At 46.5% G+C, this 288,358-nt stretch overlaps 6 protein-coding genes, 5 long non-coding RNA genes and 3 pseudogenes across 23 annotated transcripts in view; 9 read left to right on the forward strand and 5 right to left on the reverse strand.

Annotated features, from left to right (window-relative positions):
* The first annotated feature begins 3,146 nt into the window (after window positions 1-3,146).
* On the forward strand, window positions 3,147-5,681 carry LOC109783922 (uncharacterized). 2 transcript variants are annotated; one of them, XR_005760911.2, is made up of 5 exons: window positions 3,147-3,770; window positions 3,865-3,962; window positions 4,071-4,137; window positions 4,638-4,738; window positions 5,423-5,681. It is a non-coding gene; the product is annotated as an uncharacterized lncRNA (long non-coding RNA). The 2 variants fall into 2 exon arrangements; XR_002237771.4 differs by lacking the exon at window positions 3,865-3,962 and having other exon boundaries at window positions 3,157-3,770.
* A 706-nt stretch (window positions 5,682-6,387) lies between these two features.
* Window positions 6,388-9,815, reverse strand: LOC141026319 (uncharacterized). Its single transcript, XR_012188238.1, has 2 exons — window positions 9,368-9,815; window positions 6,388-6,689 (listed from the first exon to the last, which is right to left on the reverse strand). It is a non-coding gene; the product is annotated as an uncharacterized lncRNA (long non-coding RNA).
* A 10,827-nt stretch (window positions 9,816-20,642) lies between these two features.
* LOC141026233 (uncharacterized) lies at window positions 20,643-27,875 on the forward strand (annotated as a pseudogene).
* A 9,927-nt stretch (window positions 27,876-37,802) lies between these two features.
* On the forward strand, window positions 37,803-58,030 carry LOC120966679 (uncharacterized). Its single transcript, XM_073502231.1, has 10 exons — window positions 37,803-37,962; window positions 39,238-39,947; window positions 40,030-40,619; window positions 41,455-41,680; window positions 41,765-41,828; window positions 42,147-42,237; window positions 42,332-42,466; window positions 42,726-42,933; window positions 57,653-57,718; window positions 57,869-58,030. Exons 1-10 carry the CDS (start codon window positions 37,803-37,805, stop codon window positions 58,028-58,030), a joined length of 2,412 nt encoding a protein of 803 aa, XP_073358332.1.
* Window positions 58,031-66,202: 8,172 nt separating this feature from the next.
* LOC141026234 (uncharacterized) lies at window positions 66,203-86,435 on the forward strand. Its single transcript, XM_073502232.1, has 10 exons — window positions 66,203-66,362; window positions 67,638-68,347; window positions 68,430-69,019; window positions 69,855-70,080; window positions 70,165-70,228; window positions 70,547-70,637; window positions 70,732-70,866; window positions 71,126-71,333; window positions 86,058-86,123; window positions 86,274-86,435. Exons 1-10 carry the CDS (start codon window positions 66,203-66,205, stop codon window positions 86,433-86,435), a joined length of 2,412 nt encoding a protein of 803 aa, XP_073358333.1.
* Window positions 86,436-91,448: 5,013 nt separating this feature from the next.
* Window positions 91,449-117,018, forward strand: LOC141026318 (uncharacterized; annotated as a pseudogene).
* A 2,363-nt stretch (window positions 117,019-119,381) lies between these two features.
* LOC141026235 (uncharacterized) lies at window positions 119,382-119,786 on the forward strand. Its single transcript, XM_073502233.1, has one exon. The coding sequence runs from the start codon at window positions 119,382-119,384 to the stop codon at window positions 119,784-119,786; it is 405 nt and encodes a 134-aa protein (XP_073358334.1).
* Window positions 119,787-157,541: 37,755 nt separating this feature from the next.
* Window positions 157,542-162,977, forward strand: LOC109760752 (uncharacterized). Of its 4 annotated transcripts, none has more exons than XM_020319557.4 (6): window positions 157,542-158,049; window positions 159,448-159,601; window positions 159,717-159,796; window positions 159,884-161,638; window positions 161,798-161,957; window positions 162,037-162,977. In XM_020319557.4, the coding sequence occupies exons 2-6, from the start codon at window positions 159,448-159,450 to the stop codon at window positions 162,687-162,689; spliced, it is 2,802 nt and encodes a 933-aa protein (XP_020175146.1). In that variant the 5' UTR covers window positions 157,542-158,049; the 3' UTR covers window positions 162,690-162,977. The 4 variants fall into 4 exon arrangements, with proteins under 4 accessions (XP_020175146.1, XP_020175149.1, XP_020175148.1 ...); XM_020319560.4 differs by lacking the exon at window positions 157,542-158,049 and adding an exon at window positions 158,144-158,628; XM_020319559.4 differs by lacking the exon at window positions 157,542-158,049 and adding an exon at window positions 158,697-159,165.
* Window positions 162,978-168,233: 5,256 nt separating this feature from the next.
* On the forward strand, window positions 168,234-177,384 carry LOC109760755 (uncharacterized). Of its 8 annotated transcripts, XR_005760917.3 has the most exons (13): window positions 168,308-168,595; window positions 168,939-169,058; window positions 169,221-169,300; window positions 169,439-169,513; window positions 169,616-169,702; window positions 170,796-170,933; window positions 171,073-171,458; window positions 172,264-172,617; window positions 172,987-173,214; window positions 174,224-174,481; window positions 175,392-175,519; window positions 175,983-176,167; window positions 177,240-177,384. It is a non-coding gene; the product is annotated as an uncharacterized lncRNA (long non-coding RNA). The 8 variants fall into 8 exon arrangements; XR_012188242.1 differs by lacking the exon at window positions 177,240-177,384 and having other exon boundaries at window positions 168,234-168,595; window positions 168,939-169,034; window positions 172,987-173,200; window positions 175,983-176,369; XR_012188239.1 differs by lacking the exon at window positions 177,240-177,384 and having other exon boundaries at window positions 168,260-168,595; window positions 168,939-169,034; window positions 173,714-174,481; window positions 175,983-176,369.
* On the reverse strand, window positions 170,024-185,747 carry LOC141026320 (uncharacterized). 2 transcript variants are annotated; one of them, XR_012188245.1, is made up of 7 exons: window positions 185,629-185,747; window positions 184,079-184,326; window positions 178,513-179,437; window positions 178,276-178,419; window positions 177,796-178,172; window positions 170,221-170,302; window positions 170,024-170,145 (listed from the first exon to the last, which is right to left on the reverse strand). It is a non-coding gene; the product is annotated as an uncharacterized lncRNA (long non-coding RNA). The 2 variants fall into 2 exon arrangements; XR_012188244.1 differs by lacking the exons at window positions 170,024-170,145; window positions 170,221-170,302 and having other exon boundaries at window positions 177,688-178,172.
* Window positions 180,238-183,423, forward strand: LOC123494387 (uncharacterized; annotated as a pseudogene).
* A 74,016-nt stretch (window positions 185,748-259,763) lies between the features above and the next one.
* On the reverse strand, window positions 259,764-260,205 carry LOC109760753 (uncharacterized). Its single transcript, XR_012186908.1, has 2 exons — window positions 260,100-260,205; window positions 259,764-260,006 (listed from the first exon to the last, which is right to left on the reverse strand). It is a non-coding gene; the product is annotated as an uncharacterized lncRNA (long non-coding RNA).
* Window positions 260,206-273,498: 13,293 nt separating this feature from the next.
* Window positions 273,499-273,968, reverse strand: LOC109760750 (defensin J1-2-like). Its single transcript, XM_020319555.4, has 2 exons — window positions 273,836-273,968; window positions 273,499-273,745 (listed from the first exon to the last, which is right to left on the reverse strand). The coding sequence occupies exons 1-2, from the start codon at window positions 273,930-273,932 to the stop codon at window positions 273,570-273,572; spliced, it is 273 nt and encodes a 90-aa protein (XP_020175144.1). The 5' UTR covers window positions 273,933-273,968; the 3' UTR covers window positions 273,499-273,569.
* A 14,117-nt stretch (window positions 273,969-288,085) lies between these two features.
* LOC109760757 (flavonoid O-methyltransferase-like protein Os11g0303600) overlaps window positions 288,086-288,358 on the reverse strand; it is a 2,091-nt gene continuing 1,818 nt past the window's right edge. The window contains exon 2 of the mRNA XM_020319563.4: window positions 288,086-288,358. This exon is cut by the window's right edge and continues 368 nt beyond it. The gene's annotated coding sequence lies outside the window, so the exon portion shown is untranslated.

Genomic DNA, 288,358 nt, shown 5'->3' on the forward strand with positions numbered 1-288,358 from the left:
GCACAGTAACTATTGTTCTTCGACCTGTTTCTTTTCATGAAATGAAGACACTCATATGCAGATATGATGTTATCTGTGATGAGCCTGCCTGGGACAAAAGCTGACTGCTCCTCAGATATAATGTCAGGAAGAATCACTATGAGACGATTAGCAAGCACTTTTGAGGCAGTCTTGTAAAAAACATTGCATAAACTGATGGGTCTGAACTGTGTCAAAAGAGTTGGATTTGGTACCTTCGGGATAAAGACTAGAATTGTATCATTTAAACACTCCGGGCTCTCCTCTCCCCGAACAATGCTCAAGACCACCCTAGTCACTGCCTCACCACAAATGTCCCAGTGCCTCTGAAAGAAATGTGCAGGGTAACCATCTGGGCCTGGCGACTTAGTTGGAAACATCTGGAAAAGGGCCTCCTTCACTTCCTTATCCACAAACGGGGCTGTCAGAATAGCATTCATCTCGCCTGTTACCTTAGTCGGGACGTGTTGGAGCACCTCATCCATCCCCTGCACGCCCTCGGAAGTGTAAAGATTTTTATAGAACTGTAGGGCAAGCTGTTGCATCTCTGTAGGATCGTCCGTGAGCTGACCATCCGCCCGCTGCAGCACCTTGATAAGGTTCTTCCTTCTTCTCATAGATGCTCGCAGGTGGAAGTAGTGGGTGTTTCTGTCTCCTTCTGACATCCATTGGACCCTGGATCGTTGCCGCCACATCAGCTCCTCACGCATATACAATTCTATCGGGCGATCATTTATCTTGATCTCGGCTGCAGATGGACCTGTACGCTGTACTGCACTTCGCAGCCTCTCCAGCTCTTTCTTTAAGGTCCTAATTTCTCCTCTGACACTTCCAAAAGTTGCCTTTGACCAATCCCCCAGGTTCTGTGCTAGCGCATCAAGTTTTGCCCGAACCTCACCAATCGTCGAGCTCGGTCCATTATCCCAAGCTGCCTGTACAGTCTGTTTTAGTTCAGCGTGTGTATCCCACATCACCTCGTAGCGGAACAATTTCTCCTCTCTCCTCCTTGGAACATCCAGCTGCACCAAAAGAGGTGAGTGATCTGAAGTGGCCTCCGTGAGGTGCTGGACCACAGCATTCGGGAACTGATCGCACCATTGAACCGAACCCAGAGCTCTATCTAGGCGAACCCTAGTATAGGACCCGCCCGACACTCTTTTTTCAAACGTCCATTTTGTTCCTTTATATCCAATGTCTACAAGGCCACAAATGTCAACTGCATCTCTAAACCCTTGTATCTGAGATTGGCTTCTAGTACCGATCCCATCAAACTCATCATGCCTCAAAACTTCATTGAAATCTCCCATGCACAGCCAAGGAAGATCATGTAACGTTGATAGGTTCTTCATCGTGTCCCAAGTGCGGTGGCGTAGGTGGGTCTGTGCCTCTCCATAAAAGCAAGATAGTCTCCACGCTTCACCACCAAGACCACAAATTTTAACATCTATATGATACTTCGAGTAACCCAAATGCTCAAGCTTTATTTCATTGTTCCAAAAAATAGCCAAACTTCCACTTCCACCGGAGGAATCAACAGCAAAAGAATTGTCATATCCTAAAGTACTCGCTAGATTTTCAGCTCTAACTCCACTAATCTGAGTTTCAACAATACAGAGTACTCTAGGGGCAAACTTAATCGCGAGTTCGCGAAGCTCTTGAACTGTCGGGGCGTTGCCAATCCCGCGACAGTTCCAACACAGGAGATTCATTGAGTCCGGCGATCCTCCCCGGAGGAGGTCGCCGATTTTGCTTCAATAGTTTTCTGGCCCGAGGGGGCCTTCTTCACACCCCCTTTGCCGGTTTTGTCCACTGCCTCTATGAGCTTCGATCTCTTATGTTCCTGCTTTGGTGGAGGGCTGGGAGGCACCTCCTCCACCCCACCTTTTGACTTGACAACAAGCGCCAGCTCCGATGTCGAGACAGGTTTTGGCTCAAGCTGGCACTGTACTTCATCCGAAGAGCGCTTTCGATTCAGATCACCCTCCTCCATATTAGTATCCTCATAAGATGCTTCCTCCGATGCTTGGTCACCCCGTGGTGCTGCCTTCGCTGTGTTCTTGGACTGCTGCTGCTTACTGCTCCTCCTTTTGGTCGCCCAACTAGTTGTGGCTGGAGCCCGCAGGTTCTTGAAAACCAGGGCTGAAGGAGGATGAACTCCATCTCCATGTTCCTTGAACTGATGACCCATCATGCCACACACCTGACACCAATCCGGTAGCCTTTCATACCACACAGCAAAGATCTCACGTTCACCCCCACGAATGATGGATGTTGCATTTTTCAGGGGATACCGCACATCAAGCCTGACCCTTACTCTGAAAAAATTCCTTCGAAATCAAAAGAGGAAGGTTCTAAGTCCACAAATTCCCCCAATTTTGAAGCCAAAGCTTTAACCTTCCCGTGATACGCCATCGGGAGATCAATGATACGAGCCCAAACTTCAAACGTGAAAAGTTCCACAGTCGATGGCTTAGTGAATCCATCATATGGAGCTATGATCACCGGGTTGCCCTTGTAGTGCCACGGCCCACCCTGCGTCACCGTCTCCCAATCACCCAAACAATCAAACTTCATGATGAATAAATTATCCTCTAGGGTTTTGATCTTCACCTCCCTAGCCAGATCCCATGCAGCCCGCATCGTACGGAAAAACCAGTAGTTACTGAAATCTTTGTCCATATGAACTCGCACCAAGATCAACCAACAGAGGTCCTCTTCCGCCGACCATCCTCTTCATCAAAAACTACATCATCAAGGTCGCCCTCTTCCAGAGACAACTCCTTCATCAGCTCCTCGATCTTCCCCTTCCCCTTGGCAGGAACACAAGAACTACTTCCGCTCGCCATGATAGCAGTCAGGACGAGATCCGATCTTCACCTGTAGCCGAGCAAAAGCTGAGAGCGAAACCCTAACTCCTTCGCACCCGAGCAGAACGCCGCCAAGGCCGGGTAGAAGCACAGGGCTGCCCCTGGATCAGCCCGAACGAAGAACCAGCCAGAGCTATGGAGATCAGAGCAGTTTTTTCTCTACGTCGCCACCGGTGACGAGAGGAAGAGAACCCTAGATGAGAGCCGCCAGGGGAAAAAGTTCTTTGCATAACTGGAATTTGTCTGTGTGTTATACCTTTTCCTGTCGGGCCCGCACTAGCACACAGGAAAATGGGCCATATTCCTGTGCGTCTGGCGAAAGCTCACAGAAAAAAAATATTGCTGTCGGTCCTGGCCCGGCCCACAGGACTAACCAATTTCCCTGGCGTGCGTAACCCACAGCGAAAATGAAACCCATGTTTGGCGCCATGAATTCAGCCACGCGCGCCAAAACAAAGCCCGTCCAGCCGCTGATCGAGCTAATTTTTGGGCTGCCGCTCACCGGTTGGAAACTTGGAATAAAAGCCCGAGTGAAAAAAAATCTCAGTCATTCCCCACCGAGCCAGCCAGCGGCGCCCCCAAATCCCAGATCTGGCAGCCGCCAGCCAGCGGTGTCCCAAATCCCTCGTCGTTCCTAGGCTGATGCGCCCCAAATCCGTCGCCAACCTGCTGCGCCCCAAATCCTCGTCGCCGGATGCGCCTCCTCCAACCTCTCGCCCGCCCCATTCGCTATGTTCGCTGGGTTGCCGAACAAGGAATGGTCGCCTTCGGAATATCGCCGTCAACTTCGCCTCTACCTCCAGAGGGTCGTCGTCAAAGTACCCGCCGGTGTCGTCAGTCGATTGCTATCGCATCCTTGTTTGAGTGCCACCCCTTTCCATCCAGGTACCACCCTTCCAGATCCATTTTTTTTGTATTCCCTTCTTTAGGATTTGTTTCCATTTCCTGATAAAATTCATATGTGAGTACCCCCGACTAGATTCACCAGAAAATAACGAGAATTGTCTCCTTCCTCATTTGCTGGGTACTGATAGAAGGAAATGACTTTATACAGACATTGGTTTTGAATAGGCCAAGGTAGTTGATGTCTCTCCTCTGCAACCGTATGTCTGCAAGAGATTCTACTAGTACTAGAACCACAACTGCTTTTAGAAAGTCTGATATATTTTGATTTTCATCTTCAAGGTTACAGGACTCCTAAAACATCACTTCTTCAGAGGAGGGAAACAGAGTTGAACTGTTAATTGTAAAGGTAATGGACAATACTGCATGCTTGTTATCATTTAATATATCACTGGTTTCTCAAATATAGCTCTGCATATCTTCTTTTCTGGTTCTGTAATCGTGGGTCACCCCTTCCAATATTTGTATGTTGTGTATCAACATGTAACCGGAAGTTGAAACTATTGAGTAAGCAGTAACAGTGAACATTGGTTACCCAGTTAATTTTCTCAAGATCGAGCAATAAATAAGAATCTTGAAAAAGTCATTAGCAGGTTCTATACATAAACTATTTTTTGTCTTGTGTTGGGACACATGGTGCATAAGGTTTTTTACTTGTGCTTTCGCCCTTCCAAAGTTTACCATGAATGTATGGCATGCTTTCTCCTATATATTACAGTAACATTCAAAGTTTACCATGAATAATTGGGGTCCTTTATTGTCTCACCTTGCAGTACTGTAAAATGTATTATCTAGTATTGTTTGTCAATAGCTTTTGGTTTCATGCTCTTTCATTCTGTTATGATTTAGGGACAATTGATCCATCGCATGGAAAGTACAAGGAAGATGATCAGCACAACAAGGAAGATCAATAAAGGCAAGAAATTATAAATATTCTTCTGAATAAAGAGGTACTGTTCCCTACTGTTACATTATTGAATAATTTCATAATGCTTTGGTTTTCACTGTTATGGAGATGACTCTGCCCATTTTTCTCGAACATCTGAAATGGGTAGACTTAACTCCTTGTTATTTTCTTATTATACAATTTTGTGGTAATGCATCATTGAGCAGTTGCACTTAAGAATATTTATGTTGGTACCGTGATAAGAGCCTGACTTGCAAGAAGCCTCTAATATCTCATCTATTCAGATTGTTAGCTGTTTTAACTAATTCAGAAGCATGTGGTTAGGTTGCCATTTGAATGGATTTTTTCAATTGCATGGTTTGTATAAATCTGAGATATGATTCTAGAACAAATTACTCCATTATTTTTCCATATAGCTGAAAAATTAGGCAACTTTGCTGTGACAAAAACAAGTTGGGCATATATGCCACTGTTATTGCGAGAAACTAAGATATCAGATCGATTATGCTTATTAGATCTTATAGATAACTTTGCTGTGACAAAAACAAGTTGGGCATATATGCCACTGTTATTGCGAGAAACTGAGATATCAGATCGATTATGCTTATTATATCTTATAGATATTGTTCATGTTTCTTGATACCATTTTGTAGCAAAGTGTTGACACTTGCACTTTTTTATGTGAGACACTTGCACCCTTTTACAAGTTCATTTATGTCCACTGCAGGGTAACCTTGAAGAGAAGGTTGCAACTTAAGCTGTAACAAAACATTATGAAAAGAGGTCTCACGCCGTGAATATTTAGTTGATGCACTAGTGTTTTTAGATGTTGCGCCTCTGTTTTCATTGTCCTTTGATTCATGTATGCAAGTTCGATGGAATTGTATCCGAAGTATGTGAATTGGTAACTCTATGGTTGATGGAAGCTATTGATAGTGATGTTTCTCTGTTCTAAACATTCAGAGTAATGAAATGGCTATGTCTAAGACCATCAATGTCAAGATTTTTTTTGTTCATTGGACTCATTTTTTCCTGGCGGTTATGTATGACAGGGATATGCAGTTTACCTGGTTTGCCAAACCTGACGACTATGTATCCCTGTGAGGCCAAAACGGTCAGGGAAACAATGAAAACCGACAGGAATAATGTTCCTGTCGGCCAGCCGACAGACATATGAAAATTTCCCTGTCAAGCTATGCCTGACGGCTAACCCTGACGGTTGGCCGACAGGCAATACTTTTCCTGTCGGTAAACCCTATCTTCCTGTCGGGTTTGGGCTCACAGGAATATTTCAGTTTCTGGTAGTGAATGATTGTATATGGACATGGTGTGGGCGGCTCGGGCAGAAGATAGAACCTAGCCACCGCCACCTCAAACATCCTCTCCCTTTGATCCGCCGCCGCCGGAGGACGCGGCCGGCGAAGTTGTGCTGCAGACGGCGGCGGCGGGGACCTTTGCTTGCGGCGCAGGTCCCCTCGCGGTCTGCAGCGGCTGGGGCGGGTGGTCGGCACGTGGACGCGCCGGTGGCCAGATCTGGCGTGGGCTGCTTCCTTGCTGTTGCTGCGCTGGGTGCTTGGGCACGGCGCTGCGGGCCCTGGTTGTGACGCCCCCGATTCAATCGTACACTAATCATACACGCAAACGTGTACGATCAAGATCAGGGACGCACGGTAAGATATCACAACACAACTCTAAAAATAAATAAGTCATGCAAGCATCATAATACAAGCCAGGGGCCTCGAGGGCTCGAATACAAGTGCTCGATCATAGACAAGTCAGCGGAAGCAACAATATCTGAGTACAGACATAAGTTAAACAAGTTGCCATAAGATGGCTAGCACAAGCTGGGATACAGATCGAAAGAGCTGCAGGCCTCCTGCCTGGGATCCTCCTAAACTACTCCTGGTCGTCGGCGGCGGCCTGCACGTAGTAGTTGGCACCTTCGGTGTAGTAGGAGTCGTCGAAGGTGGTGTCTGGCTTCTGGGCTCCAGCATCTGGTTGCGACAACCGAGAAGAATGAAAATAGGGGGAAAATAGGGAGCAAAGCAACCGTGGTATAAATGAAATGGGTAGTATTTGTGGACTGAACTGCAGAATGCCAGAATAAGAGGGGGATAACTAGTCATATCGAAGACTACGCTTCTGGCAGCCTCCATCTTGAAGCATATAGAAGAGAGTAGCTGGTAAGTTTACCAAGTATCATCGTATAGCATAATCCTACCCGGCGATTCTCTCCTCGTTGCCCTGTGAGAGACCGATCACCGAGTTGTATCCGGTTCTAGTTGTCATAAGGTCGAGGTACAACTCCGGGTCATCCTTTTACCGAGGGACACGGCTATTCGAATAGATAAACTTCCCTGCAGGGGTGCACCACGTTACACAACACGCTCGATCCCTCTGGCCGGACACACTTTCCTGGGTCATGCCCGGCCTCGGAAGATCAACACGTTGTAGCCCTACCTAGGCACAACAAAGAGGTCAGCACGCCGGTCTAAATCCTATGCGCGCAGGGTCTGGGCCCATCGCCCATTGCACACCTGCATGTTGCGTACGCGGCCGGTAAGCAGACCTAGCCTCCCTAATACAAGAGCAGGCGTTCCACTCCAATCCGCCGTGCGCCGCTCAGTCGCTGACGTCAAGAAGGCTTCGGCTGATACCACGACGCTGAGTGCCCATAACTGTTCCCGCGTAGTTGGTTAATGCGTATAGGCCAGTGGCCAGACTCAGATCAAATACCAAGATCTCGTTAAGCGTGTTATTTTGAAGTAACCGCGGACGCCGACCAGGGGCCAGGCCCGCCTCTCACATAGGTGCTCTCAACCTGCCCTGTCGCTCCGTCACAAAGTAACAATCGGGGGCCGTCGGGAACCCAGGCCCACCACTACCGGGATGGAACCACCTGTCCTTTCAGCCCCCCACATCGGAATCACTTGCGGGTACTCTACAAGCCGACCCGACTTTAGCCACCACCTGAATAGTATGTATGTATGTATAGTATATACCCGTGATCACCTCCCGAGTGATCACGGCCCTATAGTATAGCATGGCAGACAGACAAGAATTGTAGGGCCACATATGTAAACTAGCATCCTATACTAAGCATTTAGGATTGCAGGTAAGGTATCAACAACTATAGCAACAATGACAGGCTATGCAACATAATAGGATTAACCGAAAACAGTAACATGCTACACTACTCTAATGCAAGCAGTAGAGGGAAGGAATAGGCGATATCTGGTGATCAAGGGGGGGGGGGGGGCTTGCCTGGTTGCTCTGGCAAGGAGGGGTCGTCAACAACGTAGTCGATCGGGGCAGCAGCAGCGGCGTCAGTCTCGTAGTATACCGGAGAGAAGAGGGGGAAGAAACAATGAATACAATGCAAACATATGCATATCGATGCATGACATGACAAGTAACGGTGACAGGTGTGCCCTAACGCGGTAGGAGGTGATACCGACGAAGGGTGGAAACATCCGAGAAAGTATTCCCGGTGTTTCGCGTTTTCGGACAGATGAACTGGAGGTGGAAAGTTGCATGTTCGCTATGCTAGGGACGTATGGCGGACGAACGGGCTGCGTATTCAGATTTGTCTCGTCGTTCTGAGCAACTTTCATGTATAAAGTTTTTCCATCCAAGTTATGGGTTATTTTATATTGATTTTCAAAATTTTAATCATTTTCTAAAATTATTTTAATTCAAAAAATAAATACCAATTGCTATGGGTACCCAGCTCAGGATACACAGAAGTGTACCAGAGGGGATGACGGGTGGGTCCAGGGGGTCCTAGTTGACCCAGTCAACAGTCAACAGAGTTGACCATTTACTGGTCAAAACTGTCAAGTGGGGCCCCATGTCATAGACTGGTAATTAGATGTTTTAACTAGATTAATTTAATTTGCAAGGGGACCCACATGTCATACACAGTAACTAATCCAGTGGTTATTTGGTTGAACTAATTAAAGCGGGCCCTACCAGTCAGTGCCTAGTTAGAATAGCTAATTAGATTAGCCCATAACCTAATCTAACTCGGCACTACAGGGCCGGCCTCTTGGACAGAGTTAGCAGCAGTAGCGGTGCATCAGGCAAAGCAAGCGACAGCAAGTCGTGTAGCAGCAAGCAGCAAGAAGCAGCACTAGAAGCGGCAAGTAGTGGCGGAGCAGCGGACATCAGCTTAACAGCGAGCAGTAGCAAGCAGAGGCAGCAGCGGCGCTAGGCAGGTCGCGGGCGGAGCATCGGCAAGGCGGCAAGCAGCGGCAGCGACGGCGCTAGCAGGGGACGGGCGCGGCGCACGGCGAAAACGCGGCTGGGGCGCGGTGGCTGGAGCGAGCAGCAGCAGGGGAGCCGAGGCGCCGCGTCGCGGGAGGCGAGCGACGGAGGCGGCCGGCAGGACAGCAGCAGATGCTGCAAGGCAGCAGGGGGAGGCGCGCTGCAGCGGAGCGGCGGGCGTGGTGGCCAGCAGAAACAGCGGGCGGCCGGGGCAGACGCGGGGAGCAGCGAGCAGGGCGCGGGCGAGGCCGGCGTGAGTCGATGCGGTGGGCGCGTACAGAGAGGAGCCCGGGCGCGGGGGTGGCTGCGGCTCGCGCGAGCTCGGACGGCAGCGTCTACGGTGAAATACAGCCTAAATCGGAGGAGAATCGGAGGGGGGTCGAAGGGAATCGGGCGAGGGGCTCACCGCGGAGGCACACGGAGGCCCGGCGAGTGACTAGGAGCAGCAGAGGATGCCCAAATCGAGGAAGATTGCCGACGACTGGAGGTTGAAGATGATCCCGATCCGGTCGAAGCAGAGGCGCCTAACTCCAACGGGTGGCACCAGAAGACGAGGAGGATGATGGCGAAGCTCATGAACACGTCGGCGAGGCGAAGGGGGCTCGGCGGCCGCGTGGGCGTGCTTGACAATGGCGGCGGCGGTTCGGCCTTGCTCGTGGGAGAGGAAAATGAGAAGGGGAAGGAAAAGCCGAGGCGCTAGGGTTTGTCCACAATGACGGGGGGTCTTGTAGGTCGTCGGGGTGTGCTCGATGGCCGGCACGTGGCGATCCTTGCCACGGACGGGCTCCCTGCGTCCACGGTGCGAGGGTGAACAGGAGGAAGAAGGAGATCTCTTGATGGGCTAGGCCGGGGACTGCATCTCACAGAACCCACCGGAACTTGTCTCAGAGCTCATAGATGCCACGTCAGCCCAATGGGACAGACAGAGGGTGTCGGAAGTTTTTATGCCAATGGATGTTCGGGTAATCATGGCAATCCCGCTGTGTACCATGAATGTTCCGGACTTCTGGAGCTGGCATTACGAAAAGAATGGAAATTTCTCTGTTAAATCAGCCTACCCATGTTGGTGACGACAAGAGCTAGAAGAGAGGCATGGTTGGAAAGCACGGCGGGACCTTCCAGTACGTCCAGAGAGGAGGGAGCCTGGAAGAAGCTTTGGCAAACTCAAGTGCCGGGCAAGGTGAGGATGTTTCTCAGGCGATTGTCCAAACACTCGATTCCTACAAACGATGTGAGGGCGCACAGACATATGAGCGACTCAAGTGCTTGCGGCATCTATGGTGCACCTGATTCATGGAGACACTCCCTACTAGAGTGCTCAATGTCCAGATGCATCTGGTCACTGATGGATGTGGAGCTCACGGAAAACCTTGCTGCTACAACCGAACCTAATGCTAAACAATGGCTGTTCACTTTGATGGAGTCAATGTCACACGAGCTCTTTGTGAAGCTCTCGGTTACGCTCAACTATGGGCGATCTGGGCAGCGAGACGGAAGGCGATTCATGAAGGGGTCTTTCAAAGTCCTCACTCTACACACAGTTTCATCACCAGATTCATTGACGAACTAGATACGCTGAAGGTCAAACCATCCCAGGGGACTGGTGCTGGTGTAGTGACCAGGAGCGGAAGGCCGATAGCTCCTGCTCAAGGCCACGCAAAGATTAATGTGGATGCTGGTGTCCGCAAGGGTAGAAGGGGGACAGCAGCGGCGGTATGCAGAGATGAAACCGGCGCGTATCTTGCAGCTCGTCCCTGGTGATTGCAGGTCTAGACGATCCTGAAGCTCTGGAAGTGATCGCATGCCGAGAGGGTTTGGCTCTGGCGGCCGATCTCCAACTACAGAATTTTGTGATTTCATCCGACTCCAAGCAAGTTATCAATGACATCAATAAGGGATGTAGGGGCAGCACTGGACCTGTCATTAGCGAAATAAAAATCCTAGCAAACTCTTTCCAATGTAATTTCATTTTTGAGTCTCGTGCATCCAATATGGAGGCACGTAGTCTAGCCAAGTCATCGCTTTCTCTGGGTCCGGGGCGCCACGTTTGGTTTGGCCAACCTCTTGATCCAAGATGTATCCCACAGTTTGTGGTTTTTGATGAATAAAACTTGGTTTTCCCCTAAAAAAAGCTCTATTTTTTCCGACCGTTTGCATTTTCTTTTCTGCTTTAATTTTATTTCCCAGTTTAATTTTGTTTTATAAAATACAAAAGTTCTACCTAATTTAGTATTAGTAATTATGCCACCGCCGCAAATATTTTGGCACATTAAGTAAAGTAGTTTGTATTTGTTTATTATTTTAAGAGCATTAAAATAATAGTTTTGCCGCTGTTTTACTTACTATAGTGCATTTAAATACCTTACAGAAGTGTGGTTTCTTCACCATAATTACCTACGCAATATTTGGCACAATAGGAACATTTTAGTTTTATTGTTTGAAAATGTTGTTGTTTGCCTTAATTCAAATTTGAATTTGAATCGTTTTGAACTAACGCGAGATTATCAATAGTAACCGAGGTGACATGGCATCCTTAACAGAGGTTTTACTGTAGCTTAATTATCCGGACGTCACACTGGTGGTGCTGGTTCTTCACGGCGGCACGGATCCGAGGGGAGTGGTGGTGGCCTGCGTGCCGGGGCTGGAGTGTTGAGGTTCAGTGCCCTCGTGTTGGCTGTTTTTCGGGTGTGCGAGGGCCGATTCATGCGCCAAGGATCCACATCGGCTCGTGCGCAGGGGCTTGTGCGAGCCAGATGTTGGCTCGTTGGGCCGGGCAGTGGAGCAGTTGTTGGTCGGCCGGCGTTGGAGTTTGCTAACGGTGGTGGTGCTCCGGTGGGGCGCTCTCGGCAGCCAGTGCATCCCGTGGTTGCAAATGCCCTTGTGTGTATTGTGAGGCTGCTGGTGTTGCCGGGAGGCGCAGATGGATGTGCGGTGTGGCTGCTCGGATCTTGCAGACACAGCGTGGGTAGGTCGGATCCGGCTGGATCTGGCCTGCGGTGGTACGATTCGGTCATGTGCGGCATCGAGGCTGCAATGGCCCAATGCTTCATTGGCCCAATGCTTCATGGTGGTGCAGGTTCGGTAGTCTATCTCGAATAATCTGTTCATAGGTGTGTGTGCGCGCGCGCGTGCTCAACTCGGTGAAAGCCATGCTCTGCTCAGAGCCGACGATGGTGACGCCCGTGGGCGCCACTGACCTTCTTGAAGGCGCCGTCGAGATGTTGATTTCACCACCCTATGCTCAACTTCGGAGGAAACTCTGTTTCCGGGTTTACCTGGAACCGATGATGGCGACACAACCGTGTGGCGCACCCCTTCTTGAAGGCATCATTGAGAAGTTGGCCAGGTTGTTTTGTTGGGTAACTGCTGGTGGTGGGGATGTCGGTGGTGGTGGTGCGACTGACTTGGGGTTGACGGTGGTGTCTGTTGGGGTCTGGCAACAGCACTGCTCCGTGTTGTGGAACGGCCATCTCTACCCCGTCTGTTTGTTGTTGGCGGTGTGTTGTAGGGGTTCGGCGGCGGTGCCTTTGTGTCGTCCATGTTGCTGTGCAGGCTCAAGACCCTCCCATGGCTACTATTGTGTTGCGGCGAGCTTCGTGCTTTTGGTGTTGTCCCGGTTCATTTTTGCTCAGTGACGGCGCAAGACGCCTTCCCAACTTGCTAATCGTTCTGAATTTCATTGGCGGAGCTCTCAGTCAAGGTTCGTGCTTGGCACTCGTTTGTTGTGGTTGCTCCTATGTTGCGCTGTGGGTTCGGTACGCACGCTGGTGCGGTGCGTTAGGTTGCTCGCAAAGTCTTGGTATTGTGATCCTTCGACGACACCCCACATCTATCTGTGTTTTTCGTGGTGTTGGTCCTTCTGCTAGCTAGGTCCTCCCTTATCTTGGCATCATGTTTCTTCTCATTCTTTTGTAACCTTGTTACTTGTATGGTTTTTCGGCCCGGTTTCCCTTATAAACGGGGTCAACTTGTTTTAGGTTTTCGATCCGGTTTTCCAATAAACTGGATCACTCTCTTGGCATAATGGCCACTTTGAGTAATATATTCAGGTGGGACTCCTCCCCCGGTGATTTCTCAAAAAAAAGATTGTATATGGACATAAAAATAAAATAATAATAATGAAGTTCTCTAAGAAAAATGTATTTGTGCCATTGATATTGCCCTTTAAGAAGAAAATAAAAAAAACTTGAAGGTGGGGTAGGTGTGCTTGTGTATGTTCATAGGGTGAGTGTATGCGCGTATGTATGAGCGCTTGCGTCTGTACTGTGTTAAAAAAACTTGCACGCAACTCTGCACTCAAATTGCACATTTTGTAATACACAAAAAATGAACATATAATAGTGCAATTTTCACAATCTAGAACCTCCCCGTCGCCAAAATAAGTGTCGTTGATTTAGTACAACCTTGTAGGGAGTATAATTAACACACATATTGTATAGTATTTGCATGTGTACCTACACACGGAAATAAAAAATGAAGTGTTCTAAGAATGAACGAATTATTGGTGTTGCTATTACCTTTTAAGAAGAACATGATGAAAAAATTAATAATAATAAAACAAAAAATGCACACATTCTACACATAAATTGCGCTTTTTATAAAAGGAATGAATAATCATATAATAGTTGAATGATACTGTCATTACCATTACAGAAAGAAAATGAGAATTAGAATGAAAATAAAATAATGAATTTTTCTATGGAAGAATAGAACACTTTAAGAAAAACAAAATAATGAAATTTTCTAGCTCTAGTAGAAAAGAGGGCTTTGGTTCAGGCCGGGTCAGCCCATTAGTCCCGGTACAGTCCAGAACCGGGACCCATGGGGCACTGGTCCCGGTTCGTGAGGCCAGGGGCCTGCCGGGCCTCGTGGGGGCATTGGTCCCGGTTCGTCTGGCCCCTTTGGTCCCGGTTGGTGGGACGAACCGGGACACCCAAACCCTAAAAAAAAAACGATGTCGGTCTCCTACCCCCTCCCGCCGCGCCCCTACCCTTGAAGCGTTGCCGAGGCCACCCCAAACCCGGAATAAGCTAGGTCTACGTTTGCACTAATATATCCACCTGCTGTCATGTTTGTGTAATAATTGCCATGTTGTAATATTTGCAGAAACAATGGAGCACGGACGAGACGAGGAAGCAGAAGAGGTGTTGGGGGACATAATCTTAGCCGGAGGTGATGTCTTGTCGTATCTTAACGACAATGATGGTCTGGAAGAACAGGGTGAAGAAGCATGCTACGGTGATCGAAGAGTGGAGGAGGAAAGACATGATTATGATGGCTCCGGTGACCCAATGCTGGTGCAAGAAGGAGCCCGTGGTGACGGCTCCGGTGACCGAACAGAGTCCGGCCAGGTAAATATATTAGTTAAGCCTGTGCTGACTAGCTAATTGATGCATTCATTGTTTTGGTATGTACACATATTAATTAACTCTCGTCTTTCTTCTTTTTTCTAGCCCTCCGGATCGAGCACAACTTCGGTGAAGAGACGAGGCCCGAAGAAAAAGTTGCGCTCGGATGAAAGGTTTGAGATCACAGCAATCGCGCGCGACGGCCAACCGATTGAACCCATCCGGACAAAGGAAGCATTTGCTGCTCAGTGCGGGGTTCTTGTTAGGTACAATATCCCGATCAGCATCCATCACTGGTATAAGCCTAAGAAAGAAGACCCTGAGGTGTCTTATGTCAATGATATGCAGAAAGATGATCTTTGGACTGAGCTGAAGGCAAATTTCACCCTACCGCCAAAGGAGGATCCGGAGAAGCCAGTTAAAGAGCAATTAATGAAGTCTCATGCTCTTAAGAAGATGGCAGACCTATTCAGGAGGTGGAAGAATGAGCTGAAAACGTTTGTCGACAAAGAAGAGACACCAGAATTCATCGGCAAATATGAGAAGATCAGAGATCACTGGCCCGCATTTGTGGCCCACAAGACATCAGAAAAGAGTAAGAAGATGTCAGCGAAAAACAAGAAGAATGCTGTGAAGAAGAAGCTTCACCATCGCACGGGGTCAGGTGGCTACCTCAAAGCCCGGCCTAAGTGGGCCAAGGCTGAGAATGATCTGCTTGATAAAGGGATCGAACCAGAGACAATGAACTGGCCAGACCGTTGCCAGACTTGGTTCTTCGGGGCTGGCGGAACCTTGGACCCTGTATCAGGGAAGTGCGTTTGGACGGACGAGCAAATGAGAATACCAGTCAAGAGGCTTCAGCACTATATCGATGCAGCACAACAAGGGACGTTCGTTCCAGACAGAGAGAACGACGAGCTCACAATGGCCCTCGGGAATCCTGAGCACCCTGGACGGACACGAGGCACGCCAGGCGCCGTTTCGTGGAAGGCTGGTTTTCCGGACGCAGGCGGTTACAAATGCCAGGAGAGGAGGAAAAAAGTGGAGCAGACCCAAATTCAGAAGTTGCACGAAAGGGTTCAAGCGCTAGAGGAACGAGACGTAGCTCGCAGCAAGCGACCTGCCGAAACTACCCCGCCATCTCAGCGGAGAAGCAGCGTGGCTTCCATCGAGCTGCTTCAGCCGGAGCATGTCTTGACGGCTCCTGCTAGCTACTCCGTGGATGCTATCACGGAGTCTCAACATTGCCACCTTATGACGCAATGGCAGAGCTTCAAAGTCAAGGCGGCTGTCGGCTCTGTTCGACCTCCTGAACCCGGCGCAACTTTTCATTGTCGTCCGATTCCAGAAGGATATGCTAGGGTGACGGTGGACGAAATAACGGAGGGATTTGAGGACCTCCAGCTTGACCACCCTACCGGTGAAGGGGAGACTCGGCTGGGTTCTGCTCTGAAGACTTCATGCCTATGGCGGAAGGAGCTCATCAACCTGCCGAACTGGACGCCTCCGCCTCCTCCTCCTCCTCCGGCGAGTCAGGGCACTCCGCCTCCTCCTCCAGTGAGTGATCAGGGCACTCAGCCTCCTTCTCCGGCGCGTGGCGGCACTCCGCCTCCTTCTCCGCCTGCGCCGGCGCGCCCGAGCAGCCAGCCTTCTCCTTCTCCGCCTCGTCAGCAAGGGCGGAAGAGACCCGCCGCCGCTCCGGCTGCTCCGGTGCATCGTAGTCCTTCTCCTCCGCCTCGTAAGCAAGGAAAGAAGACAGCCGCAGCCGCTCCGGCTGCTCTGCCGGCGTCTAGCAGTACAGCCAGAGGCGGGAGGCAATACATATTCGGTCCTTCTCTGAAGAATCCAGAGAAGTTACCATACGAGAGGACCGAGGAGGAAACCACAAAGATCGTGCAAGCCGAAGTGACGAACTTCTTTGAAGGGGTGAAAGCAAAGAAACATCCACCTCCAGAGGAGAAGGTAGATCCGGTGAAAGCGAAGCGCACTCTGGCTGCCCTGACAAAACCACCAAAGTCTCCGCCGAAAGGCAACTATGAGCGCATTATTGCAAAGACATTTGTCGAAGCGGAGCGGTCGGGAAGTACTGTCAGTGATCAAAGCTTAAAAGAACGACGAGGTGGGAAAAAAATTGCCCAGCTCGGCGAACAAGCGAACCAATCGTGCCCCCCGCTCAAGGTGTCTAGCGACATCGTCGCTAATGATCCGAGGATGGTGCCCGGTTATAGCAATCTTGGAGATTACCTGCCCGACCATGTACATTATGATTTCTTGGAGGTGGAGGAATACAGATACGAGTACGGGAAGCCTCTCGTCAAAGATGAAAGATCTCTAACAACGATGATGCGAAGATTACATGATTGGTACATGAAAACCTGAGGAGTTCTTCCAGTTTTTCAATCAAAAGGCCCTCGATAAATCAACGGTCACTTGCTACTGTCTGTAAGTAGTACTACTTCTATCATTAAGTCTCTCTATATAGGTCAGCTCTTTCATTGCATGTATTTATAATTATCCTCACTATATTATGCAGATTGAAGATCGCCGAATTGAAGAAAAGACAAACCGATGATATTGGGTTCATTAACACAAATCTCATAGATGCAACTGAGGTTAAATATCATGCCGAAAATACCGAGGCCAACTTGCTACGATCGTTGGTAATAAATGAAAACAAAGATATAATACTCTTTCCTTACAACTTCAAGTGAGTGTTACTATCTTGTGCATATTCGGTTTCCCTTATTAGTCCAGGTTATAGTAATGTAATTGATGACTTATGCATGCGTGCGCAGCTTCCACTATATTCTCTTAGAGATTAAGCTTGAGCAGGGAGTAGTAACCGTCTTAGACTCGAGACGAAAAGATCCCCAGGACTATGCCGACATGACTCAAATGCTCGAGAAGTAAGTTAAATCGATCATTATCCACCATATCAGCAACTTTGTTCATTTCCTGATATCAAGTAATTGTTTTCTTTGTCTGGCAGGGTTTGGAGAAAATTCACCAAAAAAGCTCCGGGACTGCCGAAGAAGCTGCAATTTAGACACTCGAAAGTAAGTACTATAGTAGCATGTTCCGCGCATCTCCTAGTGATTCAAGCGCTAGTTTCATCAATACCATTTAGCATGCTTGCTTATCAATTTGATTGACCTCTATTTCTTGTAAAGTGGTTGTGGCAGGAACAAGGGAATGATTTCTGGGGATACTACGTTTGCGAGTCCATCCGCCACACGACCTGTGAGCGGGGCTACTCTGACGAACAATATGAAGTGCGTAAGCAATAATATTCACAATTTTATTTTATTACCATCATTTGCGTTGAGTTTCATTTATTCATATATATATATATATATGTATTGACCCCCTTCTTCAAATTAGATCTTTTGGATGCGGGATGAACTCCTATTACCAGATCGTATGCGAGCAATTCAAGAGGAATTGGCGGCATTCTTCCTTGACCACGTGATCGCTGAAAACGGAGAATACTATGTGGACCCTGTGTTCATATATAATTAGGAGATTATATTGTAAGAGATAATTATTGTATATATGTAGCCGGTAGTGTCGGATAGATATACGAGAACTTGTTGTTCGACCAATCTCTCGGAGAAGGAGAGGTGGTCGATATCACTTCTCTCTGTATGCATATGTTCATGACGATCTTCTGTTTCCTTCATTTGCTTACTAGTTAGCGTGTCTAGTCCTCTCTATACATATATAGTACGTAGCGTCGACCAAGCACGGAGATAAGAGAGGACACTTCTCTCTATTAATTAGCTAGCTAACACAATATATGAAACACCTAAATTAACCCCCCAAAACCCCCAACCCCCCCCCCCTTTCAAAAAAAAACAAAAACAAAAATCCCAGCCCCTGAAATGCTGACGCGTGGATGGCTATTGGTCCCAGTTAGTGCCACCAACCGGGACCAAAGGCCCTCCTGCCTGGGCTCGCCGCATCGGCCACGTGGAGGCCCATCTGTCCCGGTTCGTGTAAGAACCGGGACTAAAGGGCTAGGGCATTAGTAACGACCCTTTAGTCCCGGTTCAACAACCGGGACAAAAGGCCCTTACCAACCGGGGCAGATGACCCTTTTTCTACTAGTGTAGGAAGATTGAAACCCTTTAAGAAGAAATAAAATAAAAAATAAAAACAAAATAATGAAGTTTTCTAGGGAAAAAGGAAATCCTTTAAGAAGAGAGAAAATAAAAAAACTAAAACTACAACTAAATAATGAAGTTTTGTGGAAGAATGGAACCCTTTAAGAAAATAATACAAAAACTAAAACTAAAACAAAATAATAAAGTTTTTTGTGTAAGAATGAAACCCTTTAAGAATAAAGAAAATATAAAAACAAAAACAAAAACAAAAACAAAAACAAAAACAAAAACAAAACAATGAAGTTTTCTAGGGGAAAACAAAAACCTTTAAGAAGAAAGAAAATTAAAAAATAACTTGTACACAAGTATGCCCTGAAATTGCACTTTTTGTAACATGCAAAAAATAAGCATATACACTGCAAGTTTTGCTCTCTACTATAATTTACACACATGGGGTGTCATACTTGTGTTGTGTGTATACTTACTTAGAAACACAAAAATAAAAACAAAATTTTCTAAGAAGAAATCAAGTATAGTGGCATTGGTACCACCCTTTAAGAAGAAAGTAAGTAAAAAATAATAATGATACAATTTGCACATAATTTACACATAAACTGCACTTTAATAGTGATGTAAAAATAAACATATAATCGTGAATTTTACATAAAAATGAAGTTTTTAAACAAGGAACTAATTAGTGGCATTGGTATCGTCCTTAAAAATAGGAAATGAATTTAAAGTAATAAACATAATAAAACAAATAAAGTTTGATAAGAGAGAATAAATTAGTGACACTGGTATTACTTTTAAGAAGAAAGAAAATGGAAAAATTAACTTGCACACAACTTTGCAGTGAAATCTCATTTTTTATAATATGCAGCGAATACACATATAGTAATGCAAATTTAGCAGTCTAGTATAATATAGACACCTATTGTATATTACTTTCATGCATACATACACATAATAATAGGAAAATATATTTAATTAGAAAAAAAGAAAAAGGAAAAATTGAAAAATAAGAAATAAAAGCATACACATGCAGAAAACAAGAGCAAACACATGAGCAAAAGCATGCATACACACTACCATTGGGATGCATTTCATATATGCATGCGCGTGCAAGACCCATGAACTGGAGACATGCTTGCAAGACCCATGAACTGGAGACGTGCTCGCGCCTATCGAGGGCGTCAATGAGCCGCCGCTAGTGTACCTGGCGCCCACCTTCTCTCGCTGCGGCGGAAGCTCCTGGACGCCGAGGCGCATGGACACGCCGTCCTCATCGTCCTCGGGCGCCCGCTCCTCCGGGTCGGCGCCGCTCCTCCCGGTCAAACCCGAGCCGCAGGAGACGTCGCTCCGTCGGCGCACCCGCGGCGGCAACCTCGTCATTAAGGAGGGCGGCCGCGTTCCTTCTCCCCCCTCCCGGCAATAAATAGCACGGCTTGGTAGCGCATGATCCTACTCATGCACAAATCCTACTACTACTACTACTAGTGCTAACCCTAGCTCGGGACGTATGGGCACGCTGTTGTTGTTGCTGTATGGGCACAAGTCCAAATCACCTGTCATATACTCCCAGGAATATCTTCAACATTACTATCTCCGTCTTGGTTTATTAGTCTCCGTTGTATTCCGTGCCAAATTTTGATCATAGATTTAAATAACAAAATATTCATGCATGTCACAAAAAATTATATCATTGAAAACTATGTTCAAATACGAATCCAACGGTATACTTTTTGTTGACATGCATCAACATTTTATTAGTGGTAGATTTTTCGACAAACTTTGACACAAATTATAAAGAAAACCAATAAACCGGTACGGAGGTAGCACATTACATTACATTCAAGAAAAGAAAAAAATAGACTCCTAGTAGTAATTAAAGGAGTACTACAAGGCCATGGGCATTGACGGCTTGACGAGTCCAAATGACAAGTACGCTTCTACCCCTATGCGCGATGCACCCTGTTGAACATATGCGCCCGGCCCACTGCGCACCGGCGCGAAACGTGCCATTGCATCAAGCGCTCCGCTGCGCACCGGCGCATGGACCGGGCGTAGCGTAGCTCCGTTGCACGACCCTTGTGCCCCTGATTTGCCGCTGCCCCTGATAAGCCCTCCCTCCCCTTCGTTTCGCGTTCACAGGAAGCTGCATCCGCGTGCCGCCGTACCCGCCCTGCCCCTCCGGCGTCGCCGAACCCACTCGTCCGGCTTCGGCGACGCCATGGGGCCCAAGTCCAAGTCCAAGGCCCGGTCGTCTCGACGGAAATCGCTGGCCAGACCGAGGTAGCTTTTCCCCCTAATTAACCTTTCCTTTTTGGATGCGATGCGGCGCCATTAGTGACCGATCGATCCAGACCAAGCTCACCATGTATCCTCTATGTTCCTTCCTAGTGACCCAATGCAGGAGCTTAAGTGCACTCAGCAAATGGCAAAAGACTGGATTACTTCAGATCCAGATTTTTTTGGCAAGGAGACAGTGAAAAGAAAAAGTATAGACTAACCAAATGGAGCGTCGTTTGCCGACCGAAAGACCAAGGAGGCTTAGGTGTTCAGGACCTCCAGGTCAAGAATGATGCCTTACTCAGTAAATGGTTGTTCAAGCTACTTACTGAGGATGGTGTTTGGCAAACTATGCTACGCAACAAGTATTTGGGCCTAAAGGCGTTGTCCCAGACATATTGGAAGCCCGGTGACTCGCATTTTTGGGCTGGTCTGATGGCGGTAAAGAAACATCTTTTCCGTTTCGGATCCTTCGCGATAAAGGACGGCTCGGAGATATGTTTCTGGGAGGATAAGTGGCTAGGAAATACCACTCTCCGAGAACAATACCCAGCCTTTTACCGCATTGTACGCGATAAGAATGATACTCTTGTGCATGTGATGACCACATCCCCGCCAGATATATCATTTCTAAGGGATTTGGTTGGGCCCCGTCTTGTGTCATGGCAACATCTTCTATCCCGTTTGGATTCGATTAACTTGACACAAGGGCGGGATGTGTTTCGCTGGAATCTTACTACATCTGGGTCGTTCACAGTTGACTCTATGTATCGTGCACTATCGCACACAGAGATTCCAGTGGCCAATAATAAACAAATATGGAAATCGAAGATGCCACTAAAAGTTATGATTTTCATGTGGTATCTTCGGAGAGGAGTTGTGCTAACTAAAGACAACTTCGCTCGACGCAACTGGAAAGGAAGCAAGAAATGTAGTTTTTGTACTCATGACGAGACAATCAAACATCTCTTCTTTCAATGCAAGTTTGCGCGTTCTACATGGCCAGTTATCCAAATAGCGTCAAATTTGTATCCACCAACAAGTGTTACCAATATATATGGTCACTGGCTTGATGGAATACCAAATACTTTTAGTACGCTAATATGGGTGGGAGCGTCTGCCTTACCATGGTCGCTTTGGCTATGTACAAATGATTGCATTTTTAATGGCAAAATCTCTTCTCCTATGCAGGTTATTTACCGTTGTACGCACTGGCTTCATATGTGGTCTACTCTGCACCGAACGGAGTACCAATCGCTGTTCAAGGCGGTGTGTATGCGGTTGGAGCGGGTGGCCAGGGAGGTTTTTACCCAACATGGGTGGCAGCATAATCTCCGAATCGGTCCACCTTCTCCGTCGACATAGGCATAGTTTCGGCCCCATATGGCTTTAGTGTTGCCACTTTGTCGTTTTTTATATCTTTTGTCAGACTGTTTCTTTGATGGCTGTGTCCATCTTAGCTATGCAGAGGCCGGGTATCGCTCTTTATGCTTTGTATCCGCTCGATGCTACATTTTGAGTTAATAAAAGCGCCCTTTATCGAAAAAAAGTGCACTCAGCACTACGATCGTGAGCATATGTTTGAGTTGAATCAAAAGCGGCCGCGGACCAAATATTGCGATCTTTGTTTGACGTGCGTGCTTATGGATGCGGTCAGGGATATATGTGTCTGCCCACTATGGTGGTCAGGAGAAGACGGAGAGGAAGAAGAACAAGTCAGCAAGACGCGCTGCTGCCAAGGAGCCTGCAAAACCAAACAACAGCGCTTCCTGGGTTTGCTTGGAGTGCGGTAGCTTTTTTTGTGGTGGTGCAGGATTGGAGCCAGAGGGCCATGTTAGAGCACATCACAAGGAGAAACCTGAGCATCGGTGGTTTGCCAACTCCGATAATACGGATGTACTCTACTGTTGTGAGTGTAACCAGGAGGTTCCTCTCAAGGTTTTTAAGTATCTTCCATCACAAAACAAAGGCACAGCGAAATCAGCAGAAGCTTCAACTGAGTTAGGGCCAAACACCAACACACTTGATCCGAAGGATGATGATGGTTTGGACAAGAAGGAGGTGGTGACACCACAGCAGATAGAACCGGTGGAGGTGGATGGCAAGGGATCCAGCAGTTCGTCATCTCCTCACTCGGAGGATGATGATGGTTTGGACAAGAAGGAAGTGGTGACACCGCAGATGAAACTGGTGGAGGTTGAGGACAAGGGATCCAACAGTCCATGATCTCCTCACTCGGAGGTCATAACCAAGGAGCCTGTTTCCATATGCCAGTAAGAGGAGATAGCCAAGGAGGACGTCGCCAAATGTAATGTCATCAGGGGGCTGCCGAATGCCGGCAACACCTGTTTTTTTCAACGCCATGCTGCAGTGCTTATTGGCCCTTGACCCACTACGCAACATAATGATGGGACGAAATGTTTGCACAGGGCCAATTGCTGCACTTTTCAAGGAGCTCTTTGTCGACACAAGTGCTTCAAGCAATGCAAAAGACTTCCTTGACCAAAGAAAACTGTTTACATATGTCTGCTCAAGGTGGCCCCAATTCAATACCGGCAGAATGGAGGATGCCGAAGAACTCATCCAACATTTTCTTCATGGTTTGGATGAAGAGGAAGATGAAGCACATCAACCTTCAATGGATGCTTCAAAGAAGGTCACAATTGTTAATTCTATCTTTGCGGGCGAGGAGTCTAGTGCTATATCCAGCACAGAATGTGTACACGGTTCCGATAAACGTGAAAGGACCCTTCTATTCCGACTGCCAATTCCACATAGGAAGCACCATGCTATAGCTTCCAGAAGCAGCAATAAAGCTGATGCTGAGGTGCATAGTGGTGATGATCCTGTATCAATTGAGGATTGCTTCTCTTTGTACACTGAGAAAGAGTTGATACCTGATTGGTTCTGTCGGTCTTGCACTGATACAGTTAATACGAACACATCTGAAACAAAACCTGTCGTGGAGTCAGGTGGTGACGATAACCAAAATAACCAGAAACAGGAAACAACAAAAGTTTCCAGAGCTGCAAGGAAAAGACTGCTTACAACCAGAGCTCCAGATGTAATGGTGGTTAGTTTGATCAGGCAACAAAGTGCTCCTAATATTGTTGGGTATGTTAAATTGGAAGGACATGTGCGCTTCAAGGAGATTCTTGATATGCAGCCATACATGGACAAAAGGTACTGTTTTCTAATGCCTTTTGAATTCTATGTTATAGAAGTGGTTTGGTCTCCCATTGATTTGCCGCGCCCACTCATTCATCCATCAACCCCTTCAGTTTTGATCCCCTTTCAGATGCAAGATTAACACATGCATGTGATTGCATCAGTAATTAAGGCACTACCCATTTTTAATAGTCTTGTTCGGATGTATAAGAAATCATTTTACCTGAATCTAAAAAATTGTTTGACCGACTATTGTAGGAAAAAACATTCCTTGACCGACTGAATATAGATCCATGCATCAATCACAGTCATAGCGCAGTGTTAGGAACTACTCCAGCTATTTGCAAGCATGAATCGTTAACTAATTAATAAATATAACTCAAAGTTAAAACTATAATGAATAAAAACCAATCGTTTGTCCAAATTAAAAAACAGAAACTGGTATAATTGAAGTTAGCTTAGTTTAATTAGGTCCATATGCATGAAAAAGCGGGAGCAGATAGATTAGCTAGGATCCATGACATGAAAATGAACTATAAGTTTTGACTTAGTATTCTTTTGTCCCTCGTCAGCGACAAACAAAGGCATGCATACTTTCTCTTCCTAGTTTTGAAAATGAACCATTAATTAACTAACTCTATACATTCCCATCTCCCTCCCTAACCAAAGAAGATCTTCAACCACTACCTAGCTACTAATCATCCTTATGTAGTTCCAGAAAATTATTTAGGCTGAACTGGGTGTGGATATTTTCGAATTTGGCATCCCAGTATTTGTGATGTATGAGCGGGCGATAGTTCTGTACAGCTCTATGACTGCTTTGGTCATCACTATTTCCTGTAATTTTCAGATTTGTCGAGAATGACAATAACACCTACCATCTAGTTGGTGTTGCTCAACACATTGGAGATCGGAAAGGAGGTCATTATATTGCGTATGTAAGGGCTAGCAAGATGAATGGTCAGGAACATCAAAGCAATGACAAGTCTTGGTTTTATGCAAGCGATAAGATAATCAGAGAAGCAAGTTTGCAGGAAGTTCTTGGTTGCGAGGCCTACATTCTTTTATATTAGAGGGTGGGAGACTAAGACTTTATTAGTTATTCTGTGCTTGTTGCCATGTTTGTTTTGTTTCAATAAACATCAATGTTCTGTTTGCAGTGTTCAACTCATGAAGCCCAATCTTCTTCTGCCAATGTCACGAGTGAGGAACCTAGACTTGGCGGTATGAACCTTCTGCCAATGATGCCCAATCTTGTCGGGGATTTGATTCCTCCACCCATAGATGAATTGGTCCAATGGGATGAGGAGAGGAACCACAACGGGGATAAAAGGAGAGAGCAGCAAGCGGACAAGAAAAATGCCACACTGCTACCTATGTTTTGGGAGTTTATTGATCCGTATGTTTATCTCACCTTTCTATGTTTTTTCCCTCATGTTACTCAACGGGTTCTAAACAAGATAATTTTATTTTGATAGGTTCACTCTATCTGGAGAAAAGGCGTCATATTACCGTTTTCAATTGTGGGGCATGCTTGTGAGAGGTTGTGGATCAAGGGAGATGTACATCCTCTACTCGCATCTCTTGAGTCAATCAAAGGACCTTGCAATGGGAGTCTGCAATGGTGACGAAAGGTATAATTTTGACAAAATTATCTTGTATGCAATTAAATAAAGCAATAGTTGTGTGCAAGATTTTAATACCGTTGTACTGAACATTGTAAAACAGGCCGAGGGTGAAGTTAACAGAAATTGCCAGGAATTATATGCTGAAACTTGTAACGAGTTTGAACATGGTGGTGACAGAATCCGCAAGGAATTCAATGTAGCAGCTTGACCTAAGATTTCTTGAAATGCCCAACAAGTAATGGCCTCAACCCCTTCTCTTTTGTTTTACTATTTATTCAAGGGGTGCATGGAAGCTTGTTATCCATGTGCCTGAATCATGAGTTGGTCGCGAAATCTTATGGGTTTCACCTCTAGCCTACCCCAACTTTTTTGAGACTAAAGGCTTTGTTGTTGTTGTTGTTGTTGTATACAAATCAGTTTTTTTATCCTAGTGTTTAATTAGATACCGTTGTATATATGTTTTCAGGCATTAAGACTTGAAGGAGTCTCTTGGCGCTGATTTGCTTAGAAATATGGATGTCTATGGTCATGTTGGGGAGCAAATTATGATACCTTTGCCTGATAAATGCGCCTTGATCCAGGGACTTACTGAATATGTGATTAGCAAGCACAGAGCTAGGTACTCATGGGAAGGCGATTTTGGCATAGAAGATATGGATGTCTATGACGGCAAGGTAGTCATCACAAAGAGTCCCAAATTATTTGAGATACTACCTCGAATATCGCCTGAGATGGACACGGCGATGGAGAAAGATTTGATAGCATTGCAACAAAAGTGCTCAAGAAATTCATCTATCGTCAAATATACGTGCCTTACCTAACACCTTTTCATATATTCTTGAGTGGAATGGGACAATATGCTAAATGGTGGTCAGACCTAGTCATGACGAAGGATCTGCAGGAACTAATACTGCATTATCCTTTTTTCAAGCCTTCAAGGGCTAGGTTGAACTTGCTGGTAGGCATCTTTGATGCATGGAGATCGTTCGATGAAAAAGATATGAGTCCCTTATTTAAGAAAATCTTGAAGAAGACACATGGATTGGCATGGTTAGAGGACATGGAGTCGGTTCTTAATCAGATCATCCTTGATGTCTTTCGTTACAAAAACAAGGATGCTAACTATTATGAAGCAGAATTGCATTTCTTGATTGAGTTGTCAAGGCATCTTGCAGTAGATGGTACCGCGAAGTCCTTCGATTATCAGTGTGAGGATGGCTCCCGCAAACAAATGGTGCAAACTCTTGATGAACTTGAGGTTGGCGGTGCTTACTACCTTGAGAAATTTGTGGTGGCTGCTTTGACTGCTTTGTTAGAGCAATCAGCGATGAAAGATATGTATGTCTTTGTACCGCCCACAACTGCATTTTATTTGTCTTTTCTGTTTAGTTATATTAACTGCTAAGTATTATTTGATCTGCAGGTTGGAGTCTGTTTGGGAGTGCTACAAGAACTGCAATTTCCCATCTCAGAATTAAATTAGCAATCATTCATGGAGGAGAAAGATGTGGCTGAGCCAGGTACACCTTATCATGTCCATGCAATTCATTGAGATGTGAGTTTAGTTGCTCGTGAATGAAAGAGCTTATCAGTTTTGTTGCATAATCAAGAACAAAGGAAAATATTGTTCTCAAGTCTGGTATGTGTAAATCGTACAGCTTGTTTGTTCCACCAAATGATAGCGAAACAATTTTTATGTTCTCTTCAAGAAGTAGGCACATCACCATATTATTCAAATGTTGCCTTATCAGAGTTATAACAATTTTGTGATCTTAAAATCATCTCTTCTTTGTTCCCTTATTCTTATGCAAAATGTATTTGCTCCTTTTAATTCAAAGGTTTTCACTGAAGCTTGTTGATATTTTAGTCAGCCATGGTATTAATTGTCTGCGATATGGTTTACGGATAGTGAGCAATTCAATGGTGCTACATATCCCTTTCAAATGGCCGCTACATGGAAGAGAGCTGTCAGTGGCTCGCCGACTGCACGAAAACGACGAACCACTCCTGATTACAATGGCCTCTACATGGATTAGATAGTGAAGCTAGATATGAACATGGATTCTGTTTTGCTCTGTTTGGGTCATCAGGGTAGTCATTGTAATGTTGCTCTTTCATTCGTACGAGTAGGTGACTGCTGTTGTATTTGGGAACCTGATGTACACTGACTTTGCAATGGAGCCATGGAGTTGCAGACTTATTATTTGTCAAAAAGGTTAATTACTGGATTCTGATTTGCAAGTTTATGTTAGTACTGAATTTTGATTTGTAGAGTCAAGTGGCCTTAGCCCTCAGGCACTGCCGGGTACCTTCCCCTTGCAGCCGCGGCAATATCCCATGTTGAGGTCTTGAAGATAAATAACATGACAGAACTTTGACGTACATTTTGGTTTGTCTTCCATAGTGGAGCCATGCACAGTTTTTTCTAAAATGTTCATTACTACTAAATATTGATTTGCAAGGTTGTGATGGTGCTAAATTTTGATTTGCAATGTTATGGTATTACTGATTTTTTATTTGCAAAGTTAAAATTATTTCCAGGTACTTGATACACGCTGCAACCAAAGCATAGCAAGTTTGCATGATTAAAGAGACATGACAGGTTAGTAGATTGAAAGTGCAGTGCACTCAACAACATGAAATAGAACGAAAATATGGTAGCACATGAAATAGAATGAAAACTCAGTCGCCTGACATGTAGCTAACGCGATTATTTGTAGATACCGTTTCTAATTCATCTTCAAGCTTTGTGGCAACGCCAGTCTTTTTTCTTTCATATCCGCAGAGGTCTGAATCGCGAGAGCAAAAAGTCCATAGTACCATGCATCTAGAATCTTAAAATTTGACAAGATCCCTCCCAGAGTCCCAGAGGTCTAAATCACAAGAAGTCTGAAACTCAGAACCTCATCTGCTCACGGCAATTTCAGTAGTGGGCAAGGCCCCTGCTGAGCAGCCTTGGCCAAAATCTGCAAAGGAACAATTCTTTTGCAAGACCATAAATATCGCATGCACACCAGTACCTAGGATTGATGATGAGGTGTTGAACATGTCCAGGAGTTAATTCAACAGCGATTCATCAATATATACACTTGTGCTGCCCCCCTTGAGTTAATACTAACAATCTGGCCATGTTGATGAGCAAGCACCTTCACTTGGATCCACCAGACATCAAATCCCTGTGCAGTGTTCATGGGCATCTCGGCTCGGATCACTGCACGCGTACACCTTGTCTTGTCTGTACCGTGCACTGCTCGCCCCATGTGTGCACCCTGAATCCCTGACCCGGCCCTGCATCTTCTTCTATACCTCATGTTATTCAGATGATGAAACAAACAGGTGAAATCCACGCAGTAAAAAACAACACCATTCATTTCCCCTTCGTCTTCTTCTTAAAGGAAGAAACATGAACACTCAAAGACCTTAAAAACTCCTGCATGCAGCAGCAATAGCAACAGCACGTTCTGTTCTGAACCACGCTCCATCAATGTTGACGATGTGCTGCACTGTCTACAACTCTGCGCGGTGGAAGTCGATCTCGCTCCCACTGTACATGCTGCGGACTTTGTTTCATTTTTCTTTTGAGGGGGGGGGGGGGGGGCTTTGTTTCACGAAAGAAGAAGAATACGTATTTTTTTAGTACTTATATAATAGAGAAGAAAAGAAAAGGATTTGTTTTCGTAAAGGCGCCACCCGGCCTCTCCGGTCTTCACGTGTTCTACGGTCTGCTTCATAATCGCGTTTTCATTTGTATGTAGTATAAAAAAAAGGCGAGCGACGCGTGCAAGCAGCGGGCTCAACGCATGCATGCGGAGTCAATCAAGGTACGACGCCTTTTGATCAACGCATGCAATGCGGAGTCAATCAAGGTACGACGCCTTCCTGCTTCGGCCTGCACGAGCAAAACAAATCCGCATCGATCGACCTCCTCGGTTGCCATGGTGATGGATGACCACCAACTCCGGCTACTCCAGATCCCTCCGCCTATCCACCCCGAGGATCCGGATTCTCCTCTCCCGGAGACCATCCTCATCGACTCGTTCGGCTACCTCAGCGACCGCACCAACGCCACCACCGCCAGTGGCCGCAGGAGCAGGACCAAGAAGAAGGGCAAGCGCATCCTGGTCACCTTCTAGCCGGCTGCCCCGCCGCGCGTCTCCTGCTTCACCGTCCATTGCCTAGATCTGAAGCCCGATGCATTCGCTGACATGCCCAAGATCTCCTATACGGAGGATGGCCTCGTCCTGCTCAGCATCACCATCTGCCCCGTGCGCCAGCACATGTACACTGAGAACATCCGCTACTTCGTCTACCAGGCCGGCACCAAGAAGACGCCGCCGTCGGTCAAGCTCGTCCACTCTCCCCCCTACTTCAGGATCCACGACCAAGAGGTTGCCTTACTGCACTGCCACGACCAAGAGATGTTCTTCATCGCCGTGCTCCGCAGGGCCTTCATTGATCGGGAGTACACCGATGGGCACTTTAATCTCCACCTCAACAACTCCAAGACAAAGGCATGGAGCATCAAGTTGATGCATCTTGATTCGCCCAAGGATTTTGAGTTCCACTCTCCGAACAAGGGGATCACCATTGGAGGGGAGCTTGGTTCAGTGGGTTGGGTCGACCTCAGGTGGGGCATTCTCATCTGTGACCTTCTCCTCGTTGACAGCAACCAAAGTCTTCGCTACATCCCACTACCTTCGCCACTGTCGCCCGATCCACTCAGGGCTTATCCGTTGTATGTTCGGACCATCGTTGTTCTCCAAGGTTACATCAAGTATTTTGAGATGCACAATAACGTCAGACCGGGCTCAGACACCGGAAGCTCCCCGATATCTGAAGGTTGGATTGCTGCAACAAAAAAGATAAAACTTTCAAGCATTGGTTCTACTTCTGGTACCAGCAACTGTGAGGAGGACTGCATGTTAGTAGTAATCTTGACATGCATAAACTGTTAGCTGCATGCAGGAGCGTGGATCACGGAATTAGTTGGCTTGGTGAGTCCAAGTTTGTTACCTAGTTGGGCTCGGTATTAGAGGATAAGCACTACGATGGAGTAGTGGCCGGGTCGTGCGTCTGTGCATGGTTCGTGGCTGGTGTGGCTGGCCTTTGAGTGCGTGCGTGGTGGCCGTGAGTGCCGCAGGAAGCAGTTGCTCGGCGCCGTGGGTATAAAAAGCCATGTAATCACTTCGTCCTGGGTGTAGCTCCCAGCCGTGATGTAGCCTGTGTGCTGAATATAAAGGAGGCGTTTGGGCGCCGGGGCGTTCGTCGCCGGGGCGTTGCTCGCCGGGAAAAAAATGTGCTCCTTCTTCCACCTTCGTCCGGCGTGAGAGAGAAAGCGGCAACAACAAATGTTAGACTATGGATAAAAATTGAAATTCACTCTATAGTTCAAGATTATAAGATTTATATTTTTAGATTCACCATTAGAATCATGCTCGTCATTATACTGTACAAATTTATAGGAATTGATGGCCAAAGATAAAAATGTTTGACTTGGGACAAATCTAGAATTTGAAACACAGAAGAGTTGGCTCCTCTGCAGTTAAGTGGTTACTGTATGGGTACTGTAGCATGTACGATCGGCCGTCCATTGCAATCCAACTGCTCTCCTTTCTTCCCCTTAATTATACTTCCATTCTTCAAAAAAAAAGGCTCACCGAAAAAAAATATAGACTGCCGTCCAAGGCCATGCTCGCGTGCCGCTGCCTCTCCCGCTGGTCAAGGACAGAGGCTCGCGGCCAGATCCGGGGAGAAGGACGGCGAGTGTAGAAGTGCATGCTCTAGCCAATGCAACCAAAAGACCGATCTGATCGAAGAGACTAGGCAGCACATTATATGTCAACACTCCCTCTCATGTGTGGCTCTCTCAGGCCTAAACGTGGACCGAAAGTGGGCTGCAATATAATTGCGCCAGCCATGTCTTGAACTCAAGACCTCTTGGCTCTGATACCATGTAGAAGTGCATGCTCTAGCCAATGCAACCAAAAGACCGATCTGATGGAAGAGACTAGGCAGCACATTATACGTCAACAGCGAGCTCCTCTAGCAGGAGGGCGATGGCATACTCCAAGAGCATGACGACGACGACAAGATGGAGGCTCCTTCGGGCGGCCTCAACAAAGAGGAGGGTGGCCGCTGGATGAGGGGAAGAGCACTCCGGACTGCCGGAGTCGCCGCAGTCTCCTCTGACGACACAACCGGTGCCCCCATGATCTTTTGGTTGCAGGAGGACGGAGTCAGCACGACAGGTGGACCTCCCTGCCCGCCTGCCCGGCCAAAGTCCACAAGTTGCAGCTCATGGATCCAAACCAAGAAACGTCCTGCCAGCTATTACTTAGAACTTCTTTCTCCTTTCTTCATCCTGCCCGCGTGGGAAACGTCCTGCCAAACCGAAGGTACGCTACGCGCTCTTTATTTTTGTGCATGCAATATTACACACGTCGCCTTATAGCAGTTGAAATCCAATGCAGTTTTGTTGGGAGCCGGTACATGCACGATACATCAGATGCTACGGTCACGTTGCTGGTGATGGTGCTATGACCCAGCCTAGCTAGCCCTACCCAAGGCTAGTCCTGTATTCTCGGCGAGTAGCCTGTAAGGCAACCCCAACGCCTAGTCATGTGTACATACATTCTCGACGAGTTCCGGGGGAACTTGCAGCTGTCACGCTACCTCGACGAGTAGCCCGGCGTTTGCCCTCGCGTGCAGCTGCAGCGACACCCGGCGGTTGCCCTCTGCTTGCCCGGCCATCTGCCCGTTGTCGCTCGGTCGCCACGCCCAGGCGACTCGGGGGCGACCCGCAAAACCGAGGGCCGCGTTCCTCTATCCCAACCACCACTCACGCCGCCGCCAGAGGATGCCGGCGCGCGAAGCCTGCCCGGCTAACGGCGGCGGCGGGGCTCCTCGGCGCAGCGCCCGGTGCTCCTTGGGCGGGATCTCCTGGCCTGCATCTCCTGCGACATCTTGCACACCAGTTGTTTTGTTCCACATTGTCATTCGCCTGTGATCTTCCCGGCTTCAGCCAAGGTGTCCCTCTGTAGATCTGATGGAAGGCGGCCACATACGATCCTTCCCATCGCTGATCTTGCTGGGGCATCAGCCGTCCTCGGTGAGGGGATGGGTGGCCATGTTGTCTCGGCCTTGGACTGGATCTTGATCCAGCCAGCCACGGGGACTAGGGTCCGGCTTCGGTTGGCACCTGCTCGGCCTGCACATGGTTGCCCGCGCTGCTGGTGGCGCCTTGAGGCGTGCGAGCGTCTGCCTGGTGAGGGATCAACGTCATTGTTAATCCGTACGGTGACCTCTCCCGGCATGCGGTGACGGCTTTGTGGCGGATTTTGGTGGCCATCGAAAGTTCTTGTGAGGATTTCTTTCTGCAGATCCGGTGGCTTCCTTCAGTGGTGAGATGCAATCTACGAACGACGGCTTGACGCAGAGGCAGAGGATATGGTGGTGCAGCAGCGGCAGCCAAATGCATGTACCTACTGAGATTGTGGAAAAATGGCGGCGACAACACAACATTGATGAGCACCGGGGTGAAAACCTAGGTCTGGCCCGAGTTGGTTAACCTGGCAATGGCGATATTTTTTGTTTGCTACCTTGTTGGAGGCATTGCTCGGATATGCTCGGAATGGTTTTTCAGGGTGAAAACCTAGAATCTGGCCTTTGGTGGTTGGATCCAGTGACGACATCGTTTGAGCGATGCTCCCTTCTTGAAGGCGTTGCTGTTGAGGAACCTTATTGTCTATTGTCTTTGTGGTGTCATGAGATGGTTGGTGCGGATACGGTCATAGTTGTAGTTTGTCAACCGCAGGTTTGATCGCTTTGGGTTTTTTTTTTCTTTTTTTCTCGCTTAGGCATAGCTAGCTTTGGTCATATATGACTTTGCTATTTGCCGACGTTTTGTGTGTGTGCATGTGTTCGTAGTGGCTGTGTGCATTCTAGCTATATGCGGAGGCCGGGTGTGTGCTCATTGTGTTTTTATCCACTTGATGCTTTTCATTTTGAGTCAATAATATCCACTTTTGTTGAAGAACCTCTGTGGAAAGTACTATCAATCGAGTACTAGCAGGAAGCAAAAGATTTCCGATCGCTTCAGCCTGCAACCAAAGACCACCTCTTCATCTTATCTATACCTACTAATAAAGGAAGGTGCGTTTCTCCAATTTTTTCATCCGTTCACCAACGTAAAGTTTTTTTTTCTCTATCCGAGGTGGTACTAAATTTTTGTGCATCGGTCTGCTAGAAAAGATAAAATAATTTTCGTACATGGGCCGCATGCGTTGTGGCCCGGCGAAGCCAGCCCAAATATTTATGTGCCCAGACAGCTGCGAAAGCCTATTTGCCGCACGAAGCGTCAAATAGTTGGAGCTTCGCACAGGACGCCGAAGACTGGGCCGGCCCATTTTCTTTTTCCATGTGTTCTGTTTCTGTTTTTGCCTATTCCTTTCTCTTTTTCTTTCATGATTCTTTTTCCCTACCAATTTTACATTATTTTCCCTTTTCTCGGAAATTAAAATCTGAAAAAAATCGTCCAAAATTTCAATTTTGCCATATTTAGACAAAAATTCAGAATATAATTTTTTTCCTATCTTGTAAAATGTTCAAAACTTTAATTAGTTTTGTTCCCATTCCAAAATGTTTTCAAAATTAAAATGTTCCCTTTTTGAAAAATGTTTGTGAATCACAATAAAAAAATCAAAATTTTCAAAATAAGTTGCATTTTAAAAAATATTCCAGATTTATAGAACATTCTTGTTTAAAAAATGTGTTCAAAATTTAAAAAAAAATCCAGTTCCAAAATGTGTTCAAAATTTAAAAAATGTTTCCACTTTTTGATAAAATGTTTGTGTATTACAAATTAAGATTTTCAAAATAAGTTGCATTTAAAAATATTACAGATTTTATAAATTGTTTTCGTGAAATATTTGCAAATTCAAAATAACGTTCGTGGTTAAAAAAACACATTTTCTGAACTTGTTCTGAATGTTCAAAACATGTTCACACATTCAACAAATGTTCAAAACATGTTCACACATTCAACAAATGTTCAAAAGGTTCATGTTGTCAAAATTTGTTTAAGAATTTTAAAGAAAAGTCTACCTGTTTCAAATGATGTTCATAGTTTTCAAAAAATGAACGACATTTTTAAACATGGTTCGCATTTTTTAAAATTGTTCATGTTTTCAAAAACATTTGGCATTCATAATATTAATTTATTTGCGGAAAAAATCAGAAAAAAGAACATAATTTTTTTTTTGAATCTGACGCTGCAACATATTGTTAAATATTAATTGGTGGGTTAGCTGCCCGTGGATGACTTTTTGAGGTCGCGAGTTTGATCCTTCAACTCGTCATTTTTTAAATTTATATTAGACCTTACAAACATAGGTCTTTTTGGTGCGTCTCAATGGGCCGGCCCAGATGTGAACTGTTAGGCGTCCCACACGCTATTTGACGATAAAAAAGAATATGTTTGTTTTCTATAATTGAAATATATTATGGGTACGTGTCAATGAAAGAGAATATGTTGGTTTGGCTCTAATTTTGAAGAACTATGGGCACGTGAGCGTTGAAAAAAAGAATAAACCCTGATAAAGAAGGTATTGTCTGGTTATGCATGGATTATGCTAATAAAACGAGATTTATGCATAATCCATCCGGTTACGTAATCGTTGGAGAGACTGATCGAAGCTACCGTGCCCTGAGGGTCGCCGCGCAGCTACCAAATGAGGAGACAACTACTGCCCTAACACGGAGGTGAACCTGAAGGAAAAAAACACAAGTTGGCTCGTCGCCGCCATGCCGACTAATGTCACCACTATCAAGATCTCGCGGGACAAACATGACTCGCGAAAAGACCACAGCTCCTCGCTCTGTCGCCCCACCATTGTGGATATCGTTGATACTGTTTTTGGTGAACACATAATTTATTTATCTCGGTGCTTCTCGAAAAAACATTTCTCCCGTTGCAACGCACGGGCATATGTGCTAGTCTTAGGAAAAAGAAAAGACCAGCCTCTCGGTGTGGTACAAAAGAAATGCGACCCTTGGCCTATTTCAATCTATTATAACTACTTGATTATCAAAATAAATAAATCAAATAATACTGCTACTAACATCTTACGTACTGCTTCCACTAAAAAGGAAAAAAAAACATGCTACTATATGGAACTATATATATGAGTTTTTTTAGAGCCGAGGTACATGCCCGAACTTAAACTGAAGCCCTAACAGACAAGTCCACAAAGTGCTAAAGATAAACGAAAGCAGAACATAACAAAACAAAGAGCGATGCAAGGTCCATCAGGACCAGTTGACACGACACAATGTGCAAAGCCATCCTCCTAGACGTGGGCGGCAAGGCGGGCGGTTCCCCAACCGGTGGTGTCCCTCCTTCCCGCGTGTCGTAGCTCAGAGCACCTTGTGCGAAGGCTGGCTACGAGTTGCTCCACACTTGCTTGCCAGAAGCTTCCATAGCTGTAAAAGGATCACCAATTTGTACATCACATCAGCCGGATGTCGAAAAAATATACCCTCGATAATTGCTTTGTTACGGGTTCTTCAAAGAGACCACGCAAGGGCCGCAAACCCCACGCAAGCAAAGCCTATGATCCTGGTCACTCGAGGCTTTGATCAAACGGAACACATCCAAGAAAGATCCCGGATTCCACGTACAACCCGTAGTCGCCCGAAGCACACTCCACGCGAATCTAGCGACGACGCATCGCAAAATGATATGATCGCATGTCTCATCATCGCCACACCATACGCCCTTGTCATCACCCAGCACGTTGCGTTTTCTCACTTGAGATCCTATTCCTCGCCACTTGCCAAAGAAAGATTTTATTTTTCTTTTTGATGGGATTCTAGCCTTCCATAGCCCACTTAAGCTGCAAGGAGGCGCAGACGAAAGATCTCTCGATACAAGGACCCGGTCGAAAAATCCCATTTCTGTTTTTTCCACAATGGCAAACTACATATAAGTGGGACCTTTCTTTTCCTTACCAGATCATTGGTAATTTCAATTGATAAATATGCAAAATAGGATGTTTAAGGTAATATAATTAGTTAATTCCTGCATCTTTATATGATGTTCTTAGGTCCAAAATCACCATATTAGCAGTTCTTAATTAGGTCGATTGGGCCAATATGATGACATTGCTAAAGTCGTTCTAAACCATAAGCGAGGCACTACTAGCTAGCTTGCAAGTACCCCGCAAAAAAAAGCTAGCTTGCAAGTACCCCGCAAAAAAAACTAGCTTGCAAGTACCCTTGTGGTAGCTCATCGGATAGGCCCGGCGGAGTGGTGCTCAAGATTCGTAACAACATCTCCACTGCCACCCCCCCCCCCCCCCACCCCCCAGCCCCGCATGGCACTTTTTTTTATGGTCGGTGCCAAAAAAAGTCCAGTCGCATTTTCAGGAGTCCAAAATTCACTGGTTTAGGCCGAATTTGGCGGCGGCGGACCCAAACCGAACCCAACACGCTGGGGGTCGACTGGGGCCGCCGGGGGAAAGGAAAATGGTGCCAAAACTTCCCACGCCCGACCCTTGTGGACCCGCAAAGTCAGCGACTAGGCTTCGTCGTCCTCATCGCCTCGCCTCTGCTCCCGCGCGAATCAATGTCAAGGCTGCCGCCGGTCAGCCTTTCATTGAACACGGGCGGCGCGTCCACACTGCTGCCGCCCCCTCGCCGCTATAAAAGTCTGTCTTCATCGCCACTCGTCGCACACTCGCCACCTCCATCTCTCTCTCTCGCCTGCCTCCAGCGCCGACCATCCCTCTCTCTTCTTCGCCGTCCTCAAGCACTCGCCATGGCAGAGTGGTTCCCAGGCGACGGAGCGGCGGCCAACGGCTTCAGCCACCGCTGGCTGCATGACTGGGAGGCGCACCTGCTGCAGGGGCCAACTACCTGGTGCGTGTGCCCGGCACATGGCGGCTGAGCGCCGGCGGCATCCCCGTGCCTCCAATGCCCTTCGGCACGGAACGCGCCGCAGAGATCACGACGATCCGGGCGAACATGCTGGAGCAAGCGCGCCAGCAGCCATGGTACGTGGTAGACAACGACGCGCTCTGGACCGCCTACTTCGAGCGGTGCCGCGCCGAGCAGCTGGCGTCCACCTACGGCGCCCCAGCGCCGGGGGAGGGGGGTAGAACGCGGAGGGTCGCCGACAATGGTAGGGCGCGCCGGGGCGGACTCTGTCCGCCGTGCTCGCGCCTATCGAGGGCGTCAATGAGCCGCCGCTAGTGTACCTGGCGCCCACCTTCTCTCGCTTCCGCGGAAGCTCCTGGACGCCGAGGCGCATGGACACGCCGTCCTCGTCGTCCTCGGGCGCCCGCTCCTCCGGGTCGGCGCCGCTCCTCCCGATCAAACCCGAGCCGCAGGAGACGTCGCTCCGTCGGTGCACCCGCGGCGGCAACCTCGTCATTAAGGAGGGCGCCCGCGTCCCTTCTCCCCCTCCCGGCAATAAATAGCACGGCTTGGTAGCGCATGATCCTACTCATGCACAAATCCTACTACTACTACTACAACAACAACAACTACTACTACTAGTGCTAACCCTAGCTCGGGACGTATGGGCACGTTGTTGTTGTTGCTGTATGGGCACAAGTCCAAATCACCTGTCATATACTCCCAGGAATATCTTCAACATTACTATCTCCGTCTTGGTTTATTATTCTCCGTTGTATTCCGTGCCAAATTTTGATCATAGATTTAAATAACAAAATATTCATGCATGTCACAAAAAATTATATCATTGAAAACTATGCTCAAATACGAATCCAACGGTATACTTTTTGTTGACATGCATCAACATTTTATTAGTGGTAGATTTTTCGACAAACTTTGACACAAATTATAAAGACAACCAATAAACCAGTACGGAGGTAGCACATTACATTACATTCAAGAAAAGAAAAAAAATAGACTCCTAGTAGTAATTAAAGGAGTACTACAAGGCCATGGGCATTGGCGGCTTGACGAGTCCAAATGACAAGTATGCTTCGACCCCTATGCGCGATGCACCCTGTTGAACGTATGCACCCGGCCCACTGCGCACCGGCGCGAAATGTGCCATTGCGTCGAGCGCTCCGCTGCGCACCGGCGCATGGACCGGGCGTAGCGTAGCTCTATTGCACGACCCCTGTGCCCCTGATTTGCCGCTGCCCCTGATAAGCCCTCCCTCCCCTTCGTTTCGCGTTCACAGGAAGCTGCATCCGCGTGCCGCCGTACCCGCCCTGCCCCTCCGGCGTCGCCGAACCCACTCGTCCGGCTTCGGCGGCGCCATGGGGCCCAAGTCCAAGTCCAAGGCCCGGTTGTCTCGGCAGAAATCGCTGGCCAGACCGAGGTAGCTTTTCCCCCTAATTAACCTTTCCTTTTTGGATGCAATGCGGCGCCATTAGTGACCGATCGATCCAGGCCAAGCTCACCATGTATCCTCTATGTTCCTTCCTAGTGACCCAATGCAGGAGCTTAAGTGCACTCAGCACTACGATCGTGAGCATATGTTTGAGTTGAATCAAAAGCGGCTGCGGACCAAATATTGCGATCTTTGTTTGATGTGTGTGCTTATGGATGCGGTCAGGGATGTGTCTGCCCGCTATGGTGGTAAGGAGAAGACGGAGAGGAAGAAGAACATGTCAGTAAGACGCGCTGCTGCCAAGGAGCCTGCAAAACCAAACATCAGTGCTTCCTGGGTTTGCTTGGAGTGCGGTAGCTTTTTTTGTGGTGGTGCAGGATTCGAGCCAGAGGGCCATGTTAGAGCACATCACAAGGAGAAACCTGAGCATCGGTGGTTTGCCAACTCCGATAATACGGATGTACTCTACTGTTGTGAGTGTAACCAGGAGGTTCCTCTCAAGGTTTTTAAGTATCGTCCATCACAAAACAAAGGCACAGCGAAATCAGCAGAAGCTTCAACTGAGTTAGGGCCAAACACCAAGACACTTGATCCGAAGGATGATGATGGTTTGGACAAGAAGGAGGTGGTGACACCGCAGCAGATAGAACCGGTGGAGGTGGAGGGCAAGGGATCCAGCAGTTCGTCATCTCCTCACTCGGAGGATGATGATGGTTTGGACAAGAAGGAAGTGGTGACACCGCAGATGAAACTGGTGGAGGCGGAGGACAAGGGATCCAGCAATCCATCATCCCCTCACTCGGAGGACATAACCAAGGAGCCTGTTTCCATATGCCAGTCAGAGGAGATAGCCAAGGAGGACGTCGCCAAATGTAATGTCATCAGGGGGCTGCCGAATGCCGGCAACACCTGTTTTTTCAATGCCATGCTGCAGTGCTTATTGGCCCTTGACCCACCGCGCAGCATAATGATGGGAAGAAACGTTTGCACAGGGCCAATTGCTGCACTTTTCAAGGAGCTCTTTGTCGACACAAGTGCTTCAAGCAATGCAAAAGACTTCCTTGACCAAAGAAAACTGTTTACATATGTTTGCTCAAGGTGGCCCCAATTCAATACCGGCAGAATGAAGGATGCCGAAGAACTCATCCAACATTTTCTTCATGGTTTAGATGAAGAGGAAGATGAAGCACGAAGATGAAGCACGTCAACCTTCAATGGATGCTTCAAAGAAGGTCACAATTGTTAATTCTATCTTTGCGGGCGAGGAGTCTAGTGCTATATCCAGCACAGAATATGTACACGGTTCCGATAAACGTGAAAGGACCCTTCTATTCCGACTGCCAATTCCACATAGGAAGCACCATGCTGTAGCTTCCAGAAGCAACAATAAAGCTGATGCTGAGGTGCATGGTGGTGATGATCCTGTATCAATTGAGCATTGCTTCTCTTTGTACACTGAGAAAGAGTTGATACCTGATTGGTTCTGTCGGTCTTGCACTGATACAGCTAATACAAACACATCTGAAACAAAAACTGTCGTGGAGTCAGGTGGTGACGATAACCAAAATAACCAGAAACAGGAAACAACAAAAGTTTCCAGAGCTGCAAGGAAAAGACTGCTTATAACCAGAGCTCCAGATGTAATGGTGGTTAGTTTGATGAGGCAACAAAGTGCTCCTAATATTGTTGGGTATGTTAAATTGGAAGGACATGTGCGCTTCAAGGAGATTCTTGATATGCAGCCATACATGGACAAAAGGTACTGTTTTCTAATGCCTTTTGAATTCTATGTTATAGAAGTGGTTTGGTCTCCCATTGATTTGCCGCGCCCACTCATTCATCCATCAACCCCTTCAGTTTTGATCCCCTTTCAGATGCAAGATTAACACATGCATATGATTGCATCAGTAATTAAGGCACTACCCATTTTTAATAGTCTTGTTCGGATGGATAAGAAATCATTTTACCTGAATCTGAAAAATTGTTTGACCGACTATTGTAGGAAAAAACATTCCTTGACTGACTGAATATAGATCCATGCATCAACCACAGTCATAGCGCAGTGTTAGGAACTACTCCAGCTATTTGCAAGCATGAATCATTAACTAATTAATAAATATAACTCAAAGTTAAAACTATAATCAATAAAAACCAATCGTTTGTCCAAATTAAAAAATAGAAACTGGTATAATTGAAGTTAGCTTAGTTTAATTAGGTCCATACGCATGAAAAAGCGGGAGCAGATAGATTAGCTAGGATCCATGACATGAAAATGAACTATAATTTTTGACTTAGTATTCTTTTGTCCCTCGTCGGCGACAAACAAAGGCATGCATACTTTCTCTTCCTAGTTTTGAAAATGAACCATTAATTAACTAACTCTATACATTCCCAGCTCCCTCCCTAACCAAAGAAGATGTTCAACCACTACCTAGCTACTAATCATCCTTATGTAGTTCCAGACAATTATTTAGGCTGAACTGGGTGTGGATATTTTCGAATTTGGCATCCCAGTATTTGTGATGTATGAGTGGGCGATAGTTCTATACAGCTCTACGACTGCTTTGGTCATCACTATTTCCTGTAATTTTCAGATTTGACGAGAATGACAATAACACCTACCGTCTAGTTGGTGTTGCTCAACACATTGGAGATCGGAAAGGAGGTCATTATATTGTGTATGTAAGGGCTAGCAAGATGAATGGTCAGGAACATCTAAGCAATGACAAGTCTTGGTTTTATGCAAGCGATAAGATAATCAGAGAAGCAAGTTTGCAGGAAGTTCTTGGTTGCGAGGCCTACATTCTTTTATATGAGAGGGTGGGAGACTAAGACTTTATTAGTTATTCTGTGCTTGTTGCCATGTGTGTTTTGTTTCAATAAACATCAATGTTCTGTTTGCAGTGTTCAACTCATGAAGCCCAATCTTCTTCTGCCAATGTCACGAGTGAGGAACCTAGACTTGGCGGTATGAACCTTCTGCCAATGATGCCCAATCTTGTCGGGGATTTGATTCCTCCACCCATAGATGAATTGGTCCAATGGGATGAGCAGAGGAACCACAACGGGGATAAAAGGAGAGAGCAGCAAGCGGACAAGAAAAATGCCACACTGCTACCTATGTTTTGGGAGTTTCTTGATTAGTATGTTTATCTCGCCTTTCTATGTTTTTCCCTCATGTTACTCAACGGGTTCTAATCAAGATAATATTATTTTGATAGCTTCACTCTATCTGGAGAAAAGGCGCCATATTACCGTTTTCAATTGTGGGGCATGCTTATGAGAGGTTGTGGATCAAGGGAGATGTACATCCTCTACTCGCATCTCTTGAGTCAATCAAAGGACCTTGCAATGGGAGTCTGCAATGGTGACGAAAGGTATAATTTTGACAAAATTATCTTGTATGCAATTAAATAAAGCAATAGTTGTGTGCAAGATTTTAATACCGTTGTACTGAACATTGTAAAACAGGCTGAGGGTGAAGTTAACAGAAATTGCCAGGAATTATATGCTGAAACTTGTAACGAGTTTGAACATGGTGGTGACAGAATCCACAAGGAATTTAATGCAGCAACTTGACCTAAGATTTCTTGAAATGCCCAACAAGTAATGGCCTCAACCCCTTCTCTTTTGTTTTACTATTTATTCAAGGGGTGCATGGAAGCTTGTTATCCATGTGCCTGAAGCATGAGTTGGTCACGAAATATTATGGGTTTCACCTCTAGCCTACCCCAACTTTTTTGAGACTAAAGGCTTTGTTTTTTTTTGCAGGGTCTAAAGGCTTTGTTGTTGTTGTTGTTGTTGTATACAAATCAGTTTTTTTATCCTAGTGTTTAATTAGATACCGTTGTATATATGTTTTCAGGTATGAAGAGTTGAAGGAGTCTCTTGGCGCTGATTTGCTTAGAAATATGGATGTCTATGGTCATGTTGGGGAGCAAATTATGATACCTTTGCGTGATAAATGCGCCTTGATCCAGGGACTTACTGAATATGTGATTAGCAAGCACAGAGCTGGGTACTCATGGGAAGGCAATTTTGGCATAGAAGATATGGATGTCTATGACGGCAAGGTAGTCATCACAAAGAGTCCCAAATTATTTGAGATACTACCTCGAATATCGCCTGAGATGGACACGGCGATGGAGAAAGATTTTGATAGCATTGCAACAAAAGTGCTGAAGAAATTCATCTATCGTCAAATTTAAGTGCCTTACCTAACACCTTTTCATATATTCTTGAGTGGAATGGGACAATATGCTAAATGGTGGTCAGACCCAGTCATGACGAAGGATCTGCGGGAACTAATACTGCACTATCCTTTTTTCAAGCCTTCAAGGGCTAGGTTGAACTTGCTGGTAGGCATCTTTGATGCATGGAGATCGTTCGATGAAAAAGATATGAGTCCCTTATTTAAGAAAATCTTGAAGAAGACACATGGATTGGCATGGTTAGAGGACATGGAGTCGGTTCTTAATCAGATCATCCTTGATGTCTTTCGTTACAGAGACAAGGATGCTAACTATTATGAAGCAGAATTGCATTTCTTGATTGAGTTGTTAAGGCATCTTGCAGTAGATGGTACTGCGAAGTCCTTCGATTATCAGTGTGAGGATTGTTGGGGAACGTAGTAATTTCAAAAATTTCCTACGCACACGCAAGATCATGGTGATGCATAGCAACGAGAGGGGAGAGTGTGTCCACGTACCCTCGTAGACCGAAAGCAGAAGCGTTAGCACAACGCGGTTGATGTAGTCGTACGTCTTCACGATCCGACCGATCAAGTACCGAACGCACGGTACCTCCGAGTTCAGCACACGTTCAACTCGATGACGTCCCTCGAACTCCGATCCAGCCGAGCTTTGAGGGAGAGTTCTGTCAGCACGACGGCGTGGTGACGATGATGATGTTCTACCGACGCAGGGCTTCGCCTAAGCACCGCTACGATATGACCGAGGTGGATTATGGTGGAGGGGGGCACCGCACACGGCTATGAGATCCAAGGGATCAATTCTTGTGTCTCTAGGGGGTGCCTCCCTCCCCGTATATAAAGGAGTGGAGGAGGGGGAGGGGTTCGGCCACCCTTGGCGCGCCCCATGAGGAATCCTACTCCCACCGGGAGTAGGACTCCCCCCTTCCATGTTGGAGTAGGAGAGGAGAGGGAAGGAGAGAGAGGGGGAAAGGAAAGGGGGGACGCCGCCCCCCCTCCTTGTCCAATTCGGACTTGGGGGGGGGGGGGGGCGCATCCATCTATGGACTGGTGCAAGCATCTCGGAGTTGGAATATACGCTTTGATAAGTTGATCAAAGGATATAGTTTTATACAGACTTGCGGTGAAGCCTGTATTTACAAGAAAGTGAGTGGGAGCACTACAGCATTTCTGATAAGTATATGTGAATGACATATTGTTGATCGGAAATAATGTAGCATTATTCTACAAAGCATAAAGGAGTGTTTGAAAGGAGTTTTTTCAAAGAAAGACCTCGGTGAAGCTGCTTACATATTGAGCATCAAGATCTATAGAGACACATCAAGACGCTTGATAAGTTTTTCAATGAGTACATACCTTGACAAGATTTTGAAGTAGTTCAAAATGGAACAGTCAAAGAAAGAGTTCTTGCCTGTGTTACAAGGTGTGAAATTGAGTAAGACTCAAAGCCCGACCACGGCAGAAGATAGAAAGAGAATGAAAGTCATTCCCTATGCCTTGGCCATAGGTTCTATAAAGTATGCCATGCTGTGTACCAGATCTATTGTATACCCTACACTGATTTTGGCAAGGGAGTACAATAGTGATCTAGGAGTAGATCACTGGACATCGGTCAAAATTATCCTTAGTGGAATAAGGATATGTTTCTCGATTATGGAGGTGACAAAAAGAGTTCGTCGTAAAGGGTTACGTCGATGCAAATTTTGACACTGATCCAGATGACTCTAAGTCTCAATCTGGATACATATTGAAAGTGGGAGCAATTAGCTAGAGTAGCTCCGTGCAGAGCATTGTAGACATAGAAATTTGCAAAATACTTACGGATCTGAATGTGACAGACCCGTTGACTAAAATTATCTCACAAGCAAAACATGATCACACCTTAGTACTCTTTGGGTGTTAATCACATAGCGATGTGAACTAGATTATTGACTCTAGTAAACCCTTTGGGTGTTGGTCACATGACGATGTGAACTATGGGTGTTAATCACATGGTGATGTGAACTATTGATGTTAAATCACATGGCGATGTGATCTAGATTATTGACTCTAGTGCAAGTGGGAGACTGAAGGAAATATGCCCTAGAGGCAATAATAAAGTTATTATTTATTTCCTTATATCATGATAAATGTTTATTATTCATGCTAGAATTGTATTAACCGGAAACATAATACTTGCGTGAATACATAGACAAACAGAGTGTCACTAGTATGCCTCTACTTGACTAGCTCGTTGATCAAAGATGGTTATGTTTCCTAGCCATAGACATGAGTTGTCATTTGATTAACGGGATGACATCATTAGGAGAATGATGTGATTGACTTGACCCATTCCGTTAGCTTAGCACTCGATCGTTTAGTATGTTGCTATTGCTTTCTTCATGACTTATACATGTTCCTATGACTATGAGATTATGCAACTCCCGTTTACCGGAGGAACACTTTGTGTGCTACCAAACGTCACAACGTAACTGGGTGATTATAAAGGTGCTCTACAGGTGTCTCCGAAGGTACTTGTTGGGTTGGCGTATTTCGAGATTAGGATTTGTCACTCCGATTGTCGGAGAGGTATCTCTGGGCCCTCTCGGTAATGCACATCACTATAAGCCTTGCAAGCATTGTAACTAATGAGTTAGTTGCGGGATGATGTATTACGGAACGAGTAAAGGGACTTGCCGGTAACGAGATTGAACTAGGTATTGAGATACCGACGATCGAATCTCGGGCAAGTAACATACCGATGACAAAGGGAACAACATATGTTGTTATGCGGTCTGACCGATAAAGATCTTCGTAGAATATGTGGGAGCCAATATGAGCATCCAGGTTCGCTATTGGTTATTGACCGGAGACGTGTCTCGGTCATGTCTACATAGTTCTCGAACCCGTAGGGTCCGCACGCTTAAAGTTCGATGACGGTTATATTATGAGTTTATGTGTTTTGATGTACCGAAGGTAGTTCGGAGTCCCGGATGAGATCGGGGACATGACGAGGAGTCTCGAAATGGCCGAGACGTAAAGATCGATATATTGGACGACTATATTCGCACTTCGGAAAGGTTCCCAGTGATTCGGGTATTTATCGGAGTACCGGAGAGTTACGGGAATTCGCCGGGGAGAAGTATTGGGCCTTATTGGGCCATACGGGAATAGAGGAGAGAGGCCAAAAGGAAGGAGGCGCGCACCCCCCCGCCCCTCTGGTCCGAATTGGACAAGGGGTGCAGCCCCCTTTTCCTTCTCCCTCTCCCCCTCTTTCCTTCTCTCCTACTCCAACAAGGAAAGGAGGAGTCCTACTCCCGGTGGGAGTAGGACCCCCCCCCCTTGGCGCGCCCTCCTCCTTGGCCGGCTGCATCCCCCTTGCTTCTTTATATACGAGGGCAGGGGGCACCCCAGAGAGACAACAATTGATCGTTTGATCTTTTAGCCGTGTGCGGTGCCCCCCCTCCACCATAATCCACCTTGATAATACTGTAGCGGTGCTTAGGCGAAGCCCTGCATCGGTAGAACATCATCATCGTCACCACGCCGTCGTGCTGACGAAACTCTCCCTCAACACTCGGCTGGATCGAAGTTCGAGGGACGTCATCGGGCTGAACGTGTGCTGAACTCGGAGGTGCCGTGCGTTCGGTACTTGATCGGTCGGATCGTGAAGAGGTACGACTACATCAACCGCGTTGTGCTAACGCTTCCGCTTTCGGTCTACGAGGGTACGTGGACAACACTCTCCCCTCTCGTTGCTATGCATCACCATGATCTTGCATGTACGTAGGAAATTTTTTGAAATTACTACGTTCCCCAACAGTGGCATCCGAGCCTGGTTTTATGCGTTGATGTTATATGCACGAGTAGAACACAAGTGAGTTGGGGCGATATAAGTCATACTGCTTACCAGCATGTCATACTTTGGTTCGGCGGTATTGTTGGATGAAGCGGCCCGGACCGACATTACGCGTACGCTTACGCGAGACTGGTTCTTCCGACGTGCTTTGCACAGAGGTGGCTGGCGGGTGTCAGTTTCTCCAACTTTAGTTGAACCGAGTGTGGCTACGCCCGGTCCTTGCGAAGGTTAAAACAGCACCAACTTGACAAACTATCGTTGTGGTTTTGATGCGTAGGTGAGAACGGTTCTTGCTAAGCCCGTAGCAGCCACGTAAAACTTGCAACAACAAAGTAGAGGACGTCTAACTTGTTTTTGCAGGGCATGTTGTGATGTGATATGGTCAAGACATGATGCTCAATTTTATTGTATGAGATGATCATGTTTTGTAACCGAGTTATCGGCAACTGGCAGGAGCCATATGGTTGTCGCTTTATTGTATGCAATGCAATCGCCCTGTAATGCTTTACTTTATCACTAAGCGGTAGCGATAGTCGTAGAAGCATAAGATTGGCGAGACGACAACGATGCTACGATGGAGATCAAGGTGTCGCGCCGGTGACGATGGTGATCATGACGGTGCTTCGGAGATGGAGATCACAAGCACAAGATGATGATGGCCATATCATATCACTTATATTGATTGCATGTGATGTTTATCTTTTATGCATCTTATCTTGCTTTGATTGACGGTAGCATTATAAGATGATCCCTCACTAAATTATCAAAGTATAAGTGTTCTCCCTGAGTATGCACCGTTGCGAAAGTTCTTCGTGCTGAGACACCACGTGATGATCGGGTGTGATAGGCTCTACGTTCAAATACAACGGGTGCAAAACAGTTGCACACGCGGAATACTCAGGTTAAGCTTGACGAGCCTAGCATATAATATATTTGCCCTCGGAACACAGAGACCGAAAGGTCGAGCGTGAATCATATAGTGGATATGATCAACATAGTGATGTTCACCGTTGAAACTACTCCATCTCACGTGATGATCGGACATGGTTTAGTTGATATGGATCACGTGATCACTTAGAGGATTAGAGGGATGTCTATCTAAGTGGGAGTTCTTAAATAATGCGCACTGCTTGAGCTATTCTCCTCCATATTTTAGCTATAGAACTTGTTGGAGACTTCATATCTCTCAACTCGGGTATTTGCTTGAAATATTAACTTCAACTCCTCGAACATCTCATATGGTCCATGACGTTCAAAACGTCTTTGAAGTCCCGATTCTAAGCCGTTAAGCATGGTGCACTAAACTATCAAGTAGTCATCATATTGAGCTAGCCAAACGTTCATAACGTCCGCATCTGCTCCTGCAATAGGTCTGTCACCTAGCGGTGCATCAAGGACATAATTCTTCTGTGCAGCAATGAGGATAATCCTCAGATCACGGATCCAATCCGCATATTTGCTACTAACATCTTTCAACATAATTTTTCTCTAGGAACATATCAAAAATAAACACAGGGAAGCAACAACGTGAGCTATTGATCTACAACATAATTTGCAAAATACTATCAGGACTAAGTTCATGATAAATTTAAGTTCAATTGCTCAGATTGTCTGTGTACTACAATCGCTTGAATCAAGTGGGAGTTAATCTTCCAGATAAAATAGTGATTGACAGAATTCTCTAGTCACCATCACCAAGTTAGTAGAACTTCGTGATGACGAAAGTAATTCCCAAGCACTTCGCGATGCTGAAATCGACGAAGGTAGAAATCAAGAAAGAGCATCATGTGTTGATGGTTAACAAGACCACTAGTTTCAAGAAAAGGGCAAAGGGATAGAAGGGGAACTTCAAGAAGAATGACAAGCAAGTTGCTGCTCAAGTGAAGAAGCCCAAGTCTGGACCTAAGCCTGAGACTAAGTGCTTCTACTGCAAGAGACTGGTCACTGGAAGCGGAACTGCCCCAAGTATTTGGTGGATAAGAAGGATGGCAAAAGTGAACAAAGGTATATTTGATATACAGATTATTGATGTGTATTTTACTACTGTTCGTAGCAACCCCTCGGTATTTGATACTGGTTCAGTTGCTAAAGAGTAGTAACTCGAAACGGGAGTTTTATAATGAACAGAAACTAGTTAAGGATGAAGTGACGATGTGTATTGGAAGTGGTTCCAAGATTGATATGATCATCACCGCACACTCCCTATACTTTCGGGATTAGTGTTGAACCTAAATAAGTGTTATTTTGTGTTTGTATTGAGCATGAATATGATTTGATCATGTTTATTGCAATACAGTTATTCATTTAAGTTAGAGAATAATTGTTGTTCTGTTTACATGAATAAAACCTTATATGGTTACACACCCAATGAAAATGGTTCGTTGGATCTCGATCATAGTGATACACATATTCATAATATTGAAGCCAAAAGATGCAAAGTTAATAATGATAGTGCAACTTATTTGTGGCACTGTCGTTTAGGTCATATTGGTGTAAAGCGCATGAAGAAACTCCATGCCGTTGGGCTTTTGGAATCACTTGATGCTTGCGAACCATGCCTTATGGGCAAGATGACTAAGACTCCGTTCTCCGGAACAATGGAGCGAGCAACTGACTTATTCGAAAATAATACATACTGATGTATGCGATCCGATGAGTGTTGAGGCTCGCGGCGGGTATCGTTATTTTCTGACCTTCACAGATGATTTGAGCAGATATGGGTATATCTACTTGATGAAACATAAGTCTGAAACATTTGAAAAGTTCAAAGAATTTCAGAGTGAAGTGGAAAATCATCGTGACAAGAAAATAAGGTTTCTACGATCTGATCGCGGAGACAAATATTTGAGTTACGAGTTTGGTCTTCAATTAAAATAATGTGGAATAGTTTCACAAATTCGTGCCACCTGGAACACCACAGCTTAATGGTGTGTCCGAACGTCATAACCGTACATAAGCATCGCAGCCCCAAACTTTAAGAAACGACAACTTTGGTTTCTTGCCAAACCACAGTTCATAAGGCGTTGTCTCAACGGATTTTGATGGTGCCCTATTTAACGTGAATGCGGCCGTCTCTAAAGCATAACCCCAAAATGATAGCGGCAAATCAGTAAGAGACATCATAGATCGCACCATATCTAGTAAAGTACGATTACGACATTCGGACACACCATTACGTTGTGGTGTTCCGGGTGGCGTGAGTTGCGAAACTATTCCGCATTGTTTCAAATGTAGACCAAACTCGTAACTCAAATATTCTCCTACACGATCAGATCGTAGAACTTTATTTTCTTGTTACGATGATTTTCAACTTCACTCTGAGATTCTTTGAACTTTTCAAATGTTTCAGACTTATGTTTCATTAACTAGATATACCCATATCTGCTTAAATCATCTGTGAAGGTGAGAAAATAAAGATACCCGCCGCGAGCCTCAACATTCATTGGACCACATACATCAGTATGTATGATCTCCAATAAATCAGTTGCTCGCTCCATAGTTCCGGAGAATGGCGTTTTAGTCATCTTGCCCATGAGGCATGGTTCGCAAGTACCAAGTGATTCATAATCAAGTGATTCCAAAAGTCCATCAGTATGGAGTTTCTTCATGCGCTTTACACCAATATGACCCAAACGACAGTGCCACAAATAAGTTGCACTATCATTATCAACTCTACATCTTTTGGCTTCAACATTATGAATATGTGTATCACTACTATCGAGATTCATCAAAAATAGACCACTCTTCAAGGGTGCATGACCATAAAGGATATTACTCATATAAATAGAACAACCATTATTCTCTGATTTAAATGAATAACCGTCTCGCATCAAACAAGATCCAGATATAATGTTCATGCTCAACGCTGGTACCAAATAACAATTATTTAGGTCTAATACTAATCCCGAAGGTAGATGTAGAGGTAGCGTGCCGACGGCGATCACATCGACTTTGGAACCGTTTCCCACGCGCATCATCACCTCGTCCTTAGCCAGTGTCCGCTTAATCCGTAGTCCCTGTTTCGAGTTGCAAATATTAGCAACAGAACCAGTATCAAATACCCAGGTGTTGCTGCGAGCTCTGGTAAGGTACACATCAATAACATGTATATCACATATACCTTTGTTCACCTTGCCATCCTTCTTATCCGCCAAATACTTGGGGCAGTTCCGCTTCCAGTGACCAGTCTGCTTGCAGTAGAAGCACTCATTCTCAGGCTTAGGTCCAGACTTGGGTTTCTTCTCCTGAGCAGCAACTTGTTTGCTGTTCTTCTTGAAGTTCCCCTTCTTCTTCCCTTTGCCCTTTTTCTTGAAACTGGTGGTCTTATTGACCATCAACACTTGATGCTCTTTCTTGATTTCTACCTCCGCAGCCTTTAGCATTGCGAAGAGCTCGGGAATCGTCTTATCCATCCCTTGCATGTTATAGTTCATCACGAAGCTCTTGTAGCTTGGTGGCAGTGATTGAAGAATTCTGTCAATGACGCTATCATCCGGAAGTTTAACTCCCAGTTGAATCAAGTGATTGTTATACCCAGACATTCTGAGTATATGCTCACTGACAGAACTATTCTCCTCCATCTTCAAGCTGTAGAACTTATTGGAGACTTCATATCTCTCAATCCGGGCATTTGCTTGAAATATTAACTTCAACTCCTGGAACATCTCATATGCTCCATGACGTTCAAAATGTCGTTGAAGTCCCGGTTCTAAGCCGTAAAGCATGGCACACTGAACTATCGAGTAGTCATCAGCTTTGCTCTGCCAGACGTTCATAACATCTGGTGTTGCTCCTGTAGCAGGTTTGGCACCTAGCGGTGCTTCCAGGACGTAATTCTTCTGTGCAGCAGTGAGGATAATCCTCAAGTTACGGACCCAGTCCGTGTAATTGCTACCATCATCTTTCAACTTTGCTTTCTCAAGGAACGCATTAAAAATTCAACGGAACAACAGCACCAGCCATCTATCTACAACAAACATAGACATGCAAAATACTATCAGGTACTAAGTTCATGATAAATTTAAGTTCAATTAATCATATTACTTAAGAACTCCCACTTAGATAGACATCCCTCTAATCATCTAAGTGATTACGTGATCCAAATCAACTAAACCATAACCGATCATCACGTGAAATGGAGTAGTTTTCAATGGTGAACATCACTATGTTGATCATATCTACTATATGATTCACGCTCGACCTTTCGGTCTCAGTGTTCCGAGGCCATATCTGCATATGCTAGGCTCGTCAAGTTTAACCTGAGTATTCTGCGTGTGCAAAACTGGCTTGCACCCGTTGTAGATGGACGTAGACCTTATCACACCCGATCATCACGTGGTGTCTGGGCACGACGAACTTTGGCAACGGTGCATACTTAGGGAGAACACTTTTATCTTGAAATTTAGTGAGAGATCATCTTATAATGCTACCGTCAATCAAAGCAAGATAAGATGCATAAAAGATAAACATCACATGCAATCAATATAAGTGATATGATATGGCCATCAACATCTTGTGCTTGTGATCTCCATCTCCGAAGCACCATCATGATCACCATCGTCACCGGCGCGACACCTTGATCTCCATCGTAGCATCGTTGTTGTCTCGCCAACTATTGCTTCTACGACTATCGCTACCCCTTAGTGATAAAGTAAAACAATTACAGGGTGATTGCATTGCATACAATAAAGCGACAACCATATGGCTCCTGCCAGTTGCCGATAACTCGGTTACAAAACATGATCATCTCATACAATAAAATATAGCATCATGCCTTGACCATATCACATCACAACATGCCCTGCAAAAACAAGTTAGACGTCCTCTACTTTGTTGTTGCAAGTTTTACGTGGCTGCTACGGGCTGAGCAAGAACCGTTCTTACCTACGCATCAAAACCACAACGATAGTTCGTCAAGTTAGTGTTGTTTTAACCTTCTCAAGGACCGGGCATAGCCACACTCGGTTCAACTAAAGTTGGAGAAACTGACACCCGCCAGCCACCTGTGTGCAAAGCATGTCGGTAGAACCAGTCTCGCATAAGCGTACGCGTAATGTCGGTCCGGGCCGCTTCATCCAACAATACCGCCAAACCAAAGTATGACATGTTGGTAAGAAGTATGACTTGTATCGCCCACAACTCACTTGTGTTCTACTCGTGCATATAACATCAACGCATAAAACCTGGCTCGGATGCCACTGTTGGGGAACGTAGTAATTTCAAAATTTTCCTACGCACACGCAAGATCATGGTGATGCATAGAAACGAGAGGGGAGAGTGTGTCCACGTACCCTCGTAGACCGCTACCGACGCAGGGCTTCACCTAAGCACCGCTACGATATGACCGAGGTGGATTATGGTGGACGGGGGCACCGCACACGGCTAAGAGATCCAAGGGATCAATTGTTGTGTCTCTAGGGGGTGCCTCCCTCCCCGTATATAAAGGAGTGGAGGAGGGGAAGTGGGCCGGCCACCCTTGGCGCGCCCCATTAGGAATCCTACTCCCACCGGGAGTAGGACTCCCCCCTTCCATGTTGGAGTAGGAGAGGAGAGGGAAGGAGAGAGAGGGGGAAAGGAAAGGGGGGGCGCCGCCCCCCCTCCTTGTCCAATTCGGACTTGGGGGGAGGGGCGCGCGGCTGCCCCTTGGCCGCCTCTCCTCTTCCACCACTTGGGCCCATGAGGCCCAATAACCTCCGGGGGGTTCCGGTAACCCCCGGTACTCCGGTATATATCCGATAACCCCCGGAACCATTCCGGTGTCCGAATATAGTCGTCCAATATATCAATCTTCATGTCTCGACCATTTCGAGACTCCTCGTCATGTCCGTGATCACATCCGGGACTCCGAACTACCTTCGGTACATCAAAACACATAAACTCATAATATAACCGTCATCGAACTTTAAGCGTGCGGACCCTATGGGTTCGAGAACTATGTAGACATGACCGAGACACGTCTCCGGTCAATAACCAATAGCGGAACCTGGATGCTCATATTGGCTCCCACATATTCTATGAAGATCTTTATCGGTCAAACCGCATAACAACATACGTTGTTCCCTTTGTCATCGGTATGTTACTTGCTCGAGATTCGATCGTCGGTATCTCAATACCTAGTTCAATCTCGTTACCGGCAAGTCTCTTTACTCGTTCCGTAATACATCATCCCGCAACTAACTCATTAGTTGCAATGCTTGCAAGGCTTAAGTAATGTGCATTACCGAGTGGGCCCAGAGATACCTCTCCGACAATCGGAGTGACAAATCCTAATCTCGAAATACGCCAACCCAACAAGTACCTTCGGAGACACCTGTAGAGCACTTTTATAATCACCCAGTTACGTTGTGACGTTTGGTAGCACACAAAGTGTTCCTCCGGTAAACGGGAGTTGCATAATCTCATAGTCATAGGAACATGTATAAGTCATGAAGAAAGCAATAGCAACATACTAAACGATCAAGTGCTAAGCTAACGGAATGGTCAAGTCAATCACATCATTCTCCTAATGATGTGATCCCGTTAATCAAAAGACAACTCCTTGTCTATGGCTAGGAAACATAACCATCTTTGATTAACGAGCTAGTCAAGTAGAGGCATACTAGTGATACTCTGTTTTCACACATGTATCATGTTTCCGGTTAATACAGTTCTAGAATGAATAATAAACATTTATCATGATATAAGGAAATAAATAATAACTTTATTATTGCCTCTAGGGCATATTTCCTTCAAGGATGGCTCCCGCAAACAAATGGTGCAAACTCTTGATGAACTTGAGGTTGGCGGTGCTTACTACCTTGAGAAATTTGTGGTGGCTGCTTTGACTGCTTTGTTAGAGCAATCAGCGATGAAAGATATGTATGTCTTTGTACTGCCCACAACTGCATTTTATTTGTCTTTTCTGTTTAGTTATATTAACTGCTAAGTATTATTTGATCTGCAGGTTGGAGTCTGTTTGGGAGTGCTACAAGAACTGCAATTTCCCATCTCAAAATTAAATTAGCAATCATTCATGGAGGAGAAAGATGTGGCTGAGCCAGGTACACCTTATCATGTCCATGCAATTCATTGAGATGTGAGTTTAGTTGCTCGTGAATGAAAGAGCTTTTCAGTTTTGTTGCATAATCAAGAACAAAGGAAAATATTGTTCTCAAGTCTAGTATGTGTAAATCGTACAGCTTTCTTGTTCCACCAAATGATAGCAAAACAATTTTTATTTCTCTTCAAGAAGTAGGCACATCACCATATTATTCAAATGGTGTCTTATCAGAGTTATAACAATTTTGTGATCTTAAAATCATCTCTTCTTTGTTCCCTTATCTTATGCAAAATGTATTTGCTCCTTTTAATTCAAAGGTTTTCACTGAAGCTTGTTGATATTTTAGTCAGCCATGGTATTAATTGTCTGCGATATGGTTTACGGATCGTTATATCATTCTTCGCAGTTAGGTGATGGACATGTCTCCACTTCTATTTCGTGAGCAATTCAATGGTGCTACATATCCCTTTCAAATGGCCGCTACATGGAAGAGAGCTGTCAGTGGCTCGCCGACTGCACGAAAACGACGAACCACTCCTGATTACAATGGCCTCTACATGGATTAGATAGCGAAGCTAGATATGAACATGGATTCTGTTTTGCTCTGTTTGGGTCATCAGGGTAGTCATTGTAATGTTGCTCTTTCATTCGTACGAGTAGGTGACTGCTGTTGTATCTGCGAACCTGATGTACACTGACTTTGCAATGAAGCCATGGAGTTGCAGACTTATTATTTATCAAAAAGGTTAATTACTGGATTCTGATTTGCAAGTTTATGTTAGTACTGAATTTTGATTTGTAGAGTCAAGTGGCCTTAGCCCTCAGGCACTGCCGGCTACCTTCCCCTTGCAGCCGCGGCAATATCCCATGTTGAGGTCTTGAAGATAAATAACATGACAGAACTTTGATGTACATTTTGGTTTGTCTTCCATAGTGGGGCCATGCACAGTTTTTTCTAAAATGTTCATTACTACTAAATATTGATTTGCAAGGTTGTGATGGTGCTAAATTTTGATTTGCGAGGTTATGGTATTACTGATTTTTTATTTGCAAAGTTAAAATTATTTCCAGGTACTTGATACACGCTGCAACCAAAGCATAGCAAGTTTGCATGATTAAATAGACATGACAGGTTAGTAGATTGAAAGTGCAGTGCACTCAACAACATGAAATAGAATGAAAATATGGTAGCACTAGATTCTCTAAACGTTCTCCAGAGCTAACATCATCTGATCACACTTGTAATCGCTAGTGGGTACAAACTCTCACTGATCAACAAAATAAGCAAGAACGACGCATGTCTTCGGACTGAACAAATATCATCATCACACAACAATAATTTTTGTGAATTACACACGCACACACACAGAGAACAACAACAGGGCTCGGTTTGGTGAAGAAGAACAGCAGGGGAGGAAGAGAGAAGGAGCAAAAGCATGCATACACACTAACATTGGGATGCATTTCATATATGCATGTGCGTGCAAGACCCATGAACGGGAGACATGCAAGCTGCATCGTGCACTCAGAGAAGGCAAAAAATCGACTGACGAAGGAACAGAGTCAGTCGACCTCGTCTCACAAAGCACCTTAAATCAACGACCACAAATTTGACTGACCAGAAATAAAAAAAACTCAGTCGCCTGACATGTAGCTAACGCGATTATTTGTAGATACCGTTTCTAATTCATCTTCAAGCTTTCTGGCAACGCCAGTCTCTTTTCTTTCATATCCACAGAGGTCTGAATCGCGAGAGCAAAAAGTCCATAGTACCATGCATCTAGAATCTTAAAATTTGACAAGATCCCTCCCAGAGTCCCAGAGGTCTAAATCACAAGAAGTCTGAAACTCAGAACCTCATCTGCTCACGGCAATTTCAGTAGTGGGCAAGGCCCCTGCTGAGCAGCCTTGGCCAAAATCTGCAAAGGAACAATTCTTTTGCAAGACCATAAATATCGCATGCACACCAGTACCTAGGATTGATGATGAGGTGTTGAACATGTCCAGGAGTTAATTCAACAGCGATTCATCAATATATACACTTGTGCTGCCCCCCTTGAGTTAATACTAACAATCTGGCCATGTTGATGAGCAAGCACCTTCACTTGGATCCACCAGACATCAAATCCCTGTGCAGTGTTCATGGGCATCTCGGCTCGGATCACTGCACGCGTACACCTTGTCTTGTCTGTACCGTGCACTGCTCGCCCCATGTGTGCACCCTGAATCCCTGACCCGGCCCTGCATCTTCTTCTATACCTCATGTTATTCAGATGATGAAACAAACAGGTGAAATCCACGCAGTAAAAAACAACACCATTCATTTCCCCTTCGTCTTCTTCTTAAAGGAAGAAACATGAACACTCAAAGACCTTAAAAACTCCTGCATGCAGCAGCAATAGCAACAGCACGTTCTGTTCTGAACCACGCTCCATCAATGTTGACGATGTGCTGCACTGTCTACAACTCTGCGCGGTGGAAGTCGATCTCGCTCCCACTGTACATGCTGCGGACTTTGTTTCATTTTTCTTTTGAGGGGGGGGGGGGGGCTTTGTTTCACGAAAGAAGAAGAATACGTATTTTTTTAGTACTTATATAATAGAGAAGAAAAGAAAAGGATTTGTTTTCGTAAAGGCGCCACCCGGCCTCTCCGGTCTTCACGTGTTCTACGGTCTGCTTCATAATCGCGTTTTCATTTGTATGTAGTATAAAAAAAAGGCGAGCGACGCGTGCAAGCAGCGGGCTCAACGCATGCATGCGGAGTCAATCAAGGTACGACGCCTTTTGATCAACGCATGCAATGCGGAGTCAATCAAGGTACGACGCCTTCCTGCTTCGGCCTGCACGAGCAAAACAAATCCGCATCGATCGACCTCCTCGGTTGCCATGGTGATGGATGACCACCAACTCCGGCTACTCCAGATCCCTCCGCCTATCCACCCCGAGGATCCGGATTCTCCTCTCCCGGAGACCATCCTCATCGACTCGTTCGGCTACCTCAGCGACCGCACCAACGCCACCACCGCCAGTGGCCGCAGGAGCAGGACCAAGAAGAAGGGCAAGCGCATCCTGGTCACCTTCTAGCCGGCTGCCCCGCCGCGCGTCTCCTGCTTCACCGTCCATTGCCTAGATCTGAAGCCCGATGCATTCGCTGACATGCCCAAGATCTCCTATACGGAGGATGGCCTCGTCCTGCTCAGCATCACCATCTGCCCCGTGCGCCAGCACATGTACACTGAGAACATCCGCTACTTCGTCTACCAGGCCGGCACCAAGAAGACGCCGCCGTCGGTCAAGCTCGTCCACTCTCCCCCCTACTTCAGGATCCACGACCAAGAGGTTGCCTTACTGCACTGCCACGACCAAGAGATGTTCTTCATCGCCGTGCTCCGCAGGGCCTTCATTGATCGGGAGTACACCGATGGGCACTTTAATCTCCACCTCAACAACTCCAAGACAAAGGCATGGAGCATCAAGTTGATGCATCTTGATTCGCCCAAGGATTTTGAGTTCCACTCTCCGAACAAGGGGATCACCATTGGAGGGGAGCTTGGTTCAGTGGGTTGGGTCGACCTCAGGTGGGGCATTCTCATCTGTGACCTTCTCCTCGTTGACAGCAACCAAAGTCTTCGCTACATCCCACTACCTTCGCCACTGTCGCCCGATCCACTCAGGGCTTATCCGTTGTATGTTCGGACCATCGTTGTTCTCCAAGGTTACATCAAGTATTTTGAGATGCACAATAACGTCAGACCGGGCTCAGACACCGGAAGCTCCCCGATATCTGAAGGTTGGATTGCTGCAACAAAAAAGATAAAACTTTCAAGCATTGGTTCTACTTCTGGTACCAGCAACTGTGAGGAGGACTGCATGTTAGTAGTAATCTTGACATGCATAAACTGTTAGCTGCATGCAGGAGCGTGGATCACGGAATTAGTTGGCTTGGTGAGTCCAAGTTTGTTACCTAGTTGGGCTCGGTATTAGAGGATAAGCACTACGATGGAGTAGTGGCCGGGTCGTGCGTCTGTGCATGGTTCGTGGCTGGTGTGGCTGGCCTTTGAGTGCGTGCGTGGTGGCCGTGAGTGCCGCAGGAAGCAGTTGCTCGGCGCCGTGGGTATAAAAAGCCATGTAATCACTTCGTCCTGGGTGTAGCTCCCAGCCGTGATGTAGCCTGTGTGCTGAATATAAAGGAGGCGTTTGGGCGCCGGGGCGTTCGTCGCCGGGGCGTTGCTCGCCGGGAAAAAAATGTGCTCCTTCTTCCACCTTCGTCCGGCGTGAGAGAGAAAGCGGCAACAACAAATGTTAGACTATGGATAAAAATTGAAATTCACTCTATAGTTCAAGATTATAAGATTTATATTTTTAGATTCACCATTAGAATCATGCTCGTCATTATACTGTACAAATTTATAGGAATTGATGGCCAAAGATAAAAATGTTTGACTTGGGACAAATCTAGAATTTGAAACACAGAAGAGTTGGCTCCTCTGCAGTTAAGTGGTTACTGTATGGGTACTGTAGCATGTACGATCGGCCGTCCATTGCAATCCAACTGCTCTCCTTTCTTCCCCTTAATTATACTTCCATTCTTCAAAAAAAAAGGCTCACCGAAAAAAAATATAGACTGCCGTCCAAGGCCATGCTCGCGTGCCGCTGCCTCTCCCGCTGGTCAAGGACAGAGGCTCGCGGCCAGATCCGGGGAGAAGGACGGCGAGTGTAGAAGTGCATGCTCTAGCCAATGCAACCAAAAGACCGATCTGATCGAAGAGACTAGGCAGCACATTATATGTCAACACTCCCTCTCATGTGTGGCTCTCTCAGGCCTAAACGTGGACCGAAAGTGGGCTGCAATATAATTGCGCCAGCCATGTCTTGAACTCAAGACCTCTTGGCTCTGATACCATGTAGAAGTGCATGCTCTAGCCAATGCAACCAAAAGACCGATCTGATGGAAGAGACTAGGCAGCACATTATACGTCAACAGCGAGCTCCTCTAGCAGGAGGGCGATGGCATACTCCAAGAGCATGACGACGACGACAAGATGGAGGCTCCTTCGGGCGGCCTCAACAAAGAGGAGGGTGGCCGCTGGATGAGGGGAAGAGCACTCCGGACTGCCGGAGTCGCCGCAGTCTCCTCTGACGACACAACCGGTGCCCCCATGATCTTTTGGTTGCAGGAGGACGGAGTCAGCACGACAGGTGGACCTCCCTGCCCGCCTGCCCGGCCAAAGTCCACAAGTTGCAGCTCATGGATCCAAACCAAGAAACGTCCTGCCAGCTATTACTTAGAACTTCTTTCTCCTTTCTTCATCCTGCCCGCGTGGGAAACGTCCTGCCAAACCGAAGGTACGCTACGCGCTCTTTATTTTTGTGCATGCAATATTACACACGTCGCCTTATAGCAGTTGAAATCCAATGCAGTTTTGTTGGGAGCCGGTACATGCACGATACATCAGATGCTACGGTCACGTTGCTGGTGATGGTGCTATGACCCAGCCTAGCTAGCCCTACCCAAGGCTAGTCCTGTATTCTCGGCGAGTAGCCTGTAAGGCAACCCCAACGCCTAGTCATGTGTACATACATTCTCGACGAGTTCCGGGGGAACTTGCAGCTGTCACGCTACCTCGACGAGTAGCCCGGCGTTTGCCCTCGCGTGCAGCTGCAGCGACACCCGGCGGTTGCCCTCTGCTTGCCCGGCCATCTGCCCGTTGTCGCTCGGTCGCCACGCCCAGGCGACTCGGGGGCGACCCGCAAAACCGAGGGCCGCGTTCCTCTATCCCAACCACCACTCACGCCGCCGCCAGAGGATGCCGGCGCGCGAAGCCTGCCCGGCTAACGGCGGCGGCGGGGCTCCTCGGCGCAGCGCCCGGTGCTCCTTGGGCGGGATCTCCTGGCCTGCATCTCCTGCGACATCTTGCACACCAGTTGTTTTGTTCCACATTGTCATTCGCCTGTGATCTTCCCGGCTTCAGCCAAGGTGTCCCTCTGTAGATCTGATGGAAGGCGGCCACATACGATCCTTCCCATCGCTGATCTTGCTGGGGCATCAGCCGTCCTCGGTGAGGGGATGGGTGGCCATGTTGTCTCGGCCTTGGACTGGATCTTGATCCAGCCAGCCACGGGGACTAGGGTCCGGCTTCGGTTGGCACCTGCTCGGCCTGCACATGGTTGCCCGCGCTGCTGGTGGCGCCTTGAGGCGTGCGAGCGTCTGCCTGGTGAGGGATCAACGTCATTGTTAATCCGTACGGTGACCTCTCCCGGCATGCGGTGACGGCTTTGTGGCGGATTTTGGTGGCCATCGAAAGTTCTTGTGAGGATTTCTTTCTGCAGATCCGGTGGCTTCCTTCAGTGGTGAGATGCAATCTACGAACGACGGCTTGACGCAGAGGCAGAGGATATGGTGGTGCAGCAGCGGCAGCCAAATGCATGTACCTACTGAGATTGTGGAAAAATGGCGGCGACAACACAACATTGATGAGCACCGGGGTGAAAACCTAGGTCTGGCCCGAGTTGGTTAACCTGGCAATGGCGATATTTTTTGTTTGCTACCTTGTTGGAGGCATTGCTCGGATATGCTCGGAATGGTTTTTCAGGGTGAAAACCTAGAATCTGGCCTTTGGTGGTTGGATCCAGTGACGACATCGTTTGAGCGATGCTCCCTTCTTGAAGGCGTTGCTGTTGAGGAACCTTATTGTCTATTGTCTTTGTGGTGTCATGAGATGGTTGGTGCGGATACGGTCATAGTTGTAGTTTGTCAACCGCAGGTTTGATCGCTTTGGGTTTTTTTTTTCTTTTTTTCTCGCTTAGGCATAGCTAGCTTTGGTCATATATGACTTTGCTATTTGCCGACGTTTTGTGTGTGTGCATGTGTTCGTAGTGGCTGTGTGCATTCTAGCTATATGCGGAGGCCGGGTGTGTGCTCATTGTGTTTTTATCCACTTGATGCTTTTCATTTTGAGTCAATAATATCCACTTTTGTTGAAGAACCTCTGTGGAAAGTACTATCAATCGAGTACTAGCAGGAAGCAAAAGATTTCCGATCGCTTCAGCCTGCAACCAAAGACCACCTCTTCATCTTATCTATACCTACTAATAAAGGAAGGTGCGTTTCTCCAATTTTTTCATCCGTTCACCAACGTAAAGTTTTTTTTTCTCTATCCGAGGTGGTACTAAATTTTTGTGCATCGGTCTGCTAGAAAAGATAAAATAATTTTCGTACATGGGCCGCATGCGTTGTGGCCCGGCGAAGCCAGCCCAAATATTTATGTGCCCAGACAGCTGCGAAAGCCTATTTGCCGCACGAAGCGTCAAATAGTTGGAGCTTCGCACAGGACGCCGAAGACTGGGCCGGCCCATTTTCTTTTTCCATGTGTTCTGTTTCTGTTTTTGCCTATTCCTTTCTCTTTTTCTTTCATGATTCTTTTTCCCTACCAATTTTACATTATTTTCCCTTTTCTCGGAAATTAAAATCTGAAAAAAATCGTCCAAAATTTCAATTTTGCCATATTTAGACAAAAATTCAGAATATAATTTTTTTCCTATCTTGTAAAATGTTCAAAACTTTAATTAGTTTTGTTCCCATTCCAAAATGTTTTCAAAATTAAAATGTTCCCTTTTTGAAAAATGTTTGTGAATCACAATAAAAAAATCAAAATTTTCAAAATAAGTTGCATTTTAAAAAATATTCCAGATTTATAGAACATTCTTGTTTAAAAAATGTGTTCAAAATTTAAAAAAAAATCCAGTTCCAAAATGTGTTCAAAATTTAAAAAATGTTTCCACTTTTTGATAAAATGTTTGTGTATTACAAATTAAGATTTTCAAAATAAGTTGCATTTAAAAATATTACAGATTTTATAAATTGTTTTCGTGAAATATTTGCAAATTCAAAATAACGTTCGTGGTTAAAAAAACACATTTTCTGAACTTGTTCTGAATGTTCAAAACATGTTCACACATTCAACAAATGTTCAAAACATGTTCACACATTCAACAAATGTTCAAAAGGTTCATGTTGTCAAAATTTGTTTAAGAATTTTAAAGAAAAGTCTACCTGTTTCAAATGATGTTCATAGTTTTCAAAAAATGAACGACATTTTTAAACATGGTTCGCATTTTTTAAAATTGTTCATGTTTTCAAAAACATTTGGCATTCATAATATTAATTTATTTGCGGAAAAAATCAGAAAAAAGAACATAATTTTTTTTTTGAATCTGACGCTGCAACATATTGTTAAATATTAATTGGTGGGTTAGCTGCCCGTGGATGACTTTTTGAGGTCGCGAGTTTGATCCTTCAACTCGTCATTTTTTAAATTTATATTAGACCTTACAAACATAGGTCTTTTTGGTGCGTCTCAATGGGCCGGCCCAGATGTGAACTGTTAGGCGTCCCACACGCTATTTGACGATAAAAAAGAATATGTTTGTTTTCTATAATTGAAATATATTATGGGTACGTGTCAATGAAAGAGAATATGTTGGTTTGGCTCTAATTTTGAAGAACTATGGGCACGTGAGCGTTGAAAAAAAGAATAAACCCTGATAAAGAAGGTATTGTCTGGTTATGCATGGATTATGCTAATAAAACGAGATTTATGCATAATCCATCCGGTTACGTAATCGTTGGAGAGACTGATCGAAGCTACCGTGCCCTGAGGGTCGCCGCGCAGCTACCAAATGAGGAGACAACTACTGCCCTAACACGGAGGTGAACCTGAAGGAAAAAAACACAAGTTGGCTCGTCGCCGCCATGCCGACTAATGTCACCACTATCAAGATCTCGCGGGACAAACATGACTCGCGAAAAGACCACAGCTCCTCGCTCTGTCGCCCCACCATTGTGGATATCGTTGATACTGTTTTTGGTGAACACATAATTTATTTATCTCGGTGCTTCTCGAAAAAACATTTCTCCCGTTGCAACGCACGGGCATATGTGCTAGTCTTAGGAAAAAGAAAAGACCAGCCTCTCGGTGTGGTACAAAAGAAATGCGACCCTTGGCCTATTTCAATCTATTATAACTACTTGATTATCAAAATAAATAAATCAAATAATACTGCTACTAACATCTTACGTACTGCTTCCACTAAAAAGGAAAAAAAAACATGCTACTATATGGAACTATATATATGAGTTTTTTTAGAGCCGAGGTACATGCCCGAACTTAAACTGAAGCCCTAACAGACAAGTCCACAAAGTGCTAAAGATAAACGAAAGCAGAACATAACAAAACAAAGAGCGATGCAAGGTCCATCAGGACCAGTTGACACGACACAATGTGCAAAGCCATCCTCCTAGACGTGGGCGGCAAGGCGGGCGGTTCCCCAACCGGTGGTGTCCCTCCTTCCCGCGTGTCGTAGCTCAGAGCACCTTGTGCGAAGGCTGGCTACGAGTTGCTCCACACTTGCTTGCCAGAAGCTTCCATAGCTGTAAAAGGATCACCAATTTGTACATCACATCAGCCGGATGTCGAAAAAATATACCCTCGATAATTGCTTTGTTACGGGTTCTTCAAAGAGACCACGCAAGGGCCGCAAACCCCACGCAAGCAAAGCCTATGATCCTGGTCACTCGAGGCTTTGATCAAACGGAACACATCCAAGAAAGATCCCGGATTCCACGTACAACCCGTAGTCGCCCGAAGCACACTCCACGCGAATCTAGCGACGACGCATCGCAAAATGATATGATCGCATGTCTCATCATCGCCACACCATACGCCCTTGTCATCACCCAGCACGTTGCGTTTTCTCACTTGAGATCCTATTCCTCGCCACTTGCCAAAGAAAGATTTTATTTTTCTTTTTGATGGGATTCTAGCCTTCCATAGCCCACTTAAGCTGCAAGGAGGCGCAGACGAAAGATCTCTCGATACAAGGACCCGGTCGAAAAATCCCATTTCTGTTTTTTCCACAATGGCAAACTACATATAAGTGGGACCTTTCTTTTCCTTACCAGATCATTGGTAATTTCAATTGATAAATATGCAAAATAGGATGTTTAAGGTAATATAATTAGTTAATTCCTGCATCTTTATATGATGTTCTTAGGTCCAAAATCACCATATTAGCAGTTCTTAATTAGGTCGATTGGGCCAATATGATGACATTGCTAAAGTCGTTCTAAACCATAAGCGAGGCACTACTAGCTAGCTTGCAAGTACCCCGCAAAAAAAAGCTAGCTTGCAAGTACCCCGCAAAAAAAACTAGCTTGCAAGTACCCTTGTGGTAGCTCATCGGATAGGCCCGGCGGAGTGGTGCTCAAGATTCGTAACAACATCTCCACTGCCACCCCCCCCCCCCCCCACCCCCCAGCCCCGCATGGCACTTTTTTTTATGGTCGGTGCCAAAAAAAGTCCAGTCGCATTTTCAGGAGTCCAAAATTCACTGGTTTAGGCCGAATTTGGCGGCGGCGGACCCAAACCGAACCCAACACGCTGGGGGTCGACTGGGGCCGCCGGGGGAAAGGAAAATGGTGCCAAAACTTCCCACGCCCGACCCTTGTGGACCCGCAAAGTCAGCGACTAGGCTTCGTCGTCCTCATCGCCTCGCCTCTGCTCCCGCGCGAATCAATGTCAAGGCTGCCGCCGGTCAGCCTTTCATTGAACACGGGCGGCGCGTCCACACTGCTGCCGCCCCCTCGCCGCTATAAAAGTCTGTCTTCATCGCCACTCGTCGCACACTCGCCACCTCCATCTCTCTCTCTCGCCTGCCTCCAGCGCCGACCATCCCTCTCTCTTCTTCGCCGTCCTCAAGCACTCGCCATGGCAGAGTGGTTCCCAGGCGACGGAGCGGCGGCCAACGGCTTCAGCCACCGCTGGCTGCATGACTGGGAGGCGCACCTGCTGCAGGGGCCAACTACCTGGTGCGTGTGCCCGGCACATGGCGGCTGAGCGCCGGCGGCATCCCCGTGCCTCCAATGCCCTTCGGCACGGAACGCGCCGCAGAGATCACGACGATCCGGGCGAACATGCTGGAGCAAGCGCGCCAGCAGCCATGGTACGTGGTAGACAACGACGCGCTCTGGACCGCCTACTTCGAGCGGTGCCGCGCCGAGCAGCTGGCGTCCACCTACGGCGCCCCAGCGCCGGGGGAGGGGGGTAGAACGCGGAGGGTCGCCGACAATGGTAGGGCGCGCCGGGGCGGACTCTGTCCGCCGTGCTCGCGCCTATCGAGGGCGTCAATGAGCCGCCGCTAGTGTACCTGGCGCCCACCTTCTCTCGCTTCCGCGGAAGCTCCTGGACGCCGAGGCGCATGGACACGCCGTCCTCGTCGTCCTCGGGCGCCCGCTCCTCCGGGTCGGCGCCGCTCCTCCCGATCAAACCCGAGCCGCAGGAGACGTCGCTCCGTCGGTGCACCCGCGGCGGCAACCTCGTCATTAAGGAGGGCGCCCGCGTCCCTTCTCCCCCTCCCGGCAATAAATAGCACGGCTTGGTAGCGCATGATCCTACTCATGCACAAATCCTACTACTACTACTACAACAACAACAACTACTACTACTAGTGCTAACCCTAGCTCGGGACGTATGGGCACGTTGTTGTTGTTGCTGTATGGGCACAAGTCCAAATCACCTGTCATATACTCCCAGGAATATCTTCAACATTACTATCTCCGTCTTGGTTTATTATTCTCCGTTGTATTCCGTGCCAAATTTTGATCATAGATTTAAATAACAAAATATTCATGCATGTCACAAAAAATTATATCATTGAAAACTATGCTCAAATACGAATCCAACGGTATACTTTTTGTTGACATGCATCAACATTTTATTAGTGGTAGATTTTTCGACAAACTTTGACACAAATTATAAAGACAACCAATAAACCAGTACGGAGGTAGCACATTACATTACATTCAAGAAAAGAAAAAAAATAGACTCCTAGTAGTAATTAAAGGAGTACTACAAGGCCATGGGCATTGGCGGCTTGACGAGTCCAAATGACAAGTATGCTTCGACCCCTATGCGCGATGCACCCTGTTGAACGTATGCACCCGGCCCACTGCGCACCGGCGCGAAATGTGCCATTGCGTCGAGCGCTCCGCTGCGCACCGGCGCATGGACCGGGCGTAGCGTAGCTCTATTGCACGACCCCTGTGCCCCTGATTTGCCGCTGCCCCTGATAAGCCCTCCCTCCCCTTCGTTTCGCGTTCACAGGAAGCTGCATCCGCGTGCCGCCGTACCCGCCCTGCCCCTCCGGCGTCGCCGAACCCACTCGTCCGGCTTCGGCGGCGCCATGGGGCCCAAGTCCAAGTCCAAGGCCCGGTTGTCTCGGCAGAAATCGCTGGCCAGACCGAGGTAGCTTTTCCCCCTAATTAACCTTTCCTTTTTGGATGCAATGCGGCGCCATTAGTGACCGATCGATCCAGGCCAAGCTCACCATGTATCCTCTATGTTCCTTCCTAGTGACCCAATGCAGGAGCTTAAGTGCACTCAGCACTACGATCGTGAGCATATGTTTGAGTTGAATCAAAAGCGGCTGCGGACCAAATATTGCGATCTTTGTTTGATGTGTGTGCTTATGGATGCGGTCAGGGATGTGTCTGCCCGCTATGGTGGTAAGGAGAAGACGGAGAGGAAGAAGAACATGTCAGTAAGACGCGCTGCTGCCAAGGAGCCTGCAAAACCAAACATCAGTGCTTCCTGGGTTTGCTTGGAGTGCGGTAGCTTTTTTTGTGGTGGTGCAGGATTCGAGCCAGAGGGCCATGTTAGAGCACATCACAAGGAGAAACCTGAGCATCGGTGGTTTGCCAACTCCGATAATACGGATGTACTCTACTGTTGTGAGTGTAACCAGGAGGTTCCTCTCAAGGTTTTTAAGTATCGTCCATCACAAAACAAAGGCACAGCGAAATCAGCAGAAGCTTCAACTGAGTTAGGGCCAAACACCAAGACACTTGATCCGAAGGATGATGATGGTTTGGACAAGAAGGAGGTGGTGACACCGCAGCAGATAGAACCGGTGGAGGTGGAGGGCAAGGGATCCAGCAGTTCGTCATCTCCTCACTCGGAGGATGATGATGGTTTGGACAAGAAGGAAGTGGTGACACCGCAGATGAAACTGGTGGAGGCGGAGGACAAGGGATCCAGCAATCCATCATCCCCTCACTCGGAGGACATAACCAAGGAGCCTGTTTCCATATGCCAGTCAGAGGAGATAGCCAAGGAGGACGTCGCCAAATGTAATGTCATCAGGGGGCTGCCGAATGCCGGCAACACCTGTTTTTTCAATGCCATGCTGCAGTGCTTATTGGCCCTTGACCCACCGCGCAGCATAATGATGGGAAGAAACGTTTGCACAGGGCCAATTGCTGCACTTTTCAAGGAGCTCTTTGTCGACACAAGTGCTTCAAGCAATGCAAAAGACTTCCTTGACCAAAGAAAACTGTTTACATATGTTTGCTCAAGGTGGCCCCAATTCAATACCGGCAGAATGAAGGATGCCGAAGAACTCATCCAACATTTTCTTCATGGTTTAGATGAAGAGGAAGATGAAGCACGAAGATGAAGCACGTCAACCTTCAATGGATGCTTCAAAGAAGGTCACAATTGTTAATTCTATCTTTGCGGGCGAGGAGTCTAGTGCTATATCCAGCACAGAATATGTACACGGTTCCGATAAACGTGAAAGGACCCTTCTATTCCGACTGCCAATTCCACATAGGAAGCACCATGCTGTAGCTTCCAGAAGCAACAATAAAGCTGATGCTGAGGTGCATGGTGGTGATGATCCTGTATCAATTGAGCATTGCTTCTCTTTGTACACTGAGAAAGAGTTGATACCTGATTGGTTCTGTCGGTCTTGCACTGATACAGCTAATACAAACACATCTGAAACAAAAACTGTCGTGGAGTCAGGTGGTGACGATAACCAAAATAACCAGAAACAGGAAACAACAAAAGTTTCCAGAGCTGCAAGGAAAAGACTGCTTATAACCAGAGCTCCAGATGTAATGGTGGTTAGTTTGATGAGGCAACAAAGTGCTCCTAATATTGTTGGGTATGTTAAATTGGAAGGACATGTGCGCTTCAAGGAGATTCTTGATATGCAGCCATACATGGACAAAAGGTACTGTTTTCTAATGCCTTTTGAATTCTATGTTATAGAAGTGGTTTGGTCTCCCATTGATTTGCCGCGCCCACTCATTCATCCATCAACCCCTTCAGTTTTGATCCCCTTTCAGATGCAAGATTAACACATGCATATGATTGCATCAGTAATTAAGGCACTACCCATTTTTAATAGTCTTGTTCGGATGGATAAGAAATCATTTTACCTGAATCTGAAAAATTGTTTGACCGACTATTGTAGGAAAAAACATTCCTTGACTGACTGAATATAGATCCATGCATCAACCACAGTCATAGCGCAGTGTTAGGAACTACTCCAGCTATTTGCAAGCATGAATCATTAACTAATTAATAAATATAACTCAAAGTTAAAACTATAATCAATAAAAACCAATCGTTTGTCCAAATTAAAAAATAGAAACTGGTATAATTGAAGTTAGCTTAGTTTAATTAGGTCCATACGCATGAAAAAGCGGGAGCAGATAGATTAGCTAGGATCCATGACATGAAAATGAACTATAATTTTTGACTTAGTATTCTTTTGTCCCTCGTCGGCGACAAACAAAGGCATGCATACTTTCTCTTCCTAGTTTTGAAAATGAACCATTAATTAACTAACTCTATACATTCCCAGCTCCCTCCCTAACCAAAGAAGATGTTCAACCACTACCTAGCTACTAATCATCCTTATGTAGTTCCAGACAATTATTTAGGCTGAACTGGGTGTGGATATTTTCGAATTTGGCATCCCAGTATTTGTGATGTATGAGTGGGCGATAGTTCTATACAGCTCTACGACTGCTTTGGTCATCACTATTTCCTGTAATTTTCAGATTTGACGAGAATGACAATAACACCTACCGTCTAGTTGGTGTTGCTCAACACATTGGAGATCGGAAAGGAGGTCATTATATTGTGTATGTAAGGGCTAGCAAGATGAATGGTCAGGAACATCTAAGCAATGACAAGTCTTGGTTTTATGCAAGCGATAAGATAATCAGAGAAGCAAGTTTGCAGGAAGTTCTTGGTTGCGAGGCCTACATTCTTTTATATGAGAGGGTGGGAGACTAAGACTTTATTAGTTATTCTGTGCTTGTTGCCATGTGTGTTTTGTTTCAATAAACATCAATGTTCTGTTTGCAGTGTTCAACTCATGAAGCCCAATCTTCTTCTGCCAATGTCACGAGTGAGGAACCTAGACTTGGCGGTATGAACCTTCTGCCAATGATGCCCAATCTTGTCGGGGATTTGATTCCTCCACCCATAGATGAATTGGTCCAATGGGATGAGCAGAGGAACCACAACGGGGATAAAAGGAGAGAGCAGCAAGCGGACAAGAAAAATGCCACACTGCTACCTATGTTTTGGGAGTTTCTTGATTAGTATGTTTATCTCGCCTTTCTATGTTTTTCCCTCATGTTACTCAACGGGTTCTAATCAAGATAATATTATTTTGATAGCTTCACTCTATCTGGAGAAAAGGCGCCATATTACCGTTTTCAATTGTGGGGCATGCTTATGAGAGGTTGTGGATCAAGGGAGATGTACATCCTCTACTCGCATCTCTTGAGTCAATCAAAGGACCTTGCAATGGGAGTCTGCAATGGTGACGAAAGGTATAATTTTGACAAAATTATCTTGTATGCAATTAAATAAAGCAATAGTTGTGTGCAAGATTTTAATACCGTTGTACTGAACATTGTAAAACAGGCTGAGGGTGAAGTTAACAGAAATTGCCAGGAATTATATGCTGAAACTTGTAACGAGTTTGAACATGGTGGTGACAGAATCCACAAGGAATTTAATGCAGCAACTTGACCTAAGATTTCTTGAAATGCCCAACAAGTAATGGCCTCAACCCCTTCTCTTTTGTTTTACTATTTATTCAAGGGGTGCATGGAAGCTTGTTATCCATGTGCCTGAAGCATGAGTTGGTCACGAAATATTATGGGTTTCACCTCTAGCCTACCCCAACTTTTTTGAGACTAAAGGCTTTGTTTTTTTTTGCAGGGTCTAAAGGCTTTGTTGTTGTTGTTGTTGTTGTATACAAATCAGTTTTTTTATCCTAGTGTTTAATTAGATACCGTTGTATATATGTTTTCAGGTATGAAGAGTTGAAGGAGTCTCTTGGCGCTGATTTGCTTAGAAATATGGATGTCTATGGTCATGTTGGGGAGCAAATTATGATACCTTTGCGTGATAAATGCGCCTTGATCCAGGGACTTACTGAATATGTGATTAGCAAGCACAGAGCTGGGTACTCATGGGAAGGCAATTTTGGCATAGAAGATATGGATGTCTATGACGGCAAGGTAGTCATCACAAAGAGTCCCAAATTATTTGAGATACTACCTCGAATATCGCCTGAGATGGACACGGCGATGGAGAAAGATTTTGATAGCATTGCAACAAAAGTGCTGAAGAAATTCATCTATCGTCAAATTTAAGTGCCTTACCTAACACCTTTTCATATATTCTTGAGTGGAATGGGACAATATGCTAAATGGTGGTCAGACCCAGTCATGACGAAGGATCTGCGGGAACTAATACTGCACTATCCTTTTTTCAAGCCTTCAAGGGCTAGGTTGAACTTGCTGGTAGGCATCTTTGATGCATGGAGATCGTTCGATGAAAAAGATATGAGTCCCTTATTTAAGAAAATCTTGAAGAAGACACATGGATTGGCATGGTTAGAGGACATGGAGTCGGTTCTTAATCAGATCATCCTTGATGTCTTTCGTTACAGAGACAAGGATGCTAACTATTATGAAGCAGAATTGCATTTCTTGATTGAGTTGTTAAGGCATCTTGCAGTAGATGGTACTGCGAAGTCCTTCGATTATCAGTGTGAGGATTGTTGGGGAACGTAGTAATTTCAAAAATTTCCTACGCACACGCAAGATCATGGTGATGCATAGCAACGAGAGGGGAGAGTGTGTCCACGTACCCTCGTAGACCGAAAGCAGAAGCGTTAGCACAACGCGGTTGATGTAGTCGTACGTCTTCACGATCCGACCGATCAAGTACCGAACGCACGGTACCTCCGAGTTCAGCACACGTTCAACTCGATGACGTCCCTCGAACTCCGATCCAGCCGAGCTTTGAGGGAGAGTTCTGTCAGCACGACGGCGTGGTGACGATGATGATGTTCTACCGACGCAGGGCTTCGCCTAAGCACCGCTACGATATGACCGAGGTGGATTATGGTGGAGGGGGGCACCGCACACGGCTATGAGATCCAAGGGATCAATTCTTGTGTCTCTAGGGGGTGCCTCCCTCCCCGTATATAAAGGAGTGGAGGAGGGGGAGGGGTTCGGCCACCCTTGGCGCGCCCCATGAGGAATCCTACTCCCACCGGGAGTAGGACTCCCCCCTTCCATGTTGGAGTAGGAGAGGAGAGGGAAGGAGAGAGAGGGGGAAAGGAAAGGGGGGACGCCGCCCCCCCTCCTTGTCCAATTCGGACTTGGGGGGGGGGGGGGCGCGCATCCATCTATGGACTGGTGCAAGCATCTCGGAGTTGGAATATACGCTTTGATAAGTTGATCAAAGGATATAGTTTTATACAGACTTGCGGTGAAGCCTGTATTTACAAGAAAGTGAGTGGGAGCACTACAGCATTTCTGATAAGTATATGTGAATGACATATTGTTGATCGGAAATAATGTAGCATTATTCTACAAAGCATAAAGGAGTGTTTGAAAGGAGTTTTTTCAAAGAAAGACCTCGGTGAAGCTGCTTACATATTGAGCATCAAGATCTATAGAGACACATCAAGACGCTTGATAAGTTTTTCAATGAGTACATACCTTGACAAGATTTTGAAGTAGTTCAAAATGGAACAGTCAAAGAAAGAGTTCTTGCCTGTGTTACAAGGTGTGAAATTGAGTAAGACTCAAAGCCCGACCACGGCAGAAGATAGAAAGAGAATGAAAGTCATTCCCTATGCCTTGGCCATAGGTTCTATAAAGTATGCCATGCTGTGTACCAGATCTATTGTATACCCTACACTGATTTTGGCAAGGGAGTACAATAGTGATCTAGGAGTAGATCACTGGACATCGGTCAAAATTATCCTTAGTGGAATAAGGATATGTTTCTCGATTATGGAGGTGACAAAAAGAGTTCGTCGTAAAGGGTTACGTCGATGCAAATTTTGACACTGATCCAGATGACTCTAAGTCTCAATCTGGATACATATTGAAAGTGGGAGCAATTAGCTAGAGTAGCTCCGTGCAGAGCATTGTAGACATAGAAATTTGCAAAATACTTACGGATCTGAATGTGACAGACCCGTTGACTAAAATTATCTCACAAGCAAAACATGATCACACCTTAGTACTCTTTGGGTGTTAATCACATAGCGATGTGAACTAGATTATTGACTCTAGTAAACCCTTTGGGTGTTGGTCACATGACGATGTGAACTATGGGTGTTAATCACATGGTGATGTGAACTATTGATGTTAAATCACATGGCGATGTGATCTAGATTATTGACTCTAGTGCAAGTGGGAGACTGAAGGAAATATGCCCTAGAGGCAATAATAAAGTTATTATTTATTTCCTTATATCATGATAAATGTTTATTATTCATGCTAGAATTGTATTAACCGGAAACATAATACTTGCGTGAATACATAGACAAACAGAGTGTCACTAGTATGCCTCTACTTGACTAGCTCGTTGATCAAAGATGGTTATGTTTCCTAGCCATAGACATGAGTTGTCATTTGATTAACGGGATGACATCATTAGGAGAATGATGTGATTGACTTGACCCATTCCGTTAGCTTAGCACTCGATCGTTTAGTATGTTGCTATTGCTTTCTTCATGACTTATACATGTTCCTATGACTATGAGATTATGCAACTCCCGTTTACCGGAGGAACACTTTGTGTGCTACCAAACGTCACAACGTAACTGGGTGATTATAAAGGTGCTCTACAGGTGTCTCCGAAGGTACTTGTTGGGTTGGCGTATTTCGAGATTAGGATTTGTCACTCCGATTGTCGGAGAGGTATCTCTGGGCCCTCTCGGTAATGCACATCACTATAAGCCTTGCAAGCATTGTAACTAATGAGTTAGTTGCGGGATGATGTATTACGGAACGAGTAAAGGGACTTGCCGGTAACGAGATTGAACTAGGTATTGAGATACCGACGATCGAATCTCGGGCAAGTAACATACCGATGACAAAGGGAACAACATATGTTGTTATGCGGTCTGACCGATAAAGATCTTCGTAGAATATGTGGGAGCCAATATGAGCATCCAGGTTCGCTATTGGTTATTGACCGGAGACGTGTCTCGGTCATGTCTACATAGTTCTCGAACCCGTAGGGTCCGCACGCTTAAAGTTCGATGACGGTTATATTATGAGTTTATGTGTTTTGATGTACCGAAGGTAGTTCGGAGTCCCGGATGAGATCGGGGACATGACGAGGAGTCTCGAAATGGCCGAGACGTAAAGATCGATATATTGGACGACTATATTCGCACTTCGGAAAGGTTCCCAGTGATTCGGGTATTTATCGGAGTACCGGAGAGTTACGGGAATTCGCCGGGGAGAAGTATTGGGCCTTATTGGGCCATACGGGAATAGAGGAGAGAGGCCAAAAGGAAGGAGGCGCGCACCCCCCCGCCCCTCTGGTCCGAATTGGACAAGGGGTGCAGCCCCCTTTTCCTTCTCCCTCTCCCCCTCTTTCCTTCTCTCCTACTCCAACAAGGAAAGGAGGAGTCCTACTCCCGGTGGGAGTAGGACCCCCCCCCCCCCTTGGCGCGCCCTCCTCCTTGGCCGGCTGCATCCCCCTTGCTTCTTTATATACGAGGGCAGGGGGCACCCCAGAGAGACAACAATTGATCGTTTGATCTTTTAGCCGTGTGCGGTGCCCCCCCTCCACCATAATCCACCTTGATAATACTGTAGCGGTGCTTAGGCGAAGCCCTGCATCGGTAGAACATCATCATCGTCACCACGCCGTCGTGCTGACGAAACTCTCCCTCAACACTCGGCTGGATCGAAGTTCGAGGGACGTCATCGGGCTGAACGTGTGCTGAACTCGGAGGTGCCGTGCGTTCGGTACTTGATCGGTCGGATCGTGAAGAGGTACGACTACATCAACCGCGTTGTGCTAACGCTTCCGCTTTCGGTCTACGAGGGTACGTGGACAACACTCTCCCCTCTCGTTGCTATGCATCACCATGATCTTGCATGTACGTAGGAAATTTTTTGAAATTACTACGTTCCCCAACAGTGGCATCCGAGCCTGGTTTTATGCGTTGATGTTATATGCACGAGTAGAACACAAGTGAGTTGGGGCGATATAAGTCATACTGCTTACCAGCATGTCATACTTTGGTTCGGCGGTATTGTTGGATGAAGCGGCCCGGACCGACATTACGCGTACGCTTACGCGAGACTGGTTCTTCCGACGTGCTTTGCACAGAGGTGGCTGGCGGGTGTCAGTTTCTCCAACTTTAGTTGAACCGAGTGTGGCTACGCCCGGTCCTTGCGAAGGTTAAAACAGCACCAACTTGACAAACTATCGTTGTGGTTTTGATGCGTAGGTGAGAACGGTTCTTGCTAAGCCCGTAGCAGCCACGTAAAACTTGCAACAACAAAGTAGAGGACGTCTAACTTGTTTTTGCAGGGCATGTTGTGATGTGATATGGTCAAGACATGATGCTCAATTTTATTGTATGAGATGATCATGTTTTGTAACCGAGTTATCGGCAACTGGCAGGAGCCATATGGTTGTCGCTTTATTGTATGCAATGCAATCGCCCTGTAATGCTTTACTTTATCACTAAGCGGTAGCGATAGTCGTAGAAGCATAAGATTGGTGAGACGACAACGATGCTACGATGGAGATCAAGGTGTCGCGCCGGTGACGATGGTGATCATGACGGTGCTTCGGAGATGGAGATCACAAGCACAAGATGATGATGGCCATATCATATCACTTATATTGATTGCATGTGATGTTTATCTTTTATGCATCTTATCTTGCTTTGATTGACGGTAGCATTATAAGATGATCCCTCACTAAATTATCAAAGTATAAGTGTTCTCCCTGAGTATGCACCGTTGCGAAAGTTCTTCGTGCTGAGACACCACGTGATGATCGGGTGTGATAGGCTCTACGTTCAAATACAACGGGTGCAAAACAGTTGCACACGCGGAATACTCAGGTTAAGCTTGACGAGCCTAGCATATAATATATTTGCCCTCGGAACACAGAGACCGAAAGGTCGAGCGTGAATCATATAGTGGATATGATCAACATAGTGATGTTCACCGTTGAAACTACTCCATCTCACGTGATGATCGGACATGGTTTAGTTGATATGGATCACGTGATCACTTAGAGGATTAGAGGGATGTCTATCTAAGTGGGAGTTCTTAAATAATGCGCACTGCTTGAGCTATTCTCCTCCATATTTTAGCTATAGAACTTGTTGGAGACTTCATATCTCTCAACTCGGGTATTTGCTTGAAATATTAACTTCAACTCCTCGAACATCTCATATGGTCCATGACGTTCAAAACGTCTTTGAAGTCCCGATTCTAAGCCGTTAAGCATGGTGCACTAAACTATCAAGTAGTCATCATATTGAGCTAGCCAAACGTTCATAACGTCCGCATCTGCTCCTGCAATAGGTCTGTCACCTAGCGGTGCATCAAGGACATAATTCTTCTGTGCAGCAATGAGGATAATCCTCAGATCACGGATCCAATCCGCATATTTGCTACTAACATCTTTCAACATAATTTTTCTCTAGGAACATATCAAAAATAAACACAGGGAAGCAACAACGTGAGCTATTGATCTACAACATAATTTGCAAAATACTATCAGGACTAAGTTCATGATAAATTTAAGTTCAATTGCTCAGATTGTCTGTGTACTACAATCGCTTGAATCAAGTGGGAGTTAATCTTCCAGATAAAATAGTGATTGACAGAATTCTCTAGTCACCATCACCAAGTTAGTAGAACTTCGTGATGACGAAAGTAATTCCCAAGCACTTCGCGATGCTGAAATCGACGAAGGTAGAAATCAAGAAAGAGCATCATGTGTTGATGGTTAACAAGACCACTAGTTTCAAGAAAAGGGCAAAGGGATAGAAGGGGAACTTCAAGAAGAATGACAAGCAAGTTGCTGCTCAAGTGAAGAAGCCCAAGTCTGGACCTAAGCCTGAGACTAAGTGCTTCTACTGCAAGAGACTGGTCACTGGAAGCGGAACTGCCCCAAGTATTTGGTGGATAAGAAGGATGGCAAAAGTGAACAAAGGTATATTTGATATACAGATTATTGATGTGTATTTTACTACTGTTCGTAGCAACCCCTCGGTATTTGATACTGGTTCAGTTGCTAAAGAGTAGTAACTCGAAACGGGAGTTTTATAATGAACAGAAACTAGTTAAGGATGAAGTGACGATGTGTATTGGAAGTGGTTCCAAGATTGATATGATCATCACCGCACACTCCCTATACTTTCGGGATTAGTGTTGAACCTAAATAAGTGTTATTTTGTGTTTGTATTGAGCATGAATATGATTTGATCATGTTTATTGCAATACAGTTATTCATTTAAGTTAGAGAATAATTGTTGTTCTGTTTACATGAATAAAACCTTATATGGTTACACACCCAATGAAAATGGTTCGTTGGATCTCGATCATAGTGATACACATATTCATAATATTGAAGCCAAAAGATGCAAAGTTAATAATGATAGTGCAACTTATTTGTGGCACTGTCGTTTAGGTCATATTGGTGTAAAGCGCATGAAGAAACTCCATGCCGTTGGGCTTTTGGAATCACTTGATGCTTGCGAACCATGCCTTATGGGCAAGATGACTAAGACTCCGTTCTCCGGAACAATGGAGCGAGCAACTGACTTATTCGAAAATAATACATACTGATGTATGCGATCCGATGAGTGTTGAGGCTCGCGGCGGGTATCGTTATTTTCTGACCTTCACAGATGATTTGAGCAGATATGGGTATATCTACTTGATGAAACATAAGTCTGAAACATTTGAAAAGTTCAAAGAATTTCAGAGTGAAGTGGAAAATCATCGTGACAAGAAAATAAGGTTTCTACGATCTGATCGCGGAGACAAATATTTGAGTTACGAGTTTGGTCTTCAATTAAAATAATGTGGAATAGTTTCACAAATTCGTGCCACCTGGAACACCACAGCTTAATGGTGTGTCCGAACGTCATAACCGTACATAAGCATCGCAGCCCCAAACTTTAAGAAACGACAACTTTGGTTTCTTGCCAAACCACAGTTCATAAGGCGTTGTCTCAACGGATTTTGATGGTGCCCTATTTAACGTGAATGCGGCCGTCTCTAAAGCATAACCCCAAAATGATAGCGGCAAATCAGTAAGAGACATCATAGATCGCACCATATCTAGTAAAGTACGATTACGACATTCGGACACACCATTACGTTGTGGTGTTCCGGGTGGCGTGAGTTGCGAAACTATTCCGCATTGTTTCAAATGTAGACCAAACTCGTAACTCAAATATTCTCCTACACGATCAGATCGTAGAACTTTATTTTCTTGTTACGATGATTTTCAACTTCACTCTGAGATTCTTTGAACTTTTCAAATGTTTCAGACTTATGTTTCATTAACTAGATATACCCATATCTGCTTAAATCATCTGTGAAGGTGAGAAAATAAAGATACCCGCCGCGAGCCTCAACATTCATTGGACCACATACATCAGTATGTATGATCTCCAATAAATCAGTTGCTCGCTCCATAGTTCCGGAGAATGGCGTTTTAGTCATCTTGCCCATGAGGCATGGTTCGCAAGTACCAAGTGATTCATAATCAAGTGATTCCAAAAGTCCATCAGTATGGAGTTTCTTCATGCGCTTTACACCAATATGACCCAAACGACAGTGCCACAAATAAGTTGCACTATCATTATCAACTCTACATCTTTTGGCTTCAACATTATGAATATGTGTATCACTACTATCGAGATTCATCAAAAATAGACCACTCTTCAAGGGTGCATGACCATAAAGGATATTACTCATATAAATAGAACAACCATTATTCTCTGATTTAAATGAATAACCGTCTCGCATCAAACAAGATCCAGATATAATGTTCATGCTCAACGCTGGTACCAAATAACAATTATTTAGGTCTAATACTAATCCCGAAGGTAGATGTAGAGGTAGCGTGCCGACGGCGATCACATCGACTTTGGAACCGTTTCCCACGCGCATCATCACCTCGTCCTTAGCCAGTGTCCGCTTAATCCGTAGTCCCTGTTTCGAGTTGCAAATATTAGCAACAGAACCAGTATCAAATACCCAGGTGTTGCTGCGAGCTCTGGTAAGGTACACATCAATAACATGTATATCACATATACCTTTGTTCACCTTGCCATCCTTCTTATCCGCCAAATACTTGGGGCAGTTCCGCTTCCAGTGACCAGTCTGCTTGCAGTAGAAGCACTCATTCTCAGGCTTAGGTCCAGACTTGGGTTTCTTCTCCTGAGCAGCAACTTGTTTGCTGTTCTTCTTGAAGTTCCCCTTCTTCTTCCCTTTGCCCTTTTTCTTGAAACTGGTGGTCTTATTGACCATCAACACTTGATGCTCTTTCTTGATTTCTACCTCCGCAGCCTTTAGCATTGCGAAGAGCTCGGGAATCGTCTTATCCATCCCTTGCATGTTATAGTTCATCACGAAGCTCTTGTAGCTTGGTGGCAGTGATTGAAGAATTCTGTCAATGACGCTATCATCCGGAAGTTTAACTCCCAGTTGAATCAAGTGATTGTTATACCCAGACATTCTGAGTATATGCTCACTGACAGAACTATTCTCCTCCATCTTCAAGCTGTAGAACTTATTGGAGACTTCATATCTCTCAATCCGGGCATTTGCTTGAAATATTAACTTCAACTCCTGGAACATCTCATATGCTCCATGACGTTCAAAATGTCGTTGAAGTCCCGGTTCTAAGCCGTAAAGCATGGCACACTGAACTATCGAGTAGTCATCAGCTTTGCTCTGCCAGACGTTCATAACATCTGGTGTTGCTCCTGTAGCAGGTTTGGCACCTAGCGGTGCTTCCAGGACGTAATTCTTCTGTGCAGCAGTGAGGATAATCCTCAAGTTACGGACCCAGTCCGTGTAATTGCTACCATCATCTTTCAACTTTGCTTTCTCAAGGAACGCATTAAAAATTCAACGGAACAACAGCACCAGCCATCTATCTACAACAAACATAGACATGCAAAATACTATCAGGTACTAAGTTCATGATAAATTTAAGTTCAATTAATCATATTACTTAAGAACTCCCACTTAGATAGACATCCCTCTAATCATCTAAGTGATTACGTGATCCAAATCAACTAAACCATAACCGATCATCACGTGAAATGGAGTAGTTTTCAATGGTGAACATCACTATGTTGATCATATCTACTATATGATTCACGCTCGACCTTTCGGTCTCAGTGTTCCGAGGCCATATCTGCATATGCTAGGCTCGTCAAGTTTAACCTGAGTATTCTGCGTGTGCAAAACTGGCTTGCACCCGTTGTAGATGGACGTAGACCTTATCACACCCGATCATCACGTGGTGTCTGGGCACGACGAACTTTGGCAACGGTGCATACTTAGGGAGAACACTTTTATCTTGAAATTTAGTGAGAGATCATCTTATAATGCTACCGTCAATCAAAGCAAGATAAGATGCATAAAAGATAAACATCACATGCAATCAATATAAGTGATATGATATGGCCATCAACATCTTGTGCTTGTGATCTCCATCTCCGAAGCACCATCATGATCACCATCGTCACCGGCGCGACACCTTGATCTCCATCGTAGCATCGTTGTTGTCTCGCCAACTATTGCTTCTACGACTATCGCTACCCCTTAGTGATAAAGTAAAACAATTACAGGGTGATTGCATTGCATACAATAAAGCGACAACCATATGGCTCCTGCCAGTTGCCGATAACTCGGTTACAAAACATGATCATCTCATACAATAAAATATAGCATCATGCCTTGACCATATCACATCACAACATGCCCTGCAAAAACAAGTTAGACGTCCTCTACTTTGTTGTTGCAAGTTTTACGTGGCTGCTACGGGCTGAGCAAGAACCGTTCTTACCTACGCATCAAAACCACAACGATAGTTCGTCAAGTTAGTGTTGTTTTAACCTTCTCAAGGACCGGGCATAGCCACACTCGGTTCAACTAAAGTTGGAGAAACTGACACCCGCCAGCCACCTGTGTGCAAAGCATGTCGGTAGAACCAGTCTCGCATAAGCGTACGCGTAATGTCGGTCCGGGCCGCTTCATCCAACAATACCGCCAAACCAAAGTATGACATGTTGGTAAGAAGTATGACTTGTATCGCCCACAACTCACTTGTGTTCTACTCGTGCATATAACATCAACGCATAAAACCTGGCTCGGATGCCACTGTTGGGGAACGTAGTAATTTCAAAATTTTCCTACGCACACGCAAGATCATGGTGATGCATAGAAACGAGAGGGGAGAGTGTGTCCACGTACCCTCGTAGACCGCTACCGACGCAGGGCTTCACCTAAGCACCGCTACGATATGACCGAGGTGGATTATGGTGGACGGGGGCACCGCACACGGCTAAGAGATCCAAGGGATCAATTGTTGTGTCTCTAGGGGGTGCCTCCCTCCCCGTATATAAAGGAGTGGAGGAGGGGAAGTGGGCCGGCCACCCTTGGCGCGCCCCATTAGGAATCCTACTCCCACCGGGAGTAGGACTCCCCCCTTCCATGTTGGAGTAGGAGAGGAGAGGGAAGGAGAGAGAGGGGGAAAGGAAAGGGGGGGCGCCGCCCCCCCTCCTTGTCCAATTCGGACTTGGGGGGAGGGGCGCGCGGCTGCCCCTTGGCCGCCTCTCCTCTTCCACCACTTGGGCCCATGAGGCCCAATAACCTCCGGGGGGTTCCGGTAACCCCCGGTACTCCGGTATATATCCGATAACCCCCGGAACCATTCCGGTGTCCGAATATAGTCGTCCAATATATCAATCTTCATGTCTCGACCATTTCGAGACTCCTCGTCATGTCCGTGATCACATCCGGGACTCCGAACTACCTTCGGTACATCAAAACACATAAACTCATAATATAACCGTCATCGAACTTTAAGCGTGCGGACCCTATGGGTTCGAGAACTATGTAGACATGACCGAGACACGTCTCCGGTCAATAACCAATAGCGGAACCTGGATGCTCATATTGGCTCCCACATATTCTATGAAGATCTTTATCGGTCAAACCGCATAACAACATACGTTGTTCCCTTTGTCATCGGTATGTTACTTGCTCGAGATTCGATCGTCGGTATCTCAATACCTAGTTCAATCTCGTTACCGGCAAGTCTCTTTACTCGTTCCGTAATACATCATCCCGCAACTAACTCATTAGTTGCAATGCTTGCAAGGCTTAAGTAATGTGCATTACCGAGTGGGCCCAGAGATACCTCTCCGACAATCGGAGTGACAAATCCTAATCTCGAAATACGCCAACCCAACAAGTACCTTCGGAGACACCTGTAGAGCACTTTTATAATCACCCAGTTACGTTGTGACGTTTGGTAGCACACAAAGTGTTCCTCCGGTAAACGGGAGTTGCATAATCTCATAGTCATAGGAACATGTATAAGTCATGAAGAAAGCAATAGCAACATACTAAACGATCAAGTGCTAAGCTAACGGAATGGTCAAGTCAATCACATCATTCTCCTAATGATGTGATCCCGTTAATCAAAAGACAACTCCTTGTCTATGGCTAGGAAACATAACCATCTTTGATTAACGAGCTAGTCAAGTAGAGGCATACTAGTGATACTCTGTTTTCACACATGTATCATGTTTCCGGTTAATACAGTTCTAGAATGAATAATAAACATTTATCATGATATAAGGAAATAAATAATAACTTTATTATTGCCTCTAGGGCATATTTCCTTCAAGGATGGCTCCCGCAAACAAATGGTGCAAACTCTTGATGAACTTGAGGTTGGCGGTGCTTACTACCTTGAGAAATTTGTGGTGGCTGCTTTGACTGCTTTGTTAGAGCAATCAGCGATGAAAGATATGTATGTCTTTGTACTGCCCACAACTGCATTTTATTTGTCTTTTCTGTTTAGTTATATTAACTGCTAAGTATTATTTGATCTGCAGGTTGGAGTCTGTTTGGGAGTGCTACAAGAACTGCAATTTCCCATCTCAAAATTAAATTAGCAATCATTCATGGAGGAGAAAGATGTGGCTGAGCCAGGTACACCTTATCATGTCCATGCAATTCATTGAGATGTGAGTTTAGTTGCTCGTGAATGAAAGAGCTTTTCAGTTTTGTTGCATAATCAAGAACAAAGGAAAATATTGTTCTCAAGTCTAGTATGTGTAAATCGTACAGCTTTCTTGTTCCACCAAATGATAGCAAAACAATTTTTATTTCTCTTCAAGAAGTAGGCACATCACCATATTATTCAAATGGTGTCTTATCAGAGTTATAACAATTTTGTGATCTTAAAATCATCTCTTCTTTGTTCCCTTATCTTATGCAAAATGTATTTGCTCCTTTTAATTCAAAGGTTTTCACTGAAGCTTGTTGATATTTTAGTCAGCCATGGTATTAATTGTCTGCGATATGGTTTACGGATCGTTATATCATTCTTCGCAGTTAGGTGATGGACATGTCTCCACTTCTATTTCGTGAGCAATTCAATGGTGCTACATATCCCTTTCAAATGGCCGCTACATGGAAGAGAGCTGTCAGTGGCTCGCCGACTGCACGAAAACGACGAACCACTCCTGATTACAATGGCCTCTACATGGATTAGATAGCGAAGCTAGATATGAACATGGATTCTGTTTTGCTCTGTTTGGGTCATCAGGGTAGTCATTGTAATGTTGCTCTTTCATTCGTACGAGTAGGTGACTGCTGTTGTATCTGCGAACCTGATGTACACTGACTTTGCAATGAAGCCATGGAGTTGCAGACTTATTATTTATCAAAAAGGTTAATTACTGGATTCTGATTTGCAAGTTTATGTTAGTACTGAATTTTGATTTGTAGAGTCAAGTGGCCTTAGCCCTCAGGCACTGCCGGCTACCTTCCCCTTGCAGCCGCGGCAATATCCCATGTTGAGGTCTTGAAGATAAATAACATGACAGAACTTTGATGTACATTTTGGTTTGTCTTCCATAGTGGGGCCATGCACAGTTTTTTCTAAAATGTTCATTACTACTAAATATTGATTTGCAAGGTTGTGATGGTGCTAAATTTTGATTTGCGAGGTTATGGTATTACTGATTTTTTATTTGCAAAGTTAAAATTATTTCCAGGTACTTGATACACGCTGCAACCAAAGCATAGCAAGTTTGCATGATTAAATAGACATGACAGGTTAGTAGATTGAAAGTGCAGTGCACTCAACAACATGAAATAGAATGAAAATATGGTAGCACTAGATTCTCTAAACGTTCTCCAGAGCTAACATCATCTGATCACACTTGTAATCGCTAGTGGGTACAAACTCTCACTGATCAACAAAATAAGCAAGAACGACGCATGTCTTCGGACTGAACAAATATCATCATCACACAACAATAATTTTTGTGAATTACACACGCACACACACAGAGAACAACAACAGGGCTCGGTTTGGTGAAGAAGAACAGCAGGGGAGGAAGAGAGAAGGAGCAAAAGCATGCATACACACTAACATTGGGATGCATTTCATATATGCATGTGCGTGCAAGACCCATGAACGGGAGACATGCAAGCTGCATCGTGCACTCAGAGAAGGCAAAAAATCGACTGACGAAGGAACAGAGTCAGTCGACCTCGTCTCACAAAGCACCTTAAATCAACGACCACAAATTTGACTGACCAGAAATAAAAAAAACTCAGTCGCCTGACATGTAGCTAACGCGATTATTTGTAGATACCGTTTCTAATTCATCTTCAAGCTTTCTGGCAACGCCAGTCTCTTTTCTTTCATATCCACAGAGGTCTGAATCGCGAGAGCAAAAAGTCCATAGTACCATGCATCTAGAATCTTAAAATTTGACAAGATCCCTCCCAGAGTCCCAGAGGTCTAAATCACAAGAAGTCTGAAACTCAGAACCTCATCTGCTCACGGCAATTTCAGTAGTGGGCAAGGCCCCTGCTGAGCAGCCTTGGCCAAAATCTGCAAAGGAACAATTCTTTTGCAAGACCATAAATATCGCATGCACACCAGTACCTAGGATTGATGATGAGGTGTTGAACATGTCCAGGAGTTAATTCAACAGCGATTCATCAATATATACACTTGTGCTGCCCCCCTTGAGTTAATACTAACAATCTGGCCATGTTGATGAGCAAGCACCTTCACTTGGATCCACCAGACATCAAATCCCTGTGCAGTGTTCATGGGCATCTCGGCTCGGATCACTGCACGCGTACACCTTGTCTTGTCTGTACCGTGCACTGCTCGCCCCATGTGTGCACCCTGAATCCCTGACCCGGCCCTGCATCTTCTTCTATACCTCATGTTATTCAGATGATGAAACAAACAGGTGAAATCCACGCAGTAAAAAACAACACCATTCATTTCCCCTTCGTCTTCTTCTTAAAGGAAGAAACATGAACACTCAAAGACCTTAAAAACTCCTGCATGCAGCAGCAATAGCAACAGCACGTTCTGTTCTGAACCACGCTCCATCAATGTTGACGATGTGCTGCACTGTCTACAACTCTGCGCGGTGGAAGTCGATCTCGCTCCCACTGTACATGCTGCGGACTTTGTTTCATTTTTCTTTTGAGGGGGGGGGGGGGGGCTTTGTTTCACGAAAGAAGAAGAATACGTATTTTTTTAGTACTTATATAATAGAGAAGAAAAGAAAAGGATTTGTTTTCGTAAAGGCGCCACCCGGCCTCTCCGGTCTTCACGTGTTCTACGGTCTGCTTCATAATCGCGTTTTCATTTGTATGTAGTATAAAAAAAAGGCGAGCGACGCGTGCAAGCAGCGGGCTCAACGCATGCATGCGGAGTCAATCAAGGTACGACGCCTTTTGATCAACGCATGCAATGCGGAGTCAATCAAGGTACGACGCCTTCCTGCTTCGGCCTGCACGAGCAAAACAAATCCGCATCGATCGACCTCCTCGGTTGCCATGGTGATGGATGACCACCAACTCCGGCTACTCCAGATCCCTCCGCCTATCCACCCCGAGGATCCGGATTCTCCTCTCCCGGAGACCATCCTCATCGACTCGTTCGGCTACCTCAGCGACCGCACCAACGCCACCACCGCCAGTGGCCGCAGGAGCAGGACCAAGAAGAAGGGCAAGCGCATCCTGGTCACCTTCTAGCCGGCTGCCCCGCCGCGCGTCTCCTGCTTCACCGTCCATTGCCTAGATCTGAAGCCCGATGCATTCGCTGACATGCCCAAGATCTCCTATACGGAGGATGGCCTCGTCCTGCTCAGCATCACCATCTGCCCCGTGCGCCAGCACATGTACACTGAGAACATCCGCTACTTCGTCTACCAGGCCGGCACCAAGAAGACGCCGCCGTCGGTCAAGCTCGTCCACTCTCCCCCCTACTTCAGGATCCACGACCAAGAGGTTGCCTTACTGCACTGCCACGACCAAGAGATGTTCTTCATCGCCGTGCTCCGCAGGGCCTTCATTGATCGGGAGTACACCGATGGGCACTTTAATCTCCACCTCAACAACTCCAAGACAAAGGCATGGAGCATCAAGTTGATGCATCTTGATTCGCCCAAGGATTTTGAGTTCCACTCTCCGAACAAGGGGATCACCATTGGAGGGGAGCTTGGTTCAGTGGGTTGGGTCGACCTCAGGTGGGGCATTCTCATCTGTGACCTTCTCCTCGTTGACAGCAACCAAAGTCTTCGCTACATCCCACTACCTTCGCCACTGTCGCCCGATCCACTCAGGGCTTATCCGTTGTATGTTCGGACCATCGTTGTTCTCCAAGGTTACATCAAGTATTTTGAGATGCACAATAACGTCAGACCGGGCTCAGACACCGGAAGCTCCCCGATATCTGAAGGTTGGATTGCTGCAACAAAAAAGATAAAACTTTCAAGCATTGGTTCTACTTCTGGTACCAGCAACTGTGAGGAGGACTGCATGTTAGTAGTAATCTTGACATGCATAAACTGTTAGCTGCATGCAGGAGCGTGGATCACGGAATTAGTTGGCTTGGTGAGTCCAAGTTTGTTACCTAGTTGGGCTCGGTATTAGAGGATAAGCACTACGATGGAGTAGTGGCCGGGTCGTGCGTCTGTGCATGGTTCGTGGCTGGTGTGGCTGGCCTTTGAGTGCGTGCGTGGTGGCCGTGAGTGCCGCAGGAAGCAGTTGCTCGGCGCCGTGGGTATAAAAAGCCATGTAATCACTTCGTCCTGGGTGTAGCTCCCAGCCGTGATGTAGCCTGTGTGCTGAATATAAAGGAGGCGTTTGGGCGCCGGGGCGTTCGTCGCCGGGGCGTTGCTCGCCGGGAAAAAAATGTGCTCCTTCTTCCACCTTCGTCCGGCGTGAGAGAGAAAGCGGCAACAACAAATGTTAGACTATGGATAAAAATTGAAATTCACTCTATAGTTCAAGATTATAAGATTTATATTTTTAGATTCACCATTAGAATCATGCTCGTCATTATACTGTACAAATTTATAGGAATTGATGGCCAAAGATAAAAATGTTTGACTTGGGACAAATCTAGAATTTGAAACACAGAAGAGTTGGCTCCTCTGCAGTTAAGTGGTTACTGTATGGGTACTGTAGCATGTACGATCGGCCGTCCATTGCAATCCAACTGCTCTCCTTTCTTCCCCTTAATTATACTTCCATTCTTCAAAAAAAAAGGCTCACCGAAAAAAAATATAGACTGCCGTCCAAGGCCATGCTCGCGTGCCGCTGCCTCTCCCGCTGGTCAAGGACAGAGGCTCGCGGCCAGATCCGGGGAGAAGGACGGCGAGTGTAGAAGTGCATGCTCTAGCCAATGCAACCAAAAGACCGATCTGATCGAAGAGACTAGGCAGCACATTATATGTCAACACTCCCTCTCATGTGTGGCTCTCTCAGGCCTAAACGTGGACCGAAAGTGGGCTGCAATATAATTGCGCCAGCCGTGTCTTGAACTCAAGACCTCTTGGCTCTGATACCATGTAGAAGTGCATGCTCTAGCCAATGCAACCAAAAGACCGATCTGATGGAAGAGACTAGGCAGCACATTATACGTCAACAGCGAGCTCCTCTAGCAGGAGGGCGATGGCATACTCCAAGAGCATGACGACGACGACAAGATGGAGGCTCCATCGGGCGGCCTCAACAAAGAGGAGGGTGGCCGCTGGATGAGGGGAAGAGCACTCCGGACTGCCGGAGTCGCCGCAGTCTCCTCTGACGACACAACCGGTGCCCCCATGATCTTTTGGTTGCAGGAGGACGGAGTCAGCACGACAGGTGGACCTCCCTGCCCGCCTGCCCGGCCAAAGTCCACAAGTTGCAGCTCATGGATCCAAACCAAGAAACGTCCTGCCAGCTATTACTTAGAACTTCTTTCTCCTTTCTTCATTCTCCTATCACAGAAGCTACAATATATGGTTGTTTGATGATCTGTTAATTCTTCTTGGCAATATGGTTCGTCAATAGCCAGTTGTGGTACATGCATGTGGGTTGAGTTTAATTTCAGTCATGGTCGTCTTAGTGGTCACTTGTTTTGTCGGTCTTTGTCCATGGAGTATAATTTCTATTCGAAAAGTTTCAGAATTAGGAGGAACTTGGCAGCCATGCCATTGGTGACTTTCGGATAAGTGGTTGTTCCATGCATTGTGCTTATCTTGTCAAGAACAAAAGAAGTAGTACTTGCTATGGATCATGTTAGAATCTCTGATTCCGTAAATGAATGGTCATGTATATATCAGGAAAAACGAGGAAGACAGACATGAGGAGTTTGGCGCCAATTCTACAGGCGTGGAGGTGTGTTTGTTTCTTTTTTATTTTTCTTTTTTGAGGGAGAGGGATGTTTGTTTCAGGGAGAGAAAGGAGAGCCATTGAATTGCAACGATGGCAGATTCTGCCTTCTACAGCATGAAATTTGAATCGATCACTGCATGCACGTATAGGTACAAGGGAGACTAGACGAAATTCAAGAATTGAATTCAAACTGTTTCATGAGTCAACGGGTGTTGTCTTTTGCCAAACCGAAGGTACGCTACGCGCTCTTTATTTTCGTGCATGCAATATTACACACGTCGCCTTATAGCAGTTGAAATCCAATGCAGTTTTGTTGGGAGCCGGTACATGCACGATACATCAGATGCTACGGTCACGTTGCTGGTGATGGTGCTATGACCCAGCCTAGCTAGCCCTACCCAAGGCTAGTCCTGTATTCTCGGCGAGTAGCCTGTAAGGCAACCCCAACGCCTAGTCATGTGTACATACATTCTCGACGAGTTCCGGGGGAACTTGCAGCTGTCACGCTACCTCGACGAGTAGCCCGGCGTTTGCCCTCGCGTGCAGCTGCAGCGACACCCGGCGGTTGCCCTCTGCTTGCCCGGCCATCTGCCCGTTGTTGCTCGGTCGCCACGCCCAGGCGACTCGGGGGCGACCCGCAAAACCGAGGGCCGCGTTCCTCTATCCCAACCACCACTCACGCCGCCGCCAGAGGATGCCGGCGCGCGAAGCCTGCCCGGCTGACGGCGGCGGCGGGGCTCCTCGGCGCAGCGCCCGGTGCTCCTTGGGCGGGATCTCCTGGCCTGCATCTCCTACGACATCTTGCACACCAGTTGTTTTGTTCCACATTGTCATTCGCCTGTGATCTTCCCGGCTTCAGCCAAGGTGTCCCTCTGTAGATCTGATGGAAGGCAGCCACATACGATCCTTCCCATCGCTGATCTTGCTGGGGCATCAGCCGTCCTCGGTGAGGGGATGGGTGGCCATGTTGTCTCGGCCTTGGACTGGATCTTGATCCAGCCAGCCACGGGGACTAGGGTCCGGCTTCGTTTGGCATCTGCTCGGCCTGCACATGGTTGCCCGCGCTGCTGGTGGCGCCTTGAGGCGTGCGAGCGTCTGCCTGGTGAGGGATCAACGTCATTGTTAATCCGTACAGTGACCTCTCCCGGCATGCGGTGACGGCTTTGTGGCGGATTTTGGTGGCCATTGAAAGATCTTGTGAGGATTTCTTTCTGCAGATCCGGTGGCTTCCTTCAGTGGTGAGATGCAATCTACGAACGACGGCTTGACGCAGAGGCAGAGGATATGGTGGTGCAGCAGCGGCAGCCAAATGCATGTACTTACTGAGATTGTGGAAAAATGGCGGCGACAACACAACATTGATGAGCACCGGGGTGAAAACCTAGGTCTGGCCCGAGTTGGTTAACCTGGCAATGGCGATATTTTTTGTTTGCTACCTTGTTGGAGGCATTGCTCGGATATGCTCGGAATGGTTTTTCAGGGTGAAAACCTAGAATCTGGCCTTTGGTGGTTGGATCCAGTGACGACATCGTTTGAGCGATGCTCCCTTCTTGAAGGCGTTGCTGTTGAGGAACCTTATTGTCTATTGTCTTTGTGGTGTCATGAGATGGTTGGTGCGGATACGGTCATAGTTGTAGTTTGTCAACCGCAGGTTTGATCGCTTTGGATTTTTTTTCTTTTTTTCTCGCTTAGGCATAGCTAGCTTTGGTCATATATGACTTTGCTATTTGCCGGCGTTTTGTGTGTGTGCATGTGTTCGTAGTGGCTGTGTGCATTCTAGCTATATGCGGAGGCCGGGTGTGTGCTCATTGTGTTTTTATCCACTTGATGCTTTTCATTTTGAGTCAATAATATCCACTTTTGTCGAAGAACCTCTGTGGAAAGTACTATCAATCGAGTACTAGCAGGAAGCAAAAGATTTCCGATCGCTTCAGGCCTGCAACCAAAGACCACCTCTTCATCTTATCTATACCTACTAATAAAGCAAGGTGCGTTTCTCCAATTTTTTCATCCGTTCACCAACCTAAAGTTTTTTTTCTATCCGAGGTGGTACTAAATTTTTGTGCATCGGTCTGCTAGAAAAGATAAAATAATTTTCGTACATGGGCCGCATGCGTTGTGGCCCGGCGAAACCAGCCCAAATATTTATGTGCCCAGACAGCTGCGAAAGCATATTTGCCGCACGAAGCGTCAAATAGTTGGAGCTTCGCACAGGACGCCGAAGACTGGGCCGGCCCATTTTCTTTTTCTATGTGTTCTGTTTCTGTTTTTGCCTATTCCTTTCTCTTTTTCTTTCATGATTCTTTTTCCCTACCAATTTTACATTATTTTCCCTTTTCTCGGAAATTAAAATCTGAAAAAAAATCGTCCGGCTTCGGCGGCGCCATGGGGCCCAAGTCCAAGTCCAAGGCCCGGTTGTCTCGGCAGAAATCGCTGGCCAGACCGAGGTAGCTTTTCCCCCTAATTAACCTTTCCTTTTTGGATGCAATGCGGCGCCATTAGTGACCGATCGATCCAGGCCAAGCTCACCGTGTATCCTCTATGTTCCTTCCTAGTGACCCAATGCAGGAGCTTAAGTGCACTCAGCACTACGATCGTGAGCATATGTTTGAGTTGAATCAAAAGCGGCTGCGGACCAAATATTGCGATCTTTGTTTGATGTGTGTGCTTATGGATGCGGTCAGGGATGTGTCTACCCGCTATGGTGGTTAGGAGAAGACGGAGAGGAAGAAGAACATGTCAGTAAGACGCGCTGCTGCCAAGGAGCCTGCAAAACCAAACAGCAGCGCTTCCTAGGTATGCTTGGAGTGCGGTAGCTTTTTTTGTGGTGGTGCAGGATTCGAGCCAGAGGGCCATGTTAGAGCACATCACAAGGAGAAACCTGAGCATCGGTGGTTTGCCAACTCCGATAATACGGATGTACTCTACTGTTGTGAGTGTAACCAGGAGGTTCCTCTCAAGGTTTTTAAGTATCGTCCATCACAAAACAAAGGCACAGCGAAATCAGCAGAAGCTTCAACTGAGTTAGGGCCAAACACCAAGACACTTGATCCGAAGGATGATGATGGTTTGGACAAGAAGGAGGTGGTGACACCGCACCAGATAGAACCGGTGGAGGTGGAGGGCAAGGGATCCAGCAGTTCGTCATCTCCTCACTCGGAGGATGATGATGGTTTGGACAAGAAGGAAGTGGTGACACCGCAGATGAAACTGGTGGAGGCGGAGGACAAGGGATCCAGCAATCCATCATCCCCTCACTCGGAGGACATAACCAAGGAGCCTGTTTCCATATGCCAGTCAGAGGAGATAGCCAAGGAGGACGTCGCCAAATGTAATGTCATCAGGGGGCTGCCGAATGCTGGCAACACCTGTTTTTTCAATGCCATGCTGCAGTGCTTATTGGCCCTTGACCCACCGCGCAGCATAATGATGGGAAGAAACGTTTGCACAGGGCCAATTGCTGCACTTTTCAAGGAGCTCTTTGTCGACACAAGTGCTTCAAGCAATGCAAAAGACTTCCTTGACCAAAGAAAACTGTTTACATATGTCTGCTCAAGGTGGCCCCAATTCAATACCGGCAGAATGGAGGATTCCGAAGAACTCATCCAACATTTTCTTCATGGTTTAGATGAAGAGGAAGATGAAGCACGAAGATGAAGCACGTCAACCTTCAATGGATGCTTCAAAGAAGGTCACAATTGTTAATTCTATCTTTGCGGGCGAGGAGTCTAGTGCTATATCCAGCATAGAATATGTACACGGTTCCGATAAACGTGAAAGGACCCTTCTATTCCGACTGCCAATTCCACATAGGAAGCACCATGATGTAGCTTCCAGAAGCAGCAATAAAGCTGATGCTGAGGTGCATGGTGGTGATGATCCTGTATCAATTGAGCATTGCTTCTCTTTGTACACTGAGAAAGAGTTGATACCTGATTGGTTCTGTCGGTCTTGCACTGATACAGCTAATACAAACACATCTGAAACAAAACCTGTCGTGGAGTCAGGTGGTGACGATAACCAAAATAACCAGAAACAGGAAACAACAAAAGTTTCCAGAGCTGCAAGGAAAAGACTGCTTATAACCAGAGCTCCAGATGTAATGGTGGTTAGTTTGATGAGGCAACAAAGTGCTCCTAATATTGTTGGGTATGTTAAATTGGAAGGACATGTGCGCTTCAAGGAGATTCTTGATATGCAGCCATACATGGACAAAAGGTACTGTTTTCTAATGCCTTTTGAATTCTATGTTATAGAAGTGGTTTGGTCTCCCATTGATTTGCCGCGCCCACTCATTCATCCATCAACCCCTTCAGTTTTGATCCCCTTTCAGATGCAAGATTAACACATGCATGTGATTGCATCAGTAATTAAGGCACTACCCATTTTTAATAGTCTTGTTCGGATGGATAAGAAATCATTTTACCTGAATCTGAAAAATTGTTTGACCGACTATTGTAGGGAAAAACATTCCTTGACTGACTGAATATAGATCCATGCATCAACCACAGTCATAGCGCAGTGTTGGGAACTACTCCAGCTATTTGCAAGCATGAATCATTAACTAATTAATAAATATAACTCAAAGTTAAAACTATAATCAATAAAAACCAATCGTTTGTCCAAATTAAAAAATAGAAACTGGTATAATTGAAGTTAGCTTAGTTTAATTAGGTCCATATGCATGAAAAAGCGGGAGCAGATAGATTAGCTAGGATCCATGACATGAAAATGAACTATAATTTTTGACTTAGTATTCTTTTGTCCCTCGTCGGCGACAAACAAAGGCATGCATACTTTCTCTTCCTAGTTTTGAAAATGAACCATTAATTAACTAACTCTATACATTCCCAGCTCCCTCCCTAACCAAAGAAGATCTTCAACCACTACCTAGCTACTAATCATCCTTATGTAGTTCCAGACAATTATTTAGGCTGAACTGGGTGTGGATATTTTCGAATTTGGCATCCCAGTATTTGTGATGTATGAGTGGGCGATAGTTCTATACAGCTCTACGACTGCTTTGGTCATCACTATTTCCTGTAATTTTCAGATTTGACGAGAATGACAATAACACCTACCGTCTAGTTGGTGTTGCTCAACACATTGGAGATCGGAAAGGAGGTCATTATATTGTGTATGTAAGGGCTAGCAAGATGAATGGTCAGGAACATCTAAGCAATGACAAGTCTTGGTTTTATGCAAGCGATAAGATAATCAGAGAAGCAAGTTTGCAGGAAGTTCTTGGTTGCGAGGCCTACATTCTTTTATATGAGAGGGTGGGAGACTAAGACTTTATTAGTTATTCTGTGCTTGTTGCCATGTGTGTTTTGTTTCAATAAACATCAATGTTCTGTTTGCAGTGTTCAACTCATGAAGCCGAATCTTCTTCTGCTAATGTCACGAGTGAGGAACCTAGACTTGGCGGTATGAACCTTCTGCCAATGATGCCCAATCTTGTCAGGGATTTGATTCCTCCACCCATAGATGAATTGGTCCAATGGGATGAGCAGAGGAACCACAACGGGGATAAAAGCAGAGAGCAGCAAGCGGACAAGAAAAATGCCACACTGCTACCTATGTTTTGGGAGTTTCTTGATCAGTATGTTTATCTCGCCTTTCTATGTTTTTTCCCTCATGTTACTCAACGGGTTCTAATCGAGATAATATTATTTTGATAGGTTCACTCTATCTGGAGAAAAGGCGCCATATTACCGTTTTCAATTGTGGGGCATGCTTATGAGAGGTTGTGGATCAAGGGAGATGTACATCCTCTACTCGCATCTCTTGAGTCAATCAAAGGACCTTGCAATGGGAGTCTGCAATGGTGACGAAAGGTATAATTTTGAAAAAATTATCTTGTATGCAATTAAATAAAGCAATAGTTGTGTGCAAGATTTTAATACCGTTGTACTGAACATTGTAAAACAGGCTGAGGGTGAAGTTAACAGAAATTGCCAGGAATTATATGCTGAAACTTGTAACAAGTTTGAACATGGTGGTGACAGAATCCACAAGGAATTTAATGCAGCAACTTGACCTAAGATTTCTTGAAATGCCCAACAAGTAATGGCCTCAACCCCTTCTCTTTTGTTTTACTATTTATTCAAGGGGTGCATGGAAGCTTGTTATCCATGTGCCTGAATCATGAGTTGGTCACGAAATATTATGGGTTTCACCTCTAGCCTACCCCAACTTTTTTGAGACTAAAGGCTTTGTTGTTTTTTTTTTGCAGGGTCTAAAGGCTTTGTTGTTGTTGTTGTTGTTGTTGTATACAAATTAGTTTTTTTATCCTAGTGTTTAATTAGATACCGTTGTATATATGTTTTCAGGTATGAAGAGTTGAAGGAGTCTCTTGGCGCTGATTTGCTTAGAAATATGGATGTCTATGGTCATGTTGGGGAGCAAATTATGATACCTTTGCGTGATAAATGCGCCTTGATCCAGCGACTTACTGAATATGTGATTAGCAAGCACAGAGCTGGGTACTCATGGGAAGGCGATTTTGGCATAGAAGATATGGATGTCTATGACGGCAAGGTAGTCATCACAAAGAGTCCCAAATTATTTGAGATACTACCTCGAATATCGCCTGAGATGGACACGGCGATGGAGAAAGATTTTTATAGCATTGCAACAAAAGTGCTGAAGAAATTCATCTATCGTCAAATTTACGTGCCTTACCTAACACCTTTTCATATATTCTTGAGTGGAATGGGACAATATGCTAAATGGTGATCAGACCCAGTCATGACGAAGGATCTGCGGGAACTAATACTGCACTATCCTTTTTTCAAGCCTTCAAGGGCTAGGTTGAACTTGCTGGTAGGCATCTTTGATGCATGGAGATCGTTCGATGAAAAAGATATGAGTCCCTTATTTAAGAAAATCTTGAAGAAGACACATGGATTGGCATGGTTAGAGGACATGGAGTCGGTTCTTAATCAGATCATCCTTGATGTCTTTCGTTACAGAGACAAGGATGCTAACTATTATGAAGCAGAATTGCATTTCTTGATTGAGTTGTTAAGGCATCTTGCAGTAGATGGTACTGCGAAGTCCTTCGATTATCAGTCTGAGGATTGTTGGGGAACGTAGTAATTTCAAAAATTTCCTACGCACACGCAAGATCATGGTGATGCATAGCAACGAGAGGGGAGAGTGTGTCCACGTACCCTCGTAGACCGAAAGCGGAAGCGTTAGCACAACGCGGTTGATGTAGTCGTACGTCTTCACGATCCGACCGATCAAGTACCGAACGCACGGTACCTCCGAGTTCAGCACACGTTCAACTCGATGACGTCCCTCGAACTCCGATCCAGCCGAGCTTTGAGGGAGAGTTCTGTCAGCACGACGGCATGGTGACGATGATGATGTTCTACCGACGCAGCGCTTTGCCTAAGCACCGCTACGATATGACCGAGGTGGATTATGGTGGAGGGGGGCACCGCACACGGCTATGAGATCCAAGGGATCAATTCTTGTGTCTCTAGGGGGTGCCTCCCTCCCCGTATATAAAGAAGTGGAGGAGGGGGAGGGGTTCGGCCACCCTTGGCGCGCCCCATGAGGAATCCTACTCCCACCGGGAGTAGGACTCCCCCCTTCCATGTTGGAGTAGGAGAGGAGAGGGAAGGAGAGAGAGGGGGAAAGGAAACGGGGGACGCCGCCCCCCCTCCTTGTCCAATTCGGACTTGGGGGGAGGGGCGCGCATCCATCTATGGACTGGTGCAAGCATCTCGGAGTTGGAATATACGCTTTGATAAGTTGATCAAAGGATATAGTTTTATACAGACTTGCGGTGAAGCCTGTATTTACAAGAAAGTGAGTGGGAGCACTACAGCATTTCTGATAAGTATATGTGAATGACATATTGTTGATCGGAAATAATGTAGCATTATTCTACAAAGCATAAAGGAGTGTTTGAAAGGAGTTTTTTCAAAGAAAGACCTCGGTGAAGCTGCTTACATATTGAGCATCAAGATCTATAGAGACAGATCAAGACGCTTGATAAGTTTTTCAATGAGTACATACCTTGACAAGATTTTGAAGTGGTTCAAAATGGAACAGTCAAAGAAAGAGTTCTTGCCTGTGTTACAAGGTGTGAAATTGAGTAAGACTCAAAGCCCGACCACGGCAGAAGATAGAAAGAGAATGAAAGTCATTCCCTATGCCTTGGCCATAGGTTCTATAAAGTATGCCATGCTGTGTACCAGATCTATTGTATACCATACACTGATTTTGGCAAGGGAGTACAATAGTGATCTAGGAGTAGATCACTGGACATCGGTCAAAATTATCCTTAGTGGAATAAGGATATGTTTCTCGATTATGGAGGTGACAAAAAGAGTTCGTCGTAAAGGGTTACGTCGATGCAAATTTTGACACTGATCCAGATGACTCTAAGTCTCAATCTGGATACATATTGAAAGTGGGAGCAATTAGCTAGAGTAGCTCCGTGCAGAGCATTGTAGACATAGAAATTTGCAAAATACTTACGGATCTGAATGTGACAGACCCGTTGACTAAAATTATCTCACAAGCAAAACATGATCACACCTTAGTACTCTTTGGGTGTTAATCACATAGCGATGTGAACTAGATTATTGACTCTAGTAAACCCTTTGGGTGTTGGTCACATGACGATGTGAACTATGGGTGTTAATCACATGGTGATGTGAACTATTGATGTTAAATCACATGGCGATGTGATCTAGATTATTGACTCTAGTGCAAGTGGGAGACTGAAGGAAATATGCCCTAGAGGCAATAATAAAGTTATTATTTATTTCCTTATATCATGATAAATGTTTATTATTCATGCTAGAATTGTATTAACCGGAAACATAATAATTGCGTGAATACATAGACAAACAGAGTGTCACTAGTATGCCTCTACTTGACTAGCTCGTTGATCAAAGATGGTTATGGTTCCTAGCCATAGACATGAGTTGTTATTTGATTAACGGGATCACATCATTAGGAGAATGATGTGATTGACTTGACCCATTCCGTTAGCTTAGCACTCGATCGTTTAGTATGTTGCTATTGCTTTCTTCATGACTTATACATGTTCCTATGACTATGAGATTATGCAACTCCCGTTTACCGGAGGAACACTTTGTGTGCTACCAAACGTCACAACGTAACTGGGTGATTATAAAGGTGCTCTACAGGTGTCTCCGAAGGTACTTGTTGGGTTGGCGTATTTCGAGATTAGGATTTGTCACTCCGATTGTCGGAGAGGTATCTCTGGGCCCTCTCGGTAATGCACATCACTATAAGCCTTGCAAGCATTGTAACTAATGAGTTAGTTGCGGGATGATGTATTACGGAACGAGTAAAGGGACTTGCCGGTAACGAGATTGAACTAGGTATTGAGATACCGACGATCGAATCTCGGGCAAGTAACATACCGATGACAAAGGGAACAACATATGTTGTTATGCGGTCTGACCGATAAAGATCTTCGTAGAATATGTGGGAGCCAGTATGAGCATCCAGGTTCCGCTATTGGTTATTGACCGGAGACGTGTCTCGGTCATGTCTACATAGTTCTCGAACCCGTAGGGTCCGCACGCTTAAAGTTCGATGACGGTTATATTATGAGTTTATGTGTTTTGATGTACCGAAGGTAGTTCGGAGTCCCGGATGAGATCGGGGACATGACGAGGAGTCTCGAAATGGCCGAGACGTAAATATCGATATATTGGACGACTATATTCGCACTTCGGAAAGGTTCCGTGTGATCCGGGTATAATCACCCAGTTACGTTGTGACGTTTGGTAGCACACAAAGTGTTCCTCCGGTAAACGGGAGTTGCATAATCTCATAGTCATAGGAACATGTATAAGTCATGAAGAAAGCAATAGCAACATACTAAACGATCAAGTGCTAAGCTAACGGAATGGGTCAAGTCAATCACATCATTCTCCTAATGATGTGATCCCGTTAATCAAATGACAACTCTTTGTCTATGGCTAGGAAACATAACCATCTTTGATTAACGAGCTAGTCAAGTAGAGGCATACTAGTGACACTCTGTTTGTCTATGTATTCACGCAATTATTATGTTTCCGGTTAATACAATTCTAGCATGAATAATAAACATTTATCATAATATAAGGAAATAAATAATAACTATATTATTGCCTCTAGGGCATATTTCCTTCAGTCTCCCACTTGCACTAGAGTCAATAATCTAGATTAAATAGTAATGATTCTAACACCCATGGAGTCTTGGTGCTGATCATGTTTTGCTCGTGGAAGAGGCTTAGTCAATGGGTCTGCAACATTCAGATTCGTATGTATCTTGCAAATCTCTATGTCTCCCACCTGGACTTGATCCCGGATGGAGTTGAAGCGTCTCTTGATGTGATTGGTTCTCTTGTGAAATCTGGATTCCTTTGCCAAAGCAATTGCACCAGTATTGTCACAAAAGATTTTCATTGGACCCGATGCACTAGGTATGACACCTAGATCAGATATGAACTCCTTCATCCAGACTCCTTCATTTGCTGCTTCCGAAGCAGCTATGTACTCCGCTTCACATGTAGATCCCGCTACAACGCTTTGTTTAGAACTGCACCAACTGACAGCTCCACCGTTTAATATAAACACGTATCTGGTTTGCGATTTAGAATCGTCCGGATCAGTGTCAAAGCTTGCATCGACGTAACTATTTACGACAAGCTCTTTGTCACCTCCATAAACGAGAAACATATCCTTAGTCCTTCTCAAGTATTTCAGGATGTTCTTGACCGCTGTCCAGTGATCCACTCCTGGATTACTTTGGTACCTCCCTGCTAAACTAATAGCAAGGCACACATCAGGTCCGGTACACAGCATTGCATACATGATAGAGCCTATGGCTGAAGCATAGGGAACATCTTTCATTTTCTCTCTATCTTCTGCAGTGGTCGGGCATTGAGTCTTACTCAACTTCACACCTTGTAACATAGGCAAGAACCCTTTCTTTGCTTGATCCATTTTGAACTTCTTCAAAACTTTGTCAAGGTATGTGCTTTGTGAAAGTCCTACTAAGCTTCTTGATCTATCTCTATAGATCTTGATGCCCAATATATAAGCAGCTTCACCGAGGTCCTTCATTGAAAAACTCTTATTCAAATATCCCTTTATGCTATCCAGAAATTATATATCATTTCCGATCAATAATATGTCATCCACATATAATATCAGAAATGCTACAGAGCTCCCACTCACTTTCTTGTAAATACAGGCTTCTCCAAAAGTCTGTATAAAACCATATACTTTGATCACACTATCAAAACGTTTATTCCAACTCCGAGAGGCTTGCACCAGTCCATAAATGGATCGCTGGAGTTTGCACACTTTGTTAGCTCCCTTTGGATCGACAAAACCTTCCGGTTGCATCATATACAACTCTTCTTCCAGAAATCCGTTCAGGAATGCAGTTTTGACATCCATTTGCCAAATTTCATAATCATAAAATGCGGCAATTGCTAACATGATTCAGATAGACTTAAGCATCGCTACGGGTGAGAAAGTCTCATCGTAGTCAACCCCATGAACTTGTCGAAAACCTTTTGCAACAAGTCGAGCTTTATAGACAGTAACATTACCGTCAGCGTCAGTCTTCTTCTTGAAGATCCATTTATTCTCGATGGCCTGCCGATCATCGGGCAAGTCAACCAAAGTCCACACTTTGTTCTCAGATTTCATGGCCTCAAGCCATTTTTCGGAATCTGGGCTCACCATCGCTTCTTCATAGTTCGTAGGTTCGTCATGGTCCAGTAACATAACCTCTAGAACAGGATTACCATACCACTCTGGTGCGGATCTTACTCTGGTTGATCTACGAGGTTCAGTAACAACTTGATCTGAAGTTTCATGATCATCATCATTAACTTCCTCATTAATTGGTATAGACATCAGAGGAACCGGTTTCTGTGATGAACTACTTTCCAATAAGGGAGCAAGTACAATTACCTCATCAAGTTCTACTTTCCTCCCACTCACTTCTTTCGAGAGAAACTCCTTCTCCAGAAAGGATCCATTCTTGGCAACGAATGTCTTGCCTTCGGATCTGTGATAGAAGGTGTACCCAACAGTTTCCTTTGGGTATCATATGAAGACACATTTCTCTGACTTGGGTTCAAGCTTACCAGGTTGAAGCTTTTTCACATAAGCATCGCAGCCCCAAACTTTAAGAAACGACAACTTTGGTTTCTTGCCAAACCACAGTTCATAAGGCGTTGTCTCAACGGATTTTGATGGTGCCCTATTTAACGTGAATGCGGCCGTCTCTAAAGCATAACCCCAAAATGATAGCGGTAAATCAGTAAGAGACATCATAGATCGCACCATATCTAGTAAAGTACGATTACGACGTTCGGACACACCATTACGCTGTGGTGTTCCGGGTGGCGTGAGTTGCGAAACTATTCCGCATTGTTTCAAATGTAGACCAGACTCGTAACTCAAATATTCTCCTCCATGATCAGATCGTAGAAACTTTATTTTCTTGTTACGATGATTTTCAACTTCACTCTGAAATTCTATGAACTTTTCAAATGTTTCAGACTTATGTTTCATTAACTAGATATACCCATATCTGCTTAAATCATCTGTGAAGGTGAGAAAATAACAATACCCGCCGCAAGCCTCAACATTCATTGGACCACATACATCAGTATGTATGATCTCCAATAAATCAGTTGCTCGCTCCATAGTTCCGGAGAATGGCGTTTTAGTCATCTTGCCCATGAGGCATGGTTCGCAAGTACCAAGTGATTCATAATCAAGTGATTCCAAAAGTCCATCAGTATGGAGTTTCTTCATGCGCTTTACACCAATATGACCCAAACGGCAGTGCCACAAATAAGTTGCACTATCATTATCAACTCTACATCTTTTGGCTTCAACATTATGAATATGTGTATCACTACTATCGAGATTCATCAAAAATAGACCACTCTTCAAGGGTGCATGACCATAAAAGATATTACTCATATAAATAGAACAACCATTATTCTCTGATTTAAATGAATAACCGTCTCGCATCAAACAAGATCCAGATATAATGTTCATGCTCAACGCTGGTACCAAATAACAATTATTTAGGTCTAATAATAATCCCGAAGGTAGATGTAGAGGTAGCGTGCCGACGGCGATCACATCGACTTTGGAACCATTTCCTACGCGCATCGTCACCTCGTCCTTAGCCAGTGTTCGCTTAATCCGTAGTCCCTGTTTCGAGTTGCAAATATTAGCAACAGAACCAGTATCAAATACCCAGGTGCTACTGCGAGCTCTGGTAAGGTACACATCAATAACATGTATATCACATATACCTTTGTTCACCTTGCCATCTTTCTTATCCGCCAAATACTTGGGGCAGTTCCGCTTCCAGTGACCAGTCTGCTTGCAGTAGAAGCACACAGTCTCAGGCTTAGGTCCAGACTTGGGTTTCTTCTCCTGAGCAGCAACTTGTTTGCTATTCTTCTTGAAGTTCCCCTTCTTCTTCCCTTTGCCCTTTTTTTTGAAACTGGTGGTCTTATTGACCATCAACACTTGATGCTCTTTCTTGATTTCTACCTCCGCAGCCTTTAGCATTGCGAAGAGCTCGGGAATCGTCTTATCCATCCCTTGCATGTTATAGTTCATCACGAAGCTCTTGTAGCTTGGTGGCAGTGATTGAAGAATTCTGTCCATGACGCTATCATCCGGAAGTTTAACTCCCAGTTGAATCAAGTGATTGTTATACCCAGACATTCTGAGTATATGCTCACTGACAGAACTATTCTCCTCCATCTTGCAGCTGTAGAACTTATTGGAGACTTCATATCTCTCAATCCGGGCATTTGCTTGAAATATTTCCTGGAACATCTCATATGCTCCATGACGTTCAAAACATCGTTGAAGTCCCGGTTCTAAGCCGTAAAGCATGGCACCCTGAACTATCGAGTAGTCATCAGCTTTGCTCTGCCAAACGTTCATAACATCTGGTGTTGCTCCTGCAGCAGGTTTGGCACCTAGCGGTGCTTCCAGGACGTAATTCTTTTGTGCAGCAATGAGGATAATCCTCAAGTTACGGACCCAGTCCGTGTAATTGCTGCCATCATCTTTCAACTTTGCTTTCTCAAGGAACGCATTAAAAATTCAATGGAACAACAGCACGAGCCATCTATCTACAACAAACATAGACATGCAAAATACTATCAGGTACTAAGTTCATGATAAAGTTAAGTTCAATTAATCATATTACTTAAGAACTCCCACTTAGATAGACATCCCTCTAATCATCTAAGTGATTACGTGATCCAAATCAACTAAACCATAACCGATCATCACGTGAAATGGAGTAGTTTTCAATGGTGAACATCACTATGTTGATCATATCTACTATATGATTCACGCTCGACCTTTCGGTCTCAGTGTTCCGAGGCCATATCTGCATATGCTAGGCTCGTCAAGTTTAACCTGAGTATTCTGCGTGTGCAAAACTGGCTTGCACCCGTTGTAGATGGACGTAGAGCTTATCACACCCGATCATCACGTGGTGTCTGGGCACGACGAACTTTGGCAACGGTGCATACTCAAGGAGAACACTTTTATCTTGAAATTTAGTGAGAGATCATCTTATAATGCTACCGTCAATCAAAGCAAGATAAGATGCATAAAAGATAAACGTCACATGCAATCAATATAAGTGATATGATATGGCCATCATCATCTTGTGCTTGTGATCTCCATCTCCGAAGCACCATCATGATCACCATCGTCACCGGCGTGACACCTCGATCTCCATCGTAGCATCGTTGTCGTCTCGCCAACTATTGCTTCTACGACTATCGCTACCGCTTAGTGATAAAGTAAAGCAATTACAGGGCGATTGCATTGCATACAATAAAGCGACAACCATATGGCTCCTTCCAGTTGCCGATAACTCGGTTACAAAACATGATCATCTCATACAATAAAATATAGCATCATGCCTTGACCATATCACATCACAACATGCCCTGCAAAAACAAGTTAGACGTCCTCTACTTTGTTGTTGCAAGTTTTACGTGGCTGCTACGGGCTGAGCAAGAACCGTTCTTACCTACGCATCAAAACCACAACGATAGTTCGTCAAGTTAGTGTTGTTTTAACCTTCTCAAGGACCGGGCGTAGCCACACTCGGTTCAACTAAAGTTGGAGAAACTGACACCCGTCAGCCACCTGTGTGCAAAGCACGTCGGTAGAACCAGTCTCGCGTAAGCGTACGGGTAATGTCGGTCCGGGTCGCTTTATCCAACAATACCGCCGAACCAAAGTATGACAGGCTGGTAAGCAGTATGACTTGCATCGCCCACAACTCACTTGTGTTCTACTCGTGCATATAACATCAACGCATAAAACCTGGCTCGAATGCCACTGTTGTGGAACGTAGTAATTTCAAAATTTTCCTACGCACACGCAAGATCATGGTGATACATAGCAACGAGAGGGGAGAGTGTGTCCACGTACCCTCGTAGACCGAAAGCGGAAGCGTTAGCACAACGCGGTTGATGTAGTCGTACGTCTTCACGATCCGACCGATCAAGTACCGAACACACGGCACCTCCGAGTTCAGCACACGTTCAACTCGATGACGTCCCTCAAACTCCGATCCAGCCGAGCTTTGAGGGAGAGTTCCGTCAGCACGACGGCGTGGTGACGATAATGATGTTCTACCGACGCAGGGCTTCGCATAAGCACCGCTACGATATGACCGAGGTGGATTATGGTGGAGGGGGCACCGCACACGGCTAAGAGATCCAAGGGATCAATTGTTGTGTCTCTAGGGGGTGCCTCCCTCCCCGTATATAAAGGAGTGGAGCAGGGGGAGGGGCCGGCCACCCTTGGCGCGCCCCATGAGGAATCCTACTCCCACCGGGAGTAGGACTCCCCCCTTCCATGTTGGAGTAGGAGAGGAGAGGGAAGGAGTGTAGGAGATATGCCCTAGAGGCAATAATAAATGATATTATTTATCTCCGAGTTCATAATTATGTTTATGTTCCATGCTATAACTGCTATGGTTCTCGAGTCTGCAATAACCACGAGGCTCGGAGGAAGACTCATATGCACGTGTGGAATAATAAACGGTAAAATGTATTCCTAGTCTGGCCTCTAAGACTAGCTCAAGTGTTGCATGATGGTTATGTTTTCCTGATCATGGGCATGTCTATGTCAGCAACCTTGAGGTCACAATGTTAAGAGAACATTTGTGTTGAATCGACCCGGCATGATGTTATGCTATGAGATTCATTCGTCACAAGTTTATTGGTACATAACACAGAGATGGTTAACATTTGCATGATTCCTTAGACCATGAGAGTATCGAGTTTCTTCATGCTTGCTTCATGAACTTTGGGGTTTGTTAAACGTCATCCGTAAATGGGTGGCTATTACGGCGGCTTACGGGTTCATGGAAAAGTGTGTCAAGTAACTTGATAACTCAAGATTGGGATTTGCTCCTCCGACGATGGAGAGATATCTCTGGGCCCTCTCGGTGTTACGGTATCCATCATCGTCTGGCCAGACACTTTGTGATTTGATCACGGGGATGCCGGAACACGATAACGAGAAAAGAGAACAATACCGGTAACGAGGTAGCTAGCATAGTGGACAAGTTGTTGATCCACAGGAATGCCAACATGTCTCACCTCGGGTATTTGTAACATATCGCGAAGCAACAGGAATAGCACACGGCAACTGGAGGTTCACTCGAATATTTATTCGTGTGGGTATAGGGGTCAATATGGGTGTCCACGGCTCTGATGTTGATCATTGATCGGAAGGGGTTCCGGGTCATGTCTATACTTCACCGAACCTATAGGGTCACACGCTTAAGGGTCATCTATCTGCTGAATACTAGACAGGGAGTCTGAGAGAAAATCACCGAAAAAGTTTCGGACACCGAAAAGTTTCGGACAGCGGAATCGTACCGCAGAGAGAGGTCATCGGATAAGTTTCGATGATACCGAAAAGTTGTTTCGGGATACACCATTAAGTCAAATTGGTTTCGGCACATGCCTGATAATTCTTGGAGGATGCCAGAATCATTCTGGAAGCTTTTTGGAATTTTCTGAGATAAAAACCGGAAATGTTCCGGAGCTGCCGGAGCCACTTCAGATGCGTTTCGCAGATGAAAATCACTAAAACCGGAATTGTTTCGTAACGCGTTGAAAATCATTTTAGTGGGTACTGGAAATGTTCTTAGCCCACATAAATATTTTCAATTCGATCAGACGCTGAAAAATGTCGTCGTGAATAGTGAAAATCAGCTTTATGGTTACTTTATGGAAAGCCACCTTTTGGGGCTTTGCTCCAAAAGATCTTGGGGATGACATGGATGGATAGGAGCCATTTTTGGGGCCCCTCATGGGGGTGTGTCCGGCCACATGGGGTATCCCCCCTTGGGGACCCTCTAGTTCCTTGGTTTCACTCCTAGGTCCTTGTGGAAGGACTTCATTCATGTGCATTTTGGGTTTTTTGTGAAACTACCCTATCCCCTTGGGATTTCCTATAAATAGAGGTGGAGGGGCAGCCCTCCACACTCATCCCTTGCTCTCATACACATGCCATGCATTATCTGGCTTCTTCTCTCCCTCCCACGAAAAGAGTTTCGTAGAGCCGTAAGGCTGTCTGGGTTCCGGCAGGAACTAGTTCTGGACGGCGAAGCCCTGCCGGATAGATGACACCGTATGTGTGCAACTCTGTAGAGAGATCGTAGTTTCGGTCTTAGTTCGTGAGTGCCTCCCGAAGGGCTGTCCGTGTGACCGTCCGAGTTTCGAAGGTCCTCCCGAAGGGCTGTCCGAGTGACCGTTCGAGTTTCGAAGGTCCTCCCGAAGGGCTGTCCGCGACACCGTCCGGGGGGCTGTTCGACCGCCTCCCGGAGGGCTGTCTGAGGAGCAGATGAGGGTATACATCCTCGCGGTTGGGAGGTTGTAAATCCTAGCTGCGGGGATCTGCACCGCCGATCGTCATCGACTCTACTTCCTGCTGCGCTACGAGTCGGTAACGAAAAAGATCAAACCATGTATGCAGTCTCCATAGTGGTCCTGGGCTGGTGCGTAGGTCGGAAAATTTTTGTTTTCTGCTGCGTTCCCCTACAGTGGCATCAAGAGCCGTGCTATGCGTAGATGCAGGTTTCGATCTAGAATACATGGAGATGTATGGGTATTGCATAATATAATTAGGTAGTAGATGAGATCTATTGCTGAAAATTATTTATGCGGGTGACAGATGAAATCTGTTACCCGAGGTTCTTGTTGCTTCCCTAGAATTTGCGTTTGCTCAATCTCGAGACAGCATGGTGGAATTTGACAAAGTTCTGGCAATCCGTGATCCTGATTGATCATGGAAGTGCTATCAGTTCTTTGGGTTCTGCCGTAGTCAAAAGAAAGATGAAATTCGCAGATGAAAGGGCATTGCAGATATGATCTGCACGGGGGTCATGCGTATGACGAAGTTTAGTATGGGGCTCGAGATTTAATTATCCCGTGTTTCATACACCCCGAGATGTTAATGTAGCAACTTGAATAGTCATACTTGATGATAAAACGTTGGTAGCTGCGGTTTAAGTCAAAACCTTAGAAGCCACGTAAAATAATTTTTTGCATAAACCTATTAGAGGCGTCTAACTTGGTTTTGCAGGATGTGCACGTGATGTGGTATAGCAGTGCTCATACTAATTCGATTATGTATGAGATGACTATATGATGTAATTTGATTAACATGACCTGCGTGTCATGATTCGGCATGATGGCTGGAGCCATATGATTACACTTTAATGACCTGCGTGTCAACCTTGTTGTAATGCATTATTTTGTTAGCTATAGAGATAGCAATATTATCTGGTGCATCGACAAGGTGGTGGCAATCTTCGTGAAGGTGACCACCGACGCGAATGCCGAAGACGAAGAAATGAAATACTTCTCCGTCAGAAAGGGCTATACCATATCATGCTATTATGAATTGCCTGAGATGTTTATCCCTTATGATGCACCCTTCTTGATTGCGCGGTAGTCGCTTTTATTAGGGTGATCTCTCACTTAAAATATCAAGTAGTTAGTGTTCTCCCAAGTGTAGCACCGTCACGGCACCTATCTTTTCGGGGTGCGCCATGGATGCATGGGTACGAACGATTAGAGAAGTGTGAGGCGGGTGAGGTCAGACCTCGCAGCAAGATCACTTGGTTGTCTTGACGTTCATGGCAGGATCGTCCTGAGCTCGGAACACACGCATCGAAAGATGAGCAAGAGTCACATAGAGATGTGATCGGCAAGTTGGCCTACCGATTAAAATTCCCGTTATGAGATGATGATTCTATGGCGATGAATTGAAGTCTGGATTTTGTATCACTCAAAATTAATTGTGAGAGATATTGATTTGAGTGGGAGCGCACTGTTGAATTAACATGTTTAATTCTCAGTGCAATTAATTATGAACACTGTCTAAGTGTTTCTTGCATAATAGTTGTAGAATAATGGCTCGCATTTCCACCTTCCCTATTAAAATTGAATAGCTGTTAAATATCTGGTTAAAACTTTACGATTGGTAACGTAATATGAGGATTGTCCTCAAAAGTGCCGAGAAGGACATTGTCCTATCGCATGCTTTCCGTATCCTCCCGCTAATGCTATGGATCATGTGATTCTCGTCCTTCGATCCAAAAGCTAGAATTCTGTTACAGTCAAGTGGAATATGTTTGCTTCCATGAAACCCAAACTTCGAAAGTTGGGATAGTTATATGATATTCATGGAACTGAAAATTATTTTCAGATACAAACAAAGAAATGTTTGTTGGCAAGTATTAGTAAAAGTGTTTACTATGCATTTGACTGTTGGGAAAGGGATCCAGAAGAACGCCTGTCATATAATGAAAGGTGAATAAAACAACAACTTAAAGAGAAAGGAAGTGTCCAAAGGGTGTTAGTATGACTTACACGCCTAGGAAGTCCGGGGCTAATGCCACTCTTAAGTTGGGTGCTTCTTCTGAGAGTAGGAGAAATACTAAAAGTTAAACTGTTAGAAGTATAAAGGCAAAAGGAAAGAAGACTGGAATATCCAGCTCATGTATGAATGTCATACAAGTTTTTGATGTATAGAAGGCTGGTCAAAGATATAGTTCTTGCGAATTATGGTTAAACATGTTAATCACTAATTCTTGGGTATTGTGAGTTCATCACAAAATTGCCCGCTCGATTGCATTCTGTTGCAACTCGATGTAAGAACTACTATGGCCTGAAAGACTAGCTAGAAATGAGGTTAAGGTATACACAGGGAACATAGTAAATGTTACTATACCTTCCATCGGTGTATTGCCGTCTGTATTTATTTTCATAATTCATTTAGAGTTTTACAAACTCTATCCCATTGCATAAGGTATCTTGCAAGAAGGTTGTTCATAAGAGAACTTTTTATGTTCGATGTTATGAATAACACAAGGGCCATACTTTCATTATGAATGAGATGTATGTTATGAATATTGATAATAATACAATACCTCTGGGTTTACTTTCATAATTCATTTTAGAGTTTCATACACTCTAGCCCATTGCACAATGTTTGTTGCAAAAGAGTTGTTCATAAAAACAACAATTGTTGTTAAGTATTATGAATAACATGAAGGGCCATGCTTCCATCCAAGATGGCATGTATGTTATGAATATTGATGGTAATATGATACATCCATAACACTGACGCTAAATGTCGCAAGACTAAAAGAATACCACACAAGTGTGGCACTACATTTGGTCACATTGGAGAAACCGCATGGAAAATTCCACTATGATGGATTTTGAAGTCTTCTTGATTTTGAATCATCTGACACTTGCAACTTTCCTCCGAAAAGTGAAGTGACTAAAATACCGTTCACAGGCCATAAGGAACGAACAACAAACTTACTAGTGATCATACATTTGATGTGTGTAGTCCGATAAGTGTTGTTAGTGGTGGATTTATTTATCTTCAGAAATGACTCAAGTAGATATATGGATATTTACTTGATGAGACGTAAGTCTGGATCTTTTGAAATCATTCGAAAGGTTCTCAAAAATGAAGTAGAAGTTATTGTAACAAGAAAATTATGTTTCTGCAATTTGATTGCACAAAGGAATATTTGAGTTACATGTTTAGCGAATGTCTGATGAGTTGTGAAAGGGGTTTCATAACTTGCACCTCCCGGAACACCACTGCAAGTGGAAAGTCTGTGGAGATGTAATCAAACCATTTATGACATGGTAAGGTGAAAGATGACATAAATAAATTTGCCATTATCCCTTTTAAAGTGATGCTTTAGAGACTGCGGCTTTTACACTGAAAAGAGCTACATCGGGTCTGTTGAAATGAAGCCATGGTATGGTACGCCCAACCATGTTATATGTTTTCTTAACATTTGGAATATGGGGCTTGTGTAAAAGGTTACAAACCTATTCCAAATCAGACAAGTGCTACTTTGTAGGTTATACCAAAATGTTGGGTATTCCTCCCTCACTATACCGAGGCAAATAGTTTTGCCGCGAAACGGTGTGCTTTTAAAGAGAATGGTTCTTTCAAAAAGGTGAGTGGGAGAATAGTGCAACTCGACGAGATAAACAGTATCTACGTCATCAGATCAAAGGAAAGAGACCTTGGAAGTAATTCCAGAGTTTCCTACCGCGACTGATACGGAAGTCTCTACAATAAAATGTATGAACTTCGGTCGAACTTGCAGCTGAACCACGTAGGCAAGGCTCGTGCAAACCTCTCACGTGCGCAAACGAGATATTGTTGTTAGACAACATTATACCTACGATACACAAGGAAGCGTTGATGGGCCCTGACTCCAGAATTGGCTAAATGCCAATACAACCCGAGTTAGTTTCCATATAAGTGATTCAAGATTAAAACCTTGATACACCTTTCGGAAGACTTAGAGTCTAAAGAATATTTATGGAACTTAAAACTGATACGGATAAAATGTTTTATCCATAAAGCTCGACTTGTTGGAATAACAAGTTCAAGAGTTGACTACGATGAGGTTGTTTTCATCGTAGCGATGCTTAAAGTCGGTTCGGGTTGAACTAGAAATTAATACATATTTCAATCATGAGATATGAAACATGGATGATAAAAGGATTTCCATCTGATGGAAATGAAAGCTAGGACTTGTATATGATACAGTCCAAAGTAATTTGTCGATCCAGAGGATGCTAGTAGGTATGCAAACTTCAGAGTTCTAGCAATGGACAGAAGAGAGCAAAATGGAGTTGGAATCTTCAGGTTTTGATGAAATGGTCAAAGGGGTTTTGACTTTATCAATGGGTAACGAAGATGCTTGTAATTCAAGAAAGTAAGTGGGAGCGTAATTATATTTCTAAAAACCTTATGTGCTTGGCACATTGGTAATTGGAAATAAATTTCTTGACACAAATTAGGACTTCATTTGAAATAGTTTTTCGATGAAGTGCTTAGGCTAAATAGCCTCAATATTAGGCATGATGATCTATGGAGATAGATTTACCTAATGGGGCTAAGCAATGAATACATATTGACAAGATGCTAAAACCTTTTAGCATTTAAAACGCCAAGGAGTGATTCTTGCCAAAGTCACATGGAAAGAGTTTTTGCAAGACTCGGTGTCCCAAAACACTGATGAGTAAAATACATGATGCAGATTCCACACACTTTTGTGTTTGGATTAATCATGTATTCCATGGTATGTAAAACAACCAGATATGTCCGATACTCCCATTGTGTTGCGAGTATGGATACTAAAGTGATCAAAGTACTGATCGTGGGACAACAGTGAAAGATGTCATTGAGTACTAGAGTAAGTACTGATGATATGTTTTCTTGCAAGCGGAGATCATGAAGAGTTCGTTGTAAAATGTTACATCGATAGTCTTCATCTTTTCACCGTGCGATTTTCGATTTAAGTTAAGGGTTTTGTGTAACACACATTGTGGTGGCACAGTTAGTTGGAATTTGTTCAAACTAGTTAATGTGGCAAATTCTATAACAAGGGCTAAGTATGTTGACGCTTTAGAAGCGACAAAGAAGATGTTGAATCATATAGTTCATTCATGAACTTAGTATAGTTCCAAGATGGCTTTTGACAATGGGACACTACTGCAGGTAGTTGCTCCAAAACTCAGTCTGAGGAATCCAGGTTCGACCTGTGATTCACATACATACAAAGCCAAGTCCACACAAAATATGAATTTTGTGAAAACGTGAAAACGCGAGGACATGCAAAGATACACAAGGAACTGAAGTCGTCAGATCCGTTGGACATCAGGCTATACCACAAGCGAAGCATATTTACACCGGTGTGCCACAGGTGTAAAGTGCATTAGCATTAACTAGATTATTGACTCTAGTGCAAGTGGGAGTCTGTAGGAGATATGCCCTAGAGGCAATAATAAATGATATTATTTATCTCCGAGTTCATAATTATGTTTATGTTCCATGCTATAACTGCTATGGTTCTCGAGTCTGCAATAACCACGAGGCTCGGAGGAAGACTCATATGCACGTGTGGAATAATAAACGGTAAAATGTATTCCTAGTCTGGCCTCTAAGACTAGCTCAAGTGTTGCATGATGGTTATGTTTTCCTGATCATGGGCATGTCTATGTCAGCAACCTTGAGGTCACAATGTTAAGAGAACATTTGTGTTGAATCGACCCGGCATGATGTTATGCTATGAGATTCATTCGTCACAAGTTTATTGGTACATAACACAGAGATGGTTAACGTTTGCATGATTCCTTAGACCATGAGAGTATCGAGTTTCTTCATGCTTGCTTCATGAACTTTGGGGTTTGTTAAACGTCATCCGTAAATGGGTGGCTATTACGGCGGCTTACGGGTTCATGGAAAAGTGTGTCAAGTAACTTGATAGCTCAAGATTGGGATTTGCTCCTCCGACGATAGAGAGATATCTCTGGGCCCTCTCGGTGTTACGGTATCCATCATCGTCTGGCCAGACACTTTGTGATTTGATCACGGGGATGCCGGAACACGATAACGAGAAAAGAGAACAATACCGGTAACGAGGTAGCTAGCATAGTGGACAAGTTGTTGATCCACAGGAATGCCAACATGTCTCACCTCGGGTATTTGTAACATATCGCGAAGCAACAGGAATAGCACACGGCAACTGGAGGTTCACTCGAATATTTATTCGTGTGGGTATAGGGGTCAATATGGGTGTCCACGGCTCTGATGTTGATCATTGATCGGAAGGGGTTCCGGGTCATGTCTATACTTCACCGAACCTATAGGGTCACACGCTTAAGGGTCATCTATCTGCTGAATACTAGACAGGGAGTCTGAGAGAAAATCACCGAAAAAGTTTCGGACACCGAAAAGTTTCGGACAGCGGAATCGTACCGCAGAGAGAGGTCATCGGATAAGTTTCGATGATACCGAAAAGTTGTTTCGGGATACACCATTAAGTCAAATTGGTTTCGGCACATGCCTGATAATTCTTGGAGGATGCCAGAATCATTCTGGAAGCTTTTTGGAATTTTCTGAGATAAAAACCGGAAATGTTCCGGAGCTGCCGGAGCCACTTCAGATGCGTTTCGCAGATGAAAATCACTAAAACCGGTATTGTTTCGGAACGCGTTGAAAATCATTTTAGTGGGTACTGGAAATGTTCTTAGCCCACATAAATATTTTCAGTTCGATCAAACGCTGAAAAATGTCGTCGTGAATAGTGAAAATCAGCTTTATGGTTACTTTATGGAAAGCCACCTTTTGGGGCTTTGCTCCAAAAGATCTTGGGGATGACATGGATGGATAGGAGCCATTTTTGGGGCCCCTCATGGGGGTGTGGCCGGCCACATGGGGTATCCCCCCTTGGGGACCCTCTAGTTCCTTGGTTTCACTCCTAGGTCCTTGTGGAAGGACTTCATTCATGTGCATTTTGGGTTTTTTGTGAAACTACCCTACCCCCCTGGGATTTCCTATAAATAGAGGTGGAGGGGCAGCCCTCCACACTCATCCCTTGCTCTCATACACATGCCATGCATTATCTGGCTTCTTCTCTCCCTCCCACGAAAAGAGTTTCGTAGAGCCGTAAGGCTGTCTGGGTTCCGGCAGGAACTAGTTCTGGACGGCGAAGCCCTGCCGGATAGATGACACCGTATGTGTGCAACTCTGTAGAGAGATCGTAGTTTCGGTCTTAGTTCGTGAGTGCCTCCCGAAGGGCTGTCCGTGTGACCGTCCGAGTTTCGAAGGTCCTCCCGAAGGGCTGTCCGAGTGACCGTTCGAGTTTCGAAGGTCCTCCCGAAGGGCTGTCCGCGACACCGTCCGGGGGGCTGTTCGACCGCCTCCCGGAGGGCTGTCTGAGGAGCAGATGAGGGTATACATCCTCGCGGTTGGGAGGTTGTAAATCCTAGCTGCGGGGATCTGCACCGCCGATCGTCATCGACTCTACTTCCCGCTGCGCTACGAGTCGGTAACGAAAAAGATCAAACCATGTATGCAGTCTCCATAGTGGTCCTGGGCTGGTGCGTAGGTCGGAAAATTTTTGTTTTCTGCTGCGTTCCCCTACAAGGAGAGAGAGGGGGAAAGGAAAGGGGGGCCCCCCCCTCCTTGTCCAATTCGGACATGGGGGGAGGGGCGCGCGGCTGCCCCTTGGCCGCCTCTACTCTTCCACCACTTGGGCCCATGAGGCCCAATAACCTCTGGGGGGTTCCGGTAACTCCCCGGTACTCCAGTATATATCCGATAACCCCCGGAACCATTCCGGTGTCCGAATATAGTCGTCCAATATATATATCTTCATGTCTCGACCATTTCGAGACTCCTCGTCATGTCAGTGATCACATCCGGGAATCCGAACTACCTTCGGTACATCAAAACACATAAACTCATAATATAACCGTCATCGAACTTTAAGCGTGCGGACCCTACGGGTTCGAGAACTATGTGGACATGACCGAGACACGTCTCCGGTCAATAAACAATAGCGGAACATGGATGCTCATATTGGCTCCCACATATTCTACGAAGATCTTTATCGGTCAAACCGCATAACAACATACGTTGTTCCCTTTGTCATCGGTATGTTACTTGCCCGAGATTCGATCGTCGGTATCTCAATACCTAGTTCAATCTCGTTACCGGCAAGTCTCTTTACTCGTTCCGTAATACATCATCCCGCAACTAACTCATTAGTTTCAATGCTTGCAAGGCTTAAGTGATGTGCATTACCGAGTGGGCCCAAAGATACATCTCCGACAATCGGAGTGACAAATCCTAATCTCGAAATACGCCAACCCAACAAGTACCTTCGGAGACACCTGTAGAGCACCTTTATAATCACCCAGTTACGTTGTGACGTTTGGTAGCACACAAAGTGTTCCTCCGGTAAACGGGAGTTGCATAATCTCATAGTCGTAGGAACATGTATAAGTCATGAAGAAAGCAATAGCAACATACTAAACGATCAAGTGCTAAGCTAACGGAATGGGTCAAGTCAATCACATCATTCTCCTAATGATGTGATCCCGTTAATCAAATGACAACTCTTTGTCTATGGCTAGGAAACATAACCATCTTTGATTAACGAGCTAGTCAAGTAGAGGCATACTAGTGATACTCTGTTTGTCTATGTATTCACACATGTATCATGTTTCCGGTTAATACAATTCTAGCATGAATAATAAACATTTATCATGATATAAGGAAATAAATAATAACTTTATTATTGCCTCTAGGGCATATTTCCTTCAAGGATGGCTCCCGCTAACAAATGGTGCAAACTCTTGATGAACTTGAGGTTGGCGGTGCTTACTACCTTGAGAAATTTGTGGTGGCTGCTTTGACTGCTTTGTTAGAGCAATCAGCGATGAAAGATATGTATGTCTTTGTACTGCCCACAACTGCATTTTATTTGTCTTTTCTGTTTAGTTATATTAACTGCTAAGTATTATTTGATTTGCAGGTTGGAGTCTGTTTGGGAGTGCTACAAGAACTGCAATTTCCCATCTCAAAATTAAATTAGCAATCATTCATGGAGGAGAAAGATGTGGCTGAGCCAGGTACACCTTATCATGTCCATGCAATTCATTGAGATGTGAGTTTAGTTGCTCGTGAATGAAAGAGCTTTTCAGTTTTTTTGCATAATCAAGAACAAAGGAAAATATTGTTCTCAAGTCTGGTATGTGTAAATCGTACAGCTTGCTTGTTCCACCAAATGATAGCAAAACAATTTTTATGTTCTCTTCAAGAAGTAGGCACATCACCATATTATTCAAATGGTGTCTTATCAGAGTTATAACAATTTTGTGATCTTAAAATCATCTCTTCTTTGTTCCCTTATCTTATGCAAAATGTATTTGCTCCTTTTAATTCAAAGGTTTTCACTGAAGCGTGTTGATATTTTAGTCAGCCATGGTATTAATTGTCTGCGATATGGTTTACGGATCGTTATATCATTCTTCGCAATTAGGTGATGGACATGTCTCCACTTCTATTTCGTGAGCAATTCAATGGTGCTACATATCCCTTTCAAATGGCCGCTACATGGAAGAGAGCTGTCAGTGGCTCGCCGACTGCACGAAAACGACGAACCACTCCTGATTACAATGGCCTCTACATGGATTAGATAGTGAAGCTAGATATGAACATGGATTCTGTTTTGCTCTGTTTGGGTCATCAGGGTAGTCATTGTAATGTTGCTCTTTCATTCGTACAAGTAGGTGACTGCTGTTGTATCTGGGAACCTGATGTACACTGACTTTGCAATGGAGCCACGGAGTTGCAGACTTATTATTTGTCAAAAAGGTTAATTACTGGATTCTGATTTGCAAGTTTATGTTAGTACTGAATTTTGATTTGTAGAGTCAAGTGGCCTTAGCCCTCAGGCACTACCGGGTACCTTCCCCTTGCAGCCGCGGCAATATCCCATGTTGAGGTCTTGAAGATAAATAACATGACAGAACTTTGATGTACATTTTGGTTTGTCTTCCATAGTGGAGCCATGCACAGTTTTTTCTAAAATGTTCATTACTACTAAATATTGATTTGCAAGGTTGTGATGGTGCTAAATTTTGATTTGCAAGGTTATGGTATTACTGATTTTTTATTTGCAAAGTTAAAATTATTTCCAGGTACTTGATACACGCTGCAACCAAAGCATAGCAAGTTTGCATGATTAAAGAGACATGACAGGTTAGTAGATTGAAAGTGCAGTGCACTCAACACAACATGAAATAGAATGAAAATATGGTAGCACTAGATTCTCTAAACATTCTCCAGAGCTAACATCATCTGATCACACTTGTAATCGCTAGTGGGTACAAACTCTCACTGATCAACAAAATAAGCAAGAACGACGCATGTCTTCGGACTGAACAAATATCATCATCACACAACAATAATTTTTATGAATTACACACGCACACACACAGAGAACAACAACAGGGCTCGGTTTGGTGAAGAAGAACAGCAGGGGAGGAAGAGAGAAGGAGCAAAAGCATGCATACACACTAACATTGGGATGCATTTCATATATGCATGTGCGTGCAAGACCCATGAACTGGAGACATGCAAGCTGCATCGTGCACTCAGAGAAGGCAAAAAAATCGACTGACGAAGGAACAGAGTCAGTCGACCTCGTCTCACAAAGCACCTTAAATCAACGGCCACAAATTTGACTGACCAGAAATAAAAAAAACTCAGTCGCCTGACATGTAGCTAACGCGATTATTTGTAGATACCGTTTCTAATTCATCTTCAAGCTTTCTGGCAACGCCAGTCTTTTTTCTTTCATATCCGCAGAGGTCTGAATCGCGAGAGCAAAAAGTCCATAGTACCATGCATCTAGAATCTTAAAATTTGACAAGATCCCTCCCAGAGTCCCAGAGGTCTAAATCACAAGAAGTCTGAAACTCAGAAACTCTTCTGAACCTCATCTGCTCACGGCAATTTCAGTAGTGGGCAAGGCCCCTGCTGAGCAGCGTTGGCCAAAATCTGCAAAGGAACAATTCTTTTGCAAGACCATAAATATCGCATGCACACCAGTACCTAGGATTGATGATGAGGTGTTGAACATGTCCAGGAGTTAATTCAACAGCGATTCATCAATACCAGTACCTAGGATTGATGATGAGGTGTTGAACATGTCCAGGAGTTAATTCAACAGCGATTCATCAATATATACACTTGTGCTGCCCCCCTTGAGTTAATACTAACAATCTGGCCATGTTGATGAGCAAGCACCTTCACTTGGATCCACCAGACATCAAATCCCTGTGCAGTGTTCATGGGCATCTCGGCTCGGATCACTGCACGCGTACACCTTGTCTTGTCTGTACCGTGCACTGCTCGCCCCATGTGTGCACCCTGAATCCCTGACCCGGCCCTGCATCTTCTTCTATACCTCATGTTATTCAGATGATGAAACAAACAGGTGAAATCCATGCAGTAAAAAACAACACCATTCATTTCCCCTTCGTCTTCTTCTCAAAGGAAAAAACATGAACACTCAAAGACCTTAAAAACTCCTGCATGCAGCAGCAACAGCAACAACACGTTCTCTTCTGAACCATTCTCCATCAATGTTGACGATGTGCTGCACTCTCTACTGCTGTACATTGCACATTTGCGCTGTCTGTGATTAATATGGCCAGTATTAAACATGAACATCCATCTCCTTTCTCCTTCTTCTAAAGGAGAAGGAGACACGAGCATTCAAAGACCACAAAAACTCCATGTTCTTTCTGAATGCCGACCGAGTTCTTGGAGTATCTCCCCCAGGAATTGAACCCGCCTGGTTAATCATCATGTGCTGCATCTCATTGAATCGCCGTTGTGCGCTGCATGTGCTACAGGCATAAAAACTCCTGCATGCAGCAGCGGCACGTTCTTTCTGGATGGTGTCTAAGGCCAACTCCACCGCGCGACCCCATTCTGTTCGGCCCCGTCCGTTTGGGGTAAAAAGGACGAACAAAGCGGCCCAGCGCGCGACGACCCGGACCCATCTTGTCCATTTTGTGTCCGGGCCGACCCATTTCGAGCGCAAACTTGCGTCAGGTTTGGGTCGTGGCGGACACCAAACAGGCGCGCGCCTCGTCCGCGTCGGGGCCGCGTGGCAGGCGGCCACCTACCTCCCACCCACCCACATCAATACGCATGAGCGGGCGGCCCCACCTGTCATCCGCACATCGAAAGGTCGCCGTCCTTCTTTAAGTGGGAAACGTGGACCGGTCGTCGTCCACACTGGCCCACGCCACCCCGCGGCCTCCTCGAAACCCGACAGCGCCAGTCCCAAACCCTAGCCAAGAACTCGCCGCCCGGCCGCCCGCAGCCATGGGGCTATGGAACTACGGTCGCAAAGGCAAGCACGACTGCGAGGCTGGCTCCTCGTCGGGACGCCGCCGCGGCTCGGTGAAGAAGGAGGAGCCTGCGTCGCCATCGCCACCATGCCGGGCCCCCGCACCGCCCGCGTTCTCCATCGCGCCCACGTCCGCCGGCGAGCGCGACCGGCATTACATCCGCGCGTCGGTGTGCCGCCGTTATTGGGATACGAGGACGCCGCTCCCCTGGAGCGACGCCCATCTCCCCAATAACTGGCATCTCTCTGCCGACCGGGTCCCGATTCCGCCGGTCCCGACGAGCGGCCGTGCGCGCGACGAGGAGATCGAGCGCCGCCGCCGCCTCCTCCCCGACGACCTCTTCTACGGCCCCAGGTACGCCCCCGACTCCGGGCTCTAGGACACCTGGTTTCATGACGAGCACGACACCAGGCGCGCGTCGTTCTTCGCCGGCACGTCGACGGGGCCGCGGCGGCCACGTCGGGAGCGCGCCGCGCCTGCTCCCCAGGAGCGCGGGCATAGGCGGGTGCGCGGCGTCACGCCCACACCGTCGCCTTCGCCATCTCCATCGCCACCACCACCTCCTCGCATGACGGAGGAGGAGGAGGCCCGTGTCGTTGCGCGCGTCATGGACGACTCCATGCTCACGCACGATGAGCGCCAGTGGGAGGGCCTCGAGGAGATGATGGCCCGCTCCGCCGCCGCCGAGGTCGCCATCCCCGAGCTGGAGATGGTGGCGAAGGAGGAGGTGATGGAGGAGCCGCCGGTGGCCGCGTTCCACCCGGCCCTGGTGGGCCAGGGGTGGGGCTGGTCGTGCACGGCAGACGAGATGGCCGACGCCGTGGGCGTGAACTGGCGCCCGACGCCGCCGCGGTCACCGGAGCGGGAGGCGTCGCCACGGGAGGAGGTGGTGCAGGCACCTCCCGCCGTCCAGCCCGCCCCCGTCTACCACGCACCGCCGGCCCACCTCTGGACGCTGCTGGCCTACGTCGACCTCGTCAGCGACAACGACGACACCGGCGGCCAGTGAAGACGGCCACGGCCACGGCACCGACGGGCGCAGCAGGAGCACGCGGGAGGCGTTTTTTTTTAAGTTAATTATGAAACTGAGCCGTTTAAGTGGACTGAGAAACTGGGCCGTTTTGTGGCCGTAACCCCTATATATGTTTTATATTTTTTTTAACTGCGTTTATTTACTTTTTTAGTCATTTCATTTAAATTTTATATTTTTTTATTCACGTCCACCCTGGACAGGTTTTGGGGTGCGGCCGCGCGTTGGGCACATCCACGACCCATCGGACAAACGCGGACATGGGCGAACCCATTGCCGCCCCAAAGGGACAAAATCCGGCCAAACCGCACGTCCGTTTGGGGTCGTGTGGTGGAGTTGGCCTAAACCTGCGTGATTAATTAGTAGGTGACCATGAGCTGCACTGCATTGTATCGCAGGCTGTGTTGCTCTGCGTAGTGGAAGGAAAGGCTGGGCGGCGCGCAGCTCGTGGTGACCACGTCCGCGGGCAGGCTGTGCCGTGCCGGTCCCGGTTCCGGGGACGGGACGTCCAACCGATGCAGGCAAGGCAAGGACGACCGTCGACCAAGGTGCATGCATGTCCATGGCCGAGGGCAAAGTAGGGCAGCGCCATTTATTTGCCCTGCGCGTATTTATGCCCATGTGTGCACGGCCAGGGCAAGCCTCAGGCCGGTTTAATGAGGGGAGGAGGGATCGACATCGATCGTAGGATGCAGTGCAGTGATCACCGTTGTGCATAGAATAGGTGGTGTACTGGATCCAGGGTACGTACGTGCACATTGGTTAAGAAAATGAAGTTGGTGTTCAGTTCATGCAAGGTGCGTGCAAGTGATGTCTCCAACCAACTTGTCCAGTGGCTTCTCTGGCCGTGCATGGTGCACGAGGGAACAGTACCGCCCGTGTGCGGCATTGCCCTCGGCCAGCATGCATCTTTGCACGTGCTCCTGCCTGTGCTGGGTTTGTCAAGCCAGTATTTGGCGACCAGTGTCATCGTATGTCTTTTCTACAGCGAGTAGTCTTGTAGAAATTAGCGTTGGTGTCAGGTTGGCACGAGGTGTGTGCGGTAATAATAATGCGCCGGCAAGAACGGCAGTGATCCTGGGCACCGGCCTGCGGCGATCATTTGGGCGGTCGTGCGAGGGGTGGCGATCGACGCAGGCTTGGATGGATCATGGATCATGGTGGTGCGCGGACGTCTGAAGAGAGCAGGCACAGCAGCCAAAGCGTGAAAAGGTACTGTAGGCAGCTAGAATTGATAGACGGGACGAAAACTTTTGCGAGTGGAGGGAGAATCTGAATCAGCGTTGCTATACACACGACACATTTGTGCCCGACGCCTGCACGATCCAACGTGGCAGCACCCACAGCGAGCATGCACGCTTCAGGCAATCGTTTTTTATAAAGCTGCTGCCTAGCGCTGTTGGGAAGGAAGGTGTCATCCGTAGATCGTGCAGATCGTGTCGTCCATGGAGCAATTTCGAATCTGAATCCGGATGATTGGCTTTGGCTCGGCCTCATGTCCTGTGCCGGTCGGATCGGATTGCGGATTGCCTAGGCCGGCCGGCTAGATGCACCGGATGATACGTGCGTGCGTCCGTGCGTTGCACCTTTGTTATGTCACGTCTGTTGTGATGCATGCAATCAATGAGAAAACAACAAGGTTCGTATACTCTCCGTTTCTTTTTAGTTTGCATATAAGATTTGATCAAAATCAAACTTTGTAAAATTTGACTAGCTTTGTAGAAAAAGATATATCAACATTCACACTATGAGATTATTATTATTAGATGCATGATCAAATTAATTTTCACAACATATAACTTTAGTATTGTAAAGTTTGATTTTGACTAAATTTTATATGCAGACTAAAAAGAAATAAAGGGAATACGTGTAAGGTGTGACGCTTTCAACTTGTCCGGTGGCTCCTCGGGCCGTGCCTGCACGGAGAAGGAGGGTACTCTTGTCACCACCATTTTTCTTCCGAAATTCCAGTGGGGACGTTGTTCCGTGAGAGTTGAGTGAACGTGATAGTGATCTTCTAGTTGACATCGACATTGATAAAAATGTACTAGCTGATAATAATGCATCGTGACAACTGCATGCATGCGTGTCCATCGTCTCAATCTGACCATGTCTTAACTGAAAACTCGTGTCTCCATCGTTTCAACTACTCAACTCTTACTGGGTGAACATGCACTCGTTCCCGCATGGTCGTTAGTTTCAACATAGTGGATCCAGGGTACATGCATGCGTTCGTGCACCTTGCTTACATAAAGATTCTAATATGAACCACTCCCTCCGTTTCAAAATATAGTGCGTCATCGGTTTCCGTGCTTCAACTGTGACCATAAATTTAACCAACAAGACCGACTGCGGCGGGAGCAAAAAATATATAATTGAAAACTTCTTTTGAATACGAATTCAGTGGTATAATTTATGCTCCCGTCGCAGTCGGTCTCGTTGGTTAAATTTATGGTCAAAGTTGAACCTCGAAAAACATGGGCGCGCTATATTTTCAAACGGAGGGAGTATATATGGAGTAAAAGAAGTGAATCTATATTATAAAATACGTCTATATACATTCGTATGTAGTTTATATTAAAATTTCTAGAAAAACTTATATTAAGAAACGGGGGAGTATATTACGTCTGTCATGATTAATAATAAGTTAGAACATAGCAAATTTGGTACGTACCACATATGTTTTGAAGTTTCCAACTTGTCCAGTGCTTGCTTTGGCCGTATCTGTGCATGAGGGTACTACTTTGCCGCCCGTGTTCATGCCCTCGGCCTACATGCATCTTTGCATGTGCTCGTGCAGGGTTTATCGAGGCAGTATCTGCTGACCAGTGACCACTGCCCTCGTTGAAAAAGAAACAAGGAAAAGATCCCGTTGACAAGTTGACTGCAGAGACAGTCACTGGCGACGTTCGCTACGCTGTGAAAACTCACGAAAGACAACCACACTTGCTTCTGTCTATTTGTTCCTTTCGAAAAGTACCGTCTTTCTTTTTACGGTGAGCAAAGATGCCAAGTACTGATCCACCGGAACTCAGGTTGGCACGAGGTGCGGCGGTAATAATGGTACACCGGCACACAGAAACGGCTCTAGTAATTCTAAGGGCATGTAGTGTTATTATAAGTCTAGCATCTAATTTAGAGATGACAATAAAAGAATGTCTATGGAGTAAGAGCAACTCCAATGGGGCGACTCATTTCGTCCGCGGCCGTTCGTTTGGATTGGCGCGGACACAAAAGGCGGCCCAACGCGCCGACCCAAACGGATGCGCGTCTGTTTTTCGTCCGTGGGCGACCCATTCCCGGCCCATTTTTGAGCCGGATTTGCGTCGACGCGGACACGCGACGGACGCGCGCGCTCGCCTACTCCTGTCGCCGGGCCCGCTGGTCTGTGGCACATTGGCCTCCCCTCTCACCCCCCGGCCAACAAGCAACCCTCGTCCGCCTCCTCCGTCGCCGACGCCGCCGCCCATTTTTGCCGGCGACTCTTCCAGCTGCCGCCGCCTCCACATCTGCCCAGCAACGCCGCCCCTCCCCCACGCCGCCCGCCGACGCCGCCGCCCATTTTTGCCGGCGACTCTTCCAGCTGCCGCCGCCTCCACATCCGCCCAGCAACGCCGCCCCTCCCCCACGCCGCCCGCCGCCGCCGTTTAGCAGCCGGGGAGCAAACTGCTTCCCACTGCCGCTTCCCCCACCGCACAGCCGCCCGCGACCAAGAAGACGCCTCGCCGCCCCTGCCACATCCGACCAGCACGCTCGTCGGACGCCGTCACACTCGTCGGACGCCGGCAGGGCAGCTAGCTGGTCTGTGGGCGCCGCGTCTCCCCTCGCCGGCCGTCTCCTTCTTCGACGCCCGCAAGCTATTCGACAGTTTGCCGAGGTACGAAAATGGACTCCGCCGACGAGTTCTTTTTCCACAATTTCCTTTGCGACTCCGACGATTCGTCGTCCGACGATGAGGAAGAGATATTGGCTGCCGTGTTGGTCCATCACCACCTCAACAGCCAGCGGCCGTTGTTCCGTGGCTCCATTCCGGGCCACCTTCCGGCGTTGAATCGCAACCGAGAGAGCGGGCATTTCCTTCTTTGGAAGGACTACTTTGATACAACAAACCCGTTGTTCAAACATAAAAAATTCCGCCGCCGTTTCCATATGAGTAGGCATCTTTTCAACCGTATTAGAGAGGGGGTGGTCGGCTCTGATGACTATTTCGAGTGCAAAGAGGATGCCGTCGGCAAGATCGGTTTCTCCTCTTATCAGAAATGCACTACAACCATCCGAATGCTTGCATACAGAGTGCCCGGTGATCTCATTGACTAGTACGTCCGTATGAGTGAGTCTACATGCCTAGAGTGTCTGTATAAGTTCTGCAAGGCTGTTATTGTTGTGTTTGGTCCTGAGCACTTAACAGAGCCGACAGCTGAAGATATAGCCCGTTTGTTGGCGACGAATGCCAGGAGGGGCTTCCCGGGATGCTTGGCAGCATAGACTACATGCACTGGGAGTGGAAGAACTGCCCTTCTGCTTGGCAAGGGCAGTATAAGGGACATGTCATGGCTTGCACTGTCATACTAGAGGTCGTGGCGTCTCAAGATCTCTGGATCTGGCACTCTTTCTTGGGCATGGCTGGATCACACAATGATATCAACGTGCTTCAGCGCTCGCCGGTGTTTGCTAGGCTTGCCGAAGGCAACAGCCCACTGGTGAACTTTACTGTCAACGGCCACAACTATGACAAAGGGTACTATCTGGGTGACGGTATCTATCCTCAGTCGACCACTATTGTCAAGACAATACCCAACCCTGTCGGAGAGAAAAGGAAAAGATTTGCCCAAGAGCAAGAAAGTGCTAGGAAGGATGTCGAGCGTGCCTTTGGTGCTTTGCAATCTCGATGGAGCATCGTTCGGTATCCTGCTAATACTTGAAGCACGCAGAAACTGTGGGAGGTGATGACTGCTTGTGTGATCATGCACAAAATTATCGTAAAAGACAAGCGCCCGGAATGTCTGTACGATCAAGGCTTTCAGTTTCAGGGTGAGAATGTTGTGCCTGAGCATGGAGTAGCGGCAACATTTGAGCAGTTCACTCAGTTTCATGAAGACATGCGTGATTGGGAAACTCACGTGCAACTGCAAAATGATTTGGTTGAGCATATGTGGGCTCATGTTGGCAACCAATAGATGTATCTTCTTTTATTTGTTTGCAAAACTATGTGAAACATTTTTATTTGTATTTGGCTTGTAAAACTATACTATTTATTTGGGCGGCCAGACTATTTGTCTTGTTAAACATTTTCATTTGACAATATGTTGAATGCAAATCAATGTAAAATTGGGCGTCCAGCCGGCCATGCCGGCACATATGGGTCGGCGCGTTGGGCGCGCTGCCGACCCATGTCAAAAACAGGGCGGACGCCGGGTGGGCGGCCGACCCAAACAGACAAAAAGCGGACGAAATCGCCGTCCGTTTGGGTCGGCCCGTTGGAGTTGCTCTAATAGGTTATCTCTTAGCCTTGTCTTTAATAATTAGCAATGTCTAAAAACATGTTGAGACATATTGGGCTAAGAGGTCATCTTTTAAATAAGAGAAGTGAACTCTTTTCTTATGATTTCTATCTCCTCCACCTCAGCATTTATCCAATGTGGCACTCTTAAGTTAGAACCATTGTACATGACCTAAGAGCATCTACAGCATTCTCCCGAGTGGGTCGCCTGGTCACTGTTCGGTCACGATTTTTTGACCCAGACGGGCTCCTTAAACGGGCCTCAAACGCTCGAGCTTATCGACACACCTGATATCCAGCCCAAAAATGGGGCGGATATGGGGGCTCCCGAGCACGCCCGCCACGTCAAACCCGACAGCCCGACCCCACCGCAAATTGCACCAAATTCACCAAACCCTTCCTCCTCCTCCTGCCGCCCTCCAACCTTAACCACGTCCGGACCATCCCCGTCCTCCACCCTTGCTCCCAATCCCCACAACCGGTCCCAATCCACCACCGGAGATGCCGTCTGTCCTGGCGAGGACGACTGCGGCACGGATGCAAGAGGAGGAGGTAGCCCGGATGCAGGCGGAGGAGGCGGCCCGGATGCAGGCGGAGCAGGCAACCCGAATGCAAGCGGAGTAGGACGAGCAGGACGCATTCCACCTAGAACACGACGCATTCTGCTCGGAGCAGGCGCTCGCCCAGTGATCCAGGCCATCCGTCAAGCTCGGACATTAATTTTATTTTTGCATGACCGGTTTGTTAAACTATGATTTGCTTTGCTTTGTTTCGAACTTTTGAATTCAGACAATTTATATCATATGATCGAGGATTAGAATTTGAGATATGTGGATGTGCGGAGGGGCCGATTTGCCAAATCCGTTTGTAGATGCTCTAATCCACTATTCCACTGCCCAGGGTGATCATGTGTGCCCTTGTGCGGCCGTTGTGTGCGTATGATGTGGCATTGATTGTGGTGCGTGTGCCAGTTGCCAACTGGTGAAGAGCGCATGCATGCAGGCAGGCAGAGCACACACGCACGGTTGGTAGCTAGGATAGGTAGATGAGGCAAAAAACTTTTGAGTGGGAGAATTATTATTTTTTGAACCGGGCATAACCCCTTTCCATTAACCGAATAACGGAAATACAATTTGAATCAGTCAGAAGGGGACGGGAAAGGGGGAAAGCGAGAACACATTATCGGGAAACCCACCACAGGAGCTCGCCTACAAGACACCTACTATGGGGCGAAAACCCGGCGACACCTAATCCTCATCAAAAGAACCACACCAATAGGTTTCCATGGAACATGCTCCCCCAACAGAAAGTACTCCCAATGCTCGCGCAGGAGCCAAGGAAACAGAACAAAACTAAAGCTAACAAAACATAGTCGACTAGCGATAGAACCACGAGGCACCAGTGGAACAGAGAGCTGGAGCAGTCCCTATAATCAGGTCGTCGCCGCGTCGCCCGTAGCCGTCGCGCAGATCAGCATCATGTTGCTGGTGTTGTCTGTCAGCATCTTTGCACCCCGCTCCATCACTTCACGGTCTCCTCCTTTCACGAGTCCTGCCCAGTAATTCATAAACACACAAGCAGAAAAGACGGTCTCAAATGGAGTTTTAGGAAGCTTGAATTCAATGGTGGCCCTATTCCTGCTATTCCAAATAGCCCAGCAAATCGCTGTCAATCCAAAAGTAAAAAAACATCGCCCCATCAGGAGGAAAAATAAAGCACTAAGAGTAGTACTGCCACAAATTATTAGGGCATAGTTCGGTACCCAGGACTGCTCCGACAGTCCTCCAGACCACCCTGGCCATCGGACAGAGGAAGAACATGTGTTGGGAAGTTTCGTGATCATTGCAAAAGGAACATTTAGAATTCCCATGCCAATTATGCCTGCTCATGACGTCTCTAGTTAAGACAGCATCCTGGAACAGCTGCCAGAGGAATATCTTGACTTTTAGGGGTATCTTGTTGTTCCATATCCAACAGTAGTTACACCCTGCAATGTTGTTTTCCAGAAGTTTATACATGGTCCATAGGAAACCTCTGATTAGGTCCAGGGGCCCAACCAATTGAATCAGGGTTATCCAACCTCGGGATGTCCCAAATCACTCCCTGCATCTCCCACCACATGCTATCAAGTGGGGGTGTAGTCTTCTGCGGAAAAGGTCACTCACGCCCATTCCCCTCCACTTGTCGACAGTTTTGTGAAAGAACATGTGGTGCCCCCATGTTTGGTTTTGGTAACTGACGACAATCCCTATGGACTAATGGTTGCCTTGAGTTATATTTGAAGGTTTTTTCCATAGGCTTTTCTTGGAGTACATGTGTTGGTTTCAAGGAGAGTTTGTGTTGACCAAGGTGCTATTAAGGAATTATCCAAAGATTGGTCATGTGAGAGTTGAGCTTATTGCAAGCATGTCTTGAAGAAGAAGATTGTGTGATCATTCATGTTTACCTTCAAGACATCATCCAAATGAAGAGAGTTGGAAAGATTCCAGGTTGATCAAGACTAAGTCAAGAGTGAATCAAGTTGATCAACTCACAAAGCATAGAAGATGTACCGAGAGGGATCAAGTGATTGCATGGTATGGTAAGCATTGTCCATTGTGCTTTGTGTACTAACCCATGGTCTATGTGAGAGTTCTATGTGGGGTTAGGTACGTGTTCATGGGCTTGCGTCAAGAGGAAGATATCACTCAACCCATGGAGAGGATGACATCAAGTGGTGATCGTCATCAAGATTGTCGTGTGCAAGTTCAAGTGGAGCATCACGAAGAGATCAAGTGCTTGAAGCTTGCCGTCCATTGCGGTGACAATGGACTTGTGAATATGTGCCGAAGAGTGGCTCACCCATAGTGGACTATGGGGGAGTAATCTTCTAGTCTTGATCGAGCCAACGCAATCAAGAAAGGTGGTCCAACTTGAGGGAGTCAAGATCGTCATCATCTAGCTCAAGTGGACCATGTGCAAGGCAAAGGTTTGCCCTTGATAGGTTTTCTATTTTACCGGTCTCATGGTGGTAGTTGGGAGATCGGGTTATAGGATCGATAGCCGTACTATCAAGGGGGGCTCTCAAGTGAGTAGCTTGATCGTATCGTTAGTCGAGAGCTCAAACCATGGCATCCTTGCATCATGTTTCTTGGTTCTTGTTTGGTTCTCTTTGTGAGTCTTAGATCTTATGGTCATCTTGATGACAAGCTTGAGTTCATCAAAAACGGAGTTTGCATGCGTCTTCTATGATGTTTTCGATGTTGGAGGTTTTACCGGTCTTATCCGAGGAAGTGTTCTCACCATTTTCTTTTGGGCCTTTTCTCATTTGCTTCTTATTGGTATTTCTATCAAGATTGTGTTAGCCCTTGTCGCTAGCTTTCCAACAAACTTGGTTTCATCGAATTCGGAGTCCGTTTGCAGAAGTTGTGTCAGTTTTGGTGTTCTAAAAAGGCTGCAGCGGTACTACCGCGGACAGGAGCGGATGTAATTTTTTACTACCGCTCTTGGGAGCGGTACTACCGCTTGGAGCAGTACTACCATGGCTACTTCCGTGGCTACTTCCGCTCGGGACCAAAAACTCGTCACAAGTCCAGCGGTGGTAGGCACGGATGTAATTTTTTAGTACCGCTCACAAGCAGTAGTACCGCTACCTTTAGCAGCAGTACCGCTACCCCTAGCGATAGTACCGTGAGGTCAAGCGGTACTACCGCTCCGACGGTTCTTCTGGCTTTTTTGCCTCCTCGCTGTTGTGTTTCAAAGGGCTACTACCGCCCTAGCGGTAGTACCGCTCCTTGGAGCGGTAGTACCGCTCGGTGCGGGCTGTGACCATAACGGTTGGATTTTTCCCCACCTATAAAAGGGGGTCTTCTTCCCCAGTGAACCTTATCCTTTGAGCTCGTGTTCTTTCCCCATTGTTGACCTTCTTCGAGCTTGCTAACTCTCAATCCCTCCATGGATTCTTGCTAGTTTTTGAGGGAAAAGAGAGAGGAGATCTAGATCCACATTTCCACCAATCACTTTCTCCTCTATTTGAGGGGAACCCCTTGGATCTAGATCTTGGAATTCTTGGTGTTATCCTTCTTGTTCTTCCTCTCATTTTCCTCCCTAGCATTAGTTGCTTCGGTGGGATTTGAGAGAGAAGGACTTGGGCACTCCGTGTGCCCTTGCCATTGCATTTGGTGCATCGATTTGAGTTCTCCACGGTGATACGTGGAAGTTACAAGTTGAGAAGCTTATTACTCTTGGGTGCTTGGTACCCTTGAGCTTGTTCCTCTTGGTTGCTTGGGCGCCCTAGACGGTTGGTGGTGTTCGGAGCTCAATCATTGTGGTGTAAAGCTCCGGGCAAACGTCGGGGTCTCCAATTAGGTTGTGGAGATCGCCCCGAGCAATTTGACGGGTGCCGGTGACCGCCCCCAAGGGTTGCCAAAGTGTACGGGTTTGGTGACCGCCCCCAAGGGTTGCCATTTGTACGGGTTCGGTGACCGCCCTCAAGGGTCCCTTAGTGGAATCACGGCATCTTGCATTGTGCGAGGGCGTGAGGAGATTACGGTGGCCCTAGTGGCTTCTTGGTGAGCATTGTGCCTCCACACCGCTCCAAACGGAGATTAGCATCCGCAAGGGTGTGAACTTCGGGATACATCATCGTCTCCGCGTGCCTCGGTTATCTCTTACCCGAGCTCTTTACTTATGCACTTTACTTTGTGATAGCCATATTGTTTCTTGTCATATATCTTGCTTTCACCTAGTAGTTTATCTTGCTTAGCATAAGTTGTTGGTGCACATAGGTGAGCCTAGTTGTTGTAGGTTTTGTGCTTGGCAAATTAACCGGTAGGTTTATTTCACATTTGTTCAAGCCTTAACCGTAATTATTTTAAAGCGCCTATTCACCCCCCCTCTAGGCGATATCCACGATCTTTCAATTGGTATCAGAGCCTCGTCTCTCTTTATAGGGCTTAACCGCCTAGAGAGTAAGGATGTCGACTAGGGGTTTAGGATTCTCTGACACTCTTAGTTTCGATGGCACAAATATTGATGTTTGGGTAATTCGCATGCTTAATCTCTTTAGGGTCATGGACCCAAATTTAGAGCGAATTGTAGATATGGGTTTTTCTCCTCCAAAGGATCCACAAATATTATCTTTAGAGGATGAGAAAAACTCTTATCTCAATGCTCAAGCTTCTAATGTGCTTTTTGATGCTTTGAGCAATGTAGTTATATTTCAACTCATGCCGTTTCGGGATGCTCATGAGTTGTGGACAAAGCTTCAAGACAAATATGGCGTGTCCGAGATTTGTGGAGATGATTATCCTCCTTCCACCTCCGGTCGTATAGTTTTCTCAACTTCTTCTACTTCACCTACATGTGGTTTGCCACAAGGTAATGATATGGTGAGTAGTGGTGTTCATTGCAATGATTATAGTGAGCTTATTATTGATGATTCTTCATCACTTTATTATTGCAATGCTTCACCTTTGGACTTTAACACTTCGAGCACTCTAAATGTTTCACATGCTTGTGTTAAAAGTTCTTGCATATCTTGTAGAAATTGCTTGCTCAAATCTCCTTATGATATGCTTGCTATGTCTTGTTGCCATGATAAAAATGTATCCATTTCCTCGAGTTGTTGTGCTAACAATGTAGAGGAAACCCAACACTCCATGGAACAAGATGTGGTCTTGAACGGTGCTTCAAGGGATCCTACATCATCATCGATTGCTTTTTGCCTTATGGCCAAGGCTTCAAAGTTATCTCCCACTTTGAATCCCAATATATCTTGTGATAATATTGATGATGGCAAGAGTGATGATGATGTCGATTATGATGAAGAGAATGATGATGTTGCCTCCTTAAAAGTTAAGGGGGAAATAATTTTTAAAGCTCTTCTTAAGAATAAAATTGCTCGTTCCAACTTCATGGAAATCATGTCTATTGCTATTGAGGGCAAGAAATATATTGATGAGTTGGAATCTCGTCTTGAGGAGCATGAGGTCACCATTGATAAAATGGAAGGTCATGAGCGTGATTAGGCTAATGAGATTGTGGACCTCTCTCAAGCTCTTGAACTTGAACAAACCACCAAGGAATCTCTTGAGGAGACTTTTGCTCTAGAGTTATCTAGAGTGAAGGAATCTCATGATAGAGCTCTTGAGGTGGCCAATGTTTTTGAAACTAAAAATGCTAAGCTTGAAGTTGCTCATGCTAGACTCCTTGAGGATTTTGAGCACCTCGAAAATGGCTCAAGGGTCATCAAGGGTGAGCTCATCAAACTCACCGAGTCTCATGCTCAACTTGAAGCTTCTTATTTAAAAGAGCTTGCCAAGTTGACTTCTCCTCTTGTTGTTAATGATGATGCTTGTGCTACTAACTCCATTTCTTGTGAAGCATCCATTTTAAAGGAGAATGTTGAGCTAAGGGCTCAACTTGAGTTGCTATCTAGCAATTATGGGAAATTGGAAGAAAGTCATGAAAAGCTTTCTAGCTCTCATGATGATCTTCTTGTATCCCATAATGTGCTAAAAATAGCTCATGAGGCTATGATTGCTAATGTAACATCTAGTGAGCCTCATGTGGACATTAGCACTACTTTTAGTCAATATGCTATATTGCCTTGTGCTAGTCCTCGTAATTCGTCTATGCATAACATTGGTACATCTTGTGATGAATTGCTTTCCTTGCCTTGTTGCTCCAATGATGAAGCTTATACTTCCTCTAGTACTTGTGTTGAGACTAACCATGTAGAGGAAATCAAAGAGCTCAAGGCCCAAGTCACTTCTTTGAAGAAAGACTTGGAAAAGTGTCATGAAGGGAAATCCACACTCAACAATATTTTGAGTGTGCAAAAATCCCCCAATGACAAAGGTGGACTTGGATTCAACTCCAACAAGAAGAAGAAGTCCAAGATGAACAAGAAGAAGGGCCAAGAACACGTCAAGCATTTGGCCAAGATTATTTGCTTCAAGTGCAAAATTGAAGGGCACCATGTTAGCTCTTGCCCATTGAAGAAGAAGGCCATTAGTGACAAGCAACAAGGGAAGCGGCTACAAGTGCATTCTCATGCTCAACCTCAAGTTAAAGAAAGGCCTCTTCCCAAGAAGACTCAAGCTAATGCTTCTCAAGTTGAGAAATCAAGTGAGAAGAAAGTGAAGAGTAGACGTTGCTACCTATGTCGTGAAAAAGGTCATGTCGCTTCTTCATGCACGAATGGTACCTTATCCAACCCTATTCTAATTGATGATATCTATTCTCTTGGGAAGGATAAGGTTGGCAATGTGTTTGCCAAATTTGTTGGTACTCAAAGTGGCGTCAAGAAAAGAACCATTTGGGTAGCCAAGCCTATTGTGACTAACCTCTTAGGACCCAACTTGGTTGGGGACCAACTAGCTCATACTTGATCAATAGGTGTTGTTGGAGGACATTGGAGACTTGGCTACATTATGAAGAATTAAGGGGACTTCATCACTCTTATTGTCTCAAGCCAAGTCAATCGAATCATCAAGCTTATATCTTATATCCAATGTGCCTCCTTGTGGTAACTTGTACTTAAATTGCTTACATTGAAAGTTACTTGCCCCCTTGCATGTATTGGTTTTGTTCCTTGCATGTGTTTGTATTTGTTGTGTCTCCAAATTGCTTATCTTGAGTAATCAAGTTTATGTATGTTGGTTTGCACTTCATGTACATGTGTGTCGTACGTTGAGCCTTTGTGCATCTTGTTTGTATCTTAGTTGGCTCTTGTGAGAGATTAATAGAATATCCCATTATGGGGGAGTGATGTGCTTTGTGCACCTCACAATCCTATAAATATGTGTACATGAGTAATACCATCTAGTATTGATATTTCAAGATTATCTAGTCGCTATGTGGTATGTCTTCTCATGAGAAATTCAAATTCTAAATTGTCCATTAATTATCTCTTGTTGGATCGTTATTTTTGCCTCTTGTTTATCTTTAATTGATATCACATTATGGGGGAGTAATATGCTATGTGTATATTACTAGCCTAGAAAATGTTTACATTTGAGATATTGTCACCTACAATTGATATTGTAAATTACCTTGTTCCTAGGTGGCATGTTAGCTCTACAAGTTGCAATGTGCTTGTGTTTGGTGTGAAGATGATGTCGGATATCCTTGCTATCTACCACCGGGAATTATTTCCAAATACTTCTTGTCTTTTGACAATTGGTACTCACTTATGTGTGGTAGAAATTTTTGATCATCTTTGCGTTGGCGTTTGCCTTTTATTTGCCTTATCTCTTGCCAAGTTTGTGTCAACTCCCATTGCCTTCCGTGCCACTTGAGGATCTTGTTGTTTTCTTGATCTTGTCTAGTGTTTTCCTTGATATAGTGAACGTGGTGATCCTACCTTGTGCATTTGTATTCAAATGCAAATTCTCTATAATGCACAACTCGTGGGGGGGCTATCCTATTTTCTATAAAACACTAAACTTGTGATCCATTTTAAGTGTGTGTTGGTGGACGGCGAGCCGTTCCTTTTGGTACTTATGCCATCATCTTTGTAGAGAGCTTGGTTTGTTTGGAACCATCCTCTCTTTTGGGAGTTTGATATCATTTTGTGGGTTCCAATGGATATCTCATTCCTTGATGTATCTTTTAATGATATCTTCCAAGTGATGATTTCTCCATTTGGTATTCTTTTCACTTGGTATTTCCTTGTATTTTGGTATCGGTTCTTGAAAGTCTTGAGCATGCATATTAACTTCATGTAGTTTCCTTGGCATGCTTTCTCTCTTTGACCCAATATATAGGGGAAACTCCACCAAGTCTCAGATTGGATGAGATGTGCATGAAATTCATTTTCATATCTATGTGCACATATTTATGTGGAGTCTGTCCTATGGATTGTTGCTTCTCTAACTCTTTGGTCCCAATGAGTTTGGGTACCATTTTATTTGTGTTGTTGTTCTAGGAACAATTGGAGATGCATTGGATGGTCGGCTACTCACAAGGAAGGTGTTGTCACCATGTGCTTTTTGGAGTCAAGCTAGGATGATCAATGAACTACTCTGTACCTTCAATTGGTATCTACTTCATCCTCCCAATGTTAACTCGGTAACAAGTATCGTCATATACTTCATGCACACATTTCTTGCATCAACCTTGTGTAGGTTGTATCATGGCATGTTATTCATTCTCTCTTGTGATACTTGTTTCCTTTCTCAAAGCATCCCAACAATGATCTCTTGTTGCTAGTTGTGATGTCTTTGATGGTTGTGTGTTAGGAATTCATTTATGTACAATAAGACCATATCTAGCCATGTGCTATGCTTCCAAGCAAATATCTTATTGGTATATCTATGACTTCCTTTTGGATATCTTGTTCCTTCGTGTTGTAACTATTTCGGGTGTACATCCTTCTTTGTAGATATATATCATCATGATCTCGTCTACCTAGAACCTTATACACTTGAGAGAAATTACATCTCTAGATGATATCCTTTCTTTCACGTCCACCTTGTCTTTCTTGTTATTTCTCTGGTGGCTCCGTGAAAGCTTTTGCCTTGAGTGCATGTCTTATCTCGTTGCATCTTGATGCACTCCTATGTGGTGAAGATTACTTTCCTCATGCTTATCTCTACGAGGCTTTTGCCATCTTAATTGGTATCCCTCGTCTTGATGAGGCTTTCATCTTCTATCTTCACCATGGGTTGTCACAAGTGTTGGTTATTCATTTTGCATTTTTAGTGTGCTTGTGAACCCTTTTGCTTGGTGTGTGTGGGGAGGACATGTCATGCACCTTGTATCTCCACTATCCAAGACTATGTTGATGCTTAATGCTCATTCGTACATTAGTCTTCTCAAGTGCTTTGTCATGACTCACACACATCATTTTGGTTGAGCCTACTCTTAAGTTGCCTCTTTTATATGTTGCTCAACCATTTGTTTGTTGCAAGTGCTAGACTTTGTTTCCTATATGCTCACTTGCACTTATTGTGAGTTTCTATTGATTTTCGGGGAGTGATGATCCTATTTTGTGCACTCGGTATCCTAATGCAAATATTGTAAGAAGTGCACAAATCATGGAGAGCTTCACTAGTGTCTTTAGAACACTCTGTTGCTCTCTTGCACTTGTCGTGAGGTTCTATTGATCTTGGGGGAGTGACGATCCTATTTTGTGCTTGTTGTATCCAGTTACAAAACTAAATTGTGCACAAATCATGGGAAGCTTCTCTAGTTTCTCTAGAACACTCCTTTGCTCATATCATAATTTATTTCATTCATGTGGCACGTAGGATCATTGGTCTAGTTGGCTCAATTGATATCCGTTGATTGCTTGCTTCAATTGGTATCTTTTGATTGCTTTGCTTGTTTCTCTCTTTCTTATGTCTTTGTGGCATATCTTTCTTTTGTAAACTTTGGGCCTAAATATAGTTTGTTTTCCTCCTAGTATTTACCGTCAAACTTGTGTATTGCATTCCACTCTCTTGTTGAGAAATACACAAATTATGGAGGAACACAATCTATATTGGCCTTCTAAGCTTTTCTTCCATTTTGGCAATCGATGCCAATGGGGAAAAAATAAAGCACTAAGAGTAGTACTGCCACAAATTATTAGGGCATAGTTCGGTACCCAGGACTGCTCCGACAGTCCTCCAGACCACCCTGGCCATCGGACAGAGGAAAAACAGGTGTTGGGAAGTTTCGTGTTCATTGCAAAAGGAACATTTAGAATTCCCATGCCAATTATGCCTGCTCATGACGTCTCTAGTTAAGACAGCATCCTCGAACAGCTGCGAGAGGAATATCTTGACTTTTAGGGGTATCTTGTTGTTCTAGATTCAACAGTAGTTACACCCTGCAATGTTGTTTTCCAGAAGTTTATACATCGTCCATAGGAAACCTCTGATTAGGTCCAGGGGCCCAACCAATTGAATCAGGGTTATCCAACCTCGGGATGTCCCAAATCACTCCCTGCATCTCCCACCACATGCTATCAAGTGGGGGTGTAGTCTTCTGCGGAAAAGGTCACTCACGCCCATTCCCCTCCACTTGTTGACAGTTTTGTGAAAGAACATGTGGTGCCCCCATGTTTGGTTTTGGTAATTGACGACGATCTCTATGGACTAATGGTTGCCTTGAGTTATATTTGAAGGTTTTGTCCATAGGCTTTTCTTGGAGTACATGTGTTAGTTTCAAGGAGAGTTTGTGTTGACCAAGGTGCTATTAAGGAATTATCCAAAGATTGGTCATGTGAGAGTTGAGATTATTGCAAGCATGTCTTGAAGAAGAAGATTGTGTGATCATTCATGTTTACCTTCAAGACATCATCCAAATGAAGAGAGTTGGAAAGATTCCAGGTTGATCAAGACTAAGTCAAGAGTGAATCAAGTTGATCAACTCACAAAGCATAGAAGATGTACCGAGAGGGATCAAGTGATTGCATGGTATGGTAAGCATTGTCCATTGTGCTTTGTGTACTAACCCATGGTCTATGTGAGAGTTCTATGTGGGGTTAGGTACGTGTTCATGGAGAGGATGACATCAAGTGGTGATCGTCATCAAGATTGCCGTGTGCAAGTTCAAGTGGAGCATCACGAAGAGATCAAGTGCTTGAAGCTTGCCGTCCATTGTGGTGACAATGGACTTGTGAAGATGTGCCGAAGAGTGGCTCACCCATAGTGGACTATGGGGGAGTAATCTTCTAGTCTTGATCGAGCCAACGCAATCAAGAAAGGTGGTCCAACTTGAGGGAGTCAAGATCGTCATCATCTAGCTCAAGTGGACCATGTGCAAGGCAAAGGTTTGCCCTTGATAGGTTTTCTATTTTACCGGTCTCATGGTGGTAGTTGGGAGACCGGGTTATAGGACCGATAGCCGTACTATCAAGGGGGGCTCTCAAGTGAGTAGCTTGATCGTATCGTTAGTCGAGAGCTCAAACAATTGCATCCTTGCATCATGTTTCTTGGTTCTTGTTTGGTTCTCTTTGTGAGTCTTATATCTTATGGTCATCTTGATGACAAGCTTGAGTTCATCGAAAACGGAGTTTGCATGCGTCTTCTATGATGTTTTCGATGTTGGAGGTTTTACCGGTCTTATCCGAGGAAGGGTTCTCACCATTTTCTTTTGGGCCTTTTGTCATTTGCTTCTTATTGGTATTTCTATCAAGATTGTGTTAGCCCTTGTCGCTAGCTTTCCAACAAACTTGGTTTCGTCGAATTCGGAGTCCGTTTGCAGAAGTTGTGTCAGTTTTGGTGTTCTGAAAAGGCTGCAACGGTACTACCGCGGACAGGAGCGGATGTAATTTTTTACTACCGCTCTTGGGAGCGGTACTACCACTTGGAGCAGTACTACCGCGGCTACTTCCGCTCGGGACCAAAAACTCGTCACAAGTCCAGCGGTGGTAGGCACGGATGTAATTTTTTAGTACCGCTCACAAGCAGTAGTACCGCTACCTTTAGCAGTAGTACCGCTACCCCTAGCGGTAGTACCGTGAGGTCAAGCGGTACTACCGCTCCAACAGTTCTTCTGGCTTTTTTTCCTCCTCGCTGTTGTGTTTCAAAGGGCTACTACCGCCCTAGCAGTAGTATCGCTCCTTGGAGCGGTAGTACCGCTCGGTGCGGGCTGTGACCATAACGGTTGGATTTTTCCCCACCTATAAAAGGGGGTCTTCTTCCCCAGTGAACCTTATCCTTTGAGCTCGTGTTCTTTCCCCATTGTTGACCTTCTTCGAGTTTGCTAAATCTCAATCCCTCCATGGATTCTTGCTAGTTTTTGAGGGAAAAGAGAGAGGAGATCTAGATCCACATTTCCACCAATCACTTTCTCCTCTATGTGAGGGGAACCCCTTGGATCTAGATCTTGGAGTTTTTGGTGTTCTCCTTCTTGTTCTTCCTCTCATTTTCCTCCCTAGCATTAGTTGCTTCGGTGGGATTTGAGAGAGAAGGACTTGGGCACTCCGTGTGCCCTTGCCATTGCATTTGGTGCATCGGTTTGAGTTCTCCACGGTGATACGTGAAAGTTACAAGTTGAGAAGCTTATTACTCTTGGGTGCTTGGTACCCTTGAGCTTGTTCCTCTTGGGTGCTTGGGCGCCCTAGACGGTTGGTGGTGTTCGGAGCTCAATCATTGTGGTGTAAAGCTCCGGGCAAGCGTCGGGGTCTCCAATTAGGTTGTGGAGATCGCCCCGAGCAATTTGACGGGTACCGGTGACCGCCCCCAAGGGTTGCCAAAGTGTACGGGTTTGGTAACCGCCCCCAAGGGTTGCCATTTGTACGGGTTCGGTGACCGCCCTCAAGGGTCCCTTAGTGGAATCACGGCATCTTGCATTGTGCGAGGGCGTGAGGAGATTACGGTGGCCCTAGTGGCTTCTTGGGGAGCATTGTGCCTCCACACTGCTCCAAACGAAGATTAGCATCCGCAAGGGTGTGAACTTCGGGATACATCATCGTCTCCGCGTGCCTCGGTTATCTCTTACCCGAGCTCTTTACTTATGCACTTTACTTTGTGATAGCCATATTGTTTCTTGTCATATATCTTGCTTTCACCTAGTAGTTTATCTTGCTTAGCATAAGTTGTTGGTGCACATAGGTGAGCCTAGTTGTTGTAGGTTTTGTGCTTGGCAAATTAACCGCTAGTTTTATTCCGCATTTGTTCAAGCCTTAACCGTAATTATTTTAAAGCGCCTATTCACCCCCCCCCCCCTCTAGGCGATATCCACGATCTTTCATTTTGTCAGGGAGTTTACATATACTGAATAAGAGTGGGAATTGAGTGTAAAAGGGTGGGGGGGGGCGAGCCATTCAGGGAGTCCATCCAGATGCGGGCTAAGTTACCAGATCTAATTTGGATCACTCTGCCACGCATATAGAACTCTTTCACTTTCATAATCACTTTCCAAATAGGGGATTCATTGGATTTAGTTTTCCCAGTGGCAACCGTATCACGTTTTAGGTAATTAGCCTTGATGATATCCTGCCACAACCCATCTTGAGTGTCAAGCTTCCACCACCATTTAACTAACATGCTTATATTCTGTTTACGTAGGTCTTTTACTTCCAACCCACCCTTATCATTCGAACGACATATACGGTCCCAGCGGACCAGGTGGTATCGCTTGTGTCCCCAGACGCTTTGCCAAAAGAAACGCCGTGTTTGTTTGTCTAACTTTTCAATGAAAGTTTTAAGAAGCAGAAACAGAGCCATATAGTAATAGACAATGCCGGACAAGGAAGAGTTCAAGAGGGCAAGTCTTCCTCCCGAGGAGGCAACATTTACAATCCAGGATTCACAACATTTACCAAATTTTTCATCCACGAAAATCCAATCGAGACATGTGAGGGTGGAAAAGCTGACCGGTACTCCCAGATATTGCGTAGGAAAGTGGCCAATTTGACAGTTGAAGAGATCAGCGTAGAACTCCAAGATACTATTATCCCCCCACCCCAACACAAAGGGTTTTGCTTTTAAGATAATTGATTTATATACAACAGGAGTTTAAGATTGACCGCAATTGAGGGATCGTGCTCAAAACATATCACGGTGTTGTCCTCATATTGCAGGACAGCCACCCCTCCCTCAATCAAGTCAAGAGCGATACCTGTAATCAGTTTTTCTTTCTGAGCATTGAGGATCATCTTCGACAAGCTCTCAACTGCTAGATTCAAGAATGGGGACACCGGGTCCCCCTGCCGGACCCATTTATGACTCATGAAATATGGTCCCATCTCGTTATTTAACTTGACACTAACCGTACCATTTTTGAGGATTTTTTTATCCAACCACACCAAGTGTTATTAAACCCTCTCTCATCCTATGGCTCTCGAGCAGAAAATCCCAGTTGATTTTATCGTAGGCCTTTCCAAAATCAAGTTTCAAAACCACCCCAATCTTTTTTTAATATGAGTATGATGCAAGACCTCATGAAGAGTTAGGATGCCATCCATAATTCTCCTCCCTTTAATAAACACATTTTGTTACCGACTAATAAGCTTGTCAGCATATATAGCAAACCGGTTATCCAGAACTTTGGTAAGTAATTTATAAGGGCAGCGTAGGAGGCATATAGGGCGAAATTGCTGTATTTTCTTAGCCCCGAGAGCTTAGGGATTAGAGTGATAATTCCATAATTCAAGCAGGCCACGTCAAACGTTCCCTTATGAAAGGCATCAAAAATCCGCATAATATCAGTTTTCACAAATTACCAGCAGCTTTTGTCAAATTCTATAGGAATATTGTCAGGCCCAGGAGCCCTGTTACTATCCATCCCGAATAGGGCCGCTTTTACTTCCTCCTCGGAGAAAGGGCGGGTGAGGACATCATTGTCCTCTGCGTTTAGTTTTTCGTGCTCCTCCCAGGTCTCCGGAGATAGGTGAAAGAGGTTTCCAGGGGCTGGACCAAACAGATTTTTGTAAAAAGAAGTCGCACGATCAAGAAGGTTTTTGCTACCCTCGATGGTCACATCACCATCAGTAAATGAATGAATTGTGTTTTTGAGTTTCCTACCATTCGCAATACGATGGTAGTACGCTGTGTTTTGGTCCCCTTTCAACAGCCACCGTTCACTAGATTGTTGCAACCAGGACAATTCTTCGTTGACAAGGATTTCGTTGAGTTCAGCTAGGAGAGATGCCCTATGGCAACAAAGATCTGCCTCAATATGTCCATCCTCCTCTAGCTTCTCAATCTCCTCTAGCTCACTACGGAAGGCACTTTTCTTTTCCTCATATGGAAAAAGATATCAGACCCCCACCCTTTGAAGTATTTTAAAATCTTTTCAACTTGATATTAAGGATGTCTATGGGATCGTCAGACAAAACAGGTTGTTTCCATATTTTCTTCGCCAAGGGAAAAAATGACTCGTTGCTAAGTCGGCTAAGTTCAAAGCGGAATTCTCTTTTTTCGGTGGACCGGGTTTGAGCACGTTTGAGGATAAGAGCAAAGGATTGTGGTTAGAGATATCGCTCACAAGTTTACGAACTGAGACCAATGTGAACAAGTCTTCTCATTCGTAACTCATGAGCACGCTGTCCAGCTTCTCTAGCGTAGGATGATTCTGGTGATTGGACCAAGTGTATTTGCCACCACTGAGGTGAATTTCCCTCAAATTAAGAATATGCATGAGTCCATCCGAGAGATTCCAGAGTAAACATTGCTCAGTGAGAATTGAGTAGACTTTGATAGCGACGCAGTTGACATTAGCACAGTTGAAAGCGATGTACTAGTTCACATCAAAATAGTTGTTCAGGACAAAGATGACGTTGATAATGGTGCGGTGAGACCACCGCATGTGTATCCCTACTAGTACACCGCCTCACCCGCACTGTGTCCTGATAACAGCCTTTGTGTGAACTACATTGTCTCAAGCAGACTCGTTTAACACTCAAGGTCCTATACATACATGGATGCCAAACTCACTCAAGGCATGAGATCTCCGACACAAATTGCACAAAAACAGTCAAAAGAAAATAGCAAATGAGACCTACATGAGAGGAAGAAGACGGGCCATCATTGACAAAGAGTCGAGGGAGCACCTTCTTTAGGGAACATGCTATGCACCCAGTATTTGTCGACGTGGTATGTCATGAGGGAGACGTCCACGCAGGACCCATTACCTCCATTCGACGCCATCAAGGAAGAAGAACAAACACGCCTGTTGTAAACTGCACTTCAGTTTTAGGCCCACCCCTTTCCACCTACTCCTATACATAGTCTTACTGAATTTGCGGTAATTTTAAATCACATATCGTCGAAATTGGAGAGCCAAAAGACCTCGTTGGAGTGTCGATGTTGCCACCTCACTAACACCACAGAGACCATTAAACATCGCGCCGGAGGACGACATCAATCTACGCCCTCCGATCTCCAAAACAAAACTGATATGGGCGAGGAGCTAGAGGAAACATATTAAAAGAAAGCTTACCATCACCGCAAAACCCTAAACCTTTCGCACAACATCGGAGCGGAGGCATCGGATATCCCCGCTCCTCCTGCCACCAGAGTGGTCGCCCGAGGAGAGGGAAAAAAAGTGGTAGCAGGGTTGCGGCCCTCTCCGCCTTTCGGGGGAGCAAGGGAAGCTAGTGCAAAAGAAATGTGACGTACGTTACGATTTTGGCACTTGCCCTCACCTTCGTCCGAGTAATGCTAGACCGAAATTGCTTTGCACACGATCTTTGTACATACGATCTGATGTGTCTTCACTTAGACAACCTGCTGCATTGGTTTTCTTTTTTCGATGGAGCTTGCTGATTGGACGAAAGCACATGCAACAGCACATAGTATGTGTTTCCGACGTGAAAATGTCGTACGTATAGCAGCTCTGATGCTAGACCTACTTAATGTAACGTGCAGCTTTTACGTAACATAAAAACTTGGGTGCATGGGATTGGATCGAAGGGAGTGGGAGGGCCCACACCCGTGAAAATCACAGGGAGGGGGGTGAGGGGAGAATTCGTTAAGCAGGTTACGCAGGATTGAGTAGACATTATGTAGGTCAAGCATTTTCGCCTTTGTCTTTGCATGTGCTTTGCTGGTTTATCAATCTCGCTGACTAGCTAGTGGCCTGAGGAAGAGATCGCGATCGGCTTTTGCTGTAGTGTTGAAATTCTCGGCAGGCACGCCACTTTTTGTTGTTGGTGGTGGTGGTGTCGGGTAAAGCAACGTGCTGTTGCTGCTAGTGAAAAAAAACAGTAAATTACATAGACATTGATTTTTCTTTTCAAGTCTTTGAGGGAAAAGAAGAGTGTGATTGCCATCGGCTTTACTGTCGGTTTTGCAGGTACCGTGGTATGGCGCTAGTAATAACCCCGGCAGACCCGAGGGCCGAGGCGATCATGCATACACGCGGTCGTGCGTGTGTACGGCGAGGGAGAGCTTGGGCGTGGTGTGTGCACCAGTGGCCAGCCAACGTGGTCCGTCCGATGCCAATGCCGATGCAGAGCGCACACACGGACACGACTGCCAAAGCCAAAGATACTCGCGTCCTGTGCTGTGCTTGTCGGACTGGTGACGCCGGCTAGCCGGACTGGACGAAGCAAGCTACTAGCACGTACTGTACGTGTGTCGTGTCGGGCATTGGAGGCGAGACGAGGGCGCGGCGCGTTCGCACGCAACACCACCCGGCCACCCACATGAATGAGTGAGTGTGAGTGAGTCCCATGGCTTGTTGGTTATATCACTTGGGCGGTGGCAACCAACGAACGAGACGAGTGGTCAGTGAGCAGCGAGCTGATGAGCTTTGGTACGTACGGGGCGGTCCAGCTGAGGTTACTGTGAGGCCACATGCACGTACCACTCATGCCAGCCACCAAGCGAGGGAGCAAGCAAGCAACGGGGTCTACCCTCATATTGGATGTCCGGTTAATTTGAGTTGTTGTGAAAATATATACGGCTACGGTTGAATGGCTGCCTCCCTCATATTGGATGTCCGATTAATTTGAGTTGTTGCGAAATAAAATTTATGGATTGCCGTTGGAGATGCCCCTAAATACTCCTGCATGCAGCACCAGCAGCAGCGCTTTCTCTCCTGAACCATGCTCCATCAATGTGGACGATGAGTTAAACCATGTGGTGCGCTGTCTAGATTGCACATTTGCGCTGTGTGTGTTTAATCTGGCTAGCTAGCAGTATTAATTAAACATGAACATTCATCTCCTCCTCCTTATAAAGGAGAAGCACACATGAGCATTTTTTTTAACGCAAAGGCAAAAGATTTGCCTCATTCATTAATTAAGGGAGGAGACAAGGATTAAGTCGGAGCCACATGAGGCCCATTGAATACAAAGTCATTACTCTCGCGACATCAAATTACTCAGGCGTTTCGCACCCGCTAGCACCCAGAGCCTAGCTTCCTCCTTCAAGTTTCGCAAGATGATTTGGGGGGCGTCGATTTCTTCTAGAAGACCCTTGCATTTCTCTCATTCCAAATGGTCTAGGTGGTGAGCAAGGTGAGGGTCACCATCGCCTTGCTGCGCTTGGCCATATGAGTCCACCAACTACCGAGAGAGTGATGAGCCGCCCACTGGTTGGTGTTGATATCGCCAATTTGCAACCAATCTCTAATCAGCCTCCACAACCGCATAGTGTACCGACATCTGTAGAAAAGATGAGCGGCGGACTCGAACTCCCTCTTGCATAACGGGCAGAGACCACAATTTTTCATCCCGCGCCGCTCTAGGCGGTCAGCCGTCCACACCCTATTTTGGATGGCTAGCCATGCGAAGAATTTGACCTTGGGGGGTGCCCAGACTTTCCAAATGACCTTATTCATGGGCGTGAGGATAGCTCCCATGAATTGCGCCTTATATGCTGATTTGGCCGAGTATTCCCCATTAGGGGAGAGCTTCCAAATGATGGTGTCATGGACGTCTTGGGAGATGTTTATATGAGAGAGAAGAGACCACAGTTCGACGAATTGAGTCACATGATTCCAAGTCAGCTCACAATGCATGTCGATGGCCTTGATCCACGCATCATCGTGCAAGGCCCCACTAACCTTCCAACTTTTGCGCTTCGAGATCTTGTATATGAGGGGTGCAACATCAATTGGCTTCTTGCCGCTGAGCCATGGCGCGTCCCAAAATGGTGTCCTTTCCCCATTGCCAACTGTGATGGTGGTGAGAGCATAAAAAAGATCCATGTCCTCTTTGTCGCACGGGTTTCCCGAACCAACCCAAATCTTCGTTGGGCCATGCCACTCATACCATGGCCAACGCAACCGGAGAGCTCTGGCAAATTTGTCAAGATGTAGGACACCTAATCCTCCTAGGTGAGTAGGCCTACAGACCGTTTCCCAATTAACCTTGCACTTCCCTCCGGAGACCTTTTTCGTGCCCGCCCAAAGGTAAGCATGCTCAATCTTGTTGATGCTCTGGAGAATGGATGGTGGCACAATGAGTGGGGTGAGGTGGTGGATGGCCTGGGAGGTGAGGACCGACTTCACAAGAGCCCCACGTCCAATGGAGGTGATATGCATGCCCTCCCAAGGCACAAGCTTGTTCGCATTTTTGTCCTCCAGGTGTTGATAGTCCACTCGCTTAAGTTGCCAAACAGAAAGCGGCAATCCGAGATATCTCATGGGGAAAGAAGCTCGAGTGGTTGGCATGTCCTCAAGTATGGCGTCCAAATCCAAGTGCCGACGCCGAATAGGCACCACAGAGCTCTTGTGAAAGTTTGTGTGCATCCCTGTGACCTCACCAAACCCCTCCAGGATGTCGGCCAGGTTTCTAATATCCTCCCGAATTGATGCCACAAAGACAGCCGCGTCATCAGCATAGAGTGATGTCCGAATAATGGTGCCATGCCCTCTAATCTTGTGCAAAAGCCCAATCCGCGTGGCTGAGTTGAGCAGTTGCTGTAGCGGGTCGATCGCAATAACAAAAAGAAGCGGTGACATCGAGTCTCCTTGCCGTAAGCCCTTCCCGTGGCTAATCGGAGAACCGGAAACCCCATTGAGGAGCACCCGTGATGATGAGGTGCTAAGAAGGGCAGCAATCCAGTCACAAAATCTGCTAGGGAAGCCGCGCCGCTGAAGAATATCAAGGACATATTCCCACCGGACCGAGTCAAAAGCTTTTCGGATGTCCAGTTTGAAAAGGAGTGAAGGAGTCTTATTCTTGTGGAGGCGGCGTGCAAGGTTTCTAACGTACATGAAGTTGTCATGAATGCTTCTCTTCTTTATGAAAGCATTTTGGGCGTTGGATATGAGGTTGCAGCGAGGCTTAGCACACATGTGCATTCAAAGACCATAAAAACTCCATGTTCTATCTGCCCCACGAATTAAACCCGCCTGATTAACCACAATGTGCTGCATCTCATTGAATCGCCATCGTGAGCTGCATGTGTTGCAGGCATGAAACCTCCTGAATGCAGCACGTTTTTTCTGGATCGTGTCCACGAACTAATAGTAAGTGAACATGTGCTGCACTGCACTGCATCGTATTGCTGTGCGCAGCTGCAGCTCGTGGTGGCCACGTCAGCGGGCAGGCTGTCCGTGCCGGTCCCAGTCGACACGGACGTGGGCGTCCAGTCGATGCAGGCAAGGGCTACCGACGACCAAGGTCCATGCATTGTATGCCCATGGCCGCAGGCAAAGGCAGGAGGAGGCAGCACCGTTATTTTTCCTCTGTGCACCATGTGTGCATGGCCAGGGCTTTATTTTCCTGCGTGTACGTACGTGGGAGTAGTATTTATGGCCATGTGTGCATGCACGGACAGGGCAAACCTAAAGTGGATTCAATCAAGGGAAACACTTCCTCTCAGTAGTCTGATACGAAGCTTTTCTCAGACCACTCCGGCGTCGTTGATACAGTTTTAACCGCACGGCCCAGATTTGCAAGCGAGGCCTCGCTCAGTTTGTAAACCACCTGCTTTTCATGCCACATCCCATTAACCCACCCCCGTCTCTATCCCCAACTAATCACGCTTCCGTTTATCTAGCTTTTTCCCGATCGAACTCACCCTCGTTCACCTCGCCTGACTCCGATCCAGAACGCCGGCGGGATCACAAGGCGCCTCGCCGCTCTAGTTCTCTCCGCCCGAATCCTGGGACCAATCAGCCATGAGGATCTGACAACCAATACTCCCGTTCCATCCTCGTCTGCCCATGCTAGCGCGGCTACATCACATGCTGCGTGTCCCTCGTCGAGGTCAGATCACGGTCACCGGCATGATCCTATTCAGCGCGCCTGTGCGTACTCCTATCATGTTTCGATGGTAATCTTACTATATTTTGGCTACCACTGTAATATGCTTCCCACTTTTCTTCTGGCTCAAATTCTAATATCTATCAAAGCAATATTTGATGCATGGTCTTTTTGTACGTAGGAATCATTATTTTGGAAGCAATGTTTCCTTAAACAATGTCATGAGCAATAGCAGAGGTGGCCCCATTCGCTTCGTTTTGGGCTCCTCTACGTCGACCAGCGTGTAGATGAGGACGACGATAGCAAGGTGGTAAGGATGCCGACCAACAACGGGGACAAGGAACTCAATGGGGAGGCGTCTTAGTCATCTTCCTCCATTGATGGTTCTCTTCTCCAGCGCCCCCACCGACGTCAGCAGCTTCCCCAACACATTAGTTCACCCTCCAACAACGGTGTCCCCCTCTCCCATCAGCGGATATGCCCATGATGCTAATCATGAGTTAAAGCAATATTGATATAATCAGGAAGCAAATAACATGAATATGTGCATATGTGTTGGTCTACTATTGAAGCATGCAATGAAAATAATGGAAGCATTTCTTTTTGTTGACGGAGCACTGAATGATAACATAAGAAGCGTTGCAAAATTCTGGAGGAAGCAAGTAACTTCAAGAATTAACATATTAAGCATATACCAAAAAAAGAGAAGGAAACACACAATTACAATGTTTGCAACAATAATTGAAAGCATGGAAGCATATGTGATGAAACATTGAAATATTGCTATTGGAAAATTTGAATCAATGGTGACATATGACCTCTTTAAAACACAAAAATATAACCATTTTAATTCAAATCATGGAAATATGATTAGTTGATTTTGTTGGGGCCGAAGCAATAAAATGCTAAATTATGTATGAAATAACTGAAGTGGTAGTAAATCAAAGAATTGAAAGCATGTTATACAAAAAATAAAGGAAGCAAATCGCATGGTAGTGCTCGGAGAATTTTATTAGCTACAGATTACGAAGCGTGGTTGTAGTGTTGGAAGCATGACTTCTGTACAACGGAAATATGCATGCAAATGTGAAGCATGCTTTGGAATGTTAGAAGCAGAAATATCGATAGTTTATTGAGGGAAATAAGTGCGCGTGCATCACGGAAATTGCTAAGATATGGAAGCTGGTGCATGGAAAGTACAGACGGTGCGTGCTTCATGGAGCAGTTTTCGCTGATGCATGGAAACTACCGAAGCCCACTTAAATACTAATTAAAGGCCCATGTCCAGCTAGTCTATTATATCGGACGCTCAAATCAATTTAATCGTGCGGCAGTGGACTAGTCTGATGGATTGCTAGGGATCGCTAGGGATCAGTAGTCTGATCAGGAGAGATCGATCGTAGTAGGATGCAGTGCAGTGATCGCCGTTGTGCATAGGTAGTAGTACAGCATAGGGCACGTACGTGCGCCTTATAGTTAAGAAAATGGAGTTGGTGTTCATACAAGCTGCATGCAACTGCAAGTGATGTCTCCAACTTGTCCAGTGGCTTCTCTGGCCGTGCATGGTGCACGAGGGTACAGTACCGACCGTGTGCATTGCCCTCGCCACGCATGCACCTTCGCACGTGCTCCTGCTGGGCTTGTCTTGTCAAGCCGGTATACGTGCTGCTGAGTGCTGACTAGTGCCATCCTCCAAAAGAAAGCAGCCAAGAGAGAAAATGGCTCTGTTTGGATCCCTAAGTTAGAGTTAGTTTTAGTTAGTTGGGGCTTAAATAACTCAAAACTATCCAAATATGATGGGTTAGTTTGAGTTAGTTGGATCTAACCCACCCAAAAACTAGCCCATACTAGAAGAGCTTATTTGGGTTAGTTTTTTTAGGCCCACTAAAAAAATTAGTAAAAAAAATTACCTCTCCCATCCAAACATGGTTCAAAGTAGTCAAATGATTAAAAAATAATATTTATTGTCAATCTAACCCTACCATTCAAACAGCTCTTTGGTTAGAGTTAGTTTACGGCTAGTTTAAGGTTAGAATCTAACTCTAACATCTAACTGTGTTAGAGTATCAAACAGGGCCAATGTGTCGCTGACTGCTGCGCCGCTGGCAAGTCGAAACCTTTGCTGTGCTGTGCCCGTGCCTGTGGAAACTCAGCAAAAACAGCACCACTTGCTTCTGTTTGTTTCTTTTGGAAAGTCCAGTCGTTTCTTTTACGGTGAAAAAAGAGAGAGGATAAGTAGATTAGCGTTGGCTTGGCTTGGATTGGATTGGCGTCAGGTTGGCACGAGGTGTGTGTGTGACGGTAACAATAATGCGCCGGCAGGAACGGCAGGCCACCGACCTACGGCGATCATTTGGGCGGTCGGTCGTGCGAGGGGTGGCGATCGGCGCAGGGTTTGGATGGATGATGGATCATGGTGGTGTGCGCGTCTCAAGAGAGCAGGCACAGCTGCCAAAGCGTGAAAAGGCACTGTATCCACGTATTAAGATCGCCAAGTCCGCCCGGCTAGCTGCACAGGACGACTTGTACGCGCGTTCGTTCGTTCGTGTCTTTTCTGCTCTTTATCCAGGTATCTCATATCCAACACCTTATATTCATAGTACACATGTAATGTTGATCTACTCTACGTAATCAAACTATGGACAACAAAAATCGACTGCAAAGAGACATCAAAAAACTTCGCCACATCCAAAAAATCATCTTAGTTCGTCACCGGACAAGTTCTTAAACTTCTACAACTAAAAACGATATAAAAATTGCGGCGGCCGGGGGGGGGGGGGGGGGGGGGGGGGGATCGCCATGTCCTTGCAGGGCCTTTGCCCTTCCGATCGCCGGCGCAGCTTTAGGCGTCCGCGGTTGGTGGAGGGTCTTGGTCGTCCGAGGAGGAGGTGCAGCTATCGTCGGAGTCGAGGAGGACGATGAGCCCCTTCATCCGACGGACCGCCATGTCCTGCTCCCGCTTCAACTTGGTGACCTGAGCCGCCTCTGCCGCTGCCTCCTTAGTCTCACGCTTCCACTGCTCAATAGCAAGCCGGAGCGCCTCGGCGTTCTTCCGTCGGAGGTGGCGAGCGTCCGTCTCCATTGTCATGACGTATCGACAGTAGACCCATTCGAGTAGCCACGCGTCCTCATCGGGGTCCGCCTCCATCCCGCAGTGTCGATGCGCAGACTGCTCCACCACGTCCCTCTCCCGTGCACGCTGCCTCTTGCGGCACACGGCGCGAGCACTAGCACCCATCGCTGCCCACGTGGAGGAACGGCCGGCGGGGGAAGGAGACGGCGTGGGGGCGCTGCGGCGACGGACCAAATCCAGAGTTGCCGCCGGTCTCCACCTTGGACCTCTCCAACGAATGCTGAGGGCCATCTCCTCCTCGTAGTCGGGCTCGGAGCTGGACATCGTAGTCGATGGGATTGGAATCAAAGAGGGAGATGAGAGGACGGAGCGAGAGGGAGTGAGCTAGGGTTCGGAGTGAGGCGTTCGGATTGGGGTTTTGTGGGATAACACCGGGGTTGGTAGTGGGCCGGGCTTATTAGGCGGACGCGCTCGGGAGTGCCTCACATTTGCTCTATATTTGGGTTGGATATGAGGTATGTCGGTCAGCCAGGGCGTCTGAGGTTCGTTTGAGACGCCCAGCTGGGTCAAAATTTAGTGACCGGTCAGTCCGGATAAGCCGACCGGGCGTTTGAGAAGGGTTTAGGATGCCCGGCTGAAATATAAGATCATTTAGACTAATGATCTAAACAATCGATGAAAAAACAATAAGTTTGTGTACGTGCACGGTGTGACGCTTTCAACTTGTCCGGCGGCTCATCGGGGTGTTGCCTGCATGGAGGTGTGTGGGTACTCTTCTCACCACCATTTTCCTTCCGAAATTCCGGACTGAACGTTGCTCTGTGAGCGTTGAGTGAAGGTCGATACTGATGTACTTAACATCGAGATCGATAAAAATGAACTACTAGCTGATAAAAGATGCATCGTGACAACTCCATGCATGCGTGTCCAAGGTCACAATCTTACCATGTGTCAACTGCAGCTTGTGTCTGCATCATGTCAACTACTAAACTCTTACCGGGTGAACGTGTACACGTTAGCACATGATCGTTAGTTTCAGCGTAGTGGATTGACCCGTAAAGCTCAAGTATATGTCCTGCCGGACACATTTTTATTTACTTTTGTAATTTAATGGGGACATGTGTCGGTCCGCGAAGCGGTTCGAATGCCCGTAGCAAATTAGATTGTGATTAATAACAATTTAAAACATAGCAAATTTGGTGCGCACTGCTACATATGGGTATATTCATGAGTAAAAGGCTATACCCGTGCCCTACCCATAACTTAATGGGTAAGGTATGGCTACTACCTGTGGGTATAAATTTATGCCCATACCCTACCCATGCGGGTACTGTATCCGCGGGTACCCATACCCGTGGATAAAATTGCCATCCTTAGCTCCGGTATATGTCCGGTCGGACATTTGTTCACTTTTACAATTTAACGGGACCTATATCGGTCCGCGAAACGGTCTGAACGTCCGTAACAAATCAGATCGTGATTAATAACAAATTAAAACATAGCAAGTTTGGTGCGCACTGCTACATGTATTTTTTGAAGTTTCCAACTTGTCGAGTGGTTGCTCTGGCCGTACTTGATGCATGCCGTGAGGCTACAGTGCCGCCCGTGTTCATGCCCTCGGCCTTCATGCATCTTTGCATGTGCTCGTGCAGGGTTCATCGAGGCAGTATCTGCTGACCACTGCCCTCGTTGAAAAACAATGGAGGAAGTAAAAGATCCCGTTGACAAGTTGACTGCCAAGCCAGTCACTAGCGACGTTTGCTACGCGCTGTGTGAAAACGCAAGAAAGACAACCACACTTGCTTCTGTCTCTTTGTTCCTTTCGAAAGGTGTTGAGTTTCTTTTTACGGCGAGAAAAGATGCCAAGTACTGATCCCACCAGAACTCAGTTTGGCACGTGACATGGCGGTAATAATGATACACCGGCACACAGAAACGGCAGTAGTCCTCTCCTAATCCACCCCCCAGGGTGGGCGATCATGTGTGCCGCCGTGCGTGCGTACGTATGGCATGGCAATGCCAGGTTTCGATGATCAATGGTGGTGCGTCTGCCAGTGGCCAACGGATGAGGAGCACTTCGATGCAGGCAGAGTGCATATACACACGGTTGGCAGCTGAGGTGAAAACTTTGTCAGTTTAGCTAAATGACAATTGACTGAATTTCAAATTAGAGTCAGTGGATTTTTGAGAGTGAGCCGGGAGGAAGGAAGGTGAAGGAAGGGGCTCGCCTGAGGGCTACCCCATTATCTAACTTAGGGTTTAGGGTGGGGACGGGGGTGGACGGCGGTGGTGCACTTGGCCGGAGAAAAAACACAAACGCAGGCGGGGTTTAGAGGGATGGCCGGGGCGGCGGCTAAACCGGCAGCGGGGGGCGGTTCCGGGGAAGGCGGGAGGCGAGGCTGCGCAGGAGTGTCGCCGGTCACGGGTGGTGGTCGCAGGCGGTTTGGCCGACAGCCCGGACAACGGTCTGGAGAAGAAGGAGAAAAAGAGGAAGAAGAAAGGCCAGGCACCGTTGGAGGTGTATCGAGCGTTCAAAAATGATCGAGTAATCCAAATTTAGATAACAGTACACTGACGTGTAGCCTAACCCAAACTTTGTGAGTGAGGGGGAATCCGAATACATCCCAGTGATTGGCTTTCGGCTCGGCGTCATGTTCCGTGGTGCACGTACGTAATTAACAAAGGCGTGCAAGAATGCAAGAGGTACTGTCCTCGCCTCCATCTTCATCTTATCATTTCCACGATTCTGGAGTAAACGTTGCTAAGGGAGGATTTAGTAAACTTTGATAGCGATGAAGTTGTACACTAACACAGTTGAAAGCGATGTAATAGTACTAGTTGACATCAAAATAGTTGACAACGACAAAGAGACACAGCTGATCATGGCGCATCATGACAAACTGCGTGCGTGTCTCAAGTGCTTCGTCTCAACCACACTTTGTCTTAGGGGTATCTCCAACGCGCATGTTCAAATTTTCGCCCGAATCCAGCCGGATGCCGGCCATCCAACCGTGATCATCAAGTGTCCGTGGGTCTCAAAATGATTGAACACGAAGTAGGTAAGTTTGATATATTACAAGAGAAAAAAGATGAAAATTTAGAAGTTTCACATAAACTTAAACTAAACCCAGCTAGGCCTACGTCGCCGTCCGCGCAGTCGTTGTCGCCGCTGCCCTGCCCTCCTCCTCCTCGTCGCACTAGTGGCAAAAGGCCCGTAAGGTGTCGCGACATCCTTCCCTGTCCGTTTTGGCGCGATCGCAAGTTGCAATGCAGATGCTCGGACGCGTCCTCCGCCTTGCGCCTGGGTCCTTGGCTTGGAGGCAGACTGTGCGCACGGACTCGGCCAGTCCGACTTGGAGGAGCTGGGTGTTGAGCCGGTGGGGGGCGGTGGGCATCGCACTGCTCGGTGGTTGTGGACCGATGGAGGGCCCGAGCCTCTGTGAGCTTAGCGTCCGCAAGGACCCAGGCTGGCGCCACCTGGGTCTTGACGATGTCACTACCGATGCACCTCCACCTCAGATAGGCATTTCTTGCCTCCCGATGGGGGCGCGACGCTACGGCTTCGTGATACGTCTCAAACCATCTATATTTTTAATTGTTTTATGCTATTATAATATCACTTTTGAATACTTTTTATGACAATTTTATTATTTTTCCCGGACTAACCTATTAATTCAATGCCTAGAGTTAGTTGTTGTTTTCTGTATGTTTCTGATTTTCTAGAAAATCCATATTTCCATAGCTCGAAAATCCTTGGGGATGTTTTTATAACTTTTTCGAAGTCAGGAGGATTCCATAAAGTGTCGGGAGGCGACAGGGGGTCACCCTAGTCCCCAAGCGGCCATGCCAAGCAGCTAGGGGTCCACCCGCGTGGGGAGGCCGCATGGGGGGCCCTGGGCACCAACTTATGTCGCTTCTTTCGCTTATAAATCCCTTATTTCGAGAAACCCCGGTACCATTTTTTTCACAAAGAGGTACTGCTCTCGCCTTCATCTTTTTGTTCCATGATTCTAGGGTAAATGTTGCTAATTGAGAATTTCGTAAACTTTGATAGCAATGCAGTTGACGTTAACATAGTTGAAAGAGATGTAGTTGACATCAAAATAGTTGGTAATGACAAAGAGACACAATTGACGATGGCGCACCGGGACAACCATGTGTGTGTGTCTCATATGCATCATTTTCAAAAGCATTGTGTCTAACAACAACATGTGTGTAAACCACATCATCTCGATTACACCGTTTAACGTTCACCCGTTTGCACATTCATGTTAATCTGTTTCTCTAAAAAAAGTATGCCTTTTAGGAGGAAAAAGCATGTTAATTTGTAAGATTATATACCACACGCAAACGCAAAACTCATTGAAAGACACAAAAATGTCCTAGAAAAATTTCACAAAGGACTCAAAAGAAAGAAAATAAGAAATAAGACCTTCAAGGTCCTTGCACCTTAGCCTGCAACGTCAGTCAATGGCCTTCACTGCCGTCAAAGCGTCCGCCGAAGAGGAAGAAGTCACGCTGTTGCTGACCAAAGAGCAGAGGGAGCACCGTAGCCATGATACTTTTGTCAGCTGAAAAATAGCATGTCCGTCAAGGAAGGAGCAACTGTTGATGTGGAACGTCAGCATGGAGACAACTTTGTAGGATTCGTCACCCTCGGCAGACGCTGTCAAGAAGAAAAAAGATCTGCGTGTTTTAAATCCCACTCTAGGGCACCTCGTTCCAGGTCACCACCCTTCCGCCTACTCCTATGCATGGTCTCTCGGGGCTTTGCGGAAATGTCGGAGCATGCATTGTCGAAGTCGGAGAGTAAAAAAACTCGATGGGGTGTCGGTGTTGCCATCTCATCGACACTACGAAGGCAAACAGAGCTCCCTAGTGAAGTCGATATAGGACTAGAGCAAACTTTATCAACAAAATCAGAGCAAAAGGCATTAGATACCACCACCCCCCCCCCTTCGGGGCTAAATCCGGCAGATCTCGGGTAGGGGTCCCGAGCTGGTGATCTTGGACGAACAACAGACACGATATTTACCTAGGTTCGGGTCCTCTCAAAGAGGTAGAACCCTACGTCTTGCTTTTGTTGTATTTATTTTGATGGAGTACATACAGGATGATCTACCTCGACATCGCATGTGAATGAATGATTCTCTATCCTATGAGCTAAAACCACCCGGCTTATATAGGGACGGAGGGTACCTAGGGTTTACATGAGAGGTCGGTTACATATAGTGATAAACATGCCGATAATTCAAATGCATCTTGGAGTGTATGGCAAGAGTCTTTGGAGGATTTCATCTGGAGCATGCCCAGGGGCATGACAGTTCTGCCCCACTCGTTGATGATCCACGGTCCTCGGCCAGGGGCATGAAGGGGCCTATGTGGTTAGCACCCCCTAGGCCGGACCTGAGTGGTCGGCAAAGGAAAGGAAGACCACGGTGTTTGCCCTGACATTGTGTTCTTTGGTGAAGAAAAAAGAACTCTAGGTTTGTCGCCGACTTTTGCTATAGCGTGAAAAACCTCGACAGATACATCATTTTCTTTTGCTCGCAAAAAAATGAAATGATACACCACTATTTATTGTTGGGAAAAAGTACCATACTTTTTTTTGCTGGTGAAAATTAAACAGTGAATTAGACTGCCCTTTGCTCCCACTATTTTGCCAGCCTTTCGAGGAAAAAGAAGATTTGCCATCGCCATTCGCTTTACTGTCGGGTTTTGCAGGCACGGTGCGCACGAGGTATGGCGGCAGTAACCCCGGCAGAGACATCGGGGGATCTAGACCCCCGATCGACCCGAGGGCGATCATTCTTGCGGTCGTGCGTAGTCGTACTCGTACGGCGAGGGAGGGTTGGATGATGGTGGCGAGGCGTGTGCAGCAGTGGGCAACCAACGGGGTCCGTCCGATGCCGATGCCGAACACACGGACACGACTGCCGAAGCCAGAAAGGCGTGGCCAGCTAGTGGGGCGAGGAGAATGGATGGATGATGTGAAAACTGTTTCGTCGAGTGGACTGGAGGAGAGAATCTGAATCCGGGTGATTGGCATGGCTCGCGTCCCGTCCTGTGCTTGTCGGACAGGTGACGCCGGGTGGCCGGGCCGGACGAGGCATACGTGTCGGGCACTGGGGGCGAGACGAGGGCGCGACGCAGCTCCAACGAGATGAGCCGCCCGCCCACATGAATGAGTCTCGTGGTGTTTCGCTTGGGCGGTGGAACGCAGGGGACAGGACGAGGGGCCATCGGTGAGCTGCTTGGTGTACGTACGGGCCGGGGCTGAGGTTACTGTTAGGCCACATGCACGTACCTCTCATGCCAGCCACCAAGCGAGCAGCTGCAACCGCCCACCCGGCCCCTACGGTCGTTGTTCCTTTCTTCTTCTTTTTTGAGGGGAAGTCGTTGTTCCTTTCTATAATAATCTTATGCTGCAGCCAGGAGCACGTCAGTTCCATTTTCTACCTGACGGAGCGAATGCAGGGGGAGCAAGCAGGTCTTCTGGTGCGTGCGAGGAGAGGATTTAACGGCATTGATTGATATGGTAGGAGCAGTAGGTTGCAGTTAGGTTAACGAGAGTAGAGTAGATAAACAAGGAAGATGCTCCCTCCCTCGCCCCCTCCGTCCCGATTCAGCCGGTCACCGTCCAAGAGAGACGCACATGCATGGACACACGGCGGCCACACGGGCTGAGGAAACGCAGACATCCATCCGTCCATCCGCCGTGGCTCAGCTCCCCAGCTCAAGTGATTAATTAAATAAATAAAGCCAAGGAGGAGAGGAGAAAGTGAAGAGCTGATGCGAGGCACGTGTGGCGTGAGCGAGACTGACGGATTTGACAAGCAAACGCAACCGGTCGAGTGGAGTGTGAGCGGTATTGCTAATCGCGGCCGGCCGAGCCGGCCAGTCAGTGGATTACCGGTGCGGTAGGCTGGAACGGAACGCGGGCGCCGCGGCCCATTAATGAGCCTTCACGTGCTCTGCGCCACTCCCCTCTCTTCTCTCCAACCCCCGCTCCAGCTCCAGCTCCCTCCCTCAGCGCCATTGCGGCCGGCCATTGCCAGGTGTTCCACTGCAACGCTCCTAGCTGCTACAGGCACGGCACCTCCGCTCTTCTCCCCCAGCACGCTCGCCTGAGTCGCCTCGCCCCGCGCGATCGGTGCTCCTGCTGCTTCCCTGGCCGGGCCTCCTGGACGCGGCGGCGGCGGTGTTGCGCGGCTGCTCTGCCGGCTACGGTCTCTCCGTTCCTGAGGGGGCCTTCGCATCTCTCTGGCGCCTCTCACCCTTGGCACGCCCGGCCACGGATCGCCGGCCTGACACCATCCGGCAGCCGGCCCCGCACCGCCGCTCCCGCCGGCCGAGCCGCCGCGGTGGCGTGAGGGCCGGCGCCGGCGGGGAGATCCGCGACCCCGGCAGCGTCTGACAGGCGGTCCGTCCACCGGCGTCCGGCGGCGCCGCACCGCAGGTACGTCCACGGTTTCCTCCCCTCGCCGCCTCCTTATTCTCTCCGGGCGGGCGGGTGCTTCACTTTGCCGTTTCGGGGGGGTCGGCGAGGTGACCGTTCGTCCCTTCTCATTCCGCCCCCGTCGCTTTCCTCTTCCCCAAAAGCGGCGCCTTTCCAGGCCGAGCCTCCCTCCCCTCGATCAATCTCTCTCTCCATGTGGAGTACCCATCTCCTTTCCGTAAATCCATCCAAAAAAGTCAAGAAACATTCACGCCGCGCGGCCCGTGCGACGTCCTCCGTCCTGCCGCCCGTAGCCAGCAATCCATGAATGAATGCTATCCTAATTGCCATAACCTCCGTCTTCCCCCTATCTTACCCCGTCCCGCCGATCCATGGGGCCCGTCGCCATTGCCGACCCCGAGCACGACCTCACCTCCCGCGTCCTCTTCCTCCCGGCGTGCACGGGCCAGAGAATAATAATACCACCAGTAATAATAATAAAACCAGAGGAGGAGGAAGTGGAGAGCCCTTGCGCGTTCCCGCAGGCCACCGCGGCGCCGGCCCGGCGGCGCTTCTCCTTGGCCGTTCCTCGCCGACCAGGTTCCCAATCACGAGATTCCCGCCGCCCCTTTTAACTAATCAATCCACTATTTTTAGCCTTGTAGTATATCTGATCCCATCACTTTATTTTTATCCATCTTTCACCGCCGTACCGCCGGTGATTCGCCTCGCGGTCGCTTTGGGCTGGGGGCTCGACTTTCCCCATCGATCCGGGCGCCGCCGTCGCTCTCGCAGTTGCCGCCGCAGCTTCACGCGGCCTTTGCCGCCCACGCCGCCATCCCTTTCGCGCGGATTCGATCGCGCCCCCGTTCCGGGCAGGGAATCGCCCGCCTTTCGCGGCGTGCGGTTGCTTCCGGCACCCGCGAGGGCCCGTCGCCGCATTGGGTGGGAGATCACCGGAGCCGGCCGAGATAAGATTTTCTCCCCTCGCCAGAGCGGGGCAGGACGACAAGAAAAGCCGCTGTGCGCGCACATTCGCGCCCCCATCCCCGTCTCCTTTTCCGCGCCCGAGCTTTTCCGGCTGCGAAATCGCCATGATGAGCTCCAGTGGCTCCGAGGTGGGGGAGCGCGCCTCACGTGAGTGACCACCACCACCACCATCCCCCTCCCTCCTCGTCGTCGACGCCAAACCGCTTTTTGTTCCGTTCTTGGGAGCTTGTCCCGTCTGCTGCTCTCCCTACCCCCATCACCTATACACACACGATTCAAAACATTTTGTATTTCCAAACCGAAGCCGGCTGCTGTTCATCAGTGCCCTGCTTCAGATTTTGAAAAATATATTTCCTTGTGTGTACCTATCCTCCTACCTACCAGCTCCTGTATTGAAGGCCGCGGTTGTTAAATGCGTCCTCCGTGCAGATGAAAGGGGCTCAGGATAGGAAGCAGAAGAAGAAGCAGGACCTGCAGGTGCTGGCGCCCTTCCCCGGCTGCCTCGGCAGGGTCATCAACATGTTCGACCTCAGCAACGGCGTCGTCGCCACCAAGATGCTCACCGACAAGGCGCACCGAGACGGTATGCCGCTGCTTGCCCTTCCCCTGTACTACAATTTGTGCTGTTCTTTCTGCTTTCTGCTGTGCGGCATTCTCCTCAGACGATCTCTGATGCGGCTTACCCGTGTGCTTTGCAGTTTCTCCGGCTGGCAAGGACCGGAGCGGCAGTTTCAAGATGGCGAGTAATCAGTTTCCGGCTCAGATGGAAGATAAACATGTATGTGATAATGCCAATGCTTCATGCTCCTTCTGTTTTTAACTGTATAAATAAGTTTCTGATATCTGTTCTCTTTTTTTACTGCAGAGAGACAGTCAGCAAAGAAGGAGCTCTCCAACGAAAAGATCAAACTCACCCACCAACAGATCTGGCGTGTCGCCCGTCAAGATGCTCATGGAGCAGGACATGTGGAGAGAAGGGGTGCCCGACGACGAGCCTCTCAATGTTGTTGCCAGATTGATGGGTCTAAACGACGCTCCAGCCGTCCGCCAGTCTGATTTGGCATCAGGAAGAAGGTTCAGTATGGAAGACGACGGCCGAAATGTCAAGCCAAAGAAGGAAAGCAAATGCCACCAGAACCAGAAGGCAGGAACACGGCATGAGGAGACATGGAGCAGTTTACGTGATCAGCCTTCGAAGATCGATAGCAGCAAGAACAGACACCAAGGAAAGGATCCTTCTTGCGAGAGGAGAATGTCCCTTGTCCGCGAGAAGTTTGCTGAAGCAAAACGTCTGGCTACGGACGAGAAGCTTCTCCATTCAAAGGAGTTCCAAGAAGCGCTGCAGTTTCTGAGCTCAAATAAAGACTTGTTCCTGAAGTTCCTTGATGAGCCAACTCCGCTGTTATCAAACAACCATTATGGGTTCGAACCTGTTGCACCACCTTCAGAAATAAAGCAGATAACCATACTGAAGCCATCAGAATCAGTGAAGAGAAAGGGCAACATTCATGCCGGGAGGCAGCTATATTCAGAGGGAAATGAAGCTGAAGGCAACAGATGCTGGCGCCACCAGAGCTTAAATGTTAACCCGACAAATTCAACTTTGTCCGAACCAACAAGAATTGTGGTACTAAAGCCAGGGCTTCGAAAGTCTCATGAAGATACGATCCCAGTGTCCTCGTTAGAATCATCAACAGAGGCAGATAGTGAAGACGATAGTGTGATGGCAGTTGATGAAACAGTATCCTCGAGAAGGCTGGCCAAGGAGATCACCTGGCAGATGAGGATGCGCTTAAAAGATAGCCAGGATGAAGATAGTTCGCTCTCTTATGAATACCATGATACTTACAATGAAAATAGCTCCTTTAGTAAGTCAGAGGTTGAAACCGCTAAAGAAGTGTCCGGTGAAATAAGTGAGGATCTGGAGTTTGGTACTCCCACTTCCGGCCGTTCCTGGGATTTCCTGAGCAGGAGTGACAGCCCTTATTCTGCATCATGCTCCAGTCAGGCATCCAATCGACGTGAACCGTCGGTGGTTAAGGAAGCCAAAAGGCGGATCTTGGAGAGATGGTCGGTGGTATCGTCAACTGTTAGTGGCGAGGAAGAAAGGGGAGCACGTAGAAGTGTGGGCACGCTAGGTGAGATGCTCACAATCCCTGAAGGGAAAAAAGATCAGGAGGAGTGTGGGGGAATAACATTAGAGAGCAGATCGCCTGAGCTGGATACCGCAGATCCTTTCTCATGTTTGCCAAGGTCTCGGTCTCTTCCAGTTTCTTTATCTTATGGAGGCAGGGAGTCGAACAGGGTTGCAGTTGGTTCTCAGGAAGCTGACAATGAAAAAAGTAGGAAGTCATCATCATTTAGGGAAAGAGTTTCCAGCCTGTTCTCTAAAAACAAGAAATCAGCTCGGGAGAAGTTAGGTCCACCTGGAGTTTCATCTGCTAATAATCCACTCAAGAATGGAAGTGCTGTGACTATTGGTGATGGCAGTGAAGCATCTAGCTATTTTACACTGGACAATCCACAGAGACTTACTTTGCTTGATGATGATGAGAATGCTGTGCAAAGACACGTGGCTAGTTCTTGTCACACTAATAATGTGGCCAGCATCCCTGCCAAGGTAAATTCCCAAAAAGTTATCTTATTACAGCTATTGTCGTACCTTATCTTTTTTCAGACCTGTAGATTTCTTATTGCAGGTTTTTTTTTTTTTTTTGCGGGTGTTATTCATACTTCTCTAGTCAAGTTAAATTACTAAAGTTTTGCTCTGTTCTGTTAGGGTGCTTCTCCTTTGCCAAGTCTTGGTGTCCCAGGATTCTTTGGCGAGTCTCAAGACCAACCAAGCCCTGTGTCTGTATTGGACCCGGATGGACCGTTTCTCTGTGATAATAATAGGAGGCTACTCTACTCAACTGAAAATTTCATCACTGCATCCCCACGTAAGCTGTTAACCAGTCTCATCAAACTATTAACTGAAAGAGTATCATTTGTGTAATGGCATTCATTGTGTCTCTGCAGAAATCGTGTCCAGGTCTCCACTTATCGGATCATTTTCAAGATCCTTGTCATGGGAAGAGCCCCCATCGGAAGTCATGTCGCCAAATTCTTTGAGACTAGCAAGGCTTTTCTCCAAGGCTGATGACGATCAAGACTCGTTGACGATTATCCAGAAGATAGTCTCCTCAGCTGGCATGGATAGAAAAAATTGCGTATTAGCCAGCCCTCTGGACCTGAAGTTGCTTGAGAAGTTGTCGGATCACCAAGCAGTGGAGATCAAGTCGAGGGAAAGGCGGTCGAAGGAGAGGCTTCTCTTCGATGCTGTCAACGTGGCGCTCACGGAGCTCACTTGGACAGCAGAACTGTCTGCATACCCATGGGGTCGGACATGTTGTTCGCAACGAAAAGATCAAGATGATGATTCCTCCTGTAACTCCGCCGCCGATGAAATTTGGCGGGTCATAAGGAACTGGTCGATACTCGACAAGTATCCGCCCGGCGAAGTCATTGAGAGGAACCTTCTGCTGGAGATGATCCTCAAGAGGGAGGTGGTGGAGACCGCCACCGCCGACACGACACGGCTGGAGACGTTTGAGGTCTGCGCCATGGTTTGCACGGTGGTTTTGGAGGACCTGCTTGAGGAGGCCCTTGTAGATTTGACTAACAGCACCTAGTGAGGTACCTCCACCCCTAACTATTGATTTTGCCTCTCCCCAACTCGTAGTGTTTCTGTTCGCGTGATGATACTTGCTGCTGTAACACTGCTCTATTTATCGTGTTACCGCAGAAAATGTGATGCCAAATGTGTGCCTTTTCCTGATTTGCCCTCTCCTTTTCTGATATAGGGGTGATGCTGTAATTAGCTGATTGTTTACCGTTTTGACAGATAAACCATGTCAGTGTTGAAGGTTATCATCATCTTTTCTTCATTAATACGACACAAGTCAGTAATTAATTTTGTACTCCTGTAGTAAGCTGTTGGTGTTACTTGAATTAGAATGATGATCTCATTCAAGATGGAGAAGGCAAACTAGAAAACAAACAGCAGTACAAAAGACAGTAACATATCGCTTGATTTAGTGTGGTCCAATAGGATAAGTCACTAGAAGCCATGATCTGATCCACAGGTCATCAAAAGAAGCAGCCCAGCACAGCTCACAAGGCACTGTAATCTTATTTTGTCAGGATCCATGTCAACTGTGATTTGCCTATGTTAACTGCTCAGAGCACCATTTGTTTACTTCCAACCAGCCCTATCTGGCTAAACCCCACTAGAGCAAAACAATGTGCTAGTAACTGTCTTAGCAGCAAGGCCAATGCTGCTTGGCCATTTGGCATGTTAGGGCTAATGAGCCCGACAGACAAGCGCCTCGTCATCGCCGCCGCGCCGATATCGGCATATTTGGGGGCTCGCAGAAGATAAAACCACATGAGATGAGAGGAATCTCTTGATCTTGAGTTAGTTTTAGTTGAGTACCAAAGTTGCCAATGGATGGTGTTTTTTTACGGAAGCTGGAACCACGGCGTCAAACATGCATTTGATCCCTGGTGTGTTGTTTCGTGCAGTCCCAGCTTATATTATACAATCTGACCCATATCCTCAGTATCTTGCTGCCAGCTGAAAACAATGTGTTGCTGTGATTGGGTTTTAGGATTGTGTTGTGCCTGGTCACTCATTCATGTGTGGACTAGTAGTAGCACTGTAGGTGCATGTGGGTGTGCCAACAGGGCCCACATGGCAGGCAGGCAGTGGCTGCCTCATGAAGGCCATGATCTATCCATCTCCACATGACTGCATCTGCATGTATGGCATCATCTCCATTGCTGTGCAGTGAGGTTTACTTATTACTGTGGAGTGTGGACCTGGAGGAAGAAGGGGGGGCCAAGCCAAAGCCAAGGCCAAGGCCAGGGCCAAAAGGCTGGGGTGTTTGTGTGGCTGTTGATCCTTTTCAGGCTTAGCATGTGAGTTCCCTGGGGCATCCTCTGCCTAACCTCGCCATCGTCTTCCTCCTCCTGCCATCCTGACCAAATGACCAAGCTGCCTCTGCTGCATGCCAGCCTCCACAGCGCACAGAGCACAGGCCCTTGTTTCGAGGGCAAGTTGGAGCGCTGTCGTACGTCGCGCAACTTGCTCTGGCTGCTCTTCCATGTCGTAATAAATGGCGTGGATCGGTGGTACTTGTGGCGGTAAGAAAACAGTGCTGCTGCTGCTGCTGCTGCGTATTCAGGTCTCTGCGTCTCTAGTCTTCACTTCCTGATGATGCCTGCATCTATCAACTTATCTTCCCACTCCTGCTGCTGCTGTTGCTAAACAACAGATTAGTGGTACATGTGGAGCATCAGCGTGGCCTCTGCAAATCTGGCTGGCACCTCATCCATTTCATTATTATTACTGCCTGGATCAGTAGAAAGTTTTGTGGTACACAGTACTAGTAGGACTGTGGGATCGATCTGATGGTGCGAAGCCGTCAGTGCTTATTACTTATTAAGTGAATCTACACTCTAAAATATGTCTACATACATCCGTATATGATAGTCTGTTTGAAATGTCTAGAAAGACAAATATTTAGAAACCGAGGGAGTATTTGAAACGGAGGGAGTAGATAGATAGCAATAGTGAGTGAAGGATCCAAAGTTTGGAGTAAACGAGAGAAGAAAGCATGGGTGGCGTGGCAGCCAGGAAACAACGTACAGTTTTGGTTTTGAAATCTGCTGGCTGGCTGAGTGCTCCATGGCGCATCATCTCCTGCACGCCATTTGGCCTGGCCACCATTATTATTTTCTCGGAAAGAGGAGTGGGACTGTGGAGTGTGGATGAGATGGACTAGTGTAGTGCAGTCGTGGTGGTGCAGCAGGCAGAGGAGGAAGAAGAAGCCGTTGGAGTCGTTGGGACTTTTTTTTTTGGAATGTTGGCAGGAGAGCTGCCAAATTCATTGATCAGAAAGGGGCATTACAAGTAATACCCCAAGGAGGAATGCAGCGCATAAGGCGAGTGCTAAAAAAGAAGAAATGAAAAGAGGTTGCTCAGTTTATCAAGGAAAACCGGGCAAAAACCTAAACAGCGCCTAACAAGACTAGGCCTAAAGCACCATAACATATACAACACGTCAGACGGCCAACACCCCACAACACACCCGACCGGGCACTCGAGCGCTTTCGCCGCTACCAAAGTGCACACCGCAAACCGTTGGGACTTGGGAGGGGTATTCAAGGCCGCAACGGTTCTCTGCTTTCTTTTCCTGGAAAAAAGGTTACAGCACTCTCTGCTGAATCTTTGGTAGGAGTAGTACAGTACTCTGCTTCCCATTTTTTTTGTTGAATCTGGATCTGGGTGGGGCCATGCATGTGCTTCCATGGCTGCCCCATGAAGTGAACAGATCCATGCAACACTGGATCTACAGTGTAGCCATCCCATACGCACGTACGTTTTCTGTTTTATGCTAGCACCAGAGTACAAGTCCATTTTTTTTTTAAATAGCTGCGGCGGCTGGCTGTACCGCTGTAGTAGTACACGATATCCGGCCGTGCATGTGCATATGAATGCGGTGGCGTCCGTCGGTCCTGTGGCAGTGTCGAGCGTCGCGTGTATGCGCAGCTCTCCTCGCTCAGAAAAATAAATAAATGTACTAGTATGTGCCTCGGAAATCGCCACACGCAACGCAACATGGGCCTGAGCAAGTCAAGATTGCAATTTACGAGGCCCGCAGTGCGTACTGAACTCACCTACTCCATGGAGTGCAGACGCGGGTACTACACCGTACACAGCATGATCGTATCCCAGGTTTCATCCATCGAGATCAGGCCTGAAACATTTCTTCGACCGACGCAACGCCAACACACATGCATGAGTTTTTTCTTTTCTTTTTTAAGAGATAACACATGACATGCATGAGTTGGGTCACGAGCAGCGCTACAAGTTTCCAGTCCAAACAAGAGGACGTCTGCTGCCATATTTGTAAAAAACCGAGTCAAGCAAAAAAACAAAGGCCAGACAAATATTTTGCATTCCGTGTCTTTGCGGCATGCATGCATGGTAGGAGTAGATCCAGTCGTATGGGTATCTTTGAAACTCGTACAGACAGGGCCTCCGCTGGCTTGGGGCCTTGGACAACATGGCGAGTTAATTTGTGCCCTTTATCCCGGAGATGTATTGAATGTATGTAAACAAATGGCTGGACCAGCACCAACACCAGCAGCACGTACCACCGGCCGGAGCCCGGAGGTGAGGTACGTACGGCGCATGCAACGGCAGGCAATCAGTTGAGTTGCATGCATGCAACGCAACTAGCGCGCGCATTCATCTCTCCTCTCTTGTCCTCTCCCTCCCTCCCTCCATGTGCAAGTGCACACCCACACTAGTAGTACCCGACTGGACCAGCCCAAACCAACAAACAGCAAGAGGGAATTATCAAACTAAACTGGTGATCCATCCAAGCTGCCAAGCCAAATAGCAACAAGCAAGCAAGCGTAACCCGGCACTCCACTCCACCCACCGTCGCGCACAGTATCTGCATCTCCTTTTCTGGTCTAGATCTCCAGCCAGCTCCGGTGGTCCTCTCGCCGGCCGGCAGATGGAGCTAACTAACAATACTGGTCCACCCGTCAGATCACCCACGTATCCATGCACATAAGTAATACGGCAACTACATCCCATGTTAGTGTATAGGCAAGAAAACGTATGGCGGTACGTGGGAGTGTATTAATCAGCTAGCTGGTCCTGCCTGCAAATGGCAACCAACGCAGACTCACAAACAGTGAGACATTTTGGACTGCACGTCTACGTGGGCATGCAATAATAATAACTACTACTACTAGTACATTACTAACTATTACCTCTGTTCCGAAATATATAAGTCGTTGGGCCAACAACTTATATTTCGGAACGGAGGGAGTAATTACTAACTAACTGGCAAAAAAAGACTAATCAACAGCAACAGGCCACGCATCTATCATTTTCATAGCTAGGCTGCTGCTGTGCGTGCGTGCATGCGCCCACGAGAAAACACAGCATGTGGGATGATCAGTGCCTCAGTGGTATGTATATATGCCACTGTGCGTATGTACACATGCACAGGCGTACGCTCCCACATAGCACATGCATGGATGCGTGTACGTACGCGATTAATTAACGAGGGCGACCTGCAACTGGTATTTATCAGTTTGCGCGCGATCGTGCATGCATGTGTTTAACGCACGCACGTACGTACGCCGGGGAATTGATTAACATCTCCACTTGGCCGCAGGACGTACGTACTCCATCCATTTAATCCAGCTGCAAACCAAAAAGAAGAGTTGGTTAACTGCCCCAGGAAAAAAGAGCATTATCAAGATCGGATCGGCTAATTACTACTGAGTGCAGTGCAGTGCAGTGCAGGACAGGCAACACATACGTAGAAGCAGGTCGGCAGGAATTAATTAATCAACACATACCCTCATCTTCGTCTCTCCAATTAAAAATGGACTTACCATAGATTTTATTTTGAGGCAACTACCCAAAAAGAGACTGCCGCCCTGTGTAAAGCATCAGTGCCTCAGTGGTACACCGGTACCATGTATACATTACTAGCCGCGGTTTTAGCAAGCGGAATGGATTTTGTAACATATAGCGTATCTAGCTATCTAGATGGTCCAGTGTGCAGACACACGTGGACCGCGGATGAACTGCAGCAAACGCCCAGGACCACGGAAACTGTTGTACCAAACGCTCAGGAGTCAACTTGCATCTGTACATAATAAGTTGCATTGGCAGCTACCATACCAGCAGCAACCAACAATAATACCCTTTGTTTCCGGCTTTCCGCATACAGCACGGTACTTCAAGGCCTATCACCATGTGCACGGCAAAACAAAAAAGGAACAGCAAAAGATCGTGATCGACACGACGGTTCGAATCACTGGAATTCGCGGCTGCAGTAATAGGGAACTAAATCCACATTGTGGTTATAGGAATTTTAGCACTAGCAGTTTGGTTTCAAAAAGTGAAGACTCTAGCTGCACTGCACAGCCAAAAACAGAGAACGCTAATCAACCATGTATAGTTTTTTTTTTCTGATATAAAGGATCTCTACTCCTAATGTCTCAGTTGGTAGTCTCCGTTCCGGATTTATTTTCGTCCCACTATTTTCGTCCGGTTTTTTTTCGTCCTCCCTCCCACCTCCATCTTCACCTCCAAATAACGATCCCAACAAAAACCACGTTAGAGGGAGCCGATGCCTCCAGGTGTCTCCTCGCACGCGAGAGAATCGAACGTCAAAAAAACTTACGAAAAAAACCAACGAAAAAAAGTCGACGACTCGCACGCACGGGCGAGCGAGCGAGGCCTCCCCCTCGATCCCCAACCAGGTCACAGATCCCTTCACCCCTGCCCTCGCACTCGCATCAAGCCGCCGCCTCCAGAGCGTCCTCGATCCTTGCGCTACCTCCCTTCTCCGCCGGCGATCTCTTTGCAAACGCTGATCCGCTTCATGGCCGCCACCGCTCCTTCTCGTCTATACAGCGACTGCCGGTCTCCACCACCAACGCCATATCATTTCCTCATCGTTCTGGAGCGGCGACACGCAGGTGATGGCGACCTATGTAGGTAAACGCCTCCTCTCATCTCTCTCCCTAGGATGCCCTGCCCTCTCCTTTCTCTGTCTGCCATTCATGGCAGCGGGGGATCCGGGGAACGGGGGCCGATGGCGGAAGGGAATGGGGACCAGTGGCAGCGGGGAATGAGATCTGGAAGTATTTTTTTTTCTGACGGTGCTACGGCGGGCTTACGCCAGCCTGGGAAGTATTTATTAACAGATGGTGGTGTTCTCAGATATTTGTTATTCAAGTTTCTTCGTGTGTTGTGCACCTAAAACCATGTGCTATTCTTGTTAATTGCATTATATCTTCCTTTCCTCTGTATTTAACACATTATTTGCCCCTAACTGAAGGCACCCATAATTCGTGGAAGAGAACCCACAGTAACTGCAGAAGAAAAGAAGTTGGGATCTCAGAGATCTGGAGAGCTTAGTGCAAAAGTAAACCAGGCAAGCCCTTTTCCTCTGAAGAAGGTTGTCTGCACTCTGCACTACATAATTTTTTACAACTGTATTCTCCACATTTATGTTATAATAATCTCCTCTAGAATTGTTTGGATGCATTTTCTTCCAATTTTATGGGCTCTAGCTTAATTACCTTCTGAATTCTTCTGATGGCTTCTCAATGATATTCAGTCATATTGAGACGAACGAATGCCCTGCTGTCCAATCACTTGCCACCAAATTTATGTCCTGTCCGGTGTATATTTGGCCAGGTATGTTCATCGCACATTCAGAAAACACAAAAAGAATTGTGTACCTGCTATCCATTTTGTCTTTTATAGTGATTCTTCCTTCTTTTTACATTATATAATTGTGCCTCATCTACATTACTTAACCCTGCTTATGTATAGATTGTTGAAGTAGTGTGCCGCAAGCTGACTCCCTTATAGATGACACCGTACAACCACTTCACACACTCCAAAAATGTAAGGAAAATCTGTACCGTTCTGAGTTTCAAGCAATATTCAGTAGGCACATGTAAGGTAGTCGGAGTTATATTTACAGGAGTCTGTGGTTGACCCTGTCAGGTTAAGTGCTTGATATCTGAAGAAGCAAAGAGTACTAAAGTTTTGGCATATATTACTGCCCTTAAGAAATTATGCAACCATCCGAAGGTAATTAATTCCAGTTTAATGTTTCGCCCCACGATATATCTCTTTCAGTGAAAGTAGTTTCGACAGTAGGATCAGAGTATATTACAATCTTTTTTTAATTAGTTAATGTCCGCACCTTGCTAAACCCCAACACATTGAGCTGTCTCGTCTGGCTCCGCCGCTGCACTTGGTCGATGTCCTCACCTGGCATCATGATGAGGTGGTGGCCGGTGGGTGGCGTGAGGAGCGGCAACAGACTCATTTATCTTGTTTACCAGTGTTTACATATTCTGTTAGGAAAAAACATCATCTAAGATGCAAGTTTTGATGAAAGGAGCTGTATTTTTTTTCTTTTATATTTTTGCTGGAAAGAAGGAGCTCTAACTTAAAGAGCATGTCAACATAGCTACTTCCAAATACTTTGAATGCATGCTTCAGCGAAGTCATCTCATAGATGAAGCAGCCTGAAAATTGCAGATTTTTAGCCAAGAGAACAAGCGAGCAAGACATGCAACTGAATGTTAGATAGGAATGCTTGCCTAGCAAACATATGTCTGACTTGGAGCCATACGGACCATCAGCAATAAGTTCAGGGCACATGTAACTGGGAGTTCCTACAACCTTCAGAAGAGACACGATTTATCAAATCATAAGCAAATTAGAAAGAGAAACACCTACCTAGGGGTTGAGCAAGAATAACTTACTGACACAGCTAAATCATGAGAAGTCAATACTTTAGGTCTTTATCCAGCCCAAAAAGTCCACGTTTTAAGCTATTTCTCCCCAAACTCAAGCAAGCCTCTAAATTAGAATGGAGAAGTTGCATAGGCAACAAACTTTTAGATACGTTGCATGCTTTAGGTAATCAATCTGCATGTTTAATTTTTCTATGCTTTTCTTTTGCTTCACCTTTTCTTACTATCTTACCTTTTAAGTGATTAGGTCGAAGTGACTTCACTAGGAATTAGATGTGGATTATATATATGTGGAACTTCTTGCTACTACTGCTGGGCTTGCTAAAAGAAACAAATTCAGTATTGTTGTTCTCATGGAACATGCAAAGAGCTCTGTTGGCATGTATATTTTTTGATCTATCCGTTTAATTTGTTTCCAGAACTTATTATGCCCACGACCACTGCCATGGACTTTGTGGCCCGCCTGCTTATCCTTGATGTGGCTACAATGCGCGAACCAGTGTTCGACTTTGAACGCCGACATGGACGGCGGCCTCAAGTGCTACACCATCTTCTTGGTATGCAGACCAGCACCACTGGGGGCTTAGCCAAGTTGTTTTTTTTTACCTATTTAACAACTAAGCGCTAGATATTGTCAACAGATAAATTTGGATGGGTAGGATTTTACTAATGTTTATTGATGATGCTTTGTTTCAGGATATGTGGAGAGGCTTTTTGCACTGCAGTTCAAGACATACTGTAGATTACATGGCTAAAGAAAATTATTTACGATTAATAAATCATGTTCTTGCTAAATTATTAAGTGTTCAAGCATGCCTACTATGATCCCGTGCTTCCTCTTTGTGTATGGCTTGCTGTGAAAACACTAAACATAACATGTGCTTGATTAATTCAGTATACTACTTCTCTTAAGAAGGTTAGGGTCAACGAGGAAGCACATAACTGTGTTTGATGCATTCTTCAGGTTGAGGGTCTGATAATGGACTTAACACAACTGCTGGAGAGAGATTAAAATATTGAATATGGTAGCAGAGGAGGAAGCTGAAGTTGGTAGATTAATAGAGCGAGAGTTCCAGACCCAGGTAAGTTCATAATTGAGTTGTGTGTAAGACCAGTGCTACATGGTTCCACTTTGCGTCTCTGTAGTTATTTAGCTGAAGGTGTGCATGAGAATTAGCTATTTATTATTGTGTACTTTTAACTTTAGAAACATTGAAGTTGTCCCTTTTTTATCAATAACTTAATGTGGAAAAGTATTCTTTTCAAGGGAATCATGGTTAATAATTTGTATTAGAGGTTGGCAGTGATACTATAGTAAGTTTGCATTTTATACCAGCTAGCAGGACTTCATAGAAATTTGTTAGAGGAATTGCAACAACCTTGACCAAATATTATTTTTCTTATTCCTTTCTAGTTTTAGACAAAAACAATAGAGAATCTCAATCCTTCTACTGTCGCAGTACTTGAAGTAGAGCAACCGCTGCCTCAAACTTCAAAGAAGATGGGCATGAATGGCTGTTTTGGTTGCAGGTTACTCCAAGAACAAGTGCATTATATTTCTGTGTATCCAGTAGCTTATGCAGCCCATAATTACTTTCCCAACAGATTCATGATTGGGAGAAGTAGCTAAAGGTTAGAATTGCAGCATCTGAGCGTGTCGATTATCCAGACTATAAAAGGTCATAAGTTTTGATTGTGTGCCCATTTGTGTGCACATGGGTAAAAGATCCTTGGACATTTTTATTTTTTTAGATCTCTGGAGCACCTTGAGGTAGCAATCCAGCCTACAATGTCACATTTTGTATGACCACTGCTCAAGAGAATTATTTTTTGAATATTTTACTAACATTCTCGTGAACCTGCACCTGAAAGTTTTAATTTTTGCAGCAAGCGATGCAGAGAAACAAGACAAATAACTACGAAGTAGTAGATCATAGAAAGGACTGGTGTCAATTGATCAGTCATAGTCAAAGAATGATATGGAAATTAAACTAAGCATGACATGTCGGAATAATAGCAGAACCAGAGCAAGAGAAAAAAGTTGATTAGCAGGTCGACAGTGATGCCTGCTAAGAGAGAATCCACACGTCCATCCTTTTGCCACTGCTGAAGCCCCACATCCTCGATCTCGACACGCTTGCCTGCCATCCTGGCCGACGTCCTCGCTATGGCCCCCAAGCCACGCAACCACCTCGCCAGCTGTTGCTAGAGCCGAGCGCGTTGGCAGACTCCGCACCCAAGGTAATACTTTCAGTCACGCTTATGAACAAGTTTTTTTTCTACCAAAACATAGGTTTCATTTCTGGGCAGCATGTTCCCTCCCAGGCATCAACAATGTGCAACAGTTGAGCCAAAGGGTGGGGTTGCTAGCTCCCTTGCGGTTAATTTTCATTCGATTTTCCTGAAACATTACATATGTACATAATTGTAACCCGGCCTAAGCTTCCTAGAAATACATGTCTCTCTAGGAAGTTTGGATATGTTCTAACTCTTCTCAGTTAGGGTTAACTGGATATGTTCTAACTCTTCACAACGAGAGTATATATTCATCTTGGAAATTTGTCAGTGATGTAACGTTTTGTGTACAAGCTGATTCATCTTTTTGGTCAGGTTTTTAGTTGATGAAGGACGAAGTCTGCACCAAGAAGACCATTCTGATGGATTCAAGAGAATCAAAAGTGAAGAATCAAGTTACAATAAATATGTCGATTACAAATATGCCTACAGATACACAAGTGGTTTTCAGATATCTTTGCTTGATTTGGAGCTGCTCAAAGAAAAAGGATGGCCACATATATATGGTAGTTACTTCCATGTCACAAAGGTGCTCTTCAGTAGGTACTGCATAATCACATTGAAGTTCATCACAACATTCACATTCTTAGTGTTGTTATCATATCATATATCATATATCTCTTCAGTGTTTGATCACAATTTAGATAATTGATCTGATGTTGCTCATCTTTCAGTAGACGTATTTTAAAATTTATGTTTAGTACTAGAATTCTGTTTTCAATTCAGTTTCACATCATCATGTCACTATAAATTTCAACATGGTATGCTTGCTCGTTTAGACTAGACAACTTTATGAAAATGCGGCATCGGCATCAGTATGCTGCCATTGATCGTATTGCCAAGCTTTTTTGTACATCATCTGACACAACATCATATAGTCAATATGATGCCCTATGCACACTGCCCATTAACTGAATTACTAGAATGTTCATTGTTTTCTTCCATGTGTATCCCTTGGGGTGTGGTTCTTATGAACACTTATTTGCAGGTTTATGGATTCCTTCTAGAGTTTGAGAAATTTTAATGAGAATTTGTTTGACAGAAACGCGAGGAGGGGCCATTAGGACAAATTTTTACGTATAAGAGATCTTGGGCAGACTGGAACCTATGGACCAAAACTGGGGCAAGAGTTCAGTAGCTTTGCTGTTGTTGTTCTGGAACTCTTTATGTTGTGAAATAGCTAGGGAAATTGCATTGGTGCATGTTGTATAATTTGGGGTCCTCAGATTGATACAATATTGTAAGAAAACGCGCCTTAAGGTTTGCATCGTTTGTATTAAGGTTGTTCCTTATTTCAAACGAACATGCTTTAGAGGTGTTTTTACAGATGTGCTCCTGCTTCTATCTACTGATCAAATGACTTTCTATTTCATTGTTTTCTGCCAATATATTATTCAGGAGTAATGAGTGATAAGAATAAGATAAGCCAGTCGTGAGTGTGAAGTGGCAAGATAGTTTGTAAATTCAGAATCTTCATTGCAAGTACACGAACTGATGTTTTTTGCCCACACATTGCTCAATGATAATTTATACCATGTCTTTAATTTACTAGATGAACTGCACACCTGAACGCATCACTAATGGAAAGATTCATCATCTTGGTCGGCTGCTTGCGGCGGGGCTTGTGGCTGGTGGTTGCGGCAGTGGCAGAGCAGTGTCCGAGAGCGCGGCGCAAGCAGTGGCCCCTGCTATGTGGGCTGATGGGAGCACACCATCCAAGCAGCACTTCCAAGTATGACAATGTCCGCTCTACACCAAGGTACGTGGGCACTCGTGCAAAGATCTAACATCTTCACCGACTAGGACTAAGGTATGTGTTTTCTTCTGCCCGTGTGATGTGGTGATAATTTGTTATGCATATGTTTGTAGATGTTAGTCAGTATTTGGGAGATATGAGGTAGTTTTCTAGATAAGAAATAGAACAAGAACGAGAAGGAGCTTTAGTTGGGCCATGTCATTGTGAACTTGCAGCACAAAATTTTATAGGAGGTGGTTGTCGTAAAATTAGGTGCTTAAGATCTACGGAACTATAACAAATTTACTTTCTGGGTCTAACTATTTTAATAATTTCTTGCGTGAATAGATGGGCCAAGCCGAGCAGGCCATCACCAACCTATTCGTGCTTTGGTTTATTTTATTTGAGTATTTGTGTTCTTAATCTTTGTTTTCACTGGTGTGTGCTCCGTCCTCTCAGGCTAGATTTGAATTTGTTGTCATAGAAAAAAAAATATCGCCTTTAATAGTAGAGGTGATCTAGTTATGTATGCAAGACTATGCAAGATCCTCGATGAGGATTGTTTTTTCTGAATCACTTATCCCTGAGCAGCATCTGCATCCTTCTGCCTTAGCCTGATCAATTCTTCCCACTATGCAGTTTTGTTTTTTAATTGCCAACATATTCGAATGGAGGTGTCTCCTTGTCAAGCATGCATCCGTTGAAATTGGGTGTTAACCAATTTTTCGAGGATTGCATCAATGTTTCTTCCTACGATGTTTATCTTTTCGGTCTTTTAGCTAATGACAATGTGTGACAGTGCTCAGTTGTGTATATTCTTGGACCTTTTACATTCAATATTAACAATTCAAAAGTTAACATGGATCTAGCCATCTAGGTGAACTTCCAGATAATGCTATCAGTTTTCTAGCAAACTTGAAAGCTTTTGATACTTTTGCTTGTACTTGATATCTTCGAGAGACTCACATATATGAGTGTTGTGCAGTTTAGCTCTCCATATGGTGCCCATTTTTTTACGGGTAAGGCAAGAGCTCTGCCAATTCATTAAAGTTGACGGGAAACTGTAAAGAAGGCATAAAAAGAAGAAGGAAAAGCGCCACAAAATAAATGGAGGTATGGTTGTTTTTGCTAGAAAAAACCCATAGTATTTTGCTAGAGAAAACAAATTGATGTGCATGCACTGATTACATTTGCTTCATGGCGCAATATGTTTATGCTACTGTTAAATTGTGTTTTTTATTGTTTATTTTGTGTTATAAACATATTTTAAAAAGTATTTGGCTATTGGTTTTCTGTGTTATCTTTATTGTAGTAATAGTTTGAACATTCAAATGAAAATCTGGGATATTACAATGATGATAATACAGCTTTGGTAAAGATAGCCTCTATTGATTATAAAACGCATGATGAGTGTTTTTCCTAATAACCATGGTATGTGAGGTCGATTTAATATTCACATATATGCTGAAATTTTGCACCGAAGAACCAGCAATCGAGTTATATGAAATTTCTTGCAAGGGCTACCATTCTTTTTAGTACTGACTAATCCCATGGGTACCAATGGTGAAATATTCAGGTCTAAATACTGGATGAGATTTTCATTGCTGGCATTCTTCATGAACCTGTCAAGGAGAACATTTCAATACTAATTGTTGCAAAGGTGTTCTCACCACCGGCTAGCAAGAAGAGAGTATGATTTTTCAGTGCTCACTGTTGTAAGCTTGATTCACAAGGAGCTTCTCAATGTTGTACATGTAGTTTGTGAGTAACAGAAATAAAACCTATTTCTTCATTCTTGTCTTGTACCTCCGTTTCAACTCCCCCAAACCAGTAGAGTTCAGTTACGTGTTTCAATATTAGGAAGTCATCATCTTCTAAAACAAATTTTGTTACCTACTCAAACATATTTTATTCCTGTGTTTCTAATAAATTTTGTATAAAAACATATGTACAATAGAACCTGTACAACCTGCATTGGAGCATGCTCATTTGCTCTGTCCATTTCTTCTAAAGAGTCCAGATTCCTACGCATTCATAAATACAATTTAGTGTGCTCTAATACATTACCGGAATCAGATGATATATTTTCTGTGCGAATTCGTTGACACAGTTCCTTACAAAAGTTGTATCTTCGAAAAGGACAAACAACTCTATGTAATCCTATCATCCATTCTGATTTTGAGCCAAGTATACCCATTATCTTTTTCCTTCTAGCAAGGTACCATAGACATGTTATGAAATTCTCCTTTGCCTTCCAGGTGAACCAAATAGGCATCTTTTTAACAAATGGAGGGAATTCGTTTGTCAATAAAAATAAATTTTTCACAGGAGATGTTGTCTTATTTCTTCAAGTATAAGCAAATGAACATTGTGATGAAGTTAACAACTTTCTCTCCTTATTCCTCTTATTCATTGTGTGTTATCCCGATTTATACATGTAACAATGATGAATGATGATGAACTTAGACTTAGTGTAAGCAGAGCCAATCTGTTTCGTTGAACAAACCAGCTCTCTATCCTTATTTCTCCTAAAAGCTTTCAGACGATACTCACACCATATGATTCCTTGAAACATAGTAGTATTTTTCACATCTATTACAATCCAAGGTTTTTTTAGTTAATATTATTCTTTATATTTGTAAGTAGTATAAAGTTGCCCCAAAACTGGTAATACGATTTTGGATGATATATTATGATGCTGACAAGGAGGTTATTGGTGCTGAATAAAATAGCAGTATGAAATAACCTTGCAAATATTTGTTGGCTATTAGTTTGAGCCTTTCAACTCAACTGAAATTTTTATTTGTATAGTCTTTTACCTCTGGTTTTTCAGGTTATTTGGAATGATGGTAGGTATTAATGAAGTAGTTCACGTTGGACTGGCTCAAAGTGGAGAAACATGATTGTATTATTAAGCATTTAAGCTCCTAGCAATTTAGAACCTCGATATCTTGGGGCTGCCTTGCATTATTTCAGAGAGCTGTATTTTTTCCGGACATTTTATATTGCCACACAATGAGCACATCAGGACACGTCCCCACTTATGTTCTAGGTTTGGGGGTTTGCAGATTTGTTTAAAGGGAACACAGTACTCCATGTGTTTGTCTTTAATTAATGGATAATAACAATACACATGCTTTCGTGAGATGATCGAATCTTAAGCATAAATAATAAAGGCATTCAAGTGTTATTATCATTTGTAATGAAGTGCACAATAAAGAGTTCAATGTTTCAATTTTTTTATCAAAATATATTGCAAGTGAAGTGGATTTTAATTATTATTTTTTGTTATTGGCTATTTTTTCAATCCATGTTAAAGTTGACATGCCCGTGGCAACGCACGGGCAGTCTACTAGTCATCATAACACGTGACAAGCTCAAGGTAGTACCTTCGTCGTTCGCTGATGACCTGCAGCAGCCGCGGCCTTTTTCAGCGAGCACGGAAGGGTCAGGTGATGCTGAACGCCACGGTGGACGGAACCTTAGGAGCCAGGTGGGTCGAGGCCATCTCGGTAGCGTAACGGCACCTTTCTTCGTCTTCCGACTTGTGCTTCTCCTTCCTGAAGACAAATGGCTCATATGCACGCGTCTCGAGTTGCAAGCTCTCCAGGGCGGGCGCCCTTCTCAGCAGAAAGTAGAGGAGCTCCATCAGTTCCGGTTCCCCGCTAAACCCTTTGATCACGATAATGTGGAGCCTCGCGAAAGTCAGATCCTCGGGCCATGTCACGTTGAGCTCACTAGGTTGTTCCTTCAGCTTGGAAAACCCCTGCATGGATAAGCTGGCTAACATGAGAAAAAGCATAGAGAGGTAAACAGCTGTTGGCATGTTCTGATGCAAAGCGTGTAGAAATCACAAGTGCACAGCATACATGCACCCCGAAGTATTCGAGTGATGGAGCTGCTTTAAGGAGATACGCAAGCGAGCAAATGCACTCTTTCCAAGATTTCACCAGAAAGAAGACGATCATCTTGAAATTAGCAAACCTGAAAGTGTGCCGCAGCGCACGGGATACCTGGAGGGAGTCCAAGAAAAAAGAAGTTGAATTCAGCATGTAGACATTGTCTAAATATGCTCATGCAAACCGAGGGGCAGAAATCTTACGTACTTGTACAGGCCCAGAAAATTGCAAGATCAACGTTTCCAGCTTAGGAAGCTTAGGAAGCGCACTTATGAAGTCTAGAGGGCATTGATTCTTCTTTGTGAAATGAACACGGAGTGTATCAAGAAATGGTGCATATTTGTACTCAATATTTATCTTGTGTCCCTTGTACATGAACGCCAAGTTTGTCAGCATGAATACAAACACTAATTAAGCCATCGCAGAAGTCGACATCCAACTTCAGCAATTGTGAACAAGTAGCCGTCAAATGAATCAATTGATGGCAGAACGCTAGAATCAAGCTTTTGAGAGCACAACAGTTGGAAATAATATTCGAAACAGCTGCATCAGCTATTTTCACACGACTGAGTTCAAGGAAATGGAGACAAGCAAAGCCACTGAGATTTGCAGGTGTTCTTCGTACAGTGCAGTTGGATAGAGTCAACTCGCTCAACCGGCAACCTCTCCCATCAGAAAATGGTGATAATATGAAGTTATACGGCTCATTACGGGAAAGGTCAAGGCAACTTGAGCGATTCTTCTCATAAAGGTCAAGGCAGAGCTTTTCCGTAGAGGCTGAAGCTGCAAACCGAATCCAGTGGTCCAGCTCAGAAGCATTGGCTGAGGTTAATGGGAATCTGACAGTTAATTCCTTGATTCTATTGCCATAACGATTGCGCAAAAGCCCATTCGTTTTGCGAACAAACTTTTTTACTTGAGCTTTCCGCAGACATGGTTTTTGATGGTAATAACAGATTTCTGACTCTGGCATCCTGAGACTATAGAGGTCAAGGATGAGACAGTCAACGTTTTTTCAGAGGTGTCTCCATCTAGAGGAAAGACAGTCAGTCATTGCAGCATCGCTTACTGTCAGTAGGGAAAGAATTTTGATTAAAATGTCATCTGGCAATGTACTGATCCAATCACAGTTCTGCAGAAGAAATGACATGTTAGGTAGTATAAAATTAGAAACCATGTTAAGATGACATTTTACAACTTATTTTACCACAGAAAGCGTTAATATCATGGGTGTCAGGGCTTGATTACACTGTCCATTGAGCAAAATAACAACATGCTTTTAGTTTCCTCGCTAATCTACGCTTTGAACTTACAGATAATTGTAAACAACATTTCCAAAAAGATAAGTGTAAACAAACATAAAAAAGAGCCCCTTTTTCTAACTAAACCACTTTCCATTAATTCATACTATTATTCTGTATGTGTCTCTCTGATCAATACAGCAAGTGGAGGCAACAAATCAAACAAATGCAGTGTAAAAACATTAGTAATTTCTTACAAGTAATGGCAAGCTTTTGATACTATGTAATTACACCACTGCAGACTTGAATTGTTCAACCAATGCATAATGCATAATTAGGCCACTACTTGTTTACGCCTCAAGGTATTTTGAATTTTGGTACTACTGTCAGCCAAGCTTTTAAATATCGGTCGTATCGGCCGCAATATCGGCCGCAATACCGGTTTTGACTGCCCACCGATATGAAGCTACGTTATCGTTTAGAAAATTGCGTTTCTCAACTTACCGGCCGCAATATCGCTGGTCAGCCCGCAATTTCGGGCTGATAAATGTCTGACTGATACGGACGATATGTGAAAGGGGCCCAATTTACAATAACTGGATGAGCCCAGCCCACAAACGTGCACAAGCCTGCATAGTACTAATAGACCTAGGTCTTTTCCTGGGCGTACTTGTACACAGCGGCGGCGGCGGGGATCTTGAACGTCTTCCTCTGGCGGCCGCCGGCTGCGACAGCGGACGGGTGACTACACGGCCTTCTCCATTGCTCTCCGGCTGGAAGCCTACTCCATCCTTGCCATTAGATCCTTCAGCGTTCATCATCTGCAACGGTACAACCTTCTCTGGCAAGCTGCAAACCCAAGAGCTTGAAGCAAGTAGTGATGGCGGCTGGCCCTTGTCTCGCTCGCCGGCGGCGGACACGGACACATGCAAGCTAGTTCAGTTTCTACCACGCACACACGAAGCAGAGGAAAAACAGAGCACTTGTTCGGTTTTGACTTTTGAGAGAGGGAGAGAGAGAGACACGCAGTACACTAGTTCAGGTTTAAGCAAATATTACGAATGTACATTCAGGTTTAAGCATACAGTACGAATGTGCATTCTGTCCTCAAGTCCTTGTTGCCTCATTGCTTGAATTGCTTCTTGCGTCTAGTACAAGTACACTCGTTCTGTCTAGTATAGTACTAGCAGTCTAGTACACTAGTTCTTTTGTTTATGCCTTATTAAGTGGCTAACTAATCATGAATATTTTGTGTAATTTCTTAGCTCATCATGTCAGCAAGTGCGACTTCATCAGCAGCACAGAAAGCAGTGTCAGCCAAAAATAAGCAAAAAAAGGATTCAGCTTGGGAGTATGCATTTTCGCCAAGTGAGCAGCACCCGAACAATGTTGGATGTAATTTCTGTAAAAGTATCTTCAGTGGAGGAATCACCAGGATGAAGCAACATTTAGCTGGATTGAGAGGCCAGGTTACTCCATGCACACAAGTTCCTCAAGATGTTAGGGATAAAATGAAGACAATCCTTGAGGCAGCAGAACAAAAGAAACTAGATAAAGAAGAAGAGTTGAACAAACTTAGAAGTCAGGTTCATATTGCTGAGGAGGAGGATGATGAGGAAGGTCAATCAACCACTTTAGTGCGAAAGAGGTCTTTGACTAAAGGACCACTTTGATGGTTATTGTGAGAAACCAGAAGAAGCTCGTGGAAAAGGAAAGAATTCTCGGACTAGCACTCAAACCACACTAAATGAAACATACAAGTTGAAAGAGAAACAGAGAGTTCATGAATACATTGCAGATTGGTTTTACCAAGCTGGTTAAATGCCGTTCGCCTTGATTCATTTGATTTAATGATAGAAGCTATTGGACAATATGGCCCACGATTGAAGAAACCTTCTCCTTATCAGCTTGGCACTCCTTTGTTGGAGAACAGAGTCAGATCACTAGATGAATATGCAAATGCGCACAAGGAGGCATGGTCGTTGACTGGATGCTCTCTTTTGACAGATGCGTGGACAGATCGACGAGGAAGAAGCCTAATGAACTTGGTAGCTCATTCTGCTAGAGGTGTGTGGTTTCTCCGAGCTGTAGATGCTTCCGCAGATGTTCATGATGCTAATTACATCTACTCTTTGGTACACTCATGCATAGATGAAATTGGTCCGGAGAAGGTTTTACAAGTAGTGACCGATAATGCTTCAAATAACATGGCTGCAGCAAAGTTACTAAAACAGAAATATCCTCAGATATTTTGGACTCCTTGTGCAGCACATACCATTGATCTAATGCTTGAGGACATTGGTAAGAAGCCTGCTATCCAGAATACAATTAAGAAAGCAAAGTCTATTACATGTTACATTTATGCCCACACTAGAGTGTTGTCTATGATGCGTTCTTTTACTGGTGATCGTGATTTAGTTCGAGCTGGAACTACTCGTTTTGCCACTTGCTACCTTAATTTGAAAAGTCTATATGACAAAAGAAAAGAACTGAAAGAAATGTTCGGATCAACAAAGTGGAGCGACTCTAGGTTTGCTAAGCAAAAAGCAGGAAAAGTTATTGCTAAGTTGAGCGACTCATGGGCAACGATTTTTGGTCATCAATTTTGCGACTTATAAACTATTTTGAGCCACTAGCATTTGTACTTAGAAGGGTGGATGGAGATGTTCCTGCTATGGGTTACCTTTATGGTGATCTTGAAAATGCAAAAAAGGAAATTGCTGTCCGTTTTGATGGAAATGCAAAGAAATATGGTTTTATTTGGGATATTATTGATGAAAGGTGGAACGACAAACTCAAGACTCCATTGCATAAAGCCGGATACTACTTGAATCCATTCTTTTATTATGAGAACAAGGCAGAGTTGGAGGAAGAGGTTTTCGTCGCAGCAGTTGTACAGTGCGCAGGTCGTGTGTACCATGATAATGACAAATTACAGGATATGATTGTTGCCCAGCTTAATATGTACACTAATGGCACTGATTCTTTTGGCTCTGCAATGGCTATTCGACAAAGAAAAAGTACAACTATCACCCCAGGTAAAAGCTCTCTCTCTCTGGTTTCAACAATATTTATCTTGTCAAATTTCTAACTTAAATTTGGTTATATTTGCAGCAAATTGGTGGGCAGCACATGGCACTGATGCAAAGGAATTAAGAAAGATGGCTATCAAGATTCTAAATTTGACGTGTAGCTCATCTGCATGTGAAAGGAACTGGAGTGCATTTGAGAGGGTACGTACATCACTTCCTTCATTCATTACCTTTTCATGTAGCATATTGTGCTTTTTAGATCTTAATGGCCGCTTCATTGTAGGTCCATACCAAGAAAAGGACGAGATTAACACAAAAGAGATTGAATTCTCTTGTCTATGTCATGTTTAACAAAAGGCTTCAGTGGAAGTATGCTCAAAGGAAGAGAGACCCATTAGCTGTAAAGTTTGTTGATGATGAACCACCGAATGAGTGGATTGAAGGGGAGGTGAGTGTTGAAGGGCAGCAGCAAGAAAATATTGCTGAAGAACAAGATGGAGAAGGAGAAAATGCATCTGATTATGATGTTGAACAAGATGAACTGGCTCAGGCTGGCGTAAATGAGAAGAAAAGAGCACTGAGCAAAGGTTCGTCAAGCAAGTCAAAGAGAGCCCGCACCATGGAGGCGGAAGAAGAGTCTTCTGACTGTGAAGAGGAAGATGATACAGCCATGCAGTCAATGGACGATTCTTCAAGTGATGATGGAGAGAATGAGGACAATTTCCTTGACGATGACTAAAATCTACAATGAAGCGACTGGATCAATATTTACTATTATGCCTACACGCACTTAATTGAAATACGTTTGAACCATTTACTCGTGATGCACTTGAACAGGATATTTATTTGTTTCATCGTATGCTTTTTTCTTACTGTTTTGGTTATGTCGATATGAACTTACCGATTTTTCGTATATGTGGATTCGGCAAGCATAATGTGTGTTCATTTTTATCTCCATGGTTTACTCCATATTCTATTAAAAATGATGGCAACTATAACATCATAGATAGAAAATTATAGACCAATTTTAATTTCCGATATTACTACATATCGTCCAATATATCACCCGATATCCGATATCCGATATGTCGAGGGCAATCCGATACGAACCCGATATCCGCAATTTTGAACCTTGCTGTCAGCTCAAAACTAGTTCACAAGGTAGTAAATCAAATATTTGAGAGATAATCCTTTGTGGAAACATAAATATCTTCTAACCATTCTGCTTGAGATGAAATAACTCTATATTGCTCAACCTCCCTTCATTTATTTTTTCGAAGTATTCAAACTCCAAGCAAACTGCGTTGGTGGACTAGCATATACAGCTAACTATTGTATTCAAGCTGAAGAAATTATATAATCGTAACAATTTTGCAAATCCCATGCAGAAAATGAGTGCAAGACTTTCTGCTGAAACAACTTTGCATGTATTTATTTTTGAAATACATGTCAAAATGACTACACTAAGGCAGATAGTAATGCACTAGTTCAAGATGATACCTGGACAGTCTGCTCGACATCTTGCGTGCACATCGTCTTGTTTAGGGACCCACTACAGGGCGACGCAGCATCGCGCGACGGCTCATGTGAATGCGACCGATGCGCTACTGACATAATTGCAGCATCACGATCACGCATGTGCCGTTGCGGCTCGGCGGATTGAACGACACGCCATCGTCGCGCTGGATGAATAGCCGGGGAAGGTTTCCGCAGTTTAAATTGCCACTTTTTCATTGTGAAACAATCATCTAGAGAAAGAGATAATGATCCAGAGTTACACAACTCCATAGTTTCTATGTTCATGTGCAGTTCAATGTAATAAAGGCAGAGTCTTCCCCGCATTAAGAAAGGGTAGGATCCACACTTGTGGTGCTGATGTTTACATAGATTTAATATACTCCTTGCCACTACAGATAAAATTAACGCCACAACACAACTAAATGGATTACGTTCCATCTTAGATTATTTTTACATCTTTTCATCATATAGTCATATATATCAAAATCAGAAGTTAACAAACCAAGCAAACACTCCGCTAAAAGGTTCATCAGTTTCTGCTTGAAAGTTAGGTCTTAGAAATAACCTTAATATTAATATGGTCTCGGTATTGTTCCACGGATATTAAACGCCTGTTCGGCAGCTCTCCGCGGAGCGGAGCGCGCGGAGCGGCCTTTTATCAACTCCACAAACTAAAACCGGATTGCCACTCCTCTCCGGCGTGGAGCCGCGGAGCGGAGGGAGTCCGAACGCGCGGTAACTGACAATTCCCCCTTCTTCAGTGAAAAACAGAGCTCCTGCTGGTCACAGTCTAAAAGCTGGATGATGCCTGTTATGGTTTTCATCCCCCATTGCTAATCTTGGGGGGTGCAAATAGAAATCGATCCACAGCCAGTTCTTATTAGCAATCACTTGACTTGTGGGAATTTCCTTTCATACTCCGATTTGTTCCTTTAATTAAGCTAAACAAAGAAGACATAAATTTGCTCCAATTAGGCTCCGTCCGGAATCCCTCTGCTCCGTAACTCCGCTGCGGAGCGGAGCGGCATACAGTAGAAATACAGAGAGCGGCAGACAGGGCGCTCCGCTCCCTGGTGACGGAGCGGTGGATTGCCGAACACAGCCTTAGTTCCCACTCCTACATCATGGCAATCCCATCACCACGCATAAACCGAACCACTACCAATTTGTTCGAGAGAGGAAAAAACTGAACCTACAGCATCGAAATTAAGCTCCAGATTTGTGCTCTTGGCATCTCAAGTTCTCAACTCGTTGGCAGCAAGGGGAAAAAAGAAGCATGCCTCTCGATGGATCAGCACCGGCACCATAGGAATCGCAGAAATAGAATCCGCACGGAATGCGTAAGCTCCTTCTATCCCAAGTGTATGGTTCGAGTTTAGAAGCCCTAGAGTCTGTTCCCCTCTGTCTCCGACCAAACCCTAAGTAAACCCCTGCCTCTCGTTCTGGTACGGGTCAATGGACTTTTCTCATGATCTGAGAGGCAACGACCGAGGCGTTTCATCGGATAGAGGGATTAAAGCAGAGAAGGATACCTCCGGTGGCCGGTGGCGTCGCTGCCGCCGGCGACGACGGGGAGTCCATGTCCGTACAGGCTGCTTCAACCTTTTTTTTCCCAGAGAGAGAGAGAGAGAGAGATAGGAGAAACGGGTTCCACTGGGCGGTCAAGGAGCGTGGCTCTAACTGTTCACTGGGCCTGGCCCAGTACTTCGTGTCCGTTGCTAATTGCACCAGCAACTAGCCGATTATTGAGGTGAACCATGTACTGAACACATACTGCCAGGTCACAGGGGGAAATATCTAGTACTCCCACCCCTAGGGTGCTTTCAGTGCTCCAAACTCGATAGCACATTTTAAAATGTTTACAAAATTCTGAAAAAATACAACACATTGACACAACATCAATTTTGTTGTTAAAAAAAATTCAAATCAAAATTCGAAACATTGCTCGAGATAGAAAAATGACAAAATGGACATCAATGTGATAATGGGCATAATCTAAAGCCCAACTTAAGTTGCGTACTATTTACTGTCAGATTTGTCATTTATGTTTCTCAAGCTACGTTTCGAATTTTGATCTCAAATCTTTTGACAACATACTTTGATGTCGTGTCAATGTGATAGATTTTTTTTCAGAATTTTTCGAACATTTAAAAATGTGCTACCGAGTTTTGGAGCACCGGGAGCACCCTAGGGGTGGGAGTACCAGATATTTCCCCCAGGCCACAGGTACTGTAAAAAAAAATACTGCCAGGCCACAGGTCAACGCGTGAACCATAGCAAATCCTCAATCTTCTTCAGTAAAGGGGTTCCAGACAGTACCCGCTTGGAGATCAAAACATTGCTGAATGTCCCAAATGAAACTTTGAACGAAAAATACTTGCATGCCATCTTTTTTTTGAGACACACTTGCATGCCATCTGACATCAGCAATTCGAAGAATGGGGCCTTTAAGTATCTGAAGGATCGCCTTTGGAGTAAGCTGCAAGGCACGACAGGCAAGGAGGTACTGGTCAAAGCGGTTGCACATGCCATCTCAATTTACTCTATGTAATGCTTTAAACTCCCTAGATGGTTATGCGAGCATCTCAACATGTTAATTAGAAAATTATGGTGGGGCTCTAAGGATGGAAAGCGCAAACCTCATTGGGTCCCATGGGAGACAATGACAAAACCCAAAGGTATGGAGGGTTTGGGGTTTAAAGATTTTGAGCTGTTTAATTTAGCTATGCTAGCAAGGCAGGCTTGACAAATACTACAAGACCCAGAATCTCTAAGTGCTCGAATATTGAAAAGCATCTATTTTCCGGCCACTGATTTTTGCAAGCAACATTAGGAAAATCACCCCAGCCAGATTTGGAGGGCCTTAATTGAGGGCCGGGACACTCTCAAGCAAGGATTAATCAGGCATATTGGGAATGGCACAACCACTAATATATGGGACGACAATTGGCTTCCGAGGAACGAGATGCTTCGCCCTTACGGGTGTTTGAGTGCAAACCGTCCGCAGCTAGTCTCCGAACTGATAGATCCCACCTGAGATTCATGGAACACACAGAGAGTAAATGAAGCATTTCTGCCGATGGATGCTAAGATCATCCTGGGGATTCCACTATGCACATGAAATATGGATGATTTCTGGTGTTGGCATTTTGAGAACCATGGATCTTTTTCGGTCAAATCAGCATACAAAATGTTGGTGGCAACCAAACTACGCCGCGAGGCATGGTTGGAGGGTGCGCCAGGCACTTCAAGTTTAAACACTGAGGAGGGATCATGGAAGAAACTATGGAAGACAGAGGTTCCCGCCAAAATTCGTATGTTTCTATGGAGGCTCTCAAAGCACTCCTTGCCGATAGAGGACGTTCGATCCCATCGGCACATGTCAAACACTAGTTACTGCGGGTTATGTGGGAGACCAGATTCCTGGAAGCCCTCTTTACTTCAGTGCACATTGTCAAGATGTATATGGGCCTTGGTGGATGAAGAGCTAGCACATAAAATGTTGATGATTCAAGAACCTAGCGCGAAGCCGTGGCTATTTTTACACTGGTGGAGTCACTCCCACATGACATGTTTGTCCTCCTGTCAGTCACTCTTTGGGCGATTTGGGCAGCACGGCGTAAAGCGATCCACGAGGGGATCTTCCAAGAGTCCACAAGCAGTTCCTACGTTCATCAAAAGGTTCCTTGATGATCTGAATGTTATTGAACAGGGAAACCAGCGTAGTACAGCAAATACTACTTCAGTACAACATGCAGCACCAAGACGCCCCAGGGCTCCTCGATATGCCAAGATTCATGTTGCCGCTGCTGTGTTGTCAGGAAGAGGAGGAGCGGCCGCTGCGGTATGCCGAGATAGCAACGGCAATTATCTGGGTAGCTCTGCCCTAGTGATCCGCGGTGTGGATGATCCTGCTTCCTTGGAAGCTCTAGCGTGCAGGGAGGTGATTTCCCTAGCCGAAGATCTACTTCTGAATAATTTTGTTAGTTGCCTCAAACTGCAAGAAAGGTAGTCACAGCTATCACTAAGGGGACCCGAGGTCAGTATGGTGCCATCATCAACGAGATTAATCTTAGGGTAGCCCAATACCACTATAAATTTTCTTTCGAGAGTCATGCTGTGAATTATGAAGCACATAGTTTAGCCAGGTTTTCTCGTACAAGAGGTCCAGGGCGCCATGGTTTGGCCAACCCCATGATCAAACTCGTATCCCCACTTTCTGTGGACTTCGAATAAAGAGCTGGCTTTCCCCTAAAAAAAAGCAACTAGCCGATTATTAGTTTCCGGGATGGCCGTTTTGGCTCTCGGACCACATGAACACTAAATTCAAAAAAGAAATTAATAAATAAATTTTCAAAATTCTGATTTTTTTATGTTCATGCTAGTGTAACAAGCGTGCTTGACAAATTTCATTCGAAACGAGATAGTAGTTCATCGTCGGTGAAAAAACAAAATTAGGTGTAACATGTTTCTTCACCTGAGGTAATCTTATGATCGTTTCATAAGTAAATTACATTTGGAATACAAATAGTTACATTCATATTGATTCAGTACATAAAATTTTGCATAAGAAAACAAAAATATGGGTCATTATTACCAAAAAATTGTATTTTATGTATATTTTACACTATAATTTTATATTTGTAATTTCACATAACATAAAATATTTTTTACGGTGACTATATATTTTATTACGTTTTCTTTTTACGTATGAAATAAGACAAAATAATGGAACCTAAATTTACGGCGCATTAATGTTAAAATAGAGGGGGGGGGGGGACTAACTATTCCTCACCCAGGGTGGCGAATATATGCTTTTAGTTAATTGAAACTCAACATGAGAAATCTTGAATCATTAAGCTCTCATTATGCACAAGATGACTATCATAGAAACTTGTAAAGCAATCATGAAGTCAAACATCTGTACATAAACGTAACAAAACATGATCATACCAGCTTTCTCTACCACAACCACTTCACCAAATAATCATTATTATTGTTTTAAGAATATAGTGCAAGTGTCGTCGCGATTGAAGCTGAAAATTGCTGATAACTGTAGAAAAGAAGAGAAGACAAAGAAAATATTTTGGTCTTTTCATTAGTTCAATAATAAAGTAAATAGGAACCAAAACATAAACTTTTTCTCTTCAAACATAAGACTCAATAATACGCAAACGAGAAATATTTTTGGAGGTTTTGTTTTTTAACAGAACAGGCAAAAGGAACAAACGAAATGAAACGAAACACGGATATACAAAGATCATGGAGCAAAATGACAAGTGTAATGAATGTATATGATAACATGAATAAATATTGGTAAGAAAATGTACTCCCCCAAGCTTAAGTTTTTTACCTAAGTTGGGCTAACTCCCATGGCGTGTAACTTCTGCAGAATCCATAGTAAAAGCTCGCTCGCCAATCTGCACCTGTGTCCCAAGGAGCACAACACATGCAGTCCTCCTCCTCCTCCAGCTATGCCTTGCATGCATTGACACCACTCTGGGTGAAGTACCATCTTTCCCGAGCATAATAATTAAACAAAAGAGAGGCATGCAAGGTGATAATACTGGGTTCAGACCTGTTAATGACAAGACCTAGTTGGGGAGTTGGTAGGTGGTATTGTCGCTTCGTACCCTCCCCCTATGATCGCCTCACCCTGCGCCTCCTCCCTCTTCCGATTCTTTTTACCGTTCCACCTCCCACCGATTCAAAAAAACCAAGGGAAGACTAGGGAAAACGATCCCTTCCTGCCTTCCTCTCACGAAAAGAACTATCGCTCGCATACCCTAGAGAGCCGCTGGCATACCGTAGATGGTATGTCCTTCTATATAATTAGAGCAACTCCAATGAGGTGACCCAAACGGATGGTGATTTCGCCCGCTTTTTATCCGTTTGGGTCAGCCGTGCGCTCGGCGTCCGCCCTGTTTTAGATATGGGTCGGCAGCATGCTCAACGCTTCGACCCATATGTGCCGGCGTGGCCGCCCTATTTCAACAAATAGGTCAATTTTGCATTTCCGAAAAAGGGTTTCTCCCCGCTTTGTATTCCAAAGCAACCAACTGGTACATCCAAGGATAGGTGCTGGGGCGGAAGCAGCACAATCACACCCAAAAGAAACGAAAGAGAAACAACAAGAGAAAAGAATGCCGACAACGGCGGATCGACGGAAACGAAGAAGCTTCACGACCACTGCGCCCACCGAAGATCTCCCACCAACCTCCAAGGCTCCGAAGCACCAGTACCAATCAGCACCTCCAAGAAGGACCGCGATGATGACGACGCTGCTGCGAAGGGTTTCCCCCGGTACACGACGAGGCGAGAGGAAGGGTCGCCCCCGACGCCCTCCAGGAAGGTCCGGCGGCACCCACCAGCGTCGCCGTGTCGGTGTCGAACCGGCCGACAGGGGTTTCCCCCGATCCCAACCTTCACCTCGGGTGTTCCAGAGCCTGCCACCAAACCGACCACCATCTTGCGCCACCATGATCAAGAAGCCTCCACGCTGTCTCACCACGGCACCACGATGTGAGGTCTGCACAACAAGGGATAGGAGCCGGGACTAGGGGCCGTAGCACCGTCGGCACGCGGGAGGGCACAACCTCCACCGTCAACGACGGTAGCCGACCAGACACAATAACAGGAGCATACCAGGCCCGTGGGCCCACAGGCCCGGCCGAGAACTCCATGCCCGTAAAGCTCCCGCCACCGCGCTGCAACAGGCAAGCCGTCGGCATCGCCGCCCCCCGTCCGAGCTGCTCCTCCTCCTCACCACACAGACAACGACGAAGCCACGTCGGGGACCGACCCGCTAGGACCCAGATGAGGCCGGGAGGGCCTAGATCTGGGCCGGGGACGCGCTGCCGGCCACCGCACGCCACCACGCCGCCCTGCTGCCAAGGGCAGCACCGCCACCGCGCCTACCGCCGGCGACCGCCGCCGGGTCGCCGGGCCGCCGCCCAGCCGAGCATCACCGCCGCCGTCACAAGCCCGGGGAAGGAGACGAACGCGCGGGTACAGAAGGGCCTGCCGCCGCCGACAGCACCCGGGCCAGGGCCGGGGCACCCGCCGACGGCGGTGGGGGAGATCTCACGGGGGTGGGGGCCGAGGGAAGCGGAGGGGCGCGCCGCCCCGGCCACCTCCCAGGGAGGCGGCGCAGGGGAGGGAACGGGAGGGGGAGGAGGAGGGAGAAGAGGGGGCGGGGAGGGCCGGGACGCGTGAGCCCTGTGGCCTGGCGGCGGCAGGAGGGGGCTAGGGCGCCGGCGGTAGAACCCTAGCGGGAGGGAGCGGGTCGGGCCAAAATCTGACCTGCTCTGATGAATTTGCATTTAAACATATAGTCAAATAACATAGTTTGAACCGAATAAAATAGCATAGTTTTACAAGCCGAATAAAAATAAAAATATCTCACATAGTTTTGCAAGCCGAATAAAAGAAGATACATCTATTGGTTGCCAACATCAGCCCACATATGCTCAACCAAATCATTTTACAGTTGCACGTGAGTTTTCCAATCATGCATGTCATGATGCAATCGGGTGAACAGTTCAAACATTGCCGATCCTCCATGCTCAGGCACAACATTCTCACCCTGAAACTGAAACCCTTGATCGTACAGACGTTCCGGGCGCTCGTCTTCTACGATTATATTGTGCATGATCACACAAGCAGTCATCACCTCCCACGGTTTTTGCGGTATTAGCAGGATACCGAACGATGCCCCATCGAGATTGCAAAACACCAAAGGCACGCTCGATATCCTTCCTAGCACTTTTTTGCTCTTAGGCAAATCTTTTCCTCTTCTCTCCGACAGGGTTGGGGATTGTCTTCACAATAGTGGTCCACTGAGGATAGATACCGTCACCTAGGTAGTATCATTTGTCGTAGTTGTGGTTGTTGATAGTAAAGTTCACCGGTGGGCTGTTGCCTTTGGCAAGCCTAGCAAACACCGGCGAGCGTTGAAGCACGTTGATATCATTGTGTGATCCAACCATGCCAAAGAAAAAGTGCCAGATCCAGAGATCTTGAGACGCCACGGCCTCTAGTATGACAGTGCAAGCCCTGACATGGCCCTTATACTGTCCTTGCCAAGCAGAAGGGCAGTTCTTCCACTCCCAGTGCATGCAGTCTATGCGGCCAAGCATCCCTGGGAAGCCCCTGCTGGCATTCATGGCCAACAAATGGGATGTATCTTCAGGAGTCGGCTCTCTCAAGTACTCAGGGCCAAACACAGCAATAACAGCCTTGCAGAACTTATACAGGGACTCTAGGCATGTAGACTCGCTCATACGGACGTACTCGTCAATGAGATCATCGAGCACTCCGTATGCAAGCATTCGGATGGCGGTAGTGCATTTATGATAAGAGGAGAAACCAATCTTGCCAACGACATCCTCTTTGCACTCGGAGTAGCCATCGTAGCCAACCACCCCGTCTCTAATACGGTTGAAAAGATGCCTACTCATATGGAAACGGCGACATAATTTTTGATGTTTGAATAACGGGTTTGTTGTATCAAAGTAGTCCTTCCAAAGAAGGAAATGCCCGCTCTCTCGGTTGCGATTCAACACCGGAAGGTGGCCCGAAATGGAACACCGAACAACGGCCGCTGGCTGTTGAGGTGGTGATGGACCAACACGGCAACCAATATCTCCTCCTCGTCATCGGACGACGAATCGTCGGAGTCGCAAAGGAAATTGTGAAAAAAGAAATCGTCGGCGGAGTCCATTTCGTATCTTGGCAAACTGTCGAACAGCTTCCGGGCATCGACGAAGGAGACGGCCGGCGAAGGGAGTCGCAGCGTGCACGGACCAGCTAGCTACCCTGCCAACGTCCGACGAGCCTGCCGGTGAGGATTCTGGTCGCGGTCAGATCCTCACCGGCACGCTCGTCGGACGCCGGCAGGGCAGCTAGCTGCTGGTCCGCGCACGCCGTGACTCCCTTTGTCGGCCGTCTCATTCGTCGACACCCGCAAGCTGTTCGACAGTTTGCCAAGGTACGAAATGGACTCTGCCGACGAGTTCTTTTTTCACAATTTCCTTTGCGACTCCGATGATTCATCATCCGATGACGAGGAGATATTGGCTGCCATGTTGATCCATCACCACCTCAACAGCTAGCGGCCGTTGTTCCGTGGCTCCATTCCGGGCCACCTTTCGACGTTAAATCGCGACCGAGAGAGCGGGCATTTCCTTCTTTGGAAGGACTACTTTGAGACAACAAATATGTTGTTCAAACATCAAAACTTCCGCTGTCGTTCCCGTTTGAGTAGGCATCTTTTCAACCGTATTAGAGAGGGGGTGGTCGGCGACGATGACTATTTCGAGTGCAAAGAGGATGTCGTTGGCAAGATTAGTTTCTTCTCTTATCAGAAATGCACTACCGCCATCCGAATGCTTGCATACGGAGTGTCCGATGATCTCATTGACGAGTACGCCCATATGAGCGAGTCTACATGCCTAGAGTCCCTGTATAAGTTCTGCAAGGCTGTTATTGCTGTGTTTGGCCCTGAGTACTTGAGAGAGCCGACTCCTGAAGATACAACCCATTTGTTGGCCATGAATGCCAGCAGGGGCTTCCCAGGGATGCTTGGCAGCATAGACTGTATGCACTGGGAGGGGAAGAACAACCCTTCTACTTGGCAAGGGCAGTATAAGGGCCATGTCAGGGCTTGCACTGTCATACTAGAGGCCGTGGCGTCTCAAGATCTCTGGATCTGGCACTCTTTCTTTGGCATGGCCGGATCACACAATGATATCAACGTTCTTCAGCGCTCACTGGTGTTTGCTAGGCTTGCCGAAGGCAATAGCCCACCTGTGAACTTTACTATCAACGACCACAACTACGACAAATGATACTACTTGGATGACGGTATCTATCCTCAGTGGACCACTATTGTGAAGACAATCTCCAACCCTGTGGGAGAGAAGAGGAAAAGATTTGCCCAAGAGCAAGAGAGTGCTAGGAAGGATGTCGAGCGTGCCTTTGGTGTTTTGCAATCTCGATGGGGCATCGTTCGGTATCCTGCTAATATATGGAGCACGCAGAAACTGTGGGAGGTGATGACTGCTTGTGTGATCATGCACAATATGATCATAGAAGACGAGCGCCCGGAACGTCTGTACGATCAAGGGTTACAGTTTCAGGATGAGAATGTTGTGCCTGAGCATGGAGGAGCGGGAACGTTTGAACAGTTCACCCAATTTCATCATGACGTGCGTAATTGGAAACTCACGTGCAACTGCAAAATGATTTGGTTGAGCATATGTGGGCTCATATTGGCAACCTATAGATGTATTTTCTTTATCCGGCTTGCAAAACTATGTGAGACATTTTTATTTTTATTCTGCTTGTAAAACTATGCTATTTTATTCGGTTCAAACTATGTTATTTGACTATATGTTTAAATGCAAATTCATCAATGCAAAAATGAGCTATTTTTTGAAATAGGGCGGCCAGACGGCCACGCCGGCACATATGGGTCGGCGCGTTAGACGCGCTGCCGACCTATATATATCTAAAACAGAGCGGACGCTGGGCGGACGGCCGACCCAAACGGACAAAAAGTAAACGACATTGCCGTCCGTTCGAGTCAGCCCGTTGGAGTTGCTCTAACAGAAGTTGCCCCATTCAGGTGGGGATCAGAAATGGCCTCATTAGTTGAAAATCAATCAAAGCAATGAGGTAATCAGACCCACACTCCATACATGAGCCACTTCTGCCCACGAACTATATCTCTCTAAATGAAAACAGAAGCTACACATTCAGTTGGGGATTTTTATTTCATATTGGAAGGGGATTCAACTTAGGCTTGCCCATGTCCTCGGCAGGATCGGAAACCATAGGGAGCTACATTCCGTCCGGTGCCGGAAGCTTGGTCATGCCCACTAGCCTCTTTATTATTAGGTATCGATATCGATTAGGTATACATATAGATATGGATATATATAGATATAAATAGATTAGATATAGATAAATTAGGTGTAGATATGGATTGTGCTACAATTTCACTTGTAGACACTTTTTGTTCTAGGTGATGAGAGGATGCATGGGACTGATATGTTTCTTAGGCTGGTTCTTGCCGATTAATTTGAGAAATCGTTGACCAAATAAAATTCATGAATCAAATTCAAAATTGATTACCGAGAGAGCTTATTGAGAAATCGTTAATCCGGTCAAAAGCGCAAAACCAAATTTAATATAACACCTCAATTGAATGGGGGCTTTAAGATTAAGGAACATAGTGTATTACTCCCTCCATACCTCAATATAAGACATTTTCACAAACTTGAACGTCTTATATTGTAGGACAGGGGAGTAGATATTTATACCATGCCAGCCGCCGCCTCCTCCTCCAAGAAAAGCTAGGGTTCGTGCCTCTCGCCGGCTCCGCCGCAGGTCCTCCTCGTCTCCGGTGGCCCTAGGGCCATGGAGGCGCGGTGGATCCTGGCAAGGGCCGGCAGGAGGTCTCCGTTGTTAGTCGTTTTTTCAAGATTTGTTAGGGTTTGTGTCCTACTCAGGAAGACGAGACGGCGGCGGCTCCTTGAAGATGGAATAAAGGTCTCCCCGCCTAGTCCCCGTTCCGGTGGTGCGTCTAGCATCGTTGGTGGGCGTGTGGAGGTGTGTCTCCGGCGGATCTATCCTCGGTGGATTTTCTCGGATCTGGTTGTGGTTCGTCCATTTTCGTGTGTCTTCAGGTTGGATCCTTTCGATCTACGTTATTCTTCATCAACGACGGTTGCTGTTCTGGTGCGCTGGTCCTACGGGGCCTTAGCACGACGACTTTCCGACTGTCTACTACAACAAGTTGTGCCCGACTCCGGCGAGGGAGGGGTGATGACGGCGGCGCGTCTTCGGCTCGCTTCAGTTATTGTAGTCGTCGCTAGGTGGTCTATGGATCTGGATGTAATTTTTATTATTTCTAGTATTCGTTGTACTGCCATGATAGAAGATGAATAGATTGAAAGTTTTCTCGTAAAAAAATATATTTATACCATAAATAAAACTTATTAGTTTGTTTCAGTGGGAGTGCATGTCAACCGAACTTGAACGTCTTATATTATGGGAAAAAGGGAATAGATGTTTATGCCACGAATAGAACTTGTTAATTTATTTTAGTCGGAGTACATGCCGATCGTTCATGCATGCGGTGGCTGGAGGGATAAGCCGCAGTTCTTGTAGCAGATGCATGTCCAGGTGTTATGGCAATGGCCGTTGTCGAAGCCCTCATCCCGGCAGGGCCCGTTGCAGGTGCCTGCTATGATGCAAGTGTCGTTGGTCCACCTCCCGCTCTTCCGCTTTTCGCAGCCATGCGACCCCATTTTTTCTGCATCCATCCACAGACAATACGAATTAACCATCAACTTAACTAATTTGGATCAGTCTGATCGGGAGATGTGTGGGATGATGGTCTTCCTACCAGATGACAGCACGAGCAGCATTAACATCGACAGGCATATGAAAGCCTTGCCGGTTCCCAGTGGTCCTTCAGCAACCTTCTTCATGCACGATGCCATATCGAAGAGGTAATGTGTGTTGTTTTTTCTAAATGAAACCGATGGTTGTGTGAGTATTTATAGCAAAAGTATGTCAATGTTGACACGATTACTTGGTAAGATATTAATGCGTGCTATCAATGCTTATCCTAATGTCTAGCTAGTTTTAATTCCACTTCTAAACATGGCTGGTGCCTTATCCTAACGCCTAGTTTTAGACATGATTGATTGATTATGTCTTTTTTGGAAGGAAAGATGGAATAGTTATTGTTTTCATAGCGAATGCTTATCCTTATGGATGAAGTTCTTGCGAATGCTTATCCTTATGGAGGAGTACAATAATAAAGGGGAATAGTTATTGTTTTCATAGCGAAGCAATATACAAGAAGCTTCAAATCTACACCAATAATGAAAGAGAAAAGCGTTTCTTACCATTATAATTTCATCCGTCCACCTCCCTCCCACAATTTTCGTTCGGCTCTGTACGTTCTTTGGCAGTTTCACAAGTCAATGGACAAGAATCTCTACTCCTAAAGTAGGAGTTGGTAATCTCGCCTCACTCCTATTAACCCCTCGGCAAACCCTATATTACGCCCACGAGCATCTTACAGACGACCATTCGCTCAGGCACAACCAATTTGATAGGGCCTATTTGATGCGTGCATGAACTCAATCTAATCTGCACTTTTTCATAACAACTTCATCCATTAACTCGTTCAAATCAAATCATCAAAAAATCTCTACTCCTAAAGAGGGAATTGGTAGTCTCGCCTCACTCTCACCAACCCCTCGGCAAACCTTATATTACGCCCACGAGCGTCTTACAGACGACCATTCGCTCAAGCGTAACCAATTTGCGCGGGCCCATTTGATGCGTGCATTAACTCAACCAAATCAGCACTTTTCCAAAAGAACTTCATCCATTAACTCGTTCAACTCAGATCTTAAGAAAATCTCAACTCCTAAAGGGAGAGTTGGTACACTAGTAGAAAACGGCCCATTTGTCCCGGTTCCAGAGGCCCATTAGCCCCGGTTCTGGAACCGGGACTAAAGCCCAAAACCTTTAGTCTCGGTTTGCTTACGAACCGGGACAGAAGGGGCTCCACATGACCGCTGCGGGGCGCCTAGGCAGGAGCACCTTTAGTCCCGATTGGTAATACCAACCGGGACCGAAAGGCATCCATGCGTCAGCAGCTGGCGGGAGCAGGGGTTTTTGTTTTTTTTGAAGGGGGGGGGGGGGGGTTAGGGGGTTTTGGAGGGTTAATTTAGGGGTTTCATATATTGTGTTAGCTAGCTAATAGAGAGAAGCACTACTAGGGAAAAGCCTATACATAGAATCTTACCAGCAACGCGCTGTTGCTACGTACCAGTAGCGCGCTCCAGCAAAATGCGCTGCTGACATAGATGTAGCAGTAGCGCGCCTGTAACAAGCCGCGCTACTACAATAATTGCCACAACCCCGCGCCAAGCTAGTTATAGCAGCAGCGCCTTAATACAAAGAGCGCTACAGCTACAGATCATAGCAGCAGCGCATTTTTACTATAACCGCTACTGCTAAGTTTACTACAAAATTTAGTCCCACCTCGCTCCGCGAACAGGGTTTTTACCACCTTAAATATGTTACTTCTCAAACTATCACAACCACTTGGTCTTCATTGAACTCTATGTGTAGAATTTGTGGCCGCAATATGAGTCTTCTCCGGTTTCTAAACCGGTGAGGACTCATATTGACAATTCAGATTATACACAAAAGATCATTGATAATCAATGTATTTTTAATGTATATTTTTACATGTTTACACATAGCAGTAGCGCGTTTTGGCTGGAAGGCGCTACTGCTATGTCATTTAGCAGTAGCGCGTTTCTCTATAGCGCGCTACTGCTAAGCCACTCTATCTTCCAAACCGGCCGCCCCTCACTCTCCTCTCTCCACTCACACTCACACTCACTCGATCTCCCCCCTCAATCCCCCCGCGTCGGTCCTCCCCCACCGGCCGCCGTCGCCTACCCCTCCTCCCTCTGCGTCGCCGTCACCTCCTCCTCCTCCCTGGACTCGGTAATCCTTCGTCGGCCGCCCTCCTCCCCGCCCCTCCTCCTCCATCCTCCCTCCACTCCTCCGTTCGCCGCCGGTCGGCCCCTCCTCGCTCCGCCTTCCTCCTCCTTCCTCCTCCCTTCTCCAGTCGCCCCTCCTTCTCCCTCCTCCCTCCTCCATCCACAACCCCTCCTCCCCGCTACATTTTGATTTAGTAGGCTAGTTCATATGCAACATTTTGATTTAGTTGATTTAGTAAGCTAGTTGATTTAGAACATTTTGATTTAGTTGATTTAGTAGGCTAGTTGATTTAGTTGATTTAGTAGGCTAGTTGATTTAGTTGATTTAGTAGGCTAGTTGATTTAGTAGGTTAGTTGATTTAGTTGATTTAGAACATTTTGATTTAGTTGATTTAATAGGCTAGTTGATATGCAACATTTAGAGAGAGAGAGAGAGAGAGAGAGAGACAGAGAGATATGATAGTTGATAGTTTTTAGCTGATATGATTAACTGATTACTAAAAATTTAGACATAGTTGATAGTTTTTAGTTGATATAAGCCTCTGGTCATATATAACACTTTGATATAGGATAGTTTGTAGGGTTTAGAATAGTCGATGCTAGTTTGCTATGTTGGTTTGCATGTTGAGCTTGATGATCATCCCATGCTAAGTTGTTTTTATGCTATATTGAAGTTAGTGTACCACTGTTTTTTGATTGGGTTAATTCCAGCATCTCTAGATCCTATTGTTAGTATCCCATTATGTTATTGTTTTTCTTTCCTGTGAAGTGGATCGTTCATCTTTGCTCATATATAACACTTTGATATAGGATAGTTTGTAGGGTTTAGAATAGTCGATGCTAGTTTGCTATGTTGGTTTGCATGTTGAGCTTGATGATCATCCCATGCTAAGTTGTTTTTATGCTATATTGAAGTTAGTGTACCACTGTTTTTTGATTGGGTTAATTCCAGCATCTCTAGATCCTATTGTTAGTATCCCATTATGTTATTGTTTTTCTTTCCTGTGAAGTGGATCGTTCATCTTTGCTCATATTGCTTTAGGAAAATGGCGCGACCACCACCACCACCATGTCGACTGTGCAAGTCAAGGTGCGCCAGTAGCCTTGCAACTGGCAAGCTGTTCGACATCTACTTCCAGCCGAGTTTTCGTCATGCGGCGGTAAGAAATTATATGAAATGTAACAACTATTTTGTTTTTAGTGTTGACATTAATGCATTGTGTAATTTTTCTTTGTGTACATAGATCGTCCCATGCAATGCGAGGTTGAAATTTAACAAGATGACAGGAGACACTGTGACCTTTGAGGCTCCTGGGGGCCCTACACTATGGAGGTCGAGAAAGGATGCAATATGTCACAAATTGGAGGAGATGGATGGGCCCGTTTCCTCGCCCGCATGCGTGTTACTCGTGGTGAGTCGATCAGCTTCTCCTTCAGAGCAGAAAGACCCAAGCTGGCTGTCATTTATATCAACATGGTGGAAGATGATGAAGATGATGAGGACCCACTCGATGAAGATGATGAGGACCCACTTCATGAAGCCATAGTAGCTCAAATAATGAGGCTGAGCGAGGAGGAGGTGTGCAACCTATTGGACATAATTCCGCCACGTGATGACTTTGTCGGGGTGCCATTCGTGACCCGCCTGACAAGTACCATGGTCGATCGGCATGATATGGTATGTTATACTAACTGTAGTAATTTGATTATATATATGCTTTATTGTTATACTTACAAATGCAAATTATCTGATGATATGCTTAGTGTAGAGTCCAATGAATATGCTGTGTGGAATCTAGTCGATGATATGCTTTAGTGTAGAGTTCGATCACATGCTTATTAGTGTAGAATCCAAGGAACTATTAATAGTGTAGATAATCCATATATAGTTATTGGTAGAATTCATGCTTAGTAGAAATGTGTCGTACTGTGTCTTTTGATAGTGTAGAAATCTATACTTAATAGAAATATATTTGCAAGAGTATGTGTGAGGCTACTTATTAATTGATATGTTTTTCTTATTCAGAAATTGCCAAAGAGCCTATCTGTGAGTTGTGGTATCGAGCCTGATGAAGAAGGCTCAGCTGGACTACGCCTTACCGCAAGGGGCTCCGTCACCACCTGTACTTACGGCATGGACACGGACGGTCGCACACACTTAAGCTCGGTTGGGTGGAAGAGATTCCTCGTTGGCAAGAATCTTCGTGTTGGACAGGCCATCCTAATTACTATCAGGAACACCCACTGCCCAGGCTTGAGGATGATGATCGTCGTCAATATCATCTAGAACTACATATGCGTGTGGCTGTATGACTATATATACCTAGTAGAACTGCTATATATGTCACTACAAAAAAAATACACTTCCGTGATGATACGTGTTTGTCACAGTAGGTCACGTTTTCTGTCATGCATGTACATCCATGACAAATTTATGACAAAATCAAGATAGTCATACTTGTGCTGTCGTAGAAGTGTTCCATGACATTACCAAAATTATCATCACGGAAGTGTCCACTTCCATGACGATAAATCACGCGTCATAGAAGTGCTTTCGTCAAGGGTGACCGACACGTGGCATCCACCGTAACGGAACGACGTTAAGCTATCGGGTCCGGTTTTGGATCCGATAACCCGTTAACAGCCCCGACCAATGGGGATTTTCCACGTGTAAAATCATCATTGGCTGGAGGAAACACGTGTCAGCTCCGTGTTGGCACAGGTGTCACTCATCCAATGGGCGAGATGCGCCTATGATATGTTAACACGTGGACCGGCCCAAAAGTGGCCCATAAAGTTTAAATGGGTCGGCCCAACTAAAGGCCCACAAGATTTTGCGGACCATAATGGGCCGGCCCAGCTAAAGGCCCACAAGATTTTGCGGGCCATAATGGGCCGGCCCAGGTAAAGGCCCACAAGATTTTTGCGGGCCATAATGGGCCGGCCCAGGTGAAGGCCCACAAGATTTTTGCGGGCCATAATGGGCCGGCCCAGGTGAAGGCCCACGAGATTTTTGTGGACCATAATGGGCCGGCCCAGCTAAAGGCCCACGAGATTTTGCCGACATTAATGAGCCGGCCCAGCTGTAGGCCCACAAGATTTTGAGGACCCTAGTAGGCCGGCCCATTAATTGGCTGCCATGTTTTGGGCCAAATGCCGGCCCATATTTGATCCGGTCCATTAATGGTCTGCCACGTTCCGGGCCTAATACTGGCCCATATGAGATCCAGCCCGTTAAAAGCCTACCACGTTCTGGGCCAAATTACGGCCCAGATCAGGTCCGATCCTTTAAGAGGATTGGGCTAAATTATGGCCCATATCAGATTCGTCCCGTCAACTGGACGCTATGCTTTTGGGCCCACTTGCTAAAGGCCCATTTAGTAATTCGGCCTGATATTAGTTTCGGCCTATTAAGGGCCCGTTTAACATTTCGGCCCTATATTAATTTTAGCCTGTTAAAAGTCCATCATTTAGTTGGGCCTAACTACGGCCCGGTTTGCATCCGGCCTGCTCGCAGCCGATAATCTGATTGGGCCAAACAAGGATCTAGACAATTTTGGCCTGTTATAAGCCCATGATTTGATTGGCACATTCATGGGCCGGGGTCTATTTCGGCCTGCTGCCGGCCCGTGAGCTGTTCGGCACGTTTCAAGGCCAACCTACTTTTCAGCCTCCTAAAGGCCCATTGAGTTTTCTTGGGAAAATAGGGCCGGCGGTTTACTCGGCCTATTAAAGGCTCGAATCTACTAGTGGGCCAGTTTACATTTAGGCCTGTTAACGGACAAAGACGACGGGGCCCATGATGCGGATCATACATGGTGATTTGCATGACGGCCCGATTATGTACCGTAATTTTACGGTTTGGCCGGTTTACTGCGAAGACAGGATATATATACAGTAAAATAACTGCAGCATCGTGAATAAGAAAAAAACCTAGACTATACAATAAAGAAATTACGGCATATTACATCCACTGGGCATCAAAGTTCGCCACTATGATAATAAAGCACAAGCAGACAGCAGATTACATACACTGGGCATCAAAGATCGCCACCAGTGCAACTAAACACGCCGACAAAATAATATACAAAATCGACAGCACTTCAATAGAGTTCAAGAAAGGTTAGCCCTGCTCCGGAGCTGCAGCGCAAGCAGCTAAGCAAGCTGGTGAGACTGCACTTGTTTGACACTTATATCCTCCTCACTCTGAAAGATAAACAAGCAGATAGATGACAGGTTTTGCATATATAAGTATCAGTGTTGACAATTCATCACATTTCTTACTGACGAATAAAGTGACACAGTTTAAAATAGCATTAACACAATATGGTATTGTTCAGGTCAAGACATGACATGAAATGATATTGTGAAGGAGTTGGCAGCTTCACGACACCACTGGATTATAGATCAAGAACTCATAAGTATCAATGGTTAGTGTGCTGTCAATTTATCCCATTTCAGATTGGCAAAATAAGATCACTTGCTATGTATAGTTTAATTTACATGGTATGAAGAAGGAACTTGGTTGTACAACTGAAAACTTAAATTGAGAAGGACAAACTTTTGTTTATGAACTGGAGTACATAATAAACTTTAAACATGCAATTTGATGCAAACACCAAAAATAAACAGCTGTTGCAGTCATGCCTAACCAAATATACACAACAAAGTTTGAAGGCTTGAGAAGGACAAACTTACATTATTGGTGAAGGCAGGTGAGGGAGTCCTGGATTAGGGGGTCCTCGGACAGCCGGACTATATCCTTTGGCCGGACTGTTGGACTATGAAGATACAAGATTGAAGACTTCGTCCCGTGTCCGGAATGGGACTCTCCTTGGCGTGGAAGGCAAGCTTAGCAATACGGATATGAAGATCTCCTCCCTTGTAACCGACTCTGTGTAACCCTAGCCCCCTCCGGTGTCTATATAAACCGGAGGGTTTAGTCCGTAGGACAACAACAATCATACCATAGGCTAGCTTCTAGGGTTTAGTCTCTACGATCTCGTGGTAGATCAACTCTTGTAATACTCATATCATCAAGATCAATCAAGCAGGAAGTAGGGTATTACCTCCATCGAGAGGGCCCGAACCTGGGTAAACATTGTGTCCCCCGCCTCCTGTTACCATCCGCCTTAGACGCACAGTTCGGGACCCCCTACCTGAGATCCGCCGGTTTTGACACCGACATTGGTGCTTTCATTGAGAGTTCCACTGTTCCGTCACCATAAGGCTAGATGGCTCCTTCGATCATCGGCAACGATGCGATCCAGGGTGAGGTTTTCCTCCCCGGATAGATTTTCGTATTCGGCGGCTTCGTACTGCGGGCCAACTCGCTTGGCCATCTGGAGCAGATCGAGAGCTACGCCCCTGGCCATCAGGTCAGGTTTGGAAACTTGAACTACACTGTCGACATCCTCGGAGACTTGATCTTCGACGGATTCGAACCCATGTCAGGTGCGCCGCACAATCACGATGAGCATGATTTAGCTCTGCCGTCGGACAGTGTTCGGGAGATCACACCTGCAACCACTCCGGCCCTCAATCCGGAACAAATTGCGCCATCTGAGGACGGGTGGATGGACCCCGCCACGGAGGCCGCACACTCAGTGGCGATAGAGCCGAATACTGACTTCACCTCCTACGAGACCCGTGTTGCCGAATCGTTGGATTCGTCCCCGGCAACGGACTCCGAGCCGCCTGCGTCCGTGCCCATCAAATCCGATTGGGCACCGATCATGTTGTTTTCCTCCACGGATATCTTTCAGCACTCGCCTTTTGGCGACGTACTAAACTCGTTGAAGTCTCTCTCCCTGTCAGGAGACCCTTGGCCGAACTATGTCTGGCTAGAACGGGATGCAGACGACGAAGAAATTCGCGCCCCACCCACAACCCACTTAGTAGCCACTGTCGACGATTTAACCGACATGCTCGACTTTGGCTCCGAAGACATCGACGGTATGGACGACGATGCAGGAGACGAACAAGAACCACCGCCCACAGGGCGCTGGACTGCCACCTCATCGTATGATACATACATGGTGGACACCCCCAAAGAAGGCGATGGCGATAAGACAACGGAGGATAATCCCTCCAAGAAGCAATCCAAGCACCGACGTCAGCGGCGCCGCTCTAAGTCCCGCCATAGCAAAAGCAGCGATACCGGCACAAGAGACAATAACGCTCCAGATAGTGCCGAAGACGACGACAATCCCCTCCAGCCAGACCTCGAGCGGGAGGATGAACAAGCTAGCCCTCCGGAACAGGCAGCAAACGGAGAATCAGAGGATGACAATTACATGCCTCTCTTCAAAGACGAAGTGAGCCTCGGCGACAAAGAATTTGTCGTGCCTGAGGATCCCGTCGAGCAGGAGCGCTTCAAGCGCCGGCTTATAGCCACGGCAAACAGCCTGAAGAAAAAGCAACAACAGCTTCGAGCTGATCAAGATCTGCTAGTGGACAGATGGACTGAAGTCCTGGAAGCCGAGGAATACGAACTCGAGCGCCCAACCAAGAGTTACCCAAAGCGCAGGCTGCTACCTCAACTCGAGGAGGAAGCATTGAAACCTACATCACCAGCGTATGATGCGGCTGATCGGCCACCTCGTGGCCGAGACAAAGAGGCATATCAGCCCGAAGTCCAGCCCGCACTCCGCCACCATTCAAACAAAAATACCAAGGCCCGGGGCAATACGCGGGACCTGCGAGACGTATTGGAAAACAAAACAAAACATGCAAGGTCGATCTACGGATCACGGGGTCGCGCCCCAACACGTGACGATAATCGTCACGCCGGATACATTAAAAGCAAATCCGGCCGGGCCGAACACAGCAGACAAGACTCGTATGAACTGCGTCGTGATATAGCCCGGCATAGAGGCGCCGCACACCCCTTATGCTTCACTGATGAAGTAATGGATCACGAATTCCCAGAGGGTTTTAAACCCGTAAACATTGAATCATATGATGGTACAACAGATCCCGCGGTATGGATCGAGGATTTCCTCCTCCACATCCACATGGCTCGCGGTGATGATCTACATGCCATCAAGTACCTCCCACTAAAACTCAAAGGACCAGCTCGGCATTGGCTGAATAGCTTGCCTGCAGACTCCATCGGCAGTTGGGAGGATTTGGAAGATGCATTCCTTGACAACTTCCAGGGCACTTATGTGCGACCACCGGATGCTGATGACTTGAGCCATATAACTCAGCAGCCAGGGGAATCGGCCAGGCAATTCTAGACCCGGTTCCTAACTAAGAAAAACCAAATTGTTGACTGTTCGGATGCAGAGGCCTTAGCGGCATTTAAGCATAACATCCGTGATGAGTGGCTCGCCCGGCACCTCGGCCAGGAGAAGCCGAAGTCTATGGCAGCCCTCACGACGCTCATGACCCGCTTTTGCGCGGGCGAAGACAGCTGGCTGGCTCGCAGCAACAACACATCAAGAAGTCATGGCACTTCAGATACAAAGGATACTAACGGCAGACCATGTCGTAGCAAACACAAGCGCCGCAACAACGGCGACAACACCGAAGACACGGCAGTCAATGCCGGATTCAGTGGCTCTAAATCCGGTCAGCGGAAAAAGCCGTTCAAAAGAAGTAATCCGGGCCCGTCCAGTTTGGACCGCATACTCGATCGCTCGTGTCAAATTCACGGCACCCCCGATAAGCCAGCCAATCACACCAACAGAGAATGCTGGGTATTCAAGCAGGCCGGCAAGTTGAACACCGAAAACAAGGACAAGGGGCTGCATAGCGACGACGAAGAAGAGCCTCGGCCGCCGAACACAGGAGGACAGAAGAGGTTCCCTCCACAAGTGAAAACGGTGAACATGATATACGCAACCCACATTCCCAAGAGGGAACGGAAGCGTGCACTAAGGGACGTCTATGCGATGGAGCCAGTCGCCCCAAAGTTCAACCCATGGTCCTCTTGTCCGATCACCTTCGATCGCAGGGACCACCCCACTAGTATCCGTCATGGCGGATCTGCCGCATTGGTCCTTGACCCCATCATCGACGGATTTCACCTCACTCGAGTCCTTATGGACGACGGCAGCAGCCTGAGCCTGCTCTACCAGGATACAATGCGCAAAATGGGTATAGACCCCTTGAGGATCAAACCCACTAAAACCACCTTTAACGGTGTCATCCCAGGTGTAGAGGCCCATTGCACGGGCTCAATCACACTGGAAGTGGTCTTCGGATCTCCGGACAACTTCCGAAGCGAGGAGTTAATCTTCGATATCATCCCGTTCCGCAGTGGCTATCACTCACTGCTCGGGCGAACCGCATTTGCCAGATTCAATGCGGTACCGCATTATGCATACCTCAAGCTCAAAATGCCAGGACCTCGTGGGGTTATAACAGTCAATGGAAACACAGAACGCTCGCTCCGCACGGAGGAGCACATCGCGGCCCTTGCAGCAGAGGCACAAAGCAGCCTTTTAAGGCAAACCGCCAATTCGGCGATAAAGCCCCCGGATACCTTCAAGCGAGTCCGGAGTAACCTGCAACAGGATCGCCTGGCACATTCAGAGCTCGCCTAGCAATTCGGCCCCTGTCCTAGTCCCAGTCAAGCGACGAAATCTGTGCCGCGCGTACATAATTACGCACTAAAAATACCATGGGCTTAGGCGGGGGCACGACCAGGGCACGTCCCAAAATGCGGCTCAACCGCCCCAGGGGCTGTATATCTTGATCATTTTCTCTCTTTCAGGACCTTACTCTCTGGAAGCCCTTTTCGGCAGTCTGATTGCTGGACACATTACGGGAAGGAACAACCAAGGAGGCCAGAAGCTAAGACGTACAAGGGAATCCCCAGGTGGTCTCCGATAACAATCGAAGTACCCGTTTTAATACCCATACGCAGCTTGCCCTTGGATAGGACATGTCAAATAGTCCTATTTTTTTTGCTTATTGCACTACTTGTATCAGTATGCTTCGATGTATTATTTAAATAACAATGCATAGCATTAGTCTATTATTGCATTACCCTTCCCTTTTCCTTGTCTGTTTATTTACGACAACTTGCACCCGTACATTCTGGTACGACCAGTACGCCAGGGGCTTCAGTATACCCCATAATACAGCGTGAGAAGTCCGAACACTTTCGACAGTGCGGCACCCCGAACTTATAGCATTATATACATCAGCTCCGAATCATGTCTTGGGTCAATAGTTGGGTTTGCCCGGCTCCCATGTTTTGGTACCTTACGTTCCGCAATATCGGCTAAGGTAGCGCTGGGAGAACTACTGCGATTGTGTCCCGGTTCTTCCGGACGAGCACCTCAGTAGAGAAAGCCGAAAACTGACTGTCATGATAAGGCGAGAGCTAGTCGATGTTCGAGAGGTCTCAAGTCCTTAAAGACCTTTTCCGCTTCGGGCGAGGAGTCGGCCTTGCCCGACTTAGGCGTATATAGAGCCCCAAATTCGGCCTTCCGAATACTAGGGGCTTCGCCAAAATTTAAAATTGTAGACTTATATGGCTAAGTGAGAGTGATAAAGCCTTATAGTCTGATTGCCTGGTTCGTTGTGCTGAACACCTCCCTCGAAGGAACCAAAATTGGGATAAAGAGTGCTCAGGTTTATCCCGAACACCTCAGTACTAGTTACATGGGGGCAGAAGCCGACGACTGGCCAACTCTCAGATTTTATAAACGGCCGCACGGAAGGTAATATTTTAAATTCACAAGCGTTGCATAGCGCAAATGAACTCGTTTCATATTACAAGATCACATGAGTACATTCATTCGAATATTACATCCTTAGCACATTCCTCCGCCACAAGGCGAGAACCCTTCAGGACACTGCTATAATACATTTCGGGGTGGCGATGCTCCTTGCCTTCCGGCGGCCCCTCCTTCACCAGCTTCTCTGCGTCCAGCTTCGCCCAGTGCACCTTTGCCCGGGCAAAAGCCCTGCGCGCACCCTCGATGCAGATGGACCGCTTTATGACTTCAAGCCGTGGGCAGGCATTCACAAGCCGCCTCACCAGGCCGAAGTAGCTATCAGGCAGGGGATCGCCAGGCCACATCCAGACTATAAGACCCTTCATGGCCTGTTCGGCTGCCTTGTGGAGCTCGACCAGCTGCTTCAGCTGGTCGCTGAAGGGCATGGGGTGTTTGGTCCCAGTATACTGAGACCAGAACTACTTCTCCGTCGAGCTCCCCTCCTCGGCTCGGTAGAACTCCACGGCATCTGACACACTGCGGGGTAGATCTGCGAATGCTCCTGGAGAGCTCCGAACTCGGGTAAGTAAAAGGAAATTTTCTTTCACATGCTTGCTTTGCATAATGAATGCCTTACCCGCCGCTATCTTCTTAACTGCCTCAATTTCCTGGAGGGCCTTTTGGGCTTCGGCCTTGGCATGTTGTGCGCTTTCGAGGGCCTTCGCAAGCTCGGACCCTTGCATCTTAGAGTCACGCTCCAAGGACTCATGCTTTTGGACGAGGGCCTGGAGCTCTTGCTGCACCTCACCTACTCGGGCCTCTTGTTTCTCTCGCTCGATGCGCTCCTTGGCCGCCTTGTCCTCGGCCTCGGACAGCGCCTTCTTCAGGGTCGCCACTTCGGTCGTGGCCCCTAGCAAAATTCATGACGATCCTATGATCTAAGCAACCACCCTTGTTTTTTCTTATCAATATACAGACGGGGTATCACTTACCTTTGTTCTCTTCGAGCTGCCTCTTGGCAAGGCCGAGCTCTTCCTTGGACCGCTCAAGGTCCCGCTTCAGTGCGGCGACCTCCGCAGTACGTGCGGCAGCGGCCAGCAGTGAAGCCTGCATACGCACATAGACATATTATGATTAGACTCCTGTGATTATTATTTGATCCTCTATTCGGCTTTTCTTCGCGAACGCCAAACAGAGCATCAGGGGCTACTATCTATGACATAATAATTTCTTATAATTTGATTACTTACCTCAAAGCCTGTTAGGAGGCTGACACATGCTTCAGTCAGTCCGCTCTTGGCGGACTGAACCTTCTTGACCACCGCACTCATGATAGTGCGGTGCTCTTCATCAACGGAAGCGCCGCAAAGCGCTTCCAACAAGTTGTCCGATGCCTCTGGTTGGACAGAGGTCATCGGCAGAGACGGCTCGCCCCCCTTAGTGAGGGGTCGCCTGACAGAGTCCGGAACCACTGGAGGTTCCAACACAGTATTCGGCTGGGGGCCAAACTTGTTGCCCCCTCCATTGGAGCCCTTGGGAGTCTTGTTCCCCATGCGCCCAGTGTCCGGGATGTCGCCTTGGGGCGCCTCCAAGACTATCTCCCCTTGAGCTACTACCCTTCGAGACAACACCTCGGCGTCGTCCGTAGGGCGGGGGGAGGTGGCGGTCGGGAGTGAATCGCTATTCATCGCCAACGGATCCAAAGACCCATCCAAAGAGGATATGTCAATATGGGCCTTGGAGGGACAGCATGATCATGTTTGGCATGATAATGAGCAATAAAATGAAACATACCAAAACTATTATGGTATCCAGATACTTACGACTTCGCCAGGGGCTTGTCCCTGGGCAACCACTCCTCTTCGCTGAAGGCGGAGGTGGTGGAGTTGTCCGGAAGGAGGGTTCTTTCCTTCTTGGACCCCGGGGCGGCCTTCCTTTTCTTGTCTCCCCCGGCTGCGGGGGAGAACTTTCCTCTTCCTCCTCCTCGTTTTCATGAGAGGAGTGCGCCTCGGTGCTTTCAGACGATGAGTCCGATATAACCTTGCGCCGGAGACCCTTCCTGGTCCCCGTGGCCTTCTTCTTGGCCTTCTTCTCCGGCACCTCATAAGGTGCCGGAACCAGCATCTCCGTTAGGAGAGCATCTGCTGGATCTTCGGGCAGGGGAGCCGGACAATCGATCCGCTCCGCTGTCGCTACCCAGTCCTGCTAAACGACGTGGAAGCGCAGATCCCACGCGTAGTTATACTGGGGAAATGAACATCTTATAAGATATAAAAGACTTACCGGATTAGCAGGGCGCTTTGCGCTGAGTCCGCGGTCCTCGGTAAGGGGAGGAGATACCTCGGCGCCCTTGAACAGCACCTTCCAGACGTCCTTGTGTGTCGTGTCAAAGAGTTCTCGCTGCGTCTGGTGCTCGGCCGGGTCGAACTCCCACAAGTTGAATGCCCGTCTTTGACACGGGAGGATCCGGCGGAAGAGCATGACTTGGACCACGTTGACGAGCTTGATTTTCTTGCTCATCATGTTTTTGATGCATGTCTGGAGTCCGGTCAGCTCTACCGGGGAACCCCAAGATAGGCCCTTCTCTTTCCAGGAGGTAAGCCGCATGGGGATTCCGGATCGAAATTTGGGGGCCGCCACCCAGTTGGTGTCGCGCGGCTCGGTGATGTAGAACCACCCCGATTGCCACCCCTTTATGGTCTCCACATAGGAGCCTTCGAGCCAGGTGACGTTGGGCATTTTGCCCACCATGGCGCCTCCGCACTCCGCTTGCTGGCCAACCACCACCTTCGGTTTAACATTGAAGGTCTTCAGCCACAGGCCGAAGTGGGGCTTGATGCGGAGGAAGGCCTTGCACACGACGATAAACGCCGAGATGTTGAGGATGAAGTTGGGGGCCAGATCGTGAAAGTCCACCCGTAGTAGAACATGAGCCCGCAGACAAACGAGTGGAGGGGAAATCCCAGTCCGCGGACGAAGTGGGTAAGGAAAACCACCCTCTCATGGGGTTCTGGAGTAGGGATGATCTGCCCCGCATCTGGCAGCCGTGCGCAATATCCGCGGCCAGATATCCAGCTCCCCGCAGCTTTGTGATGTTCTCCTCCATAACGGAGGAGACCATCCACTTGCCTCCTGCTCCGGACATGCTTGGAGTGGTTTGAGGAAAAAAATGCGAACTTGGGCGCTGGAGCTCAAGTGTGCAAAGAATGGATGAGCAAGGAGGAAGAAGGCGTGGGTGAAAAGGGTGAATCCTTGTCCCTTTATAAGGGCAGAGGAGGCTATGTGCCTCCCCACCTACCTGGTAAACTCGCTTATTCCCCAAGCGCCGTAATTGATGGCGCGGTTGGGTTACCCACACCCGTATTGATGAGAATCCCGTGATAAGGGGACACGATCTCTGCTTCGACAAGACGTGCCAAGGAAACCGCCTCGCGATATGTGCAGTAGCTGGTTGTGAAAAACGGTTCGAATAAATGACCGGGCCGTGGTGTGATGTCATGCTGCAAAATACGTCAGCAGATTAGATTTGTGGAAATATTATTCTCTCTACGGTGGTATGTGGAATTTATTTTGCAGAGCCGGACACTATCCTTGTGTTCAAAATCTTCTATGGAGTATTCGGAGGAGGAACCCGCCTTGCAATGTCGAAGACAATCTGCGCGCCGGACTCATCGTCATTGAAGCCTGGTTCAGGGGCTACTAAGGGAGTCCTGGATTAGGGGGTCCTCGGACAGCCGTACTATATCCTTTGGCCGGACTGTTGGACTATGAAGATACAAGATTGAAGACTTCGTCCCGTGTCTGGATGGGACTCTCCTTGGCGTGGAAGGCAAGCTTAGCAATACGGATATGAAGATCTCCTCCCTTGTAACCGACTCTGTGTAACCCTAGCCCCCTCCGGTGTCTATATAAACCGGAGGGTTTAGTCCGTAGGACAACAACAATCATACCATAGGCTAGCTTCTAGGGTTTAGCCTCTACGATCTCGTGGTAGATCAACTCTTGTAATACTCATATCATCAAGATCAATCAAGCAGGAAGTAGGGTATTACCTCCATCGAGAGGGCCCGAACCTGGGTAAACATTGTGTCCCCCGCCTCCTGTTACCATCCGCCTTACACGCACAGTTCGGGACCCCCTACCCGAGATCCGCCGGTTTTGACACCGACAGCAGGCTCTATAAAGCCCTTGTCCATGCTGATGGGGGGGGGCAGTTCAAGAAGTTTACCACAGAATCTTCTTCATAAGCATTGCCTTTATTCTACATTTTGTTAAGAGTAAATATAGATGTGACAATATAAGAAAAAATGGAGATTATTTAAGATAAGATGAAGAGTGATGCTACATAACCAAGTAGCTATAAATGTAAGTACAGCGATACAGGCAAAAGGTACAACCAAGAGCAATGCAGAGCTAAACTTCTTCAGTACCATCGGTGTTATCCAACCTTATGGTAAGAGTAAATATAGATCTTATGTGTAGAAAATGGAGGGCAAAGGAAAATAAGCTGCAGAATGATGGTACATGTACAACTACCTGTCAATATAAGTACACTGATAAAGGACAGCAGGTACTTACAAGAACAATGCAGAGCTAAAAAATTTCATTGGCATTGGATATATTCTACACTAATGTAACCATTCATACAGATCAGATAATTTGGAGCGAACAATTGATAAGCAAGCTATCATGCATACTACTGTCACATAATGAACCAGGTATGTATGCAAGTATAGTGATACAGGATAACAGGTACTAACAAGAGCAAAGCAGCGGGCAGCATTTTTGCGATATCCCGTCATTCTTTTCAAACCGGAATTCTTTTTCGAGCAGATTTCCTGCAAAAAAGATCCGTAAGGCACATGCGGAAAAGTAGAAGTTCAAATTGTCATGCGATATCATAGACAGTACCTCATCCTCGGAACGAGACCAGTGCTTAACAAGGTTTTTCCATTCAATGTCTTCTAAATTTAGCACAGGAGACTTCACCAGAAATTCGTTTATAGACTTGCCATCAAAGTGTGATTTCCTCAGGTAACACCAATACTGCTACAATGCATCCTTGAAAAGCGCAAGCAAGCTTTGATCATCATGACTATCCAGATTGACCCTCGCCTACTTACAACAATGTAATGTAAATCATTGATGTGTTCAATCAGCAGAAAACAAGAAAATAATCACCATGAATAATAGCACTTACACGTAAGTGGGACAGGAAGATGTGAAAATGGTGTTTGTCTTCACTATAATCTTCCAATGATGGGAATATATGCACGTAGTCCCTAACAACATTGAAAGCATTGTCTTTTAAACTGGGAATAACTGGAATGGGGTTCCAATCTGCAGGAATTGGCCGTCTTTGCAGTTGGGATAGGTCTTCAGCCGGTGGACTTGCTGTACTTTTTGCTGGAGTGGGATTTTTCTGTGGTACGGCTGGTGCTATGGCAACTGAAATCGGCATACCTTTTGCTGGAGTGCAGGTCTTGTGTGGTGGGGCTAGTGGTGTGGCCAGTGAAGTATGGGTACAGTCTGCTGGAGTCGGTCCTATGTTTTGTGTCACTGGTTGTACAACCAATATAAGTGGGGTGCTGTCTGATTTCTCTGGCACAACCACGTTTTCAAGGACTTTGCTGGTGCTCCTTTAGGTTCGGCAATCACCCTCTTCCTTTTTGATGTCTGATGCACAAGAACAACATTTGAGTGAAAAAACATGGTATGATGACAGATGGAATATGTATTGATAATGGATGGGCATGACATCTCGACATATATGATGAGTAAGCTAAGCAGATGGCGGTGCAACAAAGTAGAAGAAATGCAAGACAACATATGCAAGATACACGCAATCAATAAAACCTTGCCAAATTAGAGCAGGCACCTTGATGGGTGAACATGACAGGCCATCTGCCTTTGACTCCTCGAGGTTAGAATAGTCATTAGGATCATATTCTGAACAAGAATCTACAGGTGGGGAGCGTATGAGTTTCATTGCATCCAGAATGGCACTCAATGCCTTGGTGCCAATTTTGTAAGTCATTGTAGTGTTCCACAATATTCTTCTGATGCGCGGATTCTGATATTCACTGTAATTACGTATAATATCTGAGAACCATGAAAACATAAATAGTTGTGAGATTATCTTTGTAATGCAGAGGATATTCTAATATAGGGCGCCCCTGTAAACACTTGTGTGCTACCACTGGATTCTGATGAGAGAGCTCATGTGTGCTGAAATATGGTGCGTGCATTTATATAATCTGGCACAAGTACATAAAAAATAGGCTTCAGAAGTAAGGATAGTTGGCAGATGATAGGTTCAAAATATACTGTATAGAGAGTTTATTGTCAAACCATGATAACAAGAGCACACAACAACTAGGTAGATCATAGTGTACATAAAAGGGGTACACCATAACCACGATATATAAATCGGGAAAGTGGAACTGGCTTGAAAATACGGTGTTGTATTGCTGCTAGTAATTGAAAGCCTATCGATCAAGTACATGCCAGCTCTATCAGCTGTTGACTGCAGATGTCCTTGCCCCCCTTCCTGACAAGGAACATACTGTACGTACTAAATATAGAATAACAAAAGAGGAACATGTTAAAGAACAGAAGAGGAAGCATATTCTTGAGGTTCCGCTTAATTGCATACAATGTTGGTTGCCCACTCATGATGAATCACAGCGCCCAAAGAAATGCAATTCCATGCTGTCCTCTATATGTGGCAATTTTGAACAAGAGTCATTAGGATCATATTCTGAACAAGAGTCAACAGGTGGGGAGCGTATGAGTTTCATTGCATCCAGAATGGCACTCAATGCCTTGGTGCCAATTTTGTAAGTCATTGCGGTGTTTAGCTTCAAGAGTGGACTGCTGCTAGTGCGACACAAAGCAGCTACACAGAACATAGTGTAGATATAACGGGAAAACCGTAAGCATCAGAGCAAAATCAGCAAAGCGGAACTTGCTGGAATATATGTGCTAGTATTGCTAGTATGGCTAGAAAGGCTTCGGATACCAGCTCTCTTCAACTGAAGGTGCGGTACTGTTAATATCACTGTAACTCTCAAAGGCGACACAGCTCCCCGCATTTCCTTGCTATTCTTATAGGATTCAAGTGGGCAGGCCACTACAAATCCTATTCCCATGTTTACAAAATCCTACGAATCAAAGAGGCCCGAAGAGTTCAAAGTGTCCATATCAACCGACCGTATAGACCTCTACACTGCAAATGTCCCTGCTCATCTTCACTACAAGGAACATACTGTACTACTATCATACTCCCCCCGTTCCAAAATATAAGTCTTGGTAGAGATTTCCACTATGGATCACATACAGATGTATCCAGATACATTTTAGTGTGTAGATTCACTCATTTTGCTCCATATGTAGTCCATGGTGGAATCTATACAAAGACTTGTATTTAGGAACGGAGAGAGTACTTATTAAAGAAGAACAGAAGAGGAACATGGTAAAGAAGAGCAAGCAGATTTTGGATAATAAAATGTTCGTTGCGCAGTGCCCACACATGATGAACCAGAGCGCATTAAGAAAGCAACTCCCTGCTGTCTCTCTATATGTGGTGCACGTGTTTTTTCGAAAGTAAAGTAGGAACATTAGCTGACCAATTAAATGTTATCTGTTTTAGTAATATCAGCATCATATCAGATTCGTACTTGAGCAAAAAGTTTGGAATTATGAGTGGCACGTTGTTTAGCTTGATGGATTCAGGAGCAGTGCTAAGCAGGTACGATGATGGTACTAAATATAAAGGCATGTCTGCATGCAAGTCGCGTGACTTTTGTCATTTGGGCCAGTCGACCATTTCAGGCGGTTGGATGAAGATCCTACATCTCCTAACCCTTCTTCTTCCTCGCCTCTGATTCTTCCCATACAGAACACCGCACGGGCCGCCGACCGGACCACCGGCCCCCACCGCCTGTGTTCCTCCGCCACCCCCACCCCACCCCCGCCCCCACCCGCGTCGAGTTTTCTTCGTTCGGCGAGGCCCCACCACCGCCCCCACAACCAAAGTCCCCACCCGAGCCCCTTCGTTCGCACCGGCGAACTCCGGCGAGCTCTGAAAAATCGACTGACCCAATTTTGAAATTTAGTCTACTGTGATTTAACTAGTGTGGAATATAAAAGGGGAAAACCATAAGCATTGGGAGTATAGTGTTGAGCGTGCCATGGCGGATCTGAAGGTGCAAACCGGACAAAGGCAACTTCGCAACCAATGTTTGCTCTCAACTAGCAAGTAAGTGATGGACAAGAAATCAGAGTAAAGCAGTGGCGATCTATTTTCTTGCTGCGATAAATAAGTTGAGCAGATACGAAAGAGTACCGCCTCTGGTGCGGCGCCGTGTATGCATCTGCTGAGAATTTGACGTTACTGCGGTAGCGATGGCTGTCGGCGGTGTGGAAGCAGATCTAGGAGGGTAGACGGTGGCGGCGGGGCGCGGTGGACGAGACCGTCGTTGGAGCGGCGCCGGCAAGGTGGACGACGGCGGGGATGAAGCGAGAGGACGGGATGCAAGGATCCCGGTCCGAAGCCGTGGATGAGAGAGGTCGATCTCTTGTAATGGACGGCGGCGTCCGGGTATCAGCTCCGACATGGTGGTGGAGGACGGCGGTGGATGGGGTGGCGGATGGAGGAGGCTGGGGTGGAGAGGGTGTTTTGGCGCCCACGGAGTACGAATGGGGAAATGGAGGTAGAGGGGAAGGGGGGAACCATGTCTTCAGAGCGCGCTTGTCTCAAATGCGAGGAAATTTACAAACTTAGCCCCCATTTCAAATTTCCTACATCACAGCAATATTAGTCGGTTGGGGATAGGACTGTAATCTCGCATACACCGAATATTTGCTGACGAGAGTTTGTTTTTGGCGCCCACCGTGTATGAATCGGGGAGGGAGTCGATTTCGGCCGAGGACACACTGTGTTTTGGCGCCCACCGTGTATGAATCCGGGTGAGAGGCGGTTATGTCACGTTTGAGTGAAATTACAAACCTACCCCTATCGAAACCTATAGAAATCGAGCAGATAGGCTTTGCGTGGCAGGGATAGGCAGTAGTAATTTCCATCTCGCAGATTTTGGTTTCGGGCGGTTACTGCGACTTTCCCCGCTTCGTTCAAATTTTGCAGAGTGCACGCTTACCATGCCAACTCAATTCGAATCCCGTTTGTATTCTATTTTTTTTTCGGGCGGGATCCATTTTAGATTGGAATAAAATTCTATATACATCAGTTTTTTATATATACTTTCAAAATCACAACACCCTTTATACATAAATATGGTTTACAAATGGCATGATCTCAGATTCATAAGGTTGTATCCATCAATTTGGTTCAAATATTTGAAACCACTTTATGTTGAAATCCAATGTATGCATTCCTCGCTAACTGTCTCCAATTAATGTGTGTTTCATGTGGTTTTTTTACTTCTCAAACATGTATAATGTGGTTCACACACGCAACATATAGTGTAATCCTGTTTAGACATTAATTGCATATAAACCATGCATTGTTTCTAATTAAAGAATCTATGGATCACCAATATTGATAAACTATATAACATTACACGTGTCCCCAAATTCAAATGAATATGCATGTTTGATACACCAATTTGCTTTATGATATTATTGATGTCGTGATCTCCAGTTTAAATATTTGAATCCCATTTAATCCAGATATTTGTCTCATATAACTATCACTCATGCTTATATAGGACTATCTCTCTAGACCTATACGCGTTCATCGTCTCTCGGGTATCTCTCGTGCTACTTGTATGTCGACAATGATATTTTATCTTCGTAACACACTGACGGTACTCTCTCCCTCGACCTTCATCACTCTATCTCTCTCTAAGTATATCTCGCTCCCTGCTATGTGTCTCTAACTATGATTCTCCATGTGGAATCTCTTTCTCTCACACAAACACAAAACTTTGTCTTCCGGTGTCTCATTTCTCTCTACTATTCCCCTGTGTGCCACTCGCACACCCCTCATACAGAGATGTCTTTCGCTCCTTAGGTATGAGAACCTACGACTCTGCCTCTTAAATATCTCTTTCTCACACACAAACACAAACTCTGTCTCCCAGGGTCTCATATTTCTCCACTGTTCTCTTGTATGTCGCTCACACACACTCTCTCTCCCTAGAGATATCTTGCGTTCCCACATATGTTTCTCTAGCTATCACTCTCGCTTTGAAATATCTTTCTCTCTTGCAGACACAAAACTCCGTCTCTCGGGATCTCATTTCTCTCCGATATTTGTTTGTATGTGAGTCACATGCACCATTTCTTCATCTCTCTCACACCCACACCCATAACTCAGCCTTCTGATCCACTCGACTCCTATCTCTAACGCACACTAGCTAGCATCTTTATCTTTCTGTTTATCTGTTTCTCCATCAACCTTCTTTCATTTATAGGTTGATCTCTTTTGCACAATCGTTGTGCCTCACTCCCTCTGCTCGCCATAGATGCATGCTCCAGCCCACGCCACTATCTCTTAAAGACAAAAACACATGCTCAATTGTCGGGACTTCTTCCCTGCATTCTCGCATGCATGCATATTGTCATACCGACTCCGTCTCTCCCATGTCGTTGATCTTAGCTTATGACTTATGTCTTCTTTCTTTTATCTCGATCATGCGCGCGCGCACACACACACATCCCACGTATACATGTATACCTCTCACACATGCACGTTGAAGGTCTCTATGTCTCCATACGTAGTTAATTACCCTCAACCCTAACGCCACATCGAATCGTTCTCTTCTTGTGTGCACATAACTTCCGCCTGGATGGGTAAAACACACACTCACACTTAACAATCTCCTTGTAGTTACCCCCCTCTCACTCTTCCCCTATATCCCCGAAACCAATAAGACCATCCCTTCGTTTAATTCCCGCCTACGTGCACCATCAATATATAGTAGTCTTCCTCGGTCTCTCTCGAACAAACACGTTCTCTCGATGTCGACTACTCTCACGCGCACACACCTTCTCTTCCCTCTCTACGGGCATTTTGTCTCTCGCACCCCATCGTTGGTGGCCTCTGCCATACACATCACCTCTCTATGATGAAGCCATGCACACTTAAATTACATCCGCCACCGAGGACCCCGCGACACACACACACACCCCACACACACACACCCACACACACACAAAACAAACACACACACACACACACACGCGCACGCACGCACCGACCCACCCACACACAAACAAACACGCACACACACATAGTAAGACTCCATCACACACACACGCACACACACACACACACTAAGACTCCATCTCTCTCTCTCTCCCCCACACACACAGAGACTCCATCTCACACTCACATGCTCTAGGCGGAGCATTTGTTCCTACCACCCTTCATCCACCCTTACCCGTATGATAAACAATCACCTTAATTTACTTGTATAACATGGACAAATTCCACTTTACTTTAGTAGTTAGCAAACTTATCATCTGTACCCTTATAAAAAACCGAGTTGGCGATGATGGTGTGCCTGCCATCTTGTAATATAGACCGTCTGATCTATATCTGACGGATAGAAACCAAACTATGATAATTTTACAAAAGATAGCCGCACCTCTCTCCACATCCTTATCTCCCACACCTCATTGCTGAGCAATTAAAAAAGAAAGTCTCCGGAACAATCTAGCATGGTGGCCGCTGCCGCCTGCTGGCGCCGTCCATCCCCATGCCTCCGCCCATTCCGACCACCAGTCACCACCACGCTCTACTCCTCCTCACCTTATCTCTCATCTTTCATTTTTTTGATGACATTCTCGAGATACCAGTTTTCCGATAAAATTCTCAAAATATCATTAGTTTTTACACATGGGATTACTCCTGCATGGGTAAATCACAACATGTGTTTTGTAAAAAATGCATATTGATATTCCGTGCAATGCACGAGCATCTTGCTTGCAATTATACAACACAAATCACGAGCAGGAAGTGACTTTTTTTTACACAACCACGTTAACATGGCCACATAAATCACTAGCTAAAGTAAATACCATTATACTTATTGCTGGAGAACGTAGCAATAATTCAAAATTTTCCTACGTGTCACCAAGATCTATCTAGGAGATGCTAGCAACGAGAGAGAGGAGTGCATCTACATACCCTTGTAGATCGCGAGCGGAAGCGTTCAAGAGAACGGGGTTGATGGAGTCGTACTCGTCGTGATCCAAATCACCGATGATCCTAGCGCCGAACGGACGACACCTCCGCGTTCAACACACGTACGGAGCAGCGACGTCTCCTCCTTCTTGATCCATCAAGGGGGGAGGAGAGGTTGATAGAGATCCAGCAGCATGACGGCGTGGTGGTGGAAGTAGCGGGATTCCAACAGGGCTTCGCCAAGCGCTGCGGGAGGAGGGAGATGTGTCATGGGAGGGAGAGGGAGGCGCCAGGGCTTGTGGTGCAGCTGCCCTCCCTTCCCCCCACTATATATAGGGAAAGGGAGAGGGGGGGGGCGCAGCCTTGGCCCTTCCTCCAAGGAAGGGTGCGGCCAGGGAGGAGTCCATCCTCCCCAAGGCACCTAGGAGGTGCCTTCCCCCTTTAGGACTCTCCCTTTCCCTTATCTCTTGGCGCATGGGCCTCTTGGGGCTGGTGCCCTTGGCCCATATAGGCCAAGGCGCACACCCCTACAGCCCATGTGGCCCCCCGGGGCAGGTGGACCCCCTTGGTGGACCCCCGGACCCCTTTCGGCACTCCCGGTACAATACCGATATTTCGCGCAACCAAAACAAGTCTTCCCATATATAAATCTTTACCTCCGGACCATTCCGGAACTCCTCGTGACGTCCGGGATCTCATCCGGGACTTCGAAAACTTTCGTATTTCCGCATACTAATATCTCTACAACCCTAGCGTCACCGGACCTTAAGTGTGTAGACCCTACGGGTTCAGGAGACATGCAGACATGACCGAGACGACTCTCCGGTCAATAACCAACAGCGGGATCTGGATACCCATGTTGGCTCCCACATGTTCCATGATGATCTCATCGGATGAACCACGATGTCGAGGATTCAATCAATCCTGTATACAATTCCCTTTGTCAAGCGGTATGTTACTTGCCCGAGATTCGATCGTCCGTATCCCAATACCTCGTTCAATCTCGTTATCGGCAAGTCACTTTACTCGTACCGTAATGCATGATCCCGTGACTAACTACTTAGTCACATTGAGCTCATTATGATGATGCATTACCGAGTGGGCCCAGAGATACCTCTCCGTCATACGGAGTGACAAATCCCAGTCTCGATTCGTGCCAACCCAACAGACACTTTCGGAGATACCTGTAGTGCACCTTTATAGTCACCCAGTTACGTTGTGACGTTTGGTACACCCAAAGCATTCCTACGGTATCCGGGAGTTGCACAATCTCATGGTCTAAGGAAATGATACTAGACATTAGAAAAGCTCTAGCAAAACGAACTACACGATCTTGTGCTATGCTTAGGATTGGGTCTTGTCCATCACATCATTCTCCTAATGATGTGATCCCGTTATCAATGACATTCAATGTCCATGGCCAGGAAACCATAACCATCTATTGATCAACGAGCTAGTCAACTAGAGGCTTACTAGGGACATGTTGTGGTCTATGTATTCACACATGTATTACGGTTTCCAGTTAATACAATTATAGCATGAACAATAGACAATTATCATGTACAAGGAAATATAATAATAACCATTTTATTATTGCCTCTAGGGCATATACTTCTGTCGACCCTCCCTGCCTTCTCATCTACCAAGTATCTAGGGTAGATCTGCTTCAGTGACCGTTCCCCTCATTACAGAAGCACTTAGTCTCGGGTTTGGATTCAACCTTGGGATTCTTCACTAGAGCAGCAAATGATTTGCCGTTTCATGAAGTATCCCTTTTTGCCCTTGCCCTTCTTGAAACTAGTGGTTTTACTAACCATCAACAATTGATGCTCCTATTTGATTTCTACTTTCACGGTGTCAAACATTGCGAATAGCTCAAGGATCATCATATCTATCCCTGATATGTTATAGTTCATCATGAAGCTCTAATAGCTTGGTGGCAGTGACTATGGAGAACCATCACTATCTCATTTGGAAGATTAACTCCCACTCGATTCAAGCGATTGTGGTACCTAGACAATCTGAGCACATGCTAAACGATTGAGCTTTTCTCCCTTAGTTTGCAGGCTTAAGAAACTTGTCAGGGGTGTCATACCTCTTGACATGGGCACTAGTCTGAAATCCCAATTTCAGTCTTCGAAACATCTCATATGTTCTGCGATGTTTCAAAAACGTCTTTGGTGCCACAATTCTAAACCGTTAGCATCATGCACTAAACTATCACGTAGTCATCAAAACGTGTATGTCAGATGTTTCGCAACATCTACAGACGACGCTGAGGTTCAGCACACCGAGCGGTGCATTAAGGACATAAGCCTTCTGTGCAGCAATGAGGACAATGCTCAGTTTACGGACCCAGTCCGCATAATTGCTACTATCAACTTTCAACTAAATTTTCTCTAGGAACATATCTTAAATAGTAGAACTAAAGCGTAAGCTATGACATAATTTGCAAAGACCTTTTTACTATGTTCATGATAATTAAGTTCATCTGATTATTTAATGAACTCCCACTCAGATAGACATCCCTCTAGTCATCTAAGTGATACATGATCCGAGTCAAACTAGGCCGTGTCCGATCATCACGTGAGACGGACTAGTCATCATCGGTGAACATCTCCATGTTGATCGCATCTACTATACGACTCATGTTCAATCTTTCGATCTCTTGTGTTCCGAGGCCATGTCTGTACATGCTAGGCTCGTCAAGTCAACCTAAGTGTTGTGCTTGTGTTCCGAGGCCATGTCTGTACATGCTAGGCTCGTCAACACCCGTTGTATGCGAACGTTGGAATCTATCACACCCGATCATCACGTGGTGCTTCAAAACAACGAACCTTCGCAACGGTGCACAGTTAGGGGGAACACATCTCTTGAAATTTTAGTGAGGGATCATCTTATTTATGCTACCGTCGTTCTAAGCAAATAAGATGTAAACATGACAAACATCACATGCAAATCATAAAGTGACATGATATGGCCAATATCATCTTGCGCCTTTTGATCTCCATCTTCGAGGCGCGGCATGATCACCTTCGTCACCGGCATGACACCATGATCTCCATCATCGTGTCTTCATGAAGTTGTCTCGCCAACCATTACTTCTACTACTATGGCTAACGGTTAGAAATAAAGTAAAGTAATTACATGGCGTTTTTCATTGACACGCAGGTCATACAATAAATTAAGACAACTCCTATGGCTCCTGCCGGTTGTCATACTCATCGACATGCAAGTCGTGATTCCTATTACAAGAACATGATCAATCTCATACATCACATATATCATTCATCACATCCTTTTGGCCATATCACATCACATAGCATACCCTGCAAAAACAAGTTAGACGTCCTCTAATTGTTGTTGCATGTTTTACGTGGCTGCTATGGGTTTCTAGCAAGAACGTTTCTTACCTACGCAAAAGCCACAACGGTGATATGCCAATTGCTATTTACCCTTCATAAGGACCCTTTTCATCGAATCCGATCCAACTAAAGTGGGAGAGACAGACACCCGCTAGCCACCTTATGCATCAAGTGCATGTCAGTCGGTGGAACCTGTCTCACGTAAGAGTACGTGTAAGGTCGGTCCGGGCCGCTTCATCCCACAATGCCGCCGAATCAAGATAAGACTAGTAACGGTAAGCAAATTGAACAAATCATCGCCCACAACTACTTTGTGTTCTACTCGTGCATAGAATCTACGCATAGACCTGGCTCTTGATGCCACTGCTGGAGAACGTAGTAATAATTCAAAATTTTCCTATGTGTCACCAAGATCTATCTAGGAGATGCTAGCAACGAGAGAGAGGAGTGCATCTACATACCCTTGTAGATCGCGAGCGGAAGCATTCAAGAGAACGGGGTTGATGGAGTCGTACTCGTCGTGATCCAAATCACCGATGATCCTAGCGCCGAACGGACGGCACCTCCGCGTTCAACACAAGTACGGAGCAGCGACGTCTCCTCCTTCTTGATCCAGCAAGGGGGGAGGAGAGGTTGATGGAGATCTAGCAGCACGACGGCGTGGTGGTGGAAGTAGCGGGATTCCAACAGGGCTTCGCCAAGCGCTGCGGGAGGAGGGAGATGTGTCACGGGAGGGAGAGGGAGGCGCCAGGGCTTGTGGTGCGGCTGCCCTCCCTTCCCCCCACTATATATAGGGCAAGGGAGAGGGGGGGCGCAGCCTTGGCCCTTCCTCCAAGGAAGGGTGCGGCCAGGGAGGAGTCCATCCTCCCCAAGGCACCTAGGAGGTGCCTTCCCCCTTTAGGACTCTCCCTTTCCCTTATCTCTTGGTGCATGGGCCTCTTGGGGCTGGTGCCCTTGGCCCATATAGGCCAAGGCGCACACCCCTACAGCCCATGTGCCCCCCGGGGCAGGTGGACCCCCTTGGTGGACCCCCGGACCCCTTTCGGCACTCCCGGTACAATACCGATAATGCGCGAAACTTTTCCGGCGACCAAAACAAGACTTCCCATATATAAATATTTACCTACGGACCATTACCTTCCCACACTTGGCCCACGCAGCCCTCTGGGGCCAGTGGCCCCACCTGTTGGACCCCCGGGACCCTCCCGGTGGTCCCGGTACGTTACCGATAGCACCCGAAACTTTTCCGGTGACCAAAACAGGACTTCCCATATATAAATCTTTACCTCTGGACCATTCCGGAACTCCTCGTGACGTCCGGGATCTCATCCGGGACTCTGAACAACTTTCAGATTTCCACATACTAATATCTCTACAACCCTAGCGTCACCGCACCTTAAGTGTGTAGACCCTACGGGTTCGGGAGACATGCAGACATGACCGAGACGACTCTCCGGTCAATAACCAACAGCGGGATCTGGATACCCATGTTGGCTCCCACATGTTCCACGATGATCTCATCGGATGAACCACGATGTCGAGGATTCAATCAATCCTGTATACAATTCCCTTTGTCAAGCGGTATGTTACTTGCCCGAGATTCGATCGTCGGTATCCCAATACCTCGTTCAATATCGTTACCGGGAAGTCACTTTACTCGTACCGTAATGCATGATCCCGTGACTAACTACTTAGTCACATTGAGCTCATTATGATGATGCATTACCGAGTGGGCCCAGAGATACCTCTCCGTCATACGGAGTGACAAATCCCAGTCTCGATTCGTGCCAACCCAACAGACACTTTCGGAGATACCTGTAGTGCACCTTTATAGTCACCCAGTTACGTGGTGACGTTTGGTACACCCAAAGCATTCCTACGGTATCCAGGAGTTGCACAATCTCATGGTCTAAGGAAATGATACTAGACATTAGAAAAGCTCTAGCAAAACGAACTACACGATCTTGTGCTATGCTTAGGATTGGGTCTTGTCCATCACATCATTCTCCTAATGATGTGATCCCGTTATCAATGACATCCAATGTCCATGGTCAGGAAACCATAACCATCTATTGATCAACGAGCTAGTCAACTAGAGGCTTACTAGGGACATGTTGTGGTCTATGTATTCACACATGTATTACGGTTTCCAGTTAATACAATTATAGCATGAACAATAGACAATTATCATGTACAAGGAAATATAATAATAACCATTTTATTATTGCCTCTAGGGCATATTTCCAACACTTATATGCCGATGCAAAAGGTTGAGTACATGTCCGAAGAGTAGAGTCGCACACACGCACTCTGTCTCTCAGAATCACACACACACACACACCAGTTACATGACGCCCACTTAAGCAGACACGTATGTTACAATTTGTGCACCCGCGGGTACACGTGATGCTGCGCATTTATTTAAGCCGGACAGCGAACCCAAACAGTAGCTGCATTCATTCCCCTCCCGGCGCCTCTTCTCTGGTCGCCGTCGCCCGGTAGCCATGGCCCGGCCGAAGGTAATAACATACGCCATACTCCCGCTGGAGCGGCTCTTTAATCTGGAAATTTTAGTGGTCATGGATGCATCTTTTTGTGCTAGCACTCCTATATAAGGGTTGACCGGCCGCTTCCCGCGGACGTGCGCGGGTGGTGGAAGAGGAAGGAGAAGGGAAGCGGGCTGTGGAGTAACATTTTTTTACCATAATTTCTTAGGAAACTGAGTGCAATAATTGAGTAGTTTTGCAAACTACCAGTACTACACATGAAACGGTTCAAAACATATACTCCCTTGCCAGCGCGCGCTTCCCGCATGAAACAGTCAGCATCCCCTTGGAGCGTCAGTGCTGCATTAATTCCCGGCTAGAGCAGAGGCGACCTCTCACTGGCGCCGGCTTTGAAGCGGCGCGACGGCTGAGAGAGCGCCGCTTCCCGGTGCACCGACTGCTCCGCGTCGAGGCTGGCCATAAGCCCTGTTTGGATCCATGGGTTAGAGTTAGTTTGAGCTAGTTGGGGCTCAAATAGCCCTAAAGTATCCAAGCATGAGGGTTTAAATAGGAGCAAGTCGCACCGAACCCACCGAAAAAAACTATCCCACCCAAGAGGTGCTAATTGGAGATAGTTCTCATTAGGACCACTGAAAAATCACTTCTCTCTCTCCATCAAGTGCATCTATTGTCAATCTAACCCTGTCACCCAAACATCTCTTTGGCTACAGTTAGTTCAGGGTTAGTCATGACTTAGTCTAATCTCTGTTAGAGTATCCAAACAGGAGCAGTATAGGACATGCAAGTTGCTCAAAGCATACAGAAAATTCGTACATGAAAGGATTTTTTTCTTTTTGAAAACGGAAGGTGAAAGGAATTTTTTTAGAATGCTCTTGGCATGTCGCTAACATGTGATCAGTTAACCGACCTCAATAGACGGCAAAAACGCCAGCCCGCCGCACTTTGAGAGAGACGAGGAGGGAGAAGCGATACGGGCTGCTGGATTACTAGAGATAGGTGTCGCACGGAAGCCACGAAATATGGTGATAGCGTGGGTTAGCCATGTACTAGTATGATGTAACTACACTAGGCTGCCGTATTTCGTACTCTTCCAGTCCACTGTGGAGATGATTGGTTGATTTTATATCGCTGAATAATATAAAATATTATGAGTGCAGACGCTCCACCCCGAGGTTCCTTGCTCCTTCTCGGTCGTCCGGAATCTATGTTCTTCCACTCTATTTTTTTACGTGAGCTTTGTTCATCCTTTTGCCAACACGCAACACATCTAGCATCAAGGTGCACGTGTCATGCAAGGATCGTTCCATCTATATGAAGACACGTGGGACTGGAACTACGAGACGGACATGTACCCAGGAGTGGACGTGCGAACCTGTGTAACATAGCGCAGTAAGTGAAGTAGAAAGGCACAAATAGTATGAACATGCATGGCATATAGGCATTTGTCTCTTACTACCACTAAATGTTGTACGTGCAATGCCCGGTGATGTACGTGACTAAATACTCTACTACTACTATATTAATTGGAGGCACATATTAGGTTTTATATTTGTTTATGTGTATGCCCCGAGACCTTCCAACTAGACGTGTCTTTCTCTCCGGGTCGCACTTTGTATCGTTCATACCACTGGTACAGTAGTACTACTACGTGTGGTCTCTGACCCAGAAGTGGAGACGCTCTCCCACGCTGTTCATGTCCCACTCCTTTCACTGACGTGTGCGACATCCAGCACGTGCCGTGTGTTTGGCACTCCTTCGTCGTAAGAGTTGAAATGCTAGCATTCATTAGAAACAAAAAATAAATATAAATCGCCAGTGATACTATACCACACGGTTTCCTTGCTCCTCGACATCAGAAAGAATACTTTCGCTCGCCGACATGTGGGACGTCGACCATCCTGGTCCACTTGCCATGCCCGCAGAACTCCAAGGGAGAGTCACCCCGGTCGTCGCGCCGCAGTAATTACTAATGAGCTGTCAAATCACAGGCCCAACCTTACCCACTGTGAAGTTGCTTGGTCGAAGGAACCATCATGACTTCATCGAATTCCGCTTCTTGAAGAAAACTACTGTACCAGCAGTACTGCTAGCTACAGTAGTTACTCCAGGAGAGGCCTCCTTTGGTTCATATGATAAGAATTTTATAGGAATATGAAAATCATAGGAAGTGAGATGACATGCATCTCAATTTCTATAGAGAAAGAGATGCCATTTGATGCATAGGATAGGAATTTTTCCATTGAGTCTAGGCTAATGTACTGGTAATTTGCTCTAAAAGCTACAGTAGTAACTAGTAGTACTGTTACATGATTGTAATTAATTAAACAAACATATGGGCGACACAGACACACACACACACACACACTAACTACTAGTACTACTACTTCTCACATGCTGGCCAGATGCCGTCGTTCTCCTTCCCGGCTTTGTCGGCGACACCCGGCCGTGCTTGGATCTCCGCCGACCTCTCCGCAGCAGCGCGTGCGTCCTCTTCTTTCTTGCGGCGGCGGGCCTCTCTTTTCTTGAGTGCTTTCTGACCTTTCCGCTCCCTCTGTGCGGCTTTGGCCGCCTCTTGCTCTACCGCCCATTCGGCCTTGGCAGCTTCAAATTCCTCCCACATAGGTGTGAGGTCACGAGCGGCGATGAACTTGGCACGGCGGGATGCCACCGCTTGCCTACCATTCTGTGTGCGGTCGTGGGCGGCGAGGAACTCGGCTCGGCGGGATGCCATCGCTTCCTTACCGGTTAGTGTGCGGCGCGGTGGCATGAACGATGCTTGGTGACAGCTCTGGGGTGGAGTGGCCGGACAACCGTAAAGTGCATTGGTTTGTCAAGAGCTGAAGGACAGAAGACGAAGGAAATTTGGATTCCCCTTCAATCCTGGTCATTAATTACCGAGTAAAATGCATTGGCGGTCATTGGACTTGTCTTGATAGCTCACTTTGATCATTGTATACGAGATATGGTGATTATACGGTCACTGGCTCAACGTATAGCTCCGTATTTGTCTGTTTGACCAGTCAAACAGTCCGCATGCGCCTCATCAGCTCATGTTCTTTATCTATCTATCTATGCGGGCCTACCTGTCAGTGGAGAAAGAAATAAAAACCAAAATTATGCGTATGTGACATTACTGTTTAGACGTTTGCTGGAGGCCTCTGCGAACACCGAGCATGTATTCACCTGGCTCAACACCAACGGTCATACTCGTGACTCGGCGCCTTGCTCATGTATACCGTCCATCACAACGACAATCTATGAAACAAACCTAGCTAGAGAGGGTACTATGGTGCGGAGTATGTACTATCGTGAGCAACCGGTCATAGTGCCACTGCACACGAGTGTGTGTCTGATCGATTCGTCCATTATTCGTAAGTTATGTATGGTTGTGTGGTGTCTAATGGTGGTCTTCGAATGCTAGCTGGCGACAAGAGCGGTTGCATGGACGCCTGGTTGTCAATACGTGCCGCATACGCTTCAAAGGCTCGTCATCCATGAGTTCACATTTTACTACCACGCCAGCATCTGACTGCCCTGGCCTTCCGAAACCCCTTCCATCGCTAGCGCGCGCTTCCCGCCTGAAACAATCACCGTCTCTCCAGAACGTCAATGCCGCATTCACCGGCCTTAACTGCAGGTGCAGTTGGTGTGTCACTGACATGCGGGCCTGATGCCTGTTGGGCCCACATGTCAGTGAGACAACGCACCTGCGGTTAAGTCACTGAAGCAGCATCCGCATTCACGCCCGACGCGACCTCTCACCAGCGCCGGCATTGCGGCAGCGCGGTGGCCGAGAGAGCGCCACCCGCGCGGCATCCCGGTGCAAGCGACTGCTCCGTGTTAATGACACCACGACTGCCGACGAACCTACTCCGGTGCCAGCCGTCCATCCGTCTGCCGCGGCTCATTGCCATTCGCCCAGCTATATTAACTTGAGCCCCAGCTCCCAGCCATAGCCAAAGACCCACACTCATTCTCCTTCGGTCCCTTCCTTCTGTTGGCACCACTCCAACCATGGCCTCCGGGCACTCCAAAGCTCTCTTGGACGTACTGTCACAGGAGCAGACGAAGGACATCGGTCGCTCCGCTCCGGGCGCGCTCCAAGGCTCTCTTGGACGTACTCTCGCAGGAGCAGACGGAGGAGATCGCCAGCTCCCCCCGGCCGCTCTCCGCCGCCATGACCACAAAGCCGGCGTGCGTGCGCGGGCGCAGCCGGCAACGAGGAAGAGTAGTACACGGTAGGTCGCCACCGCTCTGGTCACAGGAAGGCCACCGCTCCTCCACTCAGTTGACGCCAAGCTTGGTGGGATAAAAATTGGCGGCCGATTAGCCGCTTGACGGCGACGTGGAGGCGGAAATCTTCATAACCTTGTGCTCCGGAGGAGGAGGTTATCGAGGCGGATAAGGAGGAGGCAAAGGCAATGGCCGGCTTTCACGGGTTCATGGCCGGACATGGTGGTCGGGGCCCGGCGATCGTTTATATTAGGTTTACAGTAGGTTTTAGTACGGTTTGTGCGAAATATGTAATGAATTTCGTCCAGTTTATAGGAAAAGTTCTCGAAATGTAATGAATTTCATCCGGTCAATTCGAAATTTGCTTTGTTTGCACGAATTTCGTCCGGTTAGTTCATATAGTTGCCGAAAGGTATGCGGGCAACATTGGATGGCATCCATTAGTGTCCTCGGACAGATGCCGGTGTCAATTTGAGGGCCAGCGCTGGAGATGCCCTAACTATCATGCTATAATCGCTAACAGTGCTCCATTATTTCGCAGGGAACAGTTATCCCTCGATCAAAATCAGATCCGCCGTGTTTCGCACTCCTCCCACGTAAGAGTGTAGACTCTTGCTTACATAAAAATGGAGCAAGTGGACGACACTATAGCATGTCATATCACTCAAACTAGCCCGCCTAACGCGCGGGAAAGCACCGGCCTCGTCATTTTGTTCTGGATTTCTATCAATCGATCGCACGAAAATGTTCCGCTTTGCAAGTTCAAAAGGAAAAGGCGGCACACTTACAACTCGTACGCGTCGCGTTCACGTCGCACCCCCGACAGTTCGGCTCGCACGCCGCTCACCAGAGGGGACACGCGTTGTCTTGCATTTTCACTGACATGTGGGACTGCAATTGAATAAACCGTCGATAGCCGAAATCTAATCACTCGGTGGGCGTCGGCTGACAGGAGAGAGACGAGGGAGGGAGAAGAGATCGCCCGCTCGCCGTGCACAGACTCCAAGAAATATGTGGTGATAATGTGAGGTGAGCCATGCGGGAGTCCGCACCGCTTCCAAGCCCGATTCTTACAGCCCTGGCCCACCAGAACCCCTCCCCCACCCCACCACCTCCCCACGCACGCTCCCCCCTCAGAGGCCAACTGCCCTCATTCATAGCAAGTAGTACCAGTAAAATTCTGGGAGATAAAGGGCATGTACAATGGTTGATAAGATAGTCTTATCATAAGTCTTGCATGTAATTTAGAGATGACAAAAAAACATGTGTACAATGGATCATCTCTTAGCCTTATCTTCAATAAGTAGTTATTCCTAAAAACATGGTGAAACATATTGTGCTAAGAAATCATGTCTTGTCTTCTCGACAAGCCCGCTTATGTGGAGGAGAGAGAGGCATTGACAAAGTCAAGGAGTGGGATCTGCAGGAGCCCGTATCTACACATGCTCCTAGGTATAATAAAACTAATTCTAAAAAAAGAGGCATAAAAAACAATTGTGTCTAAAAAAAGAAAGGTAAAAAACATTTGAGAGGAAATAGATAGAGAGAGAGAGTGAGAAAAAGTTGTAACCTTATAGTCAACACTATGGTAGTATTACATGAGGAAGGAGGGAGTGGTGCACATGCCAAGTTCACTGGGCTGCCGTGTTTCACACTCCTCCGTCGTAAGAGTGGAGACAATAGGTTTCATCAAAAATAAACAATGAATACTCATTGCTCGTCCACTATATCGGAAAGAATACTTTCATTCGCCGACATGTGGGACGTCGACCATCCTGGTCCACCTGCCATGCACAAAATTATCCTGGTCCACCTGCCATGCACAAAGTTAGTCGGACGAAGGAACCATCATGACTTCGTTGAATTCCGCTTCTTCATGAAAACTTACTCTACCCGCAGTACTGCTACCACACGCGAAGACTGGACGACACTGTACCACGTCATATCACTAAAACCCACTAGGCCAAACTAGCCCGCCTAGGATTTGTACTCCCTCCGTTTCAAAGTTAGTAGTACAAAGTTGACTCATCTATTTTGGAACGGAGGGACGTCTCTGTACTGCTATGATTTTGTGTTGTACGTCTCTATACTTTTGCTATGATTTTCCTACCCTATGAACCAAATGAGGCATGAATGTATCCGTGTCGACTATTGTCTGATCGATCGCTAAGCCTACAATTTTAGGAGCTTGGGCTATTGGCCGATCGATGAAGGATCAGTATAAGCGTACCACGAGCTCATCAGCCCCAACATTTCTCTTCGGTGAGTGTTTTGCAAGTACTATAGCTCGTACAGTAGCTAGCCTACTAACACCAAGAATCATCAAATAAGCCCTGCTGATATGATAAACAATTCAAACTTACATCTAAGCATGCCATATATTACATCAAAAGCTGGTGAGGATACATCTGTTTCCATAACTCGGAGAGGGTTCGCATGATTCACTATCAAACAAAAGTAGCAAGTACCGCCCACACAAGACAGTGCACTAGCCCTAAGTTGGTTTGATAACATGCATCGTTCTGGTAATTAAACACAGGGCAATGCAAACTACCCTGAAGGATTTGTGTGACCAACTATTTCTTGTCATCGATCTTTCGGGCAATGACCACAGCACGGACAGCGGCATGGGAATCGATCTCTGGGGTGATGTCGACAGGACTGACCGCGACATCGGAATCGATCTCTGGGGCGATGTCCACAGGATGGACAGCGGCATCGGAATCGATCTCTGGGGCGATGCCAACAGGACGGACCGCAACATCGAAAATGATCTCTTGGGCGTTGTCCACAGGACGGGCCGCGACATCGGAATCATCAAGACGACCACCATCACCTACACAACCCTAACAAATTAGCAAGCACATTGCAAATAATCAAAAACCACAACTTTGGGTAATAAGCCATTATTTTTTACCTTGTGCAGCTCACCGGGGGATCCCATCCCTCCGGGGCCATCTTCTCTTCCTCGATGGGGCCATCACCTTGCCAGGGGAATACTGCTTCTCAACGGCGACTATCTCCTCAAACTCGGCCTTGAGCCTCGCATAGGTGGCCATCAGAGTTTTTGGGGTAGGCACGGTGGGGCCCTTGTTGTTCTTCCAAATTTCTTTGAGGAGTTCGTCTGCCAACGTCGTCAACTCTTTGGCCAGTGCTTGTTTCTTGGAGTTCTTCGTCTCCATGGGTTGGCCCGCCAACACGGTCAACTCGTTGGTCGGTGCTCGCTTCCTGGAGATCGTTGTCTCCAGTGGGTTGTCCGCCGGCAACTCTTGGCCTAGTGCTCCAGGATCCATCAATGAACTGACAAACAAAAAGCAATCGAAAGGAAACCACAATCGCAATGAAAACGGGAAAAGATTAGGCTGTGAGAATCCGTTGGTGCTTCGCAAAAAGAAGATTCTTGGAATGAAAATATAGCAGCATCACTGATTCGCCCACCTTTCCTTCATCGGTACACAAGAAAAATGGCAGAAGTGAGTAGCCTGGAGTGAGGTTTTCTTCAAGAAAGGGGAGGAAGGGCTTCAACGAGCGTTCTAGTGAAATGATGGTTGCTTCGTCCAGTCCAACTTCAAGGCCACTTTACCACTGCTGGTAAAGGTGTGGGTTTTGTGATATGACGGGTCATGACGGCCACACCGCAGTGACCGGTGAGTTTCGACTATAGCACCTCGCTGTGATTTGGTGGATGGCACGCGGGCCCGGATGCTTTGATGTCCCGCATGTAGATAGAGCGGCTAGTCATATAGGAGTGGTCAATATTGTGCATCGCGACCAAGGCGGAGAGGAAAACGAGAGAACTACGTAATTAATGCATGAGTTTAATTAGGGTAGTTTTGTAAAGTACGAGATAAATTCCTCCAATCGCAAAATGCCTTGGTTGATGAGATTTCAGATTTGAGCCCTATAAAATGGAAGGGAGATTTGAGATTTGAGATTTGAGATACTGCACGCGGTGTAGTCTAGTTACTTGTTGGAATCTCTAGAAAGACTTATACCGCATGATTCTTTGCTTCTTCTTACTACTACGTACTACTTCGCCGACATGTGGGACAACCAGCAGCATCCGGGTCGACGTAATACGTGTCATGCACCAGATTAGAGTGCGGAACAGAAGGGGGGCATCACTCCGGTCGTACCGCCTGGCCCTGTTTGGATACTCTAACTCAGTTAAAGGTTAGATTTAGATTCTAATCCTGAACTAACCCTGAAGTAACTCTAGCGAAAGAGGTGTTTGGATGACAGGATTAGATGGAGCGTGGATACGGTGAGGTGCCTTCATGGGCGGTGCGAGAGGGAGGGAGGGAGAGGACAAGAAGCTTCGAGGAAGTGGGGAGGGATCTGCTGCGGGGAGAGCGAGAGAAAAATGTGTTTTTTAGTGTCCCGAGAAGAACTAACCCAAATAAGCACCTCTTGGGTGGGTTAGATTTTTTTTGGGTTAGTTGAGTTCAAACTAACCCAAACTAACTCTAACACATGGATCCAAACAGTAACCCAAACTAACCCTCCTGTTTGGATATTTTTGGGTTAGTTGTGTTCAAACTAACCCAAACTAACTCTAACACATGGATCCAAACAGTAACGCGCTGTCAAATCGCACAACCCGACCTTTCCAGCAGTAAGTAAGTTGAATCCGCTACTCCCTCACCCTCCTCGCCTCTCTGTCAAACCGCCTACGCGAAAACTGCCGCGTGTACTGCCCGGGAAAAGCCCCGCCCTCAACTTTTAACTACGCGAAAATAGTTTGAGCTTGTTCGTTCTATATAAATACTAGTACTGTATGTTTATTCACCCGTGGGGTTGTTCAATGAATGGAGGGCCAGGGAGTAGAAGTGAACAATACTACTACTACTAGTAGTAAGTAGGAGTCCTACAGGTAGTCACCTTAAATAGAGAGTTTCTTTTCTTTAATGCCACGTACACAAATTGAAATGCTTGTTGTGGAGAGAAAAAGATAATCACTCCACTATATATGTACGCAGGGGCCTGAGCGCTTGCTTTACTAGGGTTGCTCTCTTCATTCTCTCATCCTCTCCAGATATAAACAACACAGCGGTAGCGACATTTTCTCTCTGCTCACCGCTGGTCACAGATCCTACCGGATCCCTTCGGCTGGTGTGTGTAGAGGACTATGTGCATCGTTCACGCAGTCATCGCCGGCGAGGGAGGAAACGCACAGCTGCCGGAGGGGCCCGATCCTCTGCCCGTGCCGTTCTCTCCGACACAGCGCCGGCTCGGGAGGTCCTCCGACCCTTCTTCCTCCCTGCCGTATTGTCCGCAGATCCAACCTGCCGCCACCGACATCCTGACGACCCTCAGGTATAAGTTCTTCGAAAGCGGCCTTGCTCTACTGCCCCAGCTCCCCACGTGTCTGCATGTGCATCTTTTTCTACTCCCATCAGCTCTTCTAAAGCCACCTAAATTTTTAGTATTATTAGAGGTAAAGCTACTTCATGCATTCGAATCTAGGGCTTTGTTCAAAGAGGAAATAATATGGTGAAAGTAGTAGAGACCGGATACTCAACCGGTTTCTTGGTTGAAAAGGGAAATAATGGGAAAACGCAGTACAAACTGGATAAGGAACAGATCTATTATTGGTTAAAAAAGGATAGAAAGTGGCGGCTGGTGGACAAGTCAACAGAGTATGTCCAGGATTAGATTTGTTGCCATCACATAGTAAAAGGTCTCCAGGATTAGAATTGTTTCCCTCACATAGTAAAAGGTCTCAGGATTAGATTTGGTGCCCTCACATAGTAAAAGGTCTCCAGGATTAGATTTGCAGCCCTCACATAGTTAAAGGTCTCCAGGATTAGATTTGTTGCCCTCACATAGTACAAGGTCTCCAGGATTAGAGTTTGCTGCCCTCACATAGTAAAAGGTCTCCAGGATTAGATTTGCTACCCTCACATAGCATGAACAAACTCGGCATCGCCACTTTATGCCTCCTTGTAGGTACATTGTGCTGATGCGTCCACTGTCGCATGTCCTTATACCAACCTTTTGCTATTGTTAATGTAAGGGCACATGTCAAATGAAGCGATCACACTGTTACCTTAGGGACATGTCTAACCAGTGTTATTGTTAATCTAATGCCTCCAGTGATAAGATGCAATTAAACTATGTTACAAATGGCACTCCTGCTGTTTTCCCCAATATGATAAGTAAGTTGCTCCTTTACGCTGCTGAGTGTCCTGGTGTCCCCACGGTCCCCTGCCCTTAAACCAACTCTTTAGCTGCTGTTGATTTACTGTATCTGGTAAACAAGCAATGCCACCATTAAAGTAATCCCATATTTGAGGAATTTCATTGTTGATCGTAATGCTTCTGGTAACATGAAGCATTGCTGACGTTTTAAAATTTCTACTGTCCTTGCGTGATTGCCATGAACATAATTAAGATGCTTCTTTTCATTTCGTATATGTTTCGTATATTCTTATTAACCAGCAACTGTTTACTTTCTATCTTTTTGTGCAGATAGGGATATCCATTTCACCTTGTTGCTATTGTGACCTTTTGGTGAAATGCACAAATCACTTTTTTTTGGAATGAGTGTCTTGTGCAGTTCAACTAAAATGTCACGTGGGCAACATCTCTCAATTTTGGTGGAACTGCACAAAATGGTGATTGGAGTTTCCAAAATCTCCGTCAAGTTCTGCTGGTAATCTCGTGCAACATTTTATTAGCCTTTGCAAGATGAGCCGTCACTGTCACCACAATGGCACTTTATTTTAGTGGAACTGCACAAAAGGATAAGAAAATTATAGTTGCACCTTACATGAGCCGGACAGCCAACCTTAATGTTCCTCAATTTTAGTGCAACTACTAAAGAAGAACCTGCCAGCTCACGAGAGCAAGTACTTCTTGCTAGCTGAATGATGCAATCTTTGCTTCATTTCAGGTGAACTGCAGAAGAAGGCGCATGAATTGAATCATGGAACTCCAGGCAGGCCTCATCCGAGTGGAGCTGCAGGTTGAGTTCAAGGAAGCCACTATTAAAGTGAAATCATGCTCTTCTTGTTTGTGCTGTGCAAACAGGAATACTTAACTAAAGATGTTGTGACGGTCAAGAGCATTCGCCAAGTTCTTCGATCGTATGACATGGCTAGCCAAGATGGATTTAATCCCGATATTCACTTTATCAAAAGGCTCTAATGGGTTGGTTCTGAATCTTGCAAGCTGGGAATCAATGAGATGTGTAGGCATCTTTGTTGTACTTATTATTTGGATCTTACGTTGGTTCTGAATCTTGCAAGCTGGGAATCCATGAGATGTGTAGGCATCTTTGTTGTACTTATTATTTGGATCTTATTTGTTGGTTCTAAATCTTGCAAGCTGGGAAACACGGCATGATGATGCAGAGGACAACAACCATAACAAACAGTTCAAACTTGGTAGTATTATCTTTGTGAAAGTGCGACAAATGTGCTGATCGTGTGCGTCCTGAGAATAATAATTCTAATTGTTTTGCATGTTGATCCTGTGGCACTGATAGAACGAGCCAATGCATTGCTTGTTTTAAGTATAAATTTCTATTAAAGCTAATTAAATTTAAGTAAAGTGACCACTAACTCCTGTTATTACAGTACCAATACAGACCCGCTCATGAACCGACGTGTGGCCGGAGTAGGTTTCTTAATGCGCCGAGGATGCATCTTCTGCCGAGCGTGCAGCGGACGAGGGAGGGGTAGTAACTGTTGTCGCCTGTACACACTCAGTTTACTGTTGAATCCAGTTCCCCAAGAGCTGAAAAACGAACTGCTGCCACCGCCTACACACTCGTTCACTTCAATGGGGATCCGAGGGGTGAGCCTGCTAGATATGGACTTCAGCAAGGAGTTCCCCTTTGAGTTCGCCGTTCAGTCCTATGGCTGCACCAAGTTGAATGTGATGTACACCAACGATCCGGACTCGGTGAAGCTCTGCCTCGCCGAGTTCAAGCAGTACCTACAGGACGAGAAAGCACAAAGTTGCAGGACTAGACCTTGTGCCTATCCATTCGTCTCCTGACAGGGCCCAGCGGATCGCCGTCGCCTAGGTATGTGTGCGGGACGAGGTTCTCATCTATCACTTCTGTAGGGCCATCAGAGGTTCTGGAGCATACGCCCATTTCATCGGCAGTGCCGACTACACCTTCGCTACGATGGAGAGAAGGAACAATGCGACGATTCGGCCATCTGGTGCAACAAGCTTGTCGGCATCCAGAAGCAATACAAGATCATCAGCAACGGGCAGGAGAAGGACTCCGTGGTTGACCTCGCCGAGACCATCATCGACCCCTGATACGCCAACATGAAAGAAGACAACGATACCAAGGACCTGAACACGTGGGAGGTACCTCTGAATCTAGCCTACATAACCTACACGGCCAAGGACACATACGCATGCTACGACATGTACAGGCAGATCTTGGACATGAGGGCGTGTCTGCTTCCCGTAACCGACAAGTACACGGACAGCCGCAGCGTCATGATCAAGCGTGCCAGGAAGGTCCAGATGTTGTACTTTATCTGTTTATAAGCACCTTTATCATCTGAGTGTTTCATGCATTAGCCTATGTGTCGTAATTATATGTTTTGTCCGAAATATTTCTTTTAAGAACCCATTAACCTGTTTGCTTTTTTAGTGGCTATTTGCTTATGTATGTAACTAGTTCACTTGTCCGTTAAAAAAACTAGTTCACTCGGCTGTCGTGCTTTGAATCTCCTTCCTCCCAACATATTCCCCTCCTCAGGTGGACCCAGCAGGTCTCGTACACAGACATATGGGACCAACCACCTATCCATTTGTATTTCTTTATTTTGTTCAATCTTTCGTCCTCTTCCTATACAGCGGCTGGCCATCATAGCCTATGGCGTTGGCCAGGCCATCCCTCTACTACCACACATTGTTCGGCGGCGGCAGCTCCACCGGCCCACCCTGCACCCGAACAAGTCAACCCTCGTACTCCCCTCCGCCCGCGTCTTCCCCCGCTCCGGTTCGTTCCGTCCGAGGTCTTGACGTCGTCCTCCGCCTTGGTGCTTTAGCCGCGGCGCCGCCGTCTGTCGTTCCCAACATGGTCAGCAAAACAAGAGGAATCGGGAGACAACTGTTCGTCGAGAGGCTGACTGTCCCGGGCCCACCAGGTCCATGGCCTAGGTTTTGTTGTTTAACATGGGCAGCCCACGACATGTTTCAACATTTTTTGGATCCAGCAGGTATCAAGTGGCCTCTCGGCCTCCCAACCTAGCTTGTCTATAACATCAGCAGCCCAAGTTATGTTTGTTTTTTCAAGACGACACACAGCTCAGTTCTATTTTTCATTTTCATTAATCCTATATCTGAATTTTCTCCCACATTCTTTTTGATGTAAACTGAGTTTCCCCCCAGTACTTTTCCCTAGAACCAACTCAACTGTCCCACGTCTAGCCTAAAAAATAATAATACCCCACGTACTATTAACCCATCAAATTTAAATGATATTTTATTTCGTAAGTTGAAAGTTCTTACAAAATAGTAATAATAATTGTTTATATATAACTTGGCAAGTTAACTCCTAGTGATTGCGTACATAAGCTTGCAAAGATTTTACTGACCAATGCAGTAATAGACGTGCAATCATGTGTTTATGTTTTTATAACATTTCTCCGTCTAGCCCAACATGATATTTTCACCCAGCCCAGCAAGTCCGCGGATTTCGAGAAAAATGCAAATGGGCTTTAAATTCTACCATATATATAAACAGGCTGCATAGATGCTACATCATTGTTTCACCCAGCCCACCAAATGGACTAAAAAAACAAATGGACTGGCTGACATGTGGGCCAGTAGGTCGAAGCCTAAGAAGGCATTGGATTTACATCCAACGGCTGGCATTCTTCTTCAATCCCTCGTCTTCTTCCCCCAGCGCTGCCGGGACCGCCTACTCCAGCCTCCGGCGTCCAGCGGTGTTGTTTTGCGCTCCTCAGCGAAACGCTACCCCGCCGACGGCCAGGCCATCCCTCCACTCCGCACCTCCTGTTATTCTCTGCCGAGTGTAGGCCCACCCCGCACCCGAACCAGTCAAGTTTCCCACTCCTCTCCGTCTGCGACTCCACTGCCGCGTCTTCCCCATCTCCGGGTCGTTCCAGTCTGGGGCCTCGCCGTTGTCCACCGCCTCGGTGCGCTCAGCACGGCGTGGTCAACATACGAGAGTCATCGAAAGAGGACTGTACGTGGAGAGCCTGACGGCTGGGACCTACGAGGTCCATGGTCGCACGCAAGGAAAGTTCCTCCTTATTACGCACTGTACGTAGACTGTACGTGGGAAGGGCTTCTGTATTTCGCGAAAAAAAGTTCCCCCCGCTGACAGGTCGGACCCACCAGCTATATCTTCGCACGCAAGGAAGTGCCTCCTTATTACGCACAAAATAATGAATATCCCCCTGCTAGCTGGGACCCACCATAGTGGGTGGCTGACTTGTGGGCCTACTAAGTTGACGGGGACGGAGGGCTTTGCCAACTTAGTCAATATGAACGATTCTAGCTCCAGTGACCGTAACGGCCATAGTGCTTCTTCAACCTCTGGTCTTCTTGCTCCAGCCGCCCAAAGCAGCGCTGGTCGTGCCGCGTGCTCTTGCCTCCCGTGGCCGGCTGTGATGCCGCGGAGGCTTCACCGCCCCCTACTACTCCCACCGCTGGCCAGGGCATCCCTCTACTCACCCACACCCCCTGTTATTCTGCGGCGACGGCAGCCTCACGCCGCAGCCGAACCAGTGAACCCTCGTACTCCTCTCCGCATGGGCATCCACTGTCGCGTCTTCCCCGGCTCCGCGTCGTCCCCTTCCTAGGCCTCGCCGTCGTCCACCGCCTTAGTGCTCTCGGCGCGGCGTAGTCAATGTGGTCAACGACCGACTTCCATCGGAACAGTACTGTACGTGGAGAGGCTGACAACTGGGTCCACGGCCGCAGCTGGGTCCACGGCCACAACCCAGTTTTTTGTGATTAGCCAAGTAAGTCGCTTTGTCAGGCCTGTTAGGCTGCAAATCTTTCAAGACGAGGAGAGCTTCATTCGGCTGGCCGAGAAAATGGCCTATCAGTAATGAGAAATGGGCTGTACATTTTTAAAACACATCAAACCGGCAATTAGTTTGAAATTTCTTTTTTTCATTTTGAGATTTTAAATTGCATTGATTTTTATGTGTGGACAATTTGTTGGATTTTATATTGATATATATATATTTATTTTTAAAATCAGTTTGAACGTGACTCAAAATTTCGGGATTAAAAACAGTTCGGACCGCACCGATATGCAAAATCTCGTATAATTTTTTAACCGTGGCCACAATATGGGCTGTAATGCTAACAAAAAGAATATGGGCTCCAAAAAACCCTTAAGAATTAGCAAATGGGCTGTAAATTATTAGAAATAATGGCAGATGGGTTGTATGATGTTTTCCACATATTTGAGGCTTTCCTAAAAAAAAAAGGTTGACGCGCAAGCAGTGACTGTTGGATGTCCATCCAACGGCCGTCGTGCTTCTTCAATCTCTGCTCTTCTTGCTCCAGCCGCTCAAACAAGCGCCGACGGGACTGCCTGCTCCCTCCTCCCCGGGACCGGCTGTGCTGCCGCGCAGGCCTCACCGCCCCACCTTACTCCCATCGCTGGCCTAGCCATCCCTCTACTCACCCACAGCTGCTGTTATTCTCCGGCGACGGTAGATGAACCAGTAAACCCTCGTACAGTCGTACTCCCCTCCGCATGGGAAACAACTGCCGAGTCTTCCCTGCCTTCGTGTCATTCCCTTCCTAGGCCTCGCCGTCGTCCACCGCCCTGGTGCTCTCGGCGCGGCCTGGTCAACGTGGTCAACGACCGACATCCATCTGAAGTGGACTGTACGTGGAGAGGCTGACAGCTGGGTCCATGGCCGCATGCAAGGAAATGCCTCCTTATTACGCGCAAAATAATGATTCCTCCACCTAACATCTGGGACCCATCGAAAGGGCCTCTGTATTTCGCGAAAAAAACGTTACCACCGCCTCCTTATTGCGCACAAAAAAATGAATACTCCCCCTGCTAGCTGGGACCCAGTATAGTGGGAGGCTGACTTGTGGGCCTACTAAGTTGATGGGGACGGAGGGCTTTGTCAACTTAGTCAATATGCATGATTATAGCTCCAGTGACCGTACGATGTCCATCCAACGGCCGTAGTGCTTCTTCAACCTCTGGTCTTCTTGCTCCAGCCGCCCAAACCAGCGCCGGTCGTGCCTCGTGCTCCTGCCTCCCGTGGCCAGCTGCGATGCCGCGGAGGCCTCACCGCCCCCTACTACTCCCACCGCTGGCCAGGCCATCCCTCTACTCACCCACACCCCCTGTTATTCTGCGGTGACGATAGCCTCATACCGCAGCCGAACCAGTGAACCCTCGTACTCGTCTCCGCGTGGGCATCCACTGCCGCGTCTTCCCTGGCTCTGTGTCGTCCCCTTCCTAGGCCTCACCGTTGTCCACCGCCTTGGTGCTCTCGGCCCGGCGTGGTCAATGTGGTCAACGACCGACTTCCATCGGAAGAGTACTGTACGTGGAGAGGCTGACAGCTGGGTCCACGGCTGCAGGAAGGAAGTGCCTCCTTATTACACGCAAAATAATTATTCCTCCACCTGACAGCGGGGACCCACCGGCGGTCCACCGTATTTCGCAAAAAAACGTTTCCCCCTGACTGCTGGGACCCACCAGCTACATCTTCGCACGAAAAGAAGTGCGTCCGGGCAAAAAAAAACAATTCGCCCCCTGACTGCTGGGACCCACCAACTACTTCTTCGCAGGCAAGGAAGTGCTGACAGTCGGGACCCACCTGGTCGAAGCGCACGTAGCGTTGTCATTCTGGTCGCGAACGTGTACGTACATACTGGTCGATGTAGAGGCGCGCACGTGTCGTAGTAGAGGCGCGCACGTAGCATGTACACGTACGTACATCAGCCAGTGTGCAAGAAAGAAAATATGGCCACGTACGTACATACGGGCAGGGTCTCGAATGCCTACTCGCGCATACGTACGGCCAGGGCTCGTGTACATGGCTGGGTCGGAACGGAGAAACAGCGTCGTCGTCGGGTTCATGGGGAGCCAACCGGCTGGGTCGGAACGGAATGCGTCGTCGTGTTCATCGGGAGGGCTTGGACGGAACAGCCGATGGAAATGAGGCCTGGCGTACCGTAGAACGGAGGAAACGGCCTTGTGTTCGACCGGCCATGTTCGAAACGGGATCCTGTTCATCGGGAGGGGTCTGGCGTACCGCAAAACGGAGGAAACAGACCTCCTACGGTCGAAACGGGGGTCCTGTTGATCGGGAGGGGTGTGGCGTACCGCAAAACGGAGGAAACGGACTTGTGTTGGAGCGCTACGGTCGAAACAGGGGTCCTGTTCATCGGGAGGGGTGTGGCGTACCGCAAAACGGGGCTCCTCGGGATACTGTTCATCTCCACCGTCGACCCCCTCCAGCCTCCACGGGCTACTGTTCATCCACCGTCGACCTCCTCCAGCCTCCACCTGCGACTGTTCATCCATGGGTTCCTGTTCATCCAGCCTCCACCGCCCGCTACTCAACCGGCTACTGTTCAACCAGGCCCCTCCACGGGCTCCTGTTCAACCACCCCCCACGGGCTACTGTTCATCCAGCCCTCCACCGTCTACTGTTCATCCAGCCCTCCACGGGGTGGTCCTGTTCATCCTGCCCTCCTCGGGGTCCTGTTCATCCAGCCCCAACCGGCTCGATCGATTGGGGTCCTGTTCATCCAGAGGCAACACCACGGGGTCCTGTTCATCCATCCCCACCGGGAACTGTTCATCCAAACCCCCCAACAACGCTCACTGTTCATCCAGAGGCAACACCACGGGGTCCTGTTCATCCACCCCCACCGGGAACTCTTCATCCAAACTCCCCCAGCAACGCTCACTTTTCATCCATAGGCAGCATCGATCGGCTTCAGTTAGCAGCAGTAGCGAAGGAATCGCTCGATCGGGTTCCGTTAACAGCCATCGATCGATCGCTCGGGTTCAGTAACGCGTAGCCTGTAGTGCAATCGCTCGGGTTCATTTAGAGCCCAACGCCTCGCACCCACGCGCGTGCGTGTACGAGAGAAACGCGCATCGCTCGGCCCCGACCACCCACCGTAACCGGGAACACCCCGATATTTTCCTCGCCCTCGCTTCTACCACGGTTTTTTCCGTCATGGACGGCCCAAAGAATGTCATGCAGCTGCGTCTCCGGCCCGCCCAGGACGAAAAGCCCATTTTCTGTCATGAATTTTTGTCATAGAAGTAGGACCCCACCACATCTATGATGGTACCGGGTTTTGTCACAATTATCGTCATAGAAGTGTCATAAGTATGACAAAAAAAATTCGTTCGGCCCAAAATGTCACGGATGTGTCTCTTTTTTTTTGTAGTGTGTGTGGCTGTAAGACTACCTAGTACTGCTTGAGGATGCATGTTGACTATATATGAAATTTTTATCTAGTACTACCTAGTACCTATAATGCTTTATGATATTGTATGACTACTGTATGACTATATGGTATTGTGGTTAATGATATTGTTATCTGGTATATGTGAAATTGTAGTTTATTAACGGCGTAGGAAGCAGGGAAAAAATGATGGAAGTTATAGCAGTAGCGCGGGGACAAGAAAGCGCTACAACTAATTAATAGTAGCGTGTTGCAGAAAAGCGTTGCTGATATAGTCAATAGTAGTAGCGCGTGTATAGACCGCGCTACTACTAATAGTTAGCTGTAGCGTCGTAGTAGTAGCGCGGCCACCCGCGTTGCTGATAGCCTCAAAACCCGCGCTACTACTAGGGTTTTCCCTAGTAGTGAAGTGACCTCTCTTATCTTCGTGCTTGGTCGATGCTAGCTACTATACGTATAGAGAGAACTCGACACGCTAGCTAGTAAGCAAATGAAGGAACCATTAATTACACAAGATTGTCATGAACATATACAGAGAGGAGTGCACCTCTCTTTCTCCGAGAGATTTGTCGAACAACAAGTTTTCATATATCTATCCTACGCTACTAGCTACATATATACAATATAAGATCTCTTACAATCCCTAAAATCTAATGTCAATTTCCACATGGTATTCTCCGGCTTTATTGATGACGTGGTCAAGAAAGAATCCCGCCAATTCCTCTTGAATTGCTCGTATGCAATCTTGTGGTAGGAGTTCATCCCGCATCTGCCAGATCTAAATTGAAGAAGAGGGTCAATACATGTATATGAATGAAACTCAACACAAATGATAGTAACAAAATAATATTGTGAATATTTTTGCTTACGCACTTCATATTGTTTTTCAGAGTAGCCCCGCTTAGAGGCCGTCGCGTTGTAGATGAAATCGCAAACGTAGTATCCACAAAAATCATTCCCGGCTTCCTGCCACAAGCACTTTACGAGAAATAGAGGTCAATCAAACTGATAAGAAAGCATGCTAAATGGTATTGATGAAACTAGCTAGAATCAATGGGAGATGTGCGGAACTAGGTAGTAGTACTTACTTTCGGGTGTGTAAATCGCAGCTCCCTCGGCAGTCCCGGAACAATTACGGTGAACTCTTTCCAAACCTTGCCAGACAAAGAAAATAATTACTTGATATCAGGAAATGAACAAAGTTGCCGATATGGTGCGATAATGATCGATTCAACTTACTTCTGGAGCATTTCAGTCATGTCCGCATAGTCCTCGGGATCTTTTCGCCTCGAGTCTAAGACGGTTACTACTCCCTGCTCAAGCTTAATCTCTAGGAGAATAAAGTGGAACCTGCGCACGCATGCATAACTCATCAATTACATTACTATAAACTCGAGTAATAAGGGAAACCGAATATGCACAAGATAGTAACACTCACTTGAAGTTGTAAGGAAAGAGTATGTTATCTTTGTTTTGATTTTTGAGCAACAATTGTAGCAAGTTGTCCTCGGTTTCTGTGACATTCTTTTGAACCGTCCATTCATCACTACTAGGGAAAACCTTATACACGGAAATTTAGCAGTAGCGCCTGTCAAAAAGGCGCGCTAGTGCTAAATAGCAGTAGCGCGTGCAGGATAAGGGCGCTACAGATACAAACGTAGCAATAGCGCGCCTAACTATAAACGCGCTACAACTAAAATTCTCACGACTAAGCCGATAAGCTACACATAGTAGTAGCGTTCTTATTTAAACCGCGCTACCGCTATGTCTATTGTAGCAGCACGTTTACGTAGAAAGGCGCTACTGCTAACGAAAAGAAAATAAATCGAACAACAAATAGAAAATTAAATGAAAATGAAAGAAATAGAAAAAGGATAAAGGAAAAAATAAAATGTAAAAATAAAATAAAATGTAAAGAGAAAAAAAGAGACATGCTTAGCAGTAGCGCGTTCTGTGAAACGCGCTGTAGCTAACTTAGCTATAGCACGTTTCATTTAACGCGTTACCGCTATGTTTCACTTAACCAGCGGTTTTCCCTCCACCCGGCCACCAGTTCTCCCCCAAATCCCTCGCCCCCACTTCGCCACCGTGTCCCCAATTCGCCGTCGCCCCACTTCGCCGCCGTCTCCTGCCGACGTCGACGCCCCCGGAGCCACCAGAGCCGCGCGCCGTCGACGCCACCAGAGCCGCCCCCAACGCCACCGGAGCCGCGCGGCCTCATCAGCGCCACCGGAGCCGCCCTCGGTGCCACCGGAGCCACCCTCGACGCCCCTGCCTCCCTCGCCACAACTGCCTCCCTCGCCGTCACCGGAGACGCCCCTGCCTCCCTTGCCACCACTGCCTCCCTCGCCACCACCGGAGCCATCGTCTGTAAGCACCCCTCCTCTCTCTCTCTATGATGCATAGCACAAACATTGGACATACTAACTAGCTATGTTAACTAGTTTAATTAGGTTAATTTTCTAGGTTAGTGCAAAAATGTAGTTAGGGCTTTGACAGAGAACTAGTTAGGTTAACTAGTTTAATTAGGTTAATTATCTAGGTTAAGAAAAAATTTATTTAGGGCTTTGACAGAGAACTAGCTAGGTTACCTAGTTTAATTAGGTTAATTATCTAGGTAAACTAGGTTACCAAGCTAGGTTAACTAACTAGCTAGGTTAATTTGGTTCGTTAGGTTAACAAGCTAGGTTAGAGGAAAATTTATTTTCGACCACTATTTTTCTAGGAAAAGAATTTAGGCAAGTTTTATTTTAAAGATGATCCCTTCCTAGACTTTTATTGTTGATTATATATTTTCATTGAAGTGGTCATGTTATATCTTTTCATTGAAGTGGTTCGATTGTGCCCAAGTGGCCTTTTGTTGTTTCCAGGGAATGAAGCTGAGTGGCCTCTGTTTTGCCGGAATGTTGATTCATTTCCGTTCCGGCAAATTTCAGGTTCTTGATTTGTCCACTTTTCAGCAAAGGTATGTTGCTTATGATATGTTGCTTCTATTTTTACCAAGTCTGTCTCTTTCTGTTGCTCAACTATATATGTTGCATATCATCGACTCATGTGACGATGCAGGTGCATAGATCATCAATGGCGAAGAAGTGCTATGCCAGGAGTATATATACGATGACTGGCCGGAGTGTCAGGCCCAGGTGTACTGGTTTCCGGTTTCCGAGCGACATGCAGTAGTTAGTTTAGGTTCACGCTGATGCGAGAGAGGGATACGAACTCATGTACTACATAGTTCCGCTCTCACTCAAAGTGATAGCTCTTCTCGCGTATAACATTGTTTAGATGGATGACGATGTAGTTGCAAGTAATCAAGACTTGTATCGCTATTAGATGGATGACGATGTAGTTGCAAGTAATCGAGACTTGTATCGCTATTTTTGAGATGATGACGAGAGACCACTTTGTGTTGGATGATGATTATGATGATGACATGATTTCACGAGACTAGTTGTATGTATATGTTATGATTACATTTGTATGTGTATGATATGCTAAAGATTATTGTATAAAGCCTATTCAAATACAAAACAAATATGCAGAAAAAACTAATAAAACTAGCAGTAGCGAGGGGAACAAAGTTAGCAGTAGCGCTGCCTTACCAGTAGCGCTTCCTTGTAAAAAGCGCTGCAGATATTAGCAGCAGCGCTCTTCACTAAAGCGTGCTGCTGCTATCCATGTATAGCAGTAGCGTGGGATGACAGGCGCTACTGCTACACGTTAGCTATAGCGCCTTATCAGTAGCGCGTCGTCCCACGCTACTGATTGTTGAGGAACGTAGCGGAAATTCAAAATTTTCTACGCATCACCAAGATCAATCTATGGAGTAATCTAGCAACGAGGGGAAGGGGAGTGCATCTACATACCATTGTAGATCGCGATGTGGAAGCGTTGCAAGAACGCGGATGAAGGAGTCGTACTCGTAGCGATTCAGATCGCGGTTGATTCCGATCTAAGCGCCGAACCACGGCGCCTCCGCGTTCAACACACGTGCAGCCCGGTGACGTCTCCCATGCCTTGATCCAGCAAGGAGAGAGGGAGAGGTTGGGGAAGACTCCGTCCAGCATCAGCACGACGGCGTGGTGGTGATGGAGGAGCGTGGCAATCCTGCAGGGCTTCGCCAAGCACCGCGGGAGAGGAGGAGGAAGAGGGGTAGGGCTGCGCCAAGAGAGAGAGACGTTCTCATGTGTATGGCAGCCCCAAAACCCCCAATATATATAGGGGAGGGGGAGGGGCTGCGCCCCCATCTAGGGTTCCCCCCAAAGGGGTGCGGCCAGCCCTAGATTGGATTGGGGGGCGGCCAAGGGGGGGAGAGAGGGGGGCGCCCCACTAGATGGGCCTTAGGCCCATCTGAGCCTAGGGTTTCCCCCTTCCCCCCTTTCCTGCGCCCTGGGCCTCTTGTGGGAGGCGCACCAGCCCACCTAGGGGCTGGTCCCTTCCCACACTTGGCCCACGCAGCCCTCTGGGGCCGGTGGCCCCACCTGGTGGACCCCCGGGACCCTCCCGGTGGTCCTGGTACGTTACCGATAGCACCCGAAACTTTTCCGGTGACCAAAACAGGACTTCCCATATATAAATCTTTACATCCGGACAATTCCGGAACTCCTCGTGACGTCCGGGATCTCATCCAGGACTCCGAACAACATTCGGTAACCACGTATATCTATTCCCTATAACCCTAGCATCATCGAACCTTAAGTGTGTAGACCCTACGGGTTCGGGAACCATGCAGACATGACCGAGACGTTCTCCGGCCAATAACCAACAGCGGGATCTGGATACCCATGTTGGCTCCCACATGTTCCACGATGATCTCATCTGATGAACCACGATGTCGGGGATTCAATCAATCCCGTATACAATTCCCTTTGTCTATCGGTATGTTACTTGCCCGAGATTCGATCGTCGGTATCCTGATACCTTGTTCAATCTCGTTACCGGCAAGTCTCTTTATTAGTTTCGTAACTCACATCATCCCGTGATCAACTCCTTGGTCACATTGTGCACATTATGATGATGTCCTACCGAGTGGGCCCAGAGATACCTCTTCGTTTACACGGAGTGACAAATCCCAGTCTCGATTCGTGCCAACCCAACAGACACTTTCGGAGATACCTGTAGTGCACCTTTATAGCCACCCAGGTACGTTGTGACGTTTGGTACACCCAAAGCATTCCTATGGTATCCGGGAGTTGCACAGTCTCATGGTCTAAGGAAATGATACTTGACATTAGAAAAGCTCTGAGCAATAGAACTACACGATCTTGTGCTAGGCTTAGGATTGGGTCTTGTCCATCACATCATTCTCCTAATGATGTGATCCCGTTATCAACGACATCCAATGTCCATGGTCAGGAAACTGTAACCATCTATTGATCAACGAGCTAGTCAACTAGAGGCTTACTAGGGACATGGTGTTGTCTATGTATCCACACATGTATCTGAGTTTCCTATCAATACAATTCTAGCATGGATAATAAACGATTATCATGAACAAGGAAATATAATAATAACCAATTTATTATTGCCTCTAGGGCATATTTCCAACACTGATAGGCAAAATACCCGCGCTACTGCTAGGGTTTTCCCTGGTAGAGCATGTATGTGTTGGGTTCTACGATAGGGTGCGTCGACTGCGAATTAAAATTTCCTACACGCAGACCAACCAAGAACATGCTACGGGAGATGGATCACAGATCGTTATCACTAGACACGCAGTGCCGTGTAGCGGAAGAAGAGTTGGGGCAGCGCGTCCGCGTGGATCGTCTCCTCCTCGTCCGAACTCCCTCGAATAGCTGGTCATTGGATCCCGCGTACAAGTTCGCCGGAGCGGCGCAGGTGCACCGCCTCTAACGGTATCCGCGCGTGCAGGAGGAACGTCGTGCGGCGGACTGCTAGGTCCGATCACACATCCGGCGGTGAGTGGAGGTGTCTATTCGCAACACATGCAAACCCTAGTGACAGCGCCGAAGCGATCAACTGCATGAGCGTGCCGCACCTCCAGTTTATATAGGCGTCTGCCGCGGGCTCAACACTTGGGCCTCGCACGGACCCTAAAGCCCACAAGTCTACTCGGCCACAATCCGAATACAGCTCGGATCACATCCGACCAGTGTCCTCCGATCCGACCTTGTAGGTTCCTTCCCTAAAGCGCGCGACCTCTTAGGTTCAAGCCGGCTTGGTCGCAGTTCGGATCACCTCCGAACTGCACGGTTGGTAGCGGCCTCTAGCAAGGCATGCCAAACACCAAGCAGACTGTGAAGCTGGTTAGGCGAACATGTACATCACACTTCCATTCCTTTTGCCACACGATATATGTTGTCGAGCTCAAGGCGAGTCTGTCATTCTTGTGCTAGCCCGACCTCTTTCTCGTTCCAGTGATGCTGACCATAAACCGGATTATCTCACAATCCTTGTCGCATGGCCATGCTTATCCTGGTCGGATCACACGAGGGGCCCAAAGTATATCTCTCCTGGTCGGAGGGGCAAATCCCATCTTGCTGCACCATGTCTCGCAGCATGGGTCTGGACAAGCCTAAAACCTACCTTTGTAACTACCCAGTTACAGAGTAGCGTTTGGTCGGCCCAAAGCTGGTCTGTCACCATCCCGAGTACATGCGCCAGCTCAGGTCTTAGGACATAGAACGTATGTTGTACTAGAGACTCACAGATGACATATCGCTGCGTCTCATAGTTGGGTCTGTCCAACTCTTACCTTATCTCAACTCGGATCCGACTACGTCGAATCCGACTAGATCCTTCCAAGTCCGTATTATTCGGTTAGCATCCAATCCATCGACCGTGTCATATGCTAGTCTAGTCGGCTGCGCGTCCACATAGCCCTTTCGACTAGGGACCTTTTAGGACAGTCATCATACAATGCATAGTCCCACAAACAAGTCACGTACTTGCTGATACACATCATTGATAATGTCCAAGGACTATCTTTATTCATAAACACATAGGAAATATCATCATACATGATTGCCTCTAGGGCATATCTCCAACAGTCTCCCACTTGCACTAGAGTCAATCAAATAGACATCGAATGCCCATAGCTCTAACGTGCCCCTCATGCTTGGGTTGTGGAAGCGGCTTAGTCAACGGATCTGCTACATTTGCATCTGTGTGAATTTTGCATAACTCTACATCACCATTCTTTACGATCTTTCGTATCAGGTGATATTTCTGATCTATGTGTCTGACCTTGTGGTGATTCCTCGGCTCCTTGGCTTGTGCGATGGCACCAGAATTATCACAATAAAGGTCCAATGGTTTTACCGAGGCTGGGAAAATAGCAAGATCATCCAGAAAATGCTGGATCCAAACACCTTCCTTTGCTGCTTCACAAGCCGCAATGTATTCGACTTCTGTGGTAGAATCGGCCACCATATCTTCCTTGGAACTCATCCAGCTCACTGCTCCTCCATTCATGACGTACACAAATCCGGACTACGATCGACAATCATCTCTATCGGTTTGGAAACTAGCATCGGCGTAACCCCTTATGACGAGCTCTTCCTCACCTCCATAAACTAGGAACATCTCTTTAGTCCTTTTCAGGTACTTCAAAATAGTCTTTGCGGCTACCCAATGGCTCTCAGCTGGGTTGGCCTGGTATCTGCTTGTTAGGATTATTGCAAAAGCAACATCAGACCTTGTACATATCTTGGCATACATGAAGTATCCGATTTCCGAGGCATACGGAATCCTAATCATCCTGCTTCGCTCATCAGATGTCGAAGGACTCTGAGTCTTGCTTAGCCTTATACCATGTGAGAGTGGCAAGAACCCTTTCTTCGCCTCACTCATGCTGAACCGCTTCAACACTTTATCTATGTACGTGCTCTGGCTTAGGCCGAGCAGCCTCCTCGATCTATCTCTATAGATCTTAATGCCTAAAATATACACTGCCTCACCAAGGTCCTTCATCAAAAACTTGCCATTCAATGAATCCTTGACCGAGTTCAGCATCGAAACATCATTTCCGATCAACAATATGTCATCCACACATAAGATCAAAAACACTATTGAGCTCCCACTTAACTTCTTGATTAAACAAGCGTCCTCTTCGCTTTTGATGAAACCGAGACCAGTGACGACCTCATCAAAACGAATGTTCCAACTCCGAGATGCTTGCCTCAACCCATAAATGGATCTCTTGAGCTTGCATACCTTACTAGCACTAGACGGATCGACAAAACCTTCGGGCTGTATCATATACACATCCTCGGTTAAATATCTGTGAAGGAAAGCCGTCTTGACATCCATCTGCAATATCTCGTAATCAAAATATGCAGCTATAGCTAGTACGATCCTCACCGACTTCAGCATCGCTACCGGTGAGTAAGTCTCGTCGTAGTCAATTCCTTGAACTTTTCCATAACCCTTAGCGACAAGCCGAGCTTTGTGGATCTGAACATTTCCATCCACATCGGTTTTCTTCTTAAAGACCCATTTGCAACCAATGGCTGTTACGCCAGGCGGCGGATTAACCAAGTCCAGACTTGATTCTCATCCATGGACTTTAACTCGGATCTCATGGCCTCCAGCCATGCCTCGGAATCTGGGCTCACCATTGCTTTTGCATATGTGGCCGGCTGGTCGCTTTCGAGCAACAATACATGTTCCGGTATGATCTCATCACTAGCCGAGCCGTGCCCGAGTGGTCCTCGAATTTCTTCGAGTTGGACCGTCCTCCCACTGGTCTCCCGATAGAGAAACTCTCCCTCAAGGAAAACCCCGTTCCGAGCAACAAACACTTTGTTCTCTTCCCGGTTGTAGAAGCTATATCCCAAGGTTTCCCTCGGGTATCCCACGAATATGCATTTATCCGACTTGGGTGTAAGCTTGTCTGGCATTAGTCGCTTGACAAATGCTTCACAACCCCAAATCTTTAGAAAAGACAAACTGGGACTCTTCCCGGTCCACATCTCATGTGGTGTCTTGTCTACGAATTTTGATGGTACCCTGTTAAGTGTGAAAGCTGCAGTTTCTAGAGCGTATCCCCAAAATGACAAGGGTAAATCCGATTTGCTCATCATTGACCGGACCATGTCCAACAAGGTCCTATTCCTCCGTTCTGACACGCCGTTTCTTTGTGGCGTACCCGAAGGTGTGAGCTGAGGTACTATACCTCGCCTTTTCAGATGATCATCAAACTCCTGGCTCATGTACTCACCTCCACGATCTGATCGTAGAAGTTTTATAGTCTTGCCGAGCTGATTCTCAACCTCGTTCTGAAACTCTTTGAACTTTTCAAAAGTTTCCGACTTGTGCCTCATCAAATAGATATATCCATATCTACTCAAGTCGTCAGTAAAAGTCACGAAGTACTGATAGCCTCCTCTGGCAGTTGTGCTCATTGGACCACACACATCACCATGTATAAGTTCCAACAGCTCAGACGCTCTCTCGCAACTCTTTGCGAAAGGAGACTTAGTCATCTTACCGAGCAAGCATGATTCACATGTCTCGAACGACCCGAAGTCGGACGAAGTTAGGAGCCCATCATCATGGAGCTTCTTCATGCATTTCATACTAATGTGTCCAAGCCGGCAATGCCAGAAGTATGTCGGATTTATCTCATTAGGCTTATGCCTCTTGACATTCACGTTATACACGGGTTCCTGTTCTAGATTCAATATAAATAGCCCATCAACAATGGGTGCATAGCCGTGGAACATACCATTCAAATAAAATAAACAACCATTGTCCTTTAAATTGAATTCATAACACTGACTCATCAAACATGAGGCAGAAATAATGTTCCGACTAAGTGCAGGAATGTAATAACAATTATTTAATTCCAAAATAAATCCAGAAGGAAGCTGGAGCTGCATCGTGCCGACCTCCAACGCAGCAACTTTTGCTTTGTTGCCGACCCTGATGTCAATCTCCCCTTGTGCCACACGCCTAGTTCTTACCAGCCCATGCATCGAGTTGCAAATATGAACAACCGATCCAGTATCAAATACCCAAGAGCTACTAGGTACGTCAGCAAGGTAAATGTCTATAACATATGCAACAAGTGTACCTTTGCCTGGAGAAGCATTTCCGGCCTTCTTGCCATGCTCTGCAAGCCACTTGCTACAGTTCCTCTTCCAGTGACCGGTCTCCTTGCAATGATAGCAAATGGTCTTCGAGTCCGGTCCAGACTTTGGCGCAGCGGCAGAGGTTACCGTCTCCGTGCCCTTTTCCTTAGCCTTCTTCTTGGACCAACTCTTCTTGAACTTAGCCGATTTCTGCACCATCAACACTTGATGCGTGCCTTTCTTAATATCCTGCACTTCCACCTTAAGCATCCCATGCAATTCAATGAGCTTCTTATCCATGCCATGCATATGTTAGTTCGAGATGAACGTCCCATAGCTGGGCGGAAGAGAACCCAGAACTGCATCAGTAGCGAGCTCATCCAAGAGCGGGAAGCCTAACCTATCCAAAGCTTGCACATATCCGATCATCTTGATCACATGTGGGCTCCTTCCTTCAGCTTGCAATCCATCAAGGATTGCTAGACGTTGAACCTTTCGGTCCTAGCCTGTGTCGGGAACATGCTCTTGAGACTCTCGATCATATCTTAAGCCTCAACATTTTCGAAATGCTGTTGCAAATCGGGCTCCATACAAGCCAACATCAGACAGCTGATCTCCGTTGATTCATCAACGAGTTTCCGGTAGGCATTCTTAGTTGTGGTATTAGCATTATCGGCAGGTTCCTCTGGAAGTGGATCCTCTAGAACATGTTCCTTTTTATCATGCTTGAGAACAATTCTCAGATTTCTATACCAGGTGGTAAAGTTTGTTCCATTCAGTTTATTCTTTTCTAGAATTGATTTCAATGCAAAGTTGGGTTGAGCAGGTGGTGCCATTGATCTACAACAGAAAAATATGCAATCACTAAGCAATGTGTTTATGTAGAGTAATTCTAGCCTTAAACAGAAATACTCCCACTGAAGTCAGCATCCCTCTGCAAACTCTCAATGATTCAGTATCCAACTAGCACATGCGACTAGTGAGCTTTAGCATCGCTGCTAGACAACGTGCCTATCTGGTAAGCAACTCCTTGCTAATCGCATCTCTATACGACTCCTGTCGGTCGGGTAGGTATCTTATACCCCGACTCCCAACCTTCTTTGCCACAAGGCCCAAAACCGTTTTGATAGCCTTGTCAAGTTAACCTGATGCAGTGCATGTCTGTGTCCGACACGAACCCTTCAGTTCAAGGACACCCAGCAGCACCCCAATTTTATGAGCCCACTACTAGACCTACTTGACGTGCGAAGGTGCAACATCGGGGATGGCAATTTGCTTGATATTCATGAGGGATCTTTCTACCATTCTAACATGCATAGAAACAAAGAAGCATAACAATCACAAATAAACATATATTGTGAAATAGTATGGCTCATTCATGGATGTTCTTCCAGGTTGGCTCCGACTCCAATGACCATCTAGGAACTCCATCTTGTTTGTCACGCCCGGACGCCAAGCCACTAACCTGATCTCTATTATCCAACTACTACAACTAGTAATGAATTTTACATAGAGTCACAAGTCGACACGCAGGTCGTTATACATCATAATGACAACACTTTGGCTCCTGCCGGCTGACAAACATGACGTGCAGGCCATGTATAAATTACACACATGCATCACATACACATGAGCCATACTATTCACATCAAACCTGCAAAACAAAGTTATGCATAGAATCGCATTCTACCGGTTTGTTAGCACTGCGAATTAAAATTTCCTACGCGCAGAACAACCAAGAACATGCTACGGGAGATAGATCACAGATCGTTACCACTAGACGCGCGGTGCCGTGCAGCGGAAGAAGAGTTGGGGCAGCGCGTCCGCGTGGATCGTCTCCTCCTCGTCCGAACTCCCTCGAAAAGCCGGTCGTTGGATCCCGCGTACAAGTTCGCCGGAGCGGCGCAGGTGCACCGCCTCTAACGGTATCCGCGCGTGCAGGAGGAACGTCGTGCGGCGGACTGCTAGGTCCGATCACACATCCGGCGGTGAGTGGAGGTGTCTATTCGCAACACATGCAAACCCTAGTGACAGCGCCGAAGCGATCAACTGCATGAGCGTGCCGCACCTCCAGTTTATGTATGAATCCGTCGCGGGCTCAACACTTGGGCCTCGCACGGACCCTAAAGCCCACAAGTCTACTCGGCCACAATCCGAATACAGCTCGGATCACATCTGACCAGTGTCCTCGGATCCGACCTCGTAGGTTCCTTCCCTAAAGCGCGCGACCCCTTAGGTTCAAGCCGGCTTGGTCGCAGTTCGGATCACCTCCGAACTGCTTGGTTGGTAGCGGCCTCTAGCAAGGCATGCCAAACACCAAGCAGACTGTGAAGCTGGTTAGGCGAACATGTACATCACACTTCCATTCCTTTTGCCACACGATATATGCTGTCGAGCTCAAGGCGATTCTGTCATCCTTGTGCTAGCCCGACCTCTTTCTCGTTCCAGTGATGCCGACCACAAACCGGATTATCTCATAATCCTTGTCGCATGGCCATGCTTATCTTGGTTGGATCACACGAGGGGCCCAAAGTATATCTTTCCTGGTCGGAGGGGCATATCCCATCTTGCTGCACCATGTCTCGCAGTATGGGTCTGGACAAGCCTGAAACCTACCTTTGTAACTACCTAGTTATGGAGTAGCATTTGGTCGGCCCAAAGCAGGTCTGTCACCATCTCGAGTACATGCGCCAGCTCAGGTCTTAGGACATAGAACGTATGTTGCACTAGAGACTCACAGATGACATATCGCTGCATCTCATAGTTGGGTCTGTCCAACTCGGACCTTATCTCGACTTGGATCCGACTACGTCGAATCCGACTAGATCCTTCCAAGTCCATATTATCCGGTTAGCATCCAATGCTCCATGGCTAGTGAGACCAAGCCATCGACCGTGTCATATGCTAGTCTAGTCGGCTGCGCGTCCACACAACCCTTTCGACTAGGGACCTTTTAGGACAGTCATCATACAATGCATAGTCCCACAAACAAGTCACGTACTTGCTGATACACATCATTGATAATGTCCAAGGACTATCTTTATTCATAAACACATAGGCAATATCATCATACATGATTGCTTGTAGGGCATATCTCCAACAGTATGACATTTGGGTTAATGAACCCAATGTCATAGATTTGTGCTTTTCTGCATTCAGCGATCTTCAATCTGCATAATATAGTGAGGGTAATTATATATACACATGCAATGAAAGAGCTGAGCTATATGCAGAGACTTAATTACAAAAGTAGTACTTACAGACAATAGCAAGTCACGAGTGTTTTGTCAAGGGCCTTTGATTGTATAACTAAAAAAACTCGTCAAATTCAACAGACAACAGATCCATTCCAACAGCTCGTGCTCCTCTTTAATTTCAGCGGCAAAATATCCTTCCCAGACTCCCTGCAGGTTTTCATGTACCATTTATGAAATCTTCGCATCATCGTTATTATAGGAGGATGACCAGGTTTGACGAGAGGCTTCCCGTACTGGTATCTGAATTCGTCCACCTCCATTATTTCAAACACTATATCATCGCTCAGGTAATCAGCAGGATTGGTACCGGGCACCATCCCCGGCAGATTAGCGACGATATCGCTAGACACCTTGAGCGGGGGGCACGATTGGTTCGCCTATTCGCCGAGCTGGGGATTTTTTCCCACTTCTTTGTTCTGCTAACCTTTTATCACTGGAAGTAGTTCCCAACCGCCGCGCATCTTCATATGTCTTTTTAAGACACGGATATAGTTGGAATCCGGCGGAGGCGGTGGTGGTCGCTTCAGGGCATCGATAGTACGCTTCGCTTTCACCGGATCTATCATCTCCTTCGGAGGTTTCTTTGCAAAAAATTCCCTCACTTGGGCTTCACAGATATCCGCGTTTTCCTTCTCGGTCCTCTCGTATGGTAACTTTTTCGGAGTCTTGAGAGATGGACCGTATATGAATTGCCTCCCGCCTCTGCTTGTACTTCTAGCCGCCGGAGCGGCGGCGTCTCTCTTCCATCGTTGCTTACGAGTCCGAGAAGGAGGCAGAGTGCTCCGACGCGCCGGAGGAGCCGGAGCGGCGGCATCTGTCTTCCACCGTTGCTGACGAGGCGGAGAAGGAGGCAGAGTGCTCCGACGCGCCGGAGCAGGCGAAGGAGGAGGCGGAGTGGCCTCACGCGCCGGAGGAGGGGGAGAAGGAGGCGGAGTGCCCTGATCACTCACCGGAGGAGGAGGCGGAGTGCCCTGACTCGCCGGAGGAGGAGGAGGCGGCGGAGGCGTCCGGTTTGGAAGCTTGATGTACTCCTTCCGCCATAGACATAGACATAGATAGAGATATGATTGGTGCTACAGTGTTACTTGTAGACACTTTTTGTTCTAGGTGATGAGAGGATGAATGGGACTGATATGTTTCTTAGTCTGGTTCTGGTCGATTAATTTGAGAAATTGTCGACCCAACCAAATTCATGAATCAAATTCAAAATTGATTACTGAGAGAGCTCCTTGAGAAATTGTTGATCCGGTCAAAATCGTAAAACCAAATTTAATATAACACCTCAATTGAATGGGGGCTTTAAAATTAAGAAGCATAGTGTATTACTCCCTCCATCCCTCAATATAAGACATTTTCGCAAACTTGAACGTCTTATATTGTAGGACAGGGGGAGTAGATATTTATACCATGAACAAAACTTATTAGTTTGTTTCAGTGGGAGCGCATGTCAACCGAACTTGAACATCTTATATTGTGGGAAAGAGAGAATAGATGTTTATGCCATGAATAGAACTTGTTAATTTATTTTAGTCGGAGTACATGCCGATCGTTCATGCATGCGGTGGCTGGAGGGATAAGCCGCAGTTCTTGTAGCAGATGCATGTCCAGGTGTTATGGCAATGGCCGTTGTCGAAGCCCTCGTCCCGGCAGGGCCCGTTGCAGGTGCCTGCTATGATGCAAGTGTCGTTGAGCCACCCCCGCTCTTCCGCTTTTCGCAGCCATGCGACCCCATTTTTTCTGCATCCATCCATAGACAATACGAATAAACCATCAACTTAACTAATTTGGATCAGTCTGATCGGGAGATGTGTGGGATGATGGTCTTCCTACCAGATGACAGCACGAGCAGCATTAACATCGACAGGCATATGAAAGCCTTGCCGGTTCCCAGTGGTCCATCAACAACCTTCTTCATGTACGATGCCATATCGAAGAGGTAATGTGTGTTGTTTTTTCTAAATAAAACTGATGGTTGTGCGAGTATTTACAGCAAAAGTATGTCAATGTTGACACGATTATTTGGTAAGATATTAATGCTAGCTATCAATACTTATCCTAATGTCTAGCTAGTTTTAATTCCCCTTCTAAACATGGCTGGTGCCTTATCCTAACGCCTAGTTTTAGACATGATTGATTGATTATGTCCTTTTTGGAAGGAAAAATGGAGTAGGAGTGGGCCTATTTGATGCGTGTATTAACTCAACCAAATCTGCACTTTTCCAAAACAACTTCATCCATTAACTCATTCATATCAAATCTTAAGAAAATCTCTACTCCCAAAGGGGGAATTGGTAGTCTTGCTTCCTTCCCACCAACCCCTCGACAAACCCTATATTACACCCGCGAGCGTCTTCACATGACCATTTGCTCAAGCGCAATCAATTTGGGTGGGCACATTTGATGCGTGCATTAACTCAATCAAATCCGCACTTTCCCAAAACAATTTCATCCATTAACTCGATCAAATCAAATCTAAAGAAAATCTCGACTCCTAAAGGGGGATTTAGTAATCTCGCCTCACTCCCACCAACCCCTCGGCAAATCCTATAGTACGCCCATGAGCGTCTTAAAAACGACCATTCGCTGAAGCACAACCAATTTGTGCGAGCCCATTTGATGCATGCATTAACTCAATCAAATCTGCACTTTTCCAAAACAACTTCATCCATTAACTCATTCAAATCAAATCTTAAGTAAATCTCTACTCCTAAGGGGGGAGTTGGTAATCTCGCCTCACTCCCACCAACCCCTCGGCAAACCCTATATTACGCCCACGAGCTTCTCACAAACGACCATTCGCTCAAGCGCAACCAATTTGGGCGGGCCCATTTGATGCGTGCATTAACTCAATCAGATCTGCACTTTTCCAAAATAATTTCATCAATTAACTCGTTCAAATCAAATCTTAAGAAAATCTCTTCTCCTAAAGGGGGAGTTGGTAGTCTCGCCTTACTCCCACCTACCCCTCGACAAACCCCATATTACGCCCACGAGCGTCTTACAGACGACCATTCGCTCAAGCGCAACCAATTTGTGCGGGCCCATTTGATGCGTGCATTAACTCAATCAAATTTGCACTTTTCCAAAACAACTTCATCCATTAACTCGTTCAAATCAAATCTTAAGAAAATATGTACTCCTAAAGGGGGAGTTGGTAGTCTCTCCTCAGTCCCACCAACCCCTTGGCAAAGCCTATATTACGCCCATGAGTGTCTTACAGACGACCATTCGCTCAAGTGCAACCAATTTGGGTGGGCCCATTTGATGCGTGCATTAACTCAATCAAATCTGCACTTTTCCAAAACAACTTCTTCCATAAACTCGTTCAGATCAGATCTTAATAAAATATCTACTCCTAACGGGGAGTTGGTAGTCTCGCCTCACTCCCACCAACCCCTGGGCAAACCCTATATTACTCCCACGAGCGTCTTAGAGACCACCATTCACTCAAGTGCAACCAATTTGGGTGAGCCCACTTGATGCGTGCATAAACTCAATCAAATCTGCACTTTTCCAAAACAACTTCATTCATTAACTCGTTCAAATCAAATCTTAATAAAAGCTCTACTCCTAAAGGGGGAGTTGGTAGTCTCGCCTCACTCCCACCAACCCCTCAGCAAACCCTATATTACGCCCATGAGCGTCTTACAGACGACCATTCGCTCAAGCGCAACCAATTTGGGCGGGCTCATTTGATGCGTGCATTAACTCAATCAAATATGCACTTTTCCAAAATAACTTCATCCATTAACTCGTTCAAATCAAATCTTAAGAAAATCTCACCTAATTCCAAGGTTTTTTTGTGTTTCACTACTCATACCCAAATCAAATCAAACCATACCAAAACATCAACTATAATCAAAGTTAGAAGGCCCATTTGACGTGTGCGCCGGTTTTTATTTCTCGTTTTTTATATATTACATGTTTTGGTATTCTTTTTTTGTTTCATTTTTTCTGTGAACTATTGGCTGGTTTTTGGCTCGACATACTACCGGAATCAACACAGACGTGTATTCAAATCCAATCTTAAGAAAATCTGACCTAAATCTAAACTTTCCTTGTCTTCCACTACTCATACCCAAATTAAATCAAATCTTACCAAAACATCAAGTGTAATCAAAGTTAGCCGACCCATTTGACGCGTGCATGCGTTTTTTTTCTATCACTACTGGAATCAGGATCTTTGCCGTCAGCCATGTCTTTGCCGTCCGCTAGCTGATGGCAAAGACCTTCTTTGCCGTCAGCTCAATAGAAGCTGACGGCAAAGATTTGGCTGACGACAAAGACCATATTTGCCGTCAGCCAAGTCTTTGCCGTCCGCCAGCAGACGGCATATAGTCTTTGCTGTCCGCTAGCCGACGGCAAAGAATGAGGGTGGCCCACTACCGAGAACCACCTAACGGACACTGTCTTTGCCGTCCGCTAGCAGACGGCAAAGAAAGTGGCCAAGCTAACGCCCGTTAGCTAGGATCTTTGCCGTCTGCTGGCGGACGGCAAAGAACTGTGCCCTAACTAAAATCCATATCGACGCCCGCCCGCGCCCCACATCTGTCCCCTCTCTCTCTCCGCCCGCGCCCGAGCCGCCGCCGCCCCGCACCATCCCGCCCCCGTGCCGCCGCCGCCCCGCGCCACCCCCGTCGCCGCGCCGCCCCAGCAGCCCCGGTGACCCCCTTCCCCACCCCGCGCCATCCCGTCGTCACGCCACGCCGCCTGTGCCCGAGCCGCCGCCGCCCCACGCCACCCACGTTGCCGCGGCACCCCCTCCTCCACCCCGGCGGCCCCGGCGCCCCTCTGCTTCACCACTGCGGCCGCCCCACCGCTCCGGCGTTCCCTCCTCCACCCGGCGGCCCCGGCGCCCCTCTGCTCCACCACCGCGGCCTCCCCGCCACTCCGGCGCCCACTCCTCCACCCGGCCGCCCGGCGCCCCTCTCCTCCACCACCGCGGCCGCCCCACCCCTCCGGTGCCCCCTCCTCCACCCGGTGAGACCTCTTGTTTTTTTTTGTTTTTTTGTTTCTGTATTTTAAGTTTAGTTTAGGTTTATTTTAGGTTTGGTTTAGTTTAGGTTTACTTTAGTTTAGGTTTAGAGCATATATAGCATCTTCTCTACTATAATTGTGTATAATCTCAATTCTCACTAGTAGTCTTATTAGTTAGATCATCTTCTATACTATTATTGATCCACAGTGTTTAGTTATGCATGATCAATTTTTTGTACATTATGCTTTTCATGTGTCATTTAAATAATGTAGTGCCAAATTTCTCAACTCATTGGCATATAATGAATTATTATTGTTATATTATTAATAGATGATGGAACAAAAACTATTTCCCTTCAAAGTGAAAAATCTTTCAGTGAAGTAAATATTAGTGCACGAGTTCTTTTATATACAAGAAAAAAATTGGCATGTCTTGGTAGGTACGTGGCAACCGTATCATGAGAGTTAAACTTTAGAATTAGTATTTGTGATAAATGAATTCAAATGCATTTCCAATAGAAAATGTAACACACATATCTAGTGCACTGTAAACGAAAGTTATCCACAGACTCCTTGAAGGGGTTGTATAAAAGATTATGAAACTAATAGTGAGAAGAGCAAAAACTTTCCTCAAATTCCTTTGCATATATTCAAATTCATCAATTAGCAACACTCGAATTAGTTTAATTTGAGAAAACAACAAGGCATGCATATTGCTTATGGAATCTGTCATAAGAGGCAAACTATACCCGTCTTTTTTGCGGAAAGGCAAACTATACATTCTGATTTGCATACAAAGTAAATTGATTTTACGACACTACACCCTTAGTTTCTGATTTGAGGTTTGTTTGTTTGCTTGGTGTGTGGCACCTAGAGCCACCTAAAATATGGTGCAACTATGATTTGTTGCCACAAGTATTCCAATGTGATCACACCATAAGGAACTTTAGGTTTAGTTTTGGTTAAGAAGAAAGAAGAAAGATGAAAAAAAAGAAGAAGATAAAGAGGAGAAAGAAGAAGTGTATTTTCCCCTATTTTTATATTACTATGCTCTTTTTTTCAACATTTTCAGTTTTCTTTCACGTCTAAAGAAATCCCTAGTTTTGAAGGGTGCCAATTGCCATTGCCAACTAACCTACCAAATTAACTAAGTGTTGTTGATGTCGTTGAGCACAAGTGCATTGCTTTTTTTTCTCAGTTTTCTTTCATGTCTAGAAACTTGGCTCTATGTTTATAGATATGCTTCTAGCTAGATACTAATTGGTCTCTTCTGCTGCTTATTAGAGATGGGGGGAGGCCGTCACCGCAGGCTCCGCTCTGCCACACCGAAGTACGAGTTGGATGCTTTCGAGTTCTTCAGTATCATACTTGGGACTTCCTCCAAGAGGCAGGTATATAAAAGGAGAGATCTCCCCTTCACCCATCTCATTATGATAACTCTGTTGTTTGCTACATCACTCCTTGTCCCAAACTGTAGAGGCTGCCTGACACTTTTATGAACATGCTGGGTGAAGATCCGCCAAATAATGTGAAGCTGCGACAGGCCGGCAGCGGGTTTCACAGGCTGTGGGACGTGGAGTTGGTGATCAAGGAGGGCCACATGTACCTGTGTCATGGCTGGGAGAAGTTCTACCGTGCCTACGACCTGCGGCTGGGGTACTTCCTTCTCTTCAGGTACGACGACGACGCCACCATGCTCATCGTGAAGGTGTTCAACGCGACTATGTGTCGCATGCGCTACGCTGACGACGATGATGCCGGTACGTTCTGCCTCTTCTTATTCCTCTACATTTGGCTTTGTCTCGCATCGATTGTTAACGGTCATTAATTGTTGCATTTGGACAGGCAATGGGAGCAGCAGCAGCGACACTGGCTACAGCCAAAGCAGCAGCGATTCTGGCTGTAGCAAAAGCAACAACGATTCTGGCTGTAGCAAAAGCAGCAGCGATTCGGGCTGCAGCAAAGACAGCAAGGAGGATGATCCGGACTGGAGTGGGGAAGAAGAGGAGCAGAGTGGGCATCAGGCTGAGGATGACCTAGCGATGGTGGTGGCCGACCAAGGGCAGGAGATGGTGGTGGCGCACCATGGGCAAGAGATGGTGGTGGCTGAGGATGACCTAGCGATGGTCATGACTGTCCTGCCTGAAGATGGCCTCGCGATGGTGGTGGTGCCTGACAATGACCTCGCGCCGGTGGTGGCGCCGGCGATCCCACAGCTGGGCGACATGACCACGCCAATTGTGGTAGAAGACTACATCCCACTGCCTCCACCGCCTCGCTGCTCTTGGCGCATCAGGCTGAGGAAGGAGAAGGAGAAGAACAATGAGAACTGAACTATGTCAGGTATGTCAGATCTCCAAAATGATCTATATATAGTTAGCTCTAATATGCTTAGTTACCTATGTTAGCTCTAATATGCTTAGTTACATATGTTAGCTCTAATATGCTAAGTTATCTCTACTATGCTTAGTTTCCTATAGGTTAGCTCCAAAATTAATTATGTTAGCACAAAATGACCAAGTTTACATAATAAGCTTATAGTCTTCTTCTTCTTCTAGGTCATAAGTTAGCTATAAGTTAGCTCTAATATGCTTAGTCCACTCAAAGATGGCATAATTAGCTAGGTTGGCTCCATTTTACCTAAGTTGGCTCTAATATGCTAAGTTATCTCTAATATGCTTAGTTTCCTATAGGTTAACTCCAAAATTACTTATGTTAGCACAAAATGACCAAGTTTACATAATAAGCTTAATTATAGTCTTCTTCTTCTTCTTCTTCTTCTTATTATTATTATTATTATTATTATTATTATTATTATTATTCTAGTCTTCTTCTAGTATTCTTCTAGTCTTCTTCTTCTTCTTCATTTTCTTCTAGGTTAGCTCCATTTTACTTAAGTATGCTTATTTCTTATAGTCTTCTTCTTCTTCTTCTTTTTCTAACATCTTGTTTATCATTTTGCAGATTTGATTTAATTCACGGAAGCTTGCATGGATGGAGTGCTTCTTTTCCATTTGTGCTTTTATTTTGTATCAATGAACTTGCATGGTTGGAACTTGTTATATGGATGGATGGATAACGGTGTAGGATGAACAATGTGAAACTTTTGTAATATGTAAGGATGGAACTATATATGTGTTGGTTATGTATGTATATATGATGAAACTTGTGTGTTGGATATGCTTGTTGTGTATATATGTGAATTGCTGTGTATATCTCTGTATATCTATGAATTGCTGTCAAATTGAATGAATTAAATTAAAAACAGGGCTGTACAGGCTCTTTGCCGTCAGCTACATGCCACGTGGCAGCTACCTGTGCTTCCTGGGACTGGCATGTTTGAGCACTTTGCCTATAGTGGCAGACGGCAAAGGCTTGTCCCGCAGTGACGTCCAACTGACGTCATTCGGCGGACGGCAAAGGCCGGATGCTCTTTGCCATCAGCGGCGGACGGCAAAGGCTGCCGTTAGCCGCCTAACGGACTAACAGCACATTTATTGCCGTCGGCTTTCTTTGCCGTCAGCCGCTGATGGCAAAGGCCCCTTTGCCGTCCGCTTCAGAAAGCAGACGGCAAAGAAGCTCTTTACCGTAGCCTACTTTGCCGGAGCCTTTTGCCGTCCGCGGCAGACGACAAAGGACTTTGCCGTCCGCCATCCTTGCCTTTGCCGTCTGCCGTGGCAGACGGCAAAGTAGCTGATTCCTGTAGTGTATGCTTCGTTTTTTGCTATTCTTTTGTTTCGTTTCATTTTTTCTATGAGCAATAGGTTGGTTTTTTGCTCGGCATACTATCAGAATTGTTACAGACGCGTATGCCATGGTGAGTTGGTAGCGTTGCCTCCATTCTGGTTAAACCTCCCCCACTGATTTTTTTCTATCCCACCAATTTATATGAACTGGTTTTTAGCCCACTAATCTATTTAATCTGGTTTTACCTACCAAATTTAGGAAATGAATCCATCACGGTGATCCCTAATCAATTTTGAAAACCAAATCTATGGAAAGAAATCAATGTTTGATAAGACAAGGCACATTTATGGAAAGGAATCAATTTCAATGCATCATGGATACATGCTTAAATTCTTTGATTAAAGTGTTTTTAGCTCTTGATATTATATTATGGTTGTCGATATATCCATTCACATAGCACTGTGAGAAACATTTTTCGTTAGGAGAAAAAATTGAAGGAATAAAATGAGAGTGATTTATCGGTAAAAAAGAATTCGCCAAGGCAGCCTGGTGTGCAAGAAGATTTGGAATATGTATGCGAGATACAATTAATGTTGAGTTACAAAAATACATATGCCTTCATTGCAACGCATGGCAATTAACTAACATGAGTGGTAGGTTACTTGAATTGTCAATTATATTTCGTTACAACAAATTAGCTGAATCTATCAATGGCGTAAGATTATGTGAGATGTCCACTTGTCCCGTCAAAAATTATGTGGAAACATGTGGGCCTCCTACTTATATTATGCGATAGATGTGGATGTGGATCTGGACCCGGGTTGGGATTGTTCTGCTCAGTTACGGTTGTCTAAGCAGAATAATTTTCTTACTTTAGAAAATGTGACAAATTGCATTTCATTAGAGATGGACTTGTAGCATATTGCTTGAGCGAGCAATTCACATTTTTTCACCAAGTTGTACAATTTTTGAGTCACGATAGAAGGCTAAATGCATTGCTTGGTTGCTTCAAGAGTTAATAACGGACACAGTGGCACATCAGTTGCATGCCAACAACCGACATCATATTTTTGTGGAATGCACGACATTCAGCTGTATGTTACAACATGGCAATGTCTCAAGAGATACATCTGCCTTCTTTGCTCAGGAGCGTCAAATTAAAACTAGTTCAAATGTATTTTTGATTGATATAGTTAAAATTAGTTTTTAAAAATGGATGAAAACATTTTTTGCAATAAGTGGAATTATTTTTCGAAGCGAGTGAAATAGATGGTTTAAAATAAGTGAAACTAGTGTTTAAAAATAACTGAAATTAGTTTTTTATGAGTGAAATTAGTTTTTGAATTTAGTGAAATGATTGAAATATTTTTTATGGAATACCAAAACATTCTTTTGTTTTATGAAAGTGATTTCAAGATAATTGAAATATGTAAAATAAAAAGTAGTTCAAATATATCCAAGATTGATCTTGTTTTGAAGGCCTTGTCACCACAAATTCAAATATATATAAAGTTTCAAAAAATGGACATTTGGCTGAAAAACTAGAAAGCATTCAAAATATGAGGATGAAAATTAATACACGTGAGATGTATGGGAAGAGGGATTGCATGCATGCGTCGTTATTTCTCTGCATTCAACTCTCTGTAAAAGGCTAAAAAGGCATGCAGTGGCCCCACATGTGTTAGTCCTGTCAGTTGTATTAACCGGGTGTAGCAAAGGAAATCGATTTACAATTTATACGGAGTCAGACTGCATGCATCTCGACGAAACTGACGGATGGTGGATTGCCCACCGATACATACCAGCATCGGTAAATTTACTTATTCGGCATAGCCCATGCACACAAACATTATCTTGAAAGTACGACATAATTTAATCTTCTGGTTTCACCTAAACTACCTCGAAAGTATGAGTCAGTACACTCCTGGGCAGTACTGAACAATGTATCCTGAGAAAAAAAACACATCTATATTGCGCAGCTTCTTGCTGCGGGATGAGGAATCCGGTACCACCGGTCACGACGGCCATGGTCTCTGTGCTCTGGCTTGCAGGAACTTCATCATTGGGGCATGTCGCTCTCCCTCATGGATTCCCCCATTGGCCACAAGTCGTTGGGCCCTCAGCACGGCTCAGAATTTTTTTTTGATAAACTTCTTCTCCTTTATTCATTCATATGTAAAGTAGCACCGTTTATAAGTAAAGGGATAACCTCATCAGGGGCATTATCCATCCAAACACTCGGGGTAGAAAACCTAGCTAACCTTGCTAGTTCATGAGCTACTCGATTACGTTTCCTATTACAATGATCATAAATGACATGGGAAAAACCTAATAACATGAAATAACAGTCGTCTATAATGGATGAAGCGACTGAAGAAGAGTAGCCTTGGCTCAACGCATTCACCACCTCCACGCTATCCGAATTCACTTCAATCTTACTACATCCGACGGTATTAGCAAGATTCAAACCAAACCTCACTGCAATTGCTTCTGCTGTGAACGAGTCGAAGCAAAGGTCCATCTTTTCATTAGCAGACGCTATAAATACCCCCTATGGTCCCGGATAACTGCTCCAAATGTTGCTGCGAGTGTGTCACTATCAAATCCCGCGTCAACATTTAATTTCACGTAACCATACTTTGGTTTCAACCAAGCATCTGAACGGACGTGAGCCTTTGGGCTGTAAGAGATGGTATAATTTGCTACTAACCCTCTCACTGACATACTGATTTGATATGCGCTTTGAGTTTCTTCGTCATGTGTCAATTTTCGCCTTTCATACCACAAATACCAAGCCTTAGTTGCCATTGTTTCTCTGAACTTCGGCAAGCCCAAAACTTGGATTTGTTGTTCAGCACGGCTCAGAAATATTAGTGGGCCGTGCGACCAAACCTGATCCGGCCGACGTCCATCGTGCGTACAGCCATTAATGAAGCGTTGGCCTACTTTATTTTCTCCCTCGGTACGACGCAAATACGGGAGAGAATACAGCTCGTGGCTCGGATCCAGATGCATCTGGACGACGTTGATTTCGGGACCAGCTGAGACCGGGCTCAGAATAGAATTTTCATATAATCTTTTGTTTTCTCTTTTTGTTGCTCATTCCTGAGCTTGAGCTTCTCTTTGGCTTATCCATCAGATTCGTGCCTCATCCTCCACTTATTAATTTCCAAGAAGGCTTGTTCTTAGACAACTTTGTCACATATTTAAATTGGTGAGATTTAGTGTTAGAAAGCGATGTGGGACTATTTAAAAAAAATTAGGGAAGGGATTTTTTTTAGAAAAGACTATTTTTTAATGAGAAGGCTGATTAGGAGCCCACTTGGGCCTTGGCAGAACTGCATGGATGGGCCGACCCTAATTGAGCACTCATATAGCTTTTTTCGGCTTGACTAACCTCCCGCGCAAAAAAAGGGAATAACCTCGCAGGCTGACCCGCCTAACCTCTAAAGCCTAGCCGCCCCCTACTCTACCCCTAGCCCTATCCCCATCTTCTCCCAGCGCCGTCACACGCTGACGCGCACTTTTTCTAGCCCTAAAAAAGGCGCACTTTTTCTCAACAAAAAAAACGCGCACACGGATAAAGGCACTCACCAGTGCCCCTTGATCCCGCTCTCCGCCACCGTTCGCCACTTCGGCGAGGCCATCGCCACTCCGACCTTCACTCTCATTCGTCAGCCGCCTCCTTCCTTCCACGCTCCTCCTCTCGTTTTCTGCCCATCGATCTACAAGCTCCAGCCGCCGCCTCCGCCGCCGATCCAGCCGCCCCAGTCGTTCTACATCGAGCAGCCGCCCCACCCCAGCCGCTTGAGTCATCACGTTGACCCTGCTCCACCTTGCCGCGCGGCAGAAGCCATCTCCGCCGTTGGCAAAGGCGTCGTCCCTCACCCGATAACACGCCCGGCGACGGGTCCTCCATCCTCCTGTGCGAGGCACGGCGGCCGCCGGCGCATGACAAAATGGGCCCCATGGATAAGAGGAGAGGAAGACACTTTTTTCCTAGATAAAGGATCATGATTTGAATACTAATAAATGCAGGAGTTTTTTATAGTAAGAATGAAACATTTTCACAGATCTACATAAAAATGGACTGCGGGTTCGATTACCAAAAACACAAAGTCTTTTTTGCAAAAAGTGTGCGACGGTGGATGGGCAGAAGCACTGCGCGCTTTATTAATTATATTAGGGCTCGTGCGTTGCAACGGGTGAAAAAAATTCATAATCTCCAATGGCCCTAATCACATTTTGCTGCATCATCGAGATACACTATCTCTGTCAATATCATGAAATCATGAATATATTTTTAAACTCATGAACATATTTGAAATCATGAACATTTTTGAAATTCATGAATGCTTCTACAAATTTTCGAACATTTTTCCAATTTATGAACATTTTATACAATTTGCGAACTCATGATCATTTTTTAATCAACGAACGTTCTATTAATGAATAAACTATTCGTAAGTCACGAACAATATTTGAAATTTTAGGATATTTCTCTATTCATGATTTTTTTTTGAATTTGCGAAATTTCGTTGAAGTGCATTAGCATTTTTTAATACACAGACTTTTATAAAAATCTTGAAAATTTATAGATTTCCTGATAATTTGTTTTCAAAATTTTGAACATCTTTTGAATAGATAAAACAAAATTCATAAAATTGCGAACATTTTTTGACTAGAAACATTTTATGATTTATTATATATTTTATAAAAAATCTCATTTTCTTATTGTCAAAACGTTTTTGAAGTCCGAAATTATTTAAAGTAGAAATAACGAAAATGGGAAAGGACAAGAAAATGTAAAAACGAAATTTAAAAAACAGGCCACCCGGTCATGGGGCACAGACAAGTTTTTTTGAGGGGTAGGCACAGACGAGTGCGTTGCGTCTTCCTACGCGCAGAGCTCTGTATAGGAGGTCACTGCACGGGCCGGGCCAGCCGACGCGAGGATTTCCCCGTGTGAAAACTTATAGGTGGCATTGGTTGTCTTAAAAAAAGGTGGCATTGGTGGGTATTGCCACTTCCATCTTCCATCTTCTACATCAAATGCCTTCCTCATCCTCCTCTGTTTATTAATTCCCAAGAAGGCTTTTTTTCTTTCTGAATGTTGCTCATTCCGAGCTTGACCCTCTCTTTCGTTTATCCATCAAATTCATGCCTCATCCTCCACTTATTAATTCCCAAGAAGGCTTGCTCTTAGACAACTTCGTCACATATTTAAATTGGTGAGATTCAGTGTTAGAAAGCAACGTGGGACTAATATTTTTAGCAAGGGTGGCACTATTTTCTAATGAAAAGGCTGATTAGGAGCCCACTTGGGCCTTGGCGAAACCCTAATAGAGCACTCATATAGCTTTTTTTTCCAGCCTGACTAATTTCCTGCGCAAAAAAGGAGCAACTTAGCAGGACGGCCCACCTAACCCCTAAAGCCCATTCGCCCCCACTACTCTAACCCTAGTCGGTCCCCTCAGCCTCCCGATCCCCATCTTCTCCCAGCGCCGTCACACGCACAGGCGCACTTTTTCTCAACAACAAAAAAACGCACAGGCGCATAGAGGCAGTGATCAGCGCCACTCGATCCCGCTCGCCGCCCCTTTTGCCACTCCAACCTCCACTCTCATCCGTCAGCCTCTTCCATCCGCCGCCGTTCTGCAAGCTCCAGCCACCGCCGCCGATCCAGCGCCCTCGCCGTTCTGCATCGAGCAGCCGCGCCGCCCCCAACCGCTCGAGCCATCGCGTTGACCCTATCCACCTTGCCGCGCGACAGAAGCCATCTCCGCCGCCGGCAAGGGCGCCGCCCCTCACGCGAGCACATGCCCCGGTGAGGCTTCCACCATTCTCCCGTGCGAGGCACGGCGGCCGCCGGCGCATGACAAAATGGGCACCATGGATAAGAGGAGAGGAAGAGACTTTTTTTCTGGATAGTGCAGTTTTTTTTTTGTAAAAACGAAACGTTTTCTCAGATCAACTATAAAAGGGACTGCGGCTCAATTATCAAAAACCACAAGGGCTTTTCTGTAAAAAGTGCATGATGATGAGCGGACACAAGCAATAGCTGCTTTAGTATTAGGTAAAGATAGACATAGATATAAATAGATTAGGTGTAGATATAGATATAGATAGAGATATGATTGGTGCTATAGTGTCACTTGTAGACACTTTTTGTTCTAGGTGATGAGAGGATGCATGGGACTGATATGTTTCTTAGGCTGGTTCTGGCTGATTAATTTGAGAAATTGTCGACCCAACCAAATTCATGAATCAAATTCAAAATTGATTACCGAGAGAGCCCCTTGAGAAATCGTTGATCCGGTCAAAATCGTAAAACCAAATTTAAATATAACACCTCAATTGAATGGGGGCTCTAAAATTAAGAAGCATAGTGTATTACTCCCTCCATCCCTCAATATATGACATTTTCGCAAACTTGGACGTCTTATATTGCAGGACAGGGGGAGCAGATATTTATACCATGAATAGAACTTATTAGTTTGTTTTAGAGGGAGTGCCTGTCAACCGCAATTGAACGTCTTATATTGTGGGGCAGAGGGAATAGATGTTTATGCCATGAATAGAACTTGTTAATTTATTTTAGTCGGAGTACATGTCGATCGTTCATGCATGTGGTGGCTAGAGGGATAAGCCGGTGCAGTTCTTGTAGCAGATGCATGTCCAGAGGTTCTTGCAATGGCCGCTGTCGAAGCCCTCGTCCCTGCAGGGCGCGTTGCAGGTGCCTGGTATGAAGCAAGTGTCGTTGAGCCACTTCCCGCTCTTCCGCTTTATGCAGCCATACGACTCCAGTTTTTCTGCATCCATCCACAGACAATACAAATTAACCATCTTAACTAATTTGGATCAGTCTGATCGGGAGATGTGTGGGATGATGGTCTTCCTACCAGATGACAGCACGAGCAGCATCAACAGCGACAGGCATACGAAAGCCTTGCCGGTTCCCAGTGGTCCTTCAGCAACCTTCTTCATGTACGATGTCATATCGAAGAGGTAATGTGTGTTGTTTTTTCTAAATGAAACTGATGGTTGTGTGAGTATTTATAGCAAAAGTATGTCAATGTTGACACGATTTTTTCAGAAGATATTAGTGCTACTATGTATCATGTATGGCAATAAATGAAGTTAGCTATAATACTAACTTATGATACTAGGCATTACGAATGTACTATCATACACTAATATCATGCGTATGATATTAGTATATGATACTCGTCATTACGACCAGCCTAAAAGAAACACTATCCGCCCGTCCCATTGCCCTCTCACGCACCCAACAATGCGTGCCGTGCATGTGTAGACGTATCAATTTATTTATTTAATTCTATTAGTTATGCACCCACCAATGCTAGATCCATCGACCCGATTGGCTCATCATTGAATCCATGTAGTCCAGTCATTGAGGCTGAGATAATACATCTTGCCAGTCGTTAGATTGGCGCAGACGGCTGGGATCAGTCGGAGATGGGGATCGATCCGGGGGAGGCGATGACGGACCAATCGCAAGCAAGCAGCAAAACTTTTTTTTCTTTTGATATTTTTGAAGCAGCAAAACTTTCTTTGTTCGACGAGGAGAGGAACCTTACCGAACCGAAAACCCACCGCCGTTTCATTTCTCCCCTCGCCGCCGACCATGGCATCCACCCTCTCCCTCGACGCCGCCGCCCCCACCCCCTCCTCCTCACCCTCCCCTCCCCTCCCCTCCCCTCCCCTCCCCTCCCCTCATCACAAGATAAGAGAAGAGGAGAGAAGAGAAGAGAAGAGGGACATCGGGCGAGCGAGCAGGTCAAACAGTGGCCCAAATTCGCCGCGGCAGCCCAGGGCCTCGACGGAGGCTGGGACAGGACCTCCGACGATGCGGACGTGCGCGAGGACGGCAATCCTGCTTCCCCGTCTTCTTCTGCTCTACTCATCCATGTGGTCGTCAAGGGCAACCCACACCATGGAGCTTCCTCCGTCTGCTCCGGCAGTAGGTACTCTCTCGCCCACCTTTGATTTTCTCCCCTCCCCTTCCCTTCCCTCCCTTCATTTGGTTCTCTTCCTCACGCATGCAAGTCATGGCACCACCAGCACCGAACCCTAGCCATCATTGTTTGGCTGGGAGAAGCAGCTCCTCATTGCCAGGGGCGGAGCCAGGATTTGGACTTGAGGGGGGCGAAAGACCGATGTTCACAGAAGTCATTGAACATCACGATATTTTAAGTCTGACGATAGCGTGATGAAAAATCATAAAAATATTTATTTCGAACTACAAAAGAATATTACATTTCTATTCACTTAAATTGAGCGCTACGACCTACAACTTTGAACAAGTGGATAATGTGAAATTTCTATGCCCCTTACCATTATTGGCAATCCTGTAATGTCGAAGAAAATCATGTTCATTTTGTTTCTAAAACGTGTCTTGTCTAGTTCCACAGACGAAAAAGTTTGTTCAGTTGTCGCTTCTGACACTGAAAGATTTATGACCAACCGGAGTAATCTATCAACCATTGAGTATGTGGTAGTTTTTAATTGTTTTAGTATCCAACAGTCAGATCGTGAAAACGAGATTTTCAGCTCTAGATAGTTGCAAACATCCAGCTAGAAATGGACAAGTTCATACTCTAGTTGAGTCCGTTCTTGACGAGAAAAGACTTCATGATAAGAAAAAATTCCACCATTGTGCATATATTGGACACATCAAATAAGTCATGTTGCGACCACATGGTATATGGGTGGTAAGCAACTTCATATTTGAAATTGAGTTGTGATGCGTTAGGTTAATAGATTAAAAAAACTCATGTCGTGGATCCAGAAGATAAATGACGCTAATTAAAAAGACTAAGATCACAATTCACAAAAAATAAACAATAATTATTAATAGCTATTGGTGCGTAGTGGTACCTGCTGCCAACATATTCAATCCTGGTCACCTGGCTAGCGACCTCTGGTTGTAGTCTGATGATCTGATCCACCGGCATGTAGTCAATCGTATGCGGATATCGGGCTGTAGAGGGTAGATTAGTGGATGGCTGGATGGAATCGTCATCGTGGCGACCAGGATGGCTGCTGCGGCAACCGTAAACGCCCTAGCACGACACGCACGGCGGCGACCGGCGACAGCAGCCCTAAGCGGTCCAGGAGAACGCAAACGTAGATCAATCGATCGGATCGATTAGATTGCCCATAGGGCAAACAATAGCCGGCGCGTACATATCCCTATTGGGCTCTGGGCCTCTGGTCATCTATATTCGGCGTATAGTTCAATGGATAAATTGTATACGGGCTAATGATGCGATTAGCTGCGGCCATTAGCAATGTACAATACACAGCCTGCTAAAATTTGTTGAGGGGGGCGAGCGATTGGCAGGGGTCTAGCCCCTGCTCGCCCCCCCTTGTCTCCGCCCCTGCTCATCGGCTTCCCCTGCCTGCGCTCTCAATGTAAGCCCCTCTGCTGTACTCTCTCATGTGCCCACGGTACCTTCTTGGTTGGCGGAGATTAGTTCCTAATTTTGATTTGGACACAGTAGACACATGATGAGGATTAGGCGTGTGTAATGGGGAATGGGATGCAGATTTCATATCTGCAAATGTAATCACTAGAAAATTTGCTCTATTTTGCGACGCTTCACTTGTGTCACGCATAACCCTTTTTCGTCACGGAAAATACCCCCGTGGCATTTTCCGGTCGTCTAGCCTCCGGTGCCTTAGGCGCGGGGCAGGGGCGTGGGGGCTCCGCCTAGCGACGGTCTGGCTCGGCGGGGTGGTTCCCACGGGCCTCGGGTTCCTTAGGCGTGGCGGTGCAGCCGTTGGCTGCAGGGTGGCTCGGTGGTCAGGACCTCAGCCGGCGGCCCCCGCTAGGCCCAGATCTAGGCCCTGTGGGCCCCATCTGGGTTTGGGCGGGCCGACAGCTGCTTGGAGGTGGAGGTGGGGCGGTGATGGTTGCGTTCGCAGCCAGCGTGCTGCAGCGTGGCGGGGTGACTTTGCGGGCCCATCTGGGCCAGTGGTGGCCTGGATCTGGTCGGGCCGGTGGTGGCCTGGGTCTGGTTGGGCCGGTGGTGGCCTGGTTTGTCCCAGTTGCCGCGTCCGGTCCCCTCACTCGGCTGCGTTGCTGGTGCCCCCGGGTCCGCTGTCCCCCTCTTCCTTCCTCTTGGCCTCGTGCTGATGGCCTCATTTTGGTGACGAAGTGGGTTGCAAGACCGTGGTGGCGCATGTTGGTGGGCGGCTGGTTTGGCAGAGCACTCGGATCGTCCAGGGTGGCAAGGATTTTTGGGGTCGGGTGAAATCCCTGTCGGCTCGTCCGACACCTATTTGGTGACGTCTACAGGTGCCACGGTTCCTTCTTGAAGGGCATCGGGTGTACCCCCTCCCGACTACCCTTCACGTACTGGGGGAAACCCAAGGACTTGTCCAGGCAGTAGCAGTGTCGTCGTCGCTTTCCTTCTTGAAGGTGTTTCTCGGTATGCGGCACTTTGGTGTGCTTGGAACATGGTGGGACATCTGCGGAGGGCGCAACGGTTGTCGGTCTTCTTCGTTTCGTCAAGCTGCCGGTGTCGGCATTTGTTTCTCTTTCTTTCACTTGTTTTAATTTTTAGGCTTGGTTGTGTTGTGGCCCCATCATGCTTATTGTATCGTGTGGTTGCTTTATAATGTAAAGCGGTGGGAACCCTTTATCGTCATTGCTTGTATGGACATGGTTCATGCATTATCTATAAGAGGGGGCGAAAACCTATTTGGTACTAGATCATACAGGACGCATTGCTGCGGGTTTTTGTTGTCGCAAAGATGATAACAATTGAAATCAATTATATCATAAATTTTATTGCAAGCAATGGATGTTGTATTTGTTTTATAGCACACAACACCAGCATGATGATTTAAAGAACGAAAAAAGAAGATATCAGAAAGCCCAAGAGCTGGAACAACACCTGGGTTCCTCCATGGCCGGCTTCTGAATATAGTCAAATGGCCATATAAAATAATTAATATAAAAAATCTAAATCGCTCAATATTGAAACACTTGGTAAAACGAATAACTTAGAATAGTGGCGATCCATTGCAATGTGATGTAGTTTATTGCTGTGCAAGATAAACAAAATTTAGAAACTCTTAGGGGTGTTAAATTCTTGATCACATCATATACATCACCGTTTTGGCTATCCTTTCAGTTAATTAGTACCAAAAGTCACCACTATACTCGATCACTGGACATTGGTGTAACCACATCCATGTGAATCCACGTATATACCCTGGCATACGTATAGTCAAATCAATCGGACTACGAAAAATTCCTCCTGGATTCATCTGACCTACCTAGCTGAGGAGAAGGCATTTGGGCTCAATAAAATTGGCAACACCCGCGACTTGAAAGTTTAAGAACCCAACAGAAATAATCGATTGAAAAGAGGAGCTCACCAGTGTGCTCTTGCTTGGCGGCGACGCGGAAGGCATCCGGGTCGAGGCGCCAGCAGAGAGTGGTGACCAGGAGAAGGATGTGGACGACCCCAAGCGCGTTGGGCCTCCACTGTGACGTACAACTCGGACTCCCCAGCGTCCGTCTGAACGATATGAACCGACGTGTTGGAGCCGGAAGCCTCGGCGTCGGCCAGGATGGAACGGCATCCCTGGGTCAGATGGTGGCGAGCAACGTGGTGGGGCCGGATGCCTCAGCGTCAACCATAATGCACTGGAGATAGTGTCGGAGCCCCCGGATCGGACCACGAAGAAGAGCACCCGGTGGGATAGCGGCGCGATATCCAATGGCGACCTGGGGAGCGAGCAAGCAGCTGCCCTGCGGTCACTGTTGACCAACCAACATGGCTCTTATTCGCAGGGTGGTCGACATGGGAGGCGACCGCACCGCTGCTGCAACTGAATGGTGCAGGTGGATTCGGCGGCTCAAGCTAGAGAATATGATCCATTGAGAAATTTATCAGCTTCTCTTGCACAATCGCGGAGGAGACGGAGGGTAATAGGATTTAATACAGAAGACGAACATGTGTAAGAAAATCAGTCAGCGAGGGAATAGCTAATGACCTCAGCAGGGATTTGATGGAGAAGGTGAAGAGGCCGGAAGGAGAGGGAATCATCAGTTTCTCACGGACGCTACAGATGCTATGGGGAAACAAATCATGACATCAGTAGATGGTCTGGCTCCTGTAACGCATGCCTTGAATGGAAAGGCGGATGCCTTGCATCGGATGGCTATAACTAATTAAGGTGACGGTCATTAAAATGATTGTGTTGATAGTGGGCCTAGTGGCCAAGCATGGATGCGTTCGTTCCTATGCTGTCGAGGCAGCGTGGAGAAACTCAGGTCACACCTTGAGAGAACTCGAATGGAATGCATACGGTACATAGAGAATTTTGCTGGCGTGACACATATCACTGAAGTGGACAGGCTGCATGTTTAGATAAATAAATTAGTGAGGATGGATCTCTTAGATATATAGGATTTTGTATTGGATAATAGAAACTACATCCACATTGAGTTTAGTTCTGACAAGGTTTTAGAAAATAAAGATTCGATCCAGCCGTGCGGCATAGAACCAAACTAATCAACCAAATCTAAAGAGTTCATGTTAATAGTCATATATAGATGGGGCCCAGAGTCAAAACAGATTTCTGTATATAGATGAGCCTAATTAATGAACGAACTACAAAAATAAGACCTGACCATCATAACATGCTACATCCTCAAGGTACCTCGGTCGTTCGTCGAAGATATGTAACAGCCGCAACGCATTTCAGTACGCACGGAAGTCAGGTGATGCCGAACTTCACGGTGGACGGAACCTTGGGAGCCAGGTGTGTCGAGGTCACCTCTCTCGCGTAACGGCACCTGTCTTCGTCTTGCAACTTATGCCTCTCCTTCCTGACGAACCATGCCTCCATTGCAAGTGTCTTGAGTGTTAGCCTAATCCTGCCGCACCCTGCTGTTTTCTTTCTGTCAGTTTCGTCAGGTTCAGAGAATAACGCTGCAGAGGCAGCCGTAGCTAGGTTCAGTTTTTTTCAGTTAGCTTTAGATTCGCCTGTTAGTTAGCTAACGCCGCAAGACGCGTTCTGTGCGATCTGCGGCGACGTAGTAGGAGTGGCAGGAGTGCGCTCGAGGTCGTGGGATGGCACGATCTGGTAGTTTGAGCGAGTCTCGCTGCACGTTTGTTTCGTTCTCTGAGTTCAGCCTGTCCTAGCAGCGCAAAACCTTGTCTTGCCTCTTGAGTTCAGTCCACGGCTTCGGCCTAAAACAACTACAATTGGTATCAGAGCCTCCAAAGATCCATGGCGGGAGGGCGCGGGGCGCGGCATGGCAATGGTGGCGGCGTCCAGCAGGCCGGCGCCGGTGGCGAGCAGCACGGCGACGGCGGCGTCGTTCAGCAGGACGCGGGCGGCAGCGAGCAGCAGGGCGTCGGTGGCGCGGGCGACGGCGCGCAACGCCTCGGCTCTAGGTCGCCTGCGCGCCATCGCAGGGCGTCGCACTCACCTCCGCCGCGTCGTGGACGACATGGCGAACTGGTGGTGCACGAGCGAGTGGTGAGGGAGAGCGGCGGCTCTGCCCAATACCCGACACTCATTCGCACCAACTACGTCGACTGGGCTATGGTGATGCGCGTGCAACTGCAGGCTCAGGGCCTGTATGAGGCCGTGGAGTACGGCGATGGCGACCGCGACGATCGCGCCGCGCTGGCCGCGCTGCTCCGTGCAGTGCCTCCGGAGATGATCCGCGCCCTCGCCGGCAAGGATTCGGCCAAGGAGGCGTGGGACACCTTGCACACGATGCGCATGGGAAGCGAGCGCGTGCGGGAGGCCAGGGCGCAGACCCGCCGACGCGAGTTCGAAGAGATACACTTCCGTGACGGTGAGTCCATCGAGGATTTTTCCCTGCGCCTAACCGCTATTGTGAACGAGCTGGAGCTGCTGAGTGACCCTGTGTCGGAGTACCGCGCCGTCCTGAAGTTTCTCCGCGCGGTGCCCCGCAAGTTCAGGCAGATGGCCATGGCGATCGAGGCCTTTGTCGACCTGCGCACTATCTCAATTGAGGAGCTGTGCGGGCGCCTGCGCTCCGTCGAAGAGAGCTACGCTCTGGACGACGTCGATCGTGGCGTTGGTGAACTGCTCCTCACTGAGAGGGAGTGGCACACGCGCATGCAGCATCGTGGCCAGGGCTCGTCGTCGTCGGGCAACAAGGACGGCAAGGGTCACACCAGGCCACGTTCACAGAGCGGCGAGCACTCCAGCGGGCGCGGCGACGGTGGCAAGAAGCCCGCCGGCGGAAAGCGGAAGGGCAAGTGCCGTTACTGTAATATTCCTGGCCACTGGGCCAGGGAGTGCAGGAAGGCAGAACGCGATCGCCAGAACCAGGGCGAGGCGGCGAACCTGGCCGAGGCGGATGTGGAGCCTCCTGCGCTCCTGCTGGCCACCGTCGAAGAGGGCGAACGCCCGATCCAGGCCGCGAGCGCGGCGGGCAAGGTGCAGGCAGCACCGGCTCCCGCCCAGGCGGTCTATCTTAACGAGGAACGCGTGGTTCCAGTCACCACTGGAGCGCGCGGCGCCTGGTACCTGGATACCGGGGCCAGCAGCCACATGACCGGGGCGCGCGACGCGTTCGCCAGCCTCAACGACACCGTGCACGGCTCCGTGCGCTTCGGGGACGGCTCCCTCGTCACGATCAGTGGCAAGGGGAGCGTCATGTTCCGGTGCGCGAACGGCAACCAGCGCGTGCTCGCGGACGTGTACTACATCCCCAAGCTGCGGTCCAACATCATCTCCCTCGGGCAGCTCGACGAGAAGGGTTGCAGGTCCGTGATCGAGGACGGACACCTCTGCGTGTACGATCAGCAGCTGGAGCTCCTCGTCCGCGTCAAACGCGCGGCGAACCGGCTGTACGTGCTACGGCTGGACCTGGCCATGCCAGTCTGCCTGGTGGCCAAGCTGGACGAGCCAGCATGGCTGTGGCGGTGAAAGCCATGTCCACGAGGGGCATGGTGCGGGGGATGCCGCAGGTTGATCACGTCGATGAAATCTGCGACGGCTGCACGCTCGGGAAGCAGCATCGCCTGGCATTCCCGCGCGCGAGCCCACACCGATCGGAGCGCGCCCTGGATCTCGTGCATACCGACCTCTGCGGCCCGATAAAACCAGCTACAGCCGGCGGTAATCAGTACTTCTTGTTAGTGGTTGATGATTATAGCAGATACATGTGGCTCGAGGTCCTCAGGTCCAAGGACGAGGCGTTTTCCCGCTTCAAGAAGATCCAGGCGCTCGCGGAGGCGAAGCAGAGCTGTCGCCTGCGCGCGTTCCGCTCAGACAGGGGGGGCGAGTTCAATTCCGGTGAGTTCAAGGCCCATTGTGAGAAGAACGGCATCGCGCACCACACCACCGCGCCCTACACACCGCAGCAGAACAGGGTCGTCGAGCGCCGCAATCAGACGGTGGTGGAGATGGCCCGGTGCATGCTGAAAGGCATGGGCATGCCGGCCACGTTCTGGGGCGAGGCGGTCAAGTGCGCCGTCTACATCCTCAACCGAGCTCCGACCAGAAGCCTCAACGGCGTGACGCCGTACGAGGCCTGGAACAAGAGAAGCCCCACGGTCGAACACCTGCGCACGTTCGGCTGCGTGGCTCACATGAAGAAGATGGGACCCGGAGTGACAAAGCTCTCTGATCACTCTGTGCTCACCGTGTTCATTGGGTACGAGGAGGGCTCGAAGGCCTATCGGGTGTACAACCCGGCGGCAAAGCGAGTGCACGTCACCCGCGACCTGGTGTTCGAGGAACGGCGCGCGTGGCCATGGGCGGCTGACGCCGGTTCAGCAAGCGGCGGCGAGCCACTGTCGCCGTCCTTCTCTGTGACATACAGCACCGGGACAGGGGAGCAGCTGGTCGACGCCGGCGACACGAGCGGGCACTCAGGATCGCCTGACAACCTCGGGCACTCACCGCCGGCGGCCGCCACACCAACGTTCGCCACGCCCTCGCCGACAAGAGACCGGCGCACTCCTCTCACGCACGACAGTGCCCTGGACGCTGCAGTGGACGCGGACGTGGTCCAGAGGTACAGGCGCTTGGCGAGTGTGTACGACACCACCAAGCCCGTGCCCACTCCACCAGAGGCGCCCGATCCAGCGTTTGACGACGACGAGCTCGAGACGCTGTGTCTCGCCACGGCGGACGAGCCGGTGTGCGTCGAGGAGGCGCTGTCCTCCCCCGAGTGGAGGGCGGCAATGGAGGAGGAGATGAAGGCCATCGCCGACAACAACACGTGGACGCCCGCGGCGCTGCCCACTGGGTCGCGAGCGATCGGGCTAAAGTGGGTCTTCAAGTTGAAGAAGGACGCCGACGGGAACGTGGTGAAGCACAAGGCCAGGCTTGTCGTCAAGGGGTACGCCCAGCGCCAGGGGGTGGACTTCGACGAGGTATTTGCACCGGTGGCGCGGATGGAGACGGTGCGCGTGCTGATCGCGCTCGCCGCGCACGCCGGCTGGTCAGTCCACCACATGGACGTCAAGTCGGCCTTCCTGAATGGCGATCTCGCTGAAGAGGTCTTCGTCCACCCGCCAGAGGGGTTCATCAACGACGACAACCCACACGGCGTCCTCAAGCTCAGCAAAGCGTTGTATGGGCTGCGACAGGCGGCACGGGCATGGTACGCAAAGCTCGACGCATCACTCTGTGAGCTTGGTTTTGTACGCAGTCCCCTGGAACATGCCGTGTACAGGCGCGGCAGCGAGACCTCATTCCTGCTGGTGGGGGTCTACGTTGATGATCTGATCATTACGGGGACAGACGGCAACGACATCGCTGCGTTCAAGGCCGAGATGCAGCACTTGTTCAAGATGAGCGACCTCGGGCTGTTATCATACTATCTCGGGATTGAGGTGAAGCAGGAGCATGGCGGGATCACTCTCTGCCAGCGAGGCTATGCCGAGAAGGTGCTTGAACGCGCTGGCATGGCCAGGTGCAACCCGAGCCAAACTCCCATGGAGGTGAGGCTCAAGCTGAGCAAGGAGGATGGATCGCCGCCGGCGGACGCAACTGAGTACCACAGCATCATAGGATGCTTGCGCTACCTCGTCAAAACGCGCCCCGACATCGCTCTGGCCGTCGGAGTGACAAGCCGATACATGGAGGCGCCCAACACACGCCATTGGACCGCGGTAAAGCAGATCCTCAGGTACATCCGCGGCACTTTGCACTATGGGTGCAGCTACAAGAAGGGCACCGGCGCTCCATCACTCGTCGGCTTCAGCGACAGTGATCACGGCGGCGACATGGACGACCGCAAGAGCACATCTGGCGTGGTGTTCTTCCTCGGTGGCAGCACAGTCACCTGGACCTCGCAGAAGCAGAAGGTGGTGGCGACCTCGTCTTGCGAGGAGGAGTACGTGGCCGCGGCGGCGGCGACGTGCCAAGGGGTGTGGCTCAGTCGCCTCCTGGCTGACCTGACAGGGCGGCCGGTCGAGAAGTTTCAGCTCTACATCGACAACAAATCCGCGATCGCCCTGAGCAAGAACCCGGTGCATCACGATCGGAGCAAACACATCGACATCAAGTATCACTTCATCCGTCAGTGTTTAGTAGAGAACAAGCTCGACGTTGATCACGTCGGCACTGATGAGCAGCTCGCAGATATCCTCACCAAGGCGCTGGGGAAGATCAAGTTCGTGGAGATGCGAGCGAAGATTGGTGTGGCAGAGGCTTAAGGGGGTGAATTGTTAGCCTAATCCTGCCGCACCCTGCTGTTTTCTTTCTGTCAGTTTCGTCAGGTTCAGAGAATAACGCTGCAGAGGCAGCCGTAGCTAGGTTCAGTTTTTTTCAGTTAGCTGTGGATTCGCCTGTTAGTTAGCTAATGCCGCAAGACGCGTTCTGTGCGATCTGCGGCGACGTAGTAGGAGTGGCAGGAGTGCGCTCGAGGTCGTGGGATGGCACGATCTGGTAGTCTGAGCGAGTCTCGCTGCACGTTTGTTTCGTTCTCTGAATAAAAAGATCAGAAACCAGGAAAGCTGCAATAGTTCTAGCAGCGCAAAACCTTGTCTTGCCTCTTGAGTTCAGTCCACGGCTTCGGCCTAAAACAACTACATTGAGTTGCAACCACTTAAGCATGGGCGCCCTTCTCAGCAAAAAGTATAGGAGCTCCATCAGTTCCGATTCCCCACTAGACCCGTTGATTTCGATATTGTAGGCCTTGGAAACGTCAAATCCTCGGGCCATGTCATGGTGAGCTCACAAGGCTCCTTAAGCTTGGAAAGCCCCTGCATGGATAAGCTGGCTAAATTAAAAAAACATAGAAAGGTAAACAATTGTTGACATGTTTTAATGTGAAGTGTGTAGAAATAACAAGGGCACAACTTACATGTAGCCTGAAATATTCGAGTAAGGCAGTTTCTTGAAGAAGATAAGCAAGCGAGCAAATGCACCCTTTCCAAGATCTCACGACAAATAGGTTCAAGACGCTAATAAGGGTGAGAGCGTATGCCTTAATTTGGTCGCTTTGTTTATGTAGAAATGATTTAGTTTTTAATGAAAAAATGCTGCTCCTCTGTAGGTTATTTTTTGGTATACGCACTCGCTACATATGTGGTGTATGCTAAAATGGCTGGAGTACCAACCGTTGTTCATGGTGGTGTGTACTCGATTGGAGCAGGTGGTTACGAAGTTTTTTTTCCAACATGGGTGGCAGCGTAACCTACGGATCGATCCACCACCCCCTTCGACATGGGCATAGTGTCGGTCTATAGGACTCTACTGTTGCTGATTTGTCGGTTTTATTTCATGAATTTTTGTCAGACTTCTGGATTTGACTGTGTGCGTCCTAGTTATGCAGAGTCCGGGTGTTACTCATAATGCTTTGTATCCGTTTGATGCTATATTTTGAGATAACAAAGTCGCCCTTTATCGAAAAATGCGAGCCTTCTGCAAATCAAACTGTTGAATTGGTCACGTGGAATATTATATCAACATTTAATTATCAAACACATGCATGTTTATATTGTTGGTTGGGCCTATCGATCCAAACCCGTGATACATATGCACGAGCAATCAACATGATCCAAATTAAGCCACCATACTGAGAGTATGTAGGAAGGTGCACAAGCAATTTTGTTCCCTACTGTGACATGTGAAGATTACAAGAGGCATCAAGATCCAAATACACCATAATAGTATATGTTATTTCTTGAACAAATACTACTTTGCTATACTTGTATTTTCCGATTTAATGTAAAAAGGGACATGGCAGTCACAATGTGACATGATGATTGTCATAAATAGTTAGATCACTATTTTGTGTGATACAAAGCTACGATTGTATGCATGTAACGACATTATTTGATTCCGCACACACAATAAACATATAACGAGGATTATATATTTGAACGAAGAATAATTGTGTTTTCGCATAATTTGGTAACATAAATGTTAGTAGTGAATCCAGACTCCCTGTGAATGCCTTTAGCCCTCCTGCAGTTTCCATCATTTTATTACTCTCCTTTTTTTGTTATCCTTTTAGTGCACCTTAATTCTTGTTCACACACTCTTGCAATATTTTCACTTTCACACCGCTTTGATTGGGATTTAAAATAATTTGCATGCACTTTCCGATAAACCTCTATTGGAGGCAAAAGACCGTTTCTTAAGTTCTCTGTCCGATTGAGACTATTACTTCAAAATGGCTACAACTATACAGCGTGCACTTGCATGACATTAGAAAAACATATTGATTGGAATGCACTAATTTAAGAATAAATTTTTGGAGCATGTTTGCCAAAAGCTTGGTTATCATCTTGATGGAGCAATTTAGAAAGGAAATAGGTCTAAAATCATTATCCTAAATTGCAGACCCATTTTTGAATCAGAGTAATGAAGGAAGAGTTAATGCTCTAAATATTGATTGAACCATGGTAAAACTCCTCAAACAATGAAGAGAAATCAGAGGCAATAGTCTCCCAACAAGCTTTTACAAAATCAGAATTTAAACCATCTAGGCCTGGGTATTCATGAGAGGGAAAATTCCTGAATGCTTTATCAATTTCCTCTTCAGTGAAAGATTGCTCTAAAAATGTAGACCATCATTTCTCGTAAGCAAGGAATCCAAATTCGGAAGGTTGAAAGTTGGGACAATATAGCCAAGTCTTTGCTTGAAAGATCTACCAAGGAAAGCAACCTTGGCATGATGTTCAAAGTGCTCAATGCCTCTGCTTATCTCTTAATAGCAACATGATAATTTCTTAATAGTTGATGCCTTTGCATGATTTTGTTTTAGTTTGCTTCCCCCAGTTGTGCCCATATAATAATGTCTCTGTGCTTCCAGTATATTTGTTGGTGTGAGAGAAGCTAAAGGAAATGGTTTTGGAGGATTTGTCTATTTGTTCCACTCATGAATTGCAAGATTTCTAAATTCTTCAATAGTGTCATAGAATCAAATCATTGAGTTGGTATCTTTGATAGTGCTAGAGAGATTAGAAATATTTTCGGAACAAAGTTTTAAACCTTTTCTTGGTCTTTTAACATTTGCAGTTACTCTTTTGGAACTATCATGTTCATGAATTTGTTGGTTCCAAATTTTCTTAAAAGTGTCGGTAAAGTCTGGGGGTTGCAGCCAGTAAATTTCAAACCATAAAATAGAGGACTCAAGAATAGATGTACCAATCCAAATGAAACAAGGGATGTGGTCAAAAATAGGCCTGGCCTGAGGAATAGCTATAGTGTTTGGATAATTGATAGTCTAGGATTCATAGGAGAATACTGAGTCAAGCTTTTCCAACAGAGGATCACTCTGCATATTGCTCTAAGTAAGCATTATGCCTCCAAGGGCAATTTTAACAAGAGCAAGGGAATTGATTAATTCATTGAAAGCAAACATGTCGTGTGCATTACCGCCTTTTCTATTTTTGTTCTTAGGGTATCTGACATAATTGAAATCTCCTTCCACAAACCAATCCTGATCATTTGGCATATGCACATTTTGGAATCAGTCAATGTAAGTGGTTAAGTTTTGAGCATGATAGGGTCCATATGTATTGGTTAGAATCCAAGACTCACCTAAGTGTATTGAGGTGAACCCGATGGATATAGAAAATTCATTCTGAAATAAAGGTTCTCCAGAAAACACAGCTTCATTCCAAGCCACAAAGAGACCACTAGAGGCCTCTAAAGAGGGCAAGAAATCAAATTTTCTCAATATTTTTGGACCATATAGTCAATAATACAAGGTTTCAATAACAAGTACAAGGTCTGATCTTATCTTATAGTATATGATATTGTACACGGTACATATATGAAAATCACTGTAGTTGCATATGAAAAGCACTCTAAGTGGATACTATTTTTTCGAAAAGAAAGTTCCACGGGTATCATAAGGTAACAAGACATTATCGCCTTGCTATTGTATGATCTGCCCATGACTTCTCTTTGGAAAGTGACAAGGCGCTCCT

The sequence above is a fragment of the Aegilops tauschii genome, chromosome 6 (genome assembly GCF_002575655.3).
Source record: "Aegilops tauschii subsp. strangulata cultivar AL8/78 chromosome 6, Aet v6.0, whole genome shotgun sequence".
NCBI classification, from domain to species: Eukaryota; Viridiplantae; Streptophyta; class Magnoliopsida; order Poales; family Poaceae; genus Aegilops; species Aegilops tauschii.

Bases quoted from the DNA above. Each gene is read 5' to 3' on its own strand.
- LOC109760750 (XM_020319555.4), bottom strand. From the start codon at position 273,932: ATGACATCGTACATGAAGAAGGTTGCTGAAGGACCACTGGGAACCGGC. The intron at 273,746-273,835 runs GTAGGAAGACCA...GGATGGATGCAG, and splicing joins GCTGCTCGTGCTGTCATCTG to AAAAACTGGAGTCGTATGGC.
- LOC141026234 (XM_073502232.1), top strand. From the start codon at position 66,203: ATGGACACGCCGTCCTCGTCGTCCTCGGGCGCCCGCTCCTCCGGGTCG. The intron at 66,363-67,637 runs GCAATAAATAGC...GTGGTGGTGCAG, and splicing joins CGTCCCTTCTCCCCCTCCCG to GATTCGAGCCAGAGGGCCAT. The intron at 70,638-70,731 runs GTATAATTTTGA...ATTGTAAAACAG, and splicing joins GTCTGCAATGGTGACGAAAG to GCTGAGGGTGAAGTTAACAG.
- LOC109760752 (XM_020319557.4), top strand. From the start codon at position 159,448: ATGAAAGGGGCTCAGGATAGGAAGCAGAAGAAGAAGCAGGACCTGCAG. The intron at 159,602-159,716 runs GTATGCCGCTGC...TGTGCTTTGCAG, and splicing joins CGACAAGGCGCACCGAGACG to TTTCTCCGGCTGGCAAGGAC. The intron at 161,639-161,797 runs GTAAATTCCCAA...CTGTTCTGTTAG, and splicing joins TGGCCAGCATCCCTGCCAAG to GGTGCTTCTCCTTTGCCAAG.
- LOC120966679 (XM_073502231.1), top strand. From the start codon at position 37,803: ATGGACACGCCGTCCTCGTCGTCCTCGGGCGCCCGCTCCTCCGGGTCG. The intron at 37,963-39,237 runs GCAATAAATAGC...GTGGTGGTGCAG, and splicing joins CGTCCCTTCTCCCCCTCCCG to GATTCGAGCCAGAGGGCCAT. The intron at 42,238-42,331 runs GTATAATTTTGA...ATTGTAAAACAG, and splicing joins GTCTGCAATGGTGACGAAAG to GCTGAGGGTGAAGTTAACAG.
- LOC141026235 (XM_073502233.1), top strand. From the start codon at position 119,382: ATGGGGCTATGGAACTACGGTCGCAAAGGCAAGCACGACTGCGAGGCT.